At 37.3% G+C, this 288358-nt stretch overlaps 12 protein-coding genes, 7 long non-coding RNA genes and 3 pseudogenes across 28 annotated transcripts; 10 read left to right on the top strand and 12 right to left on the bottom strand.

The window, feature by feature from the left end:
- Nucleotides 1-5644: 5644 nt before the first annotated feature.
- On the bottom strand, nt 5645-8727 carry LOC144650237 (uncharacterized). The gene is made up of 4 exons (XM_078509891.1): nt 8374-8727; nt 7886-8053; nt 7183-7582; nt 5645-6852 (listed from the first exon to the last, which is right to left on the bottom strand). The coding sequence occupies exons 1-4, from the start codon at nt 8710-8712 to the stop codon at nt 6695-6697; spliced, it is 1065 nt and encodes a 354-aa protein (XP_078366017.1). The 5' UTR covers nt 8713-8727; the 3' UTR covers nt 5645-6694.
- A 1323-nt stretch (nt 8728-10050) lies between these two features.
- LOC144650219 (uncharacterized) lies at nt 10051-11914 on the bottom strand. Its single transcript, XM_078509870.1, has one exon. The coding sequence runs from the start codon at nt 11907-11909 to the stop codon at nt 10053-10055; it is 1857 nt and encodes a 618-aa protein (XP_078365996.1). The 5' UTR covers nt 11910-11914; the 3' UTR covers nt 10051-10052.
- A 12067-nt stretch (nt 11915-23981) lies between these two features.
- LOC144650250 (uncharacterized) lies at nt 23982-41191 on the top strand (annotated as a pseudogene). Its single transcript, XR_013570052.1, has 4 exons — nt 23982-25057; nt 31788-32210; nt 37911-37995; nt 40764-41191. The product of XR_013570052.1 is annotated as an uncharacterized LOC144650250 (transcript).
- Nucleotides 41192-62654: 21463 nt separating this feature from the next.
- Nucleotides 62655-64808, bottom strand: LOC144648724 (uncharacterized). Its single transcript, XR_013569753.1, has 4 exons — nt 63498-64808; nt 63268-63404; nt 62957-63009; nt 62655-62724 (listed from the first exon to the last, which is right to left on the bottom strand). It is a non-coding gene; the product is annotated as an uncharacterized LOC144648724 (long non-coding RNA).
- Nucleotides 64809-66932: 2124 nt separating this feature from the next.
- Nucleotides 66933-67631, bottom strand: LOC144648725 (uncharacterized). The gene is made up of 3 exons (XR_013569754.1): nt 67500-67631; nt 67349-67399; nt 66933-67019 (listed from the first exon to the last, which is right to left on the bottom strand). It is a non-coding gene; the product is annotated as an uncharacterized LOC144648725 (long non-coding RNA).
- A 24872-nt stretch (nt 67632-92503) lies between these two features.
- On the bottom strand, nt 92504-93202 carry LOC144647889 (uncharacterized). Its single transcript, XM_078507576.1, has 2 exons — nt 92958-93202; nt 92504-92807 (listed from the first exon to the last, which is right to left on the bottom strand). The coding sequence occupies exons 1-2, from the start codon at nt 93188-93190 to the stop codon at nt 92504-92506; spliced, it is 537 nt and encodes a 178-aa protein (XP_078363702.1). The 5' UTR covers nt 93191-93202.
- Nucleotides 93203-93318: 116 nt separating this feature from the next.
- Nucleotides 93319-100775, top strand: LOC144648723 (uncharacterized). The gene is made up of 3 exons (XR_013569752.1): nt 93319-94683; nt 95402-95474; nt 100544-100775. It is a non-coding gene; the product is annotated as an uncharacterized LOC144648723 (long non-coding RNA).
- Nucleotides 100776-108477: 7702 nt separating this feature from the next.
- Nucleotides 108478-110124, bottom strand: LOC144648722 (uncharacterized). The gene has a single exon (XM_078508200.1). It carries the CDS (start codon nt 109976-109978, stop codon nt 108638-108640), a length of 1341 nt encoding a protein of 446 aa, XP_078364326.1. The 5' UTR covers nt 109979-110124; the 3' UTR covers nt 108478-108637.
- Nucleotides 110125-112936: 2812 nt separating this feature from the next.
- LOC144650278 (uncharacterized) lies at nt 112937-158382 on the top strand. The gene is made up of 5 exons (XR_013570068.1): nt 112937-112946; nt 157210-157476; nt 157603-157634; nt 157729-157806; nt 158142-158382. It is a non-coding gene; the product is annotated as an uncharacterized LOC144650278 (long non-coding RNA).
- On the bottom strand, nt 113013-123054 carry LOC144650199 (uncharacterized). Of its 4 annotated transcripts, none has more exons than XR_013570045.1 (4): nt 121324-123054; nt 121006-121120; nt 113779-113847; nt 113013-113655 (listed from the first exon to the last, which is right to left on the bottom strand). XR_013570045.1 is itself a non-coding variant. In XM_078509854.1 (2 exons), the coding sequence occupies exon 1, from the start codon at nt 116975-116977 to the stop codon at nt 114065-114067; it is 2913 nt and encodes a 970-aa protein (XP_078365980.1). In that variant the 5' UTR covers nt 116978-117054; the 3' UTR covers nt 113013-113655; nt 113779-114064. The 4 variants fall into 4 exon arrangements, 1 of the variants encoding a protein (XP_078365980.1); XR_013570046.1 differs by having other exon boundaries at nt 121412-123054; XR_013570044.1 differs by having other exon boundaries at nt 113014-113655; nt 121006-123054.
- LOC144648720 (uncharacterized) lies at nt 129579-132751 on the bottom strand. Its single transcript, XR_013569751.1, has 3 exons — nt 131809-132751; nt 131044-131103; nt 129579-130503 (listed from the first exon to the last, which is right to left on the bottom strand). It is a non-coding gene; the product is annotated as an uncharacterized LOC144648720 (long non-coding RNA).
- On the bottom strand, nt 135601-136546 carry LOC144648909 (uncharacterized). 2 transcript variants are annotated; one of them, XR_013569799.1, is made up of 2 exons: nt 136394-136546; nt 135601-136144 (listed from the first exon to the last, which is right to left on the bottom strand). XR_013569799.1 is itself a non-coding variant. In XM_078508356.1 (2 exons), exons 1-2 carry the CDS (start codon nt 136509-136511, stop codon nt 136037-136039), a joined length of 303 nt encoding a protein of 100 aa, XP_078364482.1. In that variant the 5' UTR covers nt 136512-136546; the 3' UTR covers nt 135601-136036. The 2 variants fall into 2 exon arrangements, 1 of the variants encoding a protein (XP_078364482.1); XM_078508356.1 differs by having other exon boundaries at nt 135601-136221.
- On the top strand, nt 137191-137771 carry LOC144648719 (uncharacterized). The gene is made up of 2 exons (XR_013569750.1): nt 137191-137390; nt 137509-137771. It is a non-coding gene; the product is annotated as an uncharacterized LOC144648719 (long non-coding RNA).
- Nucleotides 158383-161388: 3006 nt separating the features above from the next.
- Nucleotides 161389-166033, bottom strand: LOC144650252 (uncharacterized). 2 transcript variants are annotated; one of them, XM_078509914.1, is made up of 7 exons: nt 165321-166033; nt 164957-165175; nt 164571-164613; nt 164212-164414; nt 163939-164049; nt 163672-163852; nt 161389-162599 (listed from the first exon to the last, which is right to left on the bottom strand). In XM_078509914.1, the coding sequence occupies exons 3-7, from the start codon at nt 164591-164593 to the stop codon at nt 162215-162217; spliced, it is 903 nt and encodes a 300-aa protein (XP_078366040.1). In that variant the 5' UTR covers nt 164594-164613; nt 164957-165175; nt 165321-166033; the 3' UTR covers nt 161389-162214. The 2 variants fall into 2 exon arrangements, with proteins under 2 accessions (XP_078366040.1, XP_078366041.1); XM_078509915.1 differs by having other exon boundaries at nt 164957-165171.
- Nucleotides 166034-166927: 894 nt separating this feature from the next.
- On the top strand, nt 166928-178697 carry LOC144650217 (uncharacterized). Its single transcript, XM_078509868.1, has 12 exons — nt 166928-167700; nt 168947-169616; nt 170911-171254; nt 171538-171817; nt 172161-172367; nt 173059-173224; nt 173539-173658; nt 173948-174010; nt 174192-174317; nt 174610-174735; nt 175112-175279; nt 177753-178697. The coding sequence occupies exons 1-12, from the start codon at nt 167534-167536 to the stop codon at nt 178013-178015; spliced, it is 2700 nt and encodes an 899-aa protein (XP_078365994.1). The 5' UTR covers nt 166928-167533; the 3' UTR covers nt 178016-178697.
- Nucleotides 178698-184314: 5617 nt separating this feature from the next.
- On the top strand, nt 184315-185046 carry LOC144651397 (uncharacterized; annotated as a pseudogene).
- Nucleotides 185047-192236: 7190 nt separating this feature from the next.
- On the top strand, nt 192237-202600 carry LOC144648718 (uncharacterized). 3 transcript variants are annotated; one of them, XR_013569749.1, is made up of 6 exons: nt 192237-192418; nt 198763-198989; nt 199571-199678; nt 199895-200048; nt 201252-201634; nt 201815-202600. XR_013569749.1 is itself a non-coding variant. In XM_078508199.1 (5 exons), exons 3-5 carry the CDS (start codon nt 199615-199617, stop codon nt 201400-201402), a joined length of 369 nt encoding a protein of 122 aa, XP_078364325.1. In that variant the 5' UTR covers nt 192237-192418; nt 198763-198979; nt 199571-199614; the 3' UTR covers nt 201403-202600. The 3 variants fall into 3 exon arrangements, 2 of the variants coding, with proteins under 2 accessions (XP_078364325.1, XP_078364324.1); XM_078508199.1 differs by having other exon boundaries at nt 198763-198979; nt 201252-202600; XM_078508198.1 differs by having other exon boundaries at nt 201252-202600.
- On the top strand, nt 193774-197319 carry LOC144648717 (uncharacterized). Of its 2 annotated transcripts, none has more exons than XM_078508196.1 (2): nt 193774-193885; nt 195452-197319. In XM_078508196.1, exons 1-2 carry the CDS (start codon nt 193869-193871, stop codon nt 195984-195986), a joined length of 552 nt encoding a protein of 183 aa, XP_078364322.1. In that variant the 5' UTR covers nt 193774-193868; the 3' UTR covers nt 195987-197319. Both variants share the same exon structure in this region, with proteins under 2 accessions (XP_078364322.1, XP_078364323.1).
- A 20490-nt stretch (nt 202601-223090) lies between the features above and the next one.
- LOC144647888 (uncharacterized) lies at nt 223091-224218 on the top strand (annotated as a pseudogene).
- Nucleotides 224219-255850: 31632 nt separating this feature from the next.
- On the top strand, nt 255851-256871 carry LOC144648716 (uncharacterized). Its single transcript, XM_078508195.1, has 2 exons — nt 255851-256196; nt 256404-256871. The coding sequence occupies exons 1-2, from the start codon at nt 255890-255892 to the stop codon at nt 256511-256513; spliced, it is 417 nt and encodes a 138-aa protein (XP_078364321.1). The 5' UTR covers nt 255851-255889; the 3' UTR covers nt 256514-256871.
- Nucleotides 256872-257929: 1058 nt separating this feature from the next.
- On the bottom strand, nt 257930-259176 carry LOC144649374 (uncharacterized). Its single transcript, XR_013569890.1, has 3 exons — nt 259115-259176; nt 258726-258845; nt 257930-258528 (listed from the first exon to the last, which is right to left on the bottom strand). It is a non-coding gene; the product is annotated as an uncharacterized LOC144649374 (long non-coding RNA).
- Nucleotides 259177-265519: 6343 nt separating this feature from the next.
- LOC144647887 (uncharacterized) lies at nt 265520-271325 on the bottom strand. Its single transcript, XM_078507575.1, has 4 exons — nt 270061-271325; nt 268906-269487; nt 268441-268704; nt 265520-267623 (listed from the first exon to the last, which is right to left on the bottom strand). Exons 1-4 carry the CDS (start codon nt 271063-271065, stop codon nt 266403-266405), a joined length of 3072 nt encoding a protein of 1023 aa, XP_078363701.1. The 5' UTR covers nt 271066-271325; the 3' UTR covers nt 265520-266402.
- Nucleotides 271326-288358: the final 17033 nt, after the last annotated feature.

Raw genomic sequence — 288358 nt, 5'->3', positions numbered from 1 at the left:
TAAGTCTATAGAACAACCTTGCTTGTACCCACAGAGAGGGGGTTTGTCTCCGTTTCTCTCTAAAGACGGATGGATGTATCCGGGAAGGAGAGCTCATGGCCCGTAAACTTTCAGTGAATTTTGCCTTTTTGTTAAGTATAAAATAATTTAGTTTTAAACCGAAGATAATATACCAAGAAATAGTATTTTGTAAAGACAGCCTGTTACTACCAAGTTAAAACACAATAGCCAGTTGTCAAGTAACGTAGGCGAAGTTCGTAAAATTCTTGGATTTTAATATCATAGTATTATCCTGCGACATAAAAACTTTTCCCTCACGTAATTTTAACCGCGTGCTATGCTAATACCCACTTCTTTTGGGGCCCAGATTGCACGCATGCCTGATGCAAGCATTCAAATTTAAAGTACATGTGTATAACCAACCGTCGCAAGCCAACAAATGAAAACGACCAAGCGGGTTTGTTCCGTGTCAAGCACTCAGCCTTTTCCGATGGTGAGTTAATTATTTTTGTTTTTAAGAGATTTTATTTACCAAATTAATCCTAACAACGTTTAAAACATAACTGAGAAACCTTTTTTAGTTTACGGTAATTTTTAGTAATGTAATCTCATCATCAATTGTTAAACACATACAACGAACTTTCCTAACTTAGGTCATTAGAATTTTGCCAGTTTTAAACTTTTTGTAAACCTTTCATCAGTATAGATTGGAAACAGTTAGCTCATCAACGTAGGGCCAGCTGTGGTACCACAGTTTGAAACATGGTTTTAGAGAGATTTACCCTGATTTGGCTTTTAGTTAACGGTACATTACAATACGGAAAAGAGATCAATGTAACGTATTCCTGCACGCGCTTATCCTGCTTTCTAGCTTAACTGTTCGCGAATTAATTATCTCTCTAAAGGGTCTGTCACTGTGCCCCTGATGAGAATGGCAGACGTTCTGAGCTTTCATGACAATCTACTCCAATCCAAGAAAACTTATTAGTGAGCTCACTATTATAAATTCCTTAATTTAATTATAATAGTAATTTATCTAAGCGATGAATTTAAATAAAGACAACAGATCACTACTTAGTAAACCACCATAGCATAACTTTACACAAACATAACTTGAAGGACTTTTCTTTACCATCTAGTCTGTAAACTCTCTAGTCAGTCACGTGTGGATGGTGACTATGGCTGCGTTTTTTTCAGAGGATCGATGTTTATTGAACAATTCACAGCGATGACTTAAAGGAAAGAGCTAAAAAATAACCTGAAAATGGTATGATCAATTTTCTTTACAAGAAATAGCCCAGACAAATAATCTGAGTGGGACCCCATCAGTACTATGTCATAACACTGTGGAAAGCAAATGGTCATATAACAGTTGCATAATCGTTATAATGTTATTAGCTTTCCTAGCTTATATTGGGTGTGTAGTTCATGATGCACACTCAGTATTATATTGGAAAACAGCTTGATAGAACCATATCATTTGAGATGACTATGCTTTTATGACATTATTTTTAATTTCTTGACATGGAGTCTTCCTGAATTATCTATTCCTGTTGAAGGAAAGGCAGTGATCAGAGACATGTGGTCTTTATTCGGCACAAGTACTGAGTATTCTCAGGGATATGCCACAGCAATTATTTTTTCTTTTTTGTGCCATTATAAATTTGGTATGAAAAGTTCTTTTACACAAAGTTTATTGATAGCTCCTCAGGGGTTTGCTGTGTTTTTTAGAAGAGATAATGATTTCCAAAGCTTGCAGATGTCTGAATACTCCCTTGTTTTGTTGTGGAGTATATATAGGTTAGGCCGAGGGCGGTATCCAAGATCTCGGGCACAGTTTTTCCCAATACAGAACAACCAAGGCTGGTGAATAACGTTTTTATTTTTTTCCTACTTTATTTGTTTTTAAAAGAAACCTAGGAAGATTTTTTCACAAAATCTTTGTTTGTATACGCGCGTCATTTCAATGTTGTGTCGATCGACGGATAAGCAAGAGTGTAATTAACCCATTGGCGCCTGTGCCGCCCGTAACCGCCCGTAAAAACCGCATCGTGACAAATGCCCTTTCCCTCCCTCCCTGGAGACTTTTTAGTTCTCCTATTGTTCTACAGATAATAAGGGCAAATAAACCAATCAGAATCCGTTTTCTGCGCATATTTTTAGGGAACTCTTGGGGTCCTAGAAAGAAGGTTTTTTCTCTTATTCCGTGCGTTGAAAATGTACAAGAAAATCATGGCGCCGGGCGGCACATATTTACAAACTTCCAAGGCCTTGTTTTTGATTCTGAACACCAAAAATACCATCTTTGAGACTTAAAAAGGAAAGAAGAAACACTATAGAATATTTAAGTGGCCCTAAAACGCAAAACCATGGAGTACAGAGTGCTGAAACCTTGTTGAAGAAGGATTCATCTTTCCTTTCACGGCCGTGAAGACATGCCGTAATGGCGCTTACAAGTGCGTTTTGAATTCAAATCACGGGCTTGAACACGGCCTAAATGCAGCTTCTCAAGACTTCTGAGAACGAAATGGTAATGAACTGTTATTGCTTCGAATTTGGATGTAATTTTTTGAAGGATCGGTAGATCCATTAAGTGTACAATTGACTCCAAGAGCCGTCTGCTAAAATTAAACCTCGCCTTCGACATGAACATGTGGATAATTAATTCTGCCATGCAGTTCAGCACGGCTCGAAAAATTTCGATATTTGACGCTTGTGAACACATTTCTTGGCTATCATCCTAACTGAAAACAAATTCTAAACAAAGTTTCTTTCAAGTTTTTGTCATTTATCAATTCTGAGTGCGGAATTTTAGGCTTTTGAAGGCGAACAGATTTGTCGCGCACATGTTGTTATCTGACACCTATTTTTTGGGAGACTTGCTTCTTCATTGTTTTGCTCCGCTTTGTTTTGAATTATGTCTATCGCTTTAGAAAATTACAACAGTGCTTCAGAATATACAAAGGAGTATGTTTATTAACATTAAAAATTAAAGGAACGCGTAGAAAGCGGTGCTTGTGTTAAGTTAGTGTCGGAATTCTGTAATTTTGTAAGTTGTTTATGCTTTTTCACGCGGCCGTGATTTGAAGATAATTTTATCATCTCGAATTACCGCTTTGCTGCACCGAGAAAAAAGCTCAGTGTTATTGAATTAATTACAGTGTCAGTTGAACAGATTGAAAACCTATCTTTTATCCAACTATTTTACGATTTTTCTTAAGAATTTGTACAAAGTCTACGTGTTTTTGCGAGCTCCAAAATTACGCGCGGAGGTGGATAAATTTTTATCGCTGTCTTGTAATTTCGTTTGGGATCAATTTATCAATGCTGGGAATCTCTTTTAGTCATAAATTGGTCTTTCAACATGTCTAGTTTGAATAAAAGTTTACTTCAGAAACTAATGGTTTGTCTGAATTTACTGCGCATATGGTTTATTTTTTCCACTCGTGCGTTTGCGTTCAATGCCATAAAATAGCCAGGTATTTAGGGGTGGGTGCGTGCGTAAAACCTTCAGGCGTCAATGGGTTAAAATGCTGCCTGTTTTTTTTTTTTTTTTTTTTTTTTTTAATTCATTTATTCAAACAATGTAATACAAAATGAAAAGAAAGTTACATGCAAAAGGGAAAACAGAAAAAAAATTAAACTAATAATAACACACTGTTTACATGTATAACTAGTGGGGATACATATGAAACAAAAGCCGTCAGTAGTGACCACTGATGATTAACAGGAAACTAATACTTCTTTCTTAAATAAAAAGAAATTACAGCAAGGTTTACAGGCTAGGTCAAGATAAAAGTTACAGTTGAAAAGAAAGGGACGTTAATTACAATTTGACTTTACATTTAAGTTTTCTGACGGATATTGATTATTCAGTACATGTTAACAGACACACTGGAAAGACGTTAAGGAGGAGCGCATTTTTCTATTTTCCATTGCAGCAACATTTTTCTTCTGAACTCTTGAAGATGGGGTTTTCTTTCAAGCCTTTTACAGTTATATAAATACTGTTTAAGGTAAATGATGAACAGGTGTAATCTGTGTTTTGTTGGGGGATCAGACACCTGATATGCGGCAGTAGCGGTAATATCATTGAAAGTTATCTGTTTACTCGAAAAAAAGAAAGCAGAGCTATGAGCTTGATTAAACCAAGCAAAAGCGTCCGACCAAAAGGATGTTGTAATGTTACAATCTAAAAAAGCGTGTTCAATCGAATCGGGATTTTGACAAAAAATGCATGTTGCGTTATCGGCTAGACCATAGTTTTTAAGTTCTTTCTTTGTAACGATTATTCTATGTAGTAGTTTGAAGGAAAACTGCCTTAGCTTGTTATCTCGTGAAGATCTATAGATGAAGGAAAATTTGTTCTTCCATTCAGAAAAGTCTTCAGGGAACTTATCTTTCCATTTTTTGATACCGGTAGGTACAATGTTGCAGTTTTCATTGAAGAGTTTATAGTAGTGTTTGCAGCGCATGTTTGCTAAATCTAAAGTTATTTCCGACCCAGCTGGAGAAAGAGCTATGATGGTCGAATACAGACTATCTGAGGACGGCTTATAGTCTTTAGCTTTCTTTTTTAAATTTGAAGGAATTGCTGCAATTAACTGAAAGTAGTGTAAATAGTTTGTCTTAATCTGAAATTTATTTTGAAATTCGCTAAAAGACAGAAAGTTTCCGCTTGAGTCTAAGAGGTCTTGTACAAAGTAAATCCCTTGGTCAAACCAGGTTTTCCAAAATAAAGGTTTATTTTCTATAGTTATAGTCTCGTTATTCCAAAGTATATATTCGCCATACGGGAAAAGGCCTTTACCTTGTTTTAATTCCTGAAAGTAAAACAGAAGTTCTCTGTAAAAGAGAGGCATTTTTTTGTCTATGCAGACAGGATTAAAATTACACCGGAGAAGAAATGACAAACCCCCATATTGTGAAAGGTAGTGATTTGGGATTGCTTTCCATACATCTTCAGAGTTACTCAATAGTCTGCTAATCCAGGCCAGGCGTAAAGATTTAACAACAGTTTCAAAGTTGACAAAATTTACACCTCCATGCTTAAGCGGTTGGTACATGACAGCTCTCTTGATTTTATCTTTTTTGTTGTTCCACAAAAAAGAGAATAACTGAGACTGAACCATTTTGATGACGTTCCCTGGGACAGAAAGCATAGATGCTGCATATATGTGACCTTCCACGGGAAAACGTACATTAACGATTAACCGGTAAACGACTTAAAATTAACGACGAACGAACGACTTGTAAACGACTTTCTGGAGCCTTTTAACGACTTGACGAATGCTTTGAACGATCACGCTAAAAATGTAAACGCTTTTCATTAACGATTTAACGAATGACCTCGATTCTTTGAACGCTTTTTCCAAACGATTTTAACGAATACCTTAACGATTAACAGTAAACGACTACGATTAACAGTAAACGACTACGATTAACAGTAAACGACTACGATTAACAGTGAACGACTACGATTAACAGTAAACGACTACGATTAACAGTATCGTACGGTGTAAACGAATAGATATCCAACGCTTCGAGGTTGTCAAGCAAACGACATAAAATTATTTGTTGTGATTGTTATTGTAGCGCGGCCGACTGAATTATATGCAGCAGACAAATTTCTGTTGGCTGTTAGTGGTTTGGCCGCCGAAAAACACACAATCAGACATCTTTGCAAAGGTTTATAGTGTTTTATTACTTACCGACCACACAATCAGAGTTTAAAGAAACTAAACGAAGTTTCGACTCTGGCAGACGGCAAACCATGCTGGCATCGTAAATTAACCACAGCGAACAAAGCACATCAATTATTCCAACAAACCAAAATAACCCGCATTTCTCAAACAATCGCTTAATAGAATTTCGTTTCTTCGACCAGGATAACATAAAACCGTTTCAAGGATCATTTTGAGGGTTTCTTTTCCATACTCCATGGTCTCAAAGTCGTAAAGTTTTGGCTTCGATCGGATCCGAACGCGCGCGTGCAAACGATCATGAACTCATCAGCTTGTCCCCAGACTACTCCGTGCAAAGCATTGTCATAGCAACCACTGTTCAATCGTTGTGCGAATGTGGCGACATAAAATTTTCCGAGCAAGAATATCGGTAAGAACGGAAATTGTATTAGCAGTAGTAAACTTTATTTACTACTCGTCTAAGACTGCGAGCAGTCTCATTCTTGCTTTAGATGTCCGTGGGCACGAACGCAAAAGCAAATGAAAACGATAAACGAGCGAAGAAGTCACGAGCGGCGCCCGCGCTACTCAAAGCGCTCGTACTTTGCATTCGCTGACATTCGCTTGCTTTCCCTTCCCCATGGATTTTTAGTCAAAAAGAGACACTGCTCGTAGTCTAGAAGGGAAGTTCTACCATCTATTCCCCAGCTATGCCCCCCTCTTTTCTTTTTTCAGGTTTTCCTGCATGAAAATGAATGAAATGTAGCGGCTTCCGTCGTTCTTTTACTGATTTGTTATTTTTTTCGTCCGTTTCTTTTTTCGTCATCGCCACGTGTTCGTTGACTTTAAAAAACCTATTCATTAATTTCCCACAGCCCTCTATCTTATAAACCAAACACGGGTATTGTTGTAAACATGATATTCTTTATTTTTAAATATACAAATCATTTCAGTAAACACGAAATTACAAAACTTCTACGGCTGATACAGTATGTACATAGCTGGTTGACCTAGTTTGGTCGCAAAATTCCGACACTTTCACGACTGATATGCTTATTATAATGATATTTTGTAGATCGACACTTATCATTTATTTTCCCTTTAACGACTTTCCAACATTTACTTTCTTCTTCTGCAGGCCCAACAGGAAACTTCGTGAAGATCAAAACTAAAAAAGAAAAGGAGGAAATAAATTAACTAGTCAACAACAATTTTTTTTATTCGTTGAAGGTTTTCTAGTCTCGTATGCCTTTTAATAGGGTTGGGAAAATCATTGCGTCGAGATCCATAAATTTTTGTAATAAGGCTCTTGCCTTTTAGTAGGAACTTTTTTTCGCTGCGGGAGGAGAAAGAACGCTCTTTCTCCTCCCGCCGCAAAAAAGAACGCCTGATCGCAGGTTAGTAGAACTGTTGCGCTAAAATTAAGGTTCAATATTATTGTTCAAGTACAGTCGACTTTCTCTTAACGGACACCCCTTTTGCTCGATTAATGCGTTACCTTTTAGGGAATGGAGTCTAGTTCGGTCAAGTGGCGGTTTTTCGTAGGTTCCTTCTGTGTTGCACGTGGCCAGTTCCTCCTTCGTGAAGAAATAAGGCAGCAATCTGACGGCGCATCGGTGTCGTTGTTTTTCACACTGCAGAGCTTCGCGGACTTTCGCTACCTTTCTGGGGGTCACACAGCTCCGGATAAGCTCGTCTGTCACTGGGCATGGACTGTCGGGAACAGACTGCTGTGGCACGGCATAAGGCACGACGGGGCTGAGTGAGCTGTCGATATCCTGCAGTGCTTGTAGTCTAATCAAGGCATCTGCATCGATTGTGGTCAGGTCTAGTGATTCGTTCACGATTTCCCCAGTGGATGAAGTGTTAGCAGGACTGAAACTGTCATCGGTACTGAACTACAAAGTAAAGAGTGGAATTGACGTCGTATTGATAAAATTCTAATAATTTATGAGCCGGGCTATGAAATAGTGACGACTTTAAATGAAGAACCAGTACTAGTAGACTAATCGTGGTTTAAATGGTGAGTATTTTGAATTACAAAGCGCGCAAAATCATATCATGCAACAACTGAACTTCGCTACAACTGGAGAAAATATTTGCAACAATTGAGTTAATTTAAGTCGAGAAAAACAGGCGCCAAATTAGTGTAAGTCAATTCTTATATAAAATGATACATGTAGCTTCAAATTGGTACTTACCACTTCGCAAGGGATGGGAGCTGGGTTGTTTGGAACTGCTTCCCAAGGGATGGGAGCTGGGTTGTTTGGAACTGCTTCCAGACGATCTAGACGCTCTTCAATTCTTTCTAATGACGCAGTCATTCTACCTTCAAGTGACACCATGGCTCTTTCGACTTTTTCAATCACCTGTAAATTGACAATAGAGAGTTGTTTCACTTGGTAATTTTATTTAAAAAACGCATCGCGTACAATAAATTTACGGTAAGTGAAATTGCATTTAATTAATAAATTTAGAACGAGTCAGCAATGTTACGAGCCATGAAATCGAGTCGTTTCTCAGTTGTTTTAACCAATTAATTTATTGTCGATTCAACCGAAACCAAGACAGTCAAAAAGTCAATATCGTCATGTTAACTAATCTCGTTTACGCCAGTGACTGTGAGCATCTTGACAGTTTTCCCTGTAGAGCGCGAAAGAGTATAACAAAAAAGAAAGTCTGAACATACCTTACAAAACTTCTCACTGACAAGTAACTGTCTCTCAGCGACAAGTTGACTGGCCTCTTGTAGTTCTTCTACCTTTTTCGTGAGAGCTTCGCAGTCTCTGTTCTTCTCTTCGAGCTGTCTTTTCAGTTCGTCGAGTTGATGAGTTGGCGGAATGCTACCAGTTGGCGGTTCTGTTACTGTCGGCGGTTCTACCACAGTCGGCATGGTCCCGTTCTCGCTGTTGTCGATTTCGATTTCAGTGGGTCTCGCCCTCTTCGCAGCACGGTTTGCGTTCCACTCCGCTTCTCTCTTTTTTTGCCCAAGAACAAAACGAGCGTATGGATCAGCAACGGTCGGCATTTCTTCGACGGGAACGTGCTGGTCGTTGGCTGGAACTTCAGAAACTTCACAAGCGTTTGGTGCAGACTTTTTTCCTATTCAAAGCAGAAGAGAAACGTTTTAGAGAAAGCAAACAAGTCAAGCAAATAAAACGTTAAGTTACGCAGCAGTTGCTAAATGTATTGCTAAATATATTTACCTTTCTTTGACTGTCTGGGTTCCCATGGCTCGCACACTTCGGCATCGTACCATCGCGAGCAGAATTTTACTTTAACTAAATCGCCTGGTTTCAGAGAAGACAACTCCTTCTCTTCACCTGCATCATCACCAGCCAGTTTCATCTCCTTTCTTTTAGGCCAGTGTGGTCGATCTCTCCAGTGGCATTTTGTCTTCCACAAGACTTTTACCTTGTCATTAACAGACATGTTGAAAGTTGTTATCGCGGTAATTTGATTGCACACGCGTCGATCTATTATCGAAATGATAGTAAAACTGCATTCTGTTGCTAGTCATCGATACTTCATTGTCGAAGCTTTGTATTGTGATTGGTGGAAAAATGCGTCGCAAAAACAAACAATCACATTAATTATCGTTGTTTAGCAACACATGCTAGTTACAATTATGCAAACTGTTTTCACGTGCACTCGTAACTTTCTTTTAAGTTATTTTCTTTGCGTTAACAATGGCGGCCTTTCGCGACGCTCTTTTTTGTTTTCGCCGCGCGCGCTGGAAGAATTAAAGTGAAAAACAGCTTGTAATTTTTTTTTTCTGTAGTGACTAAAAGAACACTAGCCTGCGTTCTTGGCGCGCTCGAACTCCGCTATTTCTACCCCTTAGAACGCCGGCTAAAAAATCACTTGAACTTTCTTTTAAGTTTATTTTCTTTGCGTTAACAATGGCGGCCTTTCGCGACGCTCTTTTTTGTTTTCGCCGCGCGCGCTGGAAGAATTAAAGTGAAAAACAGCTTGTAATTTTTTTTTTCTGTAGTGACTAAAAAAACACTAGCCTGCGTGGCCGGCGCGCTCGAACTCCGCTACTTCTACCCCTTAGAACGCCGGCTAAAAAATCAATTGAACTTTCTTTGAAGTTATTTTCTTTGCGTTAACAATGGCGGCCTTTCGCGACGCTTTTTCTTTTTCATTCACGCTGCGCGCGTTGGAAGAATTAAAGTAAAAACTCTCAAAGTTTTCTTTTTCCGTGATGCAATTCAACAGCAACAAATTTCTGTTATATCTACTTTAATTACAAGTTTTTTGAAAACATTTACACCATAAAAGCGTGTTTGAATTACAAACAAAATAATAGTCGTTCTATTTACAAAATTGAAGCGTGTTAGACTTATGTTCAAAATGACAGTCTGTTTATGGTGCTGGCGCCACAAAGTCTTCTGTGCCAAATTTACAAAATTGCCTTATTTCGCGGTACAGGTATGACTTTCTCTCATCGTTTAAGCCCTCTGGAGAAATCTCTGGAGGAAGAACAGCTGGCGGTGGACGAACTGACGGGTCTTTCAGCAACATAAATGATTGTTCAGCAGAAGAGCGTTTCTCTTTACAGTAAACTTTACCAGGTTCATCCACTGAGAACCGAAAATGGTGGTACTTCAAGATGTTTGGGATTTTTTTGAAGTATCCTCCAAGAAAGGACGCCCAGTCATACACTGGTACAATGACTCTACCGTCATGAGTTCCGACCAATTGGACTTTGTTAACGCCGACAGAACTGGAACCCTCGATCATTTCCGCAAGCTCGTAAATAGACGAAATGAAGTTCACCTTGTAAGCTTTCTTAATAATGCCGAAGCAGCGATCAGGTGCAAATTTCGTGTGTCCAGCAATTAAAAAAGAATAAGTAATGTTCTGGTGGAGGGCACTCATTATTCTCCAGGCAAAGTACCAGAGGAAATAGTTATTTTTGTTCTGTCCCGAACAATTGTCTGCGTGAAGGTGCGCGTGCGTTTCTCCAAGACCATGATTTGCGAAGAAGTTGTGAACATAGCTAATAGTCGAGTTCGCACCTTTTCCAACGCTGGAAGCTTCGTCGATGAGATAATTAACTTGCCTCGGGATGGCCTCACATATTATACCGAAAATCCCACATTTTCGCGGTGTCTTGAAATAGATGGGACCGGGCTGCATGGGATTGCTCGGATAATGCACCTGTTGTGCATAGTCAAAGGAATAATGCATTGTTCCTGGAGTTGAACATGGTGCACGTGTTTCACTTAATTCTATAGTGTTCTCGATTGCCTGGAAGATATCTGATGCCTCCTTGCATGCCGCTTTGTAATGTTCCCTTTCACTCAACGCCAAGTTTAAATGTTCTTGTTGTTCTCGAACGCAATCTGATTTTTCGCGATCAGGCAGATTCGCAGCTCGAAGAAGCTTTGTCGTATTTTGCTGACATGTCAAGCACAGATCAGTCATTGGTTTTGCTACCACGAGGTTGGGATGAAATTGTTCCCACAGTTCCACAAACTTTGAATAGCTGACAGCCTGCTTTTCCGTGGCTTTGCACGCGACTTCGAAAGTGCGCCAAACGCCGATCTTTGTTTCATGGGAGGACAGGAGTTTAATATCCTCGTCTTTGTAGCCAGGAATCCTTCCAGGGAGCGAAATTGCATTTTCTTCTGCATAGTTTGATAGAAATAATTTGACATCCTCGACCACCGCATAAGGAAGAGTATTCTTAGGAAGCTGTTTGGTGTTTCCATGTGTCCTCGATGTAAGGCCGCTGTTCTCATAATGTTCCCGTAATCGGCGAAGGCGGGAGTCGCTTATCCCATACAAGATAAGAAACATATCGCGACAAATCGGCATTGACTGGAACAGAAAGTTACTTCGAGGACTTCTCTTTCTTTTCTGTCCAACATTTTCAACACGGGTGACGGCTTGTATGTTAGCCAAAACTACGAGGTCTAGTTCTCGAGAAGACAGCTCGTGGCAATTATTTAAATTTGTGATGATCTCTTCTTCGGTAAACTGAGACGAACACGGACCATCCTTTGGACCTCGGGAGCACTCGCAACCAACTTTTAAGAATTCTTTCACTTTCTCCATCATTTGATTTTCTGTTTCTCGCTGTTCGATATCTACTTCTTCCGCCATTGTCAATGAGATTCTAATAAAACATGCAAAACGCTGACAGTGTTCAAAAAACAATCGACCGTTGCTATAACGACCTATCACGCGGATTGGCCTGGGGACAAGTGTTTTCATGCGATCGGCCTGCGATCGGTCGAAAACGTGGTTCCTTTGGACATTCACGTTAAAATATAAATTCCAGGTTCTCAAACATTCTCCAATGCTGAAAAGGAATGTTGTTTGCAAAAATGCTGATCGAAAAGCGCTTAGAAATTGTGACTAGAAATGTAGCTATCGTGTTGGGAACGAACAATTTCACATACGAAGCTCGGCACACACGTGAGAAGTTTCGCCGAACAGAACAGTTCATTTAGTCATGATTTAGCAGTTGCCGGGGAAAGGTATGATTGTTTGTAATGTATGTTAACTTCTATTCAACGAATAAACGAACTTGAATTGCTACTTGCTTGCTTACTCGTTCACTACGATGTTAATTATTACATGTTATCAAAAAAATGTTTTCTGCGAACAGTACCGTCGACTGCAGATTGTGGATATCGATCGATGGTACATTGCCGACAATCAAATTGAGCTCAGTTTTAACTGCTTAACCAAAAACTGACCAGCTGATTGAATGAGGTTTCGATCAACGCTTCAAACGCCGTTCAGAGGAAATTTCAACGCTTTACTTTTAAATTGAACGACTTTTTTAAACGCCGTTCAGGGAAAATTTTAACGACTTTTTGAACGACTTTTGCTGACGACTTTAACGACCTGTGAAAACAGTTCAAACGATTTCTCTAACGATTTTAACGACAAGGGAAAAAAACTTAACGATTTTCCAAATGCTTTTAACGATTTTCTAAACGATTTAAACGCCAAATGAACGACTAACAAACGACTTGAAGCGTTTAACGCGAAGTCGTTAATGTACGTTTTCCCGTGGAAGGTCACATATAAGTTGAGAGACACCTAGCGATTTAGCTAGAAGCGACTTTCCATAAAGGGTAAGATCTCTTGATAGCCACAAGTTCAATTTGGTTTTCATTTTCCGGATTTTTGCGAAAAAATTAGCTTCGATGTTCTTTCCTTGATTGTACGATAAAAAGGCTCCGAGAACTTTAATCGGATCCTTGGTAGTTCTAAAATCAAGAATCTTTAAGTTACTTTGTTTCATAGATCCTAGCCACATTGCTTGAGTTTTCTTTTTATTTAATTTAAGTCCAGAGAGGGACCCGAACCAATTTAAAATTTGTAAGCAAGACTTAAGAGAAGTCGTATTGTCGGCAATAATAGTTGTGTCATCCGCAAACTGTGAAATTTTTGCAACCGTATTATTTGGAAGTAGTATGCCTGTGCAAGTTGGGTCTTGACGGATCTTTAAACCTAGTAACTCAACCGCAAGAATAAAAAGAAAAGGACTAAGAGGACAGCCCTGTCTTACCCCCCTAGATATTTCAAAGTAATTTGTCAGGTAGCCACCATTCAATACGGCGCTTTGAGAGCCATTATAAATAGTAGAGAACCATTTGATGAAGTTTGAACCGAAGTTAAAAACTTTAAGAGTATCCAGAATAAAACTCCATTCTAAAGTGTCGAAAGCCTTTTCAAAATCGATAAATAGAAAAATTCCAGATAGATTCTTTTGATCTAGGTCTTCCATTAAGTCACTCATGAGTCTTATATTTTGACCTATGTATCTCCCTTTAACGAATCCCGTTTGGTCGCCATGAATCAACTTGGGTAAATATTTTTCTAGTCTCAATGCCAGAATCTTAGTCAGAATTTTGTAGTCGATGTTTAGAAGAGATATAGGTCGCCAGTTTGTCAGATCTGTCAAATAAGTACCACCTTTAGGAAGGAGTGTTATTGTCCCTCTTCTCTGGGAGATGGATAGTATGCCTTTACTGAAAGCTTCGTTATACGAATTAAGAAGGTCGCCCCATAGAAGGTCAAAGAAAGCGACGTAAAATTCTTTTGTGAAGCCATCTTCACCTGGAGTTTTGTTTTCAGCAAAACAGTTCAGTGCATCTTTTAGTTCTTGACATGATAAACTTTGATCCAGATCCTCTTGTTCTTCCTTGCTCAATCGGGGTGTATTGATATCCTTGATGTAATCACTGAAACCTTTACTTGGCTGCGATGTTTGTATATTATCAACCTTTGAAGTATACATATTTTTATAGAAGTTTTCGATTTCCTTGTTTATCATCGTGAAATTCGAAGTGATCTCCTCATTTTCTAATTTAATCTCGCGGATACATCTTTTATCATAATTAGTCTTCTCTAAATTATAAAAATATTTGGTTGGTTTTTCACCATGTTCCAACCATTTTGTTTTTGATCTAAACATAGCCTCTTTTCCTCTGGATTCGTGAATTTTTTTCAATTCTTCTTTAGCGGTTTCGTATCTGTCAAGTATGACCTCATCTAGCACATCGCCGTTGCAAATTTTAAAGTCAAGTTCTTGTAATTCTTTCTGAAGAGATTGCTCTTTGGTCTTCAGTTCACTTCTTTTTTGTTTTGAATATTTAATGGTTGTGGAGCGGAGCTCCATTTTTATTAGTTCCCATAATAATTGCTTGTCTGAAAGCTCAGAGTATTTTGCTTGTATCAGCGGATATTTAAATTCAATAAGTACTTTATAGCTTTCGTCTTCTAACAGAGTGTTGTTAAATTTCCACAAACCGGGTCCTCTTTTGAAATCACTTTTGATTTCTAAGCATAGAAATATTGATTTATGGTCGGGAGCAATGGACGTGCGGGTTTCGGATTTGAGCACATCGAGAGATAACGCATGAGAGACAAGGAAAAAATCGATTCTTGATTTTAACTTTAAAGGTTTTGATTCATATGTAAATGTTTTAGCATTCGGATGTAAATGTCGATATATGTCAATTAGGTTAAGTTCGTCCATAAGATCAACAACGGCATTTCTGTAAGCTGTTGCTTTCCATGGTAGGCCACCGCGTTTATCTGTTTGATTAAGAGCAACATTCCAATCGCCGGAGGCAATAAGTCTAGAGGTATCTGACTTTGATATAATGTATTCGGTTAAATTTTGAATGAACATTTCTTGTTCGCGGTAGTCATTCGGAGCATAAATATTAACGACAAAAAAGGGCAGCTCGTCGATTGTAATTTTTGCAATTATATATCGCCCCTGAGGATCGGTTTGGATATTGCAAAGCTGAAAGGTTGAATTGGGATTTAGTAACATGCACACACCTTTTGAGTGTGCAGTCCCGTGAGAAAAAATCATTTGTCCGCCCCACTCCAGGGACCACACCTGTTCATCATTAGATTGAGAGTAAGTTTCCTGAAGACAATACAAGGTTGCCTTTTGTGATTTCAAATAGGAAAATATCGCTCCTCTTTTGTTCTGATTTCGTAATCCTCTCACATTTAGAGAAATGATTTTAAATTTACGTGGCATTTCTGTGTTTTAAATTTCCATTGCAAATTTCTGGCTGACATCCCAATCTTTGTTGACAGTTCCAGCCGAGATCTTTTTCGCAACGCAATATTTTTTTTTAAACCTTTGAAACCTTGGTACAAACACTTTTTTGGTTTTCCTTTTAAAGGTGGCTTTTTTACTAACTGAAGGAGTGATTCTGCATACTGGCTTGCTACACATGTTTACAAAAACGACAATAACAAAAACCGATCACAAGGACAATAAAAAAAAACACGGGGAAAATAATAATAATTATTTCTATATACCTTATATAGAAAATGGAGTAATAAAAAAAAGTCTACTGTGAGCCTCTTACCTCCTTCACCTAAGCCTGTCCCCATCCTTTTTAGAATGTACAACGAGTAAGTTCAGTGTCTAATTGACTGATATTAAATAGTTCAAAAACTCGTAAACACAAGTTAATTTTGAAAGTTTTCCATGACGAAGACAGATTAAATTGCCTCAAGGTCCTCCTCGCAGCGGATTTTGATAGGGCTACCATCCGGCGAAGTTTTTGCAAAAATCTTACCATCGATTGTCCATACACTCACAAAGATTCCATCACGTTTCATCTTGTTCGCCGTTCCGACGAGGAATCGTCTATAGTTGGTCAAATTTTCATTTATGAAGATTCTAGTGCTCTCGCCTCTCGCCGCACTGGCATAGCTCGGGAATAGATCTTTCAAGTTAACGTTTTTCAGTTTAACTCTTTCTTTATACAAACGTGTCTTCACTTTGTGGCTTATAAACTTCACTAAGATCGGCTTGCTGCCACGGCGATTTATTCTATGCGAAATCTCAATGTCTTGAGGTGATATTTCGACGTTGAGCGCATTTCCCACTTTTAAGACCACTTCTTCCGTGGACGTGTAGCATTCTTCAGGTATACCGTCGATTTCCAATGAAGTTTTTCTCGAATACTGTTCGAGATCATCGAGAGAAAACCACAGTTTATCTGTTTCCTCCACTTGTTTGTTTAATTTTTCCGTAGTGTGGTGTAGCTGGACTTTAAGCGATTGATTTTCTTTCGTTACGCGGTCTAAGGTGACTTTAACTTTATCGAAGTCGCGTCCCTGTGAATTAACTGATGCCCTTAGATGCGACAGTTCTTCTTTGAGGGACTGGTTTTCTATCAGTATTTTGGAGACTGATTTTTGAAGGCCCACCAGTATATCTTTGATTTCCGTCAAAGTTGGCTCTTTATCGCTTGCCCATGTCGCCTCAGTGTTGGTCGCCATGTCGTTAAGCGCTTCTTCGGTTTGTTGGCGCTTTGGCTCGATGTTTTCGTCGTCTAGGGATCCTCGGTCGCCTCGCTTGTTCTTTTTTGCTTTGTCTGACATTTAAACCTTTTCTAACATTTAAAGTTTTTGTTTCTGACCCGTTTTCGGTCGTTGAGGACGGGGAAGGTTACGCTGCTCAAAAAACACGTCTTCCCTCAACCACGCACATGCTCCTGTTTGTTATTTAATTCGGAATAAAATAGCCTCGCTTAAATGAGCCGAACTAACAGAAATGTTTTGCATATTAAATTGACACTGAAGAGATTCAATAAAAGAAATTGAAGTAGTAAATATGGCATAAATGTAAAATCGAGGCAAAGCATTTAATATCATTGACAAAACTGAACACTTTTTACTCGATTTCGGCTTCCCGATGAATGTTTTGAAAGGAATTGTGTTCGTAAGATAGTAATTCCTTCTCGGACTAAAAAATATTATCTCCTGAAACACAGTTTCGGTACAGCTAAACATAATTGTTTTTAACGTATTAATAAACTCTGCGTTGATTTCCAGCAGAATTTCTTTGTGATGAACAGTGCGAAAGTGAAACTGAATGAAATGCGTAGTTTGGATGTACGGCACAATATTGCGAGAATTATTTTGACTGTTTTTAATTAGAGAACCTCATTTTCTTGAATGATGTCAATTAGTGTTTTGTTTTGGCAAAAAAAGTGGCCAATAAAAGGCAGTTGTTACTCAAAATTGAAGTTAAAAACCGGCGCAAATGATTGCAAAATGTACAAACAAGACAAACAACCACAAACTACGAAACTAGAATTTGATTTTGTCGATAAAGAAATGTTTACTCGCCTTTGGAAGAACTTCGAGGCCTTTAATTCCACTTCTATTTTGTCCTTTCTCATTTACAACAATTGGTGAGCAGCTATTTCGATTTTACAGAGCAAATCTTCATGTTTTCGTTCGTACAACGCTGCAAAATAATTTCACCCGGAAAACACACTCGACGATTCATCTTGCAAAAGATACCGCCCACTGTGAGCAGGCCGGATTGGAGAATACCGCCTGCTCCCGGAACCAATCAGATCACTGGATTTGTAGAATACTGCCCGCTCACGAACAAAGAAAAAAATAAACTCCACTATCGTCTTTTCTATCCAACCACTTGGGCCAGGGAAGGTGTTAAAATAGGGGAGCAGGGGAGCAGGGGTGGCGCAGTGGTGAGAGCGCTCGCTTCCCACCAATGTGGCCCGGGTTCGATTCCCGGACCCGGCGTCATATGTGGGTTGAGTTTGTTGTTGGTTCTCGTCCTTGCTCCGAGGGTTTTTCTCCGGGTTCTCCGGTTTTCCTCCCTCCACAAAAACCAACACTTCTAAATTCCAATTCGATCAGGGATTCAGGGCCACAATGAAAACTACTGGGACACCAGTAATTGTGTTACCCTTCAAAAAGTCGGTTTTTTTTTAAAAAAAACACCCCCATTTGGCTACAAAAGCAGTGTTCGTCATGATTTTCGTTATATTGAAGAAGAAAAATTTGGGGGGGGGGAATGCTTAAAATCGTCTTTTTTTTTTTTTTGCTGGGAGACTGGAAGATTATGTACGAGAGTCTGATAAGGGCTTAACAATAGAACTAGTTGTACCAGTAAATGCCAATGAGTGAACTGAGTTAGTGAACAAGAGACGAGTGAGTTTTGTAATATTTATTCGGGAAACGTGTAGTATAATAAGAGGTGTTCCACTTTGTTTTAGTAAAGGTGTGATATCATTACTGTAATTGATCACATTGTTTATTTTTGAACTGAATGTGTGAACGAAACGTTAAACGGTGATTTGTCATGTTGAAAATCATGCTTGTTATACTTAACGTATTTGGAGTATAACAGTTGTTAAAACTAATTTGTTTTAGTTATTGATGTTGTAAATATTGAACACAACATAACAGGTTTAGTTTTCATTTTTTAGAATCATAGTTCTTATACTTTCAGAAAGAAATCAATGTTTCAAATTATTGGTGTAATTGAACACAACATTGTTCAGTTTTCAACTTAAGAAACTCTTGACTTCAGATTTCAGATTAATTGAGAATTATTTGCATATGTCACTTGTAAAACTTTACAATATCAATTACTTGGGCTTTTGAAAGGAAAAATCCTTTTAAAATTTGAAGACAGACTCACAAATCAATGCCATTTGCCACGCACGTAACGTGAACAATAAAATCTGCCATGTTGGCCGGGTATTTTGTCTTGGAACTGGTTCTAGCAGTGCTCAGTCCTTCTCGGACGGATGAAAAAAACATCTTAACATGTGACTCCAGCTGTCGGCCATTTTGTTATGTTTTGCTGATCTGTTTTGCTTGTCTTGCTTCAAAAGTTATGGCACAGAAGCAGTCTGACTTTTTCTTGAGTGTTTCAAAACGAACAAGAAATGAGAATGAAACTGTGGAACAGCTTGAAGAGAAGCAAGATGAGAAAGACAGGCAAGAAGTTGAGAAAGGTAAACTGGTTAAAACTTTGTTACGAAAATTCAGAGTTGAGTGGAAGCAGTTGTATCCCTGGCTGGACTATAAAGATGGAAAAATGTTTTGTTTGTGGTGTTGTGGGTATGGTAACCTGTCAAATGCTTCGTCTTCCTTTGTTACTGGAGGATGTACATATTTAAAGATCAATACGCTTCGATTCCACGATATCTCAACTGCCCAAAAAAAAACAGCGGCAAGCCATTCAACCATTACTTTAGCTTAATTGTTGTAACCTAATTATTTGAGTTGCTTCTGCACCTGGCTAGTACAACTTGCATTTTGTCCAGTAAAAATCCGAATGCACTGGACAATGGACCAGTACACCAAAAAGTTAATTTTGAGCCCTGCACCTGCTTATTGATTTTGTACGGCATACTAGTTTTACAATAGGTATTTTCAGGAGATCATTGGTGTAATGCTATTTAAATGTAACATAAACTTGAACATAACATTGTTTATTTTGCAACGAGTAAAATTAGAAGTCTCATTATTGCTTCTATGGTGGCATAATTGTAACAGGTATGGCAGCACTCGTATTCCACTATCTGTTTCGGAAAACCACATTGATGCCATACAAGATGGACAGTTTTAAAATTAAACGCAATGTAGATTGCAACACTATTACGGCAAGTGTTTAAGCACATCAAAATCGACGACAGTCACAGAAGCCCAAGATGTCACCAGCAGAAATGACAACAAACTTGTAAACTGGGTCTGCTGCCCTGAGATTTTAAATGCTGGTGCGAATGTTTTTTTGTCGTGCAACAACAAAGATTGCAGGAAGAAAGTTAACCATGCTCCTGGATCAAAAGTGGTGAAATGTAATAGCTGCAGCAGATCCATGCTGGTGAAAAATTGCTTTGTGGACATAAGTGTCAACATGGAGATAGAGAAAAATGCAAAGTGTTTGCAGTAACTGCCTTCCCAAAGGTATTATCTGCCTTCCTCAAAGGAGACATCTTCCAATACAGGGAAGACGTTAATTCCCTTGAGATTAAACTTTTAACGTTAGAAAACGTGGACTTTAATTTAAATCAGAGTGGAAAGATTGTAAAGCAACTGCTTCCACATAGTGATAGCCAGGAGCATCAAACTGATTGTAACAACACTGATGCCACAGGATAAAAAAGGCAGTGACAGTAGATTAAGTAGCCTTCCCTGCTACTAAAATCCTTCAGTTTTTTATCGTTTAACATGAACATGTACTAACAACTTACATCTAAAAAAACATATTACATTCTGTAGACATTTAAGCTATGAACAACAAATGTTTCCTTTTCCACCATCACTTAACAAAAAAAATTAGGACAATGTTAGCAATGTTTCAGTTCAATGTTTTTACATAGTGTAGGCTATTGTTGCACAACAAGAGTATTATGTCAATTTGGTGTACAAAAATTATTTATAAAATTCATGATTGCAGAAAGATATGACTGTATTTTCATGTACATTGTAATTACAATTTAAAATCTTATGACAATGTTACAGTTGAGTGTTTTTAGAGAATGAAAGACATTTCTTCACAGCTAAGAATATAATAAGAGTCCCATGTACAAAATTATAAAGAAAAATTATAACTGCTGAACATTGTGACTGCATTTTTTTTTTTTGGTACAGTTCAGTGTTTTTAAGAATGGAGGATATTATTTCACAGCTAAAAATATTATGAGAGTTCCATGTACTAAACTATATAGAACAATTATCATCCAGGGGATGTTTCACACAACATTTAATATCAGAGTTTAAAAGTTATTCAAAAAAGGCGACACTGCATATATTTTTTACATTTTGTTGCCACGCAACAACAGGTTATCTAGTAATTAAGTACGAATGCTAAAGTTCTGGGTTTTTTTTTTCACTGGGGTACAAAACATTTCATCATTTTGTCACAAGACCAGGACCAAGGACCTGCGAGCACGGTCACTGTTTTTTGAATTACACGAAAAATATTTTACTTCAGGCATTGCCACTTTGCAATTATAAAGAGAGACAAAAAATCTATCTTCAAGAAAAATTTCAGCTCATCGGGCTTTGATTCAGGTAAGATATTCAAGTTTATAACTTTTACTCGCGGACCAAGGGCCACATACTGTAATGTAAGGTCCTGTGCGGAAATCTTGCCTAAAATGGAGCTATCTTTAACTTCTCAGTACACATCACTGCCTCACCCTTTGCACAACTACGGCAACAACTCAACCTCGTGACACTAAACCACAAGCAACAGTTTCACGCATATTTACAATCCCCAAAAAAATCAACACGAAGAACTTTTTATATCAGATAGGATCAAAAAGACCGGGGGCACTGCCTAGTGTCAACTTCCCCGAGTAAATTAAGCTTACTTCAAATTGCACAGACATTAAATTTGCAGATTGCATACAAGGCGTCCATCCTAAAACAACGCAATAATACTGAACAGTCAAAACAAACCTCGACCTTAAAAGAATAACCACGACCCTAAAAGGTACAGACAAATTTGTCGTTTGTAGAAAATGTCACACATGCGCTCAGTAAACTGCTCGCGGCATTGTTCATTTGCTGGAGGGTTGAAAAGGTAATTTCACCGTCCAGTTAACTGATATTTTTTGCTCGTTATATTGACAAAGGTTTAAAAAGAAATTAAGTTTCAGTAAAAACCTTAAGCTTAAAACACGACCACTCACCAATGTTGTGGCACTTCGTTCGTCCGACATTTTGCATCGTGCATTCCTTCGCAGCTTGCGTGTTCATTCGCACCGCAGGCGAAATAAACAGCACTGAACTGTCTTGGCATCGTACAACACTGAAAAGTAAAAGCACCATAATAATGTTATGACTTTCACATAGGGTACAATGAACATATTCTGATAATTTTTATCGTATTTACCTCTTGTCGGTTGCCAGTTCCACGATTCCACGAAATGACGGGCCGGGGAAGGGCTGTCACAGTCTGTACTTCATGTAAATCTTCGCCAATACTCTCGTTCTCGTCCCAGATCCACTCCTCCAGTCTTCGGGTGCTTCGAAGGCGCGAGGGTCGGCGCGCGCGAGGTTGATCGATCGCGAGGGGAAAATGACGTCACAAAAAATGTTCAAAGCTCAAGTACTACCAGACTATAACAGTGTAAGCCATAAAAAAACTGGTGGGTTTTTTATAAAGTAGCACCGAAAATTTACACGCGAATTTTAGAAGGAAAATCAGTAAGAAATCGCGTGCGCGTTTCACAGCCTCTCTGATCGCAGTTGAATGTTAACAACTTTCGTCAAAATCTTCTAGCGATGTGCTGGGATCTCATTTTGGAAAAGTCGCCACGATATCTCGACTTTCAGAAGATTGCCTTACGTCACGTTTAATACTTTGTGTTACAGGTGACGTCGTCTTCATAGTCTTTACTCTCATCGACCGCGGACCGTGACTCTCGAGCAAAAAGCGTGCGAGAACTCCCTCGATTATCGTATAACAACAGGGCCGTACCTAGGATTTTTTGTCTGCAGGACCAGAGGCAAATTTCGCACTTCTTATTTTTTTTAGACTAGTAATACGTGACTCGCAGGGCCTCGCGAAGCTCTGGGTTGGGGAGGCGGGGGGGGGGGGGGGGGGGGTGGTGTTATAAATAAGGAGTGGATTATTTGAAGTTGAACATTGTACATATTCAATTTTCCACAGTAGGCAGGAAGATATATTTGTTAAAAATTAGTAACGGGCATGGCCGCGACACCCTCGTTCCCAGGGTCTACTCCGCTTTGAAGATGGCGGCTCTTTCAGGTTCGTAAAGAGGTATAAAGCGTTGGGAAGCGCAGGCTATTTTCAAAATCATCGACAAATTATTGGATAGTCGCATTTTGGACATTTATTTGAGGGCATTAAAAAAAAGAAGAACGAACGGCAGGAGGATACGAACCCTCCGCCCGCGCGCCCCTGATGGCGATGAAAGGTTTATAGCCTGAATACCTTTTTCAGGGAGTATTATGTGGAAATCAGTGTTATTTTAATCCGAAAAGAAAAACGATAAAAATGAAAGGCTCAGGATTCGAACCCACAAAAAAAAATAAGGAAAAAAAAAACCCTAGCCGGATTCGAACCCGTGCCCTCAGTCCCGAAGATCTGATTTCAAGTTCGACGCCTTACCATTATGCCACCAGCGCGCGGCGGCCGTGTGACGTCATTTCCGCCACACACCAAGCTCACAAATAAATAAATATATATATATGACCGTAAACTCCACACGAGATTTCATCCCGCCTGAGCCCTTTGAGGGACAAAATTATACACCTCGCTTCGCGAGGAATTATTATTTTTTTTTTTAGTTTTCTTATTTTTAGTTTTCCTGGCGGGGGAACTGCCTCCCCCCTCCCCCCTCCCCCGCTCTCCCCAGGTTATGTACGGCTGGTCTTGCTTGCTAGCCCCAAACCTAGCAAAAATATATCCCTTATTAAGATGTTTAGTGCCCTCCTGTATTCTCATTCTGCCAATCTGCGCGCAATTCTGACAAATCGTACGTTAAATGTAACATGTTCCGCAATTATTTCAGGCATGTATTTGTGCTACGAGGATATGCGCTCGTTTTGTATTTGCTTTCCGTCTTAAAATCAGCAGAAGGACACTTGGGTTCAACCCCATGGAGGCGATGGAGGAAGGGGTGAAACTGAGTCCACAGAAACAGAGGTTTTCTTGAACAACCTGCAATGCTAATCATCAGTTCGGATTTATTTCTGAATCTGTATTTCCGATGGTTTCTTCCATGACAGAAAAGGGAAAGAAATTCAGAACTATATTGAGTTCTTTCATAATGTGGTTCAGACTGAGATTTCCAGAACCTTTTCCACTCGACGAGCATTAAGATTTAAACAATCGGAATTAAAGGAAAGGGTTGGAAGCGTCTTCTGTAACCATTACGAACCAATTTAGCGGCATAAACATGTATTTTGGCGTTCTAATCATCCCGAGTTTGCGTCAAATTGTCAACGTTAATTTGGTGACGTTTCCGCACGTAATAAACGAATCAAAGGCAACGCGCGGTTTTTTCATTTCGGAATGTTCTGGTCTGGGTTTGCGCTCGTTGTAAACAGCTATTTTTCAAGACAGTTTCTGCAGCGATTTTTGTAACATTGTGCTTCAAGTTCGGTTACGAACTATGCGTGGATCGCTACTTTCCAAATTTAGAAGTAACAAGATCGATCCAGCAGTAAAGATTTTTCCAGAGGCACGATGGGTTCCGAGTCACACGAAGCTCGCCAATGAAGACCTTTCGCGTTTCCAAGACCGAGAATACTGGAAGGAAGGAAATCAAAATGGTGAATCGAGCGTTCATTCTATGACGAAATTCCAGAGCAACAGTTTACTTGAATCTTCAAGCGAATCTCATTATTCGTCGCAAGATGAGATAGAAGCTGCCGTGCGCGTATTGGCTAAAAAAAGACTCAGTTATCATGTAGGAAACTAAAGGAATGACAAGCTACGTGTCTTAGACAGCCAACAGCAGCTAATGGAAACCGCGCATGAAATTATCCCATTCAATGCGTGCGGCGCGTCTTCGAGATCCAATACTGTCCGCGCTGTTAAACCGCTCATCTCAACTAATTCCACTCTCCCGCGAAAGCAAGCCGCAGTCGCTTTTGACATTCCTGTTGGAGAAGAAAAAACCCTCTTCCCGATACGCTGTAGAACGCGAAGGGTGGTGCCTAAACTCTGTTTAGAAGATGTCAAAGAGAAAATGCGCGCTGCTGAGGAGAGGAAGCTAAAGAGATTACGGCGCATACGAGCGCGCGTGCGCAGCAGGGCTGGAGAGAGCCGAACACACCCAGCAGAGGCGTCGGCCCAAGCTACTGCTATCAAAATAGCAGCTAAGCAGGCGGCAGTCGAAAGCAAGCGGAATTAGGGGATCGAGAAGCGAAGGCAAGCTGGGAACAGAGCGTCACGGAATAGATTTAGGATTGCCGCAGCTCAGGCCTTTGCCAAGACGCAGCTTCAGTCCTCTATTGAACAGAGGACGGAGAAAACCGAGCAAATGAAGGCGAAGCAACAGCAGAAGAATGGCAGGCAAAAGAAACTGCGAGAGACGCACGCCAAGAAGGACAACGACAAAGTAAGTTTACTTCAATTGTGGACTTCATTCCGAGTACAGTTGTACCCTAACCCAAGGAAGAAATTATGATTCGAATGTCCATTTTTTTTTTCTCTTCTTTGTAGATATATTTGTAGATTGGACGAACACTTAAAGAAGGGGAAGACGGTATCCGCGCTGATCTCGCAGAATTAGAAACATACCAAGCCTCTGATGGTGAAGATGAGCCCTGGGGAGACGAGATCGAGGAGAGGAGGCCTGTGTACGAGTGGGCGGACTTCTTTACTGATTAGAACGCACATTTTCTGGATGGCGGATTTAGAGGAGCTATTTCCATACCCCCCTGTTTCACTACTTCACCTCAACCATTATGCGAGCCAGAATGCCTTACCTTATTCCCCGTCTCCCTTAAGCCCGCCAAAATGCCTTCCCCCCTTTCTTGCTCTGTCAAGCAAGAGAAGGCCTATCCTCCCCTAAAACCCCTTTCCCATGCCCCTCTAGATTCGTCGTCGTATATCTCTTCTGTAAAAACAAAAAACAAAAAACACACACAAAAAGATGTACAGTCAAGTTCAGTCAAATTAGCACAATTCGCCTTAAATATATGTTTGTATTTATAATTGAAACTTGACAATCCAATTGAGGGTATACATTCTTAATGTTTTATTCCATGTCCAAGTTCATGGCATTATTTCACGTTCATTTCCCGTATACTTTGTACATTTTTTATGTGCAGTATAAAATGCCATATATTGTCAAGTCCAGCCAATAAACAAAAAATACTTCTTGTATCATTCTGTTATTCGGATTAGAAGTAATAGAGTATCGTGTACTAAAGCGTCGCTTGATATAATTGTCAAGTTAATTTTATGGGTATACATTGCTATTAGGGCTTTCCACAAGTTGCTCGAGATTTCCCAAAAAGTTGCCCGTAATTTCTCAAAAAGTTGCTAATTTCCCTTCGAGGGTAAGATTTCTAAGCCGTTTTATGCAATTTTAATGCATAAGAAGTATCTAAATAACATATTGAGGGTAAAATGTGTTAAATGACAAGGATTTCTTTAACTGAGAAAAATCGTGAAGATATCAATGACTGACGTCCTTTTTGCTGACGAGTTTTTTTAATGTTGTAATGCAAAATGAGCCGAAAGTTGAAATGTCTTCAGATGTTCCTCGAAAGTCTTCGGCAGACTTCGTAAATCTTAGGAAACGTTCGTATTGCCTTTGAACAACACTCGGATAATCTTCGGGGATCTTCGGTCTGGAAATTGCGCAAAATGCAACAAGTTGCTCGAGAAGAAAAAAGTTGCTCGAAGGGGAAAAAGTTGCTCGAATCATGAAAAGTTGCCAAAACGTTGCCGAGCACCTTGTGGAAAGCCCTAATTGCTATACGGGAAATGCTTTTTATAGAGGTAAATTCGCGAAAACGGAGATTAAAGGTGTAATTACAACGTCTCATCCGACGATGATAGATGGAAACGCAGCGGACACTTCTATTTCTGTAAGCGAGCGCGAAGGAGGCCATGTGCGGGTTGGCTGTTAGTTGTTCAGTGGTCAGTTTTTCTTTTATCAATTCGAAGAATTTGTTTAACATTTCTTTTATTAAAAAAATACTTTGCTTTCTCTACATTTGGTTAAAATCGTACAAAGCGTAAACGTGTGACGACACAAAATTGAGATCAAGAAAAAAATTGAGATCAAGATCAAGAGGGAGTGTTACAATAACAAAATGATCAGCGTGGAGTGGCATGGGTAAGCCCCACTCCACCCTGCCATAGAGGTTGCTGCAAACTTCGTGAGAATTGTTAGGCCAGTAATCCCACCCCCACCCACACACCCCAATGTTGAGACAAGTCAAAATGGCAGAAATGTTTCTAAGGTGACATTGAGAGGGATGAGAGTAGGGCCGTACCTGGTATTCTTGTCTGCGGAGCAAACTCCAATATAGCTACAAGAAATAGCCCAGCAAAATCAAACACGATGCTAGAAATGTAGTAGTTTCCCGCTAGGTACGGCCCTGAACAAAGGAAGAAACCTTTTTCTAGAATGCTTATATATGCCGTTGGCGGAAAAACTGTGCGAAAGTAATGAGCAACTGCACTCGAGACGAATTGCTCATGATCTTTCAACCACAGGTATTACCCTCTAACATACCCTGTCGCCACTAGGAGGGGTTGATTTACTAAGTCGCTCTTTATTAAAAAATACTCTAGGGAGAAGGCCATAATGCCATGAATGTGCGCATTTCAATATTTCGAGACGATAGATGTTGTCTACTGTCAGAACAACATCCCAACATCAATATAATCTGTATAATGAGGTATAGGGGTGCCGCTGGAGGTTTGAAACCCTGACCCTGTTTGGTCAATAAAAACCTAAAATGCCTACCCTGTGTAGGACAACACCCCCTATTCTTAGACCTGGAGGACCGGAGGAGTCAAAAACCATACCCTATCCAGCGGCACGTCCCCGTATAGGCCATATAGGGGAGTGCCCCCCCGAGCTTTCGTACGGTTTCAGTCTTACAAGGACCCGCGGGCATAGTTCCACCTCCGTTGTACCCCCTCCTGCCCATTCTAAACAACAATAAAGAACTGTATAAGTTGTACACGCCCAGTGCTTCTAACCGGTGTTATAGATCACTGTAGGACATATACCAATGTGCGACTTTATATAGCAAGGGAAGATATAAATACGTGAAGGCGGGTCAGAGCAAGATCAAAAAAGGAAAACGAGAAAAAGAAACACGTAATTAAAGTAGATTGCGTTCGATCTCACCCTCCTTTACCAGACGGCGAGAAACATTATTCGTTTCCAACAAAATTGTCTATATGCACGTATAACTGTCTAAATACAACAAAGAATGCGAAAACAATTCTAAGGGATTAGTTTGCGACTGATTAAAAAGTATATCTTAAATTCGTTTTGTGCATTTAGAGTTTTATAGTTGATGTGATGTCGTAAACGATTTTATCAACTCAATAAATGTAGATGTAGAATGGGAGCTATGATGCTAATTTTTCGAACAGTATTTGACAATTTTCTTCTTAACACAGACACAAGGAAAACAATGATGTGGGAAATGAACGACCGCCACGAGAGATTGTTATTTGGTAAAGGGTAAAGTCTGGGTACGAGCCTAGTGACACGTCAGGCCGGTGCGTTACTATCCCCGTTTCCGTAGCAGGACTTCGAGTGCCGGTTTGTTGGTACATTGTATTTATCTTGCACTTTACAATAAAAAACCTCTCGCGTTTTTGTCCTTTAAGAGAAAAGTAATGCAATTTGCGGTCTAGAAAAAACAAAGTAATGTGTATGGCGGTTCGTGGATTGTACTATACGACCCTCCGGTATGAATCCTATGGGATGCTAGTCCATCGACGGGTTACACCCCCTCCATACAATGAAATTCGCCGTTACAAATGCATATTCCCCTTAAATACACGAGTCGTGGCTGAGGATAGCAATTATTAGAGTAAAGCAGGCGCGTAGGAGGGGGGGGGGGTTCGAGGGGGTTTGAACGAACCCCCTTTGGAGGTCAATAATGGAGGACTGAAAACACAAACTGTTGATTTTCAGCTTTTAGCAAATAGTGGGGGAATGGAAAATAAACTTTGCCAGTGTTGCAGCTTTTAAATTGCCCTGCAAGAAAACGCTTCAAGTATCGAGAAAGTATTAAATTTTTAGGAGAATGGATCCTAGTGACCTAGTATTATATGTAGTCAAAATAATCCCATTGTTGAAAAGATATTTCCTTAGCAGGCGTTCGGGATTTAATAAAATTAATGGAGTATTAATAGACGAAATGCGGGGATTAAAATTTCGGGGGAACCAGGTGATACGTGTATTTAGTACATATTGACGCTTTGACGCCGCTTTTAGTACATTGACGGTGGAGCCGGGGGGTTGGGGGCTAACCTTTTACCCTGAGATGCCTTTGCACCACACGTCAAGTTTTTTTAAAACGTTTAGTGTACTAAGCCGGTATGTATGTATGTCATATAAGAATGTATCAAGTTAACGAAACGCCGGAAATATTGTTGTTAGGCTGCATTCATTATGTATGCTACAGGGGGGGGGGGGCAGAGGATTTTTTTTTCAGCGGCTCGTTTTTTTATATCCCCCCCAAGGTCCATACAAATTTTCATAATCCCCCCATGCAATCAGCCGAAAAATGAATACCCCCCTCCTCCCTCACAAGAAATATCAAAATAAATATCTGTATAATAGTACACTACCTTATTATAGGAATATAACGAAGCATTTTAACAACGCGAACAAAATTTACGCGTTACAATAAAATTAACGCAAATTCAAGAAAGGTTCTGGTTAAATCCTTATAGTAAAAAAGTTAACATCAATAAAATTAATTCAAATTTTTGAAATTCGCCTTAATAACAAGTATCGTTAATTTCCTATAATAAGGTATATATGTTTGAGATTTCAAGAGACATGTTTAATAACAACATCGAGAGAGTTTTGACAGTTTATGTCATACCTATGCCAGCCAGTCTAAGTAGTGCAAATTAGGTATAGATAGCCTGCCAGCTCGTGTATGAGTACTACCAGGAGTATTGACTGTCACTCTCGTCGACAAAAGCAACAACCTCATCATCATCATCACTCTCACTATCACACTCATTCACGGATTCATCTCTGCTGTTGCCATCCTCTTCATCCTAATTTTCCGGCGTTCAGCATCATTCCTCTCAAGTGCGACATGTACTATTATTCTCCTTATCTTATAATTTTTCTTCCCAAGGAGAGAAAGTTTATGACGGTCTAAATATTTGTTAAGTTCTTCGACGTATAGCTTGTTCATATTTTCAAACGTGGACGTGATAGTTTTTCAGTCATATTGTTCATATCCTTTCATTGAACATTTAAGTGCACATTTGTTGTTCAATTTCATAAAACTGTGCACTGAATTACATTGTTTTCTTTTGCATTCATTGATTCAATAAAGTTACACTGCTTAGACTGAGGTTGCATTAAATGTTTCCATTTTTGATGTTTTACTTTCTATGCTGTATCGAAACATTACATCTACAGGCCAGGCACACTACTTGAAAACTTCAAATAGCTACTATAGTCTCTCAGAATAATAGAGGTACCCTTGTTGCTTACAATCCTTGAAAGAATTAAGCTGCTGTATTTATCTTTTTTTTTTCACTAGCTAGACAGAAGCTAGACAGAATCTTACAAAAAATAAGCATCCCCCCAGTAGATATTTAACAATTTTCATATCCCCCCTTTTTTTGCTCTAAAAATTTGAGAACCCCCCTAAAATCCTCTGCCCCCCCCCCCTGTAGGATACATAATGAATGCAGCCTTAAGACTGAAAATACCTGTTATTTTACAGTTCATCGAGTTTAAAATATCGACGTGCACTATGCTGAAAAAAGCATTTCCGGGCCTCTAGATTTCAATATATTCTGGGGGGGACATGCCCCCCAGGGGGGTACTCCGGGATCCAAGTGACGGGGATGTGCGAAGGAATTTTTTTGGGGTCGTAATTTTCGATTCCGGGATTTTTTTGGGTAGGAGAATTTGGCAGGTATTTTTTTGGGTGACTTGATTTAAATAGGGGATTTTTTAGGGTATTAAAAGTGCCTCGGCGCGGCCTTGGCAATTTAGGGGTAATTTGACTAGGGATTTTTTTGGGCGTTTTATTTTTGGTCCAGGGATTTTTTGGGGTAATGTCGGGAGACTTTTGGGTCCTGTGTTTTGCCTCCATTCCATCATCCCCGTCACTTTGATCCCGGAGTACCCCCCCCCCCCTGGGCATGCCCCAGACCCCCTAGATAGTATTAAATAACCCCCCTTAATATATATAAATACGAACACCCTTCCAAAAACTTCAGCTACGCGCCTGTAAAGTGTTTTGCCCAAGACCCGGACAGCTCGATTAAATATCCAGTGCGTTTAGGCCACCACGCCTCCCTAATTAAACTAAGAGCTTCGAAAGCATCACCTCTTAAAGAAGGACAACTCTTCTTCATAAACTCGCCTAAAATGTATTCGTTTCAGTGTTTACGAACGATATTGAGCCTAAAATTAAAAAACAAAACAACACACGAAATTAAAAAAAGAAGGTTTCGAGGCTAAATTAAGACTTGGGATGTTAATGTAATAGACGCTGACCTGTCGTTTTGCGGTAGTCAAATGTGGACAGAGTAGCCTCGTGAAAATACACGTATCAGAGTCCGCCCGAGTGCAATTTTGCATACTCATAAGCCAAAAAGCAAAAGTGGTTTAATATGCCTTATCCAAGCCAGGATTTCAGGAACATAACGCAGGCCATTTTTTCCGCTAACAGACTACCTTTCAAGTAAGTCCGAGAATGAAGAAATGAAACAATTTATTTTGTTAAGCGCAACCATTTTTACTCCAGGAATTTCAAATATTTGGGCCTTCGGTTGAGTTGTTGAGTCATTGGAGGGGAATAGCCTGTAGAAAGGTGCAAGGCCATGCCGAAAAGGTTTAGAAGGAACACATTCCCGCTTCTGATTTTTTTTATTCATTTTGCTTCCCTCCCCTTTCCGTGGTGATTCCTTCCACTTTTGTACCATTTTGAGAAGAAGGGGGGGGGGGGGTGTGACGTCATTTTCAAAATTTCGTGATTGTCGACGAAAGCTCTTTAGCAGCAAGCCTGCGAGAATCCTCTCAGTTCTTCTATTATTTAGTTTAACACAAATCAGGGAACGTAAAAATTTCTATTTCTGTTTTTTGTTTGTTTTTTGAAACAAAGAAAAGAAACATTGAAACGTGATCCAGTTGCCACATTCCAGGCGGTCCACTCCAATCACACCACACCCTTGCTCGCCATTGGTGGAGAGGACAGAAATCTGACTCCCTCAAAATGCGAAGACATCAGAACGAAATCAGTCAGAAAATGGCCGCCCCTAGTTGAAGTGCGTCGTTCGAAGCTCTCTGTGCGGTTGTTTTCAAATGCTGGACGTCTGCTTGTTCTCTGACTCTTGCTGTAACATAAAGCAAGTCGAAACGTGCAGTTATCTACTAAATACGATGCAGACGAGTTAAAGTTATACGTGCCAGGAACGTCGATCGGTCGGAGCGGCCACAACTCAGCCAGCGCTTGAACATGAATCGACCACAAGTGCAGTCGTCCTAACATTGTTCTGTTGTTGAGTGGGAGATTCGTGGACACTAGGTAAGTCAGCTGTTATAATTGTTCGAAACGTAACTTATCCTTGCAGCATTGTCGTACTAAGCAAATCCCCTGATGGCGAAATATTTGAATGTTTTGCCGAGTCGCGCTGCCAGCTTGTGAAAGGAAGGTGTGCTATTTCGTACGTAAGCTCATGTTTCAAGCTGTTTCTTCAAGCTGCTCAAAGACGAGCATGCATCATCTAAATCATACGGACAACTTTCGAGAACTCGCTTAGAATTGCCTTAGCAAAACATTTGTGATCGAGCACAATTCATTTATAGTCATGTCATGCGAAAATAACAAAATTATCACGGGACTGCCCCGTTTCACAACACGAAACGCCCCCGAAACGCTGACACAGCGCCTCTGCGATTTTAAGTTGCTTATGTATTCTGAAGTGAAACCTTTTGTAGAACATGTTTTAAACTTTTTTCCTCGAGTTTTTATTGTCTACATGTCAAGTACTGAAGCATTCATTTTTTGTAACTGATTTTATTTATTTTGTGCCCCTTATTTGTAGAGGGTTTTTATCCTTGGCTATATTATATTGACACATTAACAGTTAAAGTTGTTCATTCATTCATTTAAAAAAATTTTCATAAATGTTTTTTTTCTTGATTTTGCTTGGCATAGTAAATCAAACCCAATGGAACAAAATTTCAATGGAACTCAATCAAACTCAATTTGTGGATTGTAAAAGATGAGTAGTCTGCATATAACACTCGAAAGTGCAGCTCGTTGATTAATGTATTTATAGGTAAACATATTTTCAAGCAACAAGCCCTGTAAAATTTAGAGTTTTAGAATTGAATCTTATTACAACACAGCCACGGTTTATTGTGATTATTATTAATATATTCATGCTATTGTTCTTCCTCATTGATTATTCATAATTCATGGACTGATGCCTTTCGAAAGGTTCACGAGTGCAAACGGTTTGATGATAGGTGCAATGTTTTTGTTTTGTTTTAGATTTTCACCTGATTGATTTTTCAAACCCTATTTGTAACACAGATGTAAAGTTGTAAAGCTATTAGAAATGAAAATGCCGCAAGCAGTTGCCTGAGCTGTCCAAAACACGCAAAAACATTCCAGTACTAGATGATTTTCGTTGATAAATAAGCTTCTTTTTTATGTTTGCGCGTATTCCAATTTACCTTATTTTTGATGGTTCACTTTGGTCATATCAAAATGAAATCAATATAAAACTGTGAAAGACCGCTTGATTGAGGCGCTTGATTATAAATAAACCTGTCGAAAGTCGGCATTTTTGTATTCAGTTCATCAAAGTGAAAATAAACATTCGCAAGCGAAAAGCGATTGAGACCGCTTGATTATGAATAAACCTGTTGAATGTCGGTATATTCGCATTCACTTCATCGAAGTGAAAATAAACATTCGCAAGCGAAAAGAAAAGAAATTCAACTCACAGAGTTGGATTGTGATTTTGTGTATGAATAATTTGTTTATTATTTAAATAAGCGAGTGAGCCACGCCAATGAATGTTCAAATGTTATTCTGTTGTTTTGACATTGATGTTGGTATCTGGCTGTAATGTTCCTTTATTTTAATACGACGAAAAGCTCTGTGATCGGCGATGATAGGCAAATAACTTCAATAAATTTGGGTTTTTACGATTTCTATTCCGATTTCCAGTTTGCAAAAGAAAGTGAAACTCAGTCAGATGTGACAGACAGCGGCAGTAAATTGCATGGTAATTTACTGAATAAATTATTTCTCTGGAAATACTGAACATAAAATTCCGTTTATGATGTTGATGTTGATGTTGATGTTGGTATCTGACTGTAATGTTCCTTTATTTTAATACGACGAAAAGCTCTGTGATCGGCGATGATAGGCAAATAACTTCAATAAATTTGGGTTTTTACGATTTCTATTCCGATTTCCAGTTTGCAAAAGAAAGTGAAACTCAGTCAGATGTGACAGACAGCGGCAGTAAATTGCATGGTAATTTACTGAATAAATTAATTCTCTGGAAATACTGAACATAAAATTCTGTTTACAGCAAGGCGCCCAAAAGTGTGACCACTTTTAATTTATTCACATTCTTTTGTGCAGATTTAATCCAATCAGAAGTGAACTGCAAGCTATCCACGGCTTTTGATTGGATTAAATCTGCACGAAAGAATGTGAATAAATTAAAACTGGTCACACTTTTGGGCGCCTTGCTGCAAACGCTCATTTTCAAGTTTATAAAACACATCTCAATAATAAATCAATATAACCTTTCCTAATCTTGCGCGAAACATTTTCAGATGGAAAGAGATGGAAACGCGAGGTGATATCTTTTTAGTGAACACACCACTTCAAAGAATAAAAGGATACGCACTCATGGGACCATAATTAAGCGTCATTGTCGAGTTCTTTTGAATTGCATTCAAACAATTTCCACTCAAAGTCACAGGTCCTTTTCATTCGCTTGAACCCGATATCTCCGCAGATTTTCAACAATAACTTTGGAGCAAACCAGGATGGCCTGGATATGCGCTGCAAAGAATAACTGATTAACAGTGGTGGCATCCCAGTGTCAACTATTTCTTGTGTTAAATTTAATGTGTGTGAAAAAAAGGATTACAGTCTCATTTTTTCGACGTTTTTGCTTGTTTACATGCTAAAAACGTAGAATAGGGGTTATGTGAACAAAATTTGGAACCACATATTTGTAAACTCTCAAAGGACTTTTTTAATTTATCAAGGGACTGTTTTAATTTCTCAAGGGATTACTTTCCCCTGTGGGTGATCACTTGTGATCTCGTGAAAAAAACGTGACTTGTCACATTTACAAACGTTATATAACAATTTTAAAAGTGACATGTCAGCTTTCTTATCTCAACGCAGGTGTGTCTGAAAGGCGATCTATAAAAAGCATCGCACAAACAATGGATTGCGTAACTAAAACACGAATAAATAATCACTAGCACTTACATCGTTTAAAAATTACAAACGTCAAAAATAAACCATACCAAAAAACTCGCTCTTTTCAAAGATATTATTGAAGTTAAAACAAATGCAAGAGATGGGGGCTTCTTTTAGCTTAGGAGCGGTTAAAAATTAGGCCAAATTTGGTCGCTACATGCAAGCGCAACTCTATTTCGTCATCAGCCTAGGTCGTTAGGGACGTGACCTCGCGTTGACAGGGAATGACAGCAATGTTGCATGAATCGGCTTTACAACATGCGATCGTATCTACGCAGTTCGAGTGGAATTTCAGTCAAAGACAGCAAAATTCTTTCGTATTTCATCTTCAAATATAATTCGAAAGCATTCACTGTACATATTGCTTTTGTTTAATCCTGGGTCTTGATATCCGACCCTCGCAGAGCCTAGACGAAACGCAGCTTGAGTGTAACGATTTGTTTACGCCCCAATTATGTGCACAATGTTTTCTCCAACAGTAGTCGGAAATATCTGTATTTTTTTTCGTGCTTTTTCGTGGAGCAATCGTAACGATACGGCCTTGAACACATTGAACAGCGGTCTACCCGGCTATAACAATTCAAATATGCCCTGTTTCATTTGCTAATTTCGCTGCCGTAATCGACTGCCTCGAAAGGTCCTTGCAATTTTAAAGTATAGAATTGTCAGATCTCGGTGAAATTTGCACTGTTTATTTGTGTAATGTTAAGGAATATGTGTATAAATACCCGGCGCGGACGAGCCATTTTTGACAAAATTATATGGCTGCATTTCCTCTGCAAGATAGGAAATTGTTAAACTAAACTACAAAGAAACTGTAATGATAAGTTCGAAGAACAATGCACAGGATAAACCTTCAACCCATACTTCATGCAAAAACGTCGACATCTCGAAGAGACTTTGATTTAAGTTGATTGCTAGGGACTCTTCCTTTTGTTTCATTTATAATAAAATGCTGTTTCTCCCTTGTTTGCTAAATAAAGCCATAATTTTAAGCAACTCAGCATTACCTTGCCTCAAAAGCAGAGGTTCCTTTGAGAAGTAAAAAATCTCGATGATTTGGTAAGTGCAGAATGCAATATGGAACAATTGAAAGTATGATGTTTTATATATGTTCGTGTTTATTTGCTTTACTTTACTTTCGGAAAAACTGTTCACAGGCTACTTGTATTCTTTCCTAGGTGTTCCTTACGTTAATCTTTGCAAACGTAACACGACACTTTCGTTCGTTTGTAACAAAATACTTTTGTTTTCTTGAAAATGCCGTAACATGAAACTCTTGTTTTTTGTTTGTTTTACGGCGACATCGATGACATTTGTTTAATTTAATTAAGTTACGGTTTAAACTGCACGAAAGACGATTCTCAAAACTAAAGAACAAATCTAATCAAAAAACATCTTTTTCGAAAGGGTTTTTAAAACGCAGTACAGCTAGGATATTTGTTTCCTGGTAATCAGGTGTTCACGCCGAAAATCCCGGTGCAAGTTTTTGCATACCTAATTACGATTTACGAAAGCGCTGTGAACACGTCACACGCTCACTCAAGCATGAAGCCGAGAAGCACGTAGTGTGAAGATTTCTTTCAAGAAATGTCGGAACCGTCACGAAAGCATGTTCAAACACTAAAGCGGCAGAGGTTTTACAAAATAAAACGGAGGTTAGTTCAACCGATGGAGAACAAATAAAAGGAAAGGAAGTGACGGATGTAACATGATATTGTTGTTTTTTTCTCGCAGATCGCTGTGATGCCTTTTAAGTCTAATTAAATTAACGCCACGGATTCTACAGGAATTCAACCGCATTGAAAAGCACACCACGTTAGGCTTTAATACAAAATTTCTAAACACGTCACTGTTATTTTAATTTTCGATAGCTTGAATTTCAGTTTGTTATTGAAACAGCAAACGAGATACTTTTGTTTTTGTCAAAAACATGTAACATACTTTTGTTTTTGTCAAAAACGGATGTAACATGATGTTTATGGTAACGTGATTTATTTTCTGCAAAGAAGGCGACATTGATTATAACACAGATGTTATCAGGTTATCAATTAATTATGAGATGCTAGATCACCTTTTCTAAGAAAACAGCATTGCCATATCAAGAAATATTTCACATGATCTGCTATGACGCCTTACTGTCTAATTCAATTAATTTGTGGTTTTAACTTGGGGCCACGGAGTCTACACGAATCCTTCTGCAGAAGAAAAACGCAATGTTCGTGATGAAGACTGATCTGCGCATGCGTTTAGCACAAAGTATTTTTTTCCAGAAAGAATTGTACCACAAGGAGAGCATAGTGCTTTCTGAAACAAATATATACCTTGAGTTCTTCAATTGTAAGTATCGTAATGGACTCCCCGATTTACCAAGGGCACACGGTCAGGTGCTCTCCATCCCCTCCCCCCTTTACAGAAATAATTAATTAATTGATATTAATTAATTAATTGGTGATTAAAAGTTTACACCGCGTTAGCGGTTTAGTGGCTTAGTGGTTTAGTGGTTTAGGGGTTTAGCAAACGCCAACCCACCAAACCATCACAATAGTGCATTCTGCACTAAAAAGTGGAGTTGTGATTGAGTTTGTTGCTTTGTTTGGGCAGTAGGGGTCAGGTTTCGTTTCTCAAAATGCAAAATCAATAATGGAATAAATACTAGAGAGGGTAAAAAAAAAACAGTAAAAAATAATGGTTTTTATCCCGAATGTCAGACAAACTATACTTAAAACACTTTTATTAATGTTAGTTGTTCTTACAATGTAGGTTGGTTACAGTTCAAGCAACGCAACATTGATGCAAGTTCCTGGTCTGCTAAACACAGAAATTGGAAGTCAGAATGACATGTGAGGTAACTTTGTAACTTTATGTCAGTAAATTTAGGGATATACAGTCGAACTCGGATAACTCGAACAACTCCGCTAACTCGAACTAACTTCTATTTCCCTTGGATATGACCACACTTTTCAGTCATTTTTACTTGGTTAACTCGAACTTGCATAACTCGAAAACCCCGCTAACTCGAACTAAAATTATTTTCCCTTGATCCAAATTTGGGTCAAATTTACCCCGATAACTCGAATTACGGTTCTTGCAACTCGCCACGGTTGCCCATTGATTAGAACAAAGAACAGATCACGTATTAAATAGGCTTTTCCACTCTTATCATAAGAATGCATGACCGTGTTAGAGTTTCTGACGAGATAAGTTTAATTTGCATTGTACTGTATACTGAAGTGATGAAAAGTCAGTAAACCATCAATTATTAACTTGGCAAATTAAATATTCAATCGACCCCAATAACTTGAAACCCCGCTAACTTGAACAGTTTTTTGTTTCCCTTCAGAGTTCGAGTTACCGAGGTTCTACTGTAGCTGTAAGAAAATACTAAGCCAGTCATCAACAAGCCTAGCTGGGTGTTCTTGCCTTGACATCTTTAGAGTCTAAATTTTTGTTTTCCAGTGAAATTTAAGCCAGATTTAAGCTTTCTCCCAGCTGATAAAGATAGCTGGCAGCAGGCCCCTGACATCCCTGGAATTACTACTGTTCATGAAGTTTTATAAAACCAAATTGTGCACAGTTTGTGCTGTGTATAAAGCTGAGGTTCATTCTAAAATAACCTGAGCTGAAAATGAAATGTTTGTAACAATAACAACCCTCCAAGTTAAGACCATTTTAGTCGCCATGGCGACTAAAATTTTGGAGCTGGCGACTAAATTTGAACCAAGGTCTGGTCAAAGCCTGGCGACTAAAATTAAGAGGAATGATTGAAAGCAACAGCTTAATTTGGTGACTAAAATTTTTTACTGGCGACCAAAACTTGAGTAGTTGGTGGCCAAATGGCCACTAAGGAAAAAAGAAAACTTGGAGGGTTGTATAAGTAACAGCAAACTGTTGTGATAACCAAACTGCTATGTGAGCATCACACAAAAGCTTTAACATAAATAATGAATGGCTTGGTCATTACCCATTGTAAGTGCATGGTTCAAAGTTACCTTGGTTTTTTTAATTTTGGTTAACATAGTGCAGAAGATAGATTGGATTAACAATACCAATCAAGGTTAAATATAACAAGACAGTTTTAAAAGGATCAAAGTTGTTGTATTTACCATCTCTACCTTTCTGATTTTAAAATTTGTGGTTAACTTAAGACAAGATTTTTTTACAAAACAAATGACAAGCTACAAGAAGTGTTACGTCAATGTTCTGGCATATAACTGAACAGCAATTCCACTAATAAGTCTGATATGCACACTGTTGGATTTGAGCGCGGAAAAAGTCCAACCCCAAACTTTTCCGGCTTGTATAAACTTAGCTGAGGTTAATATGTGGCCAAATCAGCTGATTGTTTTGTCATGTGTGTTGCTTGGTTACAAAAAGCCTTTTTGCAGGTCAACTATCAAATGACCACACTCCTCGAACTTCTTTCATCAAATATTTTCATTTGTAATTATTGCTGGAGTCCCTTTTTTATCAGTCACTCTCTCTGGCAGATGCTCATCAAAATATGATGTGCCTTCTGCCCATTCTCTACTTTCCACTTTCTCTGCACAATCTGGTCATTGTCAAAAGCAGCAATCACTAGGTGGAAATCGAAGGGACTGATGCAAGACTATCAGTCGATCCTGTACTGCATAGTAGCTGTTATCAGGGAGCATTTGGCTCACAACACTCAGTTCAAGCTGAAAACGACATCAATTCATGAAATTAACCAGATAAAAAAATATGACGCTTACATAAAATAAATACAGTGTGTAGTAAACACTGTTTGCGAGGCTTTCTTACCTCGACTTGAGTCGGTGAACTAGTGTCAGTAGCTACTTTCGTGACCATTTGCTTGTACATGCTACCAGTGCCAACCATAACTTTTTTGGTAAAAACCCTCTAGAATGTCCCTACATTCATCTGAAACATGGATGGGAGGAAGGAAGCCAAAATGTTCTCACCAGCCAAAGAAAACGCCTGTGCTAACAAAGCCTCTTCTCCAGCGGTCAGGAACACCAGATCAGTTTGTAATTTAAACTATTATTTCTACCACGGGAACCCATCATTGAAAGGCAATTTCAATTGTGTTTTATGACCTTAAACATGAAAAGATTTAAAACATTACTTCAGAAAATATAAACAAGTATTTTAATTGACTGTAAGAGTGACAGAAAGCATTGCTGTGTAGAAGGAAATCTGTAGTTTTTCAAGTGGTTTTGCTCTTAATTACACAACAACATGAATGGCAACTAATTTTATCAATTATCCAATTATTACTTTTCTGCCCCTAAATTAATATATAATTCTGTGACTGAAATTATACAGTTGTACTACTTGTACTTGTTGTACAAATTACCTGGCAATCATTGCTGTTATTTACTTGACAGTTCACTTGACAAAGTTTCGCAGGTGCATACTTTATGAAATGATCAAAGTAATAAGAAACCAGTTTCTGGTTAAGTTCAGCCCAAAAAACAGGGTCAAATGTGATTCTTTGTACATAAAGGCCTCTACTGGTGTATACAATAAAGTCCCACCACCTTGCTCCTGTCAGCCATTTGTCCTTGTACTTTGGCATTGTAGGGGTGGTCTACTTTTAATTTGCATTCATTGTCACTTGTTTTTCCCGTAAAGTTTGGCGTGTACATCACGGATCAATTAAAAATCCTTTCCAACTCTTCGATTTCCTTGGTAATGCGTCTCTTGGTCTGGTCCTTTTCATTGATGAATTTTCGGACCCTGTTTATCATGCGCGTTACCTTCCCCCGAAGTTCTTTCCTTATTTTGGAGTTTGATGAAAGCGTCTTCTCCGGATCCACTCGAGGCCGCTGCCTTCCGCGGTTCCAGTGGCGGGCGTAATTTCTTGTTCGATTTCACCGTCGCTCATCGTTCATAAACCCGTTTGTCCCTAATTACCGAAAAGATGAAACCTCCTTTCTGCCAATAGGTCGGCACAAGGCACTTGGATGAGGTTTGATATTCTTCAGAAATTTTGGTACAGAAGGTCACAAACGCATTAAGCCCAGCAGAGATTTCTTTAATCATTAAACAAAGATTCTGAAGAGTGGATCCCTGTGGCTTTGGAAGAACTATATACGACGATACAATATTTACTTAATGGACACGAGACAAGCGCTATTACAAAACTGAAATGAAACTCTAAAAAATCTACTGATAAAACGTGTTCGTGAGCTGTCAAAGCAGATACTAAAATAAAGCAGATACTAAAGTAAACAAATAGGTTATAGTCTCGCATTGTTGTATATATATTAATTCACGCAAGTCACGCAATAACTGTTTTCAGTGAAGTCACAAAATGTGCAAGAGACATTAACAGAGACTGTTTGTTTGTTTTCAGGACTTTTAATTAGATTTGAAATACTGTTCATTTAGTTCTTCTAGTACTATCATTTGTAATAACTTAGGGAGAGATATAGTGTTTCTATTGTAACCGGAAGTAACATGTCAGTCTCATGATCCCTTGTGTATTATGGGATGCATAGAAGATAGCATGTGGTCGGAGAAATGGTAGTAGGAATAAATGTTGTTGTTGTTCTATGCCTAAGCTTTTTGGTCTACTTGGGCCCGAACCACCACAATTGCATAACCCACAACCACGGGCAAAATACCATGACCCCCCCTCCACCACCACCCAAAAAACCCTGAAGATTAAAACAAGTCATTTTTAGGCTCAAAATTAACCACATTATGACAGGGATGGCGGAGCATTTTTTCAAGTGGGGGGGGGGGGGGGGGGGCTGACTAGTGACTTGAAGTGGGGGGGCTAAAAAGACTCTTCTCTTAGTAAGTCTTTATTTTTTCGGAAATTCTGGGGGGGCTAAAGCCCCCCCCCGCGCTCTGCCGTCCCTGTATGAGTTTTATCAGCAAAACTACTAACAGTTTTTTAATAGTTTATTGAGAATAAAAATCATAAATTTATCAAACTTACATGTCTAATCATTTTTAAGAACTTACATGTATAATCATAAATAAAAGGATACAGCTTTCATTCTCTGCAGTCTTCTAAACCAGCTAAAATTGCCATTTGGTTTATTGAGGCATCACATGCATTCCAGTAATATTTCACATGAAAAATACACACAGAAGGTGTTGATGATACACACACAGTGTGCTATTAAACTGTCTGTCAAACATCATACAGACATATATATATTTACATATGCCATCATTTTACCAGAGTTTTTTGAGATTGCTTTATGTTTTGTTCAAAGATTTTGTGTTTTTGTGGGTTTAAAAAATGACATGTGGGGAAATGAAGAATTTTTTTCGCTGGGAAAATCAAACACTAAAAACAAAAAACAAAAAAATATATATATTTGTAAGCCATTCTTCATTTCACTTTGCTTATGAACACAGAAACCCTTTCTTCCCTTCTATTCCAGCTGCCACTGTGTAAATCATCTAACAACTCTTCAAATGTGCCTTAACTTTTCTCATCAAAGACACTTCCGCTCGGCCACTTGCAAATCCTTTATCTCTCTTATAACTTCTTCCACTCTTTCCTGTTAAACACACATGCAAGTGTCGCTGTTAGAAACCAAATCCAATCTGCATTTGAAAAAGGTTACAACAACATATAATTATTTAGGAAAAATTACAGTAATAATTTGCACCGTAACAATAATTAGAAAAAATTAAACAGAAAGTTTTAAATTTGTTTTATTGCTGCTTTTACTAAGACCTTTCAGAATGATCTGCTACTACATTTACATTGATTTTTTTTTCATACATTGCAGCCTTTCTCTTTGCTAAAAACAATTTGCAATTGAAGTCAGAACAGAGACTGTTCTAATGCGTCAAGTCAAGATGACCTGACATAGTTGCAACAAAAAATGATCAATCCATAAACTTAAAGTGCCTCATAAAAGACACTTTTTTAACTGAACTTTGTATCTCTGAGCTTAGTCAAATTCAACAGCATTTGCTGGGTGTTGTCAGCCAATGAGCACTAATCTTGAAGAAGAGCAAGACCCAATGTGGTACCACCATTGAGACCACAAAGGTCTGAAAGACCTTATGAGAAAGGATTACCTTTACAGCTTTCTTAACACCTTTTTCATGTACAATGAAATAGGCGATCTCCCCAAGGTGATTTCTTGTTACAAGGTCATTTTTGCCGCATGCAAGATGGCCCAGAATGGAAGCCAAGTTTTCACATTGTCTGCTGGCTACATCTTCAAGCTCTTTAAAAATGTTCCTTGCTCTGAGAGTCATTTTCCCTTGCTGGTTTTTTTAAGCTTGTCATCCTCAGAAATTTCTTTCAAACTCGACTCGACATCGTGGGCTATTGTCTGAGTGCATTCATTTTCTATGGACGGCTCCTGTTAAAGCTGACCTCCAAGCATTTAAAATTTTACATGCCAGCCTGCTAAGGTCCTTTGCAAGTTGTCAATTAACTTGTCCTGCTGACATATCTGCTGCTTTAAGGAATCTAGAGCTGCAGTTGTTAGAGTTGGGCACTCCCGATGGTGAACCTGAAACTCTGGCGCACCACATCGGAATTGGTGGGCAATTTGGCTGTTTTGGTGTGGACATGGTTGAGGCGGAATGAATTTAAAAGTACCCGAAAAAAATCATACCTCCAAAGTGTTCTTATAAACAACTATTCATAAAGGCCAAATGATGTCACTAGGCATACCTCCTGATCTTGGGCTAAATTTGCTTTGTACTTGCTTGTAAACCATGCTGCTGAAGACAAAGACTGGCCATCCTCGGTCGTTACAATGGAAGCTCTAATTTTTCTGACCTCGTTGGGAAACTGTTTAAATACCTCATGCTTTGAAAGCTTTGAAGGCTTTAAATGAGGTTATTTGGAGTAGAAAAAGGACCATTGCTTTTCTCATTCAAGACATGAAGAAAAAAAGCGCAAATACTCCATTGGATGATGACTCATGTCTTCTGATCTCCGCGGAATAGTTTGAAAAGACCGCACTCAAATTTATTTACCTAGGCTAGTACTGATTTAACCATATTAACAGACAATTGTGAAAGTTGCAACTGTTTTGTGTCGTTTTGAGAAATAATCGTAAATGACAAACATTGAAAACCAGATCTGTCACTGACTACCACTGAAATTTAAGCAGGAAATTAATCATAGCAACCGTCGTTCAAACCAGTTAGTGGTAAACCGAAGTGCGGCTCGTCATGTGTTACCTCAATGTTCTGGCAGATAACTGGACAGCAATTCCATTTTAGTCTGTATTGTGCATGCTCTCGGATTAGAGTGTGGAAAAAGTCCAACATAAAACTTTTCCAGCTTGTATAACTTAACTGAAATTGATATATGACCAAGTCAGCTGAAAGTTCTGCCATGTATGTGGCTTGGTTACAAAAAGCCTGTTGCAGGTTAACTATCAAATGACCACACTTCTCAAACTCCATTCATCAGGCAATGTCATTTGTAATAATTGCTGAAAAGGTCCAGCAATTATTGAACTCTCTCTACACTATCCAACTGAGTATGAAAGATGATACCAAAAATATCAAATATAGGAAAGGTTATATAAACAAAACTAATTTAAGATATCGTAAAACATATTATAGAAATTACTAGTGTTCAATAATAAGAATTGTTCGTGACTACAAAACTAAGCTCAAAATTAGTCCAACTCGTCTTGTTCATTTCTCTGCGGGTACTCCTGGGCGGCAGTTTGGGTTGCCCGCAACCAGTATAGCACTGAGACTCCTTGTGGCATTGTATGGCCACAGAGTGGACACAGAAATATATTGTCAAGCTGCTGCTCTCTTTGCTGCTCTATTTGATCTATGTGATCTTTAATAACTTCGCGGTTTTCATGATTTTCACGATCTTCACGACTATCACGGCTTTGACTAGACTGGCTTACTCTAGGCCCCACGTTCTCATAAACTACTTCTTCTTCTTCCGAATCGGAGCTGTGATCACCAGCACAAAAAGAAAAAGTTCTCTCGCTTCCCTCACTAGGATTGGGAAAAGCGCTTAGTGGATGTCTCTGAGACCCGTTCCTAGGAGACCTAATCGTATTCCACAAACTAGAAAACAAAGTTTCCCTAGACTGCTGAATGGGAGGAGGAGGGGCAGGCCATTCATTCGGTAAAGAAGGTCCCGTGGAATTTTCCTGGCTTGCAGCCTGATCAGCCAGGGCGCACGCTCCCAGCTTAGTAATCACGATGGAAACGTTCAAACTGAATTCTCAAAGAACCAAATTTCACAACTGAACATTTAAACGATTTGGCCGACAAAACAGAAACAAAAAATTATGACTTTGGGTGTAAAAGGGTTGGTTAGAAAAGAACACAACCTAAAAACAGACTTACTAGCCTAATGCAAAACTACGCTACAAAAACTACATTTTCTGCCTAAGCTTGCATTGGAAAGGAGCCTAGAACATTGTAAAAGTCATTGTTCCACTTACAAGGCTTGAAAACGACGGCTGGTTATCCACCAACTGTGTGAGACTGCTTTATCAGGGAAATAACTAGGGAGCTGAAGGAGGTACCAAGACTCTGTCTTTAGAACTTTAATCTTCGTGTGCTTCTATAGTACAGCTAAGCACAACTAACTTAAGCGGCAATCTAGCCCTTCTAATATAGGTAAAATGTAGACATGTTTGGGTTCAAAAACTCTCTGACCTTGGAAAACTTGAGACATCCCCAGGACCGACTTAAGAAAACAAATACAAACAAACCTACATGAAAAACCAAAATAAAGAGTAAACCGCCAATGATAAATCAAGACGCTCAAAAACTAGACCAAAACAGGAACCTTTACGGAGGTTCCAAAATTAAGATCAGTAGATGATCTCAAGTTCTTCTACCGTGGGAAAGGAACCTTGACAAGGTAACCAACACAACCTAAAGTTAGAAACTCTTAGTGTGAGGTAGACCTTGAACAACCTTGGGCTTTAAACTTGAATAACAAAATAACCAAAGCTTCGAGGCACTAACCCAAACATGACCACTGGGAAAGACTACAGCTTAGCGATAAGGGCCCTTAATAAACTAAGATAAACAACGTAAAACATTGGTGTGGTCAATCAGGCCCTTACAATCAAAAACAACTATTAAGCTTCACAACACTAGTATTAAAAAAATTCTGTATTCATCGACAATCTTCTTGCACAATGGTCCAGTTTCTCTCTTGTTCAACAACTTCCTCTTTCACGGTGTTTAAGTCTCTTCTTGCATATCTTTTTTCTTTCCTGAGCACTTTTCTTAATCTTTTCTTTTCAACTTCAACTTTCAACTTTCTGAAAGATTCTGAAGAGCAGTGAAGGGCCGTATCATCAGCAAATAATGTAACAGTACTGTTTCGAAGGACGGTAGGTAGATCATTGATGTAGATGGTAAACAATAGCGGCCCTAAAATTGACCCTTGAGGAACACCAACAGACACCTTTCTAGTAGAAGACGAGGCCTGACCAATAACTGTTTTCTGCCAAGGCATTCATATGCCAAGGCATTCATCTGCTACCGAGGCGCTCCAACAGCTTGGTTGGGATAATTTAATGGAAAGAAGAAGACTTCATAGATTAATTTTGTTTTTTAACGCATTAAATGGCTTGATTGACTGGGATTTTAATTTTTATAGCTTTAAAGACATTCATAATTATAATACTCGTGGACGAAATGACATTTGTAGGCCCAAGTCATGTCGCTCCTGGGGCCAGAACCGTTTTATTAATCAAGCTGCTCACGAATGGAACATTTTACCCGACAAAGCAAAAAGCGCATTTGACATTTTAACTTTTAAAAGACATATTAGAAGTATTTGATAAGTTTTTTAATTTCTTATATTCATTTTTTAAAATTTAACTTTTTCATCTTCTATTTTTAATATTCACTTTTTAACCATTTTTATCATATTTGTTATTTATTTTATGCAGGGCCCCACTGAAAACCACCTTTTGTGACGTGGGCTCCCTGCTAAAATATCTTTATTATTAACTTTATTTCTACCATCACTTTTGCAATTGAAATTAATCAAAAAATCCTATGAAAATTATTAAAGAAGCAATAAGTAACAAAAGCATATTTTTTAAAAGAGATATTAATTTTTCCTCTGCTGCTATCTTTGTCTATCAAAGATTTGATATTATGTGTTTAACTGTCTATAATGTTCCACTACATGCGAATCAACTTCAACTGTTGTTTTATATGGTGGTGATATGATGGCAGTTTTGCTAAGCGGTAGTTGTCATCGAAGAGGTTCAGCATGATTAAAAAAGATTCTTTGTTCATTACGCTGGTGCTGTAACACAGCTCGTTGTGGGTGTGCTCTCCACAACGAGGACAAAACAAAAGTGGCGAGTTTAGTTTTGCAGCTACAAAAGCACTACTTAAGCGATCTCTAATCGAAATTTTTTCAAGTGATATTGGTAGCTTTTGGACTTGAAAACGCTTGTTGTGGTGGCGCTATTTCACTAGCCCAACCTAGGAAGCCAACTCTGCCGGTTATTTACCCTTTTAATCACAACTTTAACATAAGAACACTCCAGATAGTAGAATTCAAAACAAATATTTACCAATACTCCTCAGGTCTCTGACTGTGGGCTGTTCCAGCATGAAACGTGCTGCCAGCAATACCATTTGATCCCTAAAAGATGTCAAACAAGATGTCATAAAGTCATCACAGAACGGCCTCTGGCTACCGTAAAACAAGGATTATACTTCAGCTAGGGAAGCAACAGAAATCACTACCTACCAGCGAACAAATTCAGTCTCTTCTGATAACCTAATCTGAAAAGGAGTGCAAAAATATAATTTAATGTTTATAAGGCTCAAATGTGAGCACATTAGATTGAATTAGATTGAATCTGTGGCATCAGTGTGAATCTTTTCTTGGAATTGAGTGGAGGTGACACATGGTTGTCGAGCTTCTGTCTTTTAGTTGCCAGATACTTTTCTCTCTTCTCTCTTGTTGGACGAACAACTGAAATATAAAAAATTGAAATCTTATTGGAAACAGACTTAAATCTACTCATAAAAGGTCAATCCTCTTTGCTCCCCAAGTTTCAAACTGTTCTGCTTATTCTCCTCCACCATTTCTAATAATTCTAATTCTAATAATTATGTGTAAGTAGCTATGTGTACAAAATTATTTTCAGATGAAACAAACCTGTTAAGTGATAGTTTAAGGTAAAAAAGCAAAGCAGTAATTAAAAAGAAAAAAGACATGATGGTTCCATGGCCAAGAGGTTTTTTGGGTAGCTGCCATGAAAGTTTTTTTTTAATGTTATGTAAATTAAACACTTGATGATGCACAGGACGATGGCTGAATGTAATTGTTTTGGAGAATTCCCCTCTGGTGCTGTAGAGGAACCCATTTGATATGATTTCAAATCAGGTTGCTTGCGCATTCAAAACTCAATGAACCCTTTATGCTTGTTCAGCATATCTGTCGTCGGAGATCATAGGCAGGTGAACTGCTGAAAAGCAGGTTTCGCAGGGTTATAATGGTGTTTTGCGTACTGATGTTCACCCACCATGAGGGTTTGGCGAACCACTTGTGTAGCACAAAAAGGTTGTGCTTTAGGCCTTCTTCACGGTGGTTTGTTAGAAAGGCAAATAAATAAATAAATATGTGTTAAGCCCCCTCTTCATCTGACTTAATTTTTTGAAGCTCGGAAAGTTCTTCAAATATGGCAATCGCTGTTGCTGATACCATGCCATTACCATGCCTTTGCTTACAGATTAAAAACGTATTACTGGTAACGCTTTGGAAAACAGTTTGTATGGCTAGAAAAGAAGCCCTTGGGCATTCTACAAGGCTGTACTTAGTAACACTTACAATGAGTGATGGACTTTCACTAACAGGTGACAGGGATGAAACATTAAACTCCTGAAGAAGTTCAATGACATCCTGCCTACTATTTGTAACGAATTGATTTAGAACTTGCCTTCCTATTGAGGGCTGTCCAATATGAAGCGTAAAAACAAATTGGCAGGGATTCCTGGGGACATTGTTGCTCTAAATGGAAGCTGATGGAAATCTGGGCTTTAGTTGAAATTGATCCTCCATCTTACAACTGTTCAAACTACAGCCACAAAAATTGCAATCACAAATGCTTTTATATAAAGCCAATGCTTTCAAATTTGATTAACTCTGGTTGATAAATGTCAAGTACAAGAGTATTTGTAGTAATTTCATTGACTAAATAAACCATAGGTAGAAGCTGTAAGTTCAAACTTATTCATTTTCTTTCTGTTCTAAAGGGCTGCTAGTTGAACCTCAAAAATACATAGTCAGACATATGGCACCTGCTTTCTTCATAAGGATTTGCCACAATCTCACGTCCTCTTTCTTCACACAATCAAAGTGCTTGCCTTGGCTGTTTAATTCGGAATAGATGCCTTTGATTCCCTGTTCTCCGTAGAATCCAAGGCCCAGGTGCCATTTTCGAAGAAAAGGACGCCACTATATTTAAAAGGTATGGAAACAGCTCGTTTTGGGTAAATGTGATATCAATGTTCAGAAACTCTGATTGACCCATGATCTCCTTCTGGTATGGATTCTGAAAAAATGCATATTTTTCTTCACCCATCGACAGGTAAGGCATTCCAGGCATTGGATACGGGTTCGATAGGTTGTAACTTCTGGGTTATTTCCTGGAAAATATAACCAAGACTAAATGACAAGTGTGGATTGACTAAGCTAGACTAATGAAATGGTCTATGTTTGATCCATTGAGTTAAATGTATAAGTTATGCTGAACTGTATACGCTTTAACTCCAATTAACGTTGTGGCATATATTAATATTTGCAACAACAACATCTGTGGAAATTTTTGGCAAATTTATAATAATAATAATAAAAAAATAATAATAATAATCGAAAAATTAAAATAATAATAAAAATATTTGAAAAATCATTACATGTACGTTAACGGTATGACTCATTATGAGTTGAAAATTTGAAACCAAAAAAATTCATCATGACAGGAGTCATGAGAGAGTGAGATACCACAGCCATCTTTCAGAAGTAAAAGTGCCTGTATTTTTGACAACAAAAGCCCAAGGATAAGTCAATAACCCAATTTAACACAATAACTCATTAAAAAGATAATCAAAGTTTTCTCTCACTGGCATATCGAGTGCTATAAAAAAATATAAAAGTCCCAACTCCTTCCTAATATTTTCCCTTTAGCTCATTTCCTCCTCTTCCCTTTTCTTGCCTCTTCTCCTTTTTCACCTTTCTCTCATTTAAACCTCTCTCCTTCTATTATGATTCACACTGTAAATGTAACATTATTTACATACTTTCTCACTAGTGGCTGCTACCTTCTTCACTGCTTCATCCACTGCTTCTTGCCAACTTCCTTATTAAATTTAAGCTTCAGGAGCTCTCTCATATCCTTAATAGTTATCAGAATATTAAAGAGAATGTCAGGCGCTTTCAGTGCCATAAAAGCCTAATGGTAGGCGTCATTTCCGCATAAAGGGTGTAATATGTTTTTCTGGCATGTGCATTTTGGGAGGAAAGGTGGCATCTCGAAATGTAGCCCTTTAAGAACTGAACAAACTCCTCTGTGTCTTGCTCTGTTGACAAGGTAAACAAATTCAGAATGTAAAAGAAATAAAAAAGAAGATTTAACTGATTTACCTAACACATATCTATATACATGTCTTCCACTGCTTCACTGGAATTATAATTTTATTGTGAAAATAATTTTAGGAGTGTCTCAGACTTGTATTTGATCAAGTTGGCTTCAGCTTAAAGGGATGGAGAGGTGCTTTGAGTTGTTGTGACCACTGTTTGACCTAGGCTTTTGATGTTATTCACCTGCAAAAATACATATTAAGAATCCTTGAAGAATAACTGAAATCGACTGACTCGCAAATACCTAATATTAAGGTTCAACTTACCTTCAGACAAATATCAACATGGTTGCCTCCCTCTTGACATTTATTTTCTGCAGAAATATTTTTCAATCGCAGTATTGACAACTCCGGTGCCTTTTTGGCAATGTGGTTCTGGCTTGGATGGCCTCTGCCTCTGTTCGCTAAAAGACATCCAAAAAGGAACATTTTTCCTTTTTACTTTTCCTTTTTTTTCCCTTTTTCTTTGATCGATGATGATAATTTTTTATCTTTCCATTACTTTTCTCCTATACCCTTCATCTTCTCTATATTTTTTTCTCCTTTTTTCATTTATTTTATGTTTATGCTTTTCTCTATACAGTTTGTCCTTTACAATTATATCCTCCGGCTTTCGGTAGCAATCAAGGGGCTTCATTTTTCCTGCCTGATACTTTTCTTTCTTCTATATTTTAAACAATTCATTCTTTAAATACCATCGTGATTGCCTTTTCTTTCTTTGTGCCATTCATAATACGATGGTTCGCCCATTATCTGAAATGAAATAATGGTTGCTGATTACTACCATCTTCGATGTTAATCACTTCCTCAAAGTTTATATTCAATAAATCTGCAATTTTTCTTTGAATATAGATTAGATCGTCGTAGCATTTTTTTTTGTTTGGACTTCTCTCCACCGGAATGTTCTTTTTTGCACGTTTTGTCGCACTCGTTAAAAACTTTAATTAGTCATTCTTGCACATTTTTTATAACTGATGAAGTTTCCAGAACTGATGAAGTTTTTGTTTTGTTTCTTATAGTTACAATGTTTTGACAATGTTGTATTTAAACGCTGTTCGTTTAATGGTGATTCTGTCATCTCTTTGTAGCAGTATTTGCAAATGGGATATTTTTGAAAGCTTTCAACAGTGTTACTTTTTGCAATAATTAAGCACCTTGGTTCTGTATATAACACTTTTTCTTTTTGCAAGAGCTGCAATTTAACAGGGATATGCTGTCTTAACAACGATTTCTTTTCCCCTTTTACCATATTGTACTTTGTAAATTACTCGTGTTTGGAAAAGTTTCTTGTCTTTCCAAGGACGGTACTTGTAACCTGTGCAGTAAGCATGTCGCATTGTGTAACAGTAGTTTCCTGTCGTTTTGCTACGATGGTCATCCTCTTCCAAGGCCCTGTCCACGTGGTATATTATATCTTGTTTTCTCGAGTTTATCGGAAAAGAAGTTGCATCTTCTTTCATAGCTTTCACCTTGTAACTTTCTATATCAATAGCATCGTTGGTCAAGTGTGCTCTGTTAATCAAGTGATTGATAGAAATGGTTTCTTCTTTTTCACTGACTATGATCTTGCTTAATTTCATGATTGTTGTGTTGAGCTAGCATTTCATTTACTGTAACGTAATCACAGCAACCTCTGGCTTAATAAAAACATTGTCATACATACATAAGTACAAGAGCTTTGTGAAATAATGATGGAGGAACATCTGTTTGACTTGAAAATAAAGAAAATATAAAAAGGGGAGCTTTAAAAGCCATATAAAACAATTGTACTGTAGAGTGTAAACGTAAGGTCAAGATATAGTTAAGATTAAATAGCCTCTTAAACAAAATAAGTTCTATTATGTCAGTTTTGTTATATATCAGTTTTTGTGAAGTCTTAAATTACAAGGTCAAATAGTCTCGACTAGAGGACTCCAATGATGAGTCATGGTTTGTGCAATGTGTATACAGGTGCCTGTGAACTTTGTGTGCTAAAAACACAAAGAGAACAACAAAAACAAGTGTAAAAATTCTGAATGATTATTTGAGGGAGAAGAACTTGGAGGAACCACAAGATAAACCGCTTTTGGCCAATATTCTGACGGAGTTTTACGCCCGCGCGAGAAAAAGTGATGGCAAATTGTTTGAAAACGTATAATACAACAATTATTAAATTTGGTTTTCACATGTCGGCTGAGGCAGATAACACGGACACGAGGTTTTGATAATTCACGATATCATACTCAACCTCATCTAATAACTGCTTATTAACAGTCATTTTGAAACTTCTTTGCCAGGACAGACCGTGGAATTTCGTTTCCCGCCAAGATGTATACGGTTTCCAAGAAATATAATCGTGGAAAATTAAAATAGAATCTACTCTCATTTTGAAACCAAACATTTAATTTCACAATCATATTTATCGTCATCGTCATCATCATCAATAATCATCTTTCATCATTGTTGTCATCGTCATTGTCACCTTCATCATCATTATCTTCATTCTTCTTTCTTTTTTACTTTATTGTAACATTAGCTGTCTGTTTTAATGAAAAAGAAATCAATGTTTTAATGAGAATTTGTAAAAATGTTCTTTTTTCAACTGTTATGAAGATATATACAGCAGGTCAAAGTACTTACAATTTGAAAACAACAGTCAACATGAAGTTTCTGTAAACGAAACCGCATGTAAGTGAAAGTGAAAGTCTCCCACGGGCATAGTTGCATTGCAAAAGAAACATTGTAACCTGAAAAAGAGAACGAAATGTTTTAATTTGTGGTCTAGAAACGTGTTTTAATTAAAATGGGAAATAATTGGTGCGATGGGTGTGTCTGTACCCAAACTCGCAAGTAGCCAATCAGAGGGGTCATGAGTGGTACCCCAAGATGTCGCAGTGCTCGCAAAATTTACAAATATCAAATATCAAATACAACTGCTCTGTAAAGATTTTGCAAATTAATTCTTTCTTTATCATTAATCTTTCTAGCAGTACAGAAAATTAAAAGGCTGTAAATTAGAAATTGCAATATTTTGCTTACCTTATTGTTTGGGCCTTCCCGTTTATTTTTTTAGTCTCGGTAACAATAACGGTAACAATAACGTGATATATCTGCAAAGAGATAAAGAAATTGTTAATTTCCAAATAACTGGAAATTGTGAAAATAACTTGAGTTATATCAAAGTAGTTACATCCATCTTGTGATTAAACCACGTATAATTAAACACATACTTCAATAAATCTCTAAAATATTTGTTAGCAAAAGCAAGTTTATACATGCTCACATTTGCTATTTACATGTGTGGCTGTTTTAAAAATCATCCCTCATGCTCCTGAGGGATCGCTGGTCTGCTGACCAGCGTTCTGTTTAAATAGTACAAAAAATTAATTAGAGCATTAAATTGGTAATAAAAAAGTTGAGAAAATGTTGATTAAAAAATTCTTAAATTGAGAGAAATTACAACAAATCTTACCCCACAGGAGCATCGGGATGGGTTTCTTGAATTGGGTATTTGGGTATTTTCTGCCATGGCCCTTATGGCCATGGCAGCAAGGACTGTAATCATTGAAAGAGGCATTTGATATCTGCAAGAAATATTAATAATAATTTTGTTATCAATAGCAGTTTGCATGAACAACAATTAAAAAAAGAATAGAAAAGTATAACTATAACCTTAAAATGCGAAGCGAAGAGAGGTTAATTATTCAAACAAGCGATCACTATGTAGCACTTTTACAATACTTTAAGTATAATAAATATTGTTGCGCTACAATGAATTATGCGGTCAACCTTTTTTCTTAATAAAACTATATTGGTGTTAACTGTGTAACATAGCTAATATCACTTAACTCTTTTTCACTATGTGTTCTCTTTGTATACTAAGTTGCTGTTTCTTTTATTAATTTGAGCAGATAAGTCATCTTCATTGATATATGAATCAACAAGTTTTTGGAAGTTTTTTTTTTTTTTTTATTTATTTATTTATTTTTATTTATTTTTTTTTATTATTATTATTATTGCAACACCAAAAAAAAAACACTACTTACAAAGCAAAAACATACGCTAGTTACAATACTACTTACAAAAACAATACTTATACTACACTACATACTATACAATAATTTTATAAACTAAAGTATTTACTACTACTATACAGGTTTTTTTTTTTTTTTTACACAATTTTGCTTCATATATAATACACGCTTACACACTAGTAACACTACATAACACTACAAAAATTACAAATTTTCCGCCTAATTTTGAATTATCCTACTTTACCTACAATACTTATATGCTTCAAATATACAGTACGAATTTAGAATATTATAAAAGAAGTCTTACAGAAGGAAAGCCCACGTACGCTGAAATTGGTCTAAGCATTTACTTGCGATTGCACTCTCTCTAAGTATCTGCAATTTGTCGCGAAGACGAAGAAGAAACGTTCGGAAACACAGTTCGTCTTGGTCACCATTTGTGCAGAAAATATAGTGTTTTCCCAGGATAATTGAATAGTTAAGTGCCTGCCAGTGTGATGTCTTACCGAAAAAACCATATAGTATGATGCTTTGAGTTAGAGATAGTCGTTCTTGGGACTTTTCATACCACCAGTCTTCAAATAATTTCCAGAAGGAGGTTGTTTTTAAGCAATTGACAAGCAAATGGTTTAAAGTCTGTTTTTCAGTATTGCAAAGAAGACAGATGTCGTTGTCAGAAAGGCCATCACGATAAAGGCTCATCTGTGTGGGGGAGTATGTTGTGTATAACTTTATATTGGAACATGATGATTTGGGTTTCTTTTGTAATAATGAAAGGTAGTTGATAAACCTTTTGGACATTACTCTCAGTAAAGCCATGACGAAGGATCCTACTTTGCGAAGTTGGTGGTTTGAAGGAGTTATCTAGGAAAGTAGAGTAAATTGAAGCAGTCGATAAGAGTGTTTCACTATTTTGGTTGACAATGTCGGTATGGTTACACAGTTTTAGTTCATTTTTCCACGCACGTGGTATGGCATCGAGGAGGCCGTAGTAGACGGTGAAAGGCACGTTAAGGTTGTATTTTATTTTAAATTCAGCAAGGTTGTAAAAAAGTCCATGCTCGTTCAGTAAATGGTGCAAACGAACAATTCCTTGGGCGAACCAATTTCTATAAAAGATTGGCTTTCTGTCGATAAGAATGCTGCAGTTATTCCATAGAATTTCCTGTTTAATATCACTGTTGTTGTCATCTAGTGTTTTAAAATTTTGCCAATATTTTAAGATTGAGCAATAGAAATCCGGCAGATTTTCAAGCTTTAGAGATTTAACATCATAGTTACAATGCGTTAAGAAAGTGAGATTGCCGTGGTGTCGCATAATGTGGTCCGGAATGAATTTCCATGCAGCGGATGAGTTGCTTTGAATTCTGTAGATCCAAGCTGTCTTTAGTGCCTTTTCCATAATTGTAAAATCGCACATTTTTAGTCCACCGTTCTTTTTTTCTCCTATTATGGTAGTTCTTTTGATTTTAGATGGTTTTCCGTCCCAGATAAAGTTGAACGTAATCTTGTTGATTTTCTCGATAAAGTGGTATGGGACGTGCAGGACTGAAGCATTAAAGATCAGTTTAGGGAGACCTAGTGTTTTAACTATATTAATTTTTCCATATAGCGTTAGCTTTCTTCTTTGCCACGCGCTCAGCGATTTTTCTAGGTCTCTTATTTTAGCACCAAAATTGAGTTCATCTGCATCAATTTGGTTATGTGAAAAGAAAACACCTAAAGAAAGTATCGGTTCTTTCGGCCATTTGAAGCCGAAGGGAGTGTCCTGTCTGTTTTTCCACTGCCCTAACCACATTGCTTCAGTTTTCGCGGTATTAATCTCTAGGCCGGAGATGGAACTGAAATCTTTAAGAAAACTAAGCAGCTCATGAACTGATTTTAGATCGCGGACAAAAACAGTGGTGTCATCGGCATATTGTGCTACTTTTATTTCGTTGTCACCAACTTGAATGCCTTTGATGGAAGCATTGTTCTTTAAGGCTCTTGCAAATAATTCAATTCCTAAGATAAACAGAATTCCGGATAGGGGGCAACCTTGTCGAACTCCGCGTTGTAGCGAGAAAAAATCAGAAGCATGACCGTTATTGATGACACAACTGGAAACATCGTTATATATTATTTTGATCCAATTTAGGATATCAGGCCCGAAGTTGAAGAGGTTAAGAGCGGCATATAGATAGTTCCATTCTATCGAGTCAAAAGCTTTTTTAAAGTCAAGAAAGATAGCTATACCTTCACAATTTGTTTGGCTTGTGAAATAAATAGTATCTTGTATTAGGCGAATATTTTCACCGATATATCGACCTTTGACATAGCCAGTTTGGTCGGCATTTATGATCTTGGGTAGTACTTTTTCAAGTCTTTTTGCGATAGCTTTGGTGAGGATTTTGTAGTCTACGTTTAGAAGCGAAATTGGTCTTAAGTTTTCTAAGATAGATTTGTCCTTAGATTTTTTCGGAATTAGTGAGATAATCCCTCTTCTCTGGGTGATAGAAAGCTTCCCCGATTTGAAGGCGTGGTTAAGACTGTCTGTTAAGGTTCTCCCGATTTCGTGCCAGAAAAAAACGGTAAAATTCTGCTGAAAAGCCGTCAGTGCCTGGTGTTTTTCCAGATTGGAAATCTTTTAGTGCTTCAAGGCATTCATCCATGGTTATTTGACCTTCGCATGCTGATTTGTCTTCCTCGGTTAGCGGAGAAATATTTCCTTGGTTAAAAAACATTGATTCTTCGAATTTACTCGGATCTACATTTTTTGATTTATAAAGGGATTTGTAGAACTGTTTTTCTTTTTCAAGAATCTCAAATTGATCACTTGTAAAGACATTTTCAGCGATTTTCAATCTTGTAACTGTCTTGTTCTTGTAATTTCTTTTTTCTAGGCCGTAGAAGTATTTCGTGTTTCGCTCGCCTTGTTCGTGCCATCTCACTTTACTCCTTAGGATGGCGCCTTTTGTCTTGTAATTCATTATTCTTTTTAGCCGCATTTTTTCTGCGTTAAGTTCGAGGAGTAATTTCTTGTTGTGCGGGTGTTTCTCGGTTTGCGCCTGCAAGGTGTTGATTTTTTCTTGCAGTGACTTCTCTTTATCTTTGTTCACTTTTGCTTTTTGTTTTGAATATTTCACGGTGAAACCCCTGATTTCCATTTTAATAAGATCCCATTTTAGGCCCAAAAAATTAGTTATATCGGAGTATTTCTCCCTAAAATTGGGAATATTCTCGCGTAGGGAGGCGATGTAGTACTCATCTTTGAGGAGTGCGCTGTTAAACTTCCAGAAACCAGGTCCTTTTTTTCTGAGCTAGAGTATCTGATTGGATATGTAAAGTGACAGCTGAATGATCGCTTTCAGGTGCTAGTAGGATGTCGCAACCTTTCGTTTGACTGCAGAGGTCTTCTGAGACTAAGAAAAAATCTAAACGACATTGTATTTTAAGTGACTTATTTCTCCAAGTGAAGCGGGAGAGATCGGAATTTAAACTTCGCCAAATGTCGCGGAGACTCAGAGTATGGCAAAGCGTTTCAATAGCCTTTATGACTTTTGTTTTCTGTGTGACGGGTTTTCCACCAATTTTATCCTTTGTAGAAAGCGGGCAGTTGAAATCGCCTCCGATTATTATATTGTCTTGAGAGAAATCTTGTAATAATTGATCAAGCCTTGTAAAGAAACCTAATTGCTGGGTTGCGTCATTTGGAGCGTAGATGTTTACGAGAACAATTGATTGCTCGTCAAGGGAGAGTTTTATGATAATGAACCTGCCATTTTTGTCACAAATAGTTTTTTCAATTTTACAGTCCACTGACGGGTTAATTAGAATCATCACGCCTTTACTATGGTTTGTGCCATGACTATATATCACCTTGCCGCCCCATTCATTTTCCCATCTTGATGCGCATAAATTTGAGCTATAACACTCTTGCAGAAAAATGAAATGTTGTTTTTGTTTGTGTAGCCATCGGAATATTAATCGACGCTTAAAAGTTTTGTTGAGCCCTCTTACGTTTAGCGACAGGCACTTCAGATGTAGGTCGTTAAGTGTATTCATCTTTTTTGCGGTAGATAATAAAATAATGCAAAAACCTGCATGGCTGACCAGAGACGAAAAGGTTTTTCCTGATTTGCTTCGATAAAGAGCAAGGTATAGCTGAACGCAGAGTGAGTGAAAATGCAAGTAAATAGTTTTGAATGGCAGAAGGGCAGAAAATACACAGAAAGCTAAAGAAATACAACAAACACACACACACGCCTATACAATAAATCGAAGACATAAAAACATTTAAACGCCGCCTAGATGGATTGCTGAGAAACAGCCGTGAAGGGTTTGAAAGGTTTTGCTTCACGACTATTTCGACAGAGGTTTCGCGTTTTCCGTGACCGCACGCCTAACAATTATTTCAATTCGAGAAAGTTTCATTATACACTTTAGGAGACTTTGCTTACAGAGTTTTACGAGAGAAGGCAATTAAACAACTCAAAACTTAGCAAAAACGGACTAATTTTGTACTGTATTATACCTCACAGTTTCGTGAATGTTCCAGCAGTTCACAGCTCGAAAGGCTTTCCAGATGGCCATAGCTTGCCTCGAATGTATAGTTTGTCGGGCTGAGATTTACTGAAGGCTGCGGGAATATCGTTGCGTCTTGCCTTTTTGAAGGTATCCATCTGCTTCTTTCTGCGATCGACGATCTCGAACGGAAGGTCTTGGTACACTTTATAATTTGTTCCTCGTAGTCGGTGTCCCAGCGAAAGCAACTTCTCAACATCCTTGAATCGTAGGAAGCGAGCAATGATGGTTCTGGGCTTGTCATCTTTCTTTCTGCCGACTCGATGGACTCGTTGTATTTCTACGTTAGCAGCATCACGGAAGCCCAGATTCGTTTCCATAAACGAGCGCAGCGCTGTCTCTGTGTCCTCTTTGTTTGTGGCGTCTTCTGGAATGTTTTCAAATCTGAGGTTTTCGCGCCTCGAGTAAGCTTCCAGGTATAAATGCTTATCTTCGACCAACTTAAGCTTTTCGCGGAGCTCACTGTTTTGAATCTCCAGTGTTGCAAGTTTCGCGTCAACGCTGTCCTGGATCTTTTGTATTCTTTCATTGGTTGCATTCTTATCTGCTTCATTTGCGTTTAAGTTGGTTTTTAGATCTTCAACATCTTGCTTAATGTTGTCGTGGTCCCCTTCGAGGACTTCTAATCTTCGTTCGAGGTTCTCGAAAGACTTCTGGAAATTGTTTACCGCTACTTCGATAGCGTCCAACTTTTCGAGTTTCTTAAGAATATCTTCCAGTGATTTTTGAAGGTTTTCAGACATGTCCAAAGCGCGTAAAATTATGTCGTCTCCTTCGTCACGTTGTTCGGGAGAGGATGGAGATTCCTTCTCTTTAAGTCTCTTTGCTTCTGGCGAAGTATCTGCGGAGCTTTCGGAGGATAGCTGTCTTGGTCTTCTTTTAGTGAGCAGGGACTTGAATAAATCTTCCATTAAGTCATCCTAAAAAAGCTCATATAAGGCGAACGGTTTTAAACACGTCTACTCCGCCATTGCTGCGCGACCGCTCTACCAAGATAAACTGTCTTGATGTTCTCGTTTAGCGAAGAATCGCAATTTCACCGTCGAACGGTCGAAACGTCGTTCAAATTTCTTAGCGTTCAATTTTATTATACAGTCATTGATATATGACTTCGAAATCATTCATAGCAGTTTTAACTTGTAAACTGTGTTTAACTGTTTTTGTCTGTGCGGTATATTTCGTATTATTTATTATGTGTTGTAAAAGTAAATATTACATTGCAATAATATAATTGTGTATAGAAAAATAGACTAAAAGCAAAAGCAATTATTTCTATAACATATCGATAAGTATATTGTGCTTAAAACTAAATGTTATACTGATAAATGCGAAAAATTATATTCTCTTAGCTAATTTTTTTTCTAAAACGACAAAAGAAACTTTGTATTATATAGGTTATATCTGTAACAGACGTTATTCTTCAATGATACTTGTGTCAGTGCTAAATTTTCGTTTTCTCTGATATTTAGCACTTGATATCCATTAACTTAAAAGACTTCGATGTCAACCACAAAAAGACGTTTGGTGTTGTAGGTTATCTTTACATTTTGTAACATTAACAAATGAGAACAAACTTTTGCCTCATCATATATCTCTTCTGTTTTCATCAATTTGACAATGTTGTTATGGAAAACAGTCAGATGAACATCACTTTTCTTTTGCTTCAGAGGAATCATTTACAACTAGTTTCACTATTACAGACAATTTGCAGCTTGTCTCATAACATGGTTGCAAAAATCGCATTTTAACAGATATTCTGAGTTGCTTTACACAACTTGCTTGTTACAATTCAAACAGGCTTTAAAACAAGAGAAGTCCTCAATCAACTCAATTTTTGGAACAGTGATAGTTTTCACACTGCTTCAACATTTGCATCAGTTATATTGATTTTGTTGAGACTTCTTTCATTGCTTACAGTGATCACTGTGTTTTTGGTAGTGTTAAAAACTTTTTTCTCATCTCTATATCTCACTCTTACTTGTTCAAAATTGTAGGCTATTCCTTTCTGCACAGCTGCGATATCTTTTTCCCATAGAATCAGTAATGTAGTGATCTCGCCATCAGAAATTACGCTTTCTGCCATTTTCAACTCTTTTTGAGATACCAGCTGAATTTTTCCTACATCGATTACTTTTGCTCTAATGTTTACTAGAGTCATGGCTTCAGATTGTTCTATCGCATCTTTCATGGAAATCCAGTAGCCAGAAGTTGACGCAAAATTTTCTTCAAACTGAAAGGAGTACTCTTCAGGTCTTGGCTTAGATATGTATGTCATATTGTTTATGTAAATTGTTTCAGAATCTTTGGCAACGTTGAATCTGGAAATTTTTACAGCGGTTCTCTTGTTCTTCTTCTCAAGAAGAAGTTTTCCTTTGCTATTAGAGAAACAAATAGCTCTTCGCTTGTTTCCACCGTCCAGTTGCAAAACCATGTCTGAATAGTCAGTAGTATCTCTTCTATTTCGTTTTGGCGGAGTGATTGATTCAACATATGCAATCAGTTCGTTTGGAGATGGTGGTGGTCGTTTTCGTGATGGTGACCACTCCTTGTTAGCCGTATTAGCTACTGAGCTGGAAGGAGTTGGTGGTGATTCCCTCAGATGCTGTGGTTGTTCTCGAGATGCTTCATCAATAGGCGGAGTCGCTTTTTCTGGCGTGGAAATAGAAGCTTCATTTGAATTTGATAAAATAGCTGGTTCGTTTTTTTTCATCAGTTTTAGAAGCGTCATTTTGTTTCATTTTCTCATCTCTTTTGAATTTCGGATCTTGCCTACTTCTGCTAATTCGAGACATTGTTGCTGATGTAACTCTTGCAACAACTGATTGCAAATTCAGTGAAAACTGTTCCTTAATAGGAAATACATGAAAACTTATGTAAAAAGTCATTGTAAAAATTTGTCTTTGTTTCGAACAACTGTCAATCAAAAACTGCACAAACATGTTACAACCAAAATAGAATATTTCTCTTTTAACTGTTTCCTTATTAGGAAATATGTGAAAAAGTTATGAAAAAAATTTCTTGGTAACACATCACTATTCATAGAAATATTCTAAGTGAATTCCAAGGCAAAAAAATGTCAAACTAAAAACTACCATCTGTGTGATAGCCTAATTAGGAAATGTATAACACAGTTATGTTAAAATTTTCTTGGCAACAGATCACCATTACATTCCAGGTCACAAAAGTAATTTGTTATTTCGTAAATTGTTAGCCTGTTCACAAAAGTTTATACCTTAAAAAAAGATAAGTAAAAAACTGATTTCATTATTAAAAAAATAGTGCAGGTTACATTCATTGCTAATTCTATAGGCAAAATAACGTGTACATTTCTTACATCTGAATGCTTTATTTGTTTTTCTGGAGATATCTCTTTGCTGTTGCTTCTCACTTTGTGCTCTTTATTTTTTCAACTGCCATGTTATCTAAAAAAACAAAGAATAAGAGTTATACTGAGCTTTATAAAATGAAACTCACATAACAAATTAAGCCACTGTATTTTATTGCTATCTCGAAAAACATTGTGGAGATATTTTGACAGAATATTCATCTAAAATCGTTCTCTATTGCAAGATTAGTAATGTTTTACAGAATGCACTTTTAAGAAGAATCTCAACTTCTTTAATGTGTAAAACGAATATTTTGCACAATACTTACAGCCGCATGGTTCTTTTCTTATGTATTCATACATGCCATTTTCAAACTTCTCTCTGTAATGAAAAGAAGTATCACATGTTAAGTTTTGGTTTCTTTCAATTTCAACTAAATTTACTGCAGCATCTCTCTGATCTTATATTCAAATAATGTTTTCACTGTGTTGCCCGATTTCATATCTAACTTCTTTTATTTGTCTTTTGTTGCGATTACACGAAAAACAGAAACACCTTTCATTATATCTGCTTTTAAAAAAAATGTATCGAAAATTTTAACACCTTTTTTTCAAAAGTAAAAACGGCAATTTTACTTACCCACAACCGCATTCTTTCCGCTGTTTCAGCTTCTCCTTGTGTTTTTTTCACACAATGGATACAGATGAGATGGTCGCATCTCAACACGACCCAATCCATTACTACAGAGCTCTTCATTTTGAAGTACAGTATACAAACTGAAATGTTTGACAGAACATTATATTAGTGTTATAATGATACTACTTAGTAAGAATTCTCAGAAAAAACAATAAACATGAAAGGATACTTACCCCATCTGGCCAATAACCTTATTTTCCGTTTTGAGTCTTGGTCCATTTTAATTTGTTTTGTCTTATTCCAGAACTCATAACTTGGTATTAAAAACGAGGAAATTCTACAAAATTGACAAAGTTAATAAAGCTTTAAAATACATATTGCTAGTAAAATAAGCAAAACGCGGAATAAGCAGACAACCCGTCCTTGTACAGCAAAACGAAAAGTGAAAAACTACTAGAAAATAATGCAAAGTACACGAAATCCACGAATATATAATTTTGCAGCAGCCTAAGAATGAAAAATAATAAGTATGAAAAATAATACTAAAAATATCAAATATAAGAAAGGGTATATAAACAAAACTAATCTAAGATATCATAGAACATATTATAGAAATTACTAGTGTTCAACAATAAAAATGACTAAAGGAACAAAGTTAATTGTCAACTAGAACTTCTTTTTCCATCTAATATATTTTCCAACTGTTATGAACTAATCGAGCTCGTCAAGCTCATTTCTCTCCTGCTCTTGTGCGGCAACTTGAGTCGCCTCCAACCAAAAATAAATTGAAGAACCATACGGCATAGCAAGTCCAAAGGAAGGGCAATGGTAAGTATTCTCCAAGAGGGCTCTCTTCTCTTGGAAACAAGCCAAACAGATGATGTGATCGCAAGGCAAACACAGCCAATCGATCGGGAAAGTGGTCAAGCTTTTCAAGGTTAAGCAAAAATGACACGTCCGCCTTTCGATCATATCCATAATTACTGAAATAACAAGGGAAAAGAGTATAACAAACACAATCAAATATAGCTCAGAGTAACACTGTTCAACCATATGTTGAAAACTAAACGCACTTAAAGCTGCCATCAAGTCTGCAAAAACAAAAATTCCCTCAAACTTCCCTCGAATTTGTTCAACAAGGACTATGGGCTCTCTCCTTAAAAAGTTTGACAAGGGATGTCTTGTTAAGCACGTCAAGTCTTGATAGTGGATAGTGACTTGTCTGCCATGTCACTTAGAAAAGCTTTTAGGATAAGCTTTTCTAGAACAACATTTAACTCGTTACCTTTCAATTGAAACAAAGATCAAAGGATATGTTAAACTATCAAACTTACTCTAAAAGTTAGAATTAGTTCCCTTGAACACTTGCACCAAATGCAAAAGTATTTCGCTTTTGCACCTAAAAGACCAAGCAAAATTTCCAAGAATTCACAGTCACTGCACACCAACCTAATTAAAGTACATTAAGAAAACACATCAGTCATGCTAGTAAAACACTGAAGTCAGAACATGCAGAAGCATGTCCACAGTTTTGTTATTGAATTGGAATTAATAATAATAATTAATTAATAATTTATAAATAATAATTTATACATTTATATAGCGCTAAAAACTATAAATATTCTAAAGCGCTGTTTACTATATGTAAAAATAATATAAAAATATAAAAATTAGAATGAACCTACATACAAATCAAACTAGAAACAGTGTGATTGAAAAGTTAAAACGCTTAAACGCGAAATGCTTTCTTAAAAAGGAAAGTCTAATTTATAGAAATGATGTTGGGGATATTTAAAAATAAAAGAAAACCCAGTGAAAAGCACCTTGAAAGAAATTAATATAAAAACCAACAACACATAATAAATACTAACCACTCGATTCTAAAATGGCGGCCAATTAAAAATTGAGGCCAGTTCTTTCTAAATCTCTCATTTCTTTAAAAACACCTTTCATGCAGGAAGTTAGTTCCTCATGTCCTTCCTTTCCTAATAAAAGAAATGCAACTCATGGTAAGCTGACATATGGGCACAGCACAGCACAATTGATAATAATAATAATAATAATAATAATAATAATAATAATAATAATAATAATAATAATAATAATAAAAGGTAAAAAGTCATGGGTATAAAGGTCAAATGATAGTTGCTAGCTTACTAGATGAAGTCAAGTTCTAGTGAATTATAATTTATCATAAGTCTCTATGACAGTATAACTACTAGTTGTTCAGTTGTTAAATCTGAATAAAAATCTTTGCAACTTGCCATTGTAAAGGCATGCAGTTAGGCTTGTGTTTTCCCTCCTGCAGCACAGAAAAGACAGCCATCACCGAACCAATCTTTTTTGAGGTTTGGCGCCCATCCCCAGTAAAGCGCAATTGGATTGTGGGTTCCGCTTCCCCTTTAAAGATATATTGGAAGTCCTTCATTTCTAAAAGATATTCCAAAATATCTTTGATTTTACACTAGCAGCCATCACCTTTAATGGCCTGGAGAAAGGCAAAAACAAAAACAGAAAAATAAGTTGCTTAATAGTTGCGGTTACACTTGCCTTCTGCCCGAGGTAACCCCGTGGGTAATTGCCTTGGGTTGGGATCGGTTTGGGTTTCCGGTCAGGTTAAATTCTCCGGTTACATTGCAAATAAATACCCGAGGTAAACTTTTTACCTGGCAGTGTTTGGCTTTGTATTTACCGAATAACGAGCGCCACTTCTCTTTAATTTGTGTCAATGTTTTCTCAGATTCTATGCCGGCGTCGCTGCATAAACTGGAATCCTACACCTTTTTCTTTCCGTGGCCATTCTTTGCCGATCACGTCACTTTCAGAGCGGAAATTTAGTCCGACTGCGCCCGCAGTCATGCGACTCAGCGCACGCCCTTTTTAACTTAGCAACAACTTAACAACCAAAGCCACCGCCTTTGTTTACGCGTCACAAAGCGAAGGGCCTTTGTCTTTAAACCAATCATATTCGGCCTTTTTGCTGGGATTTCATTATCCACTGAGTTAATATGGCGGAACGAAAGTGGAGCCATCGGGGAACGCTCGAAAACCGCATATTTTTTTGTAAAATCGCGAGAAAATTCGATTTAATTTTGCACCATCGAAATGGACGTCTGTCGCCTTTACCTCAAAAGGGCTACAAAAGCTGGAGGTTTGCTAGAAAAGCGAAGTTTTCCCGAGAAATTCACTACATAAGCGACAAAGCTGCATCATTGTAGGTCACGTATAAAGGGTAATTGTTTTACTAGAATTTTGTTTTGCGAAGTGAGAGATATTTTTGGTCGCACGGTGTTTGGCGTGAAATTCCGCCATCTTTAAATTCCCGATTGTTTTCGGGGCCTGATTTCTCAGCATTTGGTTAAAAATACTTATGGGGAGGGGGGTAATGTGGGATGTAAAGTTACGGGAATGATCAAATGGGGGCAAAAATGAAGAGCCAAAAAAATTCAAAATGGCTTCCAACAAAACCTCCAAAATAACAACATCTAAAATAATTATTGATCCCTTGTAAATCAACAGCAAAACACCCTTGTTTGAAACTTCTTTGCCAGGACATACCGTGTAAATTCGTTTCCCGCCAAGATGTATACGGTTTTCAAGAAAAATAATCGTGGAAAATTAAAATAGAATCTACTCTCATTTTGAAACCAAACATTTAATTTCACAATCATATTCATCGTCATCGTCATCATCATCAATAATCATATTTCATCATTGTCTTTCATCATCGTCATCGTCGCCTTCATCACCATTATCTTCATTCTTCTTTCATTCTTCATTGTAACATTAGCTGTCTGTTTTAATGAAAAAGAAAACAATGTTTTAATGAGAATTTGTAAAAATGTTCTTTCTTCAACTGTTATGACGATATAGACAGCAGGTCAAAGTAGTTACAATTTGAAAACAACTGTAACCATCAAGTTTCCGTAAATGAAACCGCATGTAAATGAAAGTCTCCCCTGAGCATACATGTAGGTGAATCGTAAAAGAAACATTGTAACCTGAAAAAGAGAACAAAATGTTTTAATATTCATCGTCATCATCATCAATCATCTTTCATCATTGTTGTCATCCTCATCGTCACCTTTATCATCATCTTTATTCTTCTTTCTTTTTTTATTGTAACATAAGCTGTCTGTTTCAATGAAAAAGAAAACAATGTTTTAATGAGAATTTGTAAAAATGTTCTTTCTTTAACTGTTATGACGATATACACAGCAGGTCCAAGTACTTACAATCTAAAAACAAATGTAATTCTCCAGTTGCGGAACACAAAGCCCCATTTGATTTTAACGTTCCCCTCTGTATAGTGTACTTGGAAAATAAACATTGTAACCTGAAAAAGAGAACGAAATGTTTTAATTCGTGGTCTAGAAACGTGTGTTAATTGAAATGGGAAACAATTGGTGCGATGGGTGTGTCTGTACCCAAACTCGCAAGTCGTCTATCAGAGGGGTCATGAGTGGTAGTCCAAGATGTCGCAGTGTGCGCAAAATTTACCTTTTGCACGCAATGCTCGCAAAATTTTAACAGGTGCTCGTCTGAAATCTGAGTAAACACCTCTAAACTTTCACAAACAGTGACTGTGCTAGCCTCTAAACAGTGAGGTGTTGTCTAGGTTATCTTCTGCACTGTCATTTCCAAGCTGGCAAAAAACGAGGAAATTATAATCAATTTAGAGTACAATACAAACTCAGAGATATTGCTCAGTTGTGCTTTATGTCAAGCGCAATGTAGTATATGAAATTCTGGTCTACTGGTAACATTGCATAACACCACTTTATTCAAACAGGCTGAACTATGCCAAGTTACTTTAAGCATTTTTCCTCAAAATGGGCTTTTAAAAAGCAAGCCATGGAATTATTTCCATTATGTAAGCCCCTATCGTTTTTCATAACTTTTTAAAAAAGCCAGCAATCTTTGTATAAGTTACAAAAAAATAAAAAGGATAACTTAATGGTATTCGGAAGTAGTAGACAGAGAAAAACAATGGCATGTATTATATCTGAACAACGCAGGTCACCGTTTTTGAAAATGATTCTGGACCTATATCGCCACATGCCTTGTCGCTTGAAAATGTAGTTTCACAACCGTTCGCTATATTTTTTTCTCCTACATTGCCACATGCCTCATCGATAGCAAATGTCCCCCAGGCATGCTTTGAAAATGCCAGGGTGCATATTCTGTATCTGGAAAGAAACAGGTTGAACTATTGTTCTCGAGATTGGGTAACTTGAGTCCAAAGCTTGGTGTTATGCATTCCCTGTTAGTTGATTGAATTGAGCAGTGCGGCATGAAGGGGTGATAAATTTTGTTCCCTTATGAGGGAGAGTGTCCCAAATTGTGGTGGAATAAACTTGAGGTAAAAACTAGATTCCTCAGCATTACAGGGTAAAAACTCTCTACACAGAAATCGGACGACATTATTCAAATATTTGTCTGCAAACGCCGAAAACAAGTTCCTTCTCACCTGTGAAAAACAGTTGAATAAATCTTTACCACTTCTTATCACATGGATACTGCCAAATTCAGCTGTCATATTAGTTAACGTTTGACATTCAATTTTAAGCTTAAGAGTAACGCTTTGGAAAATTTTTAAGTCTAGCGATGCAAGTTGTTGGTACGTCAATTCTACCAGGCAGATCACATCCTCTCCTTACCAGGTCTTGTATGGAAAACTGGACTTGGTTGTCACGCCGGAAGCAAATCAAGCCTTTTAGTATAGGCTGCAAGAGAAGAAAAATGCAATAATCAGTGAATAATCTATGACCTACCTATAACTGTTAAATCTGCAACGTTTATCGCTGTAAATACCGTCCCCTGGAAGATAGAGGGTCCTGGTGCGCTTTTTAGAGAAGACACTAGTAACCCCCCAAAAAACAAAGCAGCTTAATGGTTTGAGAAAAAGAATTTATAAACCCTTCATGCTCGCCCTAGCCCTAAGAAAAACCCCGACTCTTAGAGTTTCGTAGATGGTAGATTCGTACCCAAGTTTGGAAAACGTCAGGTGACATTTTCTAATGAAGTAATCGAGCATTACTTCACTCTCAAAGGTACAAGTCACTGTCTGCTAGAATGAGAGGATAGTGTCACGAGGTTTTAAACTGTGTCATGTCTTAGTAGGTTTAAAAGCCTGGGTTATAGCACAAGACTACTCATTAGAATTTGGTATAATTCTAATCCCTTTCATAAGATAGCAAGCATTACCTAAGTAGGAAGTTTTTATCCCTCCTTGTGGTGTTTTCCTTTCTGAGGTTTGTTTAAACAATGTCTGGTGTTAAAATAGGGACGTAGAAATTGTTCACATTTGTGGAAAGGAACAATTGAAAAGAATATAAAGGGACAGACTAGGAGTGAGTAGGTACATTTATAATTAATGTATAGGAAATATGTTACAGAAAGGATAAGCAACACAAACAACTTGGCTTGATTACAAAGAAAATGCAAAGCGATTAGGTACACATAAGGATTATTTTAAGAATTCTTTCACATGCCTGCTTCCCTTTAAATTCCATATGAAACTACTTATTTTTTTTATTTTTTTTATTGCTATCAAACACATAATATTTAACTACTTATTCATCACATTCTGCATCAGAATCACCTTCATCACTTAATGTGCTCCTCCTTGCAGTTTTTGGTGCATGCCCTTTTTCTTTGGGGGAGCACGAGGCCTTCCTCTTTCTACTATTGACTTTCTGCTCCGCCTTCTCAAAAGCCTCCAAAACCACGGCCAAAACTTTCTTCTTGAGTTTCTTTGCTGCCTTCTAGTATCCCTTCTCGAGAAGGATCGTAAAAATGTGCACCTCCTCAAGCTCCTCCATCGAGAAGCGGGTATTAGTAACTAGCTGTAGAAAGGCATATGACAAGATGATGGTGCAAGAAATGCCGAAAAAAGACGTCTCCTGGCAAGTGCGAGTGGCAGGAAACATAAATTGTTTTTCATAAATGTATTATCAATGGGGGGCCGGTAAGATTTTACACAAAGATGATCCTGTCCTTTTCGATGGCAAAGGAGAGAAGGAACAAATAGCTTAAGAACTAGAAGTAATATACCCTCGAAACAACGCCCCACAAATCTCATTGGTTAGATTTGGCGTACCTGGTACAACCTTACCCAATGGAATATGATGTTAGCACAAAAGAAGCAAATCTCGTGTTGCTGGAAACAAAAATTATTCGAAAATTAGATCACCAGTGACATCGAAATGAAAATGACGACAATGAAACTGCTGCCCTTGTCTGAACAGTGACATTGTGCGTCTAGAAACTAAACATAGACAAATTACTCGATCCGATCTTCACAAATAAAAAGGATATCAGCGTCCGTCAAATAGCAGCCCAATGCCTGACCTACTCCACAGTCATGACCACTATATTAAAACTAATTGAACAGCCATGTCGAGTAGCTAATTAGCATAAATAACTTCTGACCTCAAATAAACTTTAAATACATCTGACCAAGAGCACGTATCCCTCTTCAGCAGCATGGCATGCGCCACCGATACGAAAGCTATGCCTCTTGTAATGACTAGTGTCTAAACCACAATAAGATAAGCACTGCTGGAGTGCGACATTGAATTGTTGAACCGAAATGGAAGTCTGGTCAGCGTGACAAAAAATTGGGCAAGGACGATCTCCCCTAACCTGACAGTAGTGAAAAAGAGCCGTCAGTGGGCATAAGAGGGAGGAAAAATCCTGCGTGAGTAAAATGTCAAAAGGTCTCTGACTCGTGTTATGCTTCATCTGTGAATGGTAATCTTCGCCCCATGCGGCTGTGCATCACTAGCATTAAGAAATAACGCAAAAGGTACAGAAACACTAGTAAACAGATTCTGTGGTCTGCGATCATTAGGATCCTTGCTGACTAAACTAGAAATATTGCTTAATGCACCTTCAGTTCCTGACTGAGCATTGTTCGTTGTAATGTCAATCACATCCTCTAGGACCACTTTTTCGGCAAGTTCAGAAGTGTCAAGCGCCAATGGATGTTTTTGTTGGGCGTTTGCCGATAAGCGAATGCTGTTTTAATGGCTTGGTTTAAAACGGCTGAAATGGTGGAAGAAATGGTCCCAACGTCCACTGACACGGTTCCTTGAGCTGGTCGGGAACTTTCTTCTGCTGGCTCAAACTCTGTGGTTGTGCTTGGCACGTCCAGGCGAAGCCTTCCTGATCTTGCTCTTTAATTGGGTCGAGGGACTGGATTTCCTGCATTCACTGCAGTTGCTGCATTTCCTGCACGTTTTCTCAGAGGCATTATGCAACCAAAAATAGCCTAACCTAACTGGCAGAATAATGGATAACAGTGACACACTATTTTGGAATTAAAAGAATTACAAAGACAAACCGCAGGTGGCCCACATAACCAACCATTGTTGTCTATCCTACTGTATTTGGGACGTGTTAAGAGAGGCGGCTCAAGATTTATACACTCAGACAGGATGGCAAATCAATAGTGCAAATAATTTAGCTTAATCAAATGTATGTCGGAGGAGTACAAGATAAATATAGCCAAGTTCCATAAACACGAACGTGCAAAACCACTATTACTGAGTGCATTGGCCACACCTCCCACAACAAAAGGGGTTGTACCCTCAAATGGTAAAGCGAGAGCACAATAAACATGACCAAAGCCATATATATTTACACAATATGAAAATCGTGATAGAGTAGTATAACAAGCCTGCTGACACTTGGGACACAAAGTTGCCGACAACATTTTAACAAAATAGCGAGGCTGTTGTTAAACAAAGCAACCGGCTTGGCAAAGAACAATAAGGAACTGGGGAAGGAAGTGGAAACATAGTACCGCTCTCAAATAAAACATTAAAGACATCAATGAGCCATAAAATCTTTCATACATTGAAGAGCCGACTGTTAGGCTATATTAATTTGTATTTATTCAAGCGCTTGCCATAAATCCACAAAGAAACCTTTTCCTCTACAACATCTTTATTATTTAACATATTTCTTTTTTAAAATCATTACTCTTTAACATCATTAATATCTTTAACAACATCTTAACATCTTTTGTCTTTTTATTCTCCTTCATTCTCCAAAGAGAAAGTAAAACATCAAAAAACTACATTTCACATTCTCACTTCATGTCATGACGTGGGTTAAATTTGACAATTCAATAAAGCACTTACACTCGTCATTTCCATTTGTACATGAATTTCCAGTGCTAGTGCACGTGGTCGCCTCTGGGGGCTTGTTGTTATCCCAAACCCCCAGGACCCACTGGAAAAAATGAAGAAAAAAAAATTCCAGCTTCCGAAGCGAAGGGAATACTTACAGCCGTCGATTTCTATGGGAATAACTTGACCGGCAAAAAAACAAAAATTAAAAAAACAAAAGAGTTATCAGATATGATGTATTGCATTGCTCAGACAACAAACACTGGAATTGTCTGAGAAATAGCGCTAAATCGGACACTGGCCGACCAGTGGACAGCAAGGGAATACTTAAAGTCAATATCCATGGGAATTTCTTCTTGAACGTCAAAAAAAAAAAAAAAAATAATAAAATGTGTCTGGGAAAGCAGCTTAGTTCACGCTGAACTTTTTGTTGCTTATCTTGCCATTTTGTGGCATTACATGAGGTTTTGCACAAAAACAATGTATCTTCACACTTGACAATAACATGTTATCTTAGTATGTGAAAACATCATTTGTAACGAAAATTAAATGGTGTGGTATTTCATTGGTTTTTATATAATAATCCTATCCTTTGCACCAACTAAATTAAGTGACAAAGAATGCAGGATACTCTAAACTTTTACTTTTTTTCTTATTTTATCGAGAAAGCTAAAAGAAAAAAATGAGAACCTCACTTCCGCCCCTTCAGAAACCCACTGGTTCACCTCTTACGCCCTTTTATATATATGGTACACCTTGTGGGTTTGGATAATGTTTTCCTGTGACATCCAGGACACACTGAGGTATTAATTCTCTAAGTTTTACCTCGCTGAGGACAGCTGAAGTCTTTCGATGGATATATAGTTTGTTTTGCCACAAACTCCGATCCTTCAAACTTTTCCAGAACTTCGTACAACTTTTGAGGCGCTTTGCATGGTTCCCTGTATCGTGGTCACCTCACTAACAGTAATACAGGCTCCAATAAGGCAGTGCTGACATGGTGGCTGGTCTTCTAAACTTCCCAGTACACTGTTGACCCACGCATCCCCATGGCCTTCTGGTCCTGTTGCAAATGGAGGAGCTTGCGTTTCTTGTACTGGTTGTTCTGGTGCAGCCCTGGTCTCCTCTTGTCTCAAAGGCACCGTTTCTTAAAACAAGCCAGTCAAAATCATTCTCAAGAAAAAAATATCGAGCATTTTTTTTTACATGTTGCAACAACTTTGTTAAACATAAATAACATCAGGAAATCTGTCCATAATCTTATGCCATAAGATAGTACTGTTTATATCCAAAATGCTCAATTATAACAGTTTTATTAATCCATTTCTTTTACGAGTCTTTTACCAATTTTACCGATAGGTTCATGGAGGGGTGCTTTGTTATAAAGGAAACCAGATCTCCACAACACATTGTCGGTACAACTTATGGCTCCTAGTATGGTTACAATTGCTCCACAAATGTTTCCACAGGTCTGAAGTGAAATATTTGTAAAGCACTAAGTGGTGCACGGATGGGCTCTGGAACTGTTGGGGTTTCCTTGAGTGCCAGGAATCTTCCCGGTGCTGGTCCTTTAAAAATTGGTACTTTTTTGAACATTCCTGGAGAATAGGAATGTGGGTACAAATCAGTCTAATAAGAGCCGCAAATATAAGTTTTAATGAACCTACAGCGATCTCAGTTGTTAGAAATGGAGAAGCCAATGTCACTAACAGAAATGAAGGAAATGGCCTTTGAGAAAATTGAACTGTAGCCTCTCCGATTTGCAAAAGATATTGTTTGAAAAGTCTGCTCACCCCCTAATTATCTCAATATAATAGTTGAATGAATTGTGGCCATTGGCTTATTAATGGTAGACGAGTCTAGTTCTTGATCATCGATTTTTGGCAAACTGATAACTCCTCCTCTGCAACCACTGGGGCTAATAGGTGGGTTCATACTAGCTTAGTAAGTAGGCCTTAAGTATACTTGAATCTTACTTCAGATGTGAACGGGTCTAATTTCAACGGAAGTAGCCTACTTTGTATCCGTGACAACGCATCTGTTTCAAAAGAGCCGAAGTATACTTGTAAGTATTTTTCAACCATCCTTACGAGCGAACTAACGCACTATCAAAACAAATTCAGGAAATTGAATGTCAATCAAATGCGTTTTTCGGTGAGATATCAGAAGACGTGAAGACTTTCTCGACACGCACATCATCAAATTTAGCACTGGATTTGTAAACTTAAAACAAATCTACGGCAAACTATAGAACCAGTTTTTGGACGTGAGAAACCCAGGCTTTTCTTTTGCGTTGCGCGTTTTGTTGATTCATTTGGCTGTAAAGGTCTGTAAAACACCGGGAAAACCATCAACATTATATATTCCACAGCGATGGTTTAAAACTTCCTCCAATAACGAGAAAGTCGGATAGGCTTAGTGCAGTAGCAAATCTTGCTGTCGATGAAGGTTTTATGAAATGAAGAAGCCAAACAAGAAAAGAATTTTGACCTTTCGAGGTTGCGTGATGTAAGATAGACGTTAAAATTTTTGGCGCTCTTTCTCAAATTCTTGAATATTTTTCTGTCACCTGAGTCACCTGAAGTATACTTATAACATTAAATGTGAACGCTTATCAGCATAAAGTTACCATATGTGATTTGAAGTATACTTGAGCTCTTTGTATACTTAGGGCCTACTTACTAAGCTAGTATGAACCCACCTAATATACGTCTGCAATCAGCACAAACAGGACCCACGAAAGCCCTTAGGTAAATTGTTTGTATTTTTTGCTCGACAAGCTGCTCCAATCTCATTCAAAGAGCTTTAATGTGTTTGTTCACTAGCTCCCATATGTAGTCAAGTACGTCAGCCCTTAACTTTTCTTCCCTTGCAACCACCGAGACACGATAGCTAGTTTTAGAGGTTCAACATTGCCTTTCCCTCCATAAGCATATTCCTTGTGTCGTGATAGACCAGATCTTTGGTTAAAACGGGTGTCACATCACAAATGTTTTTCTTCTTTCCCATACTACTTTTCTTGATGTATCTTTCTCAACAGACAGAAAGTTACAACTGATGACAAATAGTGAAGATAAATTTTTTTGAAAAATTCATCAATAAAAAATATTTTTTTTCGCCTCACTGAACTAATTACATGAACTTAACTTGGGATAATCGTCAAGAAATCCTAACTAGTATGTTTATAAAAAAGTGTTTGTTTTACATAACCGAAAAAATTCATTTTTTTTTAAGCAGATAATTATGATTTACTATATGACGGTGAATCATTGATGAGATACCAATGGGGCACTTATTTCATCCTAATGCCTTAAAGAGGACAATTATTGGTAATGAAAGCCTTTTTGTTGTCAAACGGCATTAAGTTCTCTCCAATCCCTTCACATTTGTTCGTTAATGAAATCTTGTATGTCAAGCTGACAAATCCTGTTCACATGTATAATGTGACATTTAAATCATCCCATGAAGACTCTGCCTCCTGGGTGTGAACCCCTGTTAAAGAGTCAACAAAATTGTTTTGGTGAACCATGTTTGGTTTTCGTCGATCATAGTATGTGCAGAAAGTTTCAAATGGAAAACAGATACATGTTGTACCACATGATTGTGATAATCAAAACAAATAAAGGAAAGTAGTGGACAACATATCCGGAAAAAAAACTGAACATAATAATTATTGATCCACCTGAACGTTGAATTGAAAGTTGTGCCACGCAACCTTATCCAACCATGTTATGTTTCATAATATAATACAGCCTGATCCATGCTGTTTACAATTCGCTTCATCCTCGTCAGTATCACACCCTGTACATTTCATAATCTCTGTCTTTTTCTGCGATTCCTGCAGTTCACTTCTTATTCGTCTCAACCTCCAACATCTAATGATAACTTGGAGAGTGATAAAAGATGATGGGATTAAAAATAGGGTTGCAATGAACGTATAAATGTGTGAAGAATTTGTTCAACATGACATGAGCAAGGGACGAAGAAAAAAGAAAAAAATCTGAGTTCTTGACAGAGGAATGCTTGACACTTGACCCAATCCTCCTCCTCGGTTACCTCTTCATTTTCCTACAGTTCTTCATTGTTGTTCTAACGTTTCCTTCTTTTTGATCTTCACAGGGGAACTGTAGGTGCGTTGTCTTCCCTGCAGTTTCTTCGTTTTCTTCTTGTTGTTCTGTGCAATGCATCTGTCATGGTGTGTGTTGCGTCACCTTGTCTAGTTTCTGTTTCGTTATCTGGCCTGTTCTGTGTTTGGTTGCGTTGTGTGGTCTGCGTTTTGTTGTCTAGTCTGTTCCGTGTTTCGTTGCCTTGTGTAGTCTGCTTTTCCTTGTCTGTCCTGTTCTGTGTTGTGTCACCTGATCCACTTTGGGTTTCGTTTCCTGGTCCGCTCTGCCTTTCATCATCTGGCATAGTCAGTGTTCCATCATCTGGTCCATTCTGTGTTCCGTCATCTGGTCGAGTCGGTTGTGTAAATTAGAAATATAATGGACGAATAATAATACATTATACATCAGGCAGTGTTCCATCATCTGGTCTGTTCTGTGTTCCGTCATCTGCTCTGTTTTGTCTTCCGTCATCTGGTCCATTTTGTGTTCTATCATCTGGCCAAGCAGTATTCCATCATCTGGTCTAGTCAGTGTTTTGTTGTCTGATATGTTCTGTGTTGCATTCGGTAGTACAGTCTGTGTTCTGTCGTCCGGCACATTCAGTATTTCGTTTTCCTTTTGTCTTCCTTATCCTGTCCATCGATTATCTATTGTAGGGTTTTGATTCCATAATGGAATGGATTCTTAAAGGCTATCCCTAGGTTCTCGACTTTTAAATTTACCTTTTATCTTATTTTAGAGAAGACACTAGTAACTCCCCCCCCCCCCTAAAAAACAAAGCAGCTTAATGGTTTGAGAAAAAGAATTAGAAACCCTTCATGCTCGCCCTAGCCCTAAGAAAAAACCCGACCCTTAAACGAAGCTAACCTTATGGGTTTGTAAAGGTTTAACCTTAAAAGCCCCCGAACAAACCGAAAAGAGTTTATAAATTGTGGTGGTAATTGCCACGAATCTTGGGTTTTTTAAACCTGCTAACCCTGTGTTTTGCGTTTACTGATGGGTTAGTAAATTTTGAGTCTTTGAGTTTTGAAGATGGGAGATTTGTACCCAAGTTTGGAAAACCTTAGGTGACATTTTCTAATGAAGTAATCGAGCATTACTTCACTCTCAAAGGTACATTAAGAATGAGAACTGAAGTCACTGTCTGCTAGAATAAGAGGATAGTGTCACGAGGTTTTAAACTGTGTCATGTCTTAGTAGGTTTAAAAGCCTGGGTTATAGCAAAAGACTACTCATTAGAATTTGGTATAATTCTAATCCCTTTCATAAGATAGCAAGTATTACCTAAGTAGGAAGTTTTTATCCACCCTTGTGGTGTCTTCCTTTCTGAGGTTTATTTAAACAATGTCTGGTGTTAAAATAGGGACGTAGAACAGGAGCACGTGAGAGATACAAATTGTTCACTTTTGTGGAAAGGAACAATTGAAAAGAATATAAAGGGAAGGACAGACTAGGCGTGAGAAGGTACATTAATAATTAATGTATAGGAAATATGTTACAGAAAGGATAAGCAACACAAACAACTTGGCTTGATTAGAGAGAAAATGCAAAGCGATTAGGTACACATAAGGATTACTTTAAGAATTCTTTCACATGCCTGCTTCCCTTTAAATTCCATATAAAACTACTTATTTCTTTTTATTTTTTTTTTTATTGCTCTCAAACACATAATATGAAACTACTTATTCATCACATTCTTCATCAGAATCACCTTCATCACTTAATGTGCTCCTCTTTGCAGTTTTTGGTGCATGCGCTTCTCCTTCTTCGAGGGAGCTCGAGGCCTTCCTCTTTCCACTATTGACTTTCTGCTCCGCCTTCTCAAGGGCCTCCAAAACCCCGGCCAAAACTTCCTTCTTGAGTTTCCTTGTTGCCTTCTGGTATCCCTTCTCGAGAAGGATCGTAAAAATTTGCACCTCCTCAAGCTCCTCCATCGAGAAGCGGGTATTAGTAACTAGCTATAGAAAGGCATATGACAAGATGATGATACAAGAAATGCGGAAAAAAGACGTCTCCTGGCAAGCGCGAGTGGCAGGAAACATAAATTGTTTTTCATAAATGTATTATCAATTTGTACGTAATACGGCATATTTTTCGAACAAATGTTCATCATCAGAGAGGTCAACTCTGATTGCCTATCTATATATTAAATAGAACAAATGTCGGAATTCTGTTTAATATATAGATAGGCATATTATCAATTTGTTTACAGATTTTTCTTTTAGTAGAATAAAGTTGTGTACGTAATAAGAAATAAAAAATTAAAAAACAAATAAAACTATTTATTTGCTATTGCCCTTCTCCTTTTCAGCGACTTCTCCCATTTTGAAATGGTCAGGATTGAATGTTAGATGAATCTAGCTCTTGTTCATTGGCTTTTAGCAATTTTGATAACACCTCTCCAACCATTGGGGCCAACAAATGTCTGCAATCGACACAAACAGAACTCATGAAAGCTTTAAGGTTAATTGCTTGTATTTTTTAATCCACAAGCTGCTCCACTCTCATTTGAAGTGCTTTAATGTGTTTGCACAGTAGCTAACATATGATGTCAAGTACCTCACCCTGAACTTTTCTTCGCTTGTACTGTAGTCCAACAACTGAGATGCGATAGCCATTTCTGGAGATTCAACATTGCCTTTCCGTTCATTAGCATATTTCTTGTATCTTGTATACATCACAAACGTATTTTCCATACTACTTTTCCTTGATGTATCTTTTTCAACTGACAGAAGGTTACAAAATAACTGATGCAGACGGTGGCGAGTGTTCAGTGAACACTGCAGTTAACACTTCAAAAGCACTTTGCCATTGCTTAAAGAGAGTTATCGGTTTTAATTCATGGGTCGGCTCTAGGCTTAACACAGGGGCTGACCCTGAAGAGCCATTAACATTAAAACCATATATAAACAAAAGTGTGTTAGGTTGCATGCATTAATGTTGCATAAACGCACAATAAGTACTTCTCTACTTCTTTTTTTCCTCCAGGTTTAATTAAACTCTTATTAAACATTATCAGAAACTAAAATAGGCCATGATAAAGGTGTGATAATACTAATTAAACCCTCTGTGAGTTTCCGATTTGAAAAAATTATCTCAGATAAACAAGCAATGTTCTTAATTCTTAAAGTGGCATTCTCTGAAAAAAAACATTGATCTCCTTAGTTCATGTCCAAATGAATTATGAACTACAGAAAAAGGAGAACAAGAATTCCTATCCTTCCTGAAAAGATATATTTCCATCTTCTTTTTGGACTGAGCGTGTTCCCGATTGTCATTTTCCAGTCTTAAGGCCCGCACAAGAGAGTCTGGCCATTTTTGACAGATAGCAAGTTTCCTCAGTTAATTAAGGAGTCCAATGACAACAGATATCAACCTCGACAGCTAAGCTTTGGAACTTGGGATACCTCCATAGATTGTACACAGCCTTGAAAAAAGTTGCTTTGGGAACTTCTCCTCCGAGATATCTCCTGCTGATAGTATACCAGTAGGAGCCTTCTTTTAGCCCTGGGGAGAGATCACTTTTTTCCTGACGGCCAACTTCTTGAATGATTTGTGCTAATAGCTGGCGATTTAATGTGTTATTCTTCCTGCATTTCGAAAACAGTAAAGCATGGGTATTAAAACTTTATCAATGTGAAAAATCGGTACACAAAGAGAGGAAGGTTTGACTATTATTAGCGTTTTAGTCTTATATAACTCCCACCTTTCCTCCAAAAGAAGCCTTGGAAGTTTTCAATTTATTGGTAGATTTACAGGTAAATCACTCTCCTTTTTTTGATCGATGATAATAATTTTTTGATCTTTCCATTACTTTTCTCCTATACCCTTCATCTTCTCTATATTTTTGCCTCCTTTTCTCATTTTTAGTTTTATGGTTTTCTCTTTACAGTTTGTCCTTTACAATTATATCGTCTGGTTTTCGGTAGCAATCAAGGGGCTTCATTTTTCCTGCTTGATACTTTCCTTTCTTTGTTCTGTATTTTAATCAAGTCTTTGTTCTTTTGATACCATTGTGATTGTCTTTTCTTTCTTTGTGCCATTCATAATACCATGGCTCGCCCATAATCTGAGATGAAACAATGGTTGCTGATTACTACCATCTTCGATTTTAATCACTGTCAAAGTTAGTATTAAATAAATCTGCAATTTTTCTTTTGATATCGATTAATTCGTTGCAGCGTTTTTTATTTGTTTTTACTTCTCTCCACCGGGATCTTCTGTTCCTTTTTGGAACGCTCTGTTGCACTGGTTCAAGGCTTAAATAAGTCGTCTTCTTGCACGTTCCATTATCTGAAATAATTTAAACGTTTCTGTCACTAGTTCTAGTAACTTTTCGGAGGCCATTATTTTGCTCTTCACCAAACCACTAGCCATTAAAAAGAAATCTCTTCGTGTTTGTGACGTAAATATTTTTTCATATGTTGTATGATACCTAAAGCTTCACATAAAAGATTAACAAAAGGTTCTACGACCCTTCTTTTTGTGGAAATAAATAAATCTCCCAAAATTGAATATGATATTTTGGTGGAGTTTTCTCTGCCTTGACTAACTCGACTGGCCAATCAAAGCCTATATAAAAGGGATATAGGATTACTAGAGAGAATTGTAAGGATGTATTACCACCACTCAACTCTGCTCCCCACAATCTTTATTTCACTGCTCTACTCTATTCTACTCGACTCTTCTCGACTTTTTCTTATTTCTCTCTCTTTTACTTATACACTCTACTGTACTCTACACCACTCTACTCTAGCCACCTCTACTCTGCTCGACTCGACTCCACTTCCACCCCCCCCTGGACTGGACTCTACTCTACTCCACTCTACTCTACGTTATACTACTGTACTCAACACCACTCTACTCTACTCCACTTGACTCTACTCACCCACTCCACTCTTCTGTGTGTATGAAACAACAGGATATGAGTCAGTGAGTTGATAGTTTGAGAAATTTTTTAGAAATTTTCTCTTTGTGTCTCCCTTTCCTTGGCTAAACGTCTACATTTCATAGTGTCTTTATGCTTTTTGCATCTTATGTTTTTCGGAATATATTTGCTGTTGTGTGACGCATTGTTTGTGGAGTCAGAGACACACTGTTATAACGTCCATCAAGTTTATTCAAGTTTATTTACTAATTTACAGTCTCTTTTAAATTAGAGAGTTCCTGTCGTATTTGGACTATTTCTCCATTGCTGTTTTTACAATGTTTGCCAAAGGCATTTGGTAGAGAGGTTGCCTATTTACACTTTTTTGCTTACTAACTGAGGGCACATTGTTAGCCCTCAGTTTTTGGCTCTCGAGTCTTCGTTTGTGGAAGCGAGTAAGGGCATCCACCAAACTTTGTTCCGCTTGGTGCTTGATGCTCCTTTTTTTCTCTATCGAAGGTGGTGTCTGGAGTAATGTTTGGTTTTGCCGTATATTGCAATGATTTCAGACAACTCCGATCTGCTAAGTGTTTTTTTTTAAGTTTATCAATAGATTGTTCCGTTTTGGCTATCTTTTGTGTCTGTGTATTTTCGTTTTTGTCCTCCGTTCCCAGGGTCTTATTTTTGGAGAACTGTAATCCTCGTCATAATCTTCCATAAGCTCAGACATTTCTTGCTTGTCGAGGCTCGACTCTCGACCCTAGATGACCAAGAAATGTCTTAGCTTTCCCAAAACCCTTTGATGTACTTGCTTCACAACCTTAGCACTTTTTAACAAGAATCAACTAGGACAAATTCGAACTTGTTGGTAGACATACCAGAATGGCACATGACTTGCGGGGATGGTGAAGGAGGCTCTGAAGGCCGCATTTTGCCAATAAAACCTGTTCGGGGGCTGTTCATTGTACAAACAGTTGGGCGTCAGGTGCAAGACTGGACCCGTTCGGTTGTAGGCCACACTTTGCTTTGGATAAGGTAACTGCTGAAACAGATGTTGCAGGTATGCTGATGTGTGCACTGGTTGGCATAGTACATTTGATGTCTGTACTGGCATCGCATTTTAAAAGTTCAACAGCATTGTTAGACACTTTCTGTAGGCTGTTTTGTCTTTTTTGCGCTACGTTTTCAGACGATGGGAAAGCATGTCAAAATATACTGCCAAGAAAATGTAAATTGTGTCTCACTCAAAATTGCGAAATTAACATGTGAAAATTTCATGTAACAAGGTAGTACAAATGAATTTATCTCCTGGTTCTCTTTTTCTTCTCTTGCATGAAACAATGACTTAAATTGTCAACAAGTTTTTCGGCCGATGCTTTCCAAATGTTCAAAGCTGTAAAGATAAAATTTGCATTGTATTACACCATAACAAAACTAGCTAATGACGGGAGTCCTCCTACAAATGGATTCACCTCCTGGTTCTTCTTTTCTTCTCCGGCATGAAAAACTGACTTAAATTGTAAGCAAGTTTTTCTGCTTTCGTTTTGGCTGAAATAAAGGAAAAACGCCATTTACTTTACAGGTTTTAATTCACAGTTTCCAAAATACTGTTTCTTCCATCAGGAACTGACCGAGGTCTTTCACAGGGCTTTTGCATTAATTAACAATAACAAGTTAGCTAATTTAGGTCTATACCATGAAACAAATGTTTAACGTTTTGTATTGTTTGTATTTTTCGTCTCGAAGATCCAAAACAGAAAGCTATCGCATTGCACACTGAAATGATTCTATATATAAAACGGTGTCCGCTGGATCACTGTGTTACAATGTATAGTCTGATTACAATTTTAATTTCTCAATCCCTTTTCTCCTTTCTACACCATCATTAGCATGAGAAGATCTTGTTGACCTGGCAGCTGCAAATTTTAAGCACACCACAACTTTATTAAATTAATATATTAAAAATAGCCGACAACAATTTATAGGTTCTTTTTGTCATGGTGTCTCGTCCCTCTCCTGAAGCAAAAAGCTTCACAAAATAACTGTTGTTGGTCCCACATATGTGGAGAAATAGGAAGCAACATCAGGTTTTTGTGCTTAGTAATCAATTCGACAATTTCATTATACAGTTGTGAAATTTGTTCACAGCTGTAACTCCTGGAAAAGTGATCACTTCGACAATAACTGCAAAGATTTAAGTACTGCCCCTCAAAAACTCTGGTACAGCCTAAACTGCCCCCTACTATTCAGATGAACGACATCAGAATCCAAGAAATTAGCTTTTGCATTCCAGAAGCCTATGACCTCAATAAAAGGCAAAAGGGATGGGCTCCAAGACCACCTGGAGGTATTTTGTTAAAGTGTTTACTTTTTTGTTGATTTTTTTTGGCTGAGTGGCTACGGATAATTTGGCACACACATATGCATTTAACACCATAAGAGTCGTGCAACAAATGCACAAAGTCCTCAATCGCGGAGCCAACTTTAAGAGCAGTACTCAAGTTGCACCACAACTATGTCTGGGCATTAAGATCACACAACCCTAGTGTCGTATTGAATCGCTTGTGCCATTGTACGCCATCAACACCGCACCAACTATAGCAGCTGGCGCTGTTATTTGGAATGCGGAATCAAGTTCTGTAGGGTGGTTTTCATGGTGTAGGTTGTGCAGCCATAACTATCGAACGAGAAAGCTCAGAAACAAGTGAAAACAATTAAAAGTAACTAACAGTGAAAACTAGTTGCCTGAGGTCTATGACTTACCGTTAAGGAATATTTATGATTTATCGACAAGATAGTTGAACACAGGATGATGGCAATAGTAGGAAGGGCCGAATGTAAAAGATCACTAATGATCGCCATAAAAATGTATTCTCCTGATTTGTTAGAGAACCATAAACAGCGGACTGTCAAGTAACAGGAAATGGCCCGCAATAAAATGACATTACGATTTCATATCTTCATCTTAATGTTTTTTTTTTACTTGACATTTCCATAATATTTCAACAGGAAGTAGTTAGAAGAATACTCACGGTATAAAGCTTCCATAATTTGAGGGTCCAAAGCATCAAACCCTCTTCTTGAACTGCCCTTGGCAGTACTCCCAGCCATTACTTCTGCCGTAAAGAATATGTCCGCTTGCTTGTGGGCGTTTAAAAAACCCAAGAATACCGCCACCTTCACAGGCTATCAAAGAAGTAACTTGTGTAAATTTTAAAAATCACCAGTTGGTGAACTTTTCCAAGAAAGCTTTAGATTCAGGACAGTGGAATAGTAAGTGGTTTATGTCTCTTTTTCGGTTTTGCATAAATGTGCATGCAGCACTTTCAATAATTTTGGCTTGAAAGAGGCTTAATTTAGTCGGTAAGATATGGTGTATAATATTATACTGACCTCTCAGTTTCTTTGGGCCGTTCTCATAAAGGTAATACAACCTCGGCAATACTTCGTCAACCTCCTTGAAGTAGGTAGTGGAAATGGCATCCTTTGGAGCTAACTCTAAGCGATGGGCCACACACCATAAAAAGAAAAACGAAAGCTTGAAAAGAGCTTGCACCCTGTTAGTGCTACACCCATCTCCTCTAAGGCCGCCTAACTATGAAAGGTGGATGAACATTGGCCTTTATTTTCTATTTGAGTATGTTTATTTTCATTTATCTGGTAGATCAATTGGGGTGGCTAGCCACCCAATCCACCCCCCCCCCCTGGATTAGCCCCTGAGGTGACTTGAAATGCAAATGGAGGTGCTAACTGGGCAGCACAGACGTGTTTCCTTCTTTATTTAAATGGGAAAGTTGCCATAAGACTTTCACAATCTTTTCAGACTTTTCACTTTCACAATCGACTTCCATTGGAGTTTCTCCTTGAACTTCAAAAAAATTATATATTATAATCACTTAATCGTGAATTATGATATCGTCAATGAATTGTTTCCATAACAAACTGAGTATTTATTAAAGTCAACAAAGTCAAACAGGATTGCTCATATAGCCATGTCAATAAAATGTCTTCCATTGCTACACGCCCCTGGGAGACAAGAGGGATGATACTCATTTTACACAAGTAGACTCCACCCCGAGCTCTAAACCCTCACCCATTTATATATATTTATATTATATATATTTATACACTTACACTCCTTCTTATAAAAGCGTGAACACTAAAAAATATGTCTGGAATGTTTGTGTTTAGCCAATCACATGCAAGAACTTCACACTGCAGAAACCACAAAGAAATACTTTGGACAGCCGTCGATTTCCATGGGAATAACAACAAATGTCCCAAAATTGAATATGATATTTTGGTGGAGTTTTCTCTGCCTTGACTAACTAGACCGGCCAATCAAAGCCTATATAAAAGGGATATAGGATTACTAGAGAGAATTATAAGGATGTATTACCACCACTCAACTCTGCTTCGGTTTTCTCCACTACAATCTTTACTTCACTGCTCTACTCTATTCTGCTCTGCTCTTCTCGACTCATCACTGCTCTACTCTATTCTACTCTGCTCTTCTCGACTTTATACACTCTACTGTACTCTACACCACTCTACTCTAGTCCACCTCTACTCTGCTCGACTCGACTCCACCTCATCTAGACTGGGCTGGACTCTATTCTTCTCCACTCCACTCTACGTTATACTACTGTACTCAACACCACTCTACTCTACTCCACTTGACTCTACTCTACTCCACTCTTCTGTGTGTATGAAACAACAGAATATAAGTCAGTGAGTTGATAGTTTGAGAATTTTTTTAGAAATTTTCTCTTTGTGTCTCCCTTTCCTTGGCTAAACGCCTACATTCCATAGTGTCTTTATGCTTTTTGCATCTTATGTTTTTCGGAATATATTTGCTGTTGTGTGACGCATTGTTTGTGGAGTCAGAGAACACACTGTTAAAGCGTCCATCAAGTTTATTCAAGTTTATTTACTAATTTACAGTCTCTTTTAAATTAGAGAGTTCCTGTCGTATTTCGACTATTTCTCCATTGCTGTTTTTTTTTACAATGTTTGCCGAAGGCGTTTGGTAGAAAGGTTGCCTTTTTACACTTTTTTGCTTACTAACTGAGGGTACATTGTTAGCCCTCAGTTTCTGGCTCTCGAGTCTTCGTTTGTGGAAGCAAGTAAGGGCATCCACCAAGCTTTGTTCTGCTTGATGCCCCTTATTTTTTCTATCGAAGGTGGTGTCTGGCGTAATGTTTGGTTTTGCCGTATATTGCAATGACTTCAGACAAGTCCGATCTGCTAAGTGTTTTTTTCTTAGGTTCATCAGTAAATTTTTGGGGTCCCAATGTAAGAGCAATCTTCTTCTCAGAACTGTTGAGGTTATCTGTACAGGCTTAGAATGTTTGGGTTTGGTTTTGTCATCCTTTAACAACAAATTTGTAGACTTTTTTTAATAGCTGTGTGAGAAAAAGGATAATGTTAGTGTAGCACTCATTTAGAAGCTAGCTTATCTCATCTTCTAAATATCCATTCCCTGTCACCCTCAACCTCTTTAATCTTTCTTTACATTTGCGGTCATGTCTTCCCATTTCTTCTTCACCTGAAAATATTTTCAATTGTAAGAACATTGTTAACACAATATTCTACTGAAATCTGAGTTAACACCTCTAAACTTTCAGAAACAGTGACTGTGCTAGCCTCTAAACAGTGAGGTGTTGTCTAGGTTATCTTCCTCATCGTCATTTCCAAGCTGGCAAAAAAACGAGGAAATTATAATCAATTTAGGGTACAATACAAACTCAGAGATATTGCTCAGTTGTGCTTTATGTCAAGCGCAATGTAGTATATAGAATTCTGGTCTACTGGTAACATTGCATAACACCACTTTATACAAACGGGCTGAACTATGCCAAGTTCCTTTAAGCATTTTTCCTCAAAATGGGCTTTTAAAAAGCAAGCCATGGAATGATTTCCATTATGTAAGCCCCTATCGTTTTTCGTAACTTTTTAAAAAAGCCAGCAATCTTTGTATAAGTTACAAAAAAATAAAAAGGATAACTTAATGGTATTCGGAAATAGTAGACAGAGAAAAACAATGGCATGTATTATATCTGAACAACGCAGGTCACCATTTTTGAAATGATCCCAGACCTATATCGCCACATGCCTTGTCGCTTGGAAATGTAGTTTCACAACCGTTCGCTATATTTTTTGCGCCTACATTGCCACATGCCTCATCGATAGCAAATGTCCCCCAGGCATGCTTTGAAAATGCCAGGGTGCATATTCTGTATCTGGAAAGAAACGGGTTGAACTATTGTTCTCGAGATTGGGTAACTTGAGTTCAAAGCTTGGTGTTATGCATTCCCTCTTAGTTGATTGAATTGAGCAGTGCGGCATGAAGGGGTGATAAATTTTGTTCCCTTATGAGGGAGAGTGTCCCACATTGTGGTGGAATAAACTTGAGGTAAAAACTAGATTCCTCAGCATTACAGGGTAAAAACTCTCTACACAGAAATCGGACGACATTATTCAAATATTTGTCTGCGAAAGCCGAAAAACAAGTTCCTTTAAAAAAAAACAAAAAAAAAACGACTTTTGAAGGGTAACACAATTACTGGTGTCCCAGTAGTTTTCATTGTGGCCCTGAATCCCTGATCGAATTGGAATTTAGAAGTGTTGGTTTTTGTGGAGGTAGGAAAACCGGAGAACCCGGAGAAAATCCCTCGGAGCAAGGACGAGAACCAACAACAAACTCAACCCACATATGACGCCCGGTCCGGGAATCAAACCCGGGCCACATTGGTGGGAAGCGAGCGCTCTCACCACTGCCCCACCCCTGCTCCCCTGCGCCACCCCTGTTCCTTTTTACCTGTGAAAAGCAGTAGAATAATTCTTTACCACTTCTTATCACATGGATACTGCAAAATTCAGCTGTCATATTAGTTAACGTTTGACATTCAATTTTAAGGTTAAGAGTAACGCTTTGGAAAATTTTCAAGTCCAGCGACGCAAGTTGTTGATACGTCAATTCCACCAGGAAGATCACATCCTCTTCTTACCAGGTCTTATATGGAAACTGGACTTGGTTGTCACGCCGGAAGCAAATCAAGCCTTTTAGTATAGGTTGCAAGAGAAGACAAATGCAATAATCGTCTGCCGATGCCCAAGAAATGAATAGACCCTAAACCAAGATCTTGCTCGCAGTGAGAATCTTCCCTTGTATCAGAAATGTATTGAAACGGTGAACAAAAGAGTGACCAAGGATTAAAATGTTTGACTTATGGGAATTAGCCATAAGGGGAAAGAAAACAAGAAAGTACCTAACTCTTTCCACAGGCAGAAGAACAAAGAAACTTGTTTCTGGTGATCTTGTTTTCTTGGAGCTCAAATTGTAGTGTGAGCCTGTTTACTAGATAGAAAAGCTTTTATCTGTCCCTGAACTCCAGGAGTTGTGACGTAAGGGAAATTGCTAGGAAACCTACAATTATTAAGTTAACTATAATAGAATAATGTACTTTTTCAAACGGAAACCTAAAATTACTAAATTAACCCTAATCTAATATACTTTTTAATGATGGAAACACCTTGTGACCAAAACATAAAAGCCTTTATTTACCATGAAGCCCATTTTTGGAAGGAAATAACTATCAAAATACAATGCAAAATATTACCAAAATATCCCGAAAAAAATAATGAAAAACAATACCAATAATATCAAATATAAGAAAGGTTATATAAACAAAACTAATCTAAGATATCATAAAACATATTATAGAAATTACCAGTGTTCAACAACAAAAATTGTTCGTGATTACAAAGCTAAGCTCAAAATTAGTCAGTTGTATCTTAACTAATCCAATTCGTCTAGATCATATCCCTGCGGGTATTCCTGGGTGGCAGTTTGGGTTGCCTGCAACCAGTATAGGACTGGGATGTTAATCACCTGCAGTTGTTGGTAAGCCGGTAGTTGGTTGGTCTTTCTGGGAAGTTTTATCACCTACAGTTGTTAGCATGCCAGTAGCATGTCTTGCATGGAAGCAACAAAATAACAAATAATTGACAAAGAATCAAAATAACTAAATTCTAAAAGGCAATTTATGCTTCACAACATTACCGCCAGCTACACAGGTTATCAAAGAAATAACTTGTGTTAATTTTAAAAATCACCAGTTGGTGAATTTTTTCCAGAAGGCTTTAGACTCAGGACAGGGGAATAGTAAATGGTTAATTGTCTGTTTTTCGGTTTTGGCAAAATGCAGTTTGGGGCTTGCCAGTGCCTGGTTGGTCTTCCTTGGAGGCTTCATTGGCAGCAATTGGTGAGATACCAGTGGCTGGTTGGTATTCTTGGGATGTTTATCACCTGCAGTTGCTGGTAAGCCGGTGGCTGGTTGGTCTTTTTGGGAAGTTTTATCACCTGCAGTTGTTAGCCTGCCAGTAGCTGGTTGGTCGTCCTGAGAAGTTTTATCACCTGCAGTTGTTGGTAAGCCGGTGGCTGGTTGGTCTTTCTGGGAAGTTTTATTACCTGCAGTTGTTAGCATGCCAGTAGCTGGTTGGTCGTCCTGAGAAGTTTCATCACCTGCAGTTGTTAGCATGCCGGTGGCTGGTTGGTCGTCCTGAGAAGTTTCATCACCTGCAGTTGTTGGTAAGCCGGTGGCTGGTTGGTCGTCCCGAGAAGTTTCATCACCTGCAGTTGTTGGTATGTCAGTCATCCATCTCACATCCTTTACATGTACGTTTCAGTTCTTCATGCAGTAATCGGTTAATCTCCTGCACAATTTGATTCTGTAAAATGTCAGCAATCATCTCTCGCTGAGCTTGCATCTTAACATCTACCTCATCTACTAGTAAACGTTCCGTTTGACCTGAGAAACACATCATTTATTGCAAGCTTTGTATCCAACTGGACTACAACTGGTTAAAGATACTAAAATACTGGTTCTGCTTCAACTGGTTAAAGAAACTAAAATTTTCCTAAAATTTCGCCTATTTTAAAATGAAAAATCTATGGACAGCTGTGGTCAAAAATAAATTAATTACATCATTTAATCTATTATTTAATCTACCTCCCCACAACTAAAAATAACACGGTTGTGTCATTTACACCCCTATAACCTTGCAACCCTCCTCCTCAATAATATTATTTCTATTTTTAGATTATCGAAGAGGTCCATGATTAGAGTGCTCAAAGTGTATTACATGATCAGGAGAGATATTCATTTTCATGCGACCTGCTGTTCTTGTTCCGAATATGGAGCATTACTTTAGGGTTCCATACATGTATTCAGAACAAGAGCAGCTTGTTACATGAAGGTTAGCACGCTTGTAATATTGTTTATTATACAAAAAATATACAAGCCCACACCCTCATAAGATATGATCCACATGGGATCAATATCAGTAGCTGGGCACTCTTTGTAAAGTACTCTTTGTTAAAACGTTCATAATAGTATCTAAAAATGCCTTGTGTAACTTATGTCAGTTGTCTATATTTATCTGGCGATATTTTTTCTTAAATCCAGCACTTAAAGACTCCTTAAATTGCACACATTTAAGACTTCTTAAAGATTGTGCACTTTAAAGTCATGCAGGACCCTTGCAATCATAGATCGTTGTCGGTAGCTGGGAAAGAATGGCTTTATAAAATAAAATAAGAAAAAGGCGCTATGTAATTTTGATCATAAAAAAAGATATTACGTGCTATATAACACACGCGTTTTAAGACCCTTAAAAGACATGAAGACCTCACAAAGCACGTTTTTTAAGACCTTTCAAGACACGCTCTTTTAGGCCACACAAGACACGTTTTTAAGACCTTATAATACATGCTTTATAAGACCTTTAAAATACAAGACACTCTTTTAAGGTCTTACAAAGCATGCTTTTTAGGCCTTACAAAACATGCCTTTTAAGACCTTACAAAACACTATTTTAGGTCTTACAAAACATGCTTTTTAAGGCCTCACAAGACAACGCTTTTAAGGTCTTACAAAGCATGCTTTTTAGGCCTTACAAAACATGCCCTTTAACACCTTGCAAGGCACGCTTTATAAGGCCTTACAAGACACGATTAAGCCTTACAAAACGCCGACTAAGAATAATCAAAGTGCCCTATGGGCTGTCTCGTGTCACAGATTAGTAAAGATGTTTAAATAATTTGTATAAACAAAATTTATTGAATGGATATCAAACTTTCAAGAAGTTGCAAGGGTTGCTGAGAAAGAAAAAAATTAAACTGCTTTTGTTTTGCAGTTGTCAAATTGTTATATATATTTTATTCTTTCAGGGTGGCAATATGAAGCAAGGCATGATGAGATGTCAGTAAAGATACTATATGGGATATGTAAAGTTGGATTAATAGCTTGAAAATTTCAAGCGGCTTGAATTGTTTCTCAGAAAGAACAAATAAAATTTCTTTGTATAAATTTTTGAAATTAATTCTTTCTATGTAATTAATCTTTCTAGCACTGCTAATTATTCAATGTTTAGGTCAGTAAAGGTTAGGGCAGATAAACGATAGCTGCAAACTGTAACTTAGAGTATTGGGAATTATTTTTCTCATCCTAATGTACTGAAGGAATGCATTGCATTTTGAACGACGCAAAGCTCTTATTTGAGCATCAGATATACCCACTTCTGCAGCAAATAAAGCAGTGCTGATATAGAAACTATTGCTGTTGTAGTATGTGCAGTCAAGGCTTCAGGCTTTCATTTAAAGAGAAAGTAGTTGTATAAAAATGGTCTGTGATGTTAATTGCTTGCCGTCAATGAAGAGGTTTGTTTTTCATTCAGCTATTAAAAGGGTCTTTAAATTATTTTAAATTGAAACTCAGCTCACCTTCAAGGGAAGGAATGTCTTGTAAATACGGCAGAGTATCTGCACTGTCTGCCATTTTGTTTGCAGAATGAACTTTGTTTTGATGTTAATTGCAGTCAAAATAGGCATATTAACTGAAGAATTTTTCTTGTATTCTTACCTTACGATTTTTTTATTTATAAACTTTAGAAAAGCGCTTAAATTTCTTTTTAAGAGAAAGCGAACAAACATTTTGGCAAGCATGAGATGAATATCTGCTAGGCGTTACTTACTCCTTCCGCATCAGTCCCACAAAGGCAAGCGAAATGTGCTAGGATGGCACCTGGGTATATTCATTCTCGTCCCCACAGCCCTTTCGTTTCTCTTAGTTTCTCTTAGTTTCTGTCTCCATGTCCTGCGCCGACTCTCCACCTTCCGGGGGCGGTCTATGCCCGATTCTATTCAGTAGGGCAGCTGGCACTCTGGCTTCGGCTTCCGAGAACTCTGCATCGCCGGTTTCTTGGTCCACAGGCTCGTCCCATGGATTCTTGATGGTATCTGCCAGCGCGACGAGCACGTCTGCCTCTAGCGGCTTGAATGTGAGAAAGTTGACACCGAACTCCAACATCCCTCTTGTGAGGTAGTGCGGCAAGTAGCTTTGTGATTTTTGATATCTGACGGCCGCGTAACTGTGGAAAGAGAGAGGAGAGATTGAGAGATAAATCTCTCAAAAACAGTGACCGCGGGAAAATGCGCGGAGATGTGTGTCGACGTGGACACTGGCGTTCCAAGTCAGCGCTGACAAGCAGCCCTGCCCTGCCCTGCGTAAAAATTCTCACCGTAGGTTCAGTAGTCGGCCCAGACTCAACCCTGCTCCGGCGATGGACGCTAGCCCCACCAGAGAGGCCACGTCTAGGATTGCCAAGCGCCGAAGGGACAAATTAGATGCCTTGGCCGTAACAATGATATTCCCGGGCACAAAGCCACCGTGCTTGGCCTGGATCAGACGGCGCGGGAATCCGTGCGTGAACTGCACGCTAGCTGGGGACCATTCCGGTGCGTCTAGAATCATCACGTTCTCAAACCTGTCAAGACGAAGCCGTCATTCACATTGAACCAACAACATAAACTAATAATATAATATATTACACGCACACACGAAAAGCAAGAAGGCAACTACTAATCACTACATAATATCAGGTATAAAGTATGAAATATTTCGATGACTGCTGTTACTGAGCGAAATTATTCAGCTCTTAAAACTTGCATTGTTTGCAGGCTCATTTGTCTTAATGCATTGTGTAGTAAAAAAAGCTTATTATAATAAACCTGCTTGTTTATAGAATAGAGATAATTGTTGCATATATTAGCGCGCGCGTACAAGTGTGCATGTGTAACATTTCTTTGGCGCAGATTAACTTTTGCATCTTTTTGTGCTCGTATAATATCATACACTGTGTTATTAGAGAATTTACTCCACTGTAAAACAATTTGAACATTTGTGTTCTACGATAACTGTCTAAAAATAACGAATTTTATACGTACCAAGCTCAGATCGGATAGAGGATTTTGCAGGATTTTGCAGGATTTTGCGTTTTTGCTTACCAAAGCACAATCAAAGAGACGAAACAAAGAAATAGCCTCGACCAATCATAAAGCGCATTACATCATCGCATTTCATAAAAGGAATCGTAGTCAATGTTTTTGATTGACGGTTTAGTATCTTGGAAGCTAGAGAATGCAACAGAATGCAATTCTTTCCTTCAAAAGTCTTGATTATTCGTCGATCTGTATGTTTCTTTTCGCTGCGAGTACTAGTTGCTGTGTGATAGAAGTGTTTATGGTGTGTTTCTAAGTGAAAAGGTGGATTAATGCAATTGGTTGAAACGAAAGAAAGGAGTTCATGATCGCCGCGGGAATCAGTGAGCTTTGTTCGCTATCGATCAAGAAATAGCTACATGTATTTGCCTCATCATTGTTGCAACGGTTTTATTTTCAGTGCTGGACTATTTTGGAGAATGGTTTGTCGTTTGCATGGTGTTTTGTTGCCGCTAGGCCTTCCACATTGTTCATTTTGAACAAGCCAATCCAAGAATGCTTTGCCAAGAGGTCACAAGAATCTAAATATAATGGATTTTCAAGAAAATCAAAAACTTCTCTTTTTTGAGCTTGAGAGAAACTGGCAGCAGAGGGAAATGTATAGCATACTGTACTTTCAAAAGGTAAGAGCAATTATAAATAATTTGTAGCGAGTTAGCTCGATTTATTAGTTATGAAACAGTGTGAAATTTGTATGAATAATTTGAATCAAGCTGCAGAATAATATTTGAAACTCCTCTGTCCCTTGCAACATCTGATGAACCTCCCCTCTTGGGGTGAGTATGGATATTTCCTGGAGTGCATGAACATGACAACTGTATAATCTGTTTTGGTTATTTTTCTTTGAATTTCTCAGGCAATCAAAACATGAGCATTGTTGCGCAGTACCTTAAAAACTTTTATGTTTTGGACTTTCAGAAAATGTCTATACCAAATCTATGGGAGGTCCTTGGAAATTCCTAGAAGGTAAGAGGCTCAGAGGGCTGAACTTTTTATATTAAAGTATGGCGCTTAACTGGAATTTCCAGAGGGGTTGGTGGATTCAAACCAAAAAATTCTTCTGTGGGAGAGATATGGATAATTTCTGGAAGAACACAATGCCAATTTTCCGACCAGGGAGTAGTTTAAATTTTATTGATATGCAGGGCTGAAAATAATTTTCGTACAGTTGTCGGTCATGTTGACCGGCCAAGCAGATTTTAGCTCGCTCACGTGTCGTTTCTGACCGGTCAAAATATTGAAAATAACAATTTTAAACTACCAGTCGTTTCTGCTGTTCGTTAGATTGTCTTTGTTTGTGTGGCATAAAAAGACCTGGTATTTTTTTCACTTTTTTGGCTGCAATTTCTTGCAGAGATCGCTTCTTAATGCCGTTGTAAGAAGTTATAGCGACAAGTCAATCAAAAATTCGTTAGAATTTTTAAAAGTCAAGTGAACGCTTAAAATATAAATTGGTATCATAAATGTCATTTATTTTTCTTTTCATCAGTTATCATTTTAAAAGCCATGCACGTTACCGGCAAACCGAAACTTTGTCCGGACAAATTGTCATCTTTGCTGTACATTGTCTGTTTATCGGCTGTTATTTTGAGCCCTGATATGAAATGAAAGTTTTACAAAATTGAGATGTAGAAGTTTTAATCAATTACTGATTTCATTTTTTAAATTAATTTTTTATTTTCAGATTTTTCAGGCAGGTGGAATATTACGTTTAGTGTTCTTCAAAAGTGAATCCTTTTAATGGAATGCACACTGAGGTAAATAAGAGATAATTTATATTTACTATATTTCTTATCAGTGCAAACAAAAGTAACAGGTCGATTTTGAGATATTATTTTTCTAAATGTAATGTTTGTTGATAGTTTTTCTGCTGTGTTATTTTAGTTACAATAGAATATTGCGGGTAGAGCTGTCTTTTTTCTTTTCTGGAAAAAAAATTTGTGCGAACCTGAGTCAAGCAACGATGTCTCTAAGATCAAAATCTTAAGGCAATCATAGTTAAGTTCAGAGAAGTGCAGAAGTGCTGAAGGGTGTAGTCTGCTAGAGTATGGCACAATTGCATCAGGAAAACAGTGGCGGGCAATGGTTTTCAGGGCTGAAAATAATGGCCAGTCAACAGACATTGTCTTGTCAAGATGACAATTTGTTGAGACAAAGTTTTGGTTTGTGCTGATGCGTGTAGTCTGGTAGAGTATCGTGCAATCGCATCAGAAAAACAGTGGCGGGCAATGGTTTTCAGTTCTCAAAATAACGGCCGGTCAACGGACAATGTCCTGTCAAGATGACAATTAATAAGCGAAATGTACGCTAACAAAAAAAGACAAAAAAGGCGCTGGAGTTCTTTGGAAACCTACAGCATTTAGAAACTTACTTTTGACTACCATGGAAACTTTTGATCTAGTTGACATTTACAGAACCCGACATCCGAATTCACAACATTTTTCTTATGAATCTAAATCTTTACAAGTTAGGTCAAGAATCGATTTTTTCCCTGTTGCCAAATCTTTGGTAAAGTTTGTTAGCAATGTTGGAATTACCACTTCGATCGCACCTGATCATAAAATGCTCCTTCTCTGTCTAGCTTTGCCTGTTACTACCCCAAGGGGTCCCGTATTTTGGAAATTCAACAACACTTTGCTTGATGATGAAGATTACACATCACATATTTGCGACCTCGTTTTCCAAATACGTGAGAAATATTCCTTTGTGCAGGAGAAGCAGCTATTCTGGGAATTAATGAAAATGGAAATAAGAGAGAAATCTATTCTATTTGCAAAACAAAAGTCAAGGGTTCTCTCCCAGAGGGAGAAAGAAATTTCTAAGCGACTTGATTACCTCGATAACATAATTTGTAATGGTAATAACCTGCTCAACATGAGCGATACTTTAAATGAATATGAAGTTTTAAAAACTGAGCTTCATTCAATTTATGATCATAAAGGAAAGGCTGCAATGTTTCGATCAAAATGTAGGTGGATAGAAAAAGGAGAAAAACCCACCAAATACTTCTTCAACTTGGAAAAAAGAAATTACAATAGAAAAACCATCAACTAAATAAGAACAGAAGACGATGTAGAAATAAAAGAAGAAAAGGAAATCTTGAAAGCCATCCAGGCTTTTTATGAGGATCTATACTCCACCAAAACAATTTCATCACAAGAACAATTTGACCTTTTGACCGACAATCTAAACTTCCCAAAACTCTCGGACGAAGATCGAGATAAAATAGAAGGTCCTCTCACACAAGACGAATGCAAAAACAGTTCTAGAATTGTTTCAGGAAAACAAATCGCCAGGCTAGGATGGCTTTACTGTAGAATTTTATAAGTACTTTTTTGACTCGATAGGAGGCCACCTTTTGGTGAGTTTAAACACAGCTTTCGAAGTTGGGCAACTGTCTATTTCACAACGTTGTGGAGTAATCACTTTAATTCCAAAGGATTATTCCGATCTAGTCGACCTTCAAAACTGGAGACCAATTACGCTGTTAAATACTGATTACAAAATTGCATCTAAAGCTCTAGCTACATGGATTGAGAGAATTCTTCCAAAACTGATACACCCTGATCAGACAGGCTTTATGAAGGGGCGATATATAGGAGAAAATTTGAGACTCATCAGTGATGTTATGGAATACACTAAAATGGAAGAATTAACAGGTGTCCTGGTATCTGTAGACTTTAAAAAGGCATTTGACACATTGGAATGGCTGTTCATTAAAAGCGTGTTAAATCTATTTAATTTCGGTGAAAGTGTAAAGCGGTGGACGAGTGTCTTTTACACTAATGTTGAAAATGCAGTTCTAAATAACGGGTTTGCGACTAAACGGTTCAAGCCAACAAGGGGAGTAAGACAAGACTGTCCTCTATCACCATATCTTTTTATTTTAAGCGCAGAAATTTTATCTAGTAAAATTCGTCAAAGTAAGCTTGTCAAAGGAATAAATATTTACGGCAACGAAGTTAAAGTCAACGAATTTGCAGATGATACCAATCTCTTTTGCGCAGATATAACTTCTGTTGAGAAAGCTCTTAGTTTAGTTAATGAATTCTGCTCTATTTCCGGTTTAAAACTTAATGTCAAAAAGACCAAAGCACTGTTGCTGGGCAAATGGTGCAACAACAGAACGACGCCGTTACAGCTGTCATGGCCACGAGATCCAGTCAAAATCCTGGGAATATACTTTTCTTATGGCGATAAGACTAACGATTACTATAATTTCAACTTAAAAGTTCAAAAACTTCAGACTCATTTACATATGTGGAGTTCAAGAAGTCTTACTTTATTTGGGAAAGTTTTGATTATAAAATGTCTAGGATTGTCGCAAATTATATACTTAGCATCTAACATCAGTGTGCCCAAGGATACCACTCAAACTGTTAAAAGAGAAAGCTTATATCAAGACAATGATAAAGGTGGCATTCGCATGCCCGATCTCGATTTAATGATAAAGGCTATGCGTCTGGCATGGATTCCACGTATTTTGAAACAAGGAAATTTGAACTGGAAATCTGTACCCGACTTTTTCCTGAAAAAGCTAGGCGGACTGAACTTTATATTGCTATGTAATTATGATGTGTCTTTCATAAATTCAAAATTACCAATTTCTATAAGGACATGCTATTCTTCTTCGATGAGCTTAAAACTCTCTATAATTATGATCTGGGGCAAATGGCTTTATTTAACAACCGAGAAATACTAATAGACGGCAAATCATTTTTCATCAAGGAATGGTTCTCTAAAGGGATTATCTCCATCAGTGACCTGTTAGATGAACAAGGCCAGCTGCTCTCATATAAAGCATTTAAAACGAAATACAAATGTAAAACTAACTTTTTAAATTACTATCAAGTTATAAGTGCAATCCCGGGCGGTTTGCTGTCTAGGACAAGGAACAATTATTTACAATCTTTTCCTAAGAATATCTTCTTGGAAAACCACTCAATTATTAAACTTGATAATTCAACTAAGGTTAATCTTGATACAGCCATACATAATTTTGAGGAAATTTATCAAAAACGTATCGTTAATAAAAGTAGCTGACACCTTGTGCGTGAAAAAGACTGTTATCGAACTGCAGCTTACATTTTTAAAAATAAGAAGCAATGTTAGTGATTGTATAAATAGCACAGTTAGGATGTGATTCAATTTAAATAAATACAGTACTTATAAATTTTCAGGCAAAGGATGCAATTAATACAATTTCTCTGTAGATTTGCTCAATTGAACAACAGTTATATTTTATTTTATATTTTTAATTTTTTTTTAGATTTCCCTATGTTGACTCAACAGAGATTGTGTTATATTATAGTGTGACATCTGATGAACGACATACGATATGCGAGAGCAAGCTTTTAAAAAAAGGTCAAACGGTCTCTTGCTCGCAGCAGCTCTTTATATTATAAGAATTAAAAATTTCTGTCTACTAAATCTAATAGATCCCATCATTTATAATTAATATCTTTCGTTTATACATTGTAGTGTTCCATTCTTACTGTATGGGAGTATTTTGGTTTTGTGTTGTTTGCGGTTATTTCTTGTTAAGTTACACTTTATTTCTGTTCGATTGCGACAGACAGCAGAAGAAAAGAACCCATCGTGCGATGGCAATAAGCGATGACGTCATCGCTTAAAAAAACTAGCTGTATTCACCATATTCTATTCGTGTTTCAAGATTGTGACAAACTATAAAGACAAAACCTACAACAGATATAGTAAACAACTACAAACTACAAAGTTAATAACACAGTGAATCAATAATTGTCAGAATCTTACGTTGTCCTGTTTTGTATAAACTATTCGAGGGTCTTTTGACCTTCGAACAAACAGCTTTTAGTTCTAAATTACTTTTGGTGTGCTTTCCTTACAAACAAATAAGAGCTAAGCAAACAGGATTGGAACTAACCGCAAAATAGACGCAACAAAATTTAGTCATAGATTAAAAAACACGTGTCTTCTCTCCACTGTCAAAAAGCCTCCTTTGCTTGTCTGCGTTGTTAATTCGGTTGCGACACTGTAAACAAACTGAGTTATTCTATTTTGGGTAAGAGATAGCGTACAAAAACACTTGGTGGGAGTAGAACCCGCCGCTTCCTTTCGCCGACTGACAGCAGTTTGTTTAAATATTACGCGCTCGCGGCATGTGTGATAGCATTTGAAGTTAAGTTGTTTGACGTCACTCTCGACAAAGCATATGTCAATCATTTTTCGCGCGTGAATTTTCAATGTGATTCTAATCTATTTAGTCGAAACAAGTTGACCTCGCTCACGATGCAAAATTGCAAGTATGAACAATACAATGGAATATATATTACTTTGCAACGATTATTTTCGCGCATTTTAGCACCTACAATTTCCTTGTGTTACAGTGTCATGCAACTGCATAAAAAATCACATGCACATCACTCTGACAGCTATTCATGTTATTATTTACAATATTATTTATTTTTATAATTTCAAAAATATATGCAATTGAATAAAATCACAACTGTTCGTGCTTATTGAACAAACGGCTTGTCAATGACATGTGACAAACAGCCTCTTTCCTTGAAATGAATGAGTAACTATGAGCAACCATGGCTAATCACAACAGTTGATAAACAAGTTAATATTAATGGTTTATATTTGTTTGGTTGGTTGTAGTAACCCGTTATGTTATATATCAGAAAAATGCTTCTTAGTCTATGAAACATTGTTTTTTATGCATTCTTAATTTTTAGTTATAATATTGTTTAAAAAAGCTAGATTCCTCTTTCAGACAATGGGTGCGAAGACTTCTTTAGTCAGTTGGTTTAAATTAATAGTAATTTAATATCTTTTGTTGCAGATAATGAATTGCTACTCGACAAGATTGAAAATTAAAGAACTCGAACTCCTTAGAGGACAGAGATATACTATCTATGACATAAAGCTTTTATTTACTTCATTGCTAAAATGGAAAAAGTTTTAATTAGATAATAGAACAAAAAATAATAGTTTTTCTATTGCTAAGTTTCGAGAAAGAAATATATTTATGAACTTAAAATTTGAGTAAAGTATCTCAAGGCGTTGGAGCAATTGTAGAATACCCCGCCATGATTGCGTGACATTATTCTTCTGCCACTGCGGTCCACAGTGCGCAGTGAATTTTTTTGTTAAGTTATATTCGCATGTTTAATCCCCTGCCACCGCAGTACACAGAACCGCAGTGGTCGATTCGAAAGTAATGCAAAGTGTGCTAATCCACTGCCACCGTGGTTCGCAGTCCGCAGTGCAGTAGTCTAACTTGTCTGCCACCGCGGTACGCAGTCCCGTAGTGGTCGATTTAAAAGTAATGCGAAGTACTGGTAATCTTCTGCCACTGTGGTCTGCAGTGCCATGGTGAAGGAGTGTAATTGGCCTGCCAACGCGGTCCGCAGTCCCATAGTCTTTTCTAAGAAATGCTTTTAAATGTTATAATCGCCTGCCATCGCGTTGCACGGTCCCGTAGTGAATGTGTTTAAGTCGCTTGCCACCGCGGTCTGTAGTCAGGTACAGAATTAAAAACCTGATTAATAATGTTTAATGTGGCTGCAACCGTTGTCCACACTCCTGCAGTGATAGCGTGAAAATTGCTAGCGACCAGGGTCCATATTCACTTGGCGGATTTAAAATCAACAAATATCCTGAACAAAATTATCATAAAGGCTAACCGCAAGCTAACTAATTGTGACGCCTTTCCAATGAGTGTGATAACCACTAGACTACCGGGAGTATGATATCAAATTTCAAATATCAACGACATATACCGTTATCCTCACATCTTTAGATAGCTAACCGTAAACAGGCTAACCAAAGCGAATAGTAGGCTAACCGAAGTTGAAAGTAGGCTAACCTGAGTGCTAAATGTTGACAATATATACCGTTACCCTTACATCTATAGAAAGCTAACCGTAAACAGGCTAACCGAAGCAAATAGTAGGCTAATCAAACCTAAAAGTAGGCTAACCGGAGTGTATAGCAGGATAAAGTTCTGTCCCAAGCGTTCGTTACGGCATGTTACGGGACTATGGACCACGGTGGTGGGCAAGGAATAGTTGACTGCAGACCACGGTGGCAAGCAAGGAATACTTTACTACGGACCACGGTGGCAGGCAAGGAATACTTGACTACGGACCGCGGTGGCAGCGTAGTTAAACACCATACTTCTTGTGTACGACCATGCACCGTGGAACGCAGTGGCATAACATTCAGTTCAGCATTAAATTTTTATATTTGTGTTGTGACTGCGGACCACGGTGGCAGTCATTTTAGTTATGCAAAAAAGTGGCAGGGTATTCTACAATCATACCAAGGCGTTATTTTACTACCGAACAGAGATGTGATAAATTGAAAAATTTCAAAACATAGTAATTAATAATCTAACTATTATTTTCTCTCATTTTAAATTGAGTGAATTATCTAACTACTAGTTTCTTTTCATTAAGGTAATCAAAACGTAGACTCAAACTTAATATTAGTACAAGTAATTATATCGTGTACAATGTTATCAAAAATGATGTATTTTTAAAAGGAAAATAAGATGATTACTAACCTTGCAAAAACTTCATTAAATTGCTTGTTACTCGACTCATTGCTTTGTTAATGCACAGTAAGTAAGTCTTCATCACGACCAAGAACATCTGTTACTACGTCTTTTAGAAAGCAAACCATTGACACTGCATAGAAATACAACTTAGTAAGAGCCAAATTCTCGCTGCAGCTGAAAACTTATAGCGTATTGTTTACTAGCAATGCAAGCAGTAATGAATGCAAAACTGAATTGATCATAACTAACCTGTAGTTCATTTTGCGTAGCTATTTTCCAACCTTTTCCACACTATTGCAGTAATTTTCTGTAAAAACGCAGGTCGTGTACGCTGTTCACAATACAATGAAAAGTGCTTTGAAGAACAAACTCATAAATAACGTAATGGATGTTCACGGCTAGCAGCATTGAAAAATCTTTCGACGAGATTAACCTCATTCTGATGAAAGCGCAATCTCAGCCAACCTCGATTCCAGATTTTCTCTCTTTTTTGTTCCTTGGTTCCTTGTTGTCAGGGAGACAGGACAAGAGAATGCATAAAATTCTATGTTCATTTCACGAAGCTGGGGGGGGGTATGCTTGTTCGCTTGTGTGATATCATCGAACTCAAGTTTAACTTAACAAGAATTAGCTACTTATAACGCAAAAGCAAAATACTCTTGTGCAGTAAGAATGGAAGACTACAGCAAATAAACAAAAGAAACTAATTATATTCGATTAGTTGTAGTAGTTTTAGAAGACAGACATTTCTAATTTCTTTTAATAAACATTACTACACAACACCGCTGAAAAAATAGTGTTATTCGCGAAACAACAAAAGAGTAAATATAAAGAGTGCCTGGGAAAGAGTTTGAGTCTGGGCCAGCGTACAAGTAAGGGGTGGGGGTAGCCTTTGTTTCTTGTATTATATCATCGAACTCAAGTTTAACTTAACAAGAAATCGCCACGTAGAACGCAAAAGCAAAATACTTTCGTGCAGTAAGAATAGAACACTACAGCGTATAAATGAAAGAGACTAATTATATTCCATCAGTTCTAGTAGTTTTAAAAGACAGAAATTTCTAATTTCTTTCAATAAACATTACTATACAAGGCCGCTGAAAAAATAGTGTTATTCGCGAAACAACAAGAGAGTAAATATAAAGAGGGACTGGGAACGAGTTTGAGTCTGGGCCATCGTACAAGTAAGGGGTGGGGGTGGGGGTAGCCTTTGTTTCTTGTATGGTATCATGGAACTCAAGTTTAACTAAACAAGAAATCGCCACGTAGAACGCAAAAGCAAAATACTTTTGTGCAGTAAGAATGGAACACTACAGCGTATAAACGAAAGAGACTAATTATATTCCATCAGTTCTAGTAGTTTTAGAAGACAGACATTTCTAATTTCTTTTAATAAACATTACTACACAAGGCCGGTGAAAAAAATAGTGTTATTCGGAAAACAACAAGAGAGTAAATGTAAAGAGGGCCTGGGAACGAGTTTGAGTCTGGGCCACCGTACAAGTAAGGGGTGGGGGTAGGGGTAGCCTTGGTTTTTTGTATGGTATCGTGGAACTCAAGTTTAACTTAACAAGAAATCGCCACATAAAACGCAAAAACCAAACAAGACAGACATTTCTAATTTTTTTTTAATAAACATTATTACACAACGCCGCTGAAAAATATATAGTCTTATTCGCCAAACAACAAGAGAGTAAATATAAAGAGTGCCTGGGAATGAGTTTGAGTCAGGGGCACTGTACAAGTAAGGGGTGGGGGTGGGGGTTGTCTTGTTTCCTTTTATGATATCATGGAACTCAAGTTTAACTTAACAAGAAATCGCTACGTAGAACGCAAAAGCAAAATACTTTCCTGCAGTAAGAATAGAACACTACAGCGTATAAACGAAAGAGACTAATTATATTCCATCAGTTTTAGTAGTTTTAGAAGACAGAAATTTCAAAATTCTTTTAATAAACATTACTACACAAGGCCGCTAGCTGAAAAAAATTGTGTCATTCTCAGTACAACAAGGGAGTAAATAGAAAGAGGGGCTGGGAACAAGTTTGAGTCTTAGTGACGGTATAAGTAGTGGGGGGGGGAAGGGATAGGCTTTGTTTCTTGTATGCTATGTTCGAACTCAAGTTTAACTTAACAAGAAATCGCCACGTAAAACACAAAAGCAAAATACTCTCGCACAGTAAGAATGCAAGACTATAGTGCATAAACGAAACAGAGTAATTATATTCCATCAGTTCTAGTAGTTAGTTGTGTATTTGGAGATAGAGCCAGCACATTGCCATCAAAAATTCCTAGCAGTACCCACCTTCTCTCGCACATTAAACAATAAACATATGGTACATGCTTTTAACAAATAAGGGCGGATTAATTAAGATATCAGAGCTAAATTTAGTTCTGTAACACGGCTAATATGTTTGTTTTACCGAACAGCTTATGTTTAAAACTACGAACATGGCAAAGTGTAGAGTTTGAGATAACCGGAACGCCGCAAGATAGCATTTTATTCACAGCAACACGGCATAAAAGATTATCAACAACTCAATATTGCAAAAGCTCATGTCGTCCTCACAGACGTCTTTACACGAGTAAAGAGATAAAGCAATTTCAACGCAACGTTTCATCTTGCACGCTATGTCGTTTATGGAATTTAACACTATAAGATAACACAGCTTTTGACGAAAAATCATTCAACACACAAATTGTTGGCTGTTTTTACCTTTATAGTTCACAAATTTCCTGAAAATTATTAGAGACCTTTGGCGAAAGGTTGTGGCTTTTTGATGTATTTCATGCGGTCTATTTAAAGATGAGATTATTATCGCTTAGTATGATTATGCACAAATAATAAAAATAGGTATATGAACAACGGTTAGTTCATATATGTTTTTCTCTGTTTGATTATTATTGGTGTTTTTTAGCAAGCTGTTTCTCCTTAGTGAGTTGCTTTTTTGTTGTTTTGGTAAGTGAACTTTCAACCCCCGGGGGGGGGGGCACTCCCTTATAACGGCTTAATGGAGACGTGCGACGTAATAGGGTATGGTTTTCAGGCTTTTTTGTCTTTAATATGGTATATATTTTACCCCTTTTTGTCTTAAACGGTGTATCTTTACATTGACCAATGCCAAACAGCATAGGCTTATAAAGCTTGCAGAGTTGTAAATTTATAAAAACTTAGCCACAAGCCGAATTTTCACAAATTCTTTCTTATTGCTTACTTTCGGCATTAATACTTATCTTAATTCATGGTTACAACAAAACGAGTGAGCTACTTGTTTATGTCTTAGACGGGGTATCAAAAATTGACATTCTGTTTTAAACAGGGTAGGAAAATCAGAGGTTCGAAGGAAGCTGTAACATTTTGGAAGTATAATTAGAAGTTGTAATCTTTTGCACCGGTTACGTCAATTGATGTTAATCTTGCTTTCCATCTTTGTCGTGGTCATCGCCGCAATTAGAACGAGCGTTAGTTGTTTGGATAAGCAAGCACGCGCATTTGTAAGAAACCAAATTTTCAAGATGTCTATATGCACAAACTCATTTCTGAACATTTCAGAATTTTTTTAGAATGAAAATTACTTTCCGAAGAGCTAATATTGAAGGAAAATGTATCCCACCTCAGAAATGATGTCAAAATGCAGGAAATGGCACTTGAGAGAACCTAAATTTGCAAAATTTTCTGGGGATTGCCCGCAAGCCACCTACAGCTGGCGCCTTCGACGCTAGTGCAAGCAGCTGCAGAGCTAAAAAATTTATTGTCACAGTTTGAAATCGGAAACAATAAGCTTCATGTCAACACTCAAACAGAACAATGGGGAGTTGTATTAGCGCAATTTGTGTAGAAGTGCCATGCCAAACGGCTAAATAGACATTGCCCTTTTCAACGCAAAATAAACATAACTGTAATGAGGGAAAAGCCATTGAATACATTTTAAACATTGGACCAGTGTATAAATAGTTCAAAAAATCAGCTTGTTACTCTTGTTAGTCGAAAGGATTCATTTTGTTGGACAGCGTGATGTTCAGTGTTTTGCGTCTGTGTTCAAATTAAGCGAAAATGACGCTTTACGCATAATCTGTTATGAAATAAGTTAAAACGCTATTGTTTACAAAGGTCATAAGTGGCGCCTTATTATTCACTTCATTGAAGGTTTAAAAGGAATTTGAAATCTGGCTGCTGCTAAAAGGCTTCCACGTTGTTTACTCTGTTTAAAAGATTTTACAATAAGATATAAGAAGGTTCTGGAAAAATGCCATTATTGTTGAAAAATAAAAAGATGATGTATAAATTTGTTAACTCTGTGCTTGTGTAATAAATTAGCAACAGCTGTTTGACAGCTATTTTAAATTGATAAACGCTTGTTGTGTTTGAAAAGTGAAGTTTTCTTTTTCAATTAAAGAATAACTATGATTGGTGATAAAGATATCTGTTTTTTGCATTTAGCTGTTTTTAAAGCTTTATACCGTGTATGCTTCATTGGCGATTTGATGCGACAATCAACGCCATCAGCTGTTTTAATTATCTAGCTAAGGCGCAAGGTTAAAAACATATCATTTGATGTAGGTGTCAACTGTTTCTGTCAGTTTTGTGATAGTGTAGTTGAAAATCAAAATATCTCAAACAGTCATTTTACTTTCACGCAATGAATACATGGAAGCTTTTTGAAAATTGGAATGATATGCAAATTATATATACCGTATTACAGTTTGAAAAGGAATTTGTTGTAGTCAAATTGTGGATTGTGTGGACAAATCTTTTTGCGGTAAGAAAATGATATCTGTTTCATTAGCTTATTTGCGTAATTTGTTGTTAAGTTACCATGTAATGTTCTGTTTTGTAAGACTGTTTTTCAGTCGCCGAATTCAAACACTTGATTTAAATTGAAAACAAACGTGTTGAAATGTTTGTTAATTGTCATTAAGTAATTCTTTTGTACAACTATGAAATGTAATTTTTGCAGGTATAAAATCTTTTTGTGTAATATCCGTTGTTTACCGCTTCATTACAGTTGGATTGGGATTTTTAACAAAATAGGAATAGTATTCGTAGTTTTCCACGTGTGTTTAAGCTTTTGTGTTTTTCAAGTAAACCTAGTTACAGTATTTGTTTAAGTAAGGTAACTACCATAGCGTAATTACAATATATGAAGCACAAATCGAGGTTGCATTTCATTAGAACATAGCAATCTGTGTGTTGATGAGATGTTTTATGTTTTACTCTGCCAGTAATTTTGTGCAGTAAAACATGAACAATGTGGCGTTGTATAATCATTCCAGAATTCTTTAGCTGCTTTTGAACAATGTTGTGTAATGAAATCCAATATAAGGAAAATACGCAGATGTTTTTAGCGCTTTCATCAGTGAACTTTCGAACAAATGAAATGAAATATCTGAAATACAAAACTGTACGTAATACGTAACTGTTAACTTGTTTATAACAAATGACATTTACAAGATAAATAAAGTTTTGCTCTGTAGCAGTTTGGCTTTGAATTGCTGTAAATAATGTTTTCAAAAGAGGTCAATAGTTCTTGAGAAACAGGGAGAAGTTTCCGGTAAACTTCTTTATCACTTCAAATTAAGCCGTTTAATAATAATTATCCACAATTGTCTTTTTTATATGAAATGGATAGAAGCAAGTAGAAGAACAAATATTACAACAACTGTTGGTGTTGACAGAACAATATTTTATTTCAATTTCCTTCACATTTCAATATTTCAAACAAACATCACTAAGTAGACTTTATACAAACAACTTTTGTCTCAAAAATCACGCTGTCAAAACATTTTTTTTTTTGTTAATAAAAAGAACTTCAGCTGAATTCATTCTATGATAAAGTTCGACTGTCTTGCTACATGAATAAAGCACAACAATTGCTTTTCTTAAAAATAACATATATATATCTGATGTAACTTTCAAACTTTATCATCAAATCTGTAAATATTAATTAGATGCAATTTAAATGTTTCTAATATATAGTCTAGTTTGTTTGAACCTTTTTAACACTCGAAACAATATGTATTAACTATAAATTTGGCTAGATTTTTAAAAAAACTTTTTATTATGGTAAAGCATGGTATAAACTCTTTCTTTTCTTTAGTTACTTGTGATATAATTTGACAGTAAAAAATATATTGAAATATAGCAATGAACACTTTCTACTTAAGTGTCCTTCTACTATCCTTCGAAACTTTTTTTAATAATGGTAAGATACAACTTCTAAATTATACTTCTGCAGAACACTTATATAAATTGTGTTTTGTAACTTTTTAATTTGATTAATAATAAAACAAACTGATTGTACTCAATTTGTATCTGTTAATCAATGTGCTTTGTTTCTTAACTCTGTTTTCAAAGCAGCCAACCTTCTTATGCTGCTACAATTGCTTTATTTCAACAACAAAATCCCGTTTTGTGTTGTAAGTTATTTGCAAATTTTCCAACTTTAATAAATCAGAACAAACAGTAGCTTCATCATAAACGTCTTCTTTTTTCAACAGTTGAACAATGTTGGCATGAAAAAGAGCCAAATGAAGAAAGGTGATTTTATCCTTCTCAGAACAATCATCTACTACTATTTTTGCAACTGCAGTCAATTTACAGCTTTCTTGCCTCATTACATGATTGCAAAAATCACATTTCAAAACATATTCACAGTTGCTCTGCATGATATGTTTGTTACAATTTACACATGCTCTTGAAACAGAAAATTGTTCAATGAGTTCAATTTTTTTAACAGTTATAGTTTTGATAATGCTTTCGACAGTTGCACCAGCAGTGTCAATGCTGTTTAAACTGGTCTCATTGTTTTCTGTGACAACTGTATTTTTTGTTGTGTTGAAAATTTTTTGTTCATCTCTATACCTTACTCTTACTTGTTCAAAGTTGAAAGCTTTTCCTTTTTGCACAGGTGCAATATCTTTCTCCCATAAAATTAACGGTACAGTGGTTGTGCCATCTGAGATAATGCTTTCTGCCATTTGCAATCGTTTTTGAGATACCAGCTGAATTTCTCCAACATCCAGAACTTTTGCTTTAATGTTAACAAGACTCATAGCTTCACATTGTTCAATGGCATCTTTCAAAGACATCCACTGGTTAGATCTTGAAGCTGCAGTTTCTTGAAACTGAAATGAATATTCTTCAGGCCGTGGGTTTGATATGTATGTCATATCGTTGATGTAAACAGTTTCAGAGTCTGCAGCTAAGTTATATTTCGAAAGCTTAAGAGCAGTTCGATTGTTCATTTTTTCAACAAGTAATTGTCTTTTGGTCTCAGAGAAGCAAATAGCTCTACGTTTGTTGGAATCTTCTACTTGGAAAACAACGGGTGAGTAGTTGGTGGTATCTTTTCGATTTCTTTTTCGATCACCGATTGATTCCACATATGCAATAAGCTCATTTGTCAAAGCTGCTGGTCGCTTTCTTGATGGTGAAATCTGGTTGTTTTCAGTGTTAGTAGCATTTGATGTAGAAGCTGTTGCGTTCTCTGACACATGTTTTGATTGCTGAGACATCTTTTCAGTTGCAGAAACTGTTTCTTCTGTTTTGGAATGAAAAACTTCTTTTGTAATATCTTTACAACTTGTATCACTGCTTTCGTCAGTTTTACCAGATTCGCCTTGTTTTTGTTTCTGATCTTTTTTTGCTTTGGAGTCTTGTCTACTTCTGTTACCTCGATTCATGACTTTACAGAAAGTGTTTTTTGCATATGCCATTCACAGTAAACACCCTTTAAGTATTGTAGCTTTTTCAGGAATTTGAAGTGTTTTGTTTTCATCCAAAAACATTGAATCACTCTCATAACCTAATAAGGAAATTTGCTTGAATTGAATTGAAAATAGTACCTTAAAGCAATGTTAAAAATTTCTTTACAACAGATGTGCATCAACAAAAAATATTTTTAGTACAATACATGTCAATCATATACCTGAAGCAGCTTGTTATATCCTTAATAGGAAATTTGTAAATATTTTCAGCTTTTATTAATAAATGCCAATCAAAAAATGATAAACAATACTATCATAATGTTACCAAGAAATTCCTTCAGTTTTACGAGATTCTCGTAGTTTTTGTTTGTGATCTTTTTTGCAGGAATTTGAGTGTTTGTTTTGATGGAAGAAATATTGAATGACTTTCCTAACTTAATAGAAACATTTGTTTGAAAATACTATCTTAAACAATGTTAAAAATTTGTTTACAACAGATGTGGACTAACAAAAAATATTTGGAGTCGAACAGCTGTCAATCATAAAAATTAGCATATATCTGAAGCACCTTGTTATGTCCTTAATAGGAAATATGTTCGCAAAACTGTCTAGAAAGACATTTTTAAAATATTTAGATAAATATTTTTAACTCTAGCTTGACAAAATGCCAATCAAAAAAGTGATAAACAATATCAGTAACTAAGAAATTCCTTAACAAACTATTCTCTCAAAAGAAAGATGCGAAAATATAATATAAAAGTTAACAAAAGAAAAATTACAAATTGATACAAGTATGCTCTTTCGTTTGAAATGTATTGTACACAGTTAAATACTATGAAAATGTTAATCAGAAACTTTCTCGTCATATTTTGTTCAACTTTGTTCGATAATTGTTCTTACATCATGTTATCTTGAACTGCTGTTTTGTTGTGCATCGTTTTCTTTTATTTCTTCTGCTTGAGCTTTTCCTTGGCCATTTGATCTGAAAAAAAGATTTGAGTTAGTGTTTTCTTCAATAAAATACATAACAAAGTTAGGTTTCATTTTCATCTTGTATGTAACACACTGAAACATATTATCAGCTGATTTGCTACTAAGTTAGAAGTTACGTAGCTTTTCGCAGAGTATACTTTAACTAATTATTTTGACACATTTTATCATCGAGAAATTTCTAACCATACTTACATCCACAATTTGCTGTGGTGATGTACTGGTAGATACTGATGTCGTTTTCAAACTTCTCACTAACAAGAAAACAAAATGTTAATTGTTTAGTTTCATTTATTGGCATGTGATATTTTTCAACTTTCTTTGTTTCTAAGCAGTAAATTATTTTGTTTGTTTCTATTTACAGTTTCATGTAATATTTATTTTTTATTTATTACACTATTTAGCATGTTATGTGATAACGCGGTTTTTACATATCTAATATTGTTAAAAATCATCAAAATGTTTCTTTTTCAAATTAATTTGAACAAATAAACAAATTTTGCTTACCCACACCCACACTCTTTCATGTTCTTCAGCTTCTTTTCACTTTTTGCCACACAATAAATACACACGATGTGGTCGCATGGTAAAACGACCCAGTCCATCACAGACCCACTTTTCATCGTATAGCACAAAATGCATACTGAAAACATAAAAATTCAATAAATTATTTAAATATAAGCATTATCTACAACTTTTACAAATCTAAAGCAAGATGGCAAATATACTTACTCCACTTCGCCATCATTTTTACTCGACGTTTGTTGTACGAGTCCATTTGTTCTGAAGACTTGACTCAGAAAAATACAAATTGTTGTGCGACAGAAATATGGCATGTTTACACGTTAAATACCTTAATAGGATTACAAGGTAATTGACACTGAAATTTAAAACTTCTTATCTTATTCATGTACAGTTAAGCCAATCACGTTTTACAACTTAGGAAAACACCAATTATATGTAAGATATCTGATACACTGTTTTCTAAAAGGGACCAGATTTTCAATTTCGAAAGAAAACGCCGCAGTATGTTTACTTATTTCGGACACAAGAACAGTAAACCACTTGGAAGCATACTGCTCATCGAAATTTGTTTTTAAGCTAAAAACAATAATACAACAACATATAGCTTTTTCACTACTGTAATAGAATAAAGACGACGTAAAATACAGTGCGATTATAACAGCAAATTCATTACTAATTTATAAATTTACAACAAAGTTTATCCTAACTGCGAAGAATGTTTACAACATGTTTGTAACGTAAGACGCGAAAACTCATCGCAGCATACCCAGATAGCTCGTGCATAATCGTTTACATAGCAACAAGCCATTCCGCCTAAAAACCTGTACCGGTGAAGTTGACCGAGTGTTTCGGAAAGGCGGGTTTCGTCTACCATGTAAACACTTAAGTGTGTTTTCTAAAGAAAACTATCAAAAGATGATTTCCTTAGCGTAGCTCGCTTAGCCTGGTAACTCGATAAGCTAATAGTTAATAGAGAGAAATGATTATAAAGTTGGGTAAAGTTTTATGTTGAAGATTTTTGTTTGATATGTTACCAGTTGACAGTGCACAAAACTTGTAAAAATACAATAGCTTGTTAACTGTGTTCATCCAACTTAGCAATAAAAACATTGCGATTACCTGTAAGCAAGTCATAATTATTTGCACAATGTCTGATGTTGAATTGTGAGTTGAAAGCGTTTATTATGATATTTACAGGTATGAAGAATGAACATTTTGCATTTTAAAAGTTATGCAATCATTTCTTTACATAAAGAAGCGAAATTACTTTGCACAACAATATATTTTGTGAAATTTGAAGCGTTATGTGAGATGCACAGAGAGAATTTCTATCACTTTCTATCACGGTTGATACATCGATTAACAGGCACAAATGCGACTTGCAACGCACTTTACAAACAAATATTACGCCCGCACAGATAAAGTTAACAAGAAATAGCTGAGAAAAACGTGAAGCAAAACAGTTTTGTAAAGTAAGAAACGCATGAAGCAAAACATAAACGAAAGACAGAAATTATATATGTGAAGAGTTTTATTGAATTCAATAGACAACCATGATGACATCTGTACTAATACAATGAGTCTGTATTGTTTATCTGTATAAACAATTATGAAATAACTCTTGACCTTGTTTTATAATAATTTTCAAAAATTGAATTTTTTTATATCCAAATATAAAAAATATTTCTGTTTATAATGGATAATAGAATGCAAAAATGGTATTCAAAGTGATTACACATAATTCTACTTTTTTCCACTTTACAGAAAATACTGTCAATTAAACACAATGTTCACTTAAGATTACTGTTTGTTAATACCGCAAGAGGTATTACATCATCATACCATTCACAATAGATTCGATAGAGGTATCTTTGATGTTTCTCATATATTGCCAAAATTCATTGCAAGGATTCTCCATCATAAATAATTTGAAGTTCACATCATTATTTGTAAATAGCGAAGTTCTGATTGCGTAATAGTTTTTATGATAATGTCCATTCAAGATGTTCAGATACTGGAGAAGTTGATAGTAAGCATCGTGCATCATTGCTTGCATTATAAATATCGCAGACTACTTCCATTTAAAAAGTAATACTGATGATAAGCTTTTACTTCAGCAAGCTCTACTTTGTCTTGTTTAGTATCTTCTTCTTTCCATTTTTGGGTAGTAACTGTAACAAATATAATAGAAAGAGTAATCAGTTATTGTAAGGTATTAATATTAATACTTATATCTATAATAAGATGACCTGTTTGTAAAATCTATAGTAAACCAAAGTAAAATAAAATCTTACCTGATTGCAAGTGTTAAACTTGCATTTGTAACTTTAATCACAAAGTCACTTTCAGCTCCAACAACTGCTCTATTTACCAAAAAACAAAATTAATTAACGCTCATTTATTAATCTTCAGCAACATAACAGCATTTTACAAATAGAACACCTTTCATAGTTTATTTAACAAGCACTATGATTAACATCTTTCTTACAGTTCTTCAAAGAATAATTGATAATAATCTTATTCATCACTGTAGTAAAACATTTCTAACAATTTTATCAAAATAAAGTTAAATTAAAATATTTAGCGTTGATAATTGAAGGACACAAAAATTGGCTTATGATCGCTATAATATGATTCCAAAGTTCCAGAACTTTCCACAAAATCCGGTATGTTTGTATATATGTGATCAATAGTAGACTTGTAATCAGTAGTGTAATCTTTAATAAGTTGAGTGTAACCTCTTTTTTGAATTAAATTCATTTGTAGAGCTTTTTGTTCTGAATTCGCTTCCAAAAGATTTATATTAAAATCTCCCAACAAAGTTGTAGGCATTTTCTTCCCACCAAAAAGACTATCATGAACATGATCCAAAGCATCAATAAAGCTACGTAGTGATACCTTCGATTTGGAACGATAAACACTTATAATATGTAAGTTTTCAACTGGTTCATTAAGCACATTTACGGTAATTTCAACACCATTGTAGTTGTATCTTAATCCCCCAGATACACATTGTAAACTTTTTTTTACATAGACAATAGTTCCATAAATAGATCTGCAACTGCTATTAACAAAATAATCATTACGATAGATGTCGAAATTTTCCAGTTCAAAATCGCTATCACTGTGTGCAGTGCACAAACCTGTTTCAACAAATATGGCAACATCTACAACTTTTATGCTGTAATCAGTTTCGACATCTTTAAAGTGAAGAGGAAGAGATCTGACATTATGAAACAAAATTTTGAATGTATTATCTGGCTTACTGTACAAAAACGGAACACATACTTCAAGCATGGCTTGCTTACGTAGCCTAGCCATCTCGGTAACAACTTTTTCGCTCACAGTTATTTTTTTCTCGTTCAGTTTTAAAATGTGCAGCGAAGAAAGATTTCTTACTCTACTAAGACCAACATAGTGCATATGATCTCTACGTGAAGCTGGAAACTCAATAACAATTTCATTAAGTGTATCTCCTTGACAACGATGAATAGTTTTTCCTGCAGCAGCCCTCAATGGAAACTGTCTACGCATAACTTGAGCTACAGTGCGCTTATTTATGGTAAAATGTCTTGTTATCTCTAAAAGCGGTGTCCAGTTCTTATCAATTGAATTGTTATAAAGATGTACATAACGTGCTCGCCAATTTTGTCCTACATTAGATTCTTGAAATAATACCCACAGTATACTTGGCCTAACAGAACTAGAAATTCTATAATCAATTTTTTTCAAAATGAATTCAGCGCCATTTGTCATACCGTCTAAAACACAGATATTAGTTGTTAAATCATACTTCAATCCTTCAGCTACATCAACAACAGAAAACAAACCCATAGTTTTGGAAGGATCATTTGGTATTTTCTCTTTCATTCTTTCTTTTAGCTCGTCACATAAATCGCCAACAATAACATCAATTGCTTTAATGCGCGCTTTAGAACATGTGCATTTTTCAAACACTGCTCTGTTATGACAATCTACACTTGCATTTATAGGATAAACATGAGTTACATTTATTAAACTGTCATTTGTAGAAACACGACTTTGTAAAATGTTGATATCTTTGTCAGTATGCTTCCCCTCTCGAACACGATTCAACAATTCAGCAAAATCTTTGTCGTCTTTCTGTCTCATAATTTTCGTAAGTTCGTACATACGAAAATACTCTTGCCAAATGTTGCTAGCTAAACAACCATACCCTTGCAATGAATTTTCGAAAATCCACTTATCAAAAACTGGTTTCAGTTGAAATAAATCACCCACTGTTATAATATCAACTCCTCCAAATGGTTTTGCAACATTCATTACTTCTTGCAAACGTGAATTCAAGAATTGAAATAGCTGACTTCCTACCATAGAAACCTCGTCAATAAAAATAACTCGAACATCTTTTAAACGACTTCTCATTGTATTTAACCTATCACTGTCCAATCTACGATATTCAAAACCTCTGTTAACTGGAATTTTAAATGCACTATGCAATGTGTTGCCATTAATAATAAATGCTGCCTTTCCTGTAGGAGCAACTTTTAATACTTTCATCTCATCTGGGTTTTCACCTGCACTATTAAAATATCTGATAAGACATTCATATAAGCAGTTGGTTACTGTTGTTTTGCCACAACCCGCTCCACCACTCAAAAAAAGTGTCATTTGATTGCTGGTTGTTTTCACAGAGTGTAAAACATGATAAAAAAACTCCATTTGCTCTCTGTTTAATAATCGTACAAGCTGTCTATATCTATTATCATCCATACGATATACTAAAAGTTCTTCATGATCATTTGCTGTTGGAAAACATCCAAAATCATCTAAAAGATTATACTTCTCGACATTCTTCCTCTCTTTGTCAGCATCAAAGCAATCAGAAAACTGGGCAGCTATAACAGCATCATATTCATCTTGCTCGTCATTATGTTGTGTACAAGAAGCAACGTTTTCAAATAGCTCGACATCATTATTTAAACATTCCATTGCCTTCTCCAACATTTCGCTATTATATTCGTATCTTTCTCTTGCCTGAGATATCTGAAATTTTAATAGTTGAAATCTCTCACAATAACTTTCACAACTACCAATTAGATCTTTGCTTTCATTTCTCCATGCAGTGTAAAGCATGAGCTGTTCTCTATAATAGTTTTCAGAATCATTTTCTCTATGAAATCGTACTGAACGAATAATTTTAGATTTCGTTCTTTTCACCAGCTTCCATCCTCCACCAACTACATATTCCTCTTTACTGTTATCATTGTCATTTTCAAAACTAATGTCATCCTCAACACTTTCTTCGAAACCTCTTTCAGGTGGATATTCCATATTGTAATAGTTATCTTTAGTATGCTTTTCACAATCTTCATCTTTTACATAGTTATACCACGCAGCAAAATCAGCTAAGCAAACGTTTTCAAGTTGACGTGGTCGTCTCTGATATCTCTTTATTAAGTTATCAGATTCAATATCTTCAGAATTATCAGCTAATTCTTTAATTTTATCCATAGTTTTTAGCAAAAATACTCTTTCATCAGGATTAGAAGTGTTTATAAACTGAAATGATCTTGAAGAACGCCTTAAAGGCATTTGTAACACCATATACACAGCTTCTTGTGCACTAATTTCAACTGCATTAAGAAACTTATTTCCAATGTGTCGAACTCGATCTCTTATCGTTTGATTGCCTGACTTGGCTTCTTCGCAAGCTGCCTCAAGAAGTCTGCATATTCCTCTTTGACCCTTTGTAATATATGACAAAATGTACACAGCACATGCATATGGATCCAAAACATACTGCATATCCATATTAGCTTGCCATATTCTCAAAAGAAGAGTGTTGTAACTATTGACTCTTATTTCACTCGGAGCTCTCTTTAATAAAACAGTATCACGACTCAGCGAAAACCTAATTGCAGTTATGTAACTTTCTTCACTTAAACCAAGTCTGATAAGAAACTCATCGAAGGTGATATCATCACCATATTTCATGTCATCAAGTAACTGTTTTATGCTATCAAATTGATCTTTTATATTATTCAGTTGATCATCAGTAAAATTCTCCTTAGTAAGAGCACTAAGAATCATTGTTCTTCTCATAGGAGGTAACGGGAAATTAAATCTGCAAATTTTCTGACCTTTTTTCTTACACGTTTTCGCGTGTCTATGTGTCTGCAAATTGATCAGATCGACCATATCATCAGAATTATTCTTTACACATGTTAAATATTTGTCAATAAACTCGACGATTTTATCATTCGTGTCTACTTCATACTGTGGAGCATTTTTTATCCACAATAACGCATGAATATGAGGACTTCCTCTTTGCTGAAACTCAACCCGATAAAAAAAATCGGCAATTTCTCCAACAGGCATAAATTCACTTTTGAGAACATCATGAATAAGACGTTGAATCATATAATCAAAGTTACGTGCACAGCTAACAGGGTCTTTCTGAATAAGTTCTGACTTCTTTTGCCAATTCATTTCATTGATTTCACAATCAGTGTATTCTCTACCATCAACAAGTCTTCCCAAAATTTTTAAAAGATGATTCCATCTTGTTTCTGCCGCTGAAAAAGAACAAAACCAAGTTGGATTTCCCAACTGTCGTATCATAGCAAATAAATCTTTTTTACAACGTTCAAAAAAAGCTGGTGAACCACGAATATCTTTCAGAACTCTAAAGCCTTCATCCAACTGAATCAATCTATTTACTGTCTCTGGACACTTCAAATCACCAGCAGTAAACTTCTTACCCTTCGTTTTACACTTTCGCAAGGACAATGATGCAGTATCTTGAATTCGTTTGATTTGCAACTTTTTCAGCTTATAAAAAATGTTACTTACGGATTGTGCAACTCTTCGATCTCGATTTCGCAATTCCCATTTGCATATGGTACTATAATGAACAGGAATTACTCTATCTTTATTCTCACATCTTCGTTTTCCACAAAAAATTGATGGAAATGCTAAAAACTCTGAATCTTTGTCAATAAAAAGTCCTAACGGTCTACTACCTTCTCCAGGAGCAACGTTTATAATTTTGTCAACATCTGTTGATGGATCCGACTCTTGTAGTAAAGTATCTGTAACTCCTGATGGACGTTCATGTGCCTCACACCAGCCATCATCATCGTCAACAATATTATCACTCTCATCCAATATTGTATTACTATTACTACTACCTTCAGTGTTCTCGTTAGAAACTACATTTGACAATGCATTTCCTTCAAAAAACTCAGACCACTCTTCACTATTTCCTTTTTCAAGAGTATCAATCCAAGAATCACAAACTACTATTCCTTCATTTTTAAAAAGCGAACTTGTATTAACAAGATATCTAGCTGCATCCAAAACTTTTTTCGGTCGAACCACTTCAAATTGATAATGATGTTTATAGGCAAGACGTCTTTTAAGTTTAACTGCCACTGTATAAGAATCATCAAATGCTCTTGGAAGAGAACTTACAGTAGAATTAACATTAGCAGGAACATTTACAACTGCTCCGCATATTTTAAGTTGTCTACCTCTTGGCAGTTCACGCAACTGCATAAAACAAATACGAGGAGCAACGAGTCTTTCTTCTAGAGAACTTAAATTCAAGACTTCTTGTCTTTCTGGAAACGACATTCCATTTGCTTTCGCGCAACAAGGTAATCTTCCATGTAACAAACTTGAGTGACATGTGAAACAAATCCATTCAGTGTTGTCCACACTAGCTACTCCAGTAATACAAGAATTAACTCTATTGGAACAACAATTCCTATATACATTGCGATTACACTTTTTAACAGATGATCTATACCACAACTGATCACAACAAGTACAAATATATTCTGGACCACGTTGTATACTTGAATGAAAACCATCAATCAAATTTTCAACATCTTTACTCGTTTTTTTTTTTCTTCCATTTTTCTTTAATGTGAATACCATTCTTCATTTGACCTTCAGAAGAATTTCTACTATTTATTTTACATTGATTGCTTAAGCCTAAAGCATTAAGTTTTCTTTTTCTATACTCTCGCATATAAATTCTATTATTCAGCTTCCTTTTCTCAATATAAGACAGTTCATCATTACTACTGCTATTATTCTCGGCTGCTGTTTGCACATACTGTGAAATTCTGTTATTTCCGATGCTAACCATTATATCAGCATTTTGCTCATCCACAAAAGTGACTCTTTCACATTCATTGTCACTTACATTACTACCACAGAAATCTAAAGAAATAGTAGAAACATAATGATATTCATCAACATGACCAAGAACAATAGACCTACGCGTCTCAAACCCTGAGTGTTGACATTCTACAACAGTAAGCTCAGAAAAACCATCTCCAGATTCTACAATATTAATTCTCAAATTAAAAGCATTTGCAACAGCTTGTACTATAAGAGCATCACACCAAGTTCCCTCTCTACACATACTACTCAAATAATCTAACCAAGACTGTCCTTCCAAAAACTCAACAAATTCTTCGCAATGATTTCTAAGATATTCAACACCTGCAAAACGCACTCTCAAATGATTTGCCACCGAACCAAATATCTGATGACTAACACTTCGAAAAAAACAGTCTCCATTTCCACCACAATCAAAAGGAACAAGACCAACTGCACGTAATCTATTTCTAAGTAACGAAAGCGAACTACAATCATAACATTCCCTGTTATTCACCCTCATATTTTCATCGAAATTAACAACAGGACCAGGGTTCTTTTCAATATCACCACACATAAATAACATTTTATACAATATAGAAAATTTCTTATCATAACTAAATTTCCAAAACCCATATACATCATTGCAGAATGACGAAAATATAAAACTTCTATAATTTTTAGACTTTTGACCACTACCAGAAATAGAATGTAGCAAACCACAATAAAACGAAGACAAAATAACCTTTTTAAATCTTAACTTTAAATACAAGAAAGAAACATGCTGAGCACGATTCAACATATCAATACGTACACTTGCACGAACAAAAGCCTTCAAACGCGAAGAATCAGGGACATTGCGTTTAATATGATTCTTTATACCACGTTTAACTACACTCTTTTTATGAAATAAACTATGAATTCTCTTCAAGCAAATTCTCGATGGAGCTCTATCTCTTTTTCTGCTGATTCTTTTCACAACTCTTTGCCCATTACAACAATCGAAACATCTCGCACAATAACAACGTTTGTTTCTCACTAATTCCCTACCCCTTTCACATACTCGTTCACAAAAATAATGATTAATACATTTCTGACAATTCTGACAACTCTGATACATAACCAGCTTATTCATAGCTATTTATTATGTTCTTGAAGATGAAAAAGCACTAAAAAACAAACATTTACCTTTTGTTAGAAATATATAACACTTTCCAAATTACAATCACATTCCAAACACTCCATATAAGGAAACAACTAGAAGCAGTTTTCAAGAAATGCAAAGCAGCTTAAAAATGCTAGACAACTGTCAAAGATTCTAAGTATTATCTTTTGCTTTCAAATATCTAATGAAATACAAAACTACCTACCACATACTTTATCCATAAATAAATCGACTAATTGATGTTAGCTCTCTCACTGCCTTCCCCTAACTTTCTTTCAAAGTTTCTTCAACAGAAACAATCAGTTATGTAGAAACAAAACCTAGAAAACAAAAACAAAACAAAAATCATTGTATTAAAAAACAACTACTAAACAGCAATACATAACATCACGTACTCATGTCATTAACCTATCTTAAATCCCTAAACCTCTATCAAATTACTTCTTACTTCTCTAAACTAAATAACAAGTAAAATCATTCATTATAACATACAAACCGCTCTAAATATATCTGTGATGCCTACCTGCTTGTACTAGTGATGATAATATGAACAATAAACAGCAAATTCTAATGTCATCCGTCCACTAGCTACAACTCAACAAAATTATTACCAAGTTCATAGGAATCATGAAATCTTGCAACTTCTTGTTATCCACTGAACCTTTTCACCTACTTCTGAAATACAGAGTAGTGTCTTCAAAATATCATACAGTATAACGTTCTAGAGATCGTCCTTTAAATAAATATTCTATTTTACATAAGAAGTTCCAAAATAACAACACCGTCGTGCGCCACATTAGCATATCGAAAAATTAATTAAGGAGAATATTCAACGACTACTTCTGCCGCTAAAAGACAGATAATAGCTTCCAATATGTACAACAAATGTTCTATATACATCCCTGCACAAACATGTTACCCTACCCTTTCCTCACCTTCAAAACTGAAACCATTCTCAGTGAAAATAAACTAGAACTGTCTATGAAAACAACTCAGCCACATATAATAACCTTGATAAAATTATTAATTCTCAATACCCTTTTAAAAGATGCAGCGCAGAGAGATTTGTTGATACAGCTACCTAATTAGAAAGACATAAGTACTATTAACAAAGCAAATTAGTTTCCTGTTCCTCAGATAACGATAATCGCACTTCCCCTAATCGTTTTATTCTGTTTCTACAGTATTCAATATACTGCTTTCCTATGTTTCTTAGATAACCTGTCATCGCACTTCCGTTTACTGAATCTTTTTATCCTGTTTCTACAATATTAAATATAGTGCCTTACTTTTCTAGCCTGCATGAAAGCCAAACAAACTACCAAAGCGGAAGATAAAATACAACCTCAATATTTCTTTTTGCGTGATAACTTCACTTTATCAGTAGAGAGAATCAAATATTCTCCTCTTGACACCTTATTTGACATATCTGACTGGTCTGACGCCAACCCGCGACCCTAACACGAACGCAAATAGAAATTTGAAAACAGCTTTAGGATCCTCTAATCGAACTAGCGGCATACTTTAACAATGCGAACCGCAAATATAATATCAAAGCACACATCTAAATAAAAAATGACGCTTCATGAAACAAATACCTATTTACTTCCTTTCCTCGCGTGAGATCTTCAAATAAACAAAACTATGAACAAAAGCAGCATATGATGACCTATGATAGATAAAATCTCCTTATCGCATTTGGCGGCCTTACTGAAGACAGTACTTCATGTAATATATCACATTATACACAAACCATTATTTTTTCAAAAGGGAAGACAAGAAATTAACAGTACATCCCTTATGATCCAAACATTTACACTATATGACCCACATGTGTAAATAAACACTATTAAAACTCAACAAGAGAAAACGCACAATACGAAGAACAGCATCCTGATGCATCTTATCAGCAAAATGTATATAAATATTATACGAACATATAAAAAACAGAAAGGCTGACCGTACAGTAAGCTAATACTGTAGTAACTGACTTCATAAGGAAAAGATTTTGTTTTTGCACAAACCGAAGCCGAAAAAATACTGCCCAGAAAAATTGCCAAAACCCCTGCCCCATATGGCCTGAATTTAAAATAGTACGTCCCTTATATTCCGAGCATTTACAATATATGTGCAGCAATTCCACTCGAAGAAAAACAAAATATAACGTCTAGAACGTTACAATGAACGTATAAAAAGTTGACTTGGAATACAACCACGAAAGGTCTATTTCTTACCTTGTTTCCTTGCAACTTTATCACTTCGTTACCTTACGTGAGGTCTTACACAAAGCACTATCCTGACCGAGCGAGTAACTCAGAAATTCTCGTGTCACGCCACGGTCACGTCGTTGATGACGTGACCGTGGCGTGACACGAGACAAAAAAGGAACGCTTTTAAAGGACGTTAAAAAAAAGAATTAAGAGAAATTTATTGTCATACATCTGATCAGTTTCATGACACAAATTTTATTAACATTGTAATGTACTGTAGTAATAAAGATGGTAAATTTTAAGCTCGGTAATAAATAATAAAGATAAGATGTTCTACATGACACGAGCATGTGACAAAGAACCAACCGTTATCTGGGAGGCCATGGGTTCGATTCCCGTCGGGGACTCAGAATTTTTCTTTGTCCCATGCTAGTGTCATGTAGAACATCTTATCTTTATTTTAATGTACTGTTATTGCTTAGTTTGTGTCCCACAGAGCAAACTTAAAATTGAGAGATTTAGTAAAATAAAACAATTAATTTTTTTGTCAGCCACTCCATTTAGATGGGCGGCGAAGGTACCGTGCCTTGGGGCAATTAAATCAAAAATAATTGAAATTAATAGTAAATACGAAACTAAAAGCTCAATATCAGCCTACCAACTGAAAATATTGATATAATTGGTTGTTACAAGTCACAGCAATGAATTCTATATAAAATACTCTGGCTTTACCTTATGACTGTGCAGGTTGTTCATTTGTCATTTGAGTACGCTGTCCCATAGCCAGAACATTCAGATTGAAATTTCAAAATCACAGAAACGTTACAATCATTCTCAAACTGATAACATGAAAAATGTACTAAAATCGCACCTCCTGAACTAAAGTAGCAAATTATTTTTTGTTGTCCTGTCCTATGCCACAGAACTATAACAGGCTGAGAATAGCACATCCAGATTTTACTCTAATTCTGCCAGCTCTTGTATCACAGTACCATCTTCTAGAACATCGATATCCTTGTCTTTGTCAGTGCTATCATCAGTTGAGAAGTGGTCGATCAACACCTTACTCTTTTTCGCAGCTTCCTGTGGCCTGTACGATTTTCTTTTTGTTTGGTTAGGTCGACGCGTCACAGGTGATGCCCACAGTTGGATAGCTGGTATGTGATTGTAGTCCTTAAGCTTCTGGCCCTCTTTGCGGATTCTGTTAAGGCTGTTAAGGGATTCTTTGCAGCCAGCACGGGAATCTGTCTTTACACGATTCATGAGTGAAAATAACCTCTCAACCTTTGCTTTTGAGATGGGACCATGCTCCAATCACTTCTATGATCAAAGTCCAAAATCTGCTGCCACACGCGTAAGTAGGGACTTCTTGATGGGTTGAGGTATCGTTTACTGTAATCAAGAAGAGAATGCCACTGCTCCAGTAAGTCGTGTAATGATCTATCTGCTCAAGCATTCAAAAGCTGTGCAATATGAGAGCAATCTCCTTCTCAGAGCTGTTCAGATTTCGTCATCTGGTCCATTCTGTGTTTCGTCATCTGGTCTAGTCAGTGTTCCATCATCTGGTCTAGACAGTGTTTCGTCATCTGGTCTAGTCAGTGTTCCGTCATCTGGTCTAGTCAGTGTTTCGTCATCTGGTCTAGTCAGTGTTCCATCATCTGGTCTAGACAGTGTTTCGTCATCTGGTCTAGTCAGTGTTCCATCATCTGGTCTAGTCAGTGTTCCATCATCTGGTCTAGTCAGTGTTTCGTCATCTGGTCTAGTCAGTGTTCCATCATCTGGTCTAGTCAGTGTTCCATCATCTGGTCTAGTCAGTGTTCCATCATCTGGTCTAGACAGTGTTCCGTCATCTGGTCTAGTCAGTGTTCCATCATCTGGTCTAGACAGTGTTCCGTCATCTGGTCTAGTCAGTGTTCCATCATCTGGTCTAGTCAGTGTTCCATCATCTGGTCTAGTCAGTGTTCCGTCATCTGGTCTAGTCAGTGTTCCATCATCTGGTCTAGACAGTGTTCCGTCATCTGGTCTAGTCAGTGTTCCATCATCTGGTCTAGACAGTGTTTCGTCATCTGGTCTAGTCAGTGTTCCATCATCTGGTCTAGTCAGTGTTCCATCATCTGGTCTAGTCAGTGTTTCGTCATCTGGTCTAGTCAGTGTTCCATCATCTGGTCTAGTCAGTGTTCCATCATCTGGTCTAGTCAGTGTTCCGTCATCTGGTCTAGTCAGTGTTCCATCATCTGGTCTAGACAGTGTTTCGTCATCTGGTCTAGACAGTGTTCCGTCATCTGGTCTAGTCAGTGTTCCGTCATCTGGTCTAGTCAGTGTTCCATCATCTGGTCTAGACAGTGTTCCGTCATCTGGTCTAGTCAGTGTTCCGTCATCTGGTCTAGTCAGTGTTCCATCATCTGGTCTAGACAGTGTTCCGTCATCTGGTCTAGTCAGTTTTGTTAATAGGAAATATAATGGACGAATAATAATACAACATACATCATCAATGGCTAATGCCATTTAAAGTCTGTCTGCACCCCCCTCCACAAACATGTCAAGTCATGATAAAAACTCCATTAGAAATGTGCCTGCCCCTCAAGAATTTTTGGCAGCAACCAAACAAAGTGTAATAGAAAAGTATTAGCCTTTTATGCTTATTTCCAGCTACTAAGACGTAAGTAAGTAGCATACAAAATAATCTGCCATCTTGTTCATATACCTCTAAATATGCAGAGAACAGTAGTAGACTCATAAAGAAGTTTAGATAATATTAAGAATTTCCCGGGGCCGTTCCACTAGCGGCAACATTTACATAAGCTTAAGCTTATTTATGAACCGCGCAGGTGCTTCGAGAAGATTGCATTTATACTATCGACTGTTGCTCTAGCATAAACGTCAAGAAAACCTTGTATAAATATTAATCCCGTAACTAACTATGACATCTAGCAATTAAATCTCACCTTGTTTACTTCAAAATACCCTCTAATGTCCTTTTGGACAAAAGAGGGTTGAAGATTCTGCCAAAAATAGTCATCCATCCTGTCGATTTCGACACTCATGAAATCAGCTGAGGTTACCAAGTGGCAGGATAAAAAAGTTAGGGGAGGGAAGGGTGGTCAAAGCAGAAAGTGAGAAATGAGTATTCGCAAAGTGAATCTTCGCTTTTCACTTTTAAATCGACTTTCAATTTTGTCTTTTTGATTTTAACATTTTCAATTTAACATTTGCTAAATCGACTTTTGATTTCGACTTTTCACTTTCGATGGCCACTCTCGGCCACCGTAATCAATAGCTAAGAATATATCTCTCTTTTCACTACGTTGATTTCGCAAAACTTATCTGGAATGCCCCATCCTCCTGCATACACACACATTCTGACCCCCCTTAAACAAATTATCACTTCCTTTGGGATCAAATGACCTAAATTTTACGTCACCTAGGAGGAATCAATCAAGTCTTTCAGTGGCTCTGAGTATTCTCTGATAAAAGAAGCCCACAACAGGAGCTTATAAAACGTAATGATGATGAGTGCGCACATTAAAACAAAAAGTCTTATGCGTTAAACTACTGCGTGCTAAGGTTAAGGAGGCTCAATGTAGTTTTTGTAGCCCTAGGGTGGTTGTTTTGAAAATGAAAATTATCAAGGTAGTCGATGATCGATTTTTTGCCAAAATACACCATAATGATGAAATATGACAAAAAATAATTTTTTATTGGTCCCTGAGTCACAAAGGTTACCATAGCATAGCAGTAACTCGTTTTCTTTTGTTTTCAAACAAGCTTGATTTTCTTGAAATCTAGATTGACACTGTCTGTCAATCACGTCTTTTAATTTCTGGTTTATGCTTTCAAGCCTGTTGTTGGTAGAATTTAAAAATTGGTGAATGAGCTTTTAAGCTCCTCCACCCACTGATAACGAATGTGGTGCCAATTCTCATTAAAGTAATCTTTAACTGCTGAGAATTTGGTAGACATGAACTCCTTATATAATTTGTCATATTGTTCTTCGTTTTTAGCATAGGCCATTGACTGCAGCAACTCCAACACTTGCTGCTTCTCCTTGCAAGTTAAGCCCATTTTTCCCGTGGTGACTTCCAAACAGAAACGTCTCAAGGTGTGGAAGAGACAGATAAGTAATTCTGCTTGTGGCAGTTCATCCAGCATTACTTAACGATCAGTCACGTCCTTGTTTGCCATGATACAACCAATCAATTGCCAATTTGGATAATTTTTTTTCAAAAAGGTTATTTTTTTATGGTATCTGCTTGCTCGTCTGCTGTTAACGTAAGTCCAATAATTTCACTTTCTCCAATTCCATCTATGACCATCATCACATAAAAAGTTAGGCACAAGTCATTGGTTTCTTATTTTAGTCCTTTGGAACATTACTACTAAGACCACCTTATATATAAGGTTTATATTCTCGCTTTTCAGACAAACCAAAAAAATCCCGATATACTATGAAAATCCAAGTAATACTTTCATAATACAACTAAATTTCATGGGGAAAACACAAACTAACATAATTAAATTAATATAATTATTTCGAAATCAATTTGTAGCACATTTGCTGAAGTTTCTACTCTTTTCAAATCAATTAAAATACAACTATTTCATTTTGTAATGTAATTTTATTGATGTTATGAGATATTTTAGTGTGATTTAATTTTGGCGGTAAAATGGCCATAAGAGCAATCAGAGGCATTTTTGAACTAAATTCGTGGAAAAAGAGTTTCTTGTGCCAATCAATAAATTATTGTTTTTGATTGAGAAAAAGGTATGGACTGTTATAAAATGTCTTTCAATTAAAAATAAACCACCGCACATTTGAAAAAAAATAAATTTGAAAACCCACTAAAATTCACTCTGTGGCAAGGCACAAGCTACCTACCTAGTTGAAAAAATAAAGTAAAAATTACAGTTTAACTGAAAATTTGTTTCTAAGCATGCAAAACATTACCAACTAGTTAATTTACCTTGAAAAAAAAGTTTGCGCACGAAATGCAGAAGGAAGATCTGTTTCCAGTACTGAGAAGTTGGCTATTTTAATGTAGAATTTCAATGTGAAAACTAGGGGGTGGTCAATCTCAGGATTGAAAAGGAAGAAAATCATTTAAATGCCACCAGTCTAAATTTTATCTGATAGGTTTTAATTGCTGAAAATATTAGGGAAATCGGCTGACCCCCATCTTTTGGCACTATCTGGTTTTCCTGTTGTTTTTTTTATTTTGTTCTAATCCCTCGTAATCCATTCTGTCGATTTTTGGAATTATCAGTGAATCTCCCACCAGTACTTTCGTTCCTTTACATGAAGATATAACACAGGATTTGAAGCATTGATATTTTTGTAAATGTTAATGCAGAGTGAATGGTATAAAACTGATATGGTGTTCATCTTTTCCCCTAAATCTTCAAGCAGTTTCATACTTGCATTCATCACCTACAATAAAAACACTTCAAATTTTAAGTCATCTGGCAAAGGCCAAACATTACTTTAAAGCAACACGTTAAGTTTAAAGCAGAGATTACTTTCCTGACGTATCTCCCCAGTCTGTTATGTACCCACCAAGTAAACTGGCGATAAGCTGCGTAACGATAATTGCTGAAAAGAAAGAAATTTATAAACGTACTGGTAATGTGTTTTTGTAAAATCATTTCAAATGGAATGAAAAGCATGTCACAGGTCAGTGAAATTGCCGTGACAATTTGCTATCACCGGCTGATGGGGGTGTAGCTACACGTATACAGCAATGTCAGTAGCATCTGTTCTTTTCTTTTGTTTCACAGTGCCTACAACAAAATTAGGCAAGGGCCGTGTGCACAAAATGTAATCTACCGAGTTTAATGGATGCAAAATCCTTTCACTAAGTCTCAATGTAATACACTTACGAAAGGCCTGCGAAAACTGTAATTATCAATCAATGTAACGCTTGCAATGCAATTACTGTGTCTTTCCCATTGTTGATCAAAAATCGGTTGTTCAGTTCGAAAATTTGATATACCAAAGCTAGTGGCATCCTAACAAACGTTAGAGAAATTGAAGTGTGGCGCTATACAATTGAACTAGCTACTTTATTCGGAAATATTCTTTTTTTGCAATAAAGGTAGGTTTTAATTTCATTAAATGTCGGAGCCGATCAAGACGATCAAGTATTCGACACTGTAACTTTTGTTGATTTCAATCTTCTAGAATCCTTAAGAGAATCTGTGAAATACAGGGTGTCTGTAGCTAATCTACAGTATCCCAGCATTAGAGGACAAAATATTACAAATATTATTGCGTTCCCACGGCGCTCGTATCCCACGCGCCTGACTCAAACTAACAATGGCCGTCTCCAATACTTCCCTTCGTAAACAGACAGTTTCGAAACTAAGATGCTGAATTATACAGCTATGAGGGAGATTGTTGTCCATATCTGAGCCACATATTGAAATACAGCAATGCAGAATTCGAAACATTGCAGGTTTTACATATTTACTTTTTGTACAAGGAGAGCAACACAAAAATATAAAGTCGACAAGTATCAAAACAGTAAATGAATAAATGTAGTTTCATGTTTATTATCCTTTTATTCAATTAACATTGTTCACCTGATATTTTTGTTATAACTTCATCCCTGGCAGCACACACACACGGACTCTCTCTCTCTTTTGCTGATTTTCCCAGTTTTCTCGATTCTTGCAACTACACCACTGGGTTTTTCCTCTCCTTTCAAGCTCGTTCTGGCAATAAGCTGCTAACCTTATCGTTCAGCCAACCAACTTCAAATATGGAGGACAGTGCCAGCATTTTTTCTTTGTCGGTTTCGCTCATCCTTGGCTGAACTGTCTTTAAGTCAGCCTCAGTTAGGCTATCTCCCACTAATGATTTGCAAAGAACTTCATTTAAGTTGGGAATGTCTAAAAAAATTCAGCCTAGAAGCGTACACAAAATATCAAACATGAGCTACTAGTCAATTCAAATCGATATATGAATGCCACCACTGCATAATAAAAAGAATTTTTTGAAACAAAACAAATATTAATTACCCCTCGCAAACAGCAAAAGCGCCAGTGCTCCGCTTGTTTTGCCATAATTTCCTTTTCATTGAGCACCTGAAAACCACGGTTACGTTTCTTAAAACCAGCGCTTTGTCCACATCTTGATGTTTCTTCAGCTGGTAGTCGCCGCCGGCATGCTGATCCACAAAGTTGGCAGTAATCGTCGTAACAGATTCTTTGACAACTTTGCCAATATACTTCATGGATCTGCTGTATGAAATGGCAATCCATTCTTTGGATGCAGGTGATGGTGCCTTTGAGAACAAAGATAAATATATGAGCCTTTACATTTACATTCACCTTCTGCGAAGAGAGGATTTTTCTAATTGGCATTACGCATGATTTTTTGTAGAACATGTAGATTACAAACATCGGATTATTATTCATAGTTACTGTTATTGAGTGCACATTACCCTTTCTTCTGGTATTGCTTTTTCACTGTTGGCCAGTGATCCTTGCCTAACTTTCTATCAAAAGAAGAACAAATTACAATTATCAAAAGAAATAGTTTAACTGGTTAAGTGTGTATTGTAGCCAACTTTGGATGGGCTCAATTGATCTTCTAAATCTGTGCTGTCGACCTTTGCCTAAGGACCGTCAGCAGTCTCTGCTTCCTAAAATTCTTCCTATAATTTAAAAAAATGCATCAACATAAACAATTAACAATAATCAAAAGAAAATTGTTTTATCCCGAGAATAATATATAATAATAAAAACTTTATTACCGTGTCTGTGTGTTTAGCCCTTATGGACTAATTGGGGACACAATTAAAATACCTAAAATACTATTAATAATGCTAAGCTAAAAATATTTAAAACACTTAACTAAAAACTAAAAACTAATATTTACAATGCATCATCGTTAAATGCATCATTTAAATCATCAATGCATCAATGTTAAATCATCAATGCATCAATGTTAATTTAATGCATCATTTTCCTTCTACATGGATGAAATCGAAGGAGATGTCGATGTCGAGAAGTGAATGTATTATTTTTTAGCCAACCTTGGACAGGCTCACATCCTCAACTTCTTCGCTTTCCTTTGCGTCAGGACTCTAAGCTTCCTAAAATAGAATTTTTTTGAAACGCATGATCATAAACAAATAAAAATTATCAGAAGAAACATTGTTTTATCAGAATAAGTGAATCTTTCGTTATTTTGCCTATCCTGAAGTTGGTTGTTCTGTCAAGGACTGCATGGTCTTCGAACAACGGTGCCTGTCCATTTACACGCACCCTTAGTGGCTGATCATTAGGGTTGTACTCTTGCCTCTGCCAAACTCTTTCGAGTCTGATAAAAATCAAGGTGACTTCAAGATCCTTATATCCCAGGGTTCGTTATAAAACAGAGATCTTGAAAGTTATCCTTGAAGATGTTTTTGAACATTTCATCTTGTCCTTCATTACTTTTTTGTTCTCTTATTTTTGTTAAATTGTCCAAAAGATTTCTCTTTGGTAGATCACAGCTGTTATTTCTATAAGACACACGTGTCATTGGACAACGTTGGATGTTGGTTTAGGAGTGATGTAAGAGTAATAGTAATAGTAATAGTATATCTTTATTGCGCCTTACTCTCCAAAGGGAGGTATTGGTCTGTTTACAACAAAGGTTTTAACATTTACTAATACATTTAAGAAATAACAAAAATTTGATTCTTATACAATTCATAATGTCAATATATGTAAAAATTAAATAAATTATAATGTTCATTGTGCTTGTAAGTTAAGAAGCTCTTTCCTTTTTTGAAACATTGAATGTATATATTTACCTACTACTTTTGATGTATGTTCATAAGAGTGGCCTTTGTATGTTTCCCGCCCATTCCCAGGGATGGTTACCCTGGCACTATGTTTTCTTTCCGTCCAGGTGTGGGTGGTTCTCCAACAGGGGCCTTTCATCTTGATGTTCAAAACCTCACAGATCATCTAAGAAACAAAAACCAACAACAAAAAAGTATTCTGCAAATGGAAAGTAAAACATCAAAAAACTACCTTTCACATTTTCACTTCATATAATGACGTGGGTTAAATTCGACGATACAATAAAACACTTACACTCATCTCCAAGTGCTACTCGCACTTGCACTTGCAGTGGGAGCCTCTGGGGGCTGGTTGAAAAACCGTGGCTCCATGAAGCCACGTGTAGATAAAATTAGCGACTTAGGAACGTGGATACAAATGCACAGACTGATTGAATTCCAAAGTAACCAAGAAATAGACGTATTATGATCGAATGTTGATTCCAAGATGTTAATTAATGAATCAGACAAGACTATTTACATATAGCAGTGAAATCAGACGTAATAGTGGTTGTAATTGTAGACGTGATTGTAGTTGTGAGTGGTTCGAACTAAAAAGCAAATGACGGAAAACTTATGTAAGCTTACAATAACAAAACTAATTACGAGCAGAGTACAGTACAAATCAAGTACAAAATCTGGACTAGAAAATCAACGCAAATATTACAAAATCTAGATAGATAGAAAAATATAACAATAGACTTACTTTGATTTGGGTCCTGAGACTGATAGCGATTGTAGTTTTAAAAGGCTGATAGCAAATGGTAGCCAGCGACAACAATTGCGTAGATAGCGATGGACGAAACTCATCGATTTTAAAGATTATGTAACAAACAATCACAGCATGCGACATGACAATTCGATAATGTACATAATAATTGTTTGGTTAATAATTGTTTGAGTAAAATCAAAACAAAACGATAATAAACGTTGCGAAAGTAATATTCCGGCCCCTTTTAAAGCAGGTACATCAGGTAAATGCCTTTAACTAATAAAGTACAATAAAGTTCTTATAAGAAAACAAAGTTCCTTAATGTTCAGCAGCCTCCAGTAGCTCAACTTTGTCTATTGGCCGTGTGAGAACTGATGTTCTCGTCTTCACCTTTGACTCCTCACTAAGCCATCGTTTCGGCTCTGATAAACCTCAAGTACTCTACCAAGGGGCCACAAACCGCGGGGAGTTTTTCGTCGAGGACCAGAACTACATCATTAACAGCAAAATTTCTGCTTGCCTTGTTCTACTTTCGCCTCTCTTGCAAAGCAGGTAGGTATTCCTGTACCCAGCAACGCCAAAACACATCAGCTGGGTACTGTACATGGCGCCATCTGCGGCGGGAAAATTTGTCGTCCTTGACAAACAATCCTGGTGGCAATGTGGGACCTGATCGTAAAAGTAGCAGGTGGTTAGGTGTCAGCGCCTCTGGATCTCTGAGATCATCTGAAACCTTCGTTATCGGGTGCCCATTGATGATGGATTCCACTTCGCAAGCTGGTCTTGCAGAAGCGCTTTCTCGGGCAAGTTAGCCATCTTCTGCTGCCCCACAGATGCTTGCGTTCTCTTACAATGAAAGTAGCCATTCAAAACGCGGATAAAATTTATTTTACATTCACAGCGGTGTGAAACAGCTCATCATCCTATTAAAACAAAACTGCAGAATTCCTTTATAATAAATGAGTACAACACTTTCACTTATTTTCAACTTAAATGAAAATACCCCTTTGTTCTTTCAGGAGCAGTGTAAATTTTTTAAATCCCTATACTGGCAAAAACACACTAAATTCAAAACAGATAAACAAAATGAAGCTTATTTGCAGAGAAGATGCGTCTCGGATTACACTTGTGTGTGAAATCTGTTCGCGTAAAGAAGCCAAAAATTGTGATCTAAAGATTAAAATATGAAAGAAACTTGAATTAAGCTTCGCTCAGAATTAAATTTCATTCAAAATGAAGGAAGGCAAGAAATGCATTAAAAAGCACCAAGATATTGTGAATTTTAAAGGCATGCAAATCTGCATGCATGCGTTATTAACATGCGTATGTGCACCTAAATATTTGGATGACGGGTTTGTACGTGTTTAGAAGACAGCAGGGCAAGGTTATCCTGCTGGTTTTCTGAACTCGAAAACTTTGGATTTCCTTTTTCTAAGAATGTTGGTGGATAAGAAGAGAGTTATTTAAAGCTACCTTTTGTATTTTAAATTTAAAACTTCTTTTGTTTATTCTGATGGGCGATCACGGTCCTGTAAGTTCACTGGTTGTTGGAGGGTTTTTTCCGTACAACCAGGCCTTTAATTTTCTAAAAAGTGGTTGCCCAAACTCACTTTTAGTAGTCTCGGAAGCGCTTAGTTCGAGCACTGTAGGGAAAAATCTACCCTGGCCTGCAACGCTACCTTAATCTTGTATTTTTGTTTTCACGGTTTTTGAGTCTAATGCTTGCGTGCGCTTTGCGCATGCGCATTAGACTCTTTGTTATATGAAAAAAGCTGTTAGCAATCTCAAGGGAATGGTTCGGGATCGATAATCGTTCGCTGTAATGTAGAAAACAATGATCAGCTGCAAGAACGGACTCCGTACGGACACGCACGATTAGTTTCAATTAAAAACAGCCAATCAGCGACACATGTACCCACGCATAATTAAAAGTTCTTTCTCAAGTCACGATTATTCAACACTTGAACAGGACGTAATAATTTTCCAGTTAAGACATTTGTAAGCTTTTTGTGAAAATAAATCTTCGTTTTCAGTTCAGTTAAGCACTTGTGTTTTCGTCTTGCTTAAAAAGCAAGACGTCTTTGAGAAAAAATATTTCGACGGCGACTCGCGTTTATTTACACAATGCGACCAAATATTTATTTTGTTTTAAAAAATAGAAAACTTTACCTCGTATTTTGTATTTAAGTCATTCGAATTTTGACCAATTTTTTCTTTACAGTGCAAACAAAAACCTTCAAAAATAAAAGATGTACATGGATAAATGTAAATCAAGTTAGCGACTAAATCTTGTTTGGCCGCTTTCAGTATACACTGTCCCGGCCTTTGCCATACACTGAAATCATCTCTTTTTCGACTCTAGATCTTAATTCTTCTACAGCTGAAAAAAATGTTACATTGATATGGAGTGTGCGCGATGTACTCATCTCTGTGTATGGTAGCTCGAAAAATGCCTAGTTTCCAGCGTTCAAAGTCATCTAATTGACGTGAGCATTTACACCCGTTTTAAGGAAAATCGTCACTAAGTGCTTACAGTACATGGAGTAACAGTCACTATTTCAAGTGCTTTTATTGCAAAATCTGTTTCAGAGTCATCATAAATGGTGAAAAATCTGAAAGAAAACGATGTGAAGTTCTTCAACCCTTGTTGTAATGAACATGTTTTGTAATCGTCACGCAATCTTGTCCAAATGTTTAATCGTTTCTGCTTTTACGGACAATACGGAAGAAGTAAATCAACTCCTGTTCATACTTTAAATTTTGTCAAGCAAAACATTTATGACTGTTTCTTTTCTCCTTCATCCACGTGCCCCTAGCTTGCTATAAGCATTTTAAATTAAATCCCGAAAAAATCTAACAATTTTAACCGGCTACGAAAACCGCGCAATCTGTATCACTATGCCATACGGCATTAACTCATGTCACCCTTGGTGACCTATTTTTGAAAAATGACGCAGCAACTTCTCATTGGCAATTGTTTCATGGCATCGATTCTTGAAATGGGTCTTTTATGTAAAAAATTTGCCCAGTCTTTACTCCTTCTGCAAATATCTTATTGCTATAATCGGAAGAATAACTTGCCATGATCAAAACAACAACAGTAACTTGCTATCAACTACAACAACATGCAAGAAAAGCTAATAAGCATGTTTACTTGTTTATCTTCAGAGATTTTACTTTTTTCTCCTCCATAAAAAGTTGAAATCGGATTGATTTCACTAGTAGGAGGGTAAGTCAACCTGCAGTATGCAATGCTTTTTCTGTTAAAATACTTCTGAAGTCTTGATGATTTTGGAACTGATTTTTGAAAAGCTTTCCGCATTGAAGTTCTCACTTTTTTGCTCTTTTCCAAAACAGGTTTTAGTGCTTTTGTTGGGATTCTTGATACCGCTCTGTCCCTTACGCTTTTTATTGCATTGCTCTTTGGACCCAAGTTTATAGATATGTCAAAACAACATCTACATATTGACATCTACACATAATTTTTTATTCACCTGCACTGGTCTGGTCATCGTGATTATCAGCATCTTCAGAGTTTGTCAACAACTCCTCTGCTTGTGCCTTGTGTTTAGTTTCATTTGAATTCGCGTGTCCCTGAGATTGACAAATCAAGGAGTGAAGCTTACGAGCAATGAAGTACATCTTGGACTTAATGAACTTCGTAACGTTGTCTACAAATGAAACAATGTGACTGCTACACATTTAACAAGAAGGCTCAATTTCGTATTTAGTTGTCGTATTGTTTCGCACTTTTAGTGCGACTGTAGGTCGCTATGATTGATGTGTGCGTTGTATGCTTTAGAGCTCAAGTATTTAAAGCACAATGAAACAATTGTTACTCACCAAAAAGGACGGCAAAGCACGGCAATAAAGCTAGAAACAGAATCCCCAGCAAAATGGCCGCCTCGCAGAGAAAGTGGATCCAGCATGCATGGCGCAGAGACGTGGATCCAGCATGCATTGCGAGTCAGACCGAATTTAATTTTCCGGTTATGCAATTTAATTTCAATTTGATTTCCGTCCATGCAATTTAATGTCCACAAACTCCACCACCCGCAATAGACTCATTCACTGCGTTTGAATGAGTCAAAAATGGGAAACTCCTCGAGTGTGCTTGATTTGGACAGAAGATTTGTTATTGATGGTTTTTCACAGAACTGACTGACTCGAGCTTCCCCTTGCATATGTGGCGGCAGCCGGCGCTTAGCAACAACCTTGTTTTTTATAAGGAAGTTTGTTGTGGGGAAGCGGAACAAAACTGAGTATAGTCCAAAGTTGTCATGCTTCTCGTGGAGTTCGAAGAGAAAGGGCTCAAATAAATTGGCAGGGCAAAAGGCATCTTGAATTCGGCACCATTTGCCTTAAACACGAAGGCGCGCTATAAAAGGAGTAAAGCTCCTCCCCCTTTGTCACACGATCCCTACTTCCATGGCTAATTCAAATATGGCGGACCATGCGAGCAAGAAGGGGAAAAGTCGTTGATCCAAAATAAAAGTCGAATCCTACCTTGGGCTTTTTAATTTGACTAAAAAATACTCACTTTTGCAAAATAAACCAAGAAAACACCAGTGATGTCTCTTCTGTAGCGCATATGCAAGATTTTAGCTCACCGAATTTGAATTTGGCGCCCGTAACGGCTCCCTCCATTGGCGCGATGCTGTACAATAGCGCACAGATTCCTCTCGGCTGGATGCCCCTTCTTGAGCCTTCAAAATGAATGGCTTGTGGTCTTTCTTATTGTAACATGCTCATCCCTTGGTTTAATGGTTAACAAACGAGTAAAATCCATTGTGAAAGGATGACTGTTTGCTTCGTGGCGGATGTTGCGCCATATTACAAGGTCCACTTCTGTGTTGGATTGAACCGTTTTGCGTTTATTGCTGCTTCTTACCTTTTAATTTTCAAGTTGATCGTCAATTCTGCTTTAATACTTGATATTTTTTCGGCTGATTCTTCAGAGAAAACCCCAAAATTCGAACAGATGCCTTGTTGCACATCACGCATACGTATACATGTGAACGCCATGCGAAGCTCCGGGGCGAAGTTCTTGCGACAATATCATTTACTTGTGGACCTGGTTGTGTTTTGGCCGTGGAGAGACGACCACCGGAATATTGGACTCAGTATTCAAGCAAAACCTTCGTACATTATTTTGTTTGGTCTATAATGAGACTCTAATGACGCGATACAGTGGCAACGTAATAAATGTAATGGAACTTTATGTGTTGAATATGCACTTTATTTGGCTGACATTTGCAACTCCGCATTGACAGTCTATAGTCTGAATTACACAGGCGGTGTTTCATTTCGGTGGATTTCTAGACACACGATCAATTGCAAGGTACAGTAACATAAACCACTTCGATTTCATACTGCAGAGTATTTTATGCACAGTGTTTCTCAAATTATGTTTTCATAAATATTCTGGTGGGGTGAAACCTTCACATACGGTTACTTTTAGGTCTTTCCCATCACTCCTGAGGGAAAATATGCAGCCTTGAACGAGCTACCTCTGAGGTTCAAAGAGATCTTGGTCATGGCTTTCGCCTAAGGTAGTCAAGTGCTTACTTCGTACCTTCGTATTGTGATTTATCGAACTGAGCAAGCTTAAATATTTTCCAATTTGTTCTTAACATAATTTTATGGATATATAAAGAGCCTTTACAGAAAATGTACATATAAATTTTTGTCTGCTTCTCTTACGGTGAGATGCCTTCACGTCCGTACGCTGGCGAGGTTGATTGACAAATGAGCCCTTGGCTTCCCTGGGAAGCTTCCTTTTATAGCGCGCCTTCGTGTTTAAAATGAAAAATTAAAAAAAAAATAAACTTCTGGGTGACGATGGCTGTGTACTTAATTCGTGTCTGCAAGGTAGCAATGTAGCTGCAGAATATCTCCACATAGTACCGGACAATAAGAGATATGATTCCACGGCAAAGTGGGATTAGAACCCTGGTTGCCACTGTCCCCGTTCATCAATCTCTCCAGACAGTTCCTAACTTTAGGAAAGGACAGTTTCTGTGCAGATGCCCAATTCTGTGTGCTCATGTAATGGAAAGACATTGTGTACTAGCTTCAGGTGGTTCATGTGCACCAGGTATGGCCCCATTGTTAAAACTCTTGTCGCATGATCAAGAGATTTAGTAACTTCTTGTGATTGTGGATGTAGTCCTGGCCACACAATCCTGGCCATTTACCCATGTTTTGACCTGTTTTTCCACATTAGCCCTTCATTATCCAGGTTTCGCCCTGTTTTCTCACATTTAACCCAAGTTATCCATATTTCACCCTGTTAACCCTCATTTAACCCAATTTACCGACATTTCACTCTGTTTACCTCACTTAAATATAGCAGTGACAAAACCAATTAAGAGTATTTACCGAAACTGGAATCATTTATTCGCCTCTCTTCCATTGGTTTCTTCATATATGTCTTGCAGAGCCTGGGGGAGGTACTGGTGTTTAGCGGGTTGAGTCCAGATTGCCTCACTTTTCAAGGCATTGATCAAAGCTTGGTGTGAACTCATGTCCTTGTTGCTGAGGAAATACCCCTATTTACTGTCTCTTAAGGTAATGAGCTACCATTAAGCAGATTTTATTAAACATCTATGGGCAGTTCTATTTTACATGGAAACCTTGGGTAACAAGTGGTGCCCCTTTTATGACCCAAAACAGGCGTACAAGTTAACGTAGAGTTCTACGATTCTACGCATTCCAATCATTCCTTTTATATATTATAAGATGTTGGCTATAAGTTAACCCTCCTGGGCATGCAATTCATTCCATTAATATAATATAAGAGGGCAGTTATAAACTTTTCATTTATTTTCCGTTTAAAGTTTCTGTAGCCTTAATTAACCTTTTTTCATTTTATTGTCCTCCCCTCCCCCCCCCCACTCTTGTACATTACACAATAATACAATTGTTATGTTTAAATTGTATTACAGCTTCGAGCATGTATTTAAATACTTTCATTAGATATTCATCAAACAACATTAGTTTATACCAGTGATCTAATTATATTCAACAGCTGAGCTATATGTTATTTGTAAACTGTACGCTTCTACGGCTCTACGTTTTCATTCTTAACTCTTCTTTTATACGCCTACGCCTCTTCATTTTCCCTCTAAAGTCTACGTTTCTAAGGCTTAACGTTTTCATTTTAAACTATAGGCTTCCACGGCACTACTGTTTCATTCTGAACTCTACGGCTCTACGGTTCTACTTATTCATTCTAAACTCTACGCTTACACGTTTCTACGTTTCCATTCTAAACTCTACACTTGTGCTTCCCTTTTTCTTCATTTTAAACTTTACGCAGTTCTGCGACTCTACGTTTTCATTCTATACTCTACGGTTCTACGGCTCTACGGTTCTTTTCCAAAGTCTACACTTCTACGACTCTACTTTTCTATTCTAAACTCTACGCTTCTACGGCTCTACGTTTCTATTCTAAACTCTACGGTTCTACGGCTCTACGTTTTTATTCTTTTCTTAATGCTTCTACGGCTCTACGTTTATATTCTTAACTCTACGGTTCTACGACTGTACTTTTCTATTCTAAACTCTACGCTTCTACGGCTCTACGTTTATATTCTTAACTCTACGGTTCTACGGCTCTACGTTTTTATTCTTTTCTCTACGGTTCTACGGCTCTACGTTTTTATTCTTAACTCTACGCTTCTACTGCTGTACGTTTTCATTCTAAACTCCACGCTTCTAAAGCCACTTACGTTACTGTACGTTTTATTTTAAAGCCACGCCTATACCACTTTGTTATTTAATTTGAACTCCTTTTTTATCCTTTCAGGTTTTACAACACTCGCGGATTCTTTACCTTCAACTTTTAAATTATACAAAAGCAATGTAATTACTCGAATGGGTGTTTATTAAAATTTATATTTTGTTTACCCATTTACTTGCATTTTTCTCTATTGCAATAAAACCATGCCTCTAAAAACATCAACCCCGTTGTATATCTTTTTTTTTTTTTTTTTTTTTTTTTAATATTTTTAATTCTTGCCACACACTCAACTCCGCACCAAAGTCTGGGCAGACACGGGAGGTTCTCCCGGTCATCCTCCTCGGCACGTCGTCCCGGGGTCGGCGTGGCGCTCCTGGGAGTACCCCCCGAGAGTGCCGTCCCCGCACCCGAGACTAGGTGGGACGGACTCTTGTTTCGGATTTCTCTGTGAGACCAGAAGTCGCTCCCTCACACTTCCTGGGACACGCCAACATCTCGGTTGGGCAATTTGGGCAATCAGACACTCAGAACTTCCCCTAGTTCATAGTGTGGACTCAGGGACCTACCCGTTGTATATCTTGTAATGTGCAAACATTTTTCATTTTCCATATTAAAGTGATAGTTCCCTACCAAGAATCCTTTGTTTTCGTTGCGAGTTTTTTTAATTTTAAATTTTAACTTTTAAATTTCAATTCCCACTTTCTTCAAAGGAAGTAACTTGATAACATATAGACAGTTTAAACATTTTAATAGCACAAATTTCTATGCGTATATTTTAGCCCAACCCTATAAAGAAATTGTACCATCGCAATGATATGTGGATGAGGTGGAAATAATTATTCCTGAATGTATGTGAAAAGCACGCACTGATTAAGACCAAACGTACACCAAACGGATTCTAAATCACCATTGATAACCACTATTATATAAAAAAAAAAAGGATCAATTTCAGAAACCGCCTCAAAATAAAGGCTATTAATACAGAAATTCAGAAATTCAGAAGGCCGTTCGCCTAACCAAATTGATGTTTCTTGACCTTCATTATGCGTTTAATTTTAACGTCTTGGGTCCCCAGCATTATGCATCAGTCAATTGAAATTTCCCCCCCCCCCTCCCCCGTTACTTACCGAGTAATTTAACATTTTCCAAGTGTTAAAACCCGTTTTTTACCCCGTCGCAGGGGCCAAAGACCTCTGCTCAATTGAAGAATTGAGAGTTTTGCCTGCCTTCCTTCCTATTTATGTGTTACCTATCACTGAAACTAATCTCTATAGTGCAGTCTACGATAATGAGGTTTATATCCCTGGATATTAAATAATACGTAGTTATAGTTATTACAAAGGCAGATCTGGAGGTGAGGAGGTTGGGGGGGGGGTCGGGTTGGTATATGCTTCTATGTTCTTTCAGCAATAAATTTTTCTATCCGTTCATATCTTTCTACTGTACTTATTACAATTATCATAGAAATCACTAAGCCTAGATCAAAGCCTTTTGTTGTAACCACTATGTACAGGCCGCATAATTCGCTGGTTGACATATTTTTTACGCGTTCATAGACAAACTTGATTCCTAAAATGTAGAATATTGTGTTTTGGTATATCGTAATCGTAATATTAAAAGACAGACTGACACCAAATTACTGTTAAATTTTGCGAATGTATATGGTATGCAACAGTTAATATCTTCTCCGGAAAATGATTGGTATAGTACTTGAACATCGCCAGAAGCGTTTTATTTGTCGGATTTGAGGAACTTTAATAGAACTTCGTAGATTTCTACTGACACAAGTAGATGCCTGTTTTCCTGTAGTTGTCTGCGACTTATCTGGTCACTTCATTCCATGTCAGGTTGTTCCACGAAATAGCCAGGTCGTTGTACACTATATATACAGCTCATATCCGAAAGCACTATTTTATAGCTAGAAATATTTTGAAAAAATGTCAAACTAGTGAGAATGCTCTACTTTGCCTCAGTATTTTTCGTTCTGAAAATTTGTGCGCTCATTTCGTAGTTTTAATTTTTCAGTTTGTTTATGATCCTGTTCGGGTTTTACCCATTTGAAGCCGCAACTTAATGCTTCTAACTTCATTGTTCAGGCTGTTCTAATAGAGACATAGTCATCGAACGGGGCCGACACATTTTAGGTCCCACCGTCTCAAGCTTGCACATATTACAAAAAATAAGCAACACGGCGAAGGGAGTTCTCCTTCACATCTAGCTAAAAGATTTCCTTAACATTTCCGTCATTTCATTTGTAAAAAAGATATTACAATTATTTTAAACATTCTGATGTGGTACGTATGCGACGAACTTGATTACGTACATTTCTGTATGGCTAAGCTTTTGGAATCTATAAGGTATAAGGTATAAGTATTTTATTTAAAGTCGACACGTGGGGAGTGGTTGCCCAATCTCCCGAGCCAGGGGCTCATGTAAAAAACGCACGACTATTTACAATAAAATTAATCACCGACATTACTATTACATTAAAATCATTAAAAATATAATTTAAAAAGAGATTCTAATATAAACTGATAGAATTAAAATATGAAAGCAACTAATCCTAATATTAAAAATTTAAAAATTTAAAAGTTAAATTTGCACGAGAAGCATAATAATATATATATATATATGTACAAAAAACAAATAAATAAGTAAAAATATCAAGGTAAAACTCTATACAGTTCATACTCTGGCACCCAGCAAACTTCATGCCATTTAAACTAGCTCGAAAATGTGCCAAGGTGGTCGAGGATTTTGCGTTAGCTGGCAACTGGTTCCACAAGTGAGCAATTAAATACAGAAAGGAGTTGTGCATGACAAGGCTGTTATATGGGGGCTGCACAACATTTGAGCCTATACCTCGTAAATTATAATTAGTTAACCTAGGTGTAAAAAACTGGGAAATATAATTTGGGCCATCATGTGTAAAACACTTAAAAAATAAAATGAGCGCTTGCACGATACGTCGCTGCTCTAGTGTATCCATAGCAGCCATGTCTAGTCATATATTATAGCTGGACGAGTTACTAAGATTCAGCAGCGACTTAATCGCAAAGTGATTACAACGTTCGATGGAGTTCTTCAAAGTTTTAGATATTCCCAGCAACAGTGGGCAGCAGTATTCAATATGTGGCAACACGTAGGCTTTATACAGAGAAATCATAACGTCTGAAGGAACTAGGCGTTTAATCCTACGTAATGCAGCTATCATAGCGTACGCTTTTTTCAGCATGGTTGTGACATAAGGCGTAAAAGACCAATCCGTGTCCAATGTAACACCTAAAATTTTGAGAGTCGGCTCAATTTCGATGGTCTTGTCACCAACTAAAAAATTGTTTGCATACTGAGATTTACCCAATGTCATTGCTTGAGTCTTGGAAGCATTAATTTGCACATAGTTCAAAGAGAACCAGTGCGATAATCTCATAATTTCTTGATTCACGGTGGATTCAAGCATACTTGTACACTCTTGAACTACATATTGCGTCGTATTACTTAGGAAGATCCAGTTGAATAATTGACATCATTAACAAAGATATTGAAGAGAAGTGGGCCTAGTAGGCTGCCTTGCGGCACTCCACAGGGAATGGGCAGCCAGTCTGACATGTTCCCATTGCATTTAACTCGTTGAAGGCGGCCTGATAGGTACGACTGGATCAGTTTAATGGCAGAATCGTCAACACCGTAAGCTTTTAGTTTGGCAAGTAACAAATTATGGCAAATCGAGTCAAATGCTTTAGATAAGTCAATAGCCACTACTCCCACGTCCTTTTTCTTATCAAGTGCCTGGCGCCAATCGTCAGTAAGCTTTATTAAGGCAGATCTCACAACACGAGTGCCCACGCAGGAATCTAGACATGTTATCAGAGTAAATTGATGTGAATACTCTGTATAACTGGTCATATTGAACTTTCTCGAACACCTTTGGAATCGCTTACAATACACTAACAGGGCGATTATTCGTTTTAGATGTGTCGTCATCTTTCTTATAAACATGAGTAACTTTACTAAGTTTCCACTGACAGGGCCACTCGCCAACGTCAATAAAATAATTAAAAAGTTTCGTCAGGGGTGCGGTGATGATGGGAGAAGCTATTTTTAGCAGCTTAGGTGAGATACCATCAGTACCAGCTGATTTCCTTGTGTTAAAACGTTCCCTGTTTTTTAACGTTACTGAGCGCAAAGGAAAAATGGCGCATTCTTTAATTTGTTGGGATTTACCAGTTGTTGGCGGCCATAAGATGTTAGAGTTAATGTATAGAGGCATTTCTTGTGTTGTAAAATATCTTTTACAGCTACTTTTGTTCGAGTTATTTTGATTGTTTTAGTGATATAACTGTAAACTTGCCACTTGGGGTATATAATGATTTGTTTATGACAAAAAGTAGTTTTAACGACTACGAAATATATAACTTAATATATCACTGTCCGAGAACAGTTGCTTATGAAATTGGTGTCCTGAACGCTATGTTTGAACAGTTTGAACAGTCAATAAAAGTGTTACAAGCGAGTTGATCGGGAACAAAGCGTGCGCACATTGTGACAACTAAACGGCAAAAAAAAAAACCATTAAAGAAACTAGCATTTTCTTAATTCCTTTTGTTTGTCTTGTTTTATGTACGGTGGATGAACGCACGCATGGTATGGTTTAGAAAATCAATTCTGTGTTCTCCTGTCCCTTTTGCTAATTGAACATTTATACCATTAAACGTCGAAAGTCAATTGACGTGCAAAGTGGGTGCTCAACAACTTATTTGAAATACCGAAGCACGCAGTGCGGCGGTACCCAAGTAAGTTTTGTAAGAGATCAAATGAAAGAGAATTTCACTAGCTATAAAAATCTTCTTAGGGCCTGTTTATATGGAGGATAGTTGTCCCTGGTAGGAGGGTTACCCTGTTACCCGGGCAAAAGAGCTTTTAATACCTTTATTTAATTATAAAAAGCTGCGAACTTTTTCTATTACCAAGCGCTGCAGTCGACCAAAACAAAATTTCAGATACATTTAAATCTAAGTCTGCGGTAAATTTGTCCAAAGAACGGTCGTTGTCGATGTTTCAGCGTTCCTTATTTTATTTAGGCAGATATCATAAATTTTTCAAAACAACTCTCGCCAGTTTTTTTGACCGAGAGGGCCAAATTTGGCTATGTCAACAGGGGCAACATTTTCATATAAACGCTCGGCAAAAGATAGCTCGAGGGAGAGGGTAACCCTCCTACCAGGGACAACTCTCTTCCGTAGAAACAGACCCTGAGTAATTATCTGTGGTACAGGTCATTACCCTGTCATGGCTGGAAGACGAGAGAGCTGATGTCATAAATTTATTTTGGCCCAATATTTCGGTTCAACAGGGGCATACAATGCTGAGTGAGTATGGAAAAACGGTAACAAAATTAAAATAAACTAAGTACTGATTGTTGCAAGTAAAAGATTGGTTTGAAAGTATCATTCCAATAAGGTCGCATATTTTGTTAGTCTCGACTGTTTGGTCTTGCCGTTGGTCTAGGAACTCACAGCAGGCCTGGAGTCCGTCTTTATGCGGGTTGTTCGTGTATAGTGAGGATACGTCAAGTGTTACAAGTAGAACGCCATCCGGTAGTTTTCCAATGCTATTTAGTCTGTTAAGAAAGTGTGTGGTGTCTTTTATGTAAGATGGAAGTTCCGAGACTAGTGGTTATTGATGGAAACAATTAAGCGTCCAGGGTTGCCTTGTTTATGAATTTTTGGGATTGTATGGAAGCTTCCTGGCTTGGGTGTGTTCTGTTTAAGATATGTAGTTGTGTCTTTGTCAATTATGTTGTCTAATTGTAGGCCAGTGACGTATTTTTCTTCACATTTTTGAGTAAGTGGGGTAAGGTCTTTGCCAATTTTTTTCCATATAGCCAAATTACAGATTTCCATAACCTTTCATATACTTAAACTCGTGAAATAACTACTCTTTTACATACCTGTAGCCTGAAAAAGGTACCCCTTTTGGGCGTAGCCTCCCCGTATAGGCATTTGTAGGGAGTACACCCCCCTCCACAGATAAAGGCAAAGCTTCCTACCCACTGATTAATAGTATCATTAAACTTGCTGTAAATATTTGCCCCTACTTTCAACGTAAGGTCATTGCCCTGAAATAGAATTAAACACAATTTTTTAACCAAACTTCGCCTACTGGTTCATTACGTTAAGGGAGCTGAAATTTTGAAATACAAAAAGGGGGGTCACCATATTCGTTTAGTAGCAGGAAGACCTTGTATATTCCATATAATTCCTTTAAAATTCCTCTGCGAGTTCTAGCAAAGTACACGTTTTTAGCGATAATTTATTTTGCAAACACAACAATTGATCTGTTTTCATTTTACAGAAAGACTTAGATCACTACACCGAAAATATGAGAAAAAATTGATAGGTCGCCAGACCTATCAATTACGAGAAAGCTACAGTTTATTTCTCTCGAGGTCTAAGCCACATAGAAAAAGCCGCCATTTTGTTTATGTGCGCTCGCGCGCGCTTATTACGCGTAAAATTCTGCGCAGTAAGGACGCGCAATGCGATACAGGGCAATGACCTAAGCAAAGTGTTGGAATTAATTTCAAATTGGGGCTAAGCTGCTGAGCCCTAATGTACACCCCCCCTTCCCCCCCCCCCCATTATTTACACCCTCTCCCATGCTAGCCCATGCCCAGACTGCGACTGCTAGGCTGTATTTATTTGTATTTATTCAGCGCGCTTGGCATAAATCCACAAAGAAACCTTTTCTTTAACAAAATTAAACTTTATTGATCATCGTTTTCATAATTGAAAAAATTGAAATATCAATTTAATTTTAATAATTATATAAACTTTTAACATCAAGGAGAATCCTCTTCATTCTGCAAAGAAAAAATAAAAAATAAAAAAAACTATATTTCACATTGCACATCTCACAATCTAACTTCATGTCATTATGTGGGTTGAATTTAACAATTCAATGAAGCACTTACACTCGTCCTCGCTTCTATCCATCATATGGATTGCCAAAAGGGGGCTTGTGGTAAAACCAAGCCCCCAATACTGGCGCGTGATATATATAAAAAAAGTCCATCTACGTACAGTTAGTATAATCAGCAACATCCTATGAAATATAAACAATAGTGTGTTAGGTTGAATGCAGTATCTATTTATTTTTTTCCTCCAGAAACTAACATAGGCCTATTTGACGTGCTCCTAGTATTGCAACAGAGCTCCCGAGCTTCATTTTTCTTGGCGAAATGATTTCAATTCTGGCAACAAGTTTAGAGACAAATAGGAAATTAGTACTACACTAGGCCTCAAAACCAATAACATCAAATTTGCTATTCAATATTGGATTCGGCCATCAGAACTTAGGATTCATTACTTAAGCGTTTGGGCTAGTCCTTCGACGCGTGGTTTAGGGAGTATAGTATATCACCCACTTCGTCACTCGCGAAAGTTGTTTTGCTAATCGTTGCGCGTCGCAAAGCGACGCGCTTCGTCTCCCTTCGCTCGCCAACAGATGGCTACTTGTAGCAATTCTCCCTAGCCTGCAGTGTTGGCGTTACTACTTTTTTATCCGGGTAACTTCGCTTTTAGAATGCGACAAAAATTCGTCCAGCTGAACTTGTCATGAAAGTGCCAAGCTTGCAAAAAAACCTTGTGCAAACAATATTCTCCTACTCTCTTTCAAATTGAAGGACATTGCTAAACATGTTTGCATTATATGTTTTTGGGCGGTTAAAGCATGATGATGAGTGTTCGTTGCTCGCTTAAGTAACTTTTAATACTCGCTCGAACTCGTGCGAGACGAGTCGAATACAGTTTAGAGCACGCTTGATTTTACGCGAGCTTGTCTCATCTAAGTTTAGCCAATTCTTGCCGCCGAATTCTTTTTCTGCACTCTCTAGGCATTCTTCAAACACCCAAAATTGACACACTATCTTAAGCCCTATATTTGCTACAAAATAGGCACAAACTAATACCATTGAAAGATTCGACTGACACTCACCTCCTCAAAGTCTTCTCCAAATCGAACACATTTTTGCGTCGCAACAAATTAAATGTACCTCTTGACAGCTGTCTGTTCAATTGATTACCGCTGTAATTTATGTCAGCTGGCGGCCTGCAAAACTATAAGCATATTTGAGTGAAAAAGTTAAAATGTTACATTCTTGTAAGAACTTACTAATACGATACTACGAGTTTATTTGTTTCTTTGCATGAATCAAAAAGTTGGCGAAATCTGTTACTTCTGTAGAAGCGTGATGAAATATTTATCCGGTGTTAAAGCTTAACAATGTCATTAAGCTAAGATAACTTATACAGTAATTTTAAATGCACGGCTAGTATGCCCTAGTTGTGCTTTTTTGTTAACTTCAGTGATTAACGCGCAATCATATCTCTTCGTTTCAAAAGATGAACTTTTGATATTGTATGCTTTTGAACTTCTAAATAAGTTTTTAAACTTTTTTTCTCATCGAAATTTCTGTTTTAAAGTAAGCGCATTTTATCAGTTCATCAGTTTAGTCGAAGTTTGATTGATGTAAAATTTATCGGCAAGGATAAAATGTTAAAAATCCCGCTTTTAAAATTCTTCCGATCTAACACAGGAATTTTTTATCTGTACGCTCCCAAGTTTAGGAAAAGAGAAACTTTACATTAATTTCGTCTGCAAAGGTTTTGTTGGTTGGGGGTTGACTTTTAAGCCGGTCTGTTGTCTTGTTAACACAATCTCCACAACGCTTTTAAGATCTCAACAAGTAATGGATATCTTTCGTTGATTGCAAAACAAACAATACATTTCCATCAACTCAGTTTAATAAGCTATATTGGGCATCGTCTTTTTCTCATTATGCCAGCTTCGACTTCTTTCAAAATATAAAATCGAATGGAATATTCCGTTTAGCGACCTGTATAATAGATCAAATGACGCGCGCACTAGCTATACAGCTTCAGATAACATCTCACGAATTTTTTTCTGCAGGTGTTACAATTCTTGAATTTTCAAAAGACTGTTTACTTTGGGATAAGTGGTCTGTTATCAGTAAACAGCATCACATCACTGGCCTTCGCGCAGGCACGCCCTAGCCTGAAACTCTCCCTCTTCAGCGCCAAAGAGTTTTTTTTTCAAATATAAGTTTATACAAGTCCCAAAAAAATACTATTACAATCAAAATCCAAGTGCGAAATATCACACTGTTTAGTTCAAATGTGCCAAATATGTCTTTAAGAAGTGAACAAATATCAGGCTTGCGTTCGGTTTGCGGAATTTGAAGGTAACTTTGATATTGAATTTTTGAGATTTGACGTCAGATTTTGTGCAAAAATAACTTCATTATCGACAATTATCACAACATACCATGGGAGACCACACGTTGAGAATAAACCTGCGTGTCATCACCTGTCACCCTTCTATGTTGGGGGGTGGTTGGTAAATTAACCTCCATTTAATATAACCTGTTGCCTTAACTTATGTGTGCGATAACTTTTCCGTCAAATCATTTTTTGTCGGAAAAAATTACCTCAATTGAACCTACACTGGATTACTTTTAATAAAAATGTAAAATTAAAATTTTAACTAGATGTGTACGTACGTGTTTGAATGAACAGGGGGCGTGGTTCATCAATTTCGCGCGTCGAATTTCAACAGTAAATTCACTCGCATGGCACTAGGTTTTCACAACTCAACTCGTTACAGATTGCAACCTGTTCAGTCTAGTTACAAATCAAGGCCATATTACGATAAAGGTTCAACAAATCTGGATAGTCCTAGCTGCCTTTCCAAAGCATCACTGGATTTGTCTCCGTGCCTTCCAGGATCTTCTAATTTGCTTTAATGTCCGACCGCTACTGTGCGACTTGCTTTTCTTGTCTGCAGTGGATTAACTAATGAATTCAGGTATGTTGTTAAACTACTGTTTTTAGTTTTGCCATTCGACCCTTATTTTGAAATAGTACATAGGGTAGAAAAGATCAAAATGTATCGAAATGATTACAAAAATCCAACGCGTATGATCAGAAAGTGTCGTTATCCCAAAATATACATCAGTTTGTTCTTAGCGCGCGGGAGTCAAGTTCTCAGGACTCGCGAGTCGAGTCGAATCGGAATGCCATTTCACTTTTTTTCAACATTAACGTTTGAGTATAGTAAAGATCAGCAGCTAGGTTTGATATACGACGCAGTTTTTTTTTTAAATTCTGCCCGGAAACTTTATCAGTGAATTACGTGAACTCGGCGGCCGCTAATGTGTTCGCTCTTGTGTTCGTTCAAGTTTCCTTGATAAGCGATTTTAAATATTACTTTTTGTGTCGTTGCGATGGAACCTGCATGTAGCTCAGTTGTGTGTAATCAATTCAGGCATACATGTGTAAGGAAAATAAATGGATGTCAATGAATATTTTATCGTTTAAAAACCGCAGCAGCGAACCGATTCGCGCATGAATAAACAAATATACTCGCAAAATTGTAATTTTCTGTTTCTGTTTATTAGTTTCAGTTCATGAGCTAGTAAAGGTTTGCTAATGTTTTGCTCAATGTGAGAAGTAATTCAATGTTATAGTCGAGCCCGAGTTGTATTTAATATGTTTTGTCGAAGTAAATGTTTCTTTTTTTCAACCTGGCATTGAGGACCGAGGTAAAAAGTATTCTACTGCATATTCCCCTGTAGGGGAAGAAGAATGAAAAAAGAATGGTCGTTTTTATCTCCCGATTTCTAAATTATTGTAATTAATCCTTCGCCAAGTGCTATGAAAGAAACCGCTTTCATAATAACACTAAATAATTTGCAAGGGCAGTGATGAAATATTGCATTCCAGCTTTTAGCATTAATTAATAGTCGGTAATCAATGTATGCTGCAAGGTCGAGTTCATATAAAATTTAATTTGTACCAAATCTCGTCCTTGTTTAGTGTAATCATATGGTGTAATAGACAGTTTTCGTGACATTGGTCCCTGTTTTGTTATACTACTTGCAATATTTCTGCCTCTACTGAAACAAACATATTGCTTGGTTAGCCAGAATCGCTAAAATCATTCAGTGTTATAATTGAAAGTTTTAGTTACGGGCACATGACAGGTTTGCACTATTTTAGACTAAAATAAGCGCCCCTATTCGAAAAAGCACCCCTACAATGTGTAACAAAGGGGACCAACAATCAAACTGGGTAGCTTAGTAAATTACCTCACAGTCCAAGGGATACCAGGAACAGGCATTGATTTGGGGGCTTGCTGGAGGGGGGGGGGGTTGTCTAAGCCAGGTTTTGGTCACTTTCCAAAATTGAGATTCTGTGGCTGAAATGAATTCTTTTACTCAGTGCACTGCATGCAGGGTTGAGAAGCTGTTATGAGGCTTACAAACACAAGCACGGTTGGTGTGCATGCTAGCAAGTGACAGTTTGCTTCTTAATGATTGATTGATTGATTGATTGATAAGGCCGGTGCTTTGTAGAAAAAGTGCCGAGCAGGCTTTGTGTTCTTTACCCAGTTTTCGTTAATTCGGCCATATATCTGACTGGATTTGCATAAACATACCTGCAAAGACCTCCGAGCTACTAGGTCAGGCAAACTTCCCCAGGGCACTCCACTGGCTGATAAGTTGCAACTGACAAGCACACAGGAACTCTGCTCCTTCGGGGGGTGGCTTCTGTCGTAAGGCTCTCATTGCAACAATCAACACTAGAACATTGAAGAAGTTTAGGAAACACTCAGTGTCCAAATTAACCCGGCCCCTCCCCCTTGCTTTTTTTCAGCTAATGCTCTTTCCCTGGGCCACGTCTGGCAGAAGCCTTGACACTTACCTAACTCCTGTTTTGAGCAGCATGGGACGTCCAATGTGGCCAGAGGCTACATTTTGATGTTTCTTAAAATATTACCTTATTGTTACTTATTTTCCTGTGGCTTATCTTCGTGAATATGAAATGGGAATATCTCGCGGGACTTAAATTTCGGTATTTGGCCAAAAAAATATGTTTAAAGGAACTTACTTTCGCTAAAATTGTCAAAAAACTGCTCAGCATTAACGAACATAAGTCTCAAATTTGGCACGACTGATTTGCATTTTCCACAGCAATAGTTTCCAATCAAGTGACACTGAACAAAACCATATCAAAACGAAATCGGCTTAAAACAGTTTGACACAAAAGTAACAAAAGTTTGTAACAAAAGTAGAGCTAGTTTGAAGACTTTACCAAGATAATTATGTAGCAAACTGACGGAAACATTGATTGGTCATAACAAATGATAATAAAGGGTATTAAAGTTCACGTTGTTATTTTTCGCGTTATTTTTCGTCGTTATTTTTGGCGGTTCTTTAATTTCGCAATTTTTTGAAAATCGCCAAAACACGCAAAAATTAATTAACGCGAAAATAAGTAACAATAATGTAAATAAGCAACTTGTTCCTAATAAGCGCCCGAGCTGAAATAAGGAAACAAGTGCCGGGGGGGGGGGGGGGTGGGCTTTATTGGATTAGTGCGGTATGTTTACAACTACAGTACACACTAAGGGATAACTCCCTGTGACTACTCCTCTTGTGTATGCTTAGCTAAAAAGTTCAAAGGCCTCCTAGTTTAACAGTTCACAAGCACTGCCAGTTTCACTATGTTCTTTTCACAATAATGTCCCCATGAAAAAGGTTAAAACTTCCTTAGAATAAAAAAAATATATATTTATTTAAAATTTAGAAATCACTTTTTCATAGGAGGAGTTACCTTCACATTCATCCTGGAACCAAGGTGTAACATAGAGCCTCTAAAAAGGGGGTGCTTTATGCTTTTTACACATATTCACCTGCCACAAGCGGCAATACCTGTATAGGAATAGGTAAGTTCGTCTCAGCAATGTTCGTACTAAGACATATGATAGTGCATAAAATATCTTACCCAATGCATTTATTTTATTTTATTTAAGGTCGCGCAGGACCCTTGCTCATTAATATATTCATTAGTCAAATTTCTTGTTGGAGTGCTATCTTGTAAAGCCTTAATTCACTACATTTTGAATATTGATTCCTCTGAAATTTAATAAGGATACTCAGGGATGATGGAATTACATCATGATTGCCCTTTTACTGAGAAATTACCGTTGTCAATTACAAGCCCTTAAAAGTTTAACTAAAGATAATGCGATTTTGTGTCCAAGTTTTCAGCTAGCACAGCGCCAAATTAAATGATTATATAGCCTAGTCATAAATCGTAACTTCTTTTCTGCTCCCACTAGAACGAAATTTTCGATTTCAAAAACTGCTACAAGTTAATGGCTTCTAAGAGGGTAAAAATGTTAAATCTAAACTTTGAAACATGCTATCTTCATTTTGAGAAGGAAATTGAAAAATTCGCTCTAGCCAGAGCACAATAGAGTACACCAAGTTTATTTCCCTCGCGAATTACCTATTGAGATTCTATATCGGCGGAGAAACTTGTACACAAAATTGAAGGTTTTGAGGTTTCCGAAGACCTTCCAAGTCAATGTTTACAACAACGTGTGATATATTCAAAGCTGTGAATCTATTTATGATAATTCCCTATGTTCCAGCGCACATGGCACAAAGCTAATAACAATGACTAGTAATTACTTGTACAAAAGAGTTTAAAAAGAAACATTCTCATGAATATTTCGTTTGTTGTCGGCTTCAGTCGTCCGGCAGTTCGTGCATACTCTTTAAATAAATACATACTAATGATTGCAAGGGTCCTGCGCGACCTTAACCAGGCAAACACGAAAGGAGCAAACAAGATTTAGTTATAATTGTTCGCAAAAACCACAGTTTTAACAGCAAGTTGTGTAGAAATGTTATTTATGTTGTAAGTTAACAAATTGCTAAGATTGCTATTGTCACTTTTTGTGGTTTTGTCTTTACAAATTTTAAAATATCAGAGCAACACATGAAATGATTTCATTAAATGTGGTCAACGAGGAGAAATCGATATTTTTGAGCTTGGAAGTATTTTTTGCAAATGCACTATGCATCCCTTATGACTTGTGACCTCCGTGCGATTTACTAGTGTATCATGTTGTTTTGTATTATTCACTTTGCAGAACAACAGCAAAATAATCTGTGGTCATTATGTCCGGACTTCATCCATAAAATCTGTCTTGTGGTAGGTCTACTTTCAGAAAATTTTGCTTTTTGGTACTATAACCAAAATCAGATTTTTCTTTACAATATTTGATACATTGCCAAGCAGGCTAGTGATAAGAAGAAGCAAATTCATCAACTATTGGGTATGGTCTTCACTCTCAAAACTGACGTCATAAAAAATCTGGAATCGAGTCTTTGCGGAAACCAGTCTGCGTTCAAAATTATCCACCCCCTATGTCGACATATCAAATTCCCCGCCCCTCTGAAGTTGATACTACTACTACTACTTCTACTACTACGACCCTCCAAGTTTATTTTTTTCGTTAATGGCCATTTGGCCACCAACTGCTCAAGTTTGGTTACCTATAAAAACTTTTAGTCAATCCAATTAATTCAATCCTTCTTCACAATTTTAGTCGCCAGGCTGGCGACTTCATTTACAATAAAGTCGCCAGCTCCTAAATTTTGGTCGCCAAGGCGACTAAAATGGTCTTAACTTGGAGGGTTGTACTATTACAATTGCAACACAAACTTTGGATTCTATAAATTGTATAAGCTATCGGCAGTTTTTCTCTGCAACGTGGCAATATAATTTGCTTAATTGTGTGCTATATTAAGAAGACTTTCCAAATCCTAGCCTATCCTACAAACACTACTCTTCAATCTCTTTGAAAGGTGATCGTTAATTGTAGTGGTAGCTGCCTTAAACTATCGTATCAAGGGTGCACATTTAACTTTTTTGCTCATAATTTCTTAATATAAAGGCTCCTTACCGTCGTAAACTGCGTCATGTTCATTAATACTACCTTCGTATAGTTTCGTATGCACATAGCAAAACAGTTACTGAGGGCTTGTAACGTGTCGCAATGTACCAAGGGAATGAAAGCAAACAACTCCCCGCTCCTCTTCCCAAGGTTACGATTTAATTCCTTAGGTAACTTTCGTTGGCGGCTACTTATTGTAGGGATTTAGCGAGTTGGCAAAAATCGTTCAATTTAATGCTCGCTAATTTTTTTATTTTTTATTCAGGCTATTACATTCTTCTCACGTAACAGCAGCGGAAGTACGCGTACCTACTCCACAAGATGTAATGCAGACTTACAATAGAAAAAAAAAGAGACTGGGTACTTGTTGAACAAGGCCAAGGGTTGGAGCTTGCCACAGTTCTAAAAGATCAACATACCGACTGTCAGGCTGATTTATTTAATCGCCATTTGACACTGAAATAATGAAACCCATGTATTTCCTGCCTTCCTTTTATCTACTGCCGTCATTGTTAGATATTCATTGTAAATTACGTTTTAAATTTTCTGTTTCCGAAAAGAACGTTTTTTAGTTTAAAAAATGTACCACATTATTGTTGTTGCTACTTTCACTTTTACCTGCCCTGTTCCCTTACACAATTTCTTCAAAGTCAATAAAAAATCAATAAAAAATGCTGTCTCAGATAACCTATTTTTCAAAATTTTATGGGGGGAGGTTGGCCCCATACCCCCCTCTGCGGCGCTAAAAGAGTTCAAACGGACGCACTCATACGCATTCCCCCCCCCCCTCGGCCATTCAACACTTAGTAGATCTGTCTGGACTGACAGTCATTGCTGGAAAAATACGGCAATTGCATATTGCCAAGGTGCTTCAAAGGGCGGCTTATGCTTTCGAACGGATATATTTAGTTTGATTTGAGAACACTTCCGTTGGTTTGTAATTTATTCTTGGCTTGAAAATTATTTTCTAAAAGAAGAGAAAGTAATCCTTTATAGCAGCCCTTTCACTCAAGAAAAAACCAATGTGCTATTCTTTCATATTAGCTTGTTATTGAGCTCGTAGGATTAGTTTCAACTAGATTTTGTGAGTTACAATATTTTGACTTGGGGCGCCTTGCAGTGTTTTAATTAAAACCCAATGGGCTTACATAGTATTGATGAAAATTACATATAGCCTTTGAACTGTTTAACGATGTTGTCAGCCTAGAGAATTGTAGTTGTCTAACGAAGCAAATGGTCTCGCTTGAATATATTTGTCCGATACTCTCGTCACGTTTTGGCATGGAGCACAATTTCTTCAATTTGTCCTAAGAAATTGCGTTAAATACACGGGATCACTTGTTAGTTTCTACCTAACCTGTTTAAATCCATTTTCAAGTATAACCCTTTCTCCGAATCGCCGTTCAAAATTCCTAGAAAGAATACGGAAGTCACGCACGCGGTTTGCGTGATTTGTAGGGTCACACGTATGTCACGCCGTGTAACGTTATCTAGAAGAGCAGTAACTGGTTCCCAGCAAAACCTTTGACGTAAAATAGCTATAGGCCTACTTTCTACATTTAATCGTCCCACACGCTTTAGCTTGGGTTTGGATTTCTAGCTAATAAAAATGAGGAAGCATTTGAACAACGACAAATGAACAGTACGTCGAATTACGTCACCCCTATGTAGGGCGCGCTTAAGGGAGAGTTGAGTCACTGGACTAGGTAAGGTTTAATTTTGCAAAAATATGCGGAAAATGACAATTTTTTTTTCAGGGAACAGCTGTAGAATTTAAATAGTTTTTTCTTAAACAGCGGAAAGGAAAACCCCAGGAAGAAGGAAACTGGGTTCATTTATCTCGTGGAAAAGTCCAGAATTTGAATGCGGAACATTCAAACCACTTTGCATCCACGCCCATTAACGTAAAAAGGAAGAAATAGGAGATAATCGAATAAGTATGGTAAAAATGTTTTTCTTATCAAATGATGAAAACGATACGGCAAACCCCAGCTGAAAGAGGAATACTCATTGCTGAATACCACGAAGGAAAATAAGGGCTGCATGGAAAGCTATAAACCTAGTTACAACATGGAAAGGAAAACAGTTGTTCACTGGGTAAAAGAAAACTGTTGATGAAATTATTATGCTTACGATGGTTACTTGAAAGTTAACTAAACGAAAGTAACATTTGATGGCTCTCCCTACAAGGCCACCGGTGTACAAAGAGTAGCTTTTTGAGCTTTTGATAATGGGTATTAACAAGGTGCCTGTAATAATGAATCCACAGGTAACAATCAGAGACTCACAAGCATGTGATCTAGTGGAGGAGCTCTGCAATTATCTCGAAAGCAAATTGGCTGAAATTGACCGTGTAAGTATACCAATAGCATTTCAATTGCGATACAATTATAAACACTGCTTCGGTTGGATAAGGTTTGCTTATGGAAACTACTTGTTTTAGCAATTAAGAGAATTCTATCTCTGTTTACATTGACAGAATCATCCAAACCTGCACTTTGCCAAAAGATGGTAAGATATCAATACTTTAATGTGATGTTGGTGTAATCTGCATACAGAAGAACTCTGTTAAAGAAACAATGCATATCTCTATACTTCTTACTAGGGATATGATTCTGGAAATTACACAAGAATTCATACAAAACATAGACAGCACTGAAGAATGAAACAGAGACTCTCCGTGGTAGGTTAAAAATTGTAAATTTTATATTCCACTTGATATTGTTGGATACACTAATAATGCATACGGTAACCATAAAGGACGCCCCATTAGGGGGTGAAGAAGGTCAGAGTATCCCGTATCCCATTAATTTTTTGCCTAAATATACCGTATCCCATTAATTACCATTTATTCGATATCCCATAATCTCTTTTCCTAATATCCCGTATCCCTATTATTTCTCACTGAAATATACCATATACCTATAATTTTTTCCAAAATATACCGTATCCCTAAATCCCCTAAGGGGGCCTCATAAAGTAATGATTGTTAAAAGTATTGTATCTTTTTTTTTCCAAATGTAAAGAGAAGATGTAAACGGCGTTCATGGAGATACAGCAACATAAGATGCATACCGTTATAGTTAATAATAGGCAATAATAGGCAGTTGATTTTGTTAAGGTAGATGTAAGAAAGGGATAACAAAACGAAAAATTAATAAAAGCACTTTGGAATCGATCGCTTCTGTCAGTATTACAACCCATTTTTAAAATTGAAGCAAATACTCTCTCGTTACACGGCAAGGGCCATTCAATTTTATATTCACCCCCCCCCCCTGTTGGCAAGGGAAGTCAAAACTTACCCCCTAATAAAAAAGATGAAAGTGCCTACATGATGCCCCCCTCACAAAATTCCCACAACAAAAAGACCACTTTTTGCTCATTTTGTATCATTTCGTATAAACATCACCACTACGATACATCAGTACAATTCTTATCATGCAGACTCGGTAGCTTATACAACACAAGGCAGCTATTAACTCAAGCTTTTTGAGTTATTTTTTCAAAAATAGCTCTTTAGTCGTCGTGTCCTTGTAATCAGTCAGTGAAGTATGTGTGTTTGTCACACCAATCAGATTTCAGGTACTATCAGAACCAATAAAATTGCAGTTTATAAAGGGGAAGCAATCTGACGTAGTCAGCAATTTCGCTCGAAGTTTTTAGATTAGAAGGAGGCGGAATCGGTGAGTTGTGATTTAACCCTGGATTAAAAACGTTTTTCGTAACGCCCGCCTGCTTACAACGCACACGCCGTGAGCAAAAGGCCCAACACTAACTTGTTATTCGAGCGTACGTTTGATGAGGCTAGCTTTCCATTTGCACAAAGCAGATTTGAAGAATAATGTGGTCATTACTTTTGCCATCCGCTTTGCGAAGTTCGTTGGGAAATTGGAAAGTTTGTTATGAAGTTGCCAAATAGGTTGCGAGTTTTTGAATCAAATTGTGAGCTTCGATACAAAGTTCCCAACTTCGGCCCGAAATTAATAAAACCTTCTATAATTATGTTATCAAAAAGGGCTTTGCTACGCTAAACTGTTGGAAACAAATGTCATAAAAATAAAAAACTTTTATGTTCAGCGAGCCGTAAAAATTTTGTTTCGAACAAATTAGTCTGTCGCGTCGCGTCGGCTTCGATTAAAATCAATAAACCATCCAGTTTCATCCGGTTTACAAACGCAGAAGACTTGAAATTGAAGACAGTGAAGATTATGCCTCACAGAAATCGTTAAATATGTGTTTTCATACAAAAAAGTTAAAATTTGACCAAATTTCTACCTGCATAAAATTTATTTATCGCCAAATCACTTGCGTGATCGCTGATGCGAAACGTTGTCTTGCACTTCAAGCCACTTCAACTTTCCTTGACAAGGTCTAAAATCTTCGAGTTCAGAAATCGCCATGACTTTCGAGCAACATGTCTTGTTTCTCCTTAACAACTAAAACTTCGAAAGTTCAGTCGGCCCGAAGTTGGGAACTTATCGAAGTTCGCAATTTGATTCGCAAACTCGCAACGTAATTGGCAACTTCATAACAACTTCATGTGACCGCTTCTCTGTTCGCCCTAACTATAGTTAAAAAATTTACGCCTCGCTGATCCAAAACAATACACACTAACTATAGTTATACCCAAGCAAGGTTCATGAGTTAGTCTTAAGTTTACAAACGAAAAGCCAATCAGAATGCGACAATTCTTTTCGCACGTGCGAGATGAACATAAATATGCAAAACAAAGCGTCAAGGGAAGGAAAACAAGAAAAACAACATGCCAAGAAATTACATATCATCAATGTTAGCAAAAATAAAGCTTGAATTCTTCGGTTTCTAGCATCCTTACTTCATTTTATTTTCTTCAACGCCGAAATGCCGTGCAAAAATAGAAAAAAATAGAGGAACAACTGGACACAAATAAACAACAAGGGCTGTCATGAACTAATTTAAATACCAAATTATTCACAACCTAATCAGAACTAACTATAGTTAACTGCATTGGTGTGACCGCAAAGACGACAGAAAGCACTAACTATAGTTAGGTATGACGTCACGTAACTTGAGACTAACTATAGTTAAACTTTAGTTACGTCGTAGATGTGACCGCAGCCCATAACTGCTTAAACAGAATAAGAACGTGCCATTTTGTGACATTTTGATAATTGAATTAGTTTTTGTTTTTCAATTAAATGATGAAAATTTACATATTGAGTAAAACAGTTCTGATGTATCAAAATGCACGTAAAAGTTATTTTGTTTGCAAGCAAATTTTGTGCAAAAAGTGACTTCGTGGGCCGCCATACACAAATAGCTCAACCCATGGCATAAACCATCCCAACAGGACAATCACCCAGTTTCACCCCAAGCCACCCCATAAATTGAAAAAATAACTCCTGCACGCTTAGCGTGCCTATGTTTTATTCAATGTATGGACAGTTAAAAGCTCGAAACCATAAAATTAATAATTGAAGTACTCAAGGTGGCACTGAATTAACGTACAAAGAAATTCAAACATTCCGAATAGGCCATCTTGCCTTGAGTTTGCTATTAGTTGTTTTGGGATCACTGACTATAATGAGAGTCAAAATTCATGACCGATCGTGAATGATAGAACAAAGTTACATCGGGCTCAGGTATTGAGTCGCCTTGCAGTAGTTGGTAGGCTCTTAACTGCTTTCGATGCACTGGAAGGGCGGATAATTTAGCCTTCGCTCACATGGACCAACATGCGAATGTAACCAACGGTATGTATCAAGAAGCGAAGACTGTTTTCGCAACAAAACTCGAACTTGTTTGTTGCAGAAGGTTCTTTTAAAGAAAACATAGCCTATTCGATGATTTTGCAGCGTATTTAACGAATAAATTATGCTCGCTTCCGTCACCTCCCACAAGATGTGCACTTCACCACGACTTGACACAAATGATCAACCATGATGCATAGCGATCCCAGGGCGCACACCGCCTGGGAGCGAGACGCGGAACGCCTGGCAAATCTTGCATTCAAAATGGCTGACCAAAATTTCATAACACGGAGAAGTGTAAAATTAACAGCGAAAGAACAGTCTACTTAGCATTTTTACAGAGCAAGGTGCAAGGTGCGCACCTTTCTCCGAAAAAAATTATAATAAGAAGGCGGACTTGACCACCATTTTTGTACGCTGCATCACGTACCATCTCCGGTGAAGAGAACTTTTATTTGAGGCCACTCGGTGAAGACTAAAAAACGGTTCAAATTCTTCACGACAAAAAGACAATCCGTAACAGACAGGTTGAAAAGAAAAATCTCTGGAGCAGACAGGTTGTGTACTTGTTTTATTGTGGTTGTCTTGTAAATCGATTGATTATGCCGAGCTATTAAATTGTTATCCTCTCCTCAGTATTGTTTCGCGTAGATTTTTATTTACGTAGAATATACATTTTTCTCATAAAACCTATTCTTTATTAATTCAATATATAGGTTAATTTAACAAAACAAAAGCAGTGCAACAACAACATGCAATTCACAAGTCACTTGGCTGTACAGTTTAGTGAGAGTATTATCCTGCTTTAATAACAAGAGTGACCAATATATAAATTCTCCTTAATGTATCAATACACTATTAAGCATTCCAGTGATGAGAGAGACTAAAATTAATCAACTGGGGATAACTCTCAAAACAGACAATTGAATTTTAATGAATGGCGATCACTAAAAATAATGTGACTGTCTGCATTGATCTCTTAATCAAAAAGTTAACCTAACTAAAATATATTTGCACACATTATAAACGTTTGTGTGTCGTGTCCTCAAAGAACGCTGTTTGGCAGCATTAAATTTATTAACACCATTATGACATCCAGGAATAATTAGTGGGCACTCGATAATCTAGCTATACGGTTTAACTGAAGCGCTGCTTGTCAGGTAAATCTACTGCTTATAGCAAAGCTTAAGTTCACTACAACGAGGACGATCAGAAACCTTTCAAGCAGCTTTCCCTTGTTCTTCTTTGTTTGTATATTTAAAGGAAACTCAACAACTATTTTCAGACCTAATTTTAGGCAAAACAGGCTCGATGTTTGCCTTGTAACATTTTTCAGTGTAGCGATTCCGCCTGACCACCATTCTATGGTAAAAAAAGGAAATGTCTCTTGGGCATGGCTCCTAAAATTTGTTTGAATCTTGCGGCCCACACAAATGTTTGTTCTGCAACGGGAGTGTTAAGATTTGGAATCTTGTCCTTTAAAGAGTCAGAGCTGTAAAGTTCCTTGCATCTAGGATCCTTGTGGTTCTTAAGGTGTAAGCGATCAATGACCTTGTTTACATCCAACCATAATGTGTCAAAGGGTTTCCCTAGAGGTAACGGTTGCTTGGCAACCAACATCTTATTTACACTACACATATTGTCATAACTTAATGTGAAGCCAGACCACTCTTCGGACGGAATGTCTTGTAGCCGAAGGTATAGGTAGTGTACAGCAAGCGGAAAGGCCTGGCTTGGAGATTCAGACCTAAAAATAAAAGGTAGAAAGATTGAAGTTATGACCACACATGAACTTATGTAATAGAGGGTGATGTCAGTACCAACTATTAAATTGTTTAAATATAGATATTAACGATTTTGTATTATGCAAATTAGATAACTGATGAGGTCATAAGTTTGACAGAAATTGGTGTAAAAACATAAAATCAGTAATATCTCTGTAAATACCTAAGCAAAATAATTGAAACTTGGCACCAGTATTGTACCCCAAGAAATACTCCACATGTTGCATATTTTGATGTTGCTATGGAAACAATCTCGGTTCCAGATCTCTTTCATGTGGATATAGCAATCCCGGGTTTTGATCCATTCCAAACCTTATCCCCCATCTTTAGGGTCATTTGGGTGCCTAGCGCAATAAGCACATTACGTATGTTTGGAATGACACCATTTACTTCTCACTGTAAAGTCATAAATCGTGATATTTTATTCAAAGAAGAAAAAGACTGGGACCAAAAGTGTTGCCATAGCAACATAATTATATGTACCATGTGGTGTATTTCTTAGGGTACAATACTGGTGCCAAGTTTCAATTACTTTGCTTTAGTATTTACAGAGATATTACTGATTTTGTGTTTTTACACCAAATTCTGTCAAACTTATGATGTCATCAGTTATCTAATTTGCATAATACAAAATCGTTAATATCTCTGGAACGAGAAAAGATATCAGAAAAATGAAAACACCATCTTTCTTCATTTTGAAAGGCCTTTCATATGAGTTCAACTTGATTTTCATTTCATAGGCACTTTAAGTAAAGTCTCATAACAAAATATATAGTAAGCTTCCTATGGTACCTTTGTGAGGTTCATAAATTGTTATTTCACCTCTTAGGGGTGTAAATGAATTTCGAGGCCATGCTCACAAAAGGAGACTCTGAAACCTTTCAGGGGTATTTTAAAGAAATTTTGAAGGGGACCCCTTTCATATTCGTAGGGTAATCGAGCCTAAAATATCCCCATCATCAAAAACTTCTGTATAAATGATTGATAATGTTTTGGGTTATATCGTTTGGAAATTAATTATAAAAAAAAACTCACTGAAACAGTGGAGTCCACGAATCTATAAAACCTGATCCTCTCACAAAATGCATTAGACCACGAGACCACTTATGGAGAGACTTTTGCTTTTCACCAGTGTCCTTGTTACAGTTTTCCTTGTCAATTACACCATGATCTGCCGTCAGAAGGCCTTTGTGCTTAGAAAGGAACTTTTCAGTACCTATAGAGTAAATATGATACAACGCCAAATTAAATATAAAGAAACAAGTAGTGTACAAAGCCTTTTTATACTATATATTTTTTTACCTTGACTTTTGGCAACAGTAGAGGGAGTAAGGTTATGACGTTTCCTCTCAGCGAGTTTGTTCAGTGCTTGATCAACTGAAGAGACCTCGTTTAAAGTTATAGAACTGTTGACTTAAACAAATAAGATAGGCAGTGATTAAGTAATGAAGAAGTACGACGGGTGATTATTTAAACGAAATATGAATGTAATATGAAACTCTAAAAAGAAATATGATAGGGTGAAATTTAACAGTAAGGTGAACGTTTAATCATAATCTAAGGCGAGCTATATACCTTCGTCATTACGCCGAACTCCACAATAGTTATGTATAAAGTCTCTTTGACCCGTTGGGATACCCTTTGCTTTTGCGATCTCACTGTGCCTCTCACAAAGGGCTGATTGTGGATTGCAAGGTTGTTCAGTACACACGTTTGGGTAATTAAGAGTAGGAATTCCACAGACTTCTGCTTTCACCGGAAACATACAGTGGGAAAACCTTTAAGAGATAATAAAAAAAATATTGGTAATAGAGCAAAAAATAAAAAATAAAAATAAAAAAAATAAAAAAAAAACAGAAAAAAAAAACAGAAAAAAAAGGAAAAAAAAAAACAGAAAAAGTTATATTCGAAAGGAAAGAAAATAAGAAAATTACCGTAACTTCCAGTTCCCATCCATCGAGGAAAAATTGGCACAACCTAAATTAAGAAGGTATTACAAATTAAATCATTATGATATATTGGTATAAAAAATATCTTTTTTGTTTGTAAAATGAGGAAAAGTAACACCGAGACGAAAATAATCCAAATACTAATAAAGATTAAAAGTATATGCACATATAAGAATGAAACAGGTGGCGTTTCAGGAGGGTGGTTTTTTTTTTTGGGGGGGGGGGGGGTAAATGAAACATTTTAATTATATTTATAATAGGAGCGCGTTTAAGAATGGGGGCACTTATAAGAATGGCGGCGCTTATTAACAAAAACACATTCAAAGGGGCGCTTATTGGAAGGAGGGCGCTAAATCGAATAAGTATGGTACCTTTTGATTTGCATAAATTAGAGCAACTCTCCTCGTGGTGTGTGTACAGCTCTCCTTGGCGGATGTCTTCTATGGCGGAGAGGGCATCTTCCAAAGCATCGCGGTCACTTCCATGAAAAGTCCATTGCTTTTGGCGTTCCCTGAACTCTTCCTCTATTTCATGCCAATAGAAGGCCGATGAGGTGCCCTTTTCAAACAATTTAGCAGGCGATGAGCTGTCTTATGTAAGGCAAGAAAGAAAAGGGAAAAAATAAAAAAAGTAATTGGAAAGCTTGTAATTTAAGTAAGTATAGAGAAGTTAACAATGCGTACAAAAATAATAATCACAAGAAAAATAGCAAATGAAAGCCTGACGGAATGTTACCTTTGGAAGGAAAACAGGACGAGTAAAGTCTGGCAAATTCTTCAACGTTTTCGTTATAGGCCTCTGTGAAACCCTGAAAACTGACCCATGAATGATTTCTAGTGGAGGCAAAGAAGAGTCCCTTTTCAGACTGACCACTTTTTAGACATGAAATGGGTAACAGGAATACAGAACAAAATGCTTTTATAAAGGAATACACTTAACAGAAATATACACATGTTATATATGGTTACAGAGCTTATAAAATTCTTAACATATTTTCTGATGAAAATAATAAACAAATAATTAATGTCCATCCCCATGGTAATATATAAAAATACACAATTTATGTAAATGTGCAAATGATAACTTTTAGGTTTTGACAAATTTTCTCTAGAGGTTTAACAATTTTTCCTGGGATTTTTTTTCCCGTTATAATGTATACATTTTCAAAAAGGCTATACTTTATGCTAATCATGAAGCACAGCTATTTGGAAAACAGAGGTTTTCTCTACATGTAATAATGTTTCTTTCACCATAGAATAACATAGGAAGGATCAGGTGATAGCGGCTTCTAGGAAAGCTTATAATAAAACTTAACAATATATCTTTGCCAAAATGTTCAAACAAAGATTTGTAAAATTCGCCTAGGAAAGTTAAGAAGATAAAGAAATAATTCTTAGCTCTATCTCCTGATCTTTTAGTGAAGGCCTGTGAGATGGCGCAAAGGTTGGATAAATTTCCTGCACCGAGAAAGATTGCAAAACGCTAAAAGCTTCTCTGAATCGGTCCCACTTGCGCTTTCGTTCTCTTGACAGTTCCGTCATCTTTGTAAATCTCGCCTCCATGTAGAAATTTTGTATCGCCCTCTTCGCACAGTTCACGTTTTCCAAACAGTTAATGTTATATATATATATAAACGATTGCGGAAAAAATGAAAAGGGGTGTAAATAAGTGATATATTTATAAACCAAAGAGGGCCTAACGACGAAAGGAGGAAGTTGTATTGTTACAGTTCTAAGAACGACAGGAAACAGGATTTACTGAAAAAGTTTTTAATTAAAAGCTGTAGAAGATGAAGGAAAGGTAGAATCTAAAGTAAGCAAGTAGATTCCGTTCCACGTTTGATGAAAAGAGAAAGGCAGACATTTTTACAACAAAACATAGTTTCTCACTTTTTAAACGTAAATAAGGGTAATACAAGCATAACTTCACGAGGCAAGAATGCAGAAAGATGAAAAAATTTCAACTATTTTCCGCGTTAAAAGGGAACGGCAGAAACACCACATAACAATTCCATTCAACGTAGGGCAGTAATGGCAAGGGTAAAAATACGAATGGAATTACAAATTGCAAAAAGGGCGAAACCGGAAAAGATGAGACATGTTATAGATATCTCACGGAGGGCATAATCCTGAAAGGGAAAAACTTTGCACTAGTGACATTATTATGCCGTTATCACTTAACTAACCGAAGGGATTATTAAAACGCCCAAGCTTAAGGTGTATTTAAAGGCAACAGGAAAAATTGAAAAAGGGAAAAAAGTAAATAATCACTTGACATTAAGAAGCAAGAATTATAGGAAGAAAAAAATACCAGTAGGTTTTTCACTTTAATAAACCCAAAAGTACACGGAATAACAGGAAAAGCAAAAAAAAAATGAGAAATGCAACGAAATAAACTCCAACGTGAAGAGCAGATAGCAGTGAACGTAACAATAGGAAGTAGAAAACGGGAACAAACTAAGTAGTAAACATATGATAAAAAGTGTGAATTGATAAAAGAGGAGATTGAATGGGTATTATAAGAACGAAACGCAGACAAGAAAAATGAAAATACAAATAAAGAAGTAAAAGAAAGGATGACGTTTTCTAGGATATAAAATAGAATAGATTTGTATTTTTTACGCTAAGTGGAACATGCATGAAAGTTAAAGGAATGCACACAAGCATAAATATGCAGAGGGGAAAAAGGGAAGTACTTGGTATTATTAGAGACTCAGAGGAACTTGCAAGAAGATACGGAGATAAAAATCTATTTGTTGAAAGAAACAACCCTGTAATTTTAGGGAGTGCCATGGAAAGCGAGATAACTGTTAAGGCGATACGATAAAATGTGGGGCGAGAACTGAAATTGCTGTCATATCAATTAATGGCAAAAATAGAATGAACGGGTATAAAAAGAGGAAAGGGAAAGTTTAAAATGCAAACAGCTTTGTTAAAGCCGAGTGCAAGATGGCAGCGATAGATCTAGTTGTAAGAAATGGAGTGTACACAACGAAAGGAGGACCCGAAGAAAGGAAGGAACTTTCAAACTGCACTCTGAAGCTTCTGAAGGCAGTAAAAGCAGGAGAGAGAACTGGCTATAAAGGAATAGCCACGCATAGAAATGGTTCAACAAAGTAAGTGTACGAATTTATCTATAATGTAAAAATAAATTTAAGGGATTTAAGGCGATTTTAGGCCACATTAGGTGATATTGGGCAACTTAAATTACTACATCTTAGAGGAATTTCACCAGCCATATTCCAGGCTGAACTCACTTGGACTACTAAAAATCTGTGTGCAAGATTTGGATTTCTGGTTGCACAAGGACAAAAATGTTTCCTGGATGTGGCAATAGTATTTGTGAAAATAAACTGGAGATAGTTAGATCATCCTAAAAAATTAAAAATTTAATTTTTTTGGACATACAATATAAAATGCAACATAGTGCATAATAATTATGGGTCTTCAGTTGAGGCTCCAATAAATGCACCCGAGACCAAAATAAACTAGCCATCAAGGGTTTATGTTCAATTGCACTATTTATTAGTTTCAATGACTTATTACAAGAATATATTTGCATCAGTCACGATTTTGATAGGTATTGTATCAATTAACTAGTAATTGCAATGGCCATCGTCAAATAAATTACTGGTATATTCTCAAAAAAATAATCAAACAGTGATATTCTCAGAATAATACGAATAAGAAAAATTTTTTTTACCAGGAACTGAACAGAGTGTATATAAAACGAAAATAGATTGAGATAAAGCTTACAATCAATTACAATCAATCCCATGGGAATTGTTGTAAAGAAAAAGCGCACAGATTTCAGAATAGCCGGCCAATGAAAAGCATGTCAGTAATAAAATAACAAGTGCCTATTGTGTTTTGCCTCGTACTGTAAAGCGTTGCTACACATGTAAATGAAGTGGCCGCGTATTCTAAAATAGCTCTAAAATCAATTAGATATTAAAATTTGGAAATACCTTAAAGTTCCATCAGTTCACCAAGTACCATGCGAGAATCGTGCCTAAAAGACTGGTTTGAGAAATTTATCACAAGCTCAGAATTGTCGTATTAAAAAACACATCAGTCGAGAAAAAAGTACGACTACTATTATGGACCCTAGTGGAGTTAATATTGAGAAGGGGAAGTTAAACGAACCAAAAGTTTGTAAAAAAAAATAGGAAATGTTCTCAGAGGTTTCTCCGCCATTTTGGATTTTGGTCATCTGCGAAAATCCGCTGTTTACATGGGCTCGCGGGCATTGGCACCCAGACCCCCCTCAGTTAAAATCAAAACGTTATAACGAATAATAAAAAACAGCAAGTGAAAATGAAAATTAAATAAATAAAACGTTAAATTCTGCTCTTTTGACAGGGAGTTTTACGTCCAGATTAGCAGCTTCAGGAACCCTACAGCTTTCGATAAAGAATTAAACTTCGGAGCATCAGCAGTTAGAAGGTACTCAGTTTCGGTAAACGCCCTAACGTTGGACAAACTACTGACGAGATTGACGGAAGAGGTGCAAATACCAGAACAGGACGACGAGGTGCTAAGAGCCGTCAAAATAGTGGGAAAGAACACAGGAATAGGCAGGGAGCCGGTTTGGTGCCTAAACCGAAATTTGAGCATTGGTCGAGATGGCTATGAAGTAGAGGCTAGTCACCATGGACTGGAATGGCTTAGTCATCTGACGGATTGCGTCAAGGGGGGCGAAATAGCAGATGAATCATTAGCTGCGGAAGTGGAGGGTGAACTAACCACCATTTATTTCGATGCAATGATGCACTTTTTAGCAGGCACCTTGGAGAGGGAGATGGAAGAAGATACTCACCTGAAGCTGGTAGTAAGCGAGTTATTCGGGCATGACCAATGTCTTTGCTTCGATTCAGATAAGGATGATTTGATGTTACAGGAACCATCGTCTCCAGTGATCCCAGTACCAGCAGATGATATATCACAACAATGCAGTGACTTACAAAGAGAGAACTTCCTTTCGCAGTTTATTCTGGCAAGCATGGGTTGTGTAATGGCAAATTACCAAGAGGTGAGTACTAACTATTGGTAATGTTATTAGTATTTAAAGTGTATATGACATGAACAATATTTTCTACTTATTGGAAAGGCCTTTCGAAATACAGAAGAATGGCGTTTTTCTTTTATAAATATCTTTTTTCGTTTCAGAGATATTGACGTTTTTGTATTATGCTTTTTAGATCAGTGATTACGTCATAACATTTGACTCTAAAAAAGTGTTAAAATACTGAATAAACAATATATCTAAATCTAATAAAGCAGTGTTCTTGGAACTTGGCACCACAAATGTGCATCACAAAAGAAAAAAATGGTACTCTTAGGCCTGTTGCCATGACAATAGTTTTGCCGCTGGTGCTGTCTTAATAAAAACTGAAATTCCCAGTTTTTGCCTTAAACCAAGAACCATCTTGCGCAGCCAAACAATGGTGGGAATTAAGGCAATATGGGAACTATGTCTGTTCTAAGCAGGACCCGTTGTCTCACTTAAGAGGTCAGATATGGGGATATTTGTCTTTTTAAAAGAGAGAGACTGGAGCTGAAAGAGTTGCTATGGCAACAATACTAAGGGTGTCATTTTGTTCCTTTTGTGATGCACATTTGTGGTGCCAAGTTTCAAGAACACTGCTTTATTTCTAGAGGAACTCTTTATCCAGAGCTTAAGACGGAATCCACTAGGAAGTAGAGTAATATTTATTAAAGTTGGACAAAAATCAAGTACCAGAATAATTTAAATCCTATTGCGTTATTTCCTACCCTTAATAAAAGGTAAAGATGTAAGTAATTGTCCGTGAAAACACAAACAGCAATTTCGTATCAGAGTCTGAGAAAACGAATTTCAAAGTTCACAAGGTATAGGCAAAATCTCACGTGTAGCCATTTCCTAAATTCTTCTTAAGGGATTCAGTGGAATTAAAACAAACTTAGAAGTTTATTTTCGATGTTTGTTGTTGTAAGAAAAGATTTTTTCGATAAGATATTCGAAGCAGTAACACAAACGCTTGCAATAAGGTGTAAATAGTTTTGGTAAATAATTTTGTCCATTAACTACTCGAAGTAATGGCGGATTTCCTCTTAATCTTTGCGGGGAACGATTTGTGACGTCATCAATTTGTCGGTTGCATAATACAAAAACGTAAATATCTCTTAAAGTAGAAAATATATTTTTGGACGGAAAACGCCACCCTTCTTTATTTGCAGTAGCCTTCAAAATTAGCAGCAATAACACCAATTATGTTTTTACATAATATGCACTTCAAGAAATGGGAAGATAAATGTTAAATAACAAATTTTGTTTTTTCACTTAGTGGCAAAAGGCAAAAGGATTTTGCCCGCTTGTTGTCGGATGTGGGAATACAGATAGTGGCAAAACAAAGGCGGGAAACGTAGCCCTGGCAACTGTAGGAGGATATCCGCAATTATTCTTTGAGCTTTTTACGGATTCACACAATGGCGTGGTTGCATCCAAAACGAGCCTAGGATTCCAGGCGGACGACCCAACAGACCCTGCCGAAATTGGGAAGGCAGCTAAAAGATTTTTTTCAGGTGGTACAAGCGCTTCATGTAGACAGGAGACCACTCCCAAATGCACGTTTATAACGACAGTGAACGAGCATGTAATACGCTGGCTTGGGCATGCAGACAGGAAAAGGTATGTTTGGATTTATTGGACGGGAATTATAATTATTAACGGAATATAGATGTAGAAAAATGTGAAGGATAAAACAGCAGATGATCATTAAGATATATGTATGGATTACAATGAAATACAAAACTTCAATACAAAAGATTAGCAAAATCTAGTTATTTTGGGGTAATTTGAAATGCGAGGACCCAAGTTCGTGATTAAATCGATTTTATATAATCATACTTTGTAACTTGCTCGTTTATAAAATGGAACATTGAATTTCGCCTATACTTTGATTTATCAACAGGTTAATGGAAAGAGTAATCGTGATAAAGGTAAACGAAAGAAAAAACGCTGAGTGCAGCACAAAAGATCAAACGCAGTGGGCGCAAAGATTTGGAGTACTCATAAAGAAGGTGTCCTGCACTGTTGGAGAAGTAATAAGGATTGGCCAGTGGATTCACTCTGTACAAGGGCAGAAATTCTATACGGAATGTCTGAACATTGTACAAGAAGAGCTAGGCGACTCATCAAAGATAAGCCGTATAGCTCAAAGTGCTGCTTGTGTACTTTTTGCCTGTAGAAAGGTAAGAGATTTATTATTTTTATAAGCATGAAATGTAAAATTAAAGAAAAGATACAACTTGGGATTTTTGAAGTGGGATGAAATATTATAGAAAGATGAAGACTTAAACAAAAGGGTTATTATAATAATAATAATAATAATAATAATAATAATAATAATAATAATAATAATAAGAAGAAGAATAGTAATTATCATGGTGATGAAGATGATGATGATGATGAGTATGATGATGATGATGATGATGATGACGAAGTTTGAAGTTACAGCTTGTTATTTAAAATTAAAACATCAAAGTTTATAATATAAGTAAGGCAAAATGAAAGAGATAATTTTTGTTTTAATAGATGGGACAAATAACGTCTAGCGTACGAGACAAGGAATTGGTGGAGCACATGAGAGAGGTTATATTGCCATTTGTTAAAAAGGTGCAGATAGTGGAAGAAACTGAAATACCCGTACCAGTAAATTGTGCCTATGGGTCACCAGAGCAGTTAGTGACAAAATTTGCATCGACAGTGCAGACAGCAGTGGAAGGATTAACGCCAAAAGAGGTTATAAACATAACAAGTGAATTTAACCACCTAAAATGTGCTTACGGTGATTTACCAGAAATAGAAATGCTCGTAGATTTCCAATTTTTTATTTCTATTAAAAAGTGTTTACCTTAAGGGAAGTTAAATTTTGAAAAAAGGGCTGTCACCGTATTCGTTTAGGAGAAAGAAGGAATTGTATTTACCATATAATTCCTTATATTTCCTTTACGATTAATGGCAAAGTACACATTTTCGGTGATAATGTATTATTCTGCTATAGAAATTGATCTGTATTCATTTTATAGAAAGAATTTGATCGCTACTTTCGAACTAAGAAGAAAATGATAGCCCACAGAACTCGTTTAAGATAAAAGGATGATTTATCACTCTAGCGAGCCAAGCAACATAGAAAGGAAGCCACCATTTTGTTTATGTGTGCACGCTAATCACACGTAAAATTCCTGAAAATGCAATACTAGGGAATCACCTTAAGAAACAGAAAAGTGAGAGTACAATACTTTAATAACGGCTAGTTTATAAAGTAGCAAAAGAATAAATAACTGAAATGTAATTCACATTTTGCGTTGGTTTTGTATTTCCGTAGAGTTTTGATTGGTTTACTGGGCTGTGTGTGTTTGCTGTGACTGGCAAGAGATATTACTTTGCTTTTAGATCAATGGCACTAAATTAAAAACCACTATATCTTTAGGTGAATCAATTCTTGAACACAAAAAGGAAATCGGCAATGGAAGACGAAGTACTAATTCCAATGGTTTCCGTGAGGATTGGTGAGCTCAATAAACGATGCAGAAAGAAGGGAATAGGGAGGATAAAGCAAGACCAAGTACGAAATGCTGTGTCAACTTTGGGTATCGGTGAGTTTTGGTATAATTCTATAACTTAGTATTAAGAATTAAGTTGGCTGGTAATACGTACAGTGGAGGAAAGATTAAAAAGTGAATTTGGGCGGTAGAGGTGTGTTAAGGACGAGGCTGTAAATGAAATGAATTGCTCTTTTACAAAAAAAAGAAAAATTTGGTAATCCATAAGTGGGTGTGGGGGGGGGGGAGTGGGGGTTGGTGATAAAAAAGTATAGTTTTGAAAACTTGCCAAAGGTTAAGATGTAAGATGACTTGGACTACTGTATCTAGTATTATTTATTAAATTATTATATTATTTTATACGTTAGGGAAAAAGTCTGGACAAGCAAAATTCTATTCTCCATCTAAGAATGGCGTGGCTCCAAAGGGATGCATAATGATTAGACGATCTCTCTTCCCCATGGAAGTGCTTTCAAAGTTGGATAGAGGTTTGTTGCCTAGCAGACAAAAGAATTCATCCACCAAAAAAAGCGGAGAACAGTTTATCTGTAAAATTAAAAGAAAAATATAGACATTTAAAAACAAATTATACACAACATGTTAAAATAATCTAAAGGTACAACTGAATACGTAATATATACATAAATACTTAAAAAGAAGCAGTGAATAACAAATTGTAACAAGTAACATGTTTCGAGAGGATAAAAAATTGTTGTGACATACCAGAGAATAACGTGCCGAGGAAAGAGGCAAATAAAATATTTTCTACTTTTAAAGCTTCAGGGGTTGAAGTACACATGGAGGAAATTGAAAAACAGGAACAGGACAAGGCTGAAGAAGGTAAAATCCCAGGTAGATTAAGAAATAAGAAATAACAAATTTCAAAGTTAAAACATACACTTTCTATTACTTAATAATAATAATAATAATAATTAAATTGGCCCTTATTTTCCTGAACCCTGTTTAACACATAACAAGCGAGCTGTATAACAATAATAAATAATAATTTTTTGGGTAACAGGTAGAGGAAGAGACGGAGAAGAGAATGGAGTGGAATACACGGACAAAGGGGGCACAAGTGCAGAGTTGAAGACAGCAAAGGAATTACTTAAAAGAAAATCTGAAGAACTGGAAGAGACAAAAAGAGGTACAAATGAGTAGGGTTTTGAAAATTTTTGCCTTTGAAAGGCAACAAATTGGAAGTTGAGCTGTATGAGAATCAAAACAAAATACAAAAAAGAGTTAATCAATCTCTAAGAAATATATACATTGCAAATAGAAAGGGAATTAAAAAAAACAATAAAGAAAGAAACTGTGCCTTAATGAACAATATTAAAGAATGTTAAAGAGAGAAAAAAGGTGATGACACCTGCAAATTAAAGAGTTAGCGAACGATAAAAAAATAGTAAAAGATTACCTGCGTGTATTTGTAATAACAGAGATGGAGGCAGAAAAGAATGCAAGAAAAGAAAATCAGGCCTATGTTGGTGATGCGCAACAAGAACTAAGGGAATACATGACGATGATGAAAAGAATGAAGGAAGAGCTGGAGGAAGCTAAACAAGGTAATTTCGATGGGAGCACAGGAAAAGTAAAGAAAAGACTGTTAAAGTGATATTTGTAATATTACAATTATTATAAGAAAACAATGTAAAATTAAAATCAATTATTATAGAAAAAAGATAAAAATTGAGAATGAGGATAGCAGGGGGAGACAATACAACAGGCGCACAAGAGTTTAAGAGTCTTATGGTGTGCATAGAGTTAAGGCAAGGGTTTGTAGGTAACTATAATATGATTCCAAAAAATTATAGAAAGAGAGGAAAGAGTAAGGAATGCTCATTGTGTATGTTAAAAACCAGAAAGGACGAATGAAGGAAAAAGTAAAATAGTGTAAATCCAGAGCAAATAATAACATTTGTGACAACTTTCTTTATAAAGATCTTGAAGAGGAGAAGAAAGAAAGGAAAAAGTACGAGGAGGATTGCAGAGCAATGAAAAGGAAACTCACAAGCTTAGAAGGAGAACAAGAAGAAGAAGAAGAAGAAGAAGAAGAAGAAGAAGAAGAAGAAGAAGAAAAGAGATGTGAAACCGAGGAGAGAAGCCAGTGTAAGTGGAGTGACCAAAAAAAACAATGCCCCTGTATCACCCATAAATGTAATAAAAACCATAAATGTAATACCAACCATAAATGTAATAAAAATTGACCATAAATGTAATACTAACCATAAATGTAATAACTTTTAACCACAAATGTAATAAATCCACTAACCATAAATGTAATGAAATTTGCCCATAAATGTAATAAACTGAACAACCATAAATGTAATAAGGCGTAACCATAAATGTAATAAACTGGCTACGACTTCCAAGTAAGGGGCCACAAACGTTTCGAGAAATTGACTATTCGATTATACCTCTAAAGGCCTGGCTCAAGCTCTTTGTGACCCCTTAAAGAAACAAACATTCAGCAACCAGCGGGAGTCGCGTTAGGCCTGTCTCATTTTATATTATCACTTGTGACCTTTTTCTGACAGTGCTCCGTTCCGCTGTGTTGCATGAGATTATCTTGATCACAAAAAAATCTATGCTATAGTCAAACGCACGCTGTGCAATATATACCAAATGACGCCTTTCTTCATTATGTGGAACACTACTCTCGCACGGCTAAATGAGAACCACTTTTTAGCATCAGAACTGACCTTTTAAGGTCAAAAATGCGAAAAAAAGCCTTCTAAACAAACACACTTAAGCACGGATCGAACTACATTAACACAATTGGTCCAGTTAAGTGGGCCAATCAAAAAACAGAATTTTCGATCCTGCAGATAAGTACAAAAAAGGCAAATCGAATGATTTCAAATCATTCGATGAGACTTTAACATAAAGGAGCAACTGATGAGGTCCACTGAAGGACCAAAACTCTAGTCTTGTTAAGATAAAGCATTTGCCAAGAGACATCGTTGCAGCATCCTAGAGACTTCAAATGCAGTGATCAAACTGCTATAGAATTTATTTGCTGGATGCAAGTAACGCAACAAAACAGATAAAAAACAATGGAGGTAAAGTGTTATAGCTACCAGAGCACAAATCACAACCACTCAAACTAAGGGGAGCTTAACAACAAAGAAACCATCGCTCGCAATGCTTAGAGACTGCAGAAGCCTCTAAAAGAATCGGATCTTAGACCCTCACAACCGTGATAAAGAAACGTTATTAAACGAACTAACTGCCACTGTTGACAGTTAGAAATCTACTGATCCGATACTAGGCTACAACATTCCATTAAAGGCTATTAAGAATCTCTGAACAAACAGCAGCCAATAAACCTAACGAATATGCCACAGAGCTAGCAAACACAATGGCATAAAGATCATCATTGAAATGGCTCGAGAGAGCGTTAATTAAATCCTCCGTTTACAGATCGAAGGCTAACATTCAGCAACCAGCGGGAGTCGCGTTAGGCCTGTCTCATTTTATATTATTATACATTAGAATTACTTTGAAACATGTGATTGGTCGAGAGCATTCAGTCAATATACAGTAGCATGTGAACTTGACATGATAACCCAATATCTGCAGCAGATATTGGGTTATCATGTCGAGTTAAAAGTCCGCCTAGTTTCCAAGCCCCTCGTCCGTGTAGTGCTGTCAAATTTGTGAAAATATGGCTGAGCGATTCGCCTCCGTTTCCGAAGAGGAATTGAAAGTTTTGATCGAGAATAAAGCTCCTAAAAACACCGAGAGAACAACAAACACAAGTGTAAAAATTCTGATTGATTATTTTAGGGAGAAGAACCTGGAGGAACCACATGATAAAACCGCTTTGGCCAATGTTCTGACGAAGTTTTACGTCGGCGCTAGAAAAAGTGAAAGCAAATTGTTTGAAAACGTATAATAAAACAATTATTGAATTCGGTTTTCGCATGATATCGTGAATTATCAAAACCTCGTGCCTGTGTTATCTGCCGAAGCCTTCGGCTTCGGCAGATAACACAGACCTCGGTTTTGATAATTCACGATATCATGCTCAACCTCATCCAATATTTGCTTATTATCACTTGTGGCCCCTTACTTGGAAGTCGTAGCCAGTTTATTACATTTATGGTTAAGCCTTATTACATTTATGGTTGTTCAGTTTATTACATTTATGGGCAAATTTCATTACATTTATGGTTAGTGGATTTATTACATTTGTGGTTAAAAGTTATTACATTTATGGTTAGTATTACATTTATGGTCAATTTTTATTACATTTATGGTTGGTATTACATTTATGGTTTTTATTACATTTATGGGTGATACAGCCCCACCTACCGTAGACAATTAATAAGTAAAAAAGGAAAACGTTTTAAACTTTTTGTAGGTATTAAGGTATTGCACTAATATTAAAACACTTGTGGGATAAAGTAGGGTGTGCCAGTTCGTTATGGTACAGAAAAAAAATAGCAAAAAAACAAAGCAGCAAAATCAAGGGAACAAAGCTTGCTGAATTTGAAATACAAAATATAAATTAATAAACAGCAGAAAGGAAAATAAGGGGCGATTTTAAATTTTTTTTGGCATGCTTTTTTTTCAACAGGTTTGCCATTCCGTGTAACAACTACGGATGAAGAGCCTAAGGAGAAAAGAGTGAAGAATAAAAAAGAAATGACTAGGTCGAAATCAACAAGGGCGAAAAAAGAAGATAAAAACATATGCAATATATGTTTTAAAAAAGGCAGTTTGACAGGACACATTCTTTGTGTAAAGTGCAGCCAATGGAAACACTTGAAATGTGTAGGCCTGAATTTCAATGAAGCTAAATTGAAAAAGGCAAACTATACATGTAGCAAATGCAAGTGATGACAGGATATTATATCAGAGAAGGGAAAAATAGAGAAGTAAAGTTGTAATAGTTTAAAATGGAGAAAACGTTACAGTTTAAGGTGATAGAAACAAGGTGTTAATAGGCAACAAAACTGATCAGTAAGAGATTTGTGCATGCTAGTGTTTTTGTCGAAGCGTACTTTTTGTTGAGGCCCTATTCTAACAGAGAAGAAATAAGGAAGTAGCTAGATGATGACTTGTGCAGACTAGCTGGAGGATGGTGGATTACTAATTGTTTTACATTTTTTTAACAATTTAGGCGCATATTACCTTAGTGGTTAAATGTACAAGTAGAATGTAAGTAAATGAATAAAAGACAGGAAGAGTTCTGCATGAAATGAAGTGTTACATTGGTAAATGATAGTGTGAAATACTTTTGGGTTGCTGGGTTTAGGCGGTACCATTTAGGGGCGAAAATAGAAAAACAGAGGGGCCAAGGATAAAGGATTAAAATTTCACAGTTTTAATTGAAAAAGCTCACCAAAACGAAAAACAGGACTATAGTGTCAAGAAGAAAGGGAAATTAAAAAAGAAGGAGGGTGGAATAAGTTAAATAGATTAAAATATATAAAACTCAAATATTACCCTTATAAGCCTAGGGCCCTGTACTATTTACACAGGGGTTAAAATGTGTGCTTATAAACACAGGGGAATAGGTACTGAGGATTTTATAAAAAGCATAATAAATCCTTTGAAAATAAGGTGACAACAATTCAATTGACACTATAGTGTGGTATTATCTCTTAGGAATTCATTTGTAATTCGATTTTTTGTTATAAACTTTACTTGTTTGTGAAATAATCATCGCAAATGAAAATGAGTGACCGAGCCACGTGAATAAACAGGGCAGCAAGCAACGAAAAGGACATATATTTCAGTTTATGTAAAATATTTATTTTAGGCAAAACAACAATGAAAAACTACAAAAGACAAACTAAGGCTTTAAACGGGGCAAATCGAAGGGGAACTAAGCTGAGGAACATAACAACGCGCTAAAATTACTAATATGAAAGTACAATAATCACAATAACAGCTAAAACAACGAGTGAAATAGAGAAAACGATACTTGTAAACAAAACCACGTTCAACAACAAAACCGAGCGACGAGAGCAAAGAACCGTGACAAATGGCACGTGACTAATAATCGCGTACGCTTACACGAACGCTTTGAAGGTAGTTTTGCACTGACGAGAAATTGAATTGGGGACTAATCATGCAATAAGCTAACTAAACCTCGAGGTCATCGAGAAATACAAACATGTTTGGAAGCTGCGTTCGTTGCCAAAACCTACAATCGAACTAAAGCTAAAAGCTAAACTAAAAGACGACAAGCTCTACAATACAGTAACAATACAAAAGGAAAATACTTACGAGGAACTACTTGCTTGAAATACAAGGTAAACGAGGTACACTATAAAACGAAGGAATCTAACGACGGGAAATATTATCGTATTGATGACCTGGATAGAAATCTGGAAGCACGGAGCGAAATATACGAAAGAAAGAACACTTACCCACTCCGTGCGAGAGGAGAACTCTCAAAGAACTTGGAAGGCTAGATGTTCGTTAGACGATGGACTCAAACTTGTGTGTAATTAGAACGTTTTGGGCGTCTAATATGCCCGTTTAACACAATAAACGACGAGCTCAGAGAAACTAAATGACTGACATCCTGTTTTTAACAATTCGAATGGTGAACAATGGCTAGGTAAGCCACAAACTGATGAAACGTTACTGTTTTCAGTGTCTCCACTCATCTAAGCATAGCCAAAAAGCATATAGGAAACAGTAATCTTGGCGGTTTTCCTAAAACAAAGCTGGCACACTAAAGCGTGATAAATATAATCATTTGTCTTAGTGCTCATCTATACTGCTTGGTGTGAAAGACAACAACAAAACATAACCGAAAGGGATATTTTCAGTGGAACAGAGATAAACATAACCACAAAGTGAAACAGAAAAATTGCTTTGTCACGTATAATAAAACTCGGTTACAAATGTACTATAAGAATGTTACATTACTGTAGTAGAACACAAGAAATTAAAACGAAAAAGATAACACATTTAACACAAAACGTGGAAGGATGAATTTATAAAGTGTACGAAGTTACGCTTCTACGCAAAGCGTACATGCACATACGTACATACGTACACCGTACATTAATACGAAAAAAAATAAAAAACTTTTCAAATGTTAGGATAAATTAATGTAGGCAAAATTAAATAAAAATACATATAATATAAGTAAAGAGAATACGAAGTTACGCTTCTACGAAAAGCGTACATACGTACACCGTACATTATTAGGTAAAAACAGATAACTACTAACTAGAGGACAGCACACAACGTGGAAGGCGGACTACATACTCTGTACGAAGTACGATTCTACGGCAAGTGTTACACGCGTATAGTGTACACCGTACGTACATTCATACGAACAAAAATTAAAACAGTTTTTAAATGTTACAGAATGTTAAAATGTAAATAAGAATAGATATTGAATACGAAAAGATTCTATGATAGAGACAATGCTGTACAACTGTACGACTGTACCACTGTACTGTAGACTTGGACGCAATAATTAGATACTGATAAAACAATGGTACAAGCGTAGCGCTCTACGAAAATTTCGACGCAAAAACGCAGGTCATAAAACGGGCATGGTATATCGACTTTGATTACATATAAAATTCTAGTAAATAATAAAGATGGTAAATTTTGATAAGATGTTCTACATGACACAAGCATGGGACAAAGAAAAATTCTGAGTCCCCGACGGGAATCGAACCCATGGCCTCCCAGATACCGGTTGGGCGCTCTAACCAACTGAGCTACGAGAGACTCGTTGTGAGCTGGGCCATTTTACTAGGTTGATATGTGACACGCGTCCTGCATACTGCTAGGATCAGCAATATCGAATTCATCAAGTTTTGTACAGTAGAACCCCGTTAATACGGACACCAAGGGGACAAGCCAAATTGTCCGTATTAACGGGGTGTCCGTATTAAGCGGGTTCTCAGAAAAAGTCACGGATACATGTTTTATCGACATAAAGACGCCGGCAAACGTTTATACGGCAACAAAACGTTGTTCAATTGTGCTGTTACTGTAACAAATGCAAACTGTGAACTCTCTGACTAAAATTAATAGCTTTTACGAAAACCTAACGATTTAGTCAGATACTCGAACTAAACTTTAATAAACTCAACAGTGGAATTATTTAAAAACTTGCAACTTTACTATAAACAAGAAACTAAACAGTAACAGAACGTTTTCTATAAAGTTTATTTTCTATCTGAAATTCTGACCGTAACCTTTCAGTCTTAAACTCTACAATCTTATTTAAAAAAGTCGGTAGCTTTACTTTGCACGGAAACTTTTAGCTTGTGACACATCAAGGCGGACTGAAGATTTGAAAAAGCCTTTGCAATTCACGTTATTAAGCTACTCTTTGTAATAAAATCGTTTGAATTCGTCGAGTTCTGTCATTATTTGACCAGGAAGAAGTAAGGAAATAATTGACAGTGCACAGATAAACAGTGTCCGTAAAGCGGGGTTGACAATGTATGACAGTTTGTCACTTGGGACACAGAAAAGTGTCCGTTGTCTGTATTAACGGGTGTCCGTATTAAGCGGGTGTCCGTAAAGCGGGGTTCCACTGTAGTAAATAATAAAGATGGTAAATTTTAAGCTCGGTAATAAATAATAAAGATAAGATGTTCTACATGACACGAGTCTCTCGTAGCTCAGTTGGTTAGAGCGCCCAACCGGTATCTGGGAGACCATGGGTTCGATTCCCGTTGGGGACTCAGAATTTTTCTTTGTCCCATGCTCGTGTCATGTAGAACATCTTATCTTTATTATTAGAGTACATATTTAGAGGTGTCATTCAACTCTACAGACAGACAGAAACCACGCAGCACGGACTTATGACCCTCAGACACTTCCTTGGCCACAATCTTACGGCTCTACAATACATAATGCCTCCAAATAATAACAGTACCCTCAGAAAGAAGTCAGAAGCAAAATAAAGTTGAAAGACCGAACTCAACATAAAACGGCAAAGGTTACAAATGTCACGAACGTAGGAGTCGTGTAGGCCCATCACTTTCATTTACCATTGACTATTGTTTTATGGACGGGCCCCGTTCTACCTCGTGCGAGCAATACAAGCGACTGCACTCAACAGACATCAAGTAGTGGAAAGATAGAAAAATACGCACACAACTCGTAGCATCAATCCCGTTTATTAGTAGGGGTTTGCAGAACGAACATGTGCTATACAGCAAAAACATCTCCACGCTAAAACAAACCATAGAGTGCTCAAAAAAGCTAGAAATATGCCGTCGAAGAAACACACTAGAGCTTCATAAGTCCGTGCTGCGTGGTTTCCGTCTGTAGAGTTGAATGACACCTCTAATTATGGTACATTATCGGGTGTATTACCACTACCTAAAACACCAGACTACCGTCCTGTTCAGGACGATTACGGAGCATAGCAGAATTGATGACCAAGATGAGGCCTCACCCCCGCCATCACAACCAAGACGGGTCCGGGTCGAAAGAGCCGAGCATCCCATACCAGCACGAAAGCCTGAGAAAAGCGAAAAGAAAGAGAACAACCTGCCAGAACGAAAACGAGAAGAAAAACGAGGGTCCAAACGAAAGTACGTGGATCATCGCTCCGTGGAAGCAAAAATTGCTAAGACGGAGGAATCCATCTACAAACTACAAAGGCATTTAAACAATCGGACTTGTCCGAAATCGCTTCAATACGCTGCCAGGGCCAACATTACGCCTGATGGCGACTTCCAAAAGGAAGTCAGGGACATTAAACATAATGCCGAACAAGGGTTTGTAAACGCCCTCGCTCGCTTCCACAAACGGCGGCTTGAAAACCATAAGAAAAAGCTTAAGGCTGGACCTACGGGTCTGACTCATAGAAGCACTGTTGTACATAGGCAAAGCCGTATAGAGTCGCAATCGGCACAAAGCATTGTAAACACCACTGATGTAAAAATAGCCGAGTTGGAGAAAAAGATTACAGACCTAACTGACATTGTGTCTGAACATGTAATTAAGGACAATAAACAAGTTGAACATTACAACTTTGTGTTCTCTGAATCGCTAGCAACAAATACTAGCAATAACAAGAGCAATTGTTCATCTAAAAAGAAAAGACGAAAACAACGTCGTGAAAACAAAGAAAAAAGGCGATCAGCCACAGAAAAGGAGACTAATGAAAAATTTCTAAAAAATATTTCAAGCCATGAACTTACTGACAGCCAAGTCAGCGTGATATCAAAGGGCCTCAAATTTATCCCAACACCCGTGGTGAATGAAACTAAAATTAGGCAACAACTCCTGCAAGATTTTGAACAATTTGCAAGACGTATGCGCCTAAAATACATTTTCCACAGCCAAAACAAAGAACCTCATCCATTTCATGTAGAATCAGACTGGATGCCACCGGTTCAACCATCACTTGCCCTTGAGAGCTACTTGGAAAACGTCAAGTTACAACTCTCCGAAATAAAAACAACTAAGCCTAAAAATAATCTGTCACGCAATGAAATAAAAGCAGTGGCGGAACTCAAAAACAACACTGCGATAAATCTAAAAAAGGCAGACAAGGGTACAACAACAGTCATCATGAACAAATCAGACAAAATAAAGGAGGCCCAAGTGCAACTCGACATCAGAGAACACTACAAGCCTCTAGATAAACCTATGGTGAACGATACAAACCAAAGGGTGAATGAAATTATCACTCAACTCCACCAAGGTAAACACATCGATGACATGACAAAAAAATGGCTTTTACAAACTCCCTATTCCCCAAGAATACCAATATTCTATACACTTACAAAAATCCACAAGCCTAAACCGGTTGGCAGACCAATCATATCCGGTTGTGAAGGCCCAACAGAAAGAATATCATCTTTTGTGGATAGACTTCTTCAACCAATTGCTCAAAGTCAACAATCCTACATGAAGGATACTACCAATTTTATCAACTTTGTGGAAAAAACTAAGATACGCCAGAATACAATTCTAGTATCTATGGATGTGACAAGCTTGTATACAAATATACCACACGAGGAGGGAATAGAAACTGTATGCCAGGCATACGAAACGTTTCACAATAAACCCCCCCCCCCCCTATCTCGACAAAATATCTCAGGGATATGCTTGGCTTAATCTTATAAGAAAATTCATTCCAATTTAATGGCGATAACTATCTCCAAACCCACGGAACCACAATGGGTACAAAAATGGCCGTTGCCTTTGCCAACTTCTTTATGGCAAAATTTGAAACACAACTCGTTCGCCAAAGCAATATCAAGCCAAGAGAATGGAGACGTTATATCGATGACATCTTCTCTGTGTGGGATCAAGATAAACAGGACATTTCTCTGTTTATTGAACAAGGAAACAAATTCCACCCTAAGATAAAATTCACAGCTGAAATTTCAGAGAACGAATTACCTTTCCTTGACACAGTGGTATACAAAGGAGATAGATTTAAAACGGAATCTATCCTAGACATCAGAACCCACTATAAGCCAACTGAAACCTTTCAGTATACACATTACACCTCGTGTCACCCGCCGGGTGTTAAAAGAGGTTTCATTAAAGGCGAAGCAATAAGACTTCTTAGAACAAACTCTTCAGAAAAAAAACATTTGAAGAGTGTCTCTCTAACTTCAAATCGCGCCTAAGAGCGCGTGGCTATCCACAAACCTTTATAGAGAGATCACTAGCGGAGGTGAACTTTGACGGACGAAAGTCGGCTCTCAAACAAAATAAAAAGACTCATAAGAAAATATTGCCATTTGTCACTACATATCACCCATCAGTGCGCAACCTTAAACAAATATTAATGGAAAACTGGGGTTTAATACAAAATCAGCCGTTGCTGAAAAAAATCTACACAAAGCCTCCAATTATATCATATAAGAGGGGTAAATCCCTCCAAAGATACGCTCGTTAGAGCGAAACTTTGACCCAAGGCTCAAATGCGTTGCGATTAAAGGTCACGAGGGGAGTCCGCGTAGGCCTGTCAATTACAATTTATTCTACAGTAAAATGGCCCAGCTCACAACGAGTCTCTCGTAGCTCAGCTGGTTAGAGCGCCCAACCGGTATCTGGGAGGCCATGGGTTCGATTCCCGTCGGGACTCAGAATTTTTCTTTGTCCCATGCTCGTGTCATGTAGAACATCTTATCTTTATAAAATTCTAGTTACCCATTCCTGTTCTGATAACCCCGAGTTTCACTTTTTCGCATGTGAAGCCCAGCCTTGACTAATAGATGTTTTAAAACGTTTCTAATAAATGAATTGGCTAAATGTACCTTTCTGTTGTACAGCTGGCCCTTCGACCACTGAACTTCACCTTAGCTCAGCACCGCGTGGCTCAGGGCGCTTGAGAGCATGTGCTCTTCCCGATCTCTTTGCCGAACATTTGTTTGCAGTCGGCAACTGGACAGGGCACCACCTTCTCCGGGCACTGGCCAATGTGCAAGGTTACATGGTTCCTATAATAATGTGGAATAGTGAATTTAATTGACGGTCTTTAGAGACTCTTTTATTAGAAAGTTTTTTTTTCTCGGAATTATTGGAAATATTGTTGCTGAAATATTGGAGGGGTTAAGTACCCCCCCCTTTCTCACCTATTCCGCGATCCCTGAGATTCTACATCATTATTAAAAGTAACATTCTCTTACCTTGGCAATTTCATCCCGCAGTCCAATGGGCAGGATGTCATAGACTTGTTGTGGCCGCCATGTCATCTTTTTCTACGTTCTTGCCGCAATCTTGGCATGGTATGGGGTGCTTTCCACATGCCAACAAGTGGGAATCCATTTCCTCGCGCTTCATCACAAGCCGGCATCTCAGGTTACGACACACGATCACGCGATGGAGGCACTCCTCGTCGTGTTTTCGTCATTTTGATGTGCCTTTCCACGCACAATCTTTGTTGGCACATTTAACTTCTAATTCTCTTGTGAATTTGTCCCGGGTAACATTAACAGTAAGTTCTCTACTGTTAAACTTGTAAATTACACACGGTGCTTCTGTGTGCCCTTTTTTCTTGTAACATTGTAACAGAATCGTCAGGCATTGAAGGCAGCCTTAGTGCCCGCATTCCAGAGACACTGGTTTTAGCATAACCACCCTGCTAGAAATTAAAAATGCAAATAATTAATATTGCCAATACTAGATGTGTCATAGATTAATTAACTTAACCCTTACAGCAAAGAGATTTGTATCAATGCAAAGTCACCCCTAATTTTATTACATTTCTGACATGGATAACTCATAATCTCACAGCGGTGAAAGTTTTACAAAAAAAGTCAATGTGGGAAAAACTAAACATTAAGCGAAAATATGTAACAATTATATTAACTTGTTAAACTGTCCTTCAAGCTAAATTAAGTGTCCGTGGGTGCAACGACCCCTATTAATATTCCGTAGACAGTTCCCCTGACAGTTCCATAAACAGTCCTCGACACATGATGCATGAGCGTGCGAAAAAACTGTCAACACATGCAGCTGCAGCTTTGAGTGCACAAGCATTGTTGAAATGTTCTTTTTGCGTTGCGAAATAGACATTTTTAGCTTTGCTTGTTTGTTGTCCAATTTTAGAACCCATGATGTTACCCTTGAGAATAACTTCTTTCAACTTCAAACAAATTCACGTGGAAATGCATAAATAATTTCCAGTTAGACAAAAGAACAACTCCCTGGAGAGTAGCACATGATCTGAAATGGGCAATTTACATACGTAGCTAAAAAGGTCTATGAGTAAGAGCATATGACAATGTATTTATTACATAAACAATAGTGTAATACCAAGAAATCTTTCGTGCAAAAAAATATCTTGACACTTGAAAATACCATGTTATTTTGACACGTGAAGATATCGATTTCGAATCATTTTCTCACAAGTTTGCCCTGTTCCAATGCTAACTGAGCCAAAGTAAATCGTTATTTGGTGAATCATCTTCGGATCTGTTATCTTCGACAATCATCGGATATCTTCGTAAATTTTCGGAAAATATTCGGAAACATCCGTACGACCTTCGGACAACATTTTGCAAATTTTCGGAAAATGGTCAAAAATCTTCGGAAAATCATCATAATTAGTAGGTTTATAGAAAAACAGAATATTACATGGTTGCTTGGAGATATGATATTTATCTTCTCGTGTTCAAATCGATTTGAACACGAGAAGATAAATTTCATATCTCCAAGCAACCATGTAATCTATTGATATGACCTCGTGCTGTAGCAGTGGAGTGGGTGAATTATTAAATGTGTCAAATTAATGCTAGCGTGGTCCCGCACTCCTGAGGTGGGTGAATAATTAGGCGCATGCTTCGGCTCATGGATTTAGGTATACTTCTGTGTTTAGCGCACTTGCTTCGCTGCGCTCACTCGTGAGATATCGATTTGAACACGAGAAGATAAATTTCATATCTCCGCGGACCATGTAATCTATTGATATGATCTCGTGCTGTAGCAGTGGAGTGCGTGAATTATTAAATGTGTCAAATTAATGCTAGCGTGGTCCTGCACTCCCGAGGTGGGTGAATAATTAGGTGCATGCTTCGGCTCATGGATTTAGGTATACTCCTGTGTTTAGCGCACTTGCTTCGGCTATGACTTCGGTATGATACATTACAGGCGAATTGAAAGTTACTTACCAGATGGCGCATTTAAACGTTTGGCTGACTGAATTCAAGTATACATATTTTGCCTTCTGTCCTGTTTCTTCCATTGTTACCGTCTAGCGACTAGAACAAGTAAATTCAGGTAAAATATCGATAATAGACAGACAACTGTACTACCGCACTACCAATACCAAAGGCCAGTTACGGGAGAGCCGAACAAAACTCTTAAAATATCACAACCGGGAACGACGTCATGGGATTGAGTTATATCACCCTCTGATTTGTTAATTTTTTATTATTGAGTCACAAATAACAACTGTGAACAACACAACGTTGTGGCTTGTTTAGTTGATGCCGCGCTATCTGTCAGGCATTTATTTAGCCAATCATGATCTGTGAATTCACGTCTGGTTTTTTTTTCACTTTGTGAGTTGTTTTTCACACATGTCAAACATTGAAGGGACGCTTTCAGTCCTATGCGGTTTCTGTGCTTTGTGCTATTAGTGCTGTCCAGGAAGAGAAATGAGCGACTCGGATCAGACCAGTGTACCCAGCGATCAAACAAAGAAAATTCTAAAGCACAAGTTTAAACGGCCGTTCATTTTCCTCCAGGGGCGTTTAAAGAGCGTCCCACAGAAATCAAGGCTAGAGGATCTGCAGAAGAGTGGCAGGATCCAGGATATTGTATTCTACAGAGACAGTTCTGCTAGAGACATCGGAAAGCTTATTGTAGCTTCTTTTCCTGCGCTACTTGAAATAGATCTAAAGAGGTAAGGCATTTTGGAATGTATTGCTAAGGCTTCCCATCGATCAAACTACAGAAGCCGCCAGCGACTACCCTTGTCTCGTATGTCAACAATTTTTTTTATAGTTTTTAATGTTGAACTGTCAAGAGCAGGTTTTTGGTATTGTTGTACTTCTGTTTGCGGGTTTTGAACAAATGAGTGATTTTTTGAAGGAAGCTGAGTGGGCTCTTCCACAAGGCTTTTAGTAATATGGCCTAGCGAGTCAAATTGCCGAATGTGAGTGTTGCAGAAATGGTTGATTTGTTGATTGGTCGATTGATTCAGCTTTGGCTAGAAATTACTTATTTCCATTTGCGAAATATAGGAATCTATAGTTTGGGTATGCTTAACCTGCAATCAGGCTTTTTTTACCTGCCAACATTTCTCAATTTCAGTTGGTAATGTTGATGTCCTCCTACTTGGATTTCCGATTTACAAACATTGCCGAAGATCTATGAAGGCAACTTCCAAATATAACCCAAACATAGCATACCCCAAAGCCAAGAAATACATGTACTTGCAAACCTGACTTCATTGCCTTCACGAGAATTTTTGTCACAAAGATGCAACTTACATTAGTTTGATTAAGAAATAAACCATTCTGTTTTGAAAGAATCAAGCTTTTTTTTTTGTGTAAGAAGCTTGAGGTTGCTGATGGGGATTTTTGAAGTGCATTTATTGTTCTGCAGTCAATCAAACAATCAAAAAGCAAATTTATGACCACAAACTCAATCAAACTAGAAAATACATTCAATTACTATATTCGAGAGAGCATACAATGCTAAATTACCTAGGCCATTAAAGTGTTTACTCTGTTATTGGTTTTTAGAATAAACTTAACTTGAGAAGTGACCATATGGGTTTGTTTTCGCAAGATATTTACAAAAATTTAGTAAAAGTAAAATTGTCGCAGAAGCAAAATGATTTTGTTTCAAAACTTAAACATATAAAATTTACTGTATAGTGGACGAAATCTCGCATTGTCAGCAACGGTTGTCAAGCATAACTACATGGAAATATTAACACTTTACGAGAGCTTCTGTTAAGGTTTTTGAGATCAACATCCAACTCCATTCAACCAATCAACAGCACATTGAATCACATTGAATAGTTGAAAAAAATTTACATCTTGTGCAACTAGTGCAGACCAGATAATTAAAGGGGCTTTGTCACGCAATTTTGGCATTGAAAAAATGGCCACAGAATTAACTAAAATATCTAGTGATTGAAACATACAAAACAGATTTTTAAGACTGCAAAATACCACTAGTCACTTTTTTGGCTGATGTGTATGAAGAGTCTTCTTCATTTGGAGACAACCCTCCCAGCTTTTTTCCCCTATTGGCCACCGACTGCTGGTCGCCAGTGGAAAAAAAATGCATCACAGTGTAAGCTCATGCTTTCACTATTTCTTCTTAAGTTTGTTATAGTGTTAATGAGAGACGTTATATAATAGTGTTACATCTTTTTTCTTATTTATGTAGTTCCTGTATCTGTATAAGTAAACAAAACCAATATAGAAGCTATGAATTTTTAGTTACCACAGTATATGACTATATTATTATGTTTCATTTGTTGCCAGAGAAAAAATGTCAGCGGCGAGCAATGATTTTCATTCCAGTAAAAGAAGAAGAGTGTCAGATATTTCTGCAATGGCTTCAAAAGTAAAGCAAACTGCTTCTGAAATGCGGCTGCTATGGGACACTGTTGCATGCGCAAATGTTGCACAATGGTTTGACGTGTACTCTAAAGCAAATAACACCTCAAGAGATATACTGCCAACAGTCGTCTGCTTAATGGGTCAAACTACAATAAAGGTCGACTGCAGGCTTCGTCCGGAACAGGTGAACCTTTTCATCATTTGCCTCAGCTCACCAGGTTCTGGCAAATCTCCCACATTTCATAATGGCTGTTCTCAGCCGGTACAGCTTCATATCGAAGAGCAGAAGACAAGAGCATATTCGTCGACGAGTTCACCAAAGCTGGATTATTCCAGCAACTAAAGAAGGTAAAAGGTCATAAAGGCCATCGTGGGCAACGAAGAAGTGTCACAATTCATGGACAGTATCCTGAGTGGAACAAAAGAAAAAGGGAAAGTAGAAGTGAAAATACTCATTCAACTATACGAAGGAGCCATGTGGGTGTACACCAAGGGCAATAAGGGTGCCAGAGAGGTACAATAATTTTGTTATTTCCCTGATAATCGTATTATCATCTGAGTTCCCCGTCAGTCAGGTCTATTTGTTGCCTGACTGAAAGACAAGTAATGACTCGCATATGTCACAGGACGCAATAATAATCAGAATAATCGACGGTATTTCACGGTGTGACCCCATGTTGACATTTTGCTGTCTGACCAACTTGAAAAAATGGTAAAAAAATGTAAATGTTGTTTATAGTGGCAGCTATTTGAATAAAGTTTCATGCTACGTTCCCATGTCCATAATAGACAAATTGATTGTCTAGTACCTTGGATATACCCTTATGCTGCCTGTCAACAGGACAACGCTCTTTTACCTACAGAGGAGCTAAACTCTGGAACTCTTTAAATAGTAACATCAAGTCTTAAAAATGCCCGAGGAATTTTAGGCGCCATTTCGCAAATGTATTATTAGGATAATTTTTTACATTTAGAATATTTTTGACATATTTATTGTAATTATAATTATACTTATATACTTAATTAATCTAAATTTTAATATGTATTTGTAATTGTATTATATTGAGCTGAAAAACCCTTTTTAGGGAGCGTCAATAAAGTATGTATGTATGCTAAGGGACTGCATTTAGTCACGATACCAGTAAACAGAAAGTCTTTAAAATGATACTGCAATGTTTTCTCAATATAATTTTAACGTTGGAATAATGACATAAATAATTGTCTTTACTGACAGTAAATGTTATATTTGATGGTGGCTTTGGATGGAGGGAGCTCTGCTAAGTACAAGAAGTTTTGGATGGCCAGTCGAACTTAACATCTACAAAATCAGCGATGATTTTTATTTTTATGTTACTGCCGCTGCTCTGGGTCTAAACGAGCATAAGAAAAAGCATTAATTTCATTAACAAGTTTCTTTCCGAGAGTGGCAAGTTTTTTTTTCCATTATTGATATTACACATTAATTTGTTGAAATGTTTAAAATTGGTCTATGGCTACGTTGCTCTAGCCGCCATTTTTTTATTGAAAGTGTTTTATTTGAGCTTGCACTGCACATGTAATTTGAAAAATTTTGTTACAATTTTATTCATTAGTCATCAACAATACTAAGATGTAAACCTTCTTTCCAAGCATTAAACTGCTTTGTACCCAAGAAACGTTTGCACAACAATGATTATATTTGCTTTCATCTTTTGTGCTATAACGGTTTAAAGATTACCTTTTTTGGAAACATGCCCCAAATTGAGGAAAACCTCTGTGACGCAGTTGTAGGTATGTTAACCAATTTTGAAATTTAAAATAGTTACAAAACATTTACAAGTACATTATTAAAAAATTGCCTATTGCATACACGTTATGGTGTGCACATGAAGCTTGCATAGCACAAAAGAAAGTTACTTAATGTGATAGAAAAGAGGAACTCTATCTTGTCGAGTGCTCTCAAACTTCCTGAATAACAAATGAATGAATGGCTTGTGGGCGACCAGGTTCTTGCAAATCCGCTCAGATATATTCTGAACCTGTTAGTCTTTCATTGCCTTCAAGTAAGTTTTTTTATATATTTATTTTTAGGTAACCATCATTTAAAGAGTGTTGCTTTCTGTCAGAGTGAACATCCCATAGTCACCTTAGTGCGACTACACTTTTGGCCTGGTTCACCTGACCGACCAACTACTGCCTGTTCATACACTGCAAAGTATCCCTAAGAGAATTTGCAGATGTTCTTGAGGAGAAAAGACCACCTTTACAACCAAAGATGGTACGAATTGAACATTATACTGCACATGAAGCTGTATACACTATATCAGTTTAGGGTCATTTCACAATATTTTGGATGGTCACAAAAGTGTCTGAAAGTGGTTTTCTAATTCTAACCCTAATTCTTAAACGAAATACACTATGGCTATGAAACAAGCTACGAATAACAGTTGAAGCCTAATATAGCGAACCCTTTTATAACAAAGTCCCCTCTATAACGAACAATACTCTCCAGCCTGGGCAATTATAGTTACTACACTAAAATAGATTGACAGAACCTAGATATCTATAATAAACCTCTGTTACAGTGAACTCATTATCCCCAGTCACTTGGTACTTAATTGTTATATAATGGTTTCACTGTATACCATAAAAGGCAATATTCTGATGAAATTAAAGGTAAATTAGAACTACAAAATCAAGATCAAACAATTTCATGGTGTAAAATAATGTTTTTTTTTTCTGAAACTGTTTAAGTTAGACAATGGGGAGAATGTCGTATAAACATGTTGATGGGATGGACCTTGGAGTGACTGTTAATTTTACAGTCCATAAAGACGTTTGAACTTGTTTATAATCATATTTTTTTATGTGCATGTATGTAGAATAGTCAGGCTGCTACCGTCCCAAATTGTTCACTTTTGTGATAAAAGCGTGAAACTTTGCATGATTACTACTAACCATATAACAAACAAATTCCGATATGGATCCAAGATTAGTTAAGCCCTGGACTCGAGATGTGCGCATGCCCTAAAACGCTCAGCATGGGAACGAGGCTGCAAATGAAATGGCTTCAAAATGGGTCTCAGATAAAAAAAAAAACATTTAAAACTGATCACATTTGTTGTTTTCTTCGCTATTTTTATAGCAGAGATTAGAATAAGTGTGATCACGTGAACTTTCTTTACACTTTACAAATTTGGTTTGGGGTTCCTGTGATGGAATGGTAAAAATAATGCATGCGCTACTATGATTATCTTTGATAATAGATAAGGTGGTTATTTGAGTGGTAATCAATCCGATTGAATAAAATTTGGGCTAGACCAATCAAGAACTCCATATGGGTCACGTGACGAACAATTTAACTGACTGAATGTGATTGGGATTCCTGTGGTGGAATGGTAAAAATAGAGGCCTGTGTAGGTATATTTATCAATAATTTTCAAAGCCCAGTTGTCATCTTTTTATTTTAAAGATAGCAAAAACCTTTTCACAATTTGGGCTAGACCAATCAGAAACCCCATATGGGTCACGTGACCAAAACAGCCACTTTGATTGCATAGTGGCTCCGTAAAGATAACTAAATAGCGGAATGAACCGATCTTTGTTTTTTTTTTTTTAAAAAAAAAAAAATTGGAAAGAAAGAAAAATGTAAGAAAAACACTCTTCTCTACCTGCCGACCACGAACTCACGGCTGTATGCAAAATAGGTACAAAGAATTAATGAGGTCATGGTCACGCAATACATGTCACACAACAACAGTTTTAGTTTACAAGAATGATTTTTAATGCCAAAAATCCTAAATGTACACTATGAGACGTCGGCATATCCTGTTCGTCTTGGGGCCGACTTACCAAAATATTTACAGCACATTTTGCAGCCTTTCCAGACCTTACAGCACACACTCAAGGACGAGAGGTTCTCTTCGTTCTCAGCCATGAAATCGGAGGTGTTTTACTCGAGGCTAAGAATAGTGACTCAGAGGCATCTTGCCTGGCAAAGGCAGCGATGATTGTAAGGAGAGAAATACTGCAGGTGAAAAACTCTTTTAATGGAACATTTGCGCCCAACTGCCAGACAGATTCAGTTCCAGCCTCACTTACAACATTGCTAAATATGATAATGAGAGGCCCTGCGATGAAAAATGAATCAGCAGAGAGCCAGGCGTACCTTACTTTTGCTCAATTGTTGGTTTTTAACAGCATATCTCGATTTCGAGACAAATCCGTTAATGCTTCTGTTACCACTCACAGTACCCACCATATAAGAGGCAGAGCGTACCCTCTTCCAATCTATGCAGCTTTGAAGATCCATGGAGCTACAAGAGAAAAATCACTCGTCGATGTCGTCTACAAGCTTGGAATGTGCATATCCTATGACCGCCTCCTATCCATCTCTAGCGACATAACCAACAGCGTTATTGATAGGTATGACAGGGATGGGGTGGTATGCCCTTCCAAGCTACGTAATGGTATATTTACAACTGCAGCGCTCGACAATATAGATTAAAATCCAAGTTCTACTAGCTCCCACGATTCCTTTCATGGTACAGCTATCTCCTTGGCTCAGCATCCCACCGCAGAAAAACCAGGAACAGACAGATCTACCAATGTCTTTGATCCTGAAAAAAGCTCAAAGTCGAAGAAATTTGCCGCACTGCCGTCCTACTACACTGACGTACCGCTATTAACTCTTCCCTCTAAGAACATTGTTGTTCCCAACACTTGTACTCGGTTGGTATCTGTACCTGATTGCGATGGGCCTTCTAAGGAAAGTGAGCGAGAAGAAGACTGGTTGAAAAACACCCTGGAAGTTGTTACTGAAGAGGGAGCTAAGCAAAGAAGACACCGTGACGTGGGCAGCTTATCGGGCTTCAAAGTCATCACTATCATCTCACCAGCCAGCTCTCATATCGTTGTTGCCAATGTTCACCGAGAATGCCCACTCGCTTGCCATGATTGCACAAGGTATTAAAGTCATCAGTGCAGCTGTAAAACATTTGAATCCCTCGCAAATCCCTGTTGTTACTGTTGATCAGCCATTGTTTGCTTTGGCGAAGGAAATTCAATGGACGATGCATGATTTTGATGAGAGCCACAGAGTTGTCATGCTGGGGGGACTACACATTGAGATGGCTGCTTTTAAAGCTCTTGGTAAGTGGGTCAATGGAAGTGGGTGGACAGAAGCCTTGACAAATGCATCAGTTGTATCATCGGGTGTAGCAGATTCATTCCTATCAGCAAGCCCCATCACACGAACGGTAACGGCAGCCAGTCTCCATATTTTGATGAATAACGAATATGAAGAATACAGTAAATCCGAGGCGATTGATGGGCTACCAGCTCGACCATTTGATGAATGGAAAGACGAAAAGATGAAGAAGTGTCCGCGGTTTCTCTACTGGACCACAGTGCTAGATTTTGAACTCCTTTGTCTCCAACTTGTGAGAGCATTCCGCGAGGCTGACTTTTCTTTGTATCTTAAAGCTATTCAAGAGTTACTTCCGTGGATGTTTGCTCTCGACAGCCAAAACTATGCAAGGTGGCTTTCAGTGCATTACCAGGACATGTGCGAGCTTCCTGTTAAGCATCCAGACGTTTGTGCAGAGTTCCGTAATGGCGCTTTCGGGGTGCACAAGACACAGAGATTGTTCTCCTCAATCGCACTAGACCACGCCCACGCCCATGAACAAGTGAATGCCATCGTAAAAGGTGAAGGGGGTGCTGTCGGGTTGACCGAAAACCCTGCTGCACTTAGACGATGGATGGTTGCTGGACCAGAACTGTCAAGAATGGTTGACAAATTCGAGGAAACCATCTCTGCTAAAGAGAGCCAAAAACACCATTAACAAAATCCGGCAACCCAAAGTGCCTTTGCAAAAGACATACTCAACTTGGTGTCCTCGTTTGAAGAGCTCGGCAATCCATTCAAGGAAAATGGAGAAGAGTTGACAGCCCTACACACAAAAGACATCATGAATGAAGAGGTTGTGCACACCTTTAGAAACGCAAGGAAAATAGGAGAGCAACAATGCAAAGCATTCTTTAAAGAGAGACTTGAGGACAAAACAAAACTTCTGAAAGATACCCTCAAGAAGAAGAATCTGCCTACGTTCAACGACAGGGAAAAAGAAGATCTTGTCGAAAGATAAGGCCAAAGTGACGGTATTGAAGGAAGACTGTGCCTTGTTCTCGAGACTCTATATTGCATGTCAAAACCGTGATGGCAACCTTGAAGACTTCTTCAAGTTTGAAAACCAGCCCTGGCCACCTTCATTGTCGCAGATGGGACAACTCGGAGGAGGAACCAAAGCCGATCTTGTACCTTGCTTGTCAGATGTCTCAAGTCAGGTAATGGAGCAACCGAGTGTGGATGCAATCATTCTGGATGGAGCCGTTGTAGTCCAGATGCTCCAACCCAAAGCAGTAAGCACCTTTGAAGAGTACTTTGACTCTGTATTTGCACCTTACATCCTGAGGAAGCTAAACGATGTGAAGAGGCTTGATATTGTTTGGGATGTCTACAAAGATGACTCACTAAAGAAAGCGACAAGGGAGAAGCGAGGATCAGGTCAGAGGAAAAAAGTGTTGCTGAACACCCGAATTCCGTCTGACTGGAAGGGATTCCTAAGAGTTGATGACAACAAGGATGAGCTCTTCAAACTACTATCAACTAAGGTACGTGCATATCGAACTAGAGAGTAAACTATGCCATTCACTTTGTTGTGCAAAAGCTAAGTTTTATTTTCACTTCCTAGGTGGTTCGCTACAGCTTCCAGAGGGGGAAAAAGTCTTCGCAACGCACAGAGAGAGCATTTTGTGTTCTGAAGACAGAGCAGATGTGAGTGCTCTTGCGCCCTGCAGTCACGAGGAGGCTGATTCGCGGATGATGATACACGCATTTGACGCTAGCTTGAATGGCTTTCGACGAATAATGATTCAAAGCAATGATACCGATGTTGTTGTGTTGGCCGTTTCCATTGCCCCACTTCTCCCATTAGATGAGCTGTGGATCTCATATGGTTCTTCCAAGCATGTCCGTAACCTCCCAGCACATGTCATAGCTACATCCCTGGGTCGAGAGAAAACCTGTGTGTTGCCGATGTTTCACGCATTGACAGGGTGTGATACTGTTTCATTTTTTGGTGGCAGAGGAAAAAAATCGGCGTGGGATGTATGGAAAGGGTTATATCTGGCTTTAATTATTCATAACCATACGGAATTACCATACGGAAACACACAAGACAACCCTCATGAAGAGGAGATGGCAGATCTAATCTACTACTCAGTTTGTAAAATGTTCACTCCTAGCAGGCCGTTAATGCATTAACGGCCCTTCAGCTGATTGGTTCTCGGTTCATCATCCGATGGCCTACAAAACATACGTCAATGCATACGAGCTGTATCCAAAGCATACTTTGCTCCCTCGTGATCCCCCTCTAGGCACACACTCGGTTGTAAATATTTTGGTAAGTCGGCCCCAAGACGGACAGGTTATGCCGACGTCTCATAGTGTACATTTAGGATTTTTGGCATTAAAAATCATTCTTGTAAGCTAAAACTGTTGTTGTGTGACATGTATTGCATGACCATGACCTCATTTATTCTTTGTACCTATTTTGCATACAGCCGTGAGTTTGTGGTCGGCAGGTAGAGAAAAGTGTTTTTCTTACATTTTTCCTTTTTTACTATTTTTTTTTTAAAAGTTCGGTTCATTCCGCTATTTAGTTATCTTTACGGAGCCACTATGCAATCAAAGTCGCTGTTTTGGTCACGTGACCCATATGGGGTTTCTAATTGGTCTAGCCCAAATTGTGAAAAGGTTTTTGCTATCTTTAAAATAAAAAGATGACAACTGGGCTTTGAAAATTATTGATAAATATACCTACACAGGCCTCTATTTTTACCATTCCACCACAGGAATCCCAATCACATTCAGTCAGTTAAATTGTTCGTCACGTGACCCATATGGAGTTCTTGATTGGTCTAGCCCAAATTTTATTCAATCGGATTGATTACCACTCAAATAACCACCTTATCTATTATCAAAGATAATCATAGTAGCGCATGCATTATTTTTACCATTCCATCACAGGAACCCCAAACCAAATTTGTAAAGTGTAAAGAAAGGTCACGTGATCACACTAATTCTAATCTCTGCTATAAAAATAGCGAAGAAAACAACAAATGTGATCAATATATCAGTTTTAAATGTATTTTTTTTTATCTGAGATCCATTTTGAAGCCATTTCATTTACAGCCTCGTTCCCATGCTGAGCGTTTTAGGGCATGCGCACATCTCGAGTCCAGGGCTTAACTAATCTTGGATCCATATCGGAATTTGTTTGTTATATGGTTAGTAGTAATCATGCAAAGTTTCACGCTTTTATCACAAAAGTGAACAATTGGGCTATTTTTTGGACGATAGCAGCCTGACTAGAAAGGCTATACAAATTATAACATTATACATGTATATACATGTACATGCATGCACTAGTCAAATGTTATTTATGAGGTGCATGACTTTCTTATTAAATTCCTGCAATGGGAAAGGAAATAATCACTGATAAGGCAGCCAGCACTCTTGACTACAAAACATATTATCAATTTGGTTTAAATTTTCAGGAGAATTGTTTTGCCACCAAGTTCATTCAATTCGAAATCAAAATGTCTTGAAAACACCCGAAAAAGTTTTGGAGGAGGAACATGTTAGTGACGATCCCCTACTTGATAGGTACTTTGTCTTCATGAAAGATGAACATCAAACAGATTCAAAAGTCCACAGATACTTTGCGGCAGCCTGATTTGGTTTGCAACAGAAAGGGCAGGGTTATTAGTGCCTGTCTAGTGAGTTAAGTGGAAGATTAATTTGTTTTAAAATGTCTCACCCTGCCTTGATTCTAGAGTAAGAAATGGTGTAATAAGGGATATGGCCCCTCCCCCACATAAAAAGACGGTGTGTTGTTTGTTTAGTCCCACTCTATCAGAAGTAGAAATTTAGATAAAGATTCCAACCTTCAGTCCTTATGCTATTTTTTTCCAGAAATACTATCTTTATGCACAACAAATATGAAAGTCTTCACTCAATTTTTTGAAGCCAATAATTTTGGTCCATTTGGCTAGTCAGACAGGTGGTATCTTGCATGACCTCCCTATCCATTATAAGGTGGGCCCTAGTCCCCTCGCCTATAAAAGCACGTGAAAGACATGGAGTGTTCAGGAACTGGACTAGATGGGTCCTCACTTTGCACACTTGTAATGACCACTTCCCAAAAAGCTGCATAAGAAATGAGTGTTTGTGCTAGCATGTACTCTGTTTCATAGCTCCATATCCACAAGAAAAAAGTGTTGTTGCAGAAGGAGCAGCAAAGATCTCTGTTTTTGGACAGTAAATTTTAATCTTTCAATCTTTTAATCATGTTAATATGCTTAGATTTATACAGGCATGCAATGTTTTTGAAATCAACATAAATCCCCATGAAGTTAGCCATGGCATTTGTAATAAGCCGGCTCTTAAAGATCAATGACGAGGAGTCATGGGGTAAGTATCTAAATCAATGCAAATTTGATATGCAATTGAAAGAAAAAACTACTTAATAAGAGTCATGAAGGATTTTAATGTTTTGAATTTGCTATTAAAAACTTCCCCATTTGAGGCGAGGCTAAGTAGCTTAAGGAATATGTTACGGCTGTAATAGAGAATTTTTTTAATAAGTTCTTACACTGACTTCCTTTTGTTCCAATTTTCTCACTTTAGACGAAAGTTCAATTGGTATGTTACATTCCTCACTAGAACAGAGGAATGTAGGAAAGTCCTTAACTATGGAGCTCTTGGCAAAAGGCAAGGTCCCAAATCGGAGGCATCCAAGCATGCTTGCAGGTGGCAATCAATGCCAGACTGGTGCTTCTGTGTATGTATGGATTTTTTACCTGTCAGTTTTCCAATTTTTCAGTTTATGTGAAAAAAAGCCCAGAAGATGCGGTGGATGCAGTGAGTGATTTATGTGGACCTGCACGGTCGCACCACTGCATCCTGTCAGATGCCCTGTAATATTGCATGCAACACATGCAATAGACCCTTCCACGGTTTCTGATGCCAAATGCGACAAAATTTACAGTAAATGTATGGGAAAATCGGCAGTTTGAGACTCGATAATTCGGGAAAGGTCGACATTCTGCAATTTCTATGAATTACAAACTTAAAATACTAGCTGAAAGAGTTAACCGATCAAATTTGAGAATTTTACCCTCACTAAGAAAGTGGCAAATTAAGATTTTCATATATTTGTCTGTAAAATGGAGCCGCCCTTCGCAAAAAAACTTAGCAGCATTTGTATGAAAACTTAAAAGTACGATTTCTCGCTTCATAGTGAACCGATCCCCTTCAAATTTCATCGGTTAACTCTTTTAGCTAGTATCTTCAGTTTGCAATTCACGAAAGTTTCAGAATGTCAACAGTCCTCAAATTATCGAGCATCGAACTCCCGATTTTCCCCATACATTTACTGTAAAATTTACCGTGTTTGCCCCCATCCAAGATGGCGTCAGAAACCGTGAAAGGGTCTATGGTCTCGTAGATAAGCTGCACCTACGATTTTGAGCCAAAAATTGCGGCCAAAAAAGTGCGGCTTATACACAAGTTTTTATGGTATACTAAGCTCGCCATGATGTGCTCTTGTTTACCGATGCAAAAGGGTGATTCCACACGAGACCTTGCAAAGTAACAAAAAAAATCAAATCTATTTTTCTGATTGAAAATTGTGCTAGCAGAAAGCTAATAAAATCTAAAAACAATTTGTATTTATTTATTAGCAAATATCAAATTGTGAGGAAGTATAAATTCCTCCAACCTCATCATAACAAAATAGATGGGACCAGTTGAGAGAACTTGCCTGCTGATAACACCACAACTGGCCACATCTTACATGCAAACATACAGTCCCGCTCACAGTCAGGTGCACTCCACAGGTTGTTTTCAATATTTTAGGTCAAAAATCAGTGCTAGTTGAATACTTTGTCAATTTCACTCTGTTAAATTTCACTAACTAGAAAACATATCACATTCTTATCATTAATTGGCAGGCAAAGCTTTACTTTTTCTCTCTCTCTTACAGGGAAGAAATTGTTGCCGCTTGTGGCAGACAGAAGGATTACTTTCACATGGCTGTAAACAAGAAAGACAAATCAAAGAAATGCCATGATTTAGTCCTTTTGCTATATATTGTTTCATACCCCCACGTAAAAAAAACGAAACAATACACGTAATTCTGTCCAAGAACTGCTAAGTGTTTTAGCTTTTAATAAAAAATTCTTCTTCTTCTTCTTCTCTTCTTCTCAGGACACAGAATGGAGATACACACCCTTGAAATTAACCAAAATTGGCAACAGTGCAACCTTTGAGAGTTCAAAGGACAAAACATAAAATAAATAAATCACCCTGCATTTTGATTCGTACAAGACGGTCAAATATTCTGGCCATGAAAAGGTTACTCTGAAGGTAAGACATATAAAAGAGAGGTACATTTATAAGAGAGGAAAATTTGCAAAACCCTGGCCGTATTTTCAGGTGCAAGATTTTTTTCAGATTTTGTTGTGTATCATAATCTTCCATCAGCCCCTTTTCAATTAAAACCTGTACAAGGCTGATGAACTTCTTGCTTTTTCCTTTTCTTCAAAGGAACAACATTCTGGTTAGTCTTGCAAATGGGATTGGGAAAACTTGCGCCTATGGCACTCGCCGCATCGCATCTTAGGCGCTCTCGAAGAAAAAGATTCACGTTGCCCCCGAATAGAGAGCCTGCTTGCAGGCTAATGCTCTGTTAGCTTTAAACAAAACAGAGTGTTTGACGTCCAGGTATCCACTATTGAGGGAATTTACTCCAGTTTTCTGTTGTACAAGGGTCATAACTCTTAATTTATAAAGTGTGAAGTTGGCAAGCTCTTTGGTATCTTTTGAAAGTGAACGCATTCTTATGAGGGCAGGATGTTTCGACACTGATGGCCAGGATAAGAAAGTTTGCTAATAGCTAACAATAAATACAGTACAATGGCATATGAATGAAAGTGGTGTAGCAAAGTGCAATCGAATGTAGATGAGGTCAAAACAAACACTGTAATATGGGACTGTAATTACTGTAAATCATTGTGGTGAACGGCGATGTGAAGTTGATTGATAAAAACAAGATACAGAGGTTGTTAATAGAATTTTCTTTGGGGTGTCTACTTACAGGGACTTAAAAACAAAATAAAAGTCTTCTCTGAAAGAGTCTGCAGCCCCATGTCAAATTACGAAACTGTATAAAAGCATGGGAGTTAAAATGGGGTTTCAAACAAAGGGACAGTAAGTAAAGCTGTCCGCTTACAAGAGTGTTCATTAATAGAGCTTTCACTGTAATCATTCTCCCTTGTCCGTCATATTTTGTTATTTAGAAAATATTTCACTAAGCATCAACTAGTTTCATATGCAGAGCAGAATTTTTCTTTTTGGAAATATACTAAATTTCATTAAATGATATTATAATATTTTGCACGTTTTTTCTGCTGATTTCACTATGGCAGCCAAAATTTCATCAGAAGAGGAAAAACCGAAAGAGAAAAAAAGAAAGAAAGTAGGAAAAGGAAAAAATATCATGACCAATTAACACCATCTTAAGTGTTCAGCCTTTGTTCTCCACCATGGAAACTACAGAAGAAAGTGACGAGGAATCAAAACCAACGACCGTTATGTTTTCCAGTATTTATAAGGACTTTTCATTTCCTCCTTACTGGTAACAACTAGGACTTCGTGTCATTTCTGTCTGTAATCATAATTGTGATAAAACAAATCGGACTCTCGCTTTTCCTGACGTTTTTTCAAGACCATGCATTTTTTTAAGGAAATTTGGTATTCAGAAAATGGAATACTGGTTGTGGGAGTGACTGAGGAATTAATCTATCTATTGTATTGTATTCCCATTTTCGCTTCAGCCAATCATGATTAACATATCAGTGGCTTTTTTTTGGAATCATGACAGTGAAGAACATGGGGATGAAACTGATGATGAAAAGGATACTGTTCTTGCTATTGTAGAAGAGGAGAACAATTTCTGAGCAAGGACGATGTTCATGTACAAGGTGACGTGGAGGAACAGGTAGAAGAGGAAACCAAACCACCTGCAGGCCATAAGACAAGCAAAACCATCAACCAACACACCCATCTGGTACATCTCTATTTTCTACATTGCCAAGAAATGTAGCAAAGATACTTGGTAAGACAGAGAAAGAAAAAAAGCTTGACATGTCAAGAAAAAAGTTCCAGAACAAACCTTACCAATAAGGCTCTGCAGGAGGACTACAAAATGCAGTTAGCCCAAGTACAGTACAGAAACAACTAGTTGGAGCCAACTCTAGATGACATTGCAAAAGATGGGGGAGGATGCAAATTATATAAGACACTATGCCTGTGCAAACATTTTTTAAAGTACTGGAACATTTCACAATCTAGAGCCACAAAGTAAGGTAAAGTCTGTGTCCGAGCCATGTGGCCCATACAGCCGGAGCTTATCCCGGTTTCCGTAGCATTGAGCGACTGAGAGTATTGCTACTCCCCCTGGATGGGATGCCAGTCCATCGCAGGGATTACCCCCCAGCAGTAAATTCACTGGTACCCATTTATACACCTGGGTGGAGAGAGGCACTGTGAGAGTAAAGTGTCTTGCCCAAGAACACAACGCAGTCCCTTGAGAAATTAAAAAGTCCCTTGAGAGTTTACAAATATGTGGTTCCAAATTTTGTCTACATAACCCCTATTCTCCTACTTTAGCTTGTAAACAAGCAAAAACGTCAAAAAAATGCCGAAATGCTGTCAACTTAGATCATGTACAAGTTTATCAACATCTATCAAAAGAGGAATTGTGAACTGCTGACATCTAATCAGATCTGCCAGAGGCTTTCTGACCATGGGCAGTACAAGATCTGTAGTGTTTGCTGCTAGCACCGTGAGCCTTCAAGCTTCTTTGAAAGCAATCCTGAAGAAGACGTTTCGATAAAAGAGATATTTCCAAAGAGGTGGGGCGACTGGATAATATAAAAGATCAAGCAAGGTAAGAGAAAGAAAGAATTGTTTGTTAAGTAAGTAATAATATCATAAGACAAAAAGCCCCCCAGTGAAACTCAGTACCAGGCAAAAAGAGATGGGAAAACAGCACCGCCAAAGCAAGACCCTGGGAAGCAAGGACAAAAAGAAAATACACAGACACAAAAGCTGTGAAGGCTAAAATAGCCAAAACTGAACAATCTAGTGATAGACTTGAAAAAAATTAGCAAAGAGGACTTGTCCAAAATCATTGCAATATACCGCTAAACCAAACATCATGTCAGACACCACCTTCGTTGGAGAAAAAAAGGGGTATCAAGCAGCAAGAAGAACAAAGCTCGGTGGATGCCCTTTCTCGCTTCCACAAACGAAAAAAAAAACTGAGGGCTAACAATGTGCCCTCAGTTAGTAAGCAAAAAAGTGTAAATAGACAACCTCTCTACCAAATGCCTTCGGCAAACATTGTAAAAAACAGCAATGGAGAAATAGTCGAAATACGACATGAACTCTCTAATTTAAGAGACTGTAAATTAGTAAATAAACTTGAATAAACTTGATGGACGTTATAACAGTGTGTTCTCTGACTCCACAAACAATGCTTCACACAACAGCAAATATATTCCAAAAAACATAAAATGCAAAAAGCATAAAGACACTATGAAATGTAGGCGTTTAGCCAAGGAAAGGGAGACACATGAGAAAATTTTAAAAAAAATTCTCAAACTATGAACTCACTGACTCATATCCTGTTGATTAATACACATTTTCAGGCTCAACACCGCCAAAGCTTTATCGGCAACCACGTTGTTACAATGTTAAATACCTTTGATAAGTCAAGAAATTTCCCAACCGTAAATTCATTGTTTTCAGTGGTTTTTACTATAGACAAACATTATATCTAGGCACGGCCAGGCATGTTACATGATAACCCGTTGGAAAGGTTCGTACCGGGAACAAAGGCAAACCAATAACATTTCTGGGGTGCGGTTTGATATGATAAAAGCAGGGATACTGCTTCAAACATCAAGGGCTGAAGAAACTTTTTCCTGTCATTCCACTAGTGAATCTCATTTTTTAGGCATATAAATATTATCGCCCTATTGTTTCTTATTCAGTGGCTGTACGTGCACAATTCGGTTTTATACACAAATTCTTTAACTTTTAAGGCAGAATATAACTCTTAAATGGCAAAAACACAAACTTATTCTTGGTCACTCCTTTGTAAATTGTTTACGTTTCTTCTTGTTCATCATGATCGATATTTTGTTAACAATTTTAACTTTAACAATAATTTTATATACAAATAGCACAGGATAAGAGGAAGTGCGATAGCTAAAAAATCAGTATGATCTCGGATTGTCAAATCCTTCAACCCTGATAATGTCGTTTAAGAACTTTGCATCAAATTGTAAATCAAGCTGTCAGCCCCTGACAGTCTTATTATTACGGAAGGCTAACAACTTAGAAACTTAACTTAGAAAGCAAAAAAGTGTAAATATGCAACCTCTCTACCAAACGCCTTCGGCAAACATTGTAAAACACAGTAATGGGAGAAATACCTGAAATACGCCAGGAACTCTTCAACTAAAAAGAGACTGTTAATTAGTAAATAAACTTGATGGCCCTTATAACAGTGTGTTCTCTGAAATTGTAACAGATGTTCGTGGCTTTTAGTCTATTTTATTTCAGCTCGCATTGTTACTGCTGGTGTTTTGCTCCAATAATAGGTAGCGGAGGAAAATGGCAAGATTGCACTGGCAAGTACAACTCTTGTTCCACTTCAGATCGCCGTCAATTCAAGATGGCCGAAAATTATCGCAGAAGCAGCGTGGAAAATCCCTCAAATTCAGCAATGTTTGAAGCCGTTGTTTTTCGAGGACATTGTCCTTCAGTGCGAAAATATGGCAAAGTATGGCAAGCCTCACACTCCTCTGCTCAGAGATAAGTCGTACGCTGCGATGAGAGATTTTTCGTTTGATGACATTGTTGGAGAGGCCGAGCTGAAGTGCCCCCATGTACTTGATGTTTTGGCGTCAGTCTGTGTCCGAGAGAAAGGCAACAGTGTTCCCAAAGATATTGAACACAGGGTTTCAGCAAATGGCATGATTTTTGGCATGTTAATGCACCAGTACAACCAAGAGCTAAACCTGGTTCAGCGTGTCAACACAGTTTTACTTGCTGCAGGACATGCAGAGAAGAAGGTAAACAAAATTATCACACCTGTTTGGCTCTATTTAAATTCTATGACAACCCTATTTCAACCCTAATTTTGATTGTATACAACTGTATTACCAACTCATTACAAACGCTGCTTCTAAGAACAGCAAATACATTCCAAAAAACGTAAGAGGCAAAAAGCGTAAAGACACTATGAAATGTACTGTTGAAAAACAACCCTGCTCTCAACCTGACTTCTTTCTAAGGGTACTGTTTTTATTTTGACGCATTATGTATTGAAGAGAGCCAAAAGATTGTGGCCAAGGAAGTGTCTTGAGGTCATAAGTCCGCCGTGTGGTTTCCATTTGTAGAGTTAAATGACACCTCTATATCTGTACTCTGCAACAAGTTGTGCTAGTTCAGTTTGTTTTGGCTCAATTCCTTTTGCAAGATATGTTTTAAGTTCTCAAAATGTCAGCCGGGAAGGACAAGATCTAAAATGTTCCGTGAAAATGTAAACTACTTGCATTTTATTGACTTCAGGCCCAGCTTTTTTAATCAATACTGTTGCAAGATGTATTGTCTTGTCACGGATTATCTTGGTCCTGCTACACCAGAGACTGTTTCAGCTTTGCTATGAAAAAGCCGAAAGTTGGTTTTAGAGAGACATTCTGTGTTGCAAAGGTTATGCTTCTTGCATTATAAAACAAATAAAGTTACGTGTTTATGTTCAAGTTGAAAGAGATTAAAAGAGCAAGGATATTCCAGAGCCGGGAGAAGAAGAACCCCCAGTGATATACAGATCAGACACTCTGGGGGAAAGTTAGGGAGGAGATTTGGTTTAGGCCATTGTTTTCAGGTATATATACCTTGATAAAGTATATATTTTATGCATTAAGACCATTCCTGAAAAAAAGGTCAATAACATTCAGCATTTTTTTGCTGTTTCATTTAGTAACTATTTAAGTTCTAGTCTTTGCAAGATGAAATGCATGCCATGTGCAAAAAGACTTCACTTCATAAATTAAAATTACTTTCTCATCTTTGACACAATAAAAACTTAAACTTCCTGTCTCTCATTCATTTAACAGTACAGAGTAACCATGCAGGCATGACATGACATTTAACATGTACCAATAAACATGCAGAACTGCTGCTGTGAAAAACGGGTGCATTTTAGTCGCTAAATTAAGCTCAAGCTTTCAATCCTTTTTCTCAACTTTAGTTGCCAGGCCAGCAACATCAGTTCTAACTTAGTTGCCAGTTCCAGCTCCTTACACCTGACATTTTCTATAATAAAGCAAGATAATTATGTATATAGTAGACATTCGAGGTTCTTTAATTTCTCCATATTAAAAATTGTGGAAAACGTAGAAATTAAGTCTCATAAAAATAAGCCAGGTTGATAATCGTATAATCATTATCTTCTTTTTGACATTTTTAGAATCTGGAATTTCAAAACAAAAATTGGTTTCTTTAATGGAGTCTTATCGGGCATTTTATCATAATAATAGTGCCAATGCCCCAATGAGTGGATCAGACACTCCAGGAAATGAAAACAAGGACGGGAAATTACAGGAGAGAGGACCTAATTTTCAGATGGTATTTTTTGAGTTTCAAAAATGTTTGGCCTTGTATACTCCGAAGAGATATACTCAGTATCTAATATTTTAGCTGTATACATTTTATGCCAGAGGTCCAACCCTTTCCCTTTCATTGAATATTTTCGATATGAAACTCATGAAATACCTTAACTCCTTTTATACCTACAGCATGATGATGATGATGAAGACGACAGAACTAATTACGCTGAAAAAGGTCTCATATTGACAGTTTTTCATATTAAAATTTGACTAAATTTATATTCAATTGACCGTGCAAAGTTTGACGATTAATTTAATATTTAGTTTGTAGCAAATAGTTTGGTATGCGTTTTCATGTACATTTTTTTGGTAAATAAAGAATGTCTCCAGTTTTACTCCAGTTTTCTGCTGTACAAGGGACATAAGTCTTAATTTAAAAATTGTGAAGTTAGCAAGCTCTTAGGTATTTTTCGAAAGTGAACGCATTCATGTGAGGGCAGGATAAGAAAGCTTGCTAACAGCTACAGTGTAACAATAAATACAGTACAATGGCACCAATCAATGAAGAGAAAGCAAAATCAACGGGGAAGCAGACTAAGGTTTCCAGAAAAAGGAGAATGATGTCAATGGAAAACATCGTAGACACAAAAAGAAAGAAATGCTGCAGAAAGAATTGCTTGAACGACATCTTAACTCAAGATTTAAGATTTGGTAGTGGCAAGGTCAGAGTTTTGGGAACGTGACAGAGAAGAACAAGGGCAATAAGTGCACACATGTTCATGTTTCCTCTCCAATGTTCATGCCTTGTGAATACAATGCAGAGTTACAGTTATAAAAAGCCACATATAAACAATACAAAAATGACTCGAAGAAACGCGATATTATATTTTTTTTCAGATTCTACTGTTGGAAGAATCAATACCAATTTCATGGACTGACAAGTCATTACATTACGGTAAGAAGCACTACTTACAACCATTACTTACATTACTTAACTACATCACTTACATTATAATGCTTACACAAGGGCGCTACTTACATAACTCTACTTAACAATGCTCTGCTTACAATATGGTGCTTAGATTACTTATACATTGGTGTTTACAACAGTTACATTTTTTCGAAGGACGTTTACGATAACGATAACAAAAGTGAACTTACATGTACATCTAAGATTGAATATAATTGTCCAGAAAAAAAAAAAGAGAGAAGGAGCAAAGATAAATTACAGAAGTTTACCCCATAAAGACAAAAATATTTGCAGTTTGTTATTGGCTGTGAAACTTTGTTTTAATATTTGTATATGGTTCTGAAGGCGGAGGAGAAAGCTTTCAAAACATAGTTTGCCGTCGCATGAGCTTGTTGAGAAGATGTGGTACTTTGCAATGAGGAGAGTGACATTAAGTGCCTGCTTGTTTTGAATATTGTCATGTAATCCGTATAGGACGGTGCTTTCTGTTAAAGAAATAAGCTGTGTAAATTTTAAAAACCACCAGTTGGTGAATTTTTCCCAGAAAGCTTTAGTTTCAGAACAGTGGAAGAGCAAGTGGTTTATAGTTTGTTTTTCAGTTTTGCAGAAATTGCATGCAGCACTTTCAGTTATTCCGGCTCGAAAGAGGCTTGATTTAGTTGGTAATATATGGTGAATAACATTATACTGAAATGCAATTAATTTAGAATCTTTGGTTATCGCAAATGGTAGAGTGTACACTTTGTGGATATTTTCTTTGGTGAAGCCGTAATTTAAAATTCTGATTTCTGATGTTGGTGGATTCACTTGGTTGATTAGAAGAGCAGAGTAGGCGGTTCGGGCTGACGGGAGGTCCTGAGAGGGGATTACAGTTTGCGGTAAATTGAATTCATTTCTTAATAACTTCTTCCATTTGGTTGGAATAGCCGAGATGATGCCATAGTAAACTGTGAAAGGAATGTTAATGTTGAACTTGCGCGAGAGTTCGTCCAGTGAGAGAAAATTTTGATTTTCTTTAAGAAAGTGTTTAACTCGGATGATCTGAGCTTTGAACATGGTATTGTTAAATATCGGTCGACCATTAACTAGGATGCAGCTATTATTCCAGATAATTTTATTTTGAATGAGGGATTCGTCTGAGAATTTGTCGGTGTTATATTCTTGCCAATATTTGAGAAGAGTGTGGTAAAATGGTGGTAGGTTGTCTAGGCATAGGTACTTGATGTCGTATTGACATTCTGTTAAAAAGGAGAGACCGCCATAGTGCGCAGCTGCGAATTCTGGGATTACCTTCCAGGCTGCATCAACGTTTTCAGTAATTCGCTTGATCCAAGCAATTTTGAGAGCTTTGTCCATGAGTTCAAAATCCATCATCTTTAGACCTCCTTGCTTTATGCTACTAATAATGGTCTTTCTTTTTATTTTTGCTGGTTTTCCTTCCCATATAAAATTGAATGTTAATTTGTTAATTTCTTTCACGTAAAAATCAGGAATTTCTAACACAGAGGTGTTGTATATCAGCTTCGATAAAAAAAGGTACATGGAGGCGGAGCTGTGGTTCGGCGAGCTGGTAAACTCCTTGCCAAACGTAATGCCAGATGTTAATCGCAAGGAGTTGTCAGCTTGTTTAACTAAGCAAAAAGTCAACGAAATGTACAGATAATCGCAAGAAAGCAGTCACGCTTACCCTCTTTAGATGTCCCAGTTTCAGTGAATGTGGAAAAGTCGTATTGATTGGACAGAGAGGAAACAACTTCACATGGAACAGCAAGCATAAGTACAGCCGAGTATAAATCTGACGTGAGCAAAAAACATGGCAGAAGAAGAAAACTTGATGTTCAAGACACAATTACTCCTGAGAGAAGTTGCAAGTCACCTGGAGGAAACGGAGAGCAGCCTACTTATTTAATAATAATAATAATAATAATAATAATATCTAATAATAATAATAATTAAAATAATGGTGACGGTGATAGTAATAACAATAAAATGATCATTATTCTAATTATTGTAAAACATAATTATTAGAAGTAATGATAAGAAGTCATTGCTAGCTATAATCATTGAGTCAGCAAAAGAAATTAGGGGACAAACACAATAGATCAATGTTTTTCAAACCTATCCTGATATTTTTTTATATTATTACTTAAAGAAAGCTCCCCAGCTAAGCTAATACATATGGTTCTTCTACTGACACAGAACCTAATAACAAGAGAAAAGGTAAAGTTTCTGTATCAAACATTCCAAAGCTAGTGGACAACAAAATGAAACACATACAAAAAAGTTTATCCCAAGCACAAAGGGATTCAAACAAAAAGGATTGATAGTTCCTCAACTCACTTGACAAAAAGTACAGTTAGGGTTTGTTACAAAGCCTATTTTAAAGACTTGCATTGAAAGGACAACATAAGGTTCGCTTGCCACTTTTAATGGTAGGCTTTCAGTTTATTTGCTGTTGTCTGTTTGTTCCGCTTTGTTAGCGAAGGGTTGCTATTATATGACGTGGAATATTTCTTGTTATTTTGTTTAATTTTGCTTCCACTTCATAAGCGAAGTGTTGCCGCCTTGCGACGAGGGATACTTTTTTGTCATGTTGTTTTACTTATGTCATTTGTTTCCCCGTTGCAATTAAGTGTTGTTGTTTTTTTGGCCGGGATATTTTTTGTCTCTTTATAATTTTGTTTTATTGCCACATGTTATGATTGCGTGTGTTATTTCATTGTCCAAGGCTTTTGTTTTTCAACGTTTGTTTTTCATGATGCTGTTGCTGCGTTATCTGTAAGCAAAATGTTGTCGTGTTACAGCGATGAATATTTTTATAAAGGCAGTTTCGCTTTGAGTTGTGAACCAGTTCTAAATTGTTAGCTGAGAGTTTTTGTTTTGTTTTGAAAGGGGTTTTGTATTTGTATGGATTTTGTTTCGCTTTTGGTGTGATCTTTTATTTTTAAGTGGATCTACTTTTGTCCGATCATTTGAGTTTTTTCTCCTTTTATTTATTTTTCTCTTTGCGCTGTTAGGGCGATGATCGGTTGGCTCAGCTAGGGCGGAAGATCCAGGTGTTGGAGCAGGAGAAAGCTCTTGAAACCACTGAGGGTACACTTACTAGTTTAAGAAGATACCTCAACCGTACTAGTACCGCCTAGAAGCCTTGGATTTACTGCCCGTACCCAAGCACACCTCTGAGTCCCATCGATCTACAGCGCTTGATGCTTGGGTTGTTGGAAGATCTGGTGCTGGCTAAAATTGCTAATGAGGCTGCCTCCATTTTGAAAACTATGTCCAAGGTTGGGCAACAAGTACAAGGCAGCCCTTCACACCCTAGGCTTGCCTCACCATATGTTAGAGGTCCATGCTACAATTGTGGCCGCTTTGGCCACCTCTTCCGTACTTGCAGAGCCCCACAAGCACCTCCTTTGTTTTGCAGAGGCAGAGGTGCCCCATTTCGCAGAGGGCGTGGGAACACTTGCTTGTTAAAATATTGAGTCAAGTACTTCTTGTGTAAACTTTGTTTTAACCTGTGTGTTGTACTCGTTTGGTTATTCGAAGTTAAGATTTTTGATGAAATGTATTTTCTGGCTCCTCAATAAAGCATTTACCGGTATTTTGTGCACGCTTTCGTTTCCATTTTCTTTAACCATTCCCGTCGTTGAACCTGGGGGGACCTTCTCAGTGTCTCTGGACCTGATTTGGATTCTGGGGACAACGAGGGGTTGGTTTCCCTGTCGATTTGCAGTTCTCTGTTTTAGTTTACTTTTCTTTTTTCTTTGTGCCCCTTTAGGCTTGTGTCACTATGTTCGTCTCTCGGATTATGAAGGTGCAGGATTTTTATATGCAGATGTGTGCACTCGTTTTGTCCTCTCTGTATGTCAATTATGTTTGATACCATGTTGATTAAAACATCTTCAGATCATCCTCACAAATCGTTGAAAAAGTTTGGACATTGAGCCAGTCAAAAACTTTGAGGCGGTCATTTCCTTTAAGCAGTACTGTGACCAAACAGACAAATACATCGTTTACAAATAAATGACAGATCTGGAAATCCAGACAAGCCATCATGCATGTTTAAATCTAGCCAACAAAAAGCAAAAATTGCCTCGAGAATGAACATTAATGGCAGAATTTTATTCCATTACCTTTATAGTGAGATCTGCTATTTTGATGGTAAGCACAAAACCTGTTGTAGCTTTGTCACTTAAACAGTGAACATTTACCATATGCTCTTACAGAAATAAATCATTTGTTGAACAATGGAGGAAGAATCAGAAAATTTGACACTCTTTTGGGATTTGTTCAAGGAAATATTAAAGAAAGTTTTAAGCCATGAAAATGAAACCTTTAACCCAGTTGGCTGGTGCACAGATGTGGCAAATGCTTACTTTGATAACTTACGATCATCCATGCACCAAAAATGTCTGTTCTGAAAGAGGCGGATACCTTTCAACATATGGCCACGACTAGTTTCAATGGCCTACCAGCAAACATTAGAAACATTTCTTTATTTTATTTCATTTTTTTATGAAGGCCATTAAAGAGAGTATTTAAAAATGCAAAGCCTCGCCTAGGTTAATTTTTTTTTTACAAATCAATTATTTTTGTGATCCATTTTTAGTTTTGCCTTTTTGTAGTTTTCAATTATAGTGTAAATATTGTAAATAATATCTTTTGATCCTTTAATATTGTAATAATTCTAAGAAATTTAATTTTTTTTTGGAAGACGAAGAGCCACCCTGTGGAAGCTCTTCCAATAAAGCCATAACTATTATTATAATTATTATTATTAATGATGCTGTGAAGAAATGTCTCGACTTATTTATCTTGGCAAGGGAGTTGCATTCATTCTTGACAAGTTGGTTGTCATGGTGGCAAACGAGGTTCTCACCCAAGCAATAGTTGTGAAGTAGTCTTCCACCATTTTGCTTCTTCCTCTTATGATTATAATATTTTCTCAGATGTCATTTTGCCATGATGGATGTGACATATTTCAAGGTCGAGACGCATTTGCCCTCCACTATTACGTGTCATTCGCCAAGTTCTTGCTTCCACATGTGGGCAAGATTCGGTGGATGATACAAAGTGAAGTTTGTGTCCAGGTCAAGTTGAACCAGAAATTTCCTTGATATGATGCACGCCGAAAATAAAGAAGTAAAAAAGATAGGAAAAAAGTACATTGATAATGAGTTTAGCTTAAAACCAATCACTTGTAAAGATTTCTTACTTTAATTAATAGTAAGTCATTTTCATTTTTCAAGACAGTCATGATCACGCGAAAAAAGATATGTTATTATGCTTACATGGCCAGGATTTCTTCCAAGATATGTTAATTATTATTGTTGTTGTTATTTTTATTATTATTTTTATTAAAATCATAAGACAGTATGCCTGTGTAAACAATTTTTAAAGTTTTGGAACATTTCATAATCTGGCCCCACAAAGTTGGGAGCACAAAACGGTGGCAGTTCCCCTTAAAAAAATGAAGAATAGATATATCTGATATGCCAAAATGCTGTCAAATTAGTTCATGTACGAGTTTATCAAACTCTATCAAAAGGGGAACTGTGAACTCTTGACATCTAATCAGATCTGTCAGAGGCTTTCTGAACATGGGCAGTAGAAGACCTCTAAGTGTTTGCTGCAAGCAATGTGAGCCTTCAAGCTATTTTGAAAGCGATCCTGAAGAGGAAGTTTCCATAGAAAAGATATTACCGAGGAGGTGGGGGAACCGGATAATATAAAAGATCAATGTAGATGAGAGAAAGAAAGAAGTGTTTGTTAAGTCTACAATACTAAACAATGAGCATAAAAAAGTAAAGTTGAAAGATCACAAAAATCAGTTCGACAAACGTTTCAAGAAAGATATACTTGAATATTGCACTCATAACATCCCAACAGTAAAAAAGCAAAGGAGCCCAGGATGGAGGCGAATGCTCCATGGAATAAAAGATGGAAGATGAGCGTAAAGAATTTAATGATGATGACTGCTTGGTACAAGAAGGGATCACCCGGAGAGTTGATTTTATTGCTCAATTGCTTAGCTTGCTAATACACGTTACAACTGGCTACTACTTGGCAGTTTCTCCTTTTCTTACTCTTTGTATCTTTGCTGCAATGGCTGAAACCGACAGCAAATCAACTGACCTGAATGCTGAGAAAAGAACGCCCAAGTGCCCAGGCTGCAAACTGCCTCATAATGTACAATTGCTTGGTGACCCCAGACGTTATTGCACCACGACAACGGGCTTGCCTGCGGACAATAGCGCATCCACACCGCTGTCTGTTGAAAAAGTAGAAGTTGAAGAAGAAGACCAAGAAGCCAAGCTCTTGGCAAAGTTAAAGTAACTGAAATTGGCAGAGGAGGCCATCGAAAAGAAGAGGCGGGTAGAGCTGTTAAAAAACGCCATTGCACAGGCTGAAAAACGACTGGCAAACCTGCTTGACGCGCTGGTGGTCAACCCAGCATCGGGCTCAAACACTCTTTCACCCAACGCTATGTTGGATGGAACAAAGGGGGAGAGCTATGAAGGACACAAAGCCCAAACCGATCCCACAGACGCCGCTGCAAAGCAAACAAAACAAAATGGCGGTTTCCATTTCCTGGACAGCACAGGAGTCTGCAATGTTCTTGAAGCCAGCTCAACTCGCCAAGGGTGAGAAAGTACTAAGAATAGTTGATTTCATAGACAAAATTGTCTCTTACACTGAGGACAGAACTATTTCTGATTAAGGTACAACAAAACTGGTAATTTCTTCTGGGCCCAAAAGGCCTAAGTTAGAATCCATTTCTATCGCCCAGTGGATAGTGGGCAACACCAGAATATTCCACCATTTACTTTGTAGTGGCAAGCTGCCATCCCCTCAGGATGTCCAGCATTATCTTGCTAACACTTTTAAGATCATGGAATTAAGTGCTAAATTTAGTTGGTCTTCTGTACTTCAATATGATGACGAATTTGGTCAAATACAAGCTGTGCAAAATTATCCGTGGAGTTTTGACTCCCATCATCTTCATACCATAACCTTAGAACCTCTAGTATTAGCACCTAAGTCAACATTGGGCAAAACCTCCCAAGTTTCTTCTGTTTTTGCTAACTTTCGTACAGATGGTAGAGTTATTTGTAGAAACTTTAATCGGCTAAAGGGTGGAACCCTTTACGAGTGTCACTTTGCACATCAATGCAACCATAAGGTAAATGGTAAGGCATGCGGGCAATCACACCCTTTCCATGGTCTATAAGAGTGTAGACCATGGAAAAATGTGGTCGATCTGTTAATTGTTATCTATCTGCTGAAGGAAGGCCCATTATGGCGGCATTATGTTCAAAGCCCCGACTACAGCATTACATTGTATGCCCAAAATTATTTCAGCATGAATCTAACCCTAATTGGTTTGCACAAATACAAAAAGCCCTCCAGTATTCGTGAAAACTCTTGTGAATTTTATACCATGCCTATAGGGCAACTGTGCAAACTGTATCTGCGACAAGGAAGGAAGTAACATTCGAATGCAGTAACTATCAAATGCCAGAATGAGGGGTGGGGTGTTTGCATGTTGATTAAAAGTTTGATTAACTAACTGATTAACTAACTGCACTTGGCCTAAAGCAAAACGAATGACTCACCGCTACGCTAGAAATAGCACCGTTAATTGCAGATTGTTTGAACTCGGGTGAAGTCCTTTGCAAGGCCTTCATTGATTTACTTGCCATTTGCAAGACCAGGCTCACATATGTGGCAAATGTTGGCTTTCTTATCAAGATCTGTCCTCATCTGCAGCACCTTCATCTACAAAAGGGTCGGGAAGACATGTGATGCAAAGTTGCTCTGCATTGGTTACCATGGTAATCATCAAAGCCAGATTGCAGCACTCATTTTTGTGCACCAAAAGTGCATCCTAGACGTAACTTACAAACTAAGTAATCCTAAACTGACAATAACAATCCTAGTCTAACTAATCCCAAAACTAACAATCCTACACGTAACTAACAAATGATCATCTTGCAATCAGATGATCTTCTGGAAGAACAGAGAATCAGCCAAGACGTTTTCCAGGCTACCACTGGTTAACGTTTGTTTTGTGGAACAAAGCAGATTTTGAGAGTGAGATTTGTCTTTTACAGGACTTTGAAAGTGTTATAGAACTATTGAAAAGAATGAGCAACTATATTTAAATATGTTTGTTGATAGGGACGTATACTGTATTTGTATCATAAGTATGTGTACCATATACAAACATAAGTACAACATAAGTAACAAAAACTATTTTATATACTATATACAGGCTAAAAAGAGTTAAAATGGTAAAATTATCACCCTGATGATGGCAAACAGCCGAAAACGTTTGGTTTTATCATATTAATTTTACCATTTTAACTCTTTTTAGCCTTGTATATAGTATATATTTTATAAAGCGAACATTATGGACAAAAACTATTTTAATGGATAATTTGTAAAAAGAGAACACAAGGCCAGTTAACTAACTACTTGTGATGTCATTAATGCCAATTATGTTTAAAACCATGTTTATTGCAACATCTTTAGATCATCCTCAAAAAGGTGGGGAAATTTTGCAAATCTTTGAAAAATTTTGGACATTGAGCCAGTCGGGCAGAACTTTGAGGCAGTCATTACGTTTAAGCAGCATTGTGACATTTAAGCAGTACTGTGACCAAACAGAGGAATGTATCGTTTACAAAAATAATGATAGATGCGGAAATCCAGACAAGTGGTCATACATGTTTAAAACTAGCCAAGAAAAAGCAAAAAATTGCCTTGAACATAAACAAAAGTGGCAGCCATTACCTTTATAGTGAATTCTGCTATTTTGATGGAAAACACAAGAGTTGTCGTAGCTTTGTCACTTAAACTGTGAACATTTACCATAAGTTCTTACTGAAATAAATCATTTGTTGAACAAGTATCAAAACCTGCCATTTCAATTTAAGGATTACAGAAATGAAATGGCAAATAGACTGGGCAGTGAAAGGGGATGGGATGGGAAATCAAATGCATGTGCAATGAGTTTTTGAAAAGTGTTATTACAATGCTGTGAAGGATTGTCTTGACTTGTTTATCAGGCAAGGGAGTTGTATTCATTCTTGACAAGTTGGCTTTCATGGTGGCATGACAGGAGAGGATTCATTTCCCGTTCCTTTACACCCAACAATGGGCCAGAGTGGAGTTCTCTCAATGGTTTAGACAACCCAGTGTGTTCTTGTGGCCAAAGACTCTGGCCTCGTCTAGCTAAGCTAGATGAGCTAAGGACGTCGCTTTCTGAGGACGCCAAGGTCATGATAAATGCCCTGAAGGATGAAAGGAACAGACAAAATAAAATAATTGACATCCATCACAACATTTTTTTCTCATTTTTTTAATGACATGGAAGAATAAATCTGCCAACTGAGAAATGGGCTAAAAATGTTTATAAATAGATGAGAAGTTAAAGTTGATGAGATAATTGATAAGCAAGAAATGGACAAAAGTTTTTAATTTTTTTCAATTTTTAATTAAATTTCAATGATCACTTTTCCAACGTTAAAAAGCAAATGATAGCCGAGAAATGGGCTGAAACTATCGCTGATAGTTCACAAATGTGTAAATTCTAAATTGATAATAAAAGAACAGAAAACTGAAAAATAAATGAAAATGAATGAAAAATAAATGACATAAACGACAATGAATAAATAAAAAATGAAAATGGAATGAGAAATGATTCATTTTGGCTGGAAGGAAATTTTGCAAAAGCCAAAAATGAAACTACAAGGAATTTTAAGAATGTCATAAGAGTTAATAATTAGTAACTAACAAACAAAAAACATGAATATGATCCATCTGCTATGGATACAGAATGTCAATGAGAAATTGAAGCCCAATAATAGCTGTTCAGATTGGAAATTTCTGGCAATGATTTATGACCTGAATGCAGCAACGGCAAATTTTTTTTGCATATGGTGTTACTGCACTAAGGAGAAAATTGACTTCTCAAGTAAGTTGACTACAACAAGGTGTTATTTTTACAAAGGTTAACTGCTGTACTGAAAAATCATTTGGCCACAGGGACTCTGGACGGTTCAAAGGTCTGCCAGGTCAATGGCTTTGTCTGGTTAAACCCTCGCTACTTTTGAAATATAAAGTTTTGTTCAAGTTAGTATTACACATAATTTCATTTCAAAATTGGTAACCAAACAAATGTGAAAAAAATGAAGTAGAGGCCATCTGTTAAAGAAATAGCAGCCAAATTAATGATCTTATGTTCACTTTGCTTTTAGTTCAACATTGGCGAATTCAACGAGATCTTGCAGAATCTAAATCCCTGTGCCTGGAAAAAAAAACAGACCAGAGGAAGGGATGTGTACACAAACCACTGTTGTCAATCCCAATTGACCATGTTGTTATTGACACCCTCCACCTCTTTTTAAGGATAATGGTCGATGCTGCGTGGAGTGTGGGAGCGACGACTTGAGTCCAGTTTCACACTTCTGGTACACGAAAAGTTCGATACCTCTCAGCTCGTACAAGTGCTTGACCGGTTGCCAGTTTTCGTTCACGCTCTTGTAGTTAAATATGTCGCGTCAGAAACAGTCAAAAACGGTAAGAGGCCATCAATCCAATTTAATAGTACAGCGGGACCGTATTGTAAGCTGTATTTGTGGTTTAGTTTACTAAACTAGTTTAAAATTCCAATTTAGCTCACATTCAAAGACCCCGACGTGAAAGATTTTTTGGAAGAAATGGGGAATTACCTCAAAGGCACCTCGATAAGCTGGATGCTGTAAGTAAGATTTAACTGGTGCTAACTTGGGATTGTTCTTTAAGTAAACAAAAGTAAAGACCTTTTCCAAGAATTTGGCAGGAAAAATTAACGAATGGAAGCAAGTAGCATCTTCTCCAGGTATCTTTAGTGTTCAGAAAATTATTATTGTGCGGCACTGTACTCTCTTGTGCTCACATTTGAGCCTTATAAACATTTAATTATATTTCTGCACTCCCTTTAACTTACTTAACAGGGATATAATATGTGAAAGGCATGCAGTTCTGGAAATAACAGTTATCGTTTTCGCAAAAATTCGAATTTTTGGAAATGAATTAACTCTGAAATTTTTTGTAAAGTTCATTCCGACCATATTGAAACACATAAAAAACTACATAGATGGTGATCTCTGAACTCACATCTATCATTCCTGGTACTCGATTAACATCACATTTGTTAAGGAAAAGAGGACTATGAATATTTATGAATAGTTGATATTCATATACATCTACCATTTGCCACATTTTAAGAATAATATAAACTACTGAATTTGATGCCCTGTTGGGGGGGGGGGGGCTTTTTATGTCTTTTTGCCAAAACTTATCAGTTTACAATTTTAAAAGGTTCGTATGTTGCCATTGAAATTTTGAATCTGGCCATAGCCACTGATAATATAGGAAATTGTTGAGTCATTGATATTCCCTATTCTTAGATTTCTCAATTAGTTTTTTTGGCAAGGAGTGAGATTTTGACACTGATTTGAAACAGTGTAGCAGTTTTTGTGATGCCAAAGTAAAAAGCCTGATATTTGTTTGTTATTATTGTGCAATATGCTTATGTAAGTTTTCGCTTTTGGTTTCGCTGTTCAGATTGGAAGTGAGGTTAAATAATGTGAGATGGAAAACAAATGAGTTAACAGGTACAATATCATATGCATTAAGTATGTGACCCCCTGACATCACAGCTTTGTTAAAAGATGACGATGACACAGCAGCTTGTCAGATTGTACACTTCAGGAAATGTCTGCTGCATTTGCTTCCTAACCCAGCATTTCAGGAAATTTGACTTTTTTTAGGAAGCACCCCAGATAAGCTGGTATCAGCTTTGTGATCCAGATGCCTTTGAGTGGTTGAGTGTGACAATGGTTGGGGTATGTGTTTTAAAGGCATGGCATAACATACTTTTCTTGAATCACTTGTATACCAGAAATAATCTGCAATCATTACTTAAACAATGAAACGTGTAACAGCACTTTGATTTTAGGATGAATGTATAAAGAAGACTATACAGTCATGTACCAATCTGTTTAAATTTTTTAATTTACACCTAATTGTGAGGTAATTGAGATAGTTATTGATCATGCCCAAGATGTAGAACAAGCTGTTCCAAGTGGCGTCATAAATGTTTAATTAATACATTATTTATATAACGTTGGAAGCCACTCTAAATTAATGTTTAAAACACAGCAAGTTATCCAAAAACCATATATACAAAAGGTCTACCTGCCAGAAAAAAATGAAACTTTTTTTTCTTAATAATGTTCGTGATGATGCCTGGAGGAGATAAAGAAAAGGTTTAATTCCTCAGCCACACTACCCTGAGGGAAGGAAAAATGTAGGGTGGGGGGGGGGGGGTTAATGGGTAGAAGTAATTAAGTTCATGATCTATTTTGTTAAATTTTAAGGAGGTTTGTTTAGAAATAGTTTTCAAAAATAAACCAATCAAAATATTACTCGAGAGTGAAGGATGGTGACTTTGATGGTGGCAAGCCTCAAGAATATTGTGCAGCAAACCTAGCAACCAGTCCCTCATCCTCACTTTGCGAAAACAATGCCCTCATTGGAACATAAACAGAGCGCCAAAGGTATTTTGATGACCTTGAAAAGGCCGTAATGGCTTCCCTTGAAGACAAAAAGAAAGAAAAACGCAGGGAAGAAAGAACGGAGAACCTTGATTTATGCGTGAGAATGGTCAAGGAAGAAGCAGAATGAATTGAAAGCCTTCAACAGCGTCGAGAGTTGCACGTTCCATTGGAACCAACCAACCATTGTACCCTGGGTGTCATAATCTGAGTGTTTTACACACGCGCAAGAGAAGGATGGACCGTTTCCCATTGACGCCATTGTAAGTCCACTTTTTGTGCACTAGTGTAGCTTGTTAAAAGCCATCCCATTCCACTTAAAAATATCGAGGCTTTTTTTGAGAGGCTGTTAACATACTGAGGTTCCTTTGAGGGCACATTCACACTCATTTCCCCCCCCCCCCAAAAAAAAAAAAAAAAAAAAAATTAGACACTCACACTAAGGTTGTAATGACAGTTATTAAATAAACTTTCCTTTATTTGTCTTGACTTTCTATCTTTATTCACTTCATTTTTTTTCAGCAAAGAATTGATAAATGAGCCTGTAAGCATTAATTGTGGCCATAGTGCCTGCAAGTCCCGCTTAGAAGAATTATTACGGAAATCTTTGCACATGCCAAAGTGCCCCAACTGCAAAAATCTGATTAAGACTGGTCTAATAAAGGTCAACCTCGCTGTTAAAGCGGCAATCTCAACGATCAATGTTTGCTGTACTAATGCCATGAGAAGCACATAATAAGCATTTCATGGTCGACTGTGTAAAGAAGACTAGATATGACAGGTGGAAATGGAAAATCGGATTTTTTTTAAAGCAAGCGCCTATCAGGTGGAATAACACCATGTATATAAATATACTGCTAAACTAATTACTGTGTGTGCAGATCACATTTACACCTGCACCTCGATGAGTGTCCAAAGCGTGTTGTGAAATGTGTGGTAAAGGGATGCAGCAACTTTTATCCTCTTGGGGCTGAGAAGAACCACTTCAAAAATTAGTAAATAAAGCCAAATGTGGTGGCCAATTTCTAAAAGCATTTCATTTTAAGGAGCCAGTTGGGGTAGGGGAAACATCACATTTTAAGGGAGTTTATGTGGCATTTGCTCACACTTTAAGTTAAGTCAAGTTAAAGTTGATGGCTTTGAGTGTTTAACTAAACAGTTTGATAAGCTTAAAAAATATATAACATCCATTATTTATTTCAATTTAATCAATTCTTATGTCGAGATTTCAAAAAATTACTTTTGCTTCAAATTGTTCATGTTGATTAACAATGCTGTTGCAGGCTGAACTGACTAATACTGTAAGCTTGTGTTTTTAAAGTAAGGTGCTGGGTTTTTTTTTATTTTCTTGTATTATTACCTAATAAAAATTCAGTCAACAATGGGCGATGCGATTGGTCATTTAGACCAATGCAGATTTGTTGATTGTCGTATTTCTCTGTTCCACAGGAAAGAGATTGTTGGTGTCGTGGGAATCCAGTAGGAGCTTTTTGAATTGAGAGGCCTCATTCAGTCCAGGACAAGAGAGTGCTGTGACCTTGTCAAGACATATCCGTTTGTCTACATGCCACCTAGTAGAGGCCTCAAAATAAGAACGTTGGAAATAGTACCAGACCAACAGGACTTTGACCCCAAACGCTTGAAGAACAGATATGCCATAGTGATGAAAGAGGATGGCATTGCCTCACACTTTCACAACTACAAGACCAGGCGTTTCAGCGGCAGAGACAAGCTGGCCCTACAGGTTGGTCAAATATTGTATAATAGGGATAAAGTATTCAAATGACATCATCTTATGATCATCAACATGATGCCAATTCATACTTCACATTATAGTTATGATTCCAGAAACAATGTCATGTCCTTAAATAACATCAGGGGTGTCATTCGTGAAGGATTCTACAAAGGCCTTTCTGCTGTAGTACAAACAAATTTGGTCACCAGTCACATTGTTAGATTGCTTCCAGTGAGATCGCTCCCAACCAAAGTCAACTTTGAGAGTGTGGTCTGGGTAGCCCTTAGAGACGTCTACTCGGATGTCAAACTTCAAGGCTGTGTTTTCCACTGGACTCAAGCCCTGTGAAGAAAGTTAAGATTTCACACATAACCCTTCACATCCCATTATACATATTTCAATATTTCAAAATATTAACTTGCTTGAAACAAGCTGAGGTAACATTTTGCAATATCGACATATGGCTGCTGGGAACTGAAACCAAACATTTCATTAACTTTGTTTTTCAAATTCCTTATATCGTGTTACTTTTATTTACTAGATGCAGGCATTAGGCGTCCAGAACAGCTACTACAACGACCGAGGCACACCTGTATAGGTACGAAAGATGATGGAACTGCCGTTTATCTCCAATGGTGACATCAGGCCCCAGTTCGATCGTCTTCAACGTGGAGCAAAGGACCCTGGCCCTTGTGCAGTTTGCCAATTGTCTCCACTACCTGAATCAACAAAGCCATCTGGAAACCGACTGATTGGACAGTCTTCAAGCAACCGGTGTGCACGAACAACAACTTAGAGGGATGGCATCATGGCCTCAACTGTTGAGCAGGTGGGCGCAGAAAACTGTCACTGTACGTTCTTATAAAGCTCCTTCTCAAAGAAGCCTTTGATAAAAAACTCTGCAGAATCCAGTGCAAGGAATACCACGACTTGACAGCCAAAATCTTCGACCTGTGAGACAAGTGGTTTACAGTAATGATTCTTTGTGATTGAAGGCTTTTTTTAAGTGCAAACGTACGTATTGATATGCTGAATTGTGCTCAGTATGTTTGTTTCTTGTATTTAAAGTTAAGGTTTAATTCTTTTTAAAGTTTAAAAAGTTTATTTTATCTCCGTTTTATTCTGGTTTTCTTCATTCTATTTCTGGTAGCCATTGAGAGTGTAACAAATATAGAAGTTTAATATTTTCTTCATTCTGGAATAATGCATATAGGTTTTGGTAATTTAGTTCTGATAAAAAATGTTCTGTATTTTATAAAATGTTATTTATGTGTGGTGTATTGAAAAGAATACTGGTCCTATTGTTAATTTCGGTGAAAACATGACAGTGAATAACAGGGAATGTTATGATTGTACTTCGTTTTCATTACTTAGAAATAGATTATGTGCAAATGGTCTTGTTCCTTATGTTCCTTATGATTGTGGTGAAAATGTAGACTGTTTTTTTTTTCAAAGTGTTAGTCATCAGATATTTGGCTCGGTAGCAAATCATTTGCTGCCCTTAGCGCCAATGGGAATTTTAATAGTGCGTTTTGCAGTTGTTGAACATCTTAGAAATCACTGCGAAGATTTTGTTGAGTTTTTGGAAGGACAGTCTTGGTTTGACTATTTGAGTAGAATGTGTAGAGAGGGCACATGGTGCAATGCTCTTATAGTACAAGCTGTTGCAAATGCTTGAGAATGAAATTTGAGAATTAATATTGTAGAATCCGGAGATGGTTTTTCTGAACTTACTGTTGTAGAATCTCAACATTCAGGTTTTGAGACACATAGGTCTGTTGTTCTTGGTCATGTTGACAAATATCATTATATGTCTACTATTGCTTTACGTTTTAGTGGCAGTAATCGAAGTTACAATTAATGTAAAAGTGAGTCAGTTTCTTGCATGAGGAAAATGCTTAATATATGTTGGTTAGCAACGGGTACTAAGTATCTTAACTGATGGACAGCCCAACAGGCACTTTGATTTAACCTGTGTTTACATGTGAAACAAATAAGAGACAATGTATGAACAACTTGAAGCTTAAGTGTTATCCTAGCACCAGGGTAACCCTAGCTGCCCTGTTAACACTTCAAAAAAAAGAAGAAATGTGCGAGTGTTAGGGTAACACTCTTGTCATGGCAACCCTAGCACCAAAATTAATCTAGTCCTTGTAAACATGGTCTTTAAGTCATATTGAAGAGGCGTCTTTTAATACCTTAAAAGTCATTTCACGATATAACTTTTTCTTTTAGATGCCCATGGACATTTGATGAAGGGACACAAACGGCTTCGTAAGTGTAGCCTGTTTTCTTCTGTTTTGGAAAAACTATCCAAACTTATTTGTTTGATTTTTTGTCATTGCAGAAAAATGCTTCATTTGCAGAGGTCGGGGTCATAGTTACATTGACTGAAACCCCCGAAAAAAACATGACAAAAACAAGGACAAAAATATGACAGTGGTAAACCACTTTCACGCTATACCTTGCGGTAATTTGGCTACGGGAAAATTTTAAAACTTTCAAAGGTTCTGTTGATGAACCAATCCTTCTACAGGCAAGCTTTTTATGCAAGTTCTAATCAATTCAATTAAAAATTTGAAAATCCAGAAATGCAAACCCATGAGATTTTTATCTGTCACTGGCTAGCACAATGGTACCTGTGGTCTTTAAGATGTATAGCATTTTTCATGCCACACTTGAAGGCTGCCAGAAGGCTCTCAAGTATGTTTAAAAAAAAAACATGCCTCGACCTCATCCAGGTCAGTTAAGGTTTTGCGTCACTACTTTGCTTGCTCACTTCAATGCCGAACAGACATACGGCTGCATGACATCGGCTCCTTGCAATCTCTGTCGGTAGAAAGTCTGTACCCTTTGTCACCGTATCAGAAGGCTTTTTGCCAGGCTTCCTGGAGTCAAGAGAGAGTCAAGCCGGTTCAGGGAACACAGTAAAACCGGTTTTTGAAGCGTACCTATTTAATGCCAGTGTACGCAAAATTGTCCTTTTTCTCTAAAGACGTGAGACGATCCACACAAAAACACACAAAAGACTTAATCTCTCATCGGCTTCACTTCAACCCTAAAGGTAATTCACTCTTTCGATTTGTTGTTTGCTCGAAATAGGACTTTAAGATCTAAGTAGCTAGTATGTCCGGCAGTCACCAATCACAATGGTATCAAAAGAATAAAGACTTGATTAAAATACAGAAGAAAGAAAAGTATAGAGCAGGTAAAAAGAAGCCCCTTGATTGCTACCATTTCAAGTGGGAACGAGTTGCCCTAGAGGTAACGATAGGGGTGACCTGGCTGAAAAGGGGCTTATCGAAAAAGTCACCATCTGCTCCAATTGGACGTATACGTTAGTGAGAAAAAAAACATCAGCTCCGTTTTCAAACTTCAATTGGCATTTACGTATTTGGGGTAGGTTTAGTTTTCTTTTAACATTACTAGCTATTTGTTCTTGATTTACTCTAACAGGGCTGTCACTAAGGGCCAGGGAATTCCCCCGGCTGCTACAAGTTTTATCCCCGGCTACTTTGAAACAAAACCAAAAGAAAAATTGAACCAGTTTGACGTTCCCAAAACGTTCTTGACGCCATGTTTTCTGCTCGTGGTCACGAGTTTGTTTCATTCATTCCCAGTCTTTTTCAACTTCTCTTTTCTGTCACGCCATGAGTCACCAGTCACGCCGGCCGTTTAACTTGGTGTCTTGGTGTGTGTTGAACTATTCCAATGTTGAATCTAAGCCTAAGTTATTTTGTTCAACATAAACTGTTTCTGTTGAAACACATTGTAAAACAGTTTTATTTCCGTGACCTGTTTCGCAAGATATTCTAATTCAAGGACTTACATTTCTCGTAGGACTGAAGTGGAGAAAAAAGAGTTAAAAGATAAATACACCAAGTCAAATCAAAAATGTTTTGTTAGTCACCTTGAGATGTTTTGTCATGATAAAAGCATACGAGAATCAAGAATGACTCTTGAAAACTAGCCAGACCAGGTCTTGTCAATGCCATATAGAGAGAGAACACTTGTAATTTAAGTTGGAGTGGTATAAAAAAATTGTATTGAAATCAATGTGTTTTGAGAAACGTTTCGTTGCCTAAAACGGCTAAAACCTAAACCTCTGTACCTACCTCCCCCCCTCACCAAATCAGGGTTACAAAAAATAATTTTGTCCCCGCCTACTTTTTTACTTTCCCCTCCTACTTGAAAAGTTAGTGACAGCCCTGCTCTAAGATTTTGCAAATAAGCCCTGGGCTAATACCCCTCGTAAGGAGTTGGGGGGTATACTATTCAAAGGGCAAGGGAACTATATTATATGCTTATAATAATCATAGTTTAGTGAATGTGTGTAAGTAAATTTTAACTCCGCCTGCTTTTTGAAATTGACCTACACAATTCGCTACTTTCAGTCATTTCACTGACATTTAAAAGAATAATTGTTTTAGTAATCACATACAAAGTGATCTAAACAACAAGCGATCTCAAAGTTTTTTAACAATGTACTTTCTTTGACGATAATTAATTTTTTTAATTTTTCCAGGATTATGCCCGGAACAAAAAAACTTGATGTGGTAAAAACATCTTGTTCATTTGTGTGGTTGGGATCGGATGTCATTAGTAATGCTGGCCAAGGAGCTCTGTACATACTAACAGAGAGAATGCTCTGCCCACGGAACTCATAAAACAATCCGTTTTATTCGGACTTGTCAGCTAGCCCCAGCATCACAAGACTTTTAGATTGGCTTTAGATGAGGGACATAAAGAGGACCAAGAGACTCCATCTCGCAATTTGTACAGGTATCTTTCTTTTATTGGAGAAAAATTAAATACAACAAAGGTTGCCTTGACGAGTTTCAATAACGACATATATTACCAAATTCGTCCATCGTTTTAAAAGATGACAATTGGAAAACCATGTTTTTCTCTCTGAAAGGTTTGAATGTATGGTTTGTTATATTGCTTATTAAGGAAGAGGATCATTGGCTGTAATGAATTGTCTTAAACATCTTAGGCAACTAGCTTTAAAACCATCACAATATTAAACAACCAAGAATTTTTAAAGGCAGAGGAAAGGTGCTTGATACATAGAAGGATGAAGACTTTCGGCAAAGATTTGGAATAAAAAACCCATGTTTTAGAAGGTTTTAAACAGCGGGTGAATTGACCTAGTGTATGGTACAATGCAAAACCACACCCTTTCAGCTGCAAAGCAACTTATGTTACTGTTATTGGGGACACAATAAATGTAGAATCACTGACTGTCCTGTCAAAAAATAACAAGACGTAGGAGGACTTCGCTCAAATTGCCTTACAACTACATGAAGAGTACAACTTTCCATGGGTTAAAAGGATGGTACCCACATACAAATGTTGCGACCAAACATTCACGAGGAAGCACATGTCAACACAAATGATTTTCATTTCAGTTATGTAAAGATTTGCGGAAACATATCTGCAAATCAAAGGTCTAGACAGAATTTGAAATGACCACTAATTATCTTGATTCAAAATAACTGTATTTCAATTTATTTTTCCAAAGAATGCTCCTTCCTCTTTTCGGACATAAGATGCAGAAAAAAAAGACTCGAAATGATATCCAAAACCACTGATAAATTTCACAAAATTGTGCAGTATCTAATCATCCAGTGAAGCATCCACTACAGAAATAGCAAATGCCAAATCTTAAAATACCCAAAGGAAAAGAAAAAGTTTTCTTGATGTGATAACTTCAGAATGTGCAGGTGCAGTTCTGGAAGCCAATGAAAAAAAGACAACCCCTTGCCATGAAAACAGTAGGTGGTGGCTATTCCACAGCAGACCACTCCGAGAAACAGTGTCAGAGTGCAGATAAAGCAAGAGAAGCAATTCAAGAAATTGTTAACAATGTAGAAGCTATACGTGGCAGTGCCTGTGAATTTAATGCTGACAATATTAAAAGCACACACAATCAATCTATAATTAACACTAAGTGCTGACAGAAAGAAGAAAAACAGAAAAGTAAACAAATAAGGGAATAACTATTCAAAGTCGCTATGAGCCACTAAACTCGGAAAATTTATTATGAAACAAGAATCGAAAACAATAAACTGACAAATAGAGATTTGCTAAAACAAATAATGTTTAACTTTCCACAATTCAGTTCACTTCACTTAGTTTTATTGTCATCTAGGAGGAGTGAAATCGGCCCGCTCACCAAAACTCAGAATTTTCCGAGTTAAAAAGGGATTCCCACATGACTAAAAAACAAAACAAGCTATTCCACAACAAGCTTGAAGGGGTTCATATGGATTAACTTCATTGCAATTCCTCCATAACCATCATCTTGAAGGAATTTGCTTTAGTCTGCCTGGTGTGGAAGGGAACGTCACAACCTGATGTGGACTTTTTTCGGTTTGACTATATTTGATAAAGAGCAGCCATTCTTGTACCTGTCAAAATTCACTGATCAACAGTGGGGAAAAAGAGGCATTTTCAGAAAATGGTTCATTGTCCAAATTGACTTGTCTTCCCAAGGAGGAACAAATTTACAAAATAAAGAAAAGAAAATTCGTGGAGCAGTTCAAACCTGTTGGCAGAGAAATAACTTTGCCTATAGCTCCAAAAGCAACACAGATGGTAGTATATGTAGTTGCTGAATGTCTTGCCAATGTTTCAGGGCATTTTATTTAGAATTAAATTATTTCAGACCAGTTGTTTGAAAAGTGACTGATACTTATACTAATTCAAGTACAAGAATGAAGACACTATTGAAAGCATGTTGTTTTCGCTTTTATGCCATGCCATAGGAAATATAGCCAATCCAAAAACGAGAAATCCATTCTATATTGGAAGGCATTCTACGCAACCTCGCCATAATAGGCTGCAATTTAATTGTCTAAGTTACTGTTTTTTTCTTTGGCAAGGTATCACTGTCTTGAAACATAATCTCAAAACCGTGAAGGAAATACATCTAAGCGAAAAAGTTTGCAAAGGGATTGCAAAGGAGAATACCCTGCTGTTTACAAATCCGCAAAGGAACTAAAGACGAGAAACAAATGCACTCACCAGTTCCATGAGAAATGTTTTAGCACACTTAATGGGAACGATAAAAAGGTCCTAGAACTCAAGGAAAAGTTGGAACAGCGAGTGAAAAAGCACAAGAAGAAGGACAAGTTCTTAACAAGAGAAAATTTGAAAACCAACAGCAGGCGGGTAAAGGAAGGCAAAAAAGGCAAGGACAAGGCTAGTTAAATGGTTCAAAGACCTGAAGAAGCTAGAAAACACTCAAATGTGGCCTCAGGTGAAAATAAAGTGAGTGAAGTGAGTGCGAGCCTTTACCTGCAAACTGCTGTTTTGAGGGAGAACTTACATCTTGTCCATCCACCCTCAGAAGGCCTAATATAATGTCCCCTATTTTGCAGAGCGTTTTGGAAATAATGACCGTGGAAACAATGGTCAGTGTTTGAATGATGCAATATCTTTATAACTAATGTTTTCCAGTTTTTAAGTGACCGCAAAACATGACATATGAAAAGGCTATATACCACGATAAATTTTACACAAGCATGTCATGGTATCGATTGGGACGACTTTCAAAGTAAACTAAGAAAAGGGCAGAGTGAGCTGTCGATTAAGATCCTTCGACAAGCAATTAATGAAGACCAGCTGAAACTCATCGACAGTTGTAAGTTAGGATGAAACAAGACTGATTCAACAAATAATAATAATAATAATTATTATTATTACATTTTACCAATTACAGAACTACTGACTATACAACCAATTCAATTAAAGTTACAAAGTTACCCTGCTTGTAAAACTAATAATATTAGAGAACTAATGATACTAACATACAGTGTTGGCAGTTTGAATAACAGGACTAATATATGTATTTGTTTACACAGAACTTTCACGAACATTGATTACTAGCAGTAATAAAAAAGGGAACAAGGGGAACAAGATGAAAAAAAAGAAAACTGAAGTCCGAAGTGTTTACTTGCGGCAATTGATAATAACTGCATAAAAAAATGTGTTGAATGGTAAATGCACACATACCAAATAGTTTATCCTTTTCTTTGCAAAATTGTGTGGTGTCAAAAGCCTTGTGTATTGTTCTGAAAATCGTTTTTTTTTTTTCAGGAAAAGGGCGAGTGAATGAACTTCCATTGATGGGGAGCCATCATTGTCCAAACATGCCAGAGCTAGGGTAAGTATGAATCAACAATTGAACATTTGAATACTTGAACTTTTTCATAGCCTCTAAACTAATGAAAAGCGTCTTTCTTTTAGAAGAGGGATCAGTGCAACCTGTATGGGAAGAACTCATAGTTGCTGATAGACTGAGGCTGGGTAAAGATTTTGACATGCTCTAAAAGTTCATATGAAGGTAGCATGGTAGCATGAAAGCTCAAGGGTGGGGGGAATAACGGTCTTCTCCATGGCAGAAGATGAGTTGCCTGTGTTGCAAGATGTTTTCTAGTCAGCAATCCAGAGTAGTTGCCAAAAGGCCAGCTACACTGTACAATTTCTTTTGAGGGACCTCACTTCAGGCTACGACATGATTGGGCCTTTTTTTCCGGTTCCTAATCCAATGGATTCAAACACCTTGCAGGAATTCTTTCAGAAGTGTTTAAAAGCATTTAGTGTGTTTGGGTTTATGGTCTTCATAGTCTACTGTGCTTTTTCAAATCTTACCCATCTTAAAATGCTGTGTGGATTACCAAGAGCAATGCTGCCTGTCACTGAAGATGAAGTAGAATTGAGTGAAAAGTATAAAGTGAACATGTCTTTCACCAATCCTGAGGATCCAAGTGGCAATCCGATATTTTTTTTTATTTTTTGCACTCTTTTTAGGCAAATCCACCATCAAACTATCTCGTTCGCTGGTAGGTAGTGCTTTTTTGGGTTTGCGCTTAATAGTAAAGCTTTGTGACTGATCTGTGTTCTAATTATGAATTTGTCACTTTATACAGGGACTGGATGGTGCTTGTGATTTCTAACAGACCAACCAACATTTCGGGATCTAGTTGAAAATGGTAAGTTTAAATACTGATATGTAACCACATGAATATTATAGCTGGGATTCTTCCTCTGAGATTTTTAACAGAACAACTAACATTCCACAATTCAGTGGAAAATGGTAAGTTGTTCTTAAACCTTAAACCGTATCAAATAAAAGTCATTCAAACATTGACATGCAACAAACTCATGATATTGCAGCCAGGCTAGCAATAGGTATCAATCCCTTTTATAACTTCCTTTTGTGCATGTATTGATATTTTTAGCTCAGTTGATTTAATTATTTAGGTATTTTAGATTTAATAAAGCTTTAAGGCCTTAAAGTGCAGTTAATGGATATGAATATTTTTAGCTTAGTTGATTTAATTTTGTCAGGTATTTTTAGATTTTATTTTATATTTCATCAAAATGATTGTAAAGTGCTGTGAAAAAAATAGTGCCATAAAAATTATTATTATTAGTTTAGTTAAGATGATTTTTAGTATGCACACAACCTGACATGGCTGATATTAAAAACAATCACTCTTTAAATCAATGATGGTACAAAGACCTTAATTTAAAACAGGCATTAACTTATGACCCAGTGAAGATTGCATTAACGCATTTAATGCCCAGGTTAAAAAAAAATTAGATTCAATGAACATTGTTTTGATAAAAAGGGCATTTTTAGCCTCTTTTTCTTTATCATCATCATCATCATCATCATCATTATTATTAACTGCAGGTTCCCTTTCTTCAGTTAGTCTGAGTGGTATTTCTTACATGTACCAGCTTGTGTCAGGAGCGTACCAATTTCAACCAATCTCATGATATTGCAGCCAGGCTAGCAATAGGTATCAATCCCTTTTATAACTTCATTTTGTGCATGTATTGATATTTTTAGCTCAGTTGATTTAATTATGTAGGTATTTTAGATTTAATAAAGCTTTAAGGCCTTAAAGCGCAGTTAATGGATATGAATATTTTTAGCTTAGTTGATATATTAGTTGGTATTTTTAGATTTTATTTTATATTTCATCAAAATGATTGTAAAGTGCTGTGAATAAAAATAGTGCCATATAAATATATTATTATTATTAGTTTAGTTAAGATGATTTTTAGTATGCACACAACCCGACATGGGTGATATTAAAAACAATCACTCTTAAAATCAATGATGGTACAAAGACCTTAATTTATAACAGGCATTAACTTATGACCCAGTGAAGATTGCATTAACGCATTTAATGCCCGGGTTAAAAAAAATAAGATTCAATGAACATTGTTTTGATAAAAAGGACATTTTTAGCCTCTTTTTCTTTATCATCATCATCATCATCATTATTATTAACTGCAGGTTCCCTTTCTTCAGTTAGTCTGAGTGGTAGTTCTTACGTGTACCAGCTTGTGTAGGAGGGTACCAATTTCAACCAGTAAGCTCATATATCTTATAGAATGGTGAAGGGTAGGCAGGCAGTGCCCCAAAAATTGCCATTGGAGCATAGTTATGGCAGGGTTCAAAATAGCAGCCAGCAAAAAGTGTTCTGCTACAAAACACCCTATGGGGGAGCTCATTGGGAATACTTTGAGTATCGTGATCATGAAGCCGAAAAACAACGTGAAGTAAAAAGTTAATCTATACTCGCTATTTCTTAGATTTATTGAGTGCACTACCAAATACCTTATTATAGGAAACTAACGCGCCATAAAATTAATGCAAATTTCAAAAATTGAGGTTAATTTAAGTTGTGTCAATTTTTGTTAACATTAATTTTCGCACCGTTAAAGAAGTTGAGCATTAATTTCCGTGACCTTAATTTCCATTATTTTGATCCCAATATCTCATTACAGTCAAGACATTCTTGGCTCAAAGGTAAAATCATTATTTTATCAGGGTCGCATATGCCATTAAGAGTTTTTTGTAGCATGAAGCAACTAGGAGTGTTGTAACTAACCCACTGATACTTCAGTTTAAGGAGAGAAACAGCATCAGTTATAAAAAAAAAAAAAAAAAAAAAAAAAAAAAAACCCAAAAAATATATAAAAATATATTATTTTTTTTTTTTTTTATTTCTTCACACCTCCATATTTTATCCTTTTATATTTTTCCCCCCGAGGATAAAAAAAATTATTTTTAAAATTTTAAGAGAGACGTTTCAAATTTTATAGCATCAGTTATATTCTTTCCCCCAAGAAAAAATAAATAATTAAATATAACAACCACCAACACAATACAGTGACCCAGTAATGTATGCATTCTCATGTGCATATGTAGGCCATTCAATCTTCAGTAGGAATAAATTTAATTATGGATAATACAACACATGGTATAAATCTCAATTTTTCTTTTATTAGACATGACTGAACTAGTCCTTAACAACAGAAAGAAGGATGTGTTTGAAACGTAACTGCAATAAATGTTTTTTTCAATACATATTGATAATTTTATATCATCTTTTGAAATTACAGTTCAATCATGGTCACATTTTTACACGTGAAACATAATTGCATAAGCGTTGGTGAAAAAAGTTCTCCAGTTTCTAGAAAATGTGGCAGCATTGTAAATTTCTATTGCCAGCCAGTAAAAAAAAACCATGCACAGTCCCGAATGTTCCATCGTGGAACACAGAAGGGTGGACGGCACTTGAAGTATACAGTGAATAGGAAGTTCACTGTTCAGCAGCCTGATGGGCTGCTACAATAGGGCTGGCAGATGGTATGTAATTATCCTTTTCATAACACATTTCATTGTTGATGTAACAATATTCACATTATTTCAATTAAGAGTTTTTTGTTAACCCCTCTCTTGAAACTATTCATTTTACCAAGAAGCGCATTAACAAAATTTCAATAGCTGGTGTAATTCCCACCTAGTATAACATTAACAAAATTCTACTCTATTAAAAAAGTAGATTGAAACATAAATCAGCATTGAGACACCCTGAGAAGCTTTTGTGCTTGTTCTATAAAAGGCTGATACCGTGAGCAGAGATTATAAATTTGGTACTGTGAATCAAGAATTCACCAGCCAATGAGCCTTTCACTCTACAAAATATTAAAGCAGTTTAATTGTCTTGCTTTAGGAAGTCCAACAGTTATGAGCTCTATACACAGGATGCTCATTTGTACATTTGCAATAACGTTTTTCAAAAATTTTCCAAATACTTGTATTTAAAAGCTGATTCACAAAAACACTGCCCTAACGTATTGAAGTGAAAATACCATCGTCAAAGGCTGACAGAAAAGCAAAGGTAAACAAGATTGTGTGAAAAAGCTACTTTGGTTTAGTGGATTACAAAATTTTAAACTATAATTCTGATTTTGGATATAAAGTATTTGTTATTTTTTAAAGCATTTGCTATTTTCAACTGAGCTATTATTGAAAAAAAAAATCAGGATACTCTTTCTTTGTGCATGCCATGTTGACAAAGGCAGAGCTTCAACAGAATTTTTTTTAGCTACATTTAAATATCTATTTGAAGGTGCCATTCTTACTTTGTTGTCCAAGTTTTTAAATGGTGAGCTCTGCAAACACTGGCAGGAAAACGCGATCAGTGGAAACCAGCGGAGAAACAGCAAATAGATTCTCAAGAGAGTGAAAAATTCGATTTCGAAGACTGGGTCGGAGAGCATTTTAAACAGATCTGCAAGATACACGATGATGATGATGATGATGATGACTGAAGAGGAAAATGTTGGAAATCTATTATAGACTTTGTGTTCAAATGATTCTGTCAAATTTTTACATACAGAATTGTTAGCTTTATCCTATTGTACTTATCAAAACTATGTAACAAAAGCGCAAACGGATCCAGACCGGTTTCCACCATTTCACAGAAATCGGTAAACATGTTGTCCAAGAGAATCAAAATACCCCGAAATTGCACATCAAAGAGTAAAAACTAACACTTTTCTCGGAAGTGTCATCCTCGAGGCTCGCACTCTCATGTATTGGCGCTTATGTACTCAGAAAACAATCACCATTTTTTCTGGATCCGTGCCTGAAAAGGATGTCATTAGGCCTTAGGTATTGCGATTCTTTAACATATCAGAATTGAAAATATGCATTGGACGATTACCGCTTTTCAAACAAAATCATAATCTCATCAGTTCTGTTCTGTATAAACAAAACTTCAAACAGTCCCGCGGCTGTCAGTGATAATCCCTAATGTTCATTGGCTAGTTCATCGGCCTAGTACAAACACATCCACTGTTTGAATAGAAAACCAGTTAACACCTTTTAGTAACTTACTTCCAGTAATTTGTTCTCAAATCCCAAATTATCGAAACTTTTAGTAATTTCTTGTGAAAATATTCCGAACAACGAACGAACTTGTAAAATGTACCAAAATTTATACGTGGAATTATGCAATAAAATTATCAGAATAAATTGTTTCCTGTGATTTTGTATGAAGTTGCTTGTAACCTGTCACATGCATGCTTTTATCCTCTTTTGACGCAAACAAGAGAAAAATCAAGTGAAAAAAAATCACGCGAGGTGTGACAATTGTCAAACCGCATTGATGAAGGTATCAATTTTCGGATGTGAGTTTATGCTTTACGCGGCGCATATACTAGCAGTTTTAAAATTGTGTATCGCCGAACAATATATTAAACATGCCTTAAATTGTGATTATTTCGCAGCAGAAATTATAACCTGGTTAACAACAGTTATCTTAACAGATACTGACCAGCCCTCTGTTGATCCGTCTTTGCCTTCCTATAAAGTAGGCTAATGTTGAATGTTGTTAAAAAAATGTCATGAAAAAAATAGTAACTCAGGTCAATCTGTTTTTTGGGCTCTCCCATTCTTAAAGTGAAGTTTTCATTTCTACAGTGAATACAAAAGAATGCGAAACTCACGGCCTCTGGGGATCGTCAACCGCTACCTCATCAGCGGCCAACTATATACCAGAAGGTTAGTAGAAACTTCACTCTCTGTCATGTACAGACAATTTTAAATGATACATTTAAACATGTATTTGTGTGTACCAGCATTGGCCCAGTTTGTAAAAGAGACAGACACGTCTGGTAATCAGAGTAAAGGGGAGGACATGGATGCTTGTCTAGAGGAAGTCAACAAAAACTCAAAAGTGTGGCAGCACAGTTGCCCTAGACTGGCTAAATGTGTTTTGAAATCTGGAGAATTTGAGCATGGTACAGACAAACCTATTACTGCCCATTTACAGTTACTTAAAAGTTGTTTTCATGCCAACATCATAAGAACCTGGGCAGTGAGTTTTGAAGCAAAACATCAACAGAAAATACCTTCTGTGACCAAAAACTTAAAAAAAATCTACCCAAGACAATGTCTTAAAGACACCAAAGTGGAGTATATGCAGATAACCTAGCCCTCTTTTTAGATCATAATGCCTTTGACCATCTTTTTATGGAGGAATTAAGTATGGGCGCCCAATGTTCTCTCAAGTTATCAAAGGTGAAGAATCAAATCAAGCTATTGGTTGTATTGGACGATTCTACCCTATGTTATTATGGAAGGCACCTGTTTTTTTTGTTTTTTTTACAAGACAGGGACAGCATATTGCTAGCAGAGATTAGAGATGCTAATCCTTTTTTGGTTCACTCAAATATTTGGTTTTATCAAAGGCATAATGGAAAGATTAAAATCAATGACAACTGGGAAGAGCCTTTCATTGCATGGTTAAGGGTGTGCGCAAAAAAAGGCCAAAAGAAGTCGGCAGTGCTGAATGTCATTTCAAAGCCTGTAAGAGAAGTACAAAATGATCTTAGGAAAGACCTTCAACGTTTACTGGTGGACCACTTTTCTTTCGAGAAGCTGCACCAAGTAATGACTCAAAACAACAATCACACTCCTGATGCGTACAATGAACTGACACAGTTCTACAATATGCTAGACCAGTATAACTTGAACTCAACCATAGGGGAAGCAGCCAAATAAAGATGTTTGGGTGTTTAATGAAAACACCCAAATGGACAAAGATGGTGGACGGATTGCTGAACAGGATATGGAGCTTATCGTAATAGAAGACGACAGATAACCACTGCTAAAAAATGTCTTGGAATAGCAGAGGAAGACAGTACCCTGAAAAAACAAGTCCTCATTGACCAGGTCCACTGATTGCTTCCCAAAGGGCAGAGTCTCTCTGTTGTGGCCATGTTGGTGCAAGAGGAATAAGAGGCTAAGCTCCAGTAACCGGGTACGAGGCTGAAATGGCAATCCACCAATGAACTGGAACTCTACCTTTCAAGCTCAAACACCTTGTCCCATCAATGAGTCTCATCCTAGGTCTTCAAGTAGGTTTCAGTATTATGTGCAGGTAAAAGATAATTTTGAATGATGAAATGATGAAGTGTGGGAGATGATGGAGCTTATCATAGGTGGCAAACAATTTTCAGTTAATGGGAAAGAAAACATTTATGAATTTAGGTTTAGGAATCTTTGCAAATGATGGGAGCTTCCCCTCTGATCTTGCAGCTGAATAATGTTCCTGTCTTGTTTCTGTGTAAGTTAACTGTAAATTTTCAAAGCAAGACAATGAAGTGTGGATTAAGTCAACAAGAGATGTTCTACCAAAGGAAGAGCTTCTTGTGTGCTATTCACCAGATGGGTCTTATTGGAAATCTCTCTTCCAACAAATGTACTACACACATCTGTTGGAGTTGAACCAACTCCAACTAATTGAAAAGACTTTTATAGGTGTAAACCACTCTAAGAGATGATGAGAATGCATTCTCTGTCCTTAACATTTAAGGTCTATACTTGCTTGTTAGTTTCTCCATCATGATTACACAAGAAAGACCATGGAGAACTATGGTACATCAGGAACAGTTTTCATTTTCTTTCAATTTTCGTCTGAAACAAGTCAGACATACATTTATACGCTGCTATGTAAACAGTGAGAAGTAAGGACCGAATGCGCATTGTAAGTTTCAATGAAAAAAAATTAATTCCAGCTCCAACTTGCTAACTTTGTTTGAAAGAGTTCAGAATGTTCCAGCAGACCCAGAAAAGAAGTGTTGCTGCCAGAAATCACCCTCATTAAATGAGATACCATTCTTTTGGCCAGCCTGCAGAAAAAGAGTCAGATGATGATAGTGGCAATGGAGACCTCCTTGATGCAGCCTGATCTCCTTCCAACAACCAGTATGTTCATTAGTGTGAAGTGGAATCCATTGTTTGCCCTGATCAGAAAGTGACTTTCAGAAAACACAGAGAGTAAGGTGAAATGAAAAGATTTTACCTGTCATTTTGCAGACTTGCATCCTGTGCTAGTCTCAGAGGAATTAGAAAGAGAAATTGGAGAGTTACTTGGTGATCCTGTTGCCTTGTTTGAAGAACACCACTATCACGCCTTATCAGAATTGATTTTTTCCTTGAACACCCATATTTTTAAAGTTGTTGTTGGAGAGAGGTTTTTATCCCCCGCCAATCAAGCTAGTGGCATTTCTGTGAAAGATATGTCAGATGAAACAAAAGGCAAAGTTAGATACTGTGGTGGCTGGGCAACCAGCGAAGTAAGAAGCAAATGTAGTGAGAGGTTACTTTAGAACAAACATGCACTCATCTTGGCTAAATGGTGTAAGCATAAATTTAGATCTGTTAAATGAATGTGATATTCTTTTTGGTCTGTTTCATACAAGATCACACTGGCTTCTGCTTAATCACATCATTATTATGGGAAAACACGTAATATATATCAAAGTCGTCTAAAAAAAATGTGAACCTTTACTAACTCATTTAAAAAAACAAACTAAAGAGTATAGAAAGAATTGAATGTAACATTGCCATAACAAACAATAGACAAGAAATACACAACAAAAAGTGGCACCCTTTAGAGAACATCTGATCAGTTTAATTTAAAATTAAAAATAGAAGGAGAACATCTGAACATCAATCTTCAGTGCAGTTTTTTAAACTAATTATTTATTTATTTTTTTTGGTGGACAGTAACTGGCTTCCATTCTGAGAAAGATTCTTCAGTTTTTCTTCTTCTTAGAATTTAAGTGTAAATATTTTAACTTTAAATAGCTTAGATATATAATAATGTAAATAGTGTCCACAATTAGTTTTTTTAAGCTAAATACTTCAGACACTTTAATAAAGTATTTCATTCATTCATTCATTCATTTCATTTCATTCATTCAACACAAGAATACGTCACGCCAAGCGTTGTTAATGTGAACGCCAAAGGAGGAAGCATTATTAATAGATAAAGGTAGGATAGATGCCCCATGGGAGAGAGGCGGACGGTGACAGACGCTTCCGTGAGGGAAGGTCAAGGAAGTTCGATAGAAATTGAATAAATCACTTAAAGGAGACCTATCTGGGCGGGGCTCAAGTTTTTTTTTGTTCCCTAAAAATAATGTTGTTCACGTGCAACCCTAAAATAGATCTTAAGGCTTCAATTATTGGTGCAATCCGCAATTAACACATGTAAGCCAGAAGAAAAGTCTCCTCGCCCCCTCCATTAGTATGGGAGTATGACAGAACCAAAAGTCCTGAAGAAACCAGATTGTATTATCAATCATCTATTTCATCCATTGATCGCGCCAGGTATTCATGCAACCGGATCAAACTGGTCCAAAACTGTACGTTAAATAGAGCCCTCATATCTAAATAACAATATATATGCTATCTTTTTAACAGCATACAGTGCAAAAAAAAAAACGTCCTTGCACAGGCAAATAAATAACATCTAAAAAGGTACTGAGCATGTACAACTTGTCATTTACCTTTGTGATAAAATTAATGCTGTGTGCATTAATTTTAGCTTACCCGTTTAGATAAAATTTGTTTAATCATTCCAATTTTTTTCTGTACTGGTAGGTGTTATATGTATTACTGCCCACTCTAAATTGTAATTGGCAGAATAAAGCTTTCATTTTCAGCTTTCCACCAAAGGCTATTTTATCCTATCGCTGTTAACAACAAGGGCATATATCTGGCACTCAATCAAGCAACCATGCAAACAGAGACCCACAGCCAACCACTAAATATGTTTACAATCTTTGTTGGATAACCACGAACAGGTGAATTCTTTGCATTTACTTGGGCCGTATACAAATTAAAACTTAATACATGTAACATGATATCCTAAAATATTAAATAACTAAGCAAAGAGAGGAAGAACAAAGTTCCAATATTCTTATTTGTTCCTGAGGACCTGTGGCAGTGTTCAAATGTCACAAGATAAGAAGTGGTTTCCAAGTAAAAGAGAGGAACTGGCATATGAATGCCAGTGTGCTTGGAACCCTCATTAAAACAAGTTCAATTGAGCTATGAATTTTTACACGCTTGTTACTTTCTGTGTAATGTCTGTCAAGATCCTTGTGTCTTTGAAATGTTATTTTAGCTTTCAAAATTTCATTTAATTATTTTTTTCATTGAACATTAAATGTTCAGTGGTTTTTAGCTATACAGAATTCCTGCCACATGTACATGGGGATCCTGCCTTCTCGCAGCCAAACAGTAAGGCAGTGCACACTAGTGGAATCTGGAATTTGTGTGGATGCTCTCAACGAGACATTTACGACCTCAGTTACCACAGAGGAGATAAAAGAAATTCACTTGGAACAATACAGACTACTGGTCAACACTGGCTGTTCAAAATTCTTCAAACTGTTTATTTGTCTGGCTCATCTTCATTTCTGCTCGCCGCTTCATCCTGACATATCCCTTCAACCATGCCAATCTCTTTGTGAACACATCTATCAAAACTGCATCAAATATTACATCCTCGCTACTCCGCCTAGGCCAGAACACCTCAATTGGTCTTGTTTTCCTCGCAAGTCTTTGCATCGAACCATATTTATCTACTGCTTCTCCTTCATTTCTTCACTCATCGTCCGAGCTATTACCGACCACACCATCACAGTCCACGCCATCCCCGCACACGCAATCACCAACCACACCGTCACTTTCCAAGCCAGCACCCACTACCGTAATTGACAATCGTTTTATTTTTTTTGCTGTGAACGTTTTACCGAAATTACTGGCATATGAATGCCACTGCCAGTGTGCTTTGAACCCTCATTAAAACAAGTTCAACTGAGCTATGAATTTTTAGATGCTTGTTACTTTCTGTGTAATGTCTGTCAAGATCCTTGTGTCTTTGAAATGTTATTTTAGCTTTCAAAATTACATTTAATTATTTTTTTCACTGAACATTAAATGTTCAGTGGTTTTTAGCTATACAGAATTCCTGCCACATGTACATGGGGATCACAACTTAAATTCTGGGGTTGCAGTATTAACTTTTTTCTCAAGTGAATAAATAAGTTTGTATGTAAATCTTGCAGTTTTTTTACATTACTTGGTGGGGAAACAGACAAATAAAGATATTTGGGTTTTCAATTAAAACACTCAAATGGACAACGATGATTTGCTCATTGCTGAAGAAGATATAGAGTTTATCGTAATAGAAGATGACAGAAAACCACTGCTGAAAAATGTCTTGGACTAGCAGAGGAAGACAGTACCCTGAAAAAACAAGTCCTCATTGACCAGGTCCACTGATTGCTTCCCAAAGGGCAGGGTCTCTCTGTTGTGGCCATGTTGGCGCAAGAGGAATAAGAGGCTAAGCTCCAGAAACCGCGTATAAGGCAGAAATGGCAATCCACCAATGAACTGGAACGCTACCTTTCAAGCTCAAACACCTCGTCCCTTCAATGAGCCTCATCCTAGGTCTTCAAGTAGGTTTCAATAATATGTGCAGGTAAAAGATAATTTTGAATTATAAAATGATGAAATGTGGGAGATGATGGAGCTTATTATAGGTGGCAAACAATTTTCAGTTAATGGGAAAGAAAACATTTATAAAATAGGTTTAGGAATCTTTGTAAATGATGGGAGCTTCCCCTCTAATCTTGCAGCTGAAAAATTTTCCTGCCTTATTTCTGTTAGAGGTGTGGACCACTCTAAGAGATGATGAGAATGCATTTTCTGTCCTCAACATTTAAGGTCTATACTTGCTTGTTGGTTTCTCCATCCTGATTACAAAATATGGTACATCAGGAACAGTTTCCATTTCTAATGTAGCTAAAAATTGAACTGAAATTGAATTTCATTTGAATGAGGATGAAGGAAGGGATATAGAATTGACTTTGCCTTGCCTCAGGGTTAAAAAGGTTTTGTCTGTTAACTCCTCATCATTCAGAAAACACAATTTTGGTCTCTTTCTCATCATTTAACCATCTCTTATCTACAGCAGTAGTACTGTACGTAGCTAAATATTCTTACAGGAAAATCTTCCACAATCAAATATGCTGCTCAGGACACCCTCAAGCACTCATAGCTGACTAATTCCATTATCAATAAAGGTTTTGCTCTCCAAATCTGCTAAACTCAAACTGAAACAACTAAAAAGATCATGACTTGGAAAACTTCCCTTCATAAATGACAAAACTGTTTTTCATCAGGGTAAATTAACGGAAATGGAGGAGCACTATACTCTTCTAATTTTCACACGGTAACCCACTCCTAGATTGACTTCTGTTTTCTTTTAAACTTCCTGTAAAAGGAACATTTACTGCTTCCATCAGGACTGCTTTCTGAGCAAAGCTTTACCACCTTCGTTACAGGAAAATGCCACACACATTTTCTTGGTAAGATGCCTGTTCTGCTCAAGAACAGGCAAGAGCTCCACAAAGTTCAAGGAACAATGTTGGCATTTGAAGCTCCTGTCGAAAATGAAAACTCAAGCAGTATGAGCTGTGTTTTACAAATAGAACCAGGATGCAAGCTCATGCAAAGTCATGCTCATCTGGAACAAGTCAGACAGTTATTTATACGTTGCCATGTACTCAGTGAGAAGTAAGGACGGAATGCGCATTGTAAGTTTTAATGAAAGAAAATTAATTCCGGCTCCAACTTGCTGACTTTGTTTGAAAGAGTTCAGAATGTTCCAGCAGACCCAGAAAAGAAGTGTTGCTGCCAGAAATCACCCTCATTAAATGAGAGATACCATTCTGTTGGCCAGCCTGCAGAAGATGAGTCAGATGATGATAGTGGCAATGGAGACCTCCTTGATGCAGCCTGATCTCCTTCCAACAACCAGTGTGTTGTGAAGTGGAATCCATAGTTTGCCCTGATCAGCAAGCGACTTTCAGAAAACACAGAGAGTAAGGTGAAATGAGAAGATTTTACCTGTCATTTTGCAGACTTGCATACTTTGTTAGTCTCAGAGGAATTAGAAAGAGAAATTGGAGAGTTACTTGCTGTTCCTGTTGCCTTGTTAGAAGAACACCACTATCACGCCTTATCAGAATTGATTTCTGCCTTGAACACTCATATTTTTAAAGTTGTTGTTGGAAAGAGGTTTTCATCCCCCGCCAATCAAGCTATTGGCATTCCTGTGAAAGATGCCAGATAAAGCAAAAGGCAAAGTAAAGATGGCGGCAAATTCAAGTCAATCTCCCGCGGATTCCGCGAAAGCTGTACCTTGGCTGAGTTACTTTACTTCGTACATTGATGAGTATTCAGGTTATGTTTCCGACAGAAAAACAGCTGATCTACTCGTAAGAGAGTTTGAAATGGTGACAACGACAAAGTATTCATCATTCTGGATACAGGTTCTTCAAAACCCGGTTAAGTGACAAGCTATTTTGAATCAGTAATCTTTTTAATAAGTTTATATAAACTTATTTTTCACTTTTCAAACCACAAAAAAGAAATTTATAATACTAAGGGCTAGCAACTCCCCCTTTCCTTAGATGTGCAGATGTGTACCAATAGGGTACACATAAAGATAAACAACACAATACATCACGCCAAGCGTTGTTAATGTGAACGCTAAAGGACGAAGCAGTATTTATAGGTATAGGTAGGATAGATGCCCCATGGGAGAGAGGTGGACGGAGAAAGACGCTTCCGTGAGGGAAGGGCAAGGAAGTTCGATGGAAATTAAATTAATCGCTTAAAAGAGACCTATCTGGGTGGGGCTCAAGTTTTTTTTTGTTCCCTAAAAATAACGTTGTTCACGTGCAACCCTAAAATAGATCTTAAGGCTTCAATTATTGGTGCAATCCGCAATTAAAACATGTAAGCCAGAAGAAAAGCCTCCTCGTCCCCTCCATTAGTATGGGAGTATGACAGAACCAAAAGTCCTGAAGAAAACAGATTGTATTATCAATTATCTATTTCATCCATTGATCGCGTGGTCCAAAACTGTACGTTAAATAGAGCCCTCATATCTAAATAACAATATATATGCTATCTTTTTAACAACATACAGTGCAAAAAAAAAAAAACGTCCTTGCACAGGCAAATAAATAACATCTAAAAAGGTACTGAGCATGTACAACTTGTCATTTACCTTTGTGATAAAATTAATGCTGTGTGCATTAAACATAAACAGTATCTTTGAACATCTGAAGGAATATAATTTGCGGATAGAAATCAAGCTACGGCTATAAAAATCGATAATTATATTGAAGACATGCAGAAACAATTTGAAAATGTTTGCCTAACTTTTTAACATTGCAATCTGTTTCCATCTGAACCATCCGCAGCCAAAGATGATTGTTTACAGTTTCAGTGCACTAATATTATATATAGCAATTTTTAATAAAAATTGACTATAATAATTTTTAGGTTTCCTGTGAAACAAATATAAATTTTGGCGGTTCAAAAATCAGTTTACATGTAAATCTGTGACATACCGGTAGTCCCTTTAATGACATCTCTGCAAAAAAAAACAAAAAAAAAAACAATCTTTTTGGTGGATTCAGTAATTACCTACTGTACTTACACATATTACACATACCTGTAACTGGATATACTGAGGTTGTTAAATTTGTCCACAACAGTATCATCCAAGTCGAATGTTTTAGAGGGATCCGCATGCCACGGATGTAGCTTTGGGAATGTAACTACTGTGCGGTCAAGAACACTATCATCTTCTATTGCTGTATAAAATGATTCCGAAAAATCAGATTCACTGTCTTGAACAGTTACTGTACTTAAACCATTAGGCTCAGACTCCTTACATGTTGCATGTTGTACTTGTTCCGCTGAGCTCTCAGCCTCAAGAAGGAGCCTAATACAGGATGCCTCTTGAGCAAAGTCCAGTGCATTACTACCGTCTTCGTCCGTTTCCTGAACATCGCCACCATTGTCTAGTAATATTTTAAGGTTATAAAACCTCCCCCACAGGGCAGCCACATGAAGAGGTGTTAGCCCCTCCGTCGACTTCACATTCGGATTGCAGAACACTTTTTTTAAACAAAGTTCTAAAATGCTGGAGGCCTCTTTACAGCAGAACCTGGTAAGTACAATTTAAAAATGTTTAATAATGTTGTTATACGTAAATATAAAAACTAATTGTCTAAGTGTAGCAGTATGTTGACATTTAAGAAAAAAGCCATTTTACGTACACATAGCAAAGAAGCACACAGATACACAATTGAAACAAGAAGCAACAGCACAAAAGAAGCCCTAATCACTCTCCCTTTCACAGCTATGTCCAAGATGTACTTGCCGAGGAAGCCATAACATTTCTAATCATGGAACTGAAGGGTGTGATTACCAGATCGCGACAGGTCTAGCGATAGGCCACCATGCACCGCTGAACACCGTGTACCATGACCACTGGGAGAAACTCCTGTGTCTGCCTAAAATGAGACTTCCTCAGAATTCGATGGAGAGGCGAGGAAAGCATACGACGCCAAGGTGGTACAGTTTAAAAACCCCACACCTGAGATAATCAGCTTCAGCGATATACCATGGCCCTGTGCGGATGGCTTGGCAGAGGATATGATGGCAGTCATGCTGTCAGGAACAGAAAAAGATGAGCTTGCCAAAAGAAAGCGATTAAAGGAACTTGCCCTCTTTTGGCACCCGAACAACTTTTTCACCCAGTATTCTGGTAAATTTAGCACAGAACATAGGGAAAAGATTGTCGTGGGTTTCCTTGACATCGCCAAGGAAATATCCAGGTGTTTGGATAGTGCAAGATAGGGTTTACAGAAAGAAAGTAAAAAGAGTGCAGTTTAGTTAACAGACATTCAATTATATGAAATTCCTACTACACTAAAAAAGGAATAGTTACAGTCAAACCTCGATTATCCGGACTCGTTGGGACTAGGCTAAATAGTCTGGATAATCGAGAGTCCGGATAATCGAAAGTATGAATATTAATGAGCCAAAAAAATACGCCAGGGCATCTTACAGGATGCGGTGGTAAGGATCCTGCATAGTTTGCTAACTGCCGCATCCTCCGCATCTTCGGCGCATTTTTCCACATAAAACAGGAAAAAAAAGAAAAGTTGCTTCATAATAGTGATAAATCAGCCGTAAACTATCCTTAGAAACGAAAATACTACAGACTGATCATTTTAAGGCATTTTTTCTCCGAAAAAGGCGACGAAAACGCACCGATTCCTTCGCAAACAATTTTGAACCCCGTTCCATACGTCTTTTCGTGATGGGCCTGGTGACTAGAGGTGGTGCTAATGTGCAGTGTTGACTGATCAAACTTTCTACGATGTTTTCACTTCATAGAAGGAATTTTGCCTTGTAAACTTCAGTATAATACAAGTAAGCAAAGACAGAAAGCAAGTTTATTTGTGTAAATGTTTTTATAGCTAGAGGAAACTGAATAAGGAAGTTGCCTGCCGAAGTATTAAATGTTGTTCGATTGGAAACCTCACATCCAAGGTTTTCAAATGTTTTTTTGACAGGTAAACCACCTTGAAATAACCTTTAAATCGTCATAGATCTTAGTTTTATCTGGTCTTGAATGTGACTTATTAATATTCATGAAAAATTGGGACCAGAGAAGGAAGTCCGGATAATTGAGAAATCCGGATAATCGAGGTTCGACTGTACTACACTTTTACATGCTACCTGAAACTAAACTTAAGTTTGAGTTGTTTTATCAATACAAGTCTCGTGCACTATCCGTTATGTGGTAAAAAAATGTATTTTAAAATGAATATCAAGCTTAAGTTTGAGTTGTTTTATCAATTCAAGTCTCCTGCTCTATTTTGCACACAGTAAAAAATTGTATTTAATAATATGTATCAAGCTTAAGTTTGACCTGTTTTATCATTACAAGTCTTATGCTCTATTCGACATGCGGTAAAAAAGATATATTTTATGAATATCTAACTTATGTTTGAGTTGTTTTATCAATACAAGTCTCATGCTCTATTCAGCACGCAGTAAAAAATGGTATTTTATAATGAATAACAAGCTTAAGTTTGAGTTGTTTTATCATTACAAGTCTCATGCTCTATTCGACACGCAGTAAAAAATTGTATTTTACAATGAATATCAAAACACAGTTTAATCGACCATCATATGTAGTGTAGTCAAGTTGTTGACACAAGATGACTTTGATGGTTTTAATGACAGGCAACTGTACGTTTGCCCAGCTCAGCACGATGTGTCCATTTTATTCTGTTTGTAGCTAATTTTTTTTGAATGCATACTTTGCACAGTCTTGACCTACCCCAACTGTCAGCTGTGCACACACGATTTTGTGCATGCTGTTGTTTATCCTTGACTGGTCACATTTCACGCAGATCCAGTTTTCTTGTTTGGTCGAAAGAAGGGAGTGATAACAGACCTTGTGGAGCCAAATCATTTCGCCCCTCTCTATATGACAGTAAAAGCAGATGGTTTTGATGGAATTGAAAAAGTCAGCAAAGACAAAACTGCCACTAAGCGTGTATGTGCGGCGTTTAAGTTGCTATGGCCTCAGCAGATGAATGTTTTTGCTGCCAAGAGCTAGAGGAGAGACGTTTGAAGCAGGTTTGCAGTTATGTCACACACAAAAAAAGAAAGCTCTGTTTCGAGTCAGCTAAATTTTGTTCCAGTTGCAAATTCCAGATTAACATCAATTAAATCCTTTCTTCATAATTGACATGCATGAGCTTACATGTGATTTAAGCTTACCCATTTAGATAACTGATTGCAACCAGTGTAATGTCTGTCAAGATCCTTGTGTCTTTAAAATGTTATTTTAGCTTTCAAAATTACATTTTATTATTTTATTCATTGAACATTAAATGTTCAGCTGTTTTAAGCTATACAGAATTCCTGCCACATGTACATGGGGATCCTGCCTTCTCACAGCCAAACAGTAAGGCAGTGCACACTAGTGGAATCTGGAATTTGTGTGGATGCTCTCAACGAGACATTTACTAAATCAGTTACCACAGAGGAGATAAAAGAAATTCACTTGAAACAATACAGACCACTGGTCAACATTGGTTGTTCAAAATTCTCCAAACTGTCTATTTGTCTGGCTCATCTTCATTTCTGCTCGCCGCTTCATCCTGACATATCCCTTCAACCATGCCAATCTCTTTGTGAACACATCTATCAAAACTGCATCAAATATTACATCCTCGCTACTTTGCCCTGGCCAGAACACCTCAATTGCTCTTGTTTTCCTCGCCACCCAAGTCTTTGCATCAAACCATATTTATCTACTGCTTCTCCATTTCTTCACTCATCGTCCAGCCTATTAGCGACCACGCCATCACAATCAACGCCATCACAGTCCACACCATCGCCGCACACACAATCACCAACCACACCAGCACTTTCCAAGCCAGCACCAACCACCGCAATTGACAATCGTTTTTTAGTAACATTTTTTAATTTCATTCGACTTTTCTATAAATTTCATTTTCATTTCAATTGCTGTAAAATTTGCTGTATAATTTGCTTTGCTTTCTCCCCATATTCAGACAATGTAAACAGTTTAGAGAGTTTTGAGCACTGTATATTAATCAATGCTCTGTAATGTTCCAGCTTCATAGTTTCTTGATCATTTTTCGTTGTCAGGCTCGTGTAGCTGGAATTGATTTCTTTGCATATTGCCAATTCCACTGAGCTGTATTCTTGTGTAAATAACATAGTAGGAATTTGATTTTAGTCGACACTGTTTTAATGATATTATATTCTATTGACCAAACCTGTGCGACTTTTTAGAGTTTTTTGCGGATATTTGTAAATACTAGTTAAAATAAAACTTGCAACTTTTACGTGAGTGTTTGTTTTGTGGCGCACAACAAAACCATTTTATAGCGGCATGCCTTGACAAAACCGAGGGACAATACGAGCTAAGACGGCAATAACGTGCTTTTAAATTTGAAGAGGTTGTTTTTAGCAGACAATAATTGTCTTAAGCTTACCCATTTAGAGAAGGATTGTTTCATCATTTTTCTGTACTGGTAGGTGTTACATGTATTACTGCCCACTCTAAAATTGTAATTGGCAGAATCAAGCTTTTATTTTCAGCTTTCCACCAAAGGCTATTTTATCCTATCGCTGTTAACAACAAGGGCATATGTTCTGGCACGCAACCATGTAAACAGAGACCCACAGCCAACCACTAAATATGTTTACAATCTTTGTTGGATATCCACGAACAGGTAAATTCTTTGCATTTATTTGGGCCATATACAAATTAAAACTTAAAAATACATGTAACATGATATCCTAAATATTAAATCACTAAGCAAAGAGAGGAAGAACAAAGTTCCAATATTCTTATTTGTTCCTGAGGACCTGTGGCAGTGTTCAAATGTCACAAGATAAGAAGTGGATTCTAAGTAAAAGAGAGGAACTGGCCTATGAATGCCACTGCCAGTGTGCTAAACCCTCATTAAAACAAGTTCAACTGAGCTATGAATTTTTAGATGCTTGTTACTTTCTGTGTAATGTCTGTCAAGATCCTTGTGTCTTTGAAATGTTTTTAGCTTTCAAAATTACTTTTTTTCATTGAAAATTAAATGTTCAGTGGTTTTTAGCTATACAGAATTCCTATCACATGTACATCACAACTTTAATTCTGGGGTTGCAGTATTAACTTTTTTCTTAAGTGAATAAATAAGTTTGTATATAAATCTTGCAATTTTTTACATTAGTTGGTGGGAAAACAGCCAAATAACAATGTTTGGGTGTTTAATGAAAACATCCAAATAGACAAGGATGGCTTATGGATTGGTGAACAGGATATGGAGTGCATTGTAATTGAAGACGACAAATTACCAATGCTGAAAAATGTCTTGGACTAGTAGAGGAAGACAGTATCCTGAAAAAACCAAAGTCCTCATTGACCAGGTCCACAGATTGCTTCCCAAGGACAGGGTCTCTCTGTTGAAGTTGAACCAACTCCAACTAATTTAAAAGACCATTTTGAGGTGTGAACCGCTTTAAGAGATGAGAATGCATTTTCTGTCCTCAACAGTTAAGGTCTATACTTGCTTGTTAGTTCAATGTTGACATTTGAAGCTACTGTCGAAAATGAAAACTCAAGCAGTATGAGCTGTGTTTTACAAATAGAACCAGGATGCAGGCTCATGCAAAGTCATGCTCATCTGGAACAAGTCAGACAGTTATTTATACATTGCCATGTAAACAGTGAGAAGTAATGACCGAATGCGCATTGTAAGTTTTAATGAAAGAATTTCAGCTCCAACTTGCTAATTTTCTTTGAAAGAGATCAGAATGTTCCAGCAGACCCAGAAAAGAAGTGTTGCTGCCAGCCTGCAGAAAATGAGTCAGATGATGATAGTGCCAATGGAGACCTCCTTGATGCAGCCTGATCTCCTTCTAACAACCAGTGTGAAGTGGAATCCATTGTTTGCCCTGCTCAGAAAGCGACTTTCAAACACAGAGAGTAATGTGAAATGAAAAGATTTTACCTGTCGTTTTGCAGACTTGCATCCTGTGTTAGTCTCAGAGGATTTAGAAAGAGAAATTGGAGAGTTACTTGGTGTTCCTGTTGCCTTGTTTGAAGAACACCACTATCACGCCTTATTAATCATTTATTCGAAAAGAACAGAAACTGAAACTTAAGACAAAAGGCAAAGAGAAACAGTTCCTTTGTCTTTCATACCAAGTGCAGTATCACCACTGTTCGGCATAAGTAGAACTTGACATGGCATTGGGAAATAGACGAGGGTAACTATTTCACTTGCAATATAAAAATAAAAGCAATCAAAGAAATTAAATCGTCTAATAATAGAAAATACTTCACGGACTATTGATGTGGATCGTAAAGGGCGAGACAAATTGCATGAAATACATACTAGGTTGTGTAACACAGTCAACCTTTCACGTTATACGTTTGGATGAATATGTTGTTGCCCAACGCTACCATGTCACATTTTCAAATTTTATTGAAAAGAAACACGAAAATCCAGATTGTTGTAAGAAGAAAGATAAAGGTAAAACAATTTCCTGCACCCGGGTTTATGGTCAGAAAAGTCTCTTTCAGTTCATTCTACCAAATTCTATCCATGGCTCGAGGGAAGTCTTTCAAGTTACCCCACCTTTGAAGGAGAAACGTCGCATTTCCTGATTTAATTTCATAATAGATAAGATAACTTCACCTCCATTTCGGTCGATTAAATATTACGAAGGATGATCAGTACTTCGGTGTGACAGAACAGCAGCGAAAATCAAAAAATGAACTACAAGTTTTTTATTCCAATCGCTCCATCAACCAGTACCGCTGGAAGAGTAGTTGCCGAAAGCACACCATATCAACCACCAGATTTTTGGCCAACGGTAAATATTCTACAAGAAACGATGTACCGTTTCCTATCACTGACACCTGAAAGGTACGATTTACCTCGACGTGGTTAAAACAGAGATCTGGACAAGCGTTTGGCAGCTTTTATAGAAAGACACTTGAGTCCAAAAGTGAGTTTTAAAACCGCCTCTGCCTTTTAATATTAGTTTTTGTCTTGATTGATTAATTTGTTTATTTCTGCATGAAATGACAGTGTAACTTTGACTTTAACTTAGGACTTAAAGAAGATTCAGCAAATAGCTAGGCTTAGTCGGCGATGTTTTGCCTTGGTGACACAGATAGCAAACAATCCTGCTAAGTATTGCAGAAGCCATAAAATCTCGAGTTACACATTTAAGTTCCTAAAACAGTCGTGTCCTGAAGAGGAAGCTTATAACCTTCTACAAAAAGTGATTGAAGGAGGCGAAAAGAAGTTGACAGAACTTAACACGGCAAAGACGGTGAGCTATTTTTCTCATTTTATTCATTTCACAGTTGTTGTCCAACAGAAATCATGCCAAACCTCTGTTAAAATAGCTTCATAAACACAATTTTTTTTTTACAAGAACCATTTTTTATAAGAATGTTGAGGTTGAGACTTACCCAAATTTTAATTTGCCCATTTGTTTTAATTTATCAAAATGAGCAGTATAAATAAATGCAAAACTGTGGTTTAACGGCGCAGTTACTCAATGCTGAAAACTAGGAAATACTTTAACAATGTTTTTTTTTTGCTTCTTGCAAAATACACTGTGTAGAAAATCTCGGTTCGTAGACCAAAATAAGGTAATCTAAGAATGTCTTAAAAACATTTTCAGCCTCAAATCGAAAAAAAAAAGACGCTCAGAGTCTGCCCAAAAATTAGACGTTCTTATATAGAAAAGAGTGTACATATGTTACGGTTTTATGGAGCAGGGCTATCAGTCATTGCTGACATGCGCTTCTGTTTGCTTTTAAGGGCAAGGCGAAGAAAGATCAGAAAGAACAACTTGAGGAAGCGCTCGAATCATCTCAAGATGAAGCTGACCTCCAAGAAGACTTTGGGAGATTGCGCGTTTTTGATAGCTGCCCCATTCTTATGGAACAGTCTTCCTCTGCCAATAAGACAGGAAACATCCATCGAGTCTTTTAAACGTTCTGTTAAAACATATTTATTTAGAAAGGCTTTTAGTTAGATTTGTTATTCATTTGATTTAATATTGTGATTCTTAAATTTTACTATTTACTACCTTTCACTATTACTCTGGAAATTTTAATATGTAAATATTGTAATTTTAAATTCATTTTTACTGTGTAACTTTTTTTAATTTAGTTTAATAATAATTATTGTAATGCGCTTTTGAATATTTTTATAGAAAAAGCGCAATATAAGTATTAAATATTATTATTATTATTATTATGTAGCAGTATTGGTATGTGACAAAATCTACTATACATTGCATTATTATCATTTGAATAAAATAATGAATACAGTCAGAAACCTCAAACAACAAACATTCCCCATTCATTACGCTGATGTGGCTTTACATCTTTCCAATCATAGAGAATAGCAGGGTTTCAGGTTGGTTAACTTTCAGGGATGATTTTTGAACCTTCAGGCCAACTTCTATTGTTGTGCAAATAGCCATTAAAAAAAAATTCATTTTTCCAGGAGTTTACCTAAGCTTCCACTGACTGAGAAGCGAGTGAACCCTGGGCTCATGATTGTGTTACTTCCTACCAGTCCATGGTTTGAACAAAATACAGTAGTGACTATTGGAGAGCGTTTTTCAGCACAATTCTGTGTTGTATTATCTTAATTTTCACGAAAGAAGTTGGATGATGGAAAACGAATCGGGGAAAGGGAAGACTGACAGGTGCACGGATTGATGCTTTGCAGAATTTCTATGGAAAGGCGATCAGAGACAACAAAGACAATGCTGGTGCAATGTCGAAGGCAACGCATGCCATCCTGAAACATTACTCCAGCACCCCAGCCAATCCCCACCATGAAGACTGTCCGGCTGGAAAAGATTCCTGGTGCAGCTACAACAGAGATGTGGCCACTGGAGAAACGACGCATTGTCCCATACAAGATCCCTTGCCTCAGGGAGATGAACATTTCCTTGCTGGTTGCGTAAAGTGCCTAGAGCAGAATAATAATGAATGTCTGCACCACGTCATATGGGGAATGGCTCCAAAGGAGCAGTTTATCTCTCAGCAAGAGGCAAGCCTGGTAGTTGCACTTGGTGAATTGGTTTTCAATAATGGTTTGGAAACCACCTTCAGCAAGCTAATGCGGATGGTCAACATCCAAGTCCAGAATAGCGTGATTGAGGGCTGGAACAAAATTGATGAAGAGCGAATCTCCACTTCAAATTAGGCTCAGCCCATAGTCAAGAAACGAAGGAACTTGTGCAAATTTACTTGAACTTCTGCAAATTTTTGTTTTTTAAAGCTAATCTTTGTTTTACAGTTAATCTTTGTTTGACTGTAGACCACTGTTGTTGAAATCACAGTGAAATGTGTGTTCTGGTAGAATTAACTTTCCCCATTTCCAGTTGCCTTTACCGAAAGCTCCAAATGATCACTATTCTGGACTCCCAAATAATATTTCCCGCAAATTTTGATAGACTATTTTGGTCGCAGGTCTCTGGGGGTCCCAAGCTTGCATTTCATTGGTCGGCAGCATCACCCCGTTGACAACCGTGTTGATGAGGTGCGATAATCTTTTAAAGCTTTAGGAGTCAAAAACTCGGGCTCATGTTTTGGCGAGGATTCTAATGCTTTAAGCGAATTAATATGGTATGTAGATTTGACGGATTTTTATGAAACTTGGCCAAAATGCAGGAAAATGAAGAAGATACATTTATTTTCTCAATTAAACGCCGGCCTCGTATAAACCCCGGGTCAAGATTGCCAGTTTTCAAATAAATGCTGGGGGTGTTTAATCGAGGTCCCGGCGTTTACTTGAGGTCAAGCTAAGAAGTAAATATATTCTGTTTGTCACAAATCTTGATTGCAACATAAACTATTCAATCTGTAATAATGTACCTTTGGGTAACAATTGCCTTTGGATACCTAGGGACAGTTTTGCGGGGCAGAACAAAAAGAAAAATGGTACTGCCTTGCCTCCCGCAAGAGAGTGGTTTTCTCCTTAGAAAAAAAGGAGATCATGATATCTTTCTACAACCGTCAAGCCACAACTGGTATCAGAGCAGAACCAAAAGATGTCATTGCTTGTATGCAAGCCCAAGGTGTGGAAGTCCTTAAGGAGTCCCAAATTACCAACTGGTGGAGCTCATACCATCAGAAAAAGAAAAGATTGCTGACTGCTGAAGCAGATCATTTGAGGATACTCCTGTTCATAAAGGCTGATTTTTACATTGACAGCATCTTTCATGATACCCTACTGCCCTTTGTCAACCAGATGTTTTCAGATGGTTATCGCTCCCAACAAGACAACGATCCTAAACATACAAGTAAGTTTTCATTAGCTGTGTTTGCGTTAACCTCTAATGACAAATTTAATGACAGGTGAAGTGACGTTTTTTTATCCTAAACACAAATGTAGGTTTTTATAAGGTGCTTTTTCGTTAACCTGTAAGGTAAAATTTAATGACAGGTAAAGTGACTTTTTAAAAAATTATGATCTTAACTGATTCGTAAACCCTTCATGTTCATTCAAGACCATGGGATCGGTTACATGCCAATATCAGCAGAAAGTCCGGACCTGAATCCAGCGGAAATAATGTGTCAAGCTGAACCACTTGAGGACCGTCATCAAGCCATGAAGTAAAGAAGAGCTAGTGGAGGGAATTCGCTCTTTTTGATCAAAAAGAGAGACAAGAAAAGTGCCAACACTACATAGGCCACTTACAGAAGGTCCTTCCAGAGTTGTTCAGGCAAGAGGGAAGAGCATCAGGGCATTGATATCGTGATTCATGGCTCACTAAAAACGGCTCCTGGAGCCACCAATGGATAAAAGTCAAGATGACAGAGTTGAAGGTTGTCAGTGTTTTTTTTTTCTGAGCGATTTTATCCCTCTTTCTCAACCACCCTCCTGGTATACAAGAGGGTTCCCGTTACTCAAACTCAGATAACTCAAACAACCCCAGTAGCTCCCATTTTTCTTTCACTTGACTATATTTTCCCATCAGTTTTACTTGGTTCACTAGAACCCTGGAAAAATAGAGTTCCCACTATCTTGAACTAAATTTTGTATCCTTTGATCATAATTAGTCTCTATAATTCGAAATTCTGCAAGCAACCTTAAATTTTATATGAGCTTAATATATTTTTGAACATTTCTTTTTGTTGCTCTAAGACATGCGGGGATGACCAGCTTGTATAACAAACGATTGCAAGAGATCGCAATTTTCATGTTTAAAGTTCATGTTTAGAGTTTACTGCCTAGCAACGTAGTAGAGCTTTTTCCTAGATCACCCTCGAGCTATAGCTTAAGGAACTCAGATTTTTACGTACCAAGAGTAAGAACTGTCAAGTACGGGAAACATTCCCTTCGTTTCCTTGGGCCATTGATGTGGTTGAGATTGGACAATAGGGACAAAAACGAAACGTCCTTGCAGCGATTCAAGGCGAACATCAGGGGAAGGGAACTCAGTGGACTTGTTGGAGGAGACACATGCAAAGGGTGTCACCTTTGCAACTCTTGAGCCGAAAACACTCCATAAGTATTAAATATAGGTTCGATATTCCGTATTTTAAAGTAGTATCTTAATTGTAGGAATTAGATGTAAATACAAAGAGTGTTGGAAAATGTAGCATAATTTAATGTAAATAGACCAGAATCGTTTTTGTACTTATATTATATTTTAGTTTAAACAGTGTCCCCGATTAGTAAGCTTAAGGCTAGCTAGAAGACTAGACACTTAAATAAAGTTCTTATTATTATTATTATTATTATTATTATTATTATTATTATTATTATTATCATTATGTCTTCCTTTATCATGAAATCATGACTTTTACAAGACATCAGTAAATTTAACTAAAGATTGATTGATTTTGTTTTTAGCTTCTCTACATGATTTTGATGTGTTGATGCCAATACCAATCTGGTTTTAGGAACATTTTAATGGAATTGGCTATCAAGCACGGCAAGTGTCACAAGGGAAATTGCTTCAGATAATACAAAGGAGTATTTTCATTAACATTCAAAGTAAGTGCAAGTGCAAGAAATTCTGCAGTTTTGTTGTCACTCTGCTGTGAATGTAAAATAAATTTATCGTCTCACAGCCTGAGAACAGAAATTTTAACCAAAAATCGTACAGCATTTTAAGGACAACCAAGCCCTCAGCAGGGCAACTAAACTCAGTGGTTAGGTTGTCTGGCATTTGACATTAGGACAATCTGGATTTTTTGTTTGTTTGAGCAGATTTTATTCCCATGAGCACCAGCAATCTTTTATGTAATCTGGACTGATGGAACTAAGACCAAGCTGGAATTATGCATAAAAAAGAAATTAAATAATACTGGACTCCAGATATCTATATCATAACATTTTGATAAAATTCCCTTCAACTCTTAAAAGCAAATTGGTATTTTAAGACCCTTAAAAATAAAGAAGGAAACTACTGTTTAAATTTTTCATCTCATCATCATAATTTCACATTTCACATTTCAATTCACCTCCTTGAATTTGAGCCATTGATTTTCAATGTAGCTTGTTATCGTGGTATAAATTAATCTTAACAAAAAAAAAACACAATGTCAACCTTACCTAATTTCCTTGCTCCGCATAAAACAAAGCTGATAATACACCTCTGGACCGCATTTCTCTTTGTTAGGGCCCTGCAAATGTATTAAAAAAGAACATCTTTCAGTACTTTAGACCTCGTTGAAGCACAAGATAAGATGAGATGAAATGAGATGACACTTCGAACAGAGGAGTTTCAATTCACAGTTGTGTCAAGAGTGATGCAGACAGCTAAAAAACAGTCTTGAAATCAATAAAAAGAAGCAAAAACTGCTGCTTGATATACACAAACCTTGTAGGAAGACAAACATACAGCACGTTGCATGCCTTCGATTCAACTCGTATCGTATTTCCGACTCGAGCATGTCCACTGCCATTTTGAATCTCCACAGTTTTTTTCGCTGTTCGAGACCTGTAAATGGTAAAGCAGAAGCTTAAATGAGGTATTTTTTTAAGTATCTAAAAATGTTATAAACCAGCTAGAAAAATAACTAGAATATCGTAGCAATCGTCATTAGGAGGTAACGCACGTCCACAACTAATGTAAGTTGAGCCTTTCGTCACACCTCCCTCGCCCCGCGCAGGTTTTAGCTCGACTAATATCTCGTAAATGCGTACGATTATCTACACAACTGCCCCGTATAAACAGTCTTTTTGGGTCAGTTAAATCAATTCACTCACCTAGAGCTGTTTAAAGGATAACTTTTGATTCAATGGCCGCCAAAAACTCTAAACTCGACGATGAAGAACCAAACGTGACAACCAACATTGAACATTTGACATGTGAGTGATGTGACGCTGAGTAACCACGCGTGTACCGTACCAGCCTCGTCCCAGAGTCGAGTCCCAGGGTCTTGCCCGTTTTACATGACATACTAAGCTAAGCCAAGCTTCGAGGTGAAATATTCAAACAGATTCAAAGTTGACTTTTTCACCCAGAATTTGCAGTGGTTTGCCGTGTTTTGGCGTTCAGGTGAGTAAAAATTTCTTTTATCTAATATCTTGCCCTGTATTCAAATGCTTTTATTTGTCGCACACTGCTTAGGCTAAGTTTCTTTAATACAAAATGTACGCCTGCTTGGTATGTGGTCTCCTGCGCCCTCGTTTCCCAGTGAGAGACTACAAAAAATGCATGATTAGTTTTAAGGGGAATTTCTGTGTAGAAGTGAACAAGGGCTTCTTGTTTCTTCTTTGCTGAGTTGCCTTGCTGGTGCAGGGAACATTCACTCGTGCCTGTACCAAAAAAACATTGTTACAGTAAAATAAACATCAATCAAATACTAGGAAATCTTTCACACAAAAAAACATCACATCTTTACACATCCTTTGCTTTATTGGATAACAAACCAACTCGCTATGTCTACTGGTGAGTAGAAGTAGAAAATGCACATTGAAATGTAATCTGGAAAAGACATCACAGTTGAAAGATGTGTTCTACCTTCACAGGATCTTTCTGATCTTGTGGATCCAAGCCACTCCACATAGGGCCAGCCAGCAATCTTTGAAACCGGTCGGGAAATTCAGTTAGCATTGTCTCATGCCATAGTCTGAAATCTTCAGGCTCTTTGATCTACAATGAAAAATAGAAACCTGGCTTTATGAATGTATGTACATGTAACTATGTACAATGCTCCAAGTCAGCAAAGGCACATCTCGATTACTTTAGAAAAAAATATTGACCATATATCATAGAAAAACACAACAAAATATATTATACCTGAGATGAAAGCTTTACTCTTACTCACAGAAGAAAACTAATAAAAGTACCGTAAAGTTCCGTGAATAAGCTGCACCTTTTCCCTCAGTTTTATCCTTCATTTGTGCTTTCTTGTGGGGACTGATAAATTAAAATCCAAACTGCTGGTTTTAATATTGTTTTCTCTTTACAAGTAAGTCCATGTACGCATAGGACTAACCCATAACAAATCTAATGTGCACATTACATCAACTGTTTCGCAGAGTTTCAAAAATTATACATAAACTTACTCCCAGGGTAAGGCCATCCACAGCGCTCTGAACTCCACGCTTGGTACGTAAACAACGACAGCTATGCTGCACGTAAAACCGTTTAATTCCGATAATGACCACCACTCAAAACTACCCCTCCAATTAGGATGATAGACTCCGCAAACAAGTGTCACTGGAAATTGCTTATTGTTATACAGAATGCCCAAAGAAAGCAAAAGATGGCAACAATTTTCAATTGTTTTAATATGACAATATGACATTGGTGCAAGTGACGAATTCAATGCAATATTGAATTAATCCAAATGGCACTCTATGGATTGACATGAGGAGTCCAGACTTATCGGGTCTTTCAATGGCCAGGCACTGACAAAACTTCAGGATAAGGTTGACCTTGTTGTTGGTCTGCAGTCTCTGCATGGCTGCTATCGGCAGCTCAACAAAACGAAGCACTGATGATGAGATTCCCATTTTTTGAGCAAGCCATACATTTGTAAATATAGCTGTTCCACTGTGATCAAAGCAAACAAGTGAATTGCACCAATGCAACCTCTTCCCTCTTACTCCAGGGTACAGCCACTGGTTTTCGCTTTTCCGGTGAAATTCGCTGCTTAGGTGGTCTGACAAGCCTAGCTTGTTGTAGACATTGATGACTTGCCTTTAACATAAAATAAACATGTATGTTACTTAAAGTTATTTTCAAATCAAACTACAAAATTGTAATTAGCGCATGTACCTTTTGCGAAAGTTCTTTGTGCAGGTCTTTCTTGTATGGGCTGTTCAGCTGGCTGTTCTTGCTCACGAGTCCTTTTTTCACTTGGTGTATTTGGCGTAGTGCCGGTCACAACATATAAACGTTTCTCCGAACCATCCATCTTAATGCTAATCTACATGTATAACAAGAAAACAATATAAAAATTAAATAAGAGCTGAAGGAACTGTGAATACAAGCACGTGAAAACGAGTTATCAAAATAAAACAAAGACAATTTCGCGGTTTCCCGCACATATTTGCATCTCACAATCTCTTGTGATGGTGCCAACAGGCTAAAAATAACAAACTTTGCAACAGAAAAAAAAAAATGAAATCGCGAGGTTCTTCAAGGTTCCAAAATGGATTTAAGTACAACATTGTCTTATTTTGAAATTTCTTAAGTCAACTGGTGAAAAAAAGGTCGAACAAAGCTCACTTAGCGCGAAATTGTTTGGGCTCACTCAACCATAATCCATTTTCAATTGTAATGGTGTCTGAATAATTTAACTGAAACGAGGCCAAAAAGGCGAATATTAGAACCTGAAGCACTCTGGGTACACGCAATAGACCATAACAATTCAAATGAAACAAAAAACTAACCTTGAGGCACTATGATCTGTCTAAGAAAAGAGCTGCTCTTCAGGTGTTTTCTGAGATTGAAGCTTGAGTATTATTATGAAGGCTATATGAAGCAAGTGTAAAATCAATAATGCTTTTATTAAAAAGGTGGTATCATAAAAATAATCAACTTTATTTATAAAGGGTGAACACAAAACAGTAAAAAACTGACAAACCAGTGGCCCTCTAATACAAAATACAATCAAGAACTAAAAATAATGCTAAAAATCTAACAATCTAAAATTACAAAATTTAGTTAAAAATATGCTATAATATAAAAACTAGGTAAAAATTACTCTAAAATGACGAAATTGATATAAAAGAATTAACTAAAAAGTAAATGATCTAAATGTTTGTATGTATCTTTAAAAAATTCAAACATAGCCTTCTTAAAACTTACTAAACTAGGCTTGTTCCTTATGATGCTGGGTATAGTATTCCAGAGGCGTGTAGTCGATACTGTGAAAGACCTTCCGCCTTCTGACTCCCGTTTGAATCGGGGGCAGACAAGGTTTAGTGGTCCATGTCTGCTCGATCTTTCATTGTATCGGCGTTTCTTATCAGCATCTGAAACAAATAATATGGACAGTCCCCAGACAGTCGTTTGTATACCATTGATAACCTATTTACATTTGCCTCATGATAAAATGGAACCCAATTCAATTCTCTAAACAGTTGTACACTATTCGCTTTAGTATCCGCATTTAGTATTACACGTGCTGCGCGTTTCTGAAGTTTAAATACTCTTTGTAGATTCTCAGCAGAGCATGATGTCCACACGGTTGATGCATATAGCATTGTTTGCTTGATCAAAGCATTATAATAGAGTTTATGACAGTGACGGTATGACAGTGAACTGTATTGTAAGACAAAAAAATATATAAATCTTAAGTGGAATAGCCTGTGTACAGCCGCCCCCTCCCCTCAATAAAAATCGGGAAGGAGCGTCTGTGATTTACCGTTGATAATCGTGTTCCGGAATAATTTTGCATAAATTATGAAAAACGATTTACGCTGACCAAAATTTCCGTGGCGCACATTGTTATGTCTCAAATTTTCAAAATGGCGGTCGATGCGAGTAATTTACAACGTGCTTTCGAGAGGGTCTGCGACACTTTTAAAATTCCTTCGCTTTACGACGAGCAAAAGGAATGCTTAGAAGCACTTTTCAATGGAAAGGATGTCTATGCAAGTCTTCCAACTGGATACGGGAAGTCCTTAATCTTTTATGCAGCCTCAATCGTTGCCGATGAGCTGTTTTGTCGACGCGGCAGCAAAATAATTATTATCTCACCTTTGAAAACGCTTATGGAAGACCAAGTGGCATTCTTACGATCTTTGGGCCTATCGGCAATTGCTCTTCACGATGAGCAATCAGAAGAACGACTCAAGCAAGTTGAAAAAGGAGCGTTCACGTACTTGTTCGCTTCTCCTGAAAAAATGTTAAGCGTGGAGCGATGGCGCAAGCTTCTTTCAAGCGAGCATTATCGCAAGTTTCTGGTCGCGATAACTGTGGACGAAGCCCACTGCATAAGCCAGTGGGGTCTCCCTGGAGTAACACAGGCTAGAAAGCAAGCAGCTGTCCCTTTTAGAATTTGGTACGGGAACCTTGGAGAACTCAAGTCGTTAACCGCAAGTGATGTCCCTTCGATAATTTTGACTGCCACTGCTTCAATGTCAACAAAAAGAGACATTTTTAGGGCTTTGAACTTAAACCAGTCCTCATGTTTTATTATGGAACACAGTCCAGAAAGGCCCAATGTTCAATTCGTTGTGCGATATTTAGATAAAAACATGCCAGTTTCTTGTATATTCAGTTCTTTGATTGAAGAGCTGAGGTGCAAAAATGTGTCATGTGAAAGAACAATGATTTTCTGCCAAACACGCAAGCAGTGTGCTCTGGTTTATTCAGCATTTAAGGAAAGCCTCGGAAATGGTTTCTTCGTTGATAATGAGCCGGACAGTAAAAGGAGAATTGTAGAAATGTTTCATGCTGGGACCCCAGAGTCTGTGAAAAAGCATGTTCTTCATAACATGTCTCAAGCTAATGGCCACATTCGAGTTATAGCCTGTACAGTAGCATTTGGAATGGGAGTGAACTGTAAAGAAGTACATCGTGTTATCCATTTTGGCCCTTCTAAAAACCTTGAATGCTATGTCCAAGAATGCGGAAGGTCTGGTAGAGATGGTCAGCCAAGTTCCTGCCTTTTACTCCACAATGGGCTGCTTGGTGCACATTGCAATAATGACATCAAAGATTATATTTCTAATAGTACTGACTGCAGGCGCACCTACTTATACAGTCATTTTCCAGGAAAATTTACTTCCTCTGTGTCAGGTCACCGGTGCTGTGACATGTGTGCTACAACATGTGGTTGCGGACAGGAAATGTGCAAGGAACCTGCTACTTTGAGTTTCGATGCAACTGAAGAACAAATTTTACCCTCTGAATGTGTTCGTTCAGTTGAAGAAAAGGACAAGGTGGAACTCAAAAAGGAACTTTTTGAATACATGAAACACTTGTTAGTTCAAAACACTTCAGGTGCTGTGGCATCTGTAAACATGATGCACGAATTTACAGCACATCACATAAAGCAAGTGCTTGATAACTGTGACAGAATTAATACATTGCAGCATGTTGAACAATGTGTTGAAGTTTGGAGGAGAGAACATAGCCGGGCAATTTTACGCGTTATTCACCAGGTCTTTGGTGATTTCAATTGTGACGAGTTGGAGGCACCAGAAAATGAAGATGATGACATGGAGGAACTTGCTCAGGAATGGGCTGACATCAGAGACGACTCTGAACTATGTCAGCTATTAAGTGAAAGTGACTATTTTGACGTAGACGTTCAGATGGAAGAGATTGATCAGTCAGGTAATGAAGAAGTAAACATGAGTAGCATGATCGGCAATATTTTTAAATAATATGTAATATATGTAAAGCTCCTGTTGAAACATTTGAGTTCCATGCTTCTGTTTTGTCAGAAAAAAATGTACGCTGAAGCTTCATTGATTTGTAAAATAATTTCATTTAGAGAGAGTTGTAAACAAAGGAAACAAAGAAAATTGTCAAGTAGTTGTTGATCGTTGGAGATGGTTCTCTGTTGCAAGTGTAATTCAAAGCATTGAATAAGGCAATTTTGGTGACATCAGTAAAACCCTCTGTTTTGCGTAATGGCATGTTGTCCTTATAGTTTGTAATCATGTAGTGCATGGAAAATTGTAAGGAGTGTTTGGAAAAATTAAGAAAATAGTTAACAGTATTTATTACATGTATTCACCAGTGGTGGAGGTGAACAGTGGTTGATATTTACCAAGCCACAAAGTGGCGAGGTAAATATCCACCACTTTCACCGAAACCGAGGTGAATAATATATAAACAATAGCCCCGATTTGGGGTGAAAATATGCAAGGATATTTGTTGCCGGACATTATCTGTTCCAAGAAATGAACAGTTTTCCGAAAGCAAAGCTCAAGTAAAACTGTGAGCATTGAGGAAAGGATAATGTCCAAGGACAATATCCGTACATAATTTTGAAGCCAAATGGAGGCTATTGTGTTCATTATCCATCAAATATTTTTATGCAAGGCCGCATTGCTCAAAGCTTTGAAACATCAAAGTAATTCTGTCAGCATTCAAAATATTGTTAGTCTACTAAAAATGTTTAGTTCTATTAATTTTAACAATTTACTTGAAATCAAATCTTAACATTTGAACATAAATTGCAAAGTTCGTAAACTGGGGAATATCACTTGGGGAATATGATCTGATATTCCCCAATTTTGGCTGCATCATGTGACATGTTACAGTAAGCCTAATCGCAAGCGCAAAAAATATTTGATGGATTATAGAAAAGAACACAAGAAAGTGTTGGGGGAAGGAACATACAGCTCACAGCAAATCAAAAAATGGGTGATTGGCTTGAAAAATAATAGTGAAATATTGTTTAACTGAATTTATTAACAGCTTATATTACAGTGTGAATATTCCCATTTTTCTCATTTGAAATTTGCATGTAATTCCACATTTTTCCTCCCTTCTAAGTTATTGTAACATATTTCCCACCCGAAACTAAAAATTGACAGGTGTCTTGCTAAGTTGTACTGATTCTACAGATCACCATGTGACAACCTATTGTTTGTTTCAATGTTCAGTCTTTGCAAAACACAATATTGCCTTGAGGTGTGCAAAATTGAAAACCTTGAAAATTTCTCTAACTTGGCCAGACTGTAGGTTACTGGAACTAATTGCAATTCAATGTCAATGGCTTAAGTTAACTTTTCTTTTATGTGAACAGGAACAAAAATGGTTTGCCAGCTACCACAATGGGTGCATACAAGGCATGACTTCAAAATAAACCACAAATGAAACAAAATAAAAATCTGATTGAAAATGAATTAATTCGAAAAAAAATTCAGAATATCAACTTTCTGGCCAAGTTTTCCATGGCATCACAGATTACTTAATATACATGTACATTTGAATGAAGGGGTTCATTGAATAAGGCCCTAAAGTGACTCCTGATCTTATATGAAATTCTCCCTTTGATTTACAAACATTACATAGGGCGGATAGGAAGGATCATAAGTCACCTGGAGGTCCATTCCAGGCATCCCTCATTATTGTATTCTAACGTGCTTTTCTTTGTCTAGAAATGTTTCTCTTGTGCTTGTTTATCCACCTGAACATGTCTTGAAGGTCAAAGTTTGACAGGAGGGTAGACTTGGTATCACCAAAGTGGGCATAGGTACGCCCTGGTGTCCAACAGAAAGCCTTCTGGGTGATCAGCTCTGAGACAACCTTGCGTAAATCAGACTCCACTGAAAGTTCATAGTGGTGTCCAGAACGACGGATGACACAACACTCTTGATCAAAGTTGTCGAGTAACACCTTAGTGAAATCAATTGCATGGCAGTAGCGATCCATAGCCTTGTGGTTTGTTGCATTAGGTCCCAGTTTTTTCCTGACTTCTTTCAGTAATCGATTGAAAAACTCCAGGAGCAAATCAAGGGGAATGTTTTTCCCCAGCCCTGACTTTAACTGTGCAGTTCTGTTCCAAATAAGTTCATGAGAACTTTTGGGTGAGAGCAATGCATGTACCTGAAAAATCATCCCTAGGGCTTCAAGAGCATACTTTGTACTCCCAGGGTCCATTCTCAAGTAAGGCAATTGAAACTTCCAGCATCTGAAGATACGTTTCCCATCACCCTCTTTTATGGCATCAAAAAAGTTCAAAATCAGCATGCCATATTCTAGGAAAGAGCACTGATAATTGAACATGTCATCCTTCTCAGGAACTTTGTCTGAAGGTGCCATGTCACTTGAGAAAAGTAGCCCTTGGGAATCTGAAGATGGGATCTGCTGATTATGGGTAGATTCATGATCACTCATTCGCTTTCCCCTGCATGCAAAGGTCTTACCACAACCTGGAAAAAAACAAATGTATCTGCCATCATCAGTTTGACATCTGGCCTCTTCTTCCTCAACGGCCTCTGCAGCTAAAAGGCTGTTGAAAATTTTCTCAACATTTTCTCTTTGAATGACATAGCCATCTACAATGCGTGTGGCAATTTTGCGGACATATTCCTTTCTCTCCATATTGCTGGCTTCAGGGAGGTCTGGGCGAAAATATTCACCTTTGGGGCTGTCTGAAATGCCATCCATCCCCAGCTCATGTACCGCGGCTGCTATTAACCTTGCTTTAACTTCAAGGTCAAAAAATTTTCTACAGGGATTAACAGCTGCATCCACGTCGGCTCTAACATTTCTTCTGTTGATTAAATTTCTATCACTGTAGAGGGTACACTTGTCCCCAGATGATTTGGTGTCATAGAAGTTCTTGAAAGCAACCTAAAAACAGATTTGTGGTGACATTTAACTTACGTTTTGTACAAAATTGGTGTGCAAATGGAAATGCCACTGTATGCAATTTGAAGACATATTAGGAAACAGATATTTACCATATTATTTGCTTAATTAATACTGACTTGCATTGAAATTAGCATGGTGGCAGTGACTTGTAATTATAAAAAAGGGGTCATAATAAAAAAGTGATAGTCTATGTCTATCCCCAGATGACTAAAAAAATACACAATAAAAACATACTTTTAAGCTTTAGTTTTATGCTCATTTGACCAAAAAGAAAAGAAGAAAAATAAATTTTACACAATTTTTTGTGTGGTGTCATAAAACATTGACTGGCTTTTTGTAGGTTAAGGCTTTGCCTTCAAAGGGTATCTCTAAGGCTGAAGGTGTTAAAGAGGGTTGGTATTTTACAAGATTGAGTATAGAAAAGATTACCAACTGGGGGTATATGAAAGGGGTACCATTGGCAATTGAAGGTATCCAAAAGGGCTACCTTTTCTATCAAAAGTAGTTTGACATAAAGGAGAATGAGGACCTCGGAGCAGAACATCCCTGTTTTAAAAATTTTGGAGGTACCTAATCTAAAGGGGAGAATTCTTGTGATAGCCACATTCAGATAATTATTTCTAATGATTGATCTACATTGTTGGGAGAATTTGTTAAAGGTTCAAAACAATTTCACTTTGGTGACCATTTTATTAATTCTCCTAACCTCTTGAATTAGTATTTATATTGTGAGGAGAATTAAGTGAGTATAAATCCATATTCACCAAGCTGCTAACATTTACATTGTGCAAAATACCTTTAAAAACTTATTTCCCGAGTGCCAATCAGCAATTTCCAGGTGAATTCCTTCCAGTCGTTCCTCAGGGGTAAAGCCATTTGCTAGCTCGAACAGTGCATTCACGCCTCGTTCTACTGAGAGCTGATCAGCAACATAACCTTGTGAAGAATACACTCTTTCATCTCCATCACCATAGTAGGGTACATATTGATGCAGTTCTGTGAGTACTTGCTGAATGCCATCTGCATCATTTTCATTGTGATACAGCATTCCCAAAAAATTCTACAAAGAGAAAACACATGATATGCATAAAAGAAAAAAGAGGATTGATGTATATTCCAAGTCTGTCTTTGAGGATAAACAACCAAGAACAAAATTAAAAGTAACCTCTATATGGCATATCATCTACATTAAATGCCAACCAGCCATGCTGTAGATTTAATTTTTATAATTGAATTTTTTGACAAATTTACAATGTATTACCATTTCTGATTTATCAGCCATTTCCTTGCTATACTGGTGTGGAATGTGTTTGCAGACCACAGGCTTGAGGAATGACAAACAGGGTATTTCCACGACTGCCCTCTCAGTAAGGGTTATGTAATTTTCCCTCTGAAGGTGGTGCTCGTGACGACTTGGCAAGCACAGACCATTCTCCATCTGCATAAGAGCCTCTGTGGCAGGTTTGTCACTGGATAAGTGGTTTCCTGATACACGATTTTCAACGGACAGGTGGGAAACCCAGTGGACATCAACGTTTTGGTGCTCTTCGGTCATGTAGTGAACTTGCTGCTTGAAGTCGAAGTTGTCGAACACCAACTTTCTTCCTTTATCAGCAGATATAATTACAGCTTGCTCAGGCTGCGGCTCTTCTACTGCAGGATGGGAAATGGTGGCAGATGGTGCATTAGTTGGTGCTCTGTGTTTTTTCTCAAGCCGTGCTGTCTCCTCCTTGACCTTCTTTTGGACGGAAGCAGCATGATCTTTTCCAAATTCGTCCAGCTTTTTGTAGTAGTAGGAATGGCCTGTAGTGACTCTGAGGGAACCCAGTCGACAAAGAGAGCCCTGTAATAAATAAAGCCTGTGTTGATGCATGCTAAAGTCAAAGGCTACATTGTTTTGACCAATGCACCATTAATTTGCAATACCAGATCATTCAGCCAGTACTACACTGTAGCTACAATTTTTTTTATTAACACCATAGTCTGCATAGAAAAATTTAAATTAGGTTAAAATTTATCATTTTGGTAACTAATGCTCTGAAAGGAAAATGGCATTTCTTATAAATTAAGCTGTAAAAAGTATGTGTTGTGGTTCAAATCTGTCTTTGGTTTAAAATGCTTCTAACCAGTTTTATTTTTATTTACCCTTGTTTTGGATTACGATAATAAATTCAATTTTAGCTGGTTTAAAAAATTTTAAACCAAAGATTAATAATTTTCAAACCACATATATCATACCTATGACAATGCCTTCAGGTGGGATGCAATGTATTCAGATGCAAGAAAGCAACAACTACTGTATAGTGACATGCCAAATTATTCACTTAGCAAATAAAATTTAATATGGTCCTCAGTGCTTTACGTGTGGACTAATGGAGTACGTAAAAACATTTGATAAAAATTGTTAAATACTCACAATTATCCCTGAATGATACAAAGTGATAGTGTTGATCAGCTGCATTGCATTCATACATGGGGACCTGTTCTTCAGCAAGACTGCCGCGGACATGCACACTGATGGCTGCCAGAATCGATCATCTCTTTTGCTTTTTCTGACGCTGGCCGTCCATAGCACGGCACTGAACAAGGGAGCTTTCGATTCAAGTTCGGTGTTGAACTTCTTGAGTGAGAAGGACTGAAGATCTTTTTTGCTTGGTGATCGTAGGCAACTAGGATTTTTTAACGAGCACATAGCAGTACACTCACGATCAACTTCCTCCAAATACAACTGTTGCACATGTTTTCTCAGAATGGGATTTTTCCACACTGCCCTTGCGATTTGCTTGTACGTACCGCGGCAAAGCATCTTGCCGAGCGACTCCAAACCTTCGTGTAAGTTGTTGACTTTCGCATTTGGTCGGCTTGGCCACTTGATTGAGACTTGAACGACTGTCTTCTTTTCCTCGACGTCGACTTCGCGGGCAGGAATCGGCGAAACAGGTCCAGCGAAAGCAGCAATGTCAACAGGACGACTTTTCTCCTTACAAGGTGTCGAGGTAAGTATACTTGACAACTGATCCGCCGATGTTTTACTTGTGAATGCGCTGCTATCGTCTAATGTCACAGATGCGCTCGAATCCTCCAACGCAACACGCTTTGCAGCTTGTTCTTGGAAAGAGCTTGACTGGTTAGAGGACTGCGATGTGATAACATTGACTGGTACTGGATTAACAGAAGACTTCTTTGCGAGGAAGATTTTTTGAATAGTGTTATTTACCTCTCGAAGGTTCGTCGAGAGCGCCCTTCGTTTCTTCAACACCGACAGACAATTTCTACAAATGTACGGCGAATTAATTTCCACTTTATACTCTAACGATAGCAATTCCTCTCGCACGTTAAAAGGATTGCCCCTTCGTCCATCAACAAGATTTTTATCCGTATTTTTCACGATACCTAAACCACAAAGCACACACGAACTCATGACAAATCTCACATTTTGGTTGTTGGTGTGAAAAAAAGTGATAGACTATACAGAGAAGGCCCATTATGTAAACCCCGCGAAAATTATAACCAATCGAAACGCGTTCTTTCGATGATGTAATGATCCACTGGTGATAGCCAATCAGATCATTTTCCAAACATTCCAGAAAAAGTCACGTGGTCCGGAACACGATTATCAACGGTAAATCACAGACGCTCCTTCCCGATTTTTATTGAGGGGAGGGGGCGGCTGTACACAGGCTAAAGTGGAATAAAGAAAAACTGTTTCATTTTGAATGGCAATACAATTCAATGTAATGTTTGTTACTGCTGAGAGAAGCCTATAGTTATGTGATGGGATTCCTTAATTGAAACAACTAGTCGCAATGTGCAATGTCATGATGGCAACAACTTTTAACAGTAACTGATGTTGGCTGCGGTCACATCTAGGCTTTCAGTTGAGACGGTGATAACTATAGTTAGCCATTTCAGTGATGTGACTGCTTCTCCGTTCACTCTAACTATAGTAAGAAAATTTACACCTTGCTGATCCAAAAAAATACAGACTAACTATAGTTATACCCAAGTAGAGTTCATGGGTTAATTTTAAGTTAACAAGCAAAAAATCAGAATGTGACAATTCTTTTTGCGCGTGCAAGATGAACATAAATATGCAAAACAAAGCGTAAAGGAAAGGAAAAAGAGAAAAATAAAATGCCATGAATTTACATATCACAAATGTTAGGAAAAATAAAGCTTGAATTCTGCAGCATCTAGCATCCTAACTTCATTTTTTTCTTGGATGCCCAGATGCCGTGCAAAAATAGAAAAAGTAGAGGAACAACTTGACACAGATCAACAACAAGGGCTGTCATTAACTAATTTAAATTCGAAATTAGTCAAATGCTTATCAGAACTAACTGTAGTTTACTGCATTGGTGTGATCGCAAGGAGGACTGAAAGCACTAACTACAGTTAGGTATGACGTCACATAATTTGACAATAACTAAAGTTTAACTTTAGTTATGTCGTAGATGTGACTGCAGCCATTGACTATCTCTTTTACAATTACTTTTAAGTGAGAGATATACTTTGCCCATCAGTTGCTTCTGTTCTGTCTTGGTCAAGCATTTCTTCATGTGGACTTCCAGATGACACAGAGCATGTAGCTTGATGTACAGAAAGTGCATCTTTTTTCTTTTTTGTGATGTTTGGACTGAACTCTGCAAGAGCATCTCTCTTAAGCTAACAATTTGATAAAACAGCATACCGGTAATTAAAAAATGGCAAAAATTTGAATTTGCTTACATGTAAGTTTACCTTATTACGTGCAACTAATAACAATAAGTTTACTAGAACAGACAGTTGGGATGTGAGTTACTAGTAACAACAAAGTAATCTTCAGTACAACAGCTAGTCAAAATCATGCTCCTTCAAAATAATTTCAGAATAATTTTCTTGACTGAGCACAAAATAAAAGCTTCGATAAAATTAAGAACCCAAGTTAACAATAATAAGTAGTTTGGGGAGTAATAAAACAAAAACGATGCTACACTTGTTGAAGCCACGTTAATCACCTGCCAAAATATAGTGAATTACCTGTCTTTTCCCATCGATCTGTTAGGACTTCGGGTTCAGCTGGAACAATGGAATTTCGTGTCGGTATAGAAACCTTTATTAGAACCCTGTTCATCTTTATATTCTCCATTCCCTTGAGTTGCACAAATGGCCTCCGGGAATAGCAACTCTCTTCAAAATGAGCTGAACATAAGGAGGTGTTTTTGCTTACAGGCTCAGCGAAGTCTTGGTGGTGTCGCTGCTCAAACTTTACCCATTTCTCTCTCAAAGCACGGTTGACAGGAAATTGGTGCATTGTGACACCCAGAGTAAACGTTGTATTTCGACAACTCTCGTTGTTTGGGCTACCTGCGACACAGTATCTCCCCTCTTTGCGTAGTTTTCGCTCTGTCTGCCATATCTGATGCTTTGGAGTAAAATCAACAATCAAGCAACATGACATCACAAGCCGAGATCATGTGGTATTTTGGCCACGCAATTTTCCGGCCAATTATAGAGCCAAATGCTGCAACTTTTTGAGGTTGTAAAATAGTCAAATTTTTTTTTCTTTCCTTTTCAAACTTTAAGGGTTTTCTTTCTAAGATGTTAAACTTTAAAAATATGCATTAAAAAAGCGCTTCATATGCACTTTAATACTCTTATGCGTGGAGCAACTTTGGCTGATTACTCCTAATGACAAGTGACGTTATAACCATATGTTCAAAAGTAAGAACTGCAAACACTGTGTAAATATACTCAGACATATGTGCAGTTTTTGTTGAAAGTAGACGTAGCATGTCTGTTTTAAAAACTATAGGCGTCCTCCTCTTCGTAGCATGTATACTGATCTTCCGGATCCAGGAAGGCTTTACAGATGTTGTTATAGACACAATTGGGAAAAGGAATCCTTTTTCCAGAACCAACTTACTCACATACCAAGCGTACATATTGTCAATATGCGACAGATCTCAGGAACCTAAAGATTGAGTAAAGCAAAAAATACATGTTAGAGTTTATGATTTCCTTATTGTGATGTTTGAGAACATGGCCTGCATTGTTGGTGTTTGCAAGAGGTGTTAGTTTGTTTTGATAAATGGGAACATGCAAACAACAATAACATTTTCATTCCCTGTAAAATTGTGATTTTGAAAGATACAATGTTATGTACTGCCAGGTGTGCTCTAAAGACCTCACTTTGGATGCCACCATTTCAAGTATGTCACATTTGTTTCTGATTTTGTTGCTGCGTACGACTTTTTTGCTTTGGTCTTCAGCCCCACTGCAGCAGTAGACAGCACCCAGGTGTTCAAACAGCATGCAGTATAGCCTGGATGCTCGATGATACACTTCCCCTCCATATCCACTTCGTACAACCGTTCACAGCATCAGTCTATATCTTTGCAGCACCAGCACTCTTCTGGCTTTGTAATTCTCGCTAGTGAGCAAATAGAGCATTTGCACCTGTGATTTGCACCTGCACTCTTCAAACTATGTGACCCTGACATAGGAATAAGAAATTCCCAGCTGGTGTAAATGCTGGATGATCTGCTTGTAGCTTGGCAATCTATGTATGTTCAAGTCAATGTAGACAGGCAGAGGCAGTTCATGCTCCAATTAGAGCCTTCTTCCTGTATCGGATCGAGACAGTGCTTATCTTGCTCTTTCAAACCATCTTCATTAAAAATTAAGAATATTACCGTTTTGAAGATGGTAACAATGCTTCTTGACTATTTTCTTGAAACAATCCATTAAATTTAAATGCTTCATGGCTGAAAATGTCTTTTCTTATTGTGAGACTGCTTTGGAGGAAAAAGCTCTGCGAGAGGTAACCAAGACTCTGGGAAGATCTTCTAAGCAACTTCTGTACTTTTAATGACTTCTTCTATTACACAACTCTTCTTCTTCTAAATCAAGTGAACTAGCAGCCCTTCTAATATAGCTAAAACGTAGACATGTTTGGGTTCAAAAACTCTCTGACCTTGGAAAACTTGAGACATCCCCAGGACCGACTTAAGAAAACAAATACAAACAAACCTACATGAAAAACCAAAATAAAGAGTAAACGGCCAATGATAAATCAAGACGCTCAAAAACTAAACCAAATCAAGATCAGTAGATGATTTCAAGTTCTTCTACCGTGGAAACGGAACCCTCAAATACAAACACTTGACAAAATAACCAACACAACCTAAACTTAGAAACTCTTAGTGTGAGGAGACCTTGAACAACCTTGGGCTTTAAACTTGAATTACAAAATAACCAAAGCTTCGAGGCACTAACCCAAACATGTCCACTGGGAAAGACTACAGCTTAGCGATAAGGGCTCTTTATAAACTAAGATAAACAACTTAAAACATTGGTGTGGGCAATAAGGCCCTTACAACAAAAGACTTGAACGGAAGCAACAGAATGACAAATAACCGACAGAGAATTAAAACAACTAAATTCTTAAAACAACTATTAAGCTCTACAACATGCCCCCCTTCTTAAACAAAGCATCGTCCCGATGCCAAAAAGATTAAAAACGATAAAAAAAAACTTGGTATTAAAAACGAGGAAATTCTACAAAATTGATAAAGTTAATCAAGTTTTAAAATATATTTTGCTAATAAAATAAGCAAAATGTAAAACAAGCAGACAATCCGTCCTCGTACAGCAAAACAAAAAGTTGAAAAACTACTAGAAAATACTGCAAAGTAATACACGAAGTCTGCGAATATGTGATTTTGCGGCAGCCTAAGAATGAATAATAATGAGTACGAAAAATAATACCAAAAAAAAAATATATCAAATGCAAGAAAGGTTATATAAACAAAACTAATCTAAGATATTACAGAACATACTATAGAAATTACTAGTGTTCAATAATAGGAATTGTTGGTGACTACTTTAGTCCAACTCATCTAATTCATTTCTTGGCTCGTTGGCTGCCGCGACTTGAGTTGTGGCTAACCAAAAATAAATGGGGGCACCAAATGGTATTGCCAGAGCACAAGAAGGGCAATGGAACATGTTTTCCAAGATAGCTCTCTTCTCGTTGAAACAATCCAAGCAGATAATATGGTCACACGGAAGACAAAGCCAGTCGATAGGGAAAGTGGTGGAGCTTTTTAAAGTCAAACAAAAAAGACACGCCCACCTTTCGATCATATCCATAATCACTGAAATAACAAGGGAAAACAGTAACGAACACAATCAAATATCTTCGATCTCAGAGTAACGCTGTTCAACCATACGTTGAAAACTAAACGCACTCAAAGCTGCCATTAAGTCTTGAAAAACAAAAATTCCCTCAAACTCTTGAGATGCGAAATGTATGAGGTTACACGCAAGGCAAAGATAACCAGATAACTTCAAGGTAAACAAGACCTCACAAAAATTATTTTCCCTAAATAAATGGCAATAATCCCTTGGAAAAGTAGCACGAAATAAATCATTAAGAAAACGCTCATGTACCATAAAGTAACTACAAATTTCTACAAATTGAACTACATTGTCAACCTCCCAAACTAAGCAACGACCAAAACCAGAAAACAATCCTAAAAATAAATCTAAAGTTTGCCATGAAAATGGGTGATCTACACGAAAAACAGGTATCATTTGCCTTGAGCGACAACCATTAACTTGACATTTAAAAGTAGCAAAAAGACCACTAACTGATGCTAAATTAATAGCTGCAACTTCACCCATCTGCCCGAGAAAAGTCAGCGTTTGTTACGAGATCGATACTCGGGTTCTCCACCAACTATGTGAGACTGCTTTGGAGGAAAAAGCTCTGCGAGAGGTAACCAAGACTCTGGGAAGATCTTCTAAGCAACTTCTGTACTTTTAATGACTTCTTCTATTACACAACTCTTCTTCTTCTAAATCAAGTGAACTAGCAGCCCTTCTAATATAGGCTAAAACGTAGACATGTTTGGGTTCAAAAACTCTCTGACCTTGGAAAACTTGAGACATCCCCAGGACCGACTTAAGAAAACAAATACAAACAAACCTACATGAAAAACCAAAATAAAGAGTAAACGGCCAATGATAAATCAAGACGCTCAAAAACTAAACCAAAACAGGAACCTTTACGGAGGTCCCAAATCAAGATCAGTAGATGATTTCAAGTTCTTCTACCGTGGAAACGGAACCCTCAAATACAAACACTTGACAAAATAACCAACACAACCTAAACTTAGAAACTCTTAGTGTGAGGTAGACCTTGAACAACCTTGGGCTTTAAACTTGAATTACAAAATAACCAAAGCTTCGAGGCACTAACCCAAACATGTCCACTGGGAAAGACTACAGCTTAGCGATAAGGGCTCTTTATAAACTAAGATAAACAACTTAAAACATTGATGTGGGCAATAAGGCCCTTACAACAAAAGACTTGAACGGAAGCAACAGAATGACAAATAACCGACAGAGAATTAAAACAACTAAATTCTTAAAACAACTATTAAGCTCTACAACATTATTATCGAAGCTGCCTTGGCCAAAATGTGTGCCTACTCTGTATAATCTTTCTTCAAGGCTTCTTTAAGCATGTTCTGCATCCCTTGGCGGCCACAAACTACAAGCCCATAATTGTCATAATAAACATTTTAGAATACTGCGAAAACTTCAACAATGTCCTCAGTTTCCATCTGTCCCACTTTCATTGCATCAATCCAAAATGGCCTGGTGGTGGTGCTTGAGAGTTTTTATGTGGTCAAAAAGTCAGGTGGAGCCACAGATAAAATTATTTAATAGTCTTTAAATAAAGAATCATTCTTCAAAGTTTGGTGCTTTTATCAATCATGTAACGTTAAGCTGGCTCCGGTCCAAGACAGAAAATAGTATTGCAATAGTATCTCTGGCACTGCAGCGTTTCTCGACAGCATGCTTAAAATCTTCGTTGAAAAAAAGTATTTCCGGACATTCCTGTGAAAGGTCTGAAGTTGGGGCTTGTCATGTTTCAAAACAAAGAGCTTTGCAGAGTCTTCTGCTGATTTGACTCGTCTCCTCGAGGCTGAATTCCACAACTCCAGTGTCTTTTAACATGCTTTAGGGTTTTGGGGACCCAAAACATAACCTGGGCTGATCAATAACTCATTCTCCTGGCCAAGACTGCTGATGACATGAATAGACGTTCTATAGTAATTCGCAGCAGCTTGTAAAATCAAATTGTCACCCCAAGTGCCTTGTTTTTCCATGCTTTCCAAGTAATCACACCGTGTTGGATATATATCCTGATCCACAAAGCGGAACAGATGTGTTCCATTATGCTTTAAAAAAAGTTGACATATAACAAATGAAATGTGTGTGCTTAACAGTCTCTTACTTGCATATAAGTGCCAGGCAACGAAATATTGTACCCAGACATGTGTTCTCAAAACCCTTTTGGGCTCGAAAAATTCTTTTTGTGTTTCTCAAAATGCATCAAGGCCTGGGCCTGGAAAAATCATGTCATTTATATACAATAATTATTTTACGGGAGAGAAAATGCTTTAGACACTTAAATCAAGCCTTCTTTACATAATGGAATAAATTATAAATGTTAGTAGGTAGTGTTTACTAACAAAATTACAATGTCACATGAAACACCATCAATGACTTACCAAGTTGTACTTTTCCTTTTGGATTTGCACCCAATTCACTCTCAGTTCTTCATGTGAAATTTCTATTCCTTTCACAATTTGAAGTTGCTCCACCAGTGCATAGAACATACAATTTCCCGATCCTTGATTTTCAGGATATCCATATACTGGATACGAGCAAGGGCATTATCATTGCAAGTATTCTTACTGAAATATAGCCATGTGCTTGCACTCTACATGTATACTATGGTGGCCCAGCATTATCATAGAAAAATATGTTAGGTCTTGCAAAGAAAAGAGTAAGAAATGTGAAGAAACGAAGAATGAAATAAGCAGAAATTGTGATTCCACTGAAACAGCATCAGTGTGAATTTTTGATAAGAATTTTAGATAAGAATTTTTAATGTTGCAGATAATAAACCTTTCACATTTCTTTGAGACTAATCCAGCAAGGTGGCAAGCACAACTCTGACATCTCAAGTTTATCATTAGAACTTACTTGTGCTTGGCCATGTCGCCATGAGACAACATGGAGGTGTAGGACTTCTTTGACTTTGTTTTAAGGCCTATGCCTGCAGTGTGTAGCACCCAGTTAGCTCTTGTTACATTATTTCACCTCCACTTCAGTGAAAGTCTTGATTTCTTAAACTGAATTAAGGTTTCCTTTGAGGTTTGATAATTCAGAATCCTACTGCATGTATTTCAATACATTTAACTCACTGTACATTTGAAATGTCATTGAAAAATGTGTTGACTGTCAACAAAATATGGCCACGTCCTATTCCCATCAAGGCCTGTTCCAAGAAGGACAAGATTGCTTTGCACGAAGACAGCAAGGCTACAATACTGTCAATGATAGACTCCTGGGGAATGCTGCACAGAATCTTTGCCTGCAGTGTGTAGCACCCAGCGATTAAGACAAACATCAGAGAACCCGCGATGCAAAGTTATGCATTCGCCTTCTCTTTTAACTTCTCCATCTGTTCAACACATCTGTTCACTTCTGTGTAACATCTGTATTCTTTGTGTTTGACCACAAACTCTAGAGAACAGTTTGAACATTTGCACCTGAAACAAAGACAGGAAAAATTAGATTGATGGTTCTACAATAACATTTATATCTACTGAATATTTACAGCCCAGCCATAAGGAATGATTTCAGGTCAGCACAAAAACAATTGCAAGGACACAATTTATTTTCGTTCATTCTGGGTCAGCTTGGATGAGATCTTCACAGGTCGCTGGCAATTTGTCTAACATCATCGACACCACCCCATAGACTTGTTCCAGTTTGTTTACTGTCTGCAGGGCTTACACGTGGTACGTTAGCTTTTCGCATTATTCACCAATTTTCCTCGGGTTTGTGCTTGAAATTGAGGGTAGATCCAGAATCTCTTTGATGTAAGCTTTGATGATTTCTTACTCTATTCCAAACCTCTCTTAAGGATACCATCCACCTGATTGTATCCTTCTGTTGTGAAAGGAAATTCCTCTATTGCTCTTTTAACTTTGAAGTCCAGTAGTTCTTGAAGGTAGGAAAATTTTGTGATTGGTTGAACGCTTGTTCTATTGATTGCTCCAGTTAAAAACACCTGTAAATAAGGGTGACCAGTATGGTAGGCATCTGAAGCAAAGGCATAAAAAAGTAATGGCCTCATTCAAGCATAACTCATAACCAGCGGTTGTTATTAAAAGATAAAAATAAACTCAATCTCAATCGGAGTGTGCAGCTATTAAACTACAGAATTGAAAATAGAACTCGACATGCACTGCAGTTGCCAGCGATACCAATAGCTTTATATTTCAAAAAAAAATTATATAAACTGACCTTGTGTTGAGACGGATTTTCGTGTTTTTTAGAGATTTCAAACATTTACACCTTATGTAGATCCACCTCTTTCTTAGGGTTTTGTGGCAACTACAAAATCAGAGTTACAAACGTACTTCTAGTTTACCTGTGCTAGACACAGGAGAACAGCAAAGGGAAAGAAAGATACCAGTACATGCTCTGCGAACCTGAGATTCATGGATAAATCCTACCATGAAAAAATTTAATCCTTTTGCAAGCCCACTTTTTGGAGATTTTTCCATGCTTACAAAAGCCTTCACATCCTTCATGCCGATTTTTGAGAGCCTTTCAAGTGAGGATGACCAAGAAACTGAAGACTAACTTACAGGAATATCAGGGGCGTTGTCTGCTCTCTTGGATTTCATGCGTTATTAGCCTTGTTTCAATGTCAAGATGGCTGACCCGTGAGAAAGGCCTATTACAATAGTTTGACAAAAATCATAAAAATACTGAAAAAGTTATATACCAAAATATGACAAGCAGTAAGCTGCGTAATGTAATGGCAGCATGTTTGGTGCTAAGCAGAGAACACAAAGGTCTACCATTAGTTGCATTTCAGGCTTGTGTGCCCTTCCACAGCAGAATCCACACTTAAATTTCACAGACATGCTTAATTTCACAGACTTGCTTTAATTTCAATGACGTGCTCCAAAACTTTCTCATTGTCTTGCCTGCCGTAAATATAAAAGCAGGTAAAGCATTTTCCTGCACTGACTGTGGAACTGGATGTAGGCCTTGGAGGGTCATCAAGGGATGACATGCCAAGAATTTGAAAGGCAGCGGCAACAACTCTGCTTTGAAATTCCAGCGACAAAATTCTTTGCATTGTGTGTAGGCTTCCTTCACCTCTCCCCTGACATTTCTGTGGTTGATGAGGTTCCTGTCACTGAACAGTGTGTAAAGATCCTCTGCTGACATTAGTGAATAAAGCTTTTAGAATATAGTCTGTGAAAACGGAATAAAGTAAAAAGTTTTCATTTGGAAGAAGGACAGGGTGTCTTGTCTCAAAGGACGTGATAGCTTTGTCTACTCTTCCTGAAGAAAGTCTGCACTGTTGTTAAAAGTTAATTACAATGAAGACACGACAAGGAGTGTTATGAAAAACTTACTCTAATAGTTCCTTATATTTTGCAGATCCAACTTTCAGTGTTCTTCCGATAACTTTTGCCTGTGAGTCACTTGCCGATCCTTTAACATTGCTTTAATCAGAACTGCTCTTTTATCCTGAATCCTACTAAGGTAGTTCAGGATTATGTAGTCGTTTGGGTAGAAGAGTGATTCTTAGAGAAGATTTCTCTTCTTTTGGTGATTTACCATTGTATATACCATTTGGTGATTTACCATTGTTATATACAGTATATATGTACGAAGACTCGAGAATTCAAAACAAATATTTACCAGTTCTCCTAAGGTCTTAAAAACAACCTCCACTCTTAGGACAATCAAATTGCACAGAACAAGGGAGAATGATATTTAATGAGGTGTAATGGTTGCTGCTATTGTTAGAAAGCAGAGGATCTCTCACCAAATGGCTTCGCACTACTGCGACTTTGGCTATGGAAACAACAGTAATCACTACCTACCAGCGTTTTCTTCTGATGGTCAAACAAATGCAAAATATAATAAAATGTTTGTAAGGTTGAAATGTAAGCACATAAGATTGAAGCTGCCTCCTCAGGTGCCTCACGCTTGCATTTTTGCTGCAATAACAAAGCAAGTGCGAGTGACTGGTGAGAAGTGCAAAGCGCGAGGGACCACAAGAAGGAGAAGAAAAGCGAGCGAGTGTAAGGTATATGCCATTTCAATGGTATCTTTGCGTTCTGAGCAGCAGATTATTCCACAAGTGTTTGGAAAATTCTCATTGATGAGTTTAGCAATGCCATCTTTGACAGAGGACTTCTTAGCAACAACACTGAAATGCAGGTTGCTTCTTAAAAATGACTGAGGAATGGTTATTGGGTTTTGCAACCGTAGCTGGAGACTTATAACGAACTGGGATACCATTACTGTTTTCAAAAGTCTTCATTTTTTTCTTTTTATTTTAACAAAAATCGATTATAAAAGCTTACCTTGAGTACTTTTTGTAGAGCTGAAGGATCTCCTGGGCATCATATTCTGCTGCTGTTTTCATTAAATTTCTCAATTGGGGCATATTTCTCTCTGTTAGGCACGATCATTGCTCCATTCCCAGGCAATACTGCATTGATAGCAAACATTGCTATGATGAAAAAGATAGCAATGTAAGACGTGTTGAAAAAAGAGGCTTTTTAAAGCGACAATCTATCTTGGACGGAAAGGCTCCAACTAGTAAGAAATCATTTCGTCGATTGGGACATTTTCTCTCTGTTAGGCAAGATTATTGCCCCATTCCTGGGCAATACTGCGTTCATAGCAAACATTGCTATGATGGAAGGGATAAAGATGTAGGACATGTTGAAAAAGGAGGGTTTTTAAAGCGATGTTCCCTCTCGGACGGAAAGGCTTGAACTAGTAAGAAATCACTTCATTGAATTTTTTCTTTGGATTCTACGTTACCTGCTCTACATCATTCATGCCATTTCAGAGGAGGAAAATGACCAAAATGCAAAACAATTTTACAATAACAATTAAACGAACTGGGATACCCATACTGTTTTCAAAAACCAAAATGGCGCTTAATCATACAGCAAGACAACATTTTCATGAAGTGGGGATTTTTTAACCCAACTTGAAGTCCAACAACTATAAGTGAACGAAAAAGTTTCTGTGTATGAAAATTTTTAATTTTTGCATAATTAGCTTATGGTGTGCTAGTACTCCACACTGATAACACAGTGAAATGTTTTCATGGACCAAGCAACAGTTGCAGGCTGATTTTCACAAAAAGGTGTGAAGGTTTTTGGGAAGAACAGGCTCCTTTCTTTCATTGGTCCTGGCCCTATTCTTCCAATTTTACTGATGCCCTTTGTTCTTCTTCTCATCCCGTCACCTTTTTAGCTTCTCCGTTAAGTAGCTGTACTTGTAGATGCTCAAAGGGCAAATAGCCTTACGGCAATGTCATACAGTGGATGCAAAAATGAATGTGGGTCGAGCAGCAGATTATTTCACAAGAGTTAGGAAAGTTCTCATTGATGAGTTTAGCAATGCCATCTTTGACAGAGGACTTCCTAGCAACAACACCCAAATGCAGGTTGCTTCTTAAAAATGACTGAGCAATGGTTATTGGGTTTTGCAACCGCAACTGGAGACTTATAACAGACAAAGTTCTGTCAGTAGCTGTTGCTGTCAGGGCAACAATGGGTACGCTATAATCTTCAGTGTGTCCAGCTGGTGTAACTGGGGTGGAAATTGATTCCCCAGTAGTCGATACAGTGGGCCTGATCTATTACAAATTGGGCCAGTGTTTTATTTGCAGACATGATGTGAATTAAACTTTTCACACTTGGTGTTGTTATTGTTTCAGGGGTGGTGAAAGAAACTTATATGATGGGTTGGGCATCATTTGGTTGTGTCGAACAACCTCTTTTTCCTCACCCTTCATACCTGGGACGATGTAAGACAAACTTGCTCCAACTCCCCAGAGTCTCTGCACCTGATCAAGGACGAGGGCAATCAGTGGTGTTATGACAATACTAACTCCATGGAGAATAATTCCTGGAACTGCATAGCAGACCGTGTTTCCAGCCCCAATTGGCAATAATGCAATGCAATCTCGTCCCTGTATAATGGTATTCACATCTTGTTATTTCCCATGCCCTGGTGCCCTGTTATGACAGGCAACATCTCCAGTCTGGTTTTTTTTAAAATAGGTATCATTAACAACTATGGGCTCTCCAAAGGCTCTCCATAACACCTGATGCTGATTGAATATATTTTTTGGCATCACAGATCAGGATTGTGGGAATAAAAATTTGGCCAGCATATTAGCATAAAAAAAATAATTAATTGCAGATGGAACTTGTGAACCATAGAATGTCACACAAGGTGTTTTCTTAGCATTTTGTTTGTCAGCTACAATATATACATATATATATATTTTTGACTGTCAACACTAATTCTTCAATCTCTTTATTCTTCTTCCGGATCTTCTTTAATGTGGGGCCAGATAAATCAACATTTATAAAATATTGTCTCTTTGACTTGTAAAACTTCTAAATTACACCAATACGTTTTTTTTATTGAACACATACACACTAAATTACATTCTTACATTCTCTAATACACTGTTCATTTACGTTACAGAATTATCTATATAGATATATAAAACAAAACTTACATACTTTTATTCTTAACTGTATCAAAAGAACTGAATAAACTAATTAATAGTTAAGCACGAGCGGGGACACTGTAACCGTTTCCAGTCCAATTAAATCACCCAAAATTTATGACTAATTGAAAGGAAAGGTATACACTCTTTCTCTTTTGTAAACACTGCCCAAAGCTAGCGCCTACACTGCCGAAATCGACCGTATACATACCCGAACAAAGCTAGTCAATTTGTGGTCTGCCATATTGGATTGGTTAACTAAGTCCCATTCCCCCTCGAATGGTGGTATATATTTCATGGCATTTATTGAATGTTATTTAAGAAATAGAAAACATGTTCCGTGTTTCTATCGAGTTATAGAAACACGAGTGGAAGTTTGGGAGAACGAGAAATGCTGTGGGAACACGAGTCGATAGACGAGTGTTTCCACAGCTTTTTCGAGTTCTCCCAAACTTTCACGAGTGTTTCTATAACTCGATAGAAACACGGATAACATGTTTTCTATTTCTTTTAGAAAACAGCACAAAGAAAATAACGCACATCAAAGTAATATTAAGCGCTTTATTTAACATCAAAACGTAGATTCTCTTCACCTCGCGGTTTTACGTCATGAACAGTAATCAACCAATCATAGTAAGGGAGTCGATGAACAGAAATAAATCAACTGTTCAACATTTGCTTCAAGGCTAAAATTCACCGTTGTTTGGCCAAACAAACAAAGAAAACAAGCCCCAAAGTTAACGTAATTATGAGAAATAACTAAGCCGATGGTTTAACTGAAGTCCAGTACTGGAAGGAGTCAAGAATTGTGGTTTTATTTCGCTTCATCGACCTAACCGAATGGTTTGACGACCGACGCTGCCGATCCAGCGACTCGAACCTTGGAGGTGAAAGTGCATTATTTTTCTGTTAAAAGAAGTTTGACTCGGCATTCTGAACGAATATCTTGTCCTGTTGAGGAGCTGTGAATAGTTCTGAAGTGCTGCAAAGCCTAGAATGGAGTGAAGTTGCGCCAATTCATATACTTCTTTGAAAGGTCAGCCGCTTCGATAATTTCTTTCACAGACTATTTTTGAATGTGTAGCGGGCTCTGTAAACATCTTACTCGCTTGTTTTCAAATGTGCAAATATTTGTTTAGTCTTAACCTGGTTTTTGTCAGCTGTGACATTAAAATTTGGCGCAATTATTAGTTGTTATTTTTGCATTGCTTATTTTAGCGCCGTAAATATTGATTGCCGTGTCTACGACAACTGTCTGTGTCTCCATCGAGTTATAGAAACACAATTTTTAACCAATCAGCGCACGTATTTACTTTGTGCTATTTTCTAAAATAAATTAACTTTATTGTTGGTCATTTACTTTTTTAGACTGTGGCTCCTAAAGGTACCGTTTTTGAGGAAGTGAAGTCAAACTTCACTCATAGAATCGCTGATCAAATTTCAGCGGTAGCATTTTCCCCTCTCTTCGCATGTTTTCCATCGTCTTCTGCACAGTGCCTCCAGTTGTTAAACGGAAGCCACTTTCAGTCAGTAAAAGGGCATGACAACCCTGCACATTTCTCGTTTCTTTTTTTTTTTTAAGTCTAAGTCTGACAAGGTCACTCTACTTGGTGTGGTTTGTGGCAAGTTTGTAAGTGGTGACATTCCTTAGTAACACTCTGGTTATCATTAAAACAACAGTAACTGATACTTTATCAAGTACCTTATAAGTACAGTGGCAGACTTAAGGCTTGTGTGCGTTAAGGCAAGGGGGCAACAAAACTGATCAAAGTTTTCAAGAAAATCTTACAACCTTATTTTTGTATATTATTTTCACATTTATGAGATGTGTAACTCAACAAATTTAATATATACTTTGATGTTTCCTCTACTTTTCTTTTCTTGAACTTGTTAAAGTTACTTAATATACTTAAACAAGTACCTTTAGTTATTAATTAATACAGTGGCAGTTTTAAGGCTTACGTGCATTAAGGCAACTAAAATAATCAAAGCGTTCAAGAAAATCTTATCACCTTATTTTCACATTGATAATGTGTGTAACTTAACAAATTTGACATTAACTCTGATTTTTCCTCTTGTTAAGTCTTTTTTCATTTGTCGAATTGGATACACCTATATGCACACACTTTCCATCTGGAAAACACAAGTAAAAATTGATAATCAGATAACGATTATCACCATTGCAGACAACACACTTGTTTTCGCAATGAAATAGATTGTGGTCGCATGGTCATGTTGGAGGAGCCTGGACCAGAGTCATCAAATCTGACCTGAAGCTCGGGGACCTGGGACTGGTTTAGCAAGTCGGGGAGTAAAACAGTAAAATCGAGGTACTCACCCGCAAGATTTTGTCCTCTGTACTTTTATCCACTGGATGTTGGAGGCCAAGTGGAGTAGCGGCGCCAGGTCGACATGGTGTAACAAGTGATGGCGACAGGGCAAGGCCATGGTGCGGCTGGGGAGGCGATTATTGCAGTGCTTCTGAGTTGGATCGTTGCACCGTCTCGCGGATGGTGGCCAACTGCGATGCCGTAAAAGGCGTAGGCTGAGTTTCTTCTAAAGTTACCGCCGCCAAGGGTCGTCAAGATCCAGCTGATCTGCAATGTCCTCCACCGAGCTAACTGAGAAAAGATCGTCGTCAATCTCGTCGACGGTGCCAGCCCTTTTAGGATCGCGTTCCTCTGGTTGATTAGTGGGATTCGGCTGTTTGTCACGGCGCTCACGTACCACGCGAGTGTTAGCTTTGTGTTTGCGAACACGACCAGGATTCTCCATCTGAGCTTGCTGTGGTTGTAAAGCGGCTTTTAAACGCTTGACCAGTTGCGCTTTGCTTCCTGTAAGAGGAAGGTTCAACGCCTGAAGACGAAGGCGAAGTACTTCGGAGGTGAGTTTAGCCAAGTTCTCGCTCTCAGCATGGCAAGGACGACGGCCATTTGGTTTTGCGCCACGTGGACGAGCCATTGTGATCTCCAATTTACAAATTTCGAACTAGGGGTGTCTCAAGCATTTTTTGTGGTAGGCCGTCACACACTTTTTAAAATGCCATTTATAAGGTGCAGTCCAAAAAAACCGGCCAAAGAAACAGTTAGGCAGAGAATTGGGTCCCCTCTTTCATGGAATTGTTGTTATATCGCTATAACAAAGCCAATCCTAAGGCTGGAAATGGCACCAGGTAAAGGTGTAGACAGTGTCTGTGAATGTAAGGTCTTTTTTCTTAATCGTTTTAAACCTACCTTTCTGACCATCCTGGGAAGATCTCTCTGTCACATAGTACACCCAGTCCCCAGTCTTGCAATTTTTCATCACTCTTTGGAGAGCCCTTTAATTTCAAATGAATAAATTGTACTTAAGAACTAATTATGAAATTTAATTAGGTTCATTATTGCAATGTTCCGTAATTAATGAACTTCTTGGAATAAGAGTGTTTTGGACTGCGTTGTCCACTAAACCATTGTTTCTTCTTCTTTTGGATAATTTTCTCTGGTATTCCTAACAATATTGCAATTGTTTTTTTAACTGCTCTCTGATTGAAAAAGGGCATGCGTCTTAAACAAAACACTGACTTTGAGTGTAAAGCACTACCTCAATGTCTCCACCAATTCTCCTCTCTGTCCATTATTGAGGAGTATCGCCACAATTCCACTTCTTCGCTCCCTTGCCTCCCAGCAAGAAGATAATAATTTAAGTACAAAGCTAGATAATTGGTGAAGGCTAACATCATGTCAAAAAACTTGAATTTGTAAATGATTGTCAAATTACCTGGAACTGAACTATAATAAATCACTTATCAGTGAACTAAATCCAACTGATGACAAGATATAAATGGAAGTTTATATTATTTCACCTTTAAAAAAACTGTCTATTATAGATACAATTGTAAGGATTATTTTCTGGGGTTGGTCGACAAATTTCTACATGTGCTTATAATGCCAAATTGAATGGACCAAGGGTAAAGAGGTTGCAGACCACAAATGAAATTTTCATAAATGTAGCCTCTGACAGCAGGATTTATTTGTTAAGTCTGAAAATAAATTGGAATGAAGATCGCATGTAGACAAACTTATTTTTTCCATTC

This window comes from Oculina patagonica, chromosome 4 (genome assembly GCF_052425735.1).
Source record: "Oculina patagonica isolate OP01 chromosome 4, crgOcupat, whole genome shotgun sequence".
NCBI classification, from domain to species: Eukaryota; Metazoa; Cnidaria; class Anthozoa; order Scleractinia; family Oculinidae; genus Oculina; species Oculina patagonica.
Note: the sequence above shows the minus strand (reverse complement) of the source record. Positions and strands in the feature narration are given on the sequence as shown.

Coding starts and splice junctions, on each gene's coding strand:
- LOC144650237 (XM_078509891.1), bottom strand. CDS start 8,712: ATGCCGACCGTTGCTGATCCATACGCTCGTTTTGTTCTTGGGCAAAAA. Junction 7,583..7,885: donor CTCCCATCCCTTGCGAAGTG/GTAAGTACCAAT, acceptor TTTACTTTGTAG/TTCAGTACCGATGACAGTTT. Junction 6,853..7,182: donor TAGACTCCATTCCCTAAAAG/GTAACGCATTAA, acceptor TTTCTTTTTTAG/TTTTGATCTTCACGAAGTTT.
- LOC144650219 (XM_078509870.1), bottom strand. CDS start 11,909: ATGAAAACACTTGTCCCCAGGCCAATCCGCGTGATAGGTCGTTATAGC.
- LOC144647889 (XM_078507576.1), bottom strand. CDS start 93,190: ATGATTCTAGACGCACCGGAATGGTCCCCAGCTAGCGTGCAGTTCACG. Junction 92,808..92,957: donor GGCCGACTACTGAACCTACG/GTGAGAATTTTT, acceptor CTCTTTCCACAG/TTACGCGGCCGTCAGATATC.
- LOC144648722 (XM_078508200.1), bottom strand. CDS start 109,978: ATGGCATATGCAAAAAACACTTTCTGTAAAGTCATGAATCGAGGTAAC.
- LOC144650199 (XM_078509854.1), bottom strand. CDS start 116,977: ATGGATAAAATTAAAGAATTAGCTGATAATTCTGAAGATATTGAATCT.
- LOC144648909 (XM_078508356.1), bottom strand. CDS start 136,511: ATGCATGCTGGATCCACGTCTCTGCGCCATGCATGCTGGATCCACTTT. Junction 136,222..136,393: donor GTGCTTTGCCGTCCTTTTTG/GTGAGTAACAAT, acceptor TTTCATTTGTAG/ACAACGTTACGAAGTTCATT.
- LOC144650252 (XM_078509914.1), bottom strand. CDS start 164,593: ATGGATGGGAACTGGAAGTTACG. Junction 164,050..164,211: donor AGTTCGGCGTAATGACGAAG/GTATATAGCTCG, acceptor TATTTGTTTAAG/TCAACAGTTCTATAACTTTA. Junction 162,600..163,671: donor TCGTGGACTCCACTGTTTCA/GTGAGTTTTTTT, acceptor TTTTATTTTTAG/GTCTGAATCTCCAAGCCAGG.
- LOC144650217 (XM_078509868.1), top strand. CDS start 167,534: ATGGCAGCGATAGATCTAGTTGTAAGAAATGGAGTGTACACAACGAAA. Junction 169,617..170,910: donor TAATGGCAAATTACCAAGAG/GTGAGTACTAAC, acceptor TTTTTCACTTAG/TGGCAAAAGGCAAAAGGATT. Junction 174,736..175,111: donor GCTGGAGGAAGCTAAACAAG/GTAATTTCGATG, acceptor TTCTTTATAAAG/ATCTTGAAGAGGAGAAGAAA.
- LOC144648718 (XM_078508199.1), top strand. CDS start 199,615: ATGAAGTTAGCCATGGCATTTGTAATAAGCCGGCTCTTAAAGATCAAT. Junction 199,679..199,894: donor CAATGACGAGGAGTCATGGG/GTAAGTATCTAA, acceptor TTCTCACTTTAG/ACGAAAGTTCAATTGGTATG. Junction 200,049..201,251: donor TGCCAGACTGGTGCTTCTGT/GTATGTATGGAT, acceptor TCTCTCTTACAG/GGAAGAAATTGTTGCCGCTT.
- LOC144648716 (XM_078508195.1), top strand. CDS start 255,890: ATGATATCTTTCTACAACCGTCAAGCCACAACTGGTATCAGAGCAGAA. Junction 256,197..256,403: donor CAACGATCCTAAACATACAA/GTAAGTTTTCAT, acceptor TGTTCATTCAAG/ACCATGGGATCGGTTACATG.
- LOC144647887 (XM_078507575.1), bottom strand. CDS start 271,065: ATGAGTTCGTGTGTGCTTTGTGGTTTAGGTATCGTGAAAAATACGGAT. Junction 269,488..270,060: donor TGTATCATTCAGGGATAATT/GTGAGTATTTAA, acceptor TATTTATTACAG/GGCTCTCTTTGTCGACTGGG. Junction 267,624..268,440: donor CGGGAAATAAGTTTTTAAAG/GTATTTTGCACA, acceptor ATCTGTTTTTAG/GTTGCTTTCAAGAACTTCTA.